Below are 288,358 nucleotides of genomic sequence, written 5' to 3' on the forward strand. Positions count from 1 at the left end.
GGCAGGTGGGTAGATCTTCAGGTCCTACGCGACTCCAAGTGCGACACTAAGTGCTCCTTCCCGAGCAGCCTCTGGCAGCCCCGCCTTAAGTACCTGTGGGCAGGGGCAGAAGCAGGCTCAGGATCCACCCGGTGCAGCTGCTGGCTGGTCCTCCTTCCCCAGGCTCCTTCCCGAGCAGCCTCTGGCAGCCCCGCCTTAAGTACCTGTGGGCGGGGGCAGAAGCAGGCTCAGGATCCACCTGGTGCAGCTGCTGGCTGGTCCTCCTTCCCCAGGCTCCTTTGCTAGGCAAAGTTCTGAGCATGGTACCCATTCATGAGTGAAACAAGCGCAAAAGTCCAATCCAATCCGAAGATCTCAAGGAAGACCAAATTTCCAAGGCAGAAGTTCAGGATCATAGAACATGCATGAACACTGAGAGCTAACAAGGACATTGTTTCCAACAACAAAAAACTCAACCTGCTTGCCCAGCTTTTATTGCGGCCACAACTGGGACATGCCCAACTCCCAGCTGCAACTCATTAATGAGCTTTCCAGCAAATCTGGCTATAAAAGGAAGGCTTCACAGAGCTAAATTCCTTGCTTGTAACTGGGTGGAGAGGCTGGGTTTGTTGTCCACATTTTATTCTTCATTGCTCTTGAGGACTGAGTGGTCTCATTATGTCTGGCTCAGAGTTTGATTCATTCTAGGGAGGAAGATGCAGAAAAGGGAGGCCCCCATCAGGCATTCCAGAGGGCCCTGTCTCCTCTTCAGCTACACGTCTACCACCTTCCTGTGACGCTGCCTCTGGAACATCCCAGAAGAAGAGTCCTCGAGCTCAGATAAGCCAAGTTCCTCTTCAGAAGAAGACTCCTCAAGTGGGGCCATGCCAGAAGGGGCCTAAAAAGAAAAGCATCACAGGTGAGATTGATAGGTCCACCCCAACCCCTTAAAAAAAGTTATGAGAGGAAAGAAACATCAGAAGCAGGGAGCTGTAAGAAAGAGGAGGTGCATAGCTTCAACTAAAAGTGGTTTTTATGCACTGCAGCTCTGAAGAATACACTAAGTCTCAACTAGATCTATTCCACATTGTTGTTGTTTAGTCATTCAGTCGTGTCCGACTCTTCGTGACCCCATGGACCATAGCACGCCAGGCCTTCCTGTCCTCCGCTCTCTCCCGGAGTGTGCTCAAGTTCATATTCATTGCATTGGTGATGCTATCTAGCCATCTCATCCCTTCTCCTTTTGCCTTCAGTCTTTCCCAGCATCAGGGTCTTTTCCAGAGAGTTTTCTCTTCGCATTAGGTGGCCAAAATATTGGAGCTTTAGCTTCAGTATCTGTCCTTCCAATGAGCACTCAGGTTTGATTTCCTTTAGGATGGACTGATTTGACCTCCTTGCAGTCCAGGGGACTCGTAAGAGTCTTCTCCAGCACCACAGTTCGAAAGCATCAATTCTTCGGCGCTCAGCCTTCCTTATAGTCCAGCTCTCACAGCCATACATTACTACTGGGAAAACCATAGCTTTGATTAGACAGACCTTTGTCGGCAAGGCGATGTCTCTGCTTCTTACTATGCTGTCTAGGTTTGCCATAGCTTTCCTCCCAAGGAGCAAGCGTCTTTTAATTTCATGGCTACAGTCACCGTCTGCGGTGATCTTGGAGCCCAAGAAAGTAAAATCTGTCACTGCTTCCATTTCTTCCCCTTCTATATGCCAGGAAGTGATGGGGCCAGATGCCATGGTCTTAGTTTTTTTAATGTTGAGTTTCAAACCAGCTTTTGCACTCTCCTCTTTCACCCTCAACAAGAGGCTCTTGAGATCCTCTTCGCTTTCTGCCATTAGGGTGGAATCGTCTGCATATCGGAGGTTGTTGATAATTCTCCCGGCAATCTTAATTCCGACCTCTGATTCATCCAACCCGGCATTTCTCATGATGTACTCTGCATATAAGTTAAATAAGCAGGGTGACAATATGCGGCCTTGTCGTACTCCTTTCCCAATTTGGAACCAATCGGTTGTTCCATGTCTGGTTCTTACTGTTGCTTCTTGACCCTCGTACAGGTTTCTCAGGAGACAGGTGAGGTGGTCTGGTACTCCCATCACTTTCAGAATTTGCCACAGTTTGTTGTGATCCACACAATCAAAGGCTTTAGCGTAGTCAATGAAGCAGAAATAGACGTTTTTCTGGAATTCTCTTGCTTTCTCCATGATGCAGTGAAAGTTGGCGATTTGATCTCTAGTTCCTCTGCCTCTTCGAAACCCAGCTTGTACTTCCGGTAGTTCTCGGTTCGCATACTGCTGAAGCCTAGCATGTAGGATTTTGACCATCACCTTGCTGGCATGCGAAATGAGCGCAATTGTGCGGTAGTTTGAACACTCTTTGGCGTTGCCCTTCTTTGGAATTGGAATGTAAACTGACCTTTTCCAGTCTTGCGGCCATTGTTGATTGTTCCAAATTTGTTGGCATATTGAATGCAGCACTTTAACAGCATCATCTTTTAGGATCTTAAATAGCTCAGCTGGAATACTGTCATCTCCGCTAGCTTTGTTGTTACTAATGCTTCCTAAGGCCCACTTGACTTCACTCTCGAGGATGTCCGGCTCAAGTTCAGTGACCGCACTATCATGGCTATCAGGGACATTCAGATCTTTCCTGTATAGTTCTTCTGTGTATTCTTGCCACCTCTTCTTTATCTCATCTGCTTCTGTTAGGTCCCTGCCTTCTTTGTCCTTTATCATGCCCGTCTTTGCACAAAACGTTCCCTTGAGATCTCCGATTTTCTTGAAGAGATCTCTAGTCTTTCCCATTCTGTTGTTTTCCTCGATTTCTTTGCATTGTTCATTTAAGAAGGCCTTCTTGTTTCTCCTTGCTATTCTCTGGAACTCTGCATTCAGTTGGATATATCTTCCCCTTTCTCCCTTGCTTTTCGCTTCCCTTCTTTCCTCAGCCACTTGTAAAGCCTCATCAGACAGCCACTTGGCTTTCTTGCATTTCTTTTTCTTTGGGATGGATTTCGTTGCTGCCTCCTGAACAATGTTACGGACCTCCGTCCATAGTTCCTCAGGCACTCTGTCTATCAGGTCTAATCCCTGAAATCTATTCCTCACCTCCACTGTATATTCATCAGGGATATGATTTAGGTCATACCTGAATGGTTTAGTGGTTTTCCCTACATTCTTCAATTTAAGCCGAAATTTTGCAACAAGAAGCTCATGATCTGAGCCACAGTCAGCTCCAGGTCTTGTTTTGACTGACTGTATAGAGCTTCTCCATCTTTGGCTGCAAAGGACATAATCAATCTGATTTCGATACTGACCATCTGGTGATGTCCATGTGTAGAGTCGCCTCTTGTGCTGTTGGAAAAGAGTGTTTGCTATGATCAGCATGTTCTCTTGGCAAAACTCGATTAGCTTTTGTCCTGCTTCATTTTGTACACCAAGGCCATGCTTGCCTGTTATCCTAGTGATTTCTTGACTTCCTACTTTAGCATTTCAATCCCCTATGATGAAGAGGACATATTTTTTTGGTGTTAGTTCTAGAAGGTGTTGTAGGTCTTCATAGAACCGATCAACCTCAGCTTCTTTGGCCTCAGTGGTTGGGGCATAGACTTGAATTACTGTGATGTTGAATGGTTTGCATTGGATTGATACTGAGATCATTCTATCGTTTTTAAGATTGTACCCCAGTACTGCTTTTCCCACCCTTTTGTTGACTATGAGTGCTACTCCATTTCTTCTAAGGGATTCTTGCCCACAATAGTAGATATGATGGTCACCTGAATTAAATTCGCCCATGCCTGTCCATTTGAGTTCGCTGATTCCCAAGATGTCGATGTTCAATCTTGCCATCTCATGTTTGACCACCTCCAGCTTACCTTGATTCATTGACCTTACATTCCAGGTTCCTAAACAATATTGTTCTTTACAGCATCGGACTTTCTTTTCACCACCAGACACATCCACAGCTGAGTGTCCTTTCAGCTTTGGCTCAGCCGCTTCACTCTTTCTGGCGCTACTTGGAAATACCCTCTGCTCTTCCCCAGTAGTATATTGGACACCTTCCGACCTGAGGGGCTCATCTTCCGGCGTCATCTCTTTTAGCCTTGTGATACGTTCCATGGGGTTTTCTTGGCCAGAATACTGGAGTGGGTTGCCATTTCCTTCTCCAGTGGACCACATTTTGTCAGAACTCTCTGCCATGACCTGTCCGTCTTGGGTGGCCCTGCACGGTATAGCTTATGGCTTCACTGAGTTACGCAAGCCCCTTCGCCACAACAAGGCAGTGATCCATGAAGGGGAATCACAATTCCACATTGGCCCTATGTAAACCAGTATTGAGAGAAGTTTGTTTATTGAGGTACCCACATTCTAAGCCCTGGCAGAATCTGCACCCCTAGACTTCTTCACTGCATGGAGTGGTGAAGATTATGGATCTGAATAACACCTTGCTCTAAGTGTGCTGCAATACTGTCAACGAAGATGGAACCAACCTCACCAGAGATGCAGAGGTAGGCCTGGTGAATTATCCACTAGCCTCCATCTTTAGTCAGTTGGATGTGATACTGGGGCACTGTCTCGTCAGCCAGAGTAACAACTGCTCTGCAATTAACTGCAAGGAATATGCGAGAAGTTATACAGTTTTTGCATTTGACCTGACTCCCAGAGACTTGAGTTTTTTAAAATATTTATTACCTAGGGAACTATATTTCGAGGCTGGGGGAATCTAAGGTGATAAAGATATTGTATTTAGAAATAAAATCTTGTATTTAAAAACAAACAACAAACATAATGTTCTGCCTTCAGTAAAAAATATTGTCTAATAAAACTACTGTTTTATCTTTATTGCAGGGAAAAGGATTTGTTTGAAGTCAGAAAACCCTAGATGCCCTTCTAAAATGTGAAGACGAAAATCCAAGCTTTCTGCATGCATTATTTTCTCCTAAAATGGCTGCTGTATTACAGCAAACCTATTGTGTGAATTCTGGAGCCGTGATTGGATAGTCAGGGATTCTCTGCCCAGAGGTTCCCCTCCCTCCTAGTTCAAAATTTGAAACCCCTTGCTCAGAGAGTCTAACTGGATTTTGGGAGCCCCCATCCCCTCTGGAAACATATGGTGCATCATCCATTTTGGATCAAACTCCCTTTGCTATTGAATTTTATTGGAAACTAGTGATACATGTCTACTTTACAAAACTGAAGTATATTTCCTCTACATATATATATATATATATATACACACACACACACACACACACACACACACGTACATGTACAAGAGGGGCCACATGCAACTTCCAAGTGTATTGTTTAATTTTCTCTGTATTCTACAACTTAAAGGCTATTATTGCAACATTTTCTGTTTCTCGGGAATTAGGGAATCCCACAAACTCCAAGATTCGATGCTTGGATCAATAACTTTACCGGATCAATAACTTTACCAAACCACTAACACCAAAATGAAAACTTATTTCCCATTGGAGTCTAATCACCTCATCCCTCCATTCCAACGCTTTCTAAATGTCCCCCCCCCCCCCGATTCTGGACCACCATGTAGGGATGTTACAATATCTTAGTGGTGCTTAAAGGATGTTTGCCTTGAGGGGGTTGTTGCAACCCTTGTGACTTTTATTTTTTTATGATTTTTACAAAAAGGCTTACTTCCCCCCTTCAACTGTACCACCATATCCACTCCACCTCACCCCAGCCCCCAGCACTGATCATAATAACCTTTTGTGTATTTTTACTTTTTGTACCTACAACCCTGCGCTCCCTGTCATTGGTTAATCTCAGAATGTTTGTAATAAGTTTTACAAAAGAGGAAAATATACATCAGTTTTCAAATGAAACATTTTGTTTGGAGGTTTGCTTTACAGATGTAAGATAATATTTATAGGATCTGTTTTTAATCACTTTCATTATGTGATTTAAAAATGCATGGTCAGAATTCTTCAACACTTTATCCAGCTGTGCCTTGTGTGAATGGCCCATTTTAGTAACCAAGATTAAGACTTCATTAACACACTTTTGTGTCAAAACAAAACAATTTAAGCTGTACCCTATTAGAATAACAATATGCAGTATATGTTTGAAACATCTTTCTGCATATAAATCTCAGCTGTCTAGAAACAACACTGTTGGGCCAAAGAAACATTCATGTCAGGATTGCCCAGGAGCTTGGATTTGCTGATGGGAAAGGTTTATCGTATGGCACATTTACATCGCATTACAATAAAAACATAGAGCATAATAAATATGAAATGTAAAATATAAACTATAGACAGGAATATTACAAATGTATGTCTAGGTTACAGATATAGTTTTTTACTTCAGTTGTCACAGCCAGGAAATCAGCAAAGTCTCCATTGTAGGCTCGGTTTTGACACTCTGTCACTATATGTTGGATAGTTTTTTTTTCAGCCCAATCACAATTTGATGATGTTGTTTTGCCCCATTTATAAAGGGCATCTGCACATCTACCATGACCCGTGCAAATTCGGTTCAAGGTTGTCCATATTGCACCAGGCTGATCAAATCCAGGTGGTTTTTCCAAGATACAGGGCAAGCTTCAGCATTATGGAGGGCAGTTTCCTAGTCAATGTTTCCACATGTTGTGGATATTGAAATCATCTTGTAGAAGAGCTTTAGCGGTGGAAATGGCTGGATGTCTCGATCTTAACCTGTTTTGCTCCAAGTAGGTTACGTCATTTAATATTGGTAGCTGCAGATTGTCAATCTTCCGGTATTCTTGAAACAAGAAAACAGAAAGTGACAAGCGGAACCCGCCGCAACAAAATGTTCCATGCAATTAGTTGGCTATGCCCTTTCCCAGGACACGCACTTTCTGGTCTTCCCCCACCAGACGGTGAACTTGGCCTGGCCACTGACTCTCAGCCTAACCTACCTCACAGGATGGTTGTCAGGATAAAATGGAAAGGAGGAGGATCGTGTGGGCTCCTTTGGGCTCCTTGGAGGAAGAAACGGGATATAAATGTAATTAGCGCTAATAATAAACTCTACCGGACTTCTGCCTGAGCAGACATGTACAGAATTGCACTGTCCGTTTCTTGCTGCTGCAGCAGCCCAGTCCTATCCATGTTTACTCCGAAGGAATCCTCATGGTTCAACGGGCCTGAATCCTTAGTAAGGGTGAAAGCCAACCCAAGTCCTACTTAGAGTAGACCCATTGAAGGGAATGGGACTTTAGTGCTTTAGTCTTGAAGACGCCACAAGACACTGTTGTTTTCACTGCAACAGAACTGCTACCACCGCTCTGGAAACAACCCTTCGAAAGAAGCATGAACGGGCGCCTGGGTGGAGGGCGGGCAGTTTGCGGGCTGGCTGCTTGCGTGCCACTACGCGTGGTGTTCACTGACAATTTATTTATTTATTTATTGCATTTATACCCCGCCTTTCTCCCTCTCACAAGGAACTCAAGGCGGCTTACATTATCCTCCTCCTCACCGTTGTATCCTCACAACAACAACCCTGTGAGGTAGGTTGGGCTGAGAGTCTGTGACTGGCCCAAAGTCACCCAGTGAGCTTCCATGGCCAAGTGGGGACTAGAACCCGGATCTCCCGGCTCCCAGTCCGTCACTCTCACCACTACACTACACTGACAAGAGCGCTGCGCCCTAATTTCAGTGCCTGCGGGCCCCACGTCGTGAGCCCTGAGGAGGAGAAAGGGCAACAGACGCAACAGCGGCCGACGGTTGCTCGCCCTCTCCGCGGCTCGCCCTCCTTTTCCCGCCCAAGGCGCTCGCAGCAGCCGCTCTCGCGCTGTCCCTCCCTCCGCAGCCCGCGGCCGCCCCCGCCCCATCCCGCCGGCCGCCGGCAGGTGGCGCTGCAGCTAGCGGCGTTCGGCGCCCCTCTCCGCCGGTTCCCGTTCCGGGGCCGCAGCCCGGCTCGTTCCGCCGCCGAAAAGGCGCCCGCCGCTACTGTTGCTGCGGCCGCCGCGCCCCCCCCCCCTCGGCCGGCGCGTCCGCCGGGCCTCCTCCCGCCATGGCCGCCAAGAGAGGGGGCTCGCGGCTGGAGACCGAGATCGAGCGGTGCCGCTCCGAGTGCCAGTGGGAGAGGATCCCCGAGCTCGTCAAGCAGCTCTCGGCCAAGCTCATCGCCAACGGTGCGGCCCGCCGGGTGGGAAGGGCAGGGGAGCGGAGCGGAGCGGAGCGAAGCCGGGGCGGGAGCCGGGCCCTCCCTCGCCGATGGCTGGGGCCCCAGGTGCAGTGGGGGCGGGCGGAGGCAAGTGCCGGGAAGGCTGCGGGAGGCAGCGCTTTCCTGAGAGCAGCGAACGGCGGCGAGTCAGCGGGATCCCAGCGCCTCTTGCATGCCAGCGGCTAGCCCTGCTTATTGTTTACGTGTGAGGTAAAGCTAGGTAAGCAAGGGAGCGCCTCTGAGCATGTGTAGAATGCCCCCGCCCTCCACTGAGCAGTAAGAATCGCAGCCGGCCCCCTCAGGTCTGATGGCAAGGGGGAGAGTGAGGGCTTCCAGATCAGAGTGGGGAAGACGCTGCCTACAAGGCTCTCCCCCCCACCCCAAATTAAGCCCTGGGCCCGAAGAGGACGTGGCGGTGAATTGTTAAATTGCGATATGCCCCTTCCATTTTAGCAATCCTGTCCTGGAGGCCATGTATGGTGTCCTACCACATAAGTCCAGGTGTATGCTGTGCTTGCAGAGTGATGTGGAAATAGCAATCTGCACATGCCCTGTGTTGTTCTTCTACTTCAAAGGCTGAGTCTTGGCATTAAAAAAAAAAATGTTCTATGGCTAAGCCTGTGGTAAGCCCAGCTTCAGAGTCATTTTTTCAGAGCAGTGTAAGGGATTAGGTGATGCCCGTTTCCCCGTTAGATGCCGTAATAACCTCTGCTTTGTTTTATATGTGTACGGATGAAGTTGATCATAGGTATGTTTCTCTACAGGTCTGGCGTCACAGTGCTGAAATGGTCTGTGTATGCAGGGCTTAAATCTAATCAGGGCCCAGGACTCCTGGCAGGTGCTTGGGCTTAGCTCCCCCTGGAGTATGAAACAATACTGTAGAAAATAACACATTTGAACATCTGTAGATGTTCACTTGTCTTCGCTGAGTAAGCAAACTAGTGTCTACATAATCTGTCAAGGAACAGAGCATGTCTCCATCAATGAGTAGCCAGAACCAGCTCACATCTGGTATTAACGGAAGGTGGTTGCAGATCACAGGATACGGTTTTTGCTTTCTTTCAATTTAGAAATTGCAGGCTTGTTTACATAACCCCAAGTGTGTATTTAATAGGCACAGAAGCTATTTTCTCTTGATCTGGGGCTGACTGCTAGTCCAAATGTGAAATTGGCGGTTTAGTGGGTCAAGTCAGCACAGGTGACTCAGTCCCAATAAGGTGGTGTTTACAGTGTATTCTGCAAAACCATGTTCTACTTCATTTACTTTCATTTTACTACTTTTCACACCATGAGAAGGATTAAACACTTTCTTCTAATTTTGGCAGGCCCTATAAATGGTTTTCTTATTTGAGAACTTGATCTTACTATATCACTAATACTGAAAATCTGAAAATCTTCATATTTGAAGAGCAAGAGTTATATAATAGTATAAATGCACACATTTATGAGACCTGGAGTAGGAAGACATGTGTTTAGAATTGTAGGGAACATTTTATAGGTTATACTGCTAGGCCCCATAAAAGTAAACTCATGTCCCTGGCGTAGTCACTGCCATATTGCAATTTGCTTGTTCACTTAACATGAGGAAATAATGGTAACCCTGTTCCTCTTTTATATGTTGTAAAATGTTTGCCACAACTAATAAAGAGTGAAAGCAGAATACTAAATACTCCATGCACAGAGTCTGAGCTGAGCTATGGGTTAAGGTGGTATTTCTTGCTGTGAATTGAGCCATAGGATTGTAGGGTTAGACATTTGACCGGCCAAAAAAGATTTAGAGCACAATCCTATGGCCGCTAGACAGTGGCTAGACTGCCATAGGATTGGTCAGTTTCCAGGAACTGCCTCCCCACCCCGCCACCTTGTAGGCGGCATGGATCGTCCCCATGCTCCAAGCTCATAAGATCAGCGCGGAGTGGGGGGAAAGGGGGCATTCCTAGGGGTGAGGTGGGGAGTTCGTAAGTGCCACTCCAACACTTCCTGTGTGTCATCCAGCCTCCCCACCCTGCGCTCCCAATGTCCCGTGGCGAGATGACCGAAATCAACCCTTCTAGCCGTGAATGCAGGGTGGCTGGAGCGCAGAGGAGAGGATCCCCTCCACTCTCCTCCTGCTGTGCATTGGATAGGCAGTCGCCTCCGAGTTTGGAGGCGGCCGTCTATCTGCATAGGATTGCTCCCTTAGTCAAATAATGGTAATGCATTATTAAAGCACTGACATGAGAACAACAAAGAAGATAATTGGCCATAGGCTTGATACATATGCTCATTACAAAGACACATAAGATAGCTATTAACAATTATATTAACTTTAAAAATGTCATGAATTATTTTTTACATTTACTTTGTTATATTTGTATTCCACTCTACTTTCAACAAGCTCATATGTAGCCCTCCTTTCTGTCCTCACAACAAACTTGTGAGGTAAGTTAGGCTGAGAACTGATGGATGACTGGCTCAGCATCACTTCATAACCTTCATGGCCGAGGGAGGATTTGAGCCTGGGTCACCTTGGTCTGTCAATTCACTAGGCCAGTCTTCTCATACATGATGCCCTCCAGATGTGTTGGACTGCAACTCCCGTCATTCCCAGCCACTGACAACTGTTGTGTTCCTTCTTTGGAGATGCCTACAGTTATATCGGAGCCAGTGGGAGATGCTTTGTCATACCTCAGGGCTGGTGATAAGCTGCCCTACCTCCTGCTCTTGGTAACAAATCACACCATAATGGAATTAATAAAGTAAGCAGAAGGGCAGAGCTGGAGCAGAGGCAGAAGGTAGATCTCCAGATGTGTTAGGCTTTCACTCCCAGACCCTCCTGCCAGCAGGGCCAGTGGTTAGGAATGCTGGGAGTAGAAGTCTAAAACTTTTGGAGATCTACTTTCTGCGCACCCCTGGATTAGGATATGTTGTGTGCTGTTTAAATCTTGATTGTGGCAAAAATATATGTTCAGAAATCTCACTATTAATGTAGCATTTGCTGATCTGATCTGAATTATGAGATAGTCTTTAGCTACTGTGATCATTTGTGGTGTAATACTTTCATTCCTTAGTGCAGCAGCTTTCAAACTGTATTACAGGGCACCCTGGGGTTCCTCAAAGAGAAGTGTGGTGATAGCAGACAAGTTATCCCTTGTGTGCAGCTGTAGCGTTGGGTGTGTTTTACAGGACAGTTTCAGTTCAAATAGAGCAACAGGGAGGCCTGATAATAGGCCTACTTTGTGCCTGAACAATTTCCAGAATCCTAGAACAATTTCCAGAATCCTTTGCAACGTGCTTGGGTGATTCAGCATTTTGAGAGGATGTGATATATGCTGTCTAGTGGTATGGAGCCCTGTTGAGCAGCAGTGGGCGGGAGGTAGATCTCAAGAGGTTTTGGACTTCAACTCCCCAAAGCCTGTGCCAGCATGGCCAATTGTCAGGAATGCTGGAAGCTGAAGTCTAAAACATCTGGAAAAATAGTTTCTGCTCACCTTTGCTTTTGAGGGTGGCCTGGTGAATGCCAGGAATATTGTTAGTTTGGTTTTGTCCACTGTGGTGCTATAGAGAAAGGCTGTGTAATAGTGTGTATTGTGTGCTGTGTATTTAATTGGTGTTACCCTGACATTTTGGCTCAAGAATCCATTTTGGTTCCAGAAGGCACAGGCTGAAAAGCTGCCAGGAATATTGTTAGTAAAGCTCTGGATTGCTGCAGAGGTATAGGAGCCCTACTGTGTACATGCTTCCTCCTTGATTAAAGGGAGTAGTTCCCTGTAACTGTGGAAACATGCAGATACCTGCGTGACTGCCATCCCACCACCCAGCCAAGTGACCCATAAGAGTACCTTTCAATTAGCCAGTCAAAAGCCTTGGCAGGAAATTCGGTCCGATCCTGAAGCATCCCCAACTCCCTGGCAGATCAGCAAGGTCTCCCTGGGCAGTGGGCACCCTTGATGGTTCCCCCTTGTTCTGAATACTGTGCTCCATTGCTCTGTATAGCTAGTTAGAGTTTGAATTAATCAAGGGCAAACGAAACTCCCTAAGCTTTCTATACATTTGCTGGTATCCAGCGATTTCTCCCTTTGTTTCAAACCTGATAACTTCCTTGGAATTTGGGCAGTCATTGTACGTTCTTTCGGCTTGAGCATCCTTCACGCTGGTGTCTCAACTCTGAGAATAATGCTAGGTCTTCTTCAATTCCCCATGACTCTTTCTTAGCATGATTCTGTGCTCCACTCTGGTTCCTTTCCCACGTTTCCAGGCCAGAGTCCCTCACTTTCTGATCAAACCACCTTATTGCTCCTTTTTTCTTACAGAGATCTATTTGCCTGGTATACCCAGAGAGAAAGGTTTATCACCCCAGGTAAAGTACCCATTGAGCCTCAAAACCAGGTTCCATATGTGCAGGAACTCCATTTGAACTGAAAGGCCATGCAGATCGTCTGCAACCTCTATGTGAGTTGTTGTCCTTGAGTTGTGAGCCTAGGGTATTGGGAGGTGGATACCAAAAAGAGTCAAATAGGATGCACAATTTATGAATCCTATTGGAAACTCTAAGGAGAAGTCTCATTGACAAGGCTCTCCATCTAAATCTATTTTTAAGCAAATTGTGGAAGCTCTGAGATCCCTAATAATGGCTTAGCCTCCATTTGGCCTGCTGGTCATTGTCCACCCAAAGGCCCTTCCTTTGGATGTTTATAGATAGCATAGTGCAGCCTAATATCTATAATTTGGCTTGAGGCTTCTGCCCTATTTTGAATTCATAACCAAAGGGGAGAAACATGAGTGTAGTTTGTGGTCACAGCATTTTTCTAACTTCTGGCAACCAGCCAGGAAGTAAAGTCCTTTGTATTCCCCTTCCTCTGACGTTACGTAATTACAGCTGCTGTATTTCTTTTCCTTTTCTCCTAAATATATCCATTTCTACCCCTGTGGTGCACCATTGTGACCAGCACCTGAGCTCCCTTGGTCACATAGCTTTCCAATCCCCTGCCTTGCCATTACCATTGTGCCACCTTCTTTCTTATTTGGCAAACACTAATTTCCCCAATCTTCACCTTTCTTTATTTCTTAGTTAGGCCTGTTAGAAACTAGTATACTGGCCTATGTGGTAGGTGATATACTAGCCAAGCAATTTTTCTCTTCTGTTACAAATGTGCATGTGTGTGTTTTGAGAACAGAAATCTGTAAAAAACAACAACCCCACACGTCTATGCTTTTGGACTTTAACAAGTGTTTGAGCTGATTTCCCCAATTTAGTAGTCACTATTTCCATTTATAGGAGCATAGTGCATAAATCCAGTGTCTCCACACCACCCGTCTGGTTAAAGGCCCCCTTAGAGCTGCATTGGTTGTTACACATATACATGCAAGTTGTGTGTCCATGTGAACAAGGATGTGGGGCAACACCCCAGTAAGTACATTTAAGATTGTAAGCTTTCTCCCGTATGCACCCAAGGGAAGGGGGTTTGTGTGTGTACAAATCCCCAGACAAGAGAGACAGATGGGGAGGAGATGGCAATAAGGTTTTATAGTGAGACCAGGAATGGCAAGAGCCAGGATTTACATTTGAAGGGCATAATGTATCTTTTCAAAATGGAGTACTTATGGAATACTTCCAAGGGCGCAATCCTATGGCCGCTAGTCAGCAGCTAGACATGTATACATGTTTCCTCCCCCCCTCCCCAACACACAAGTTCTTCTTTACTTATTGCACCTCACTGTCTGACAATGGTTTATAAAACAAAAAGTCACAAGCATAGAGTATGCAAATATGCAGATATATCCATTTTCCCTGATTGTGTGAATTTGCTATTTTGGGTGTCAGTTATGGTTTGGTTTAGTGAAGAGTTTCAGACCATTTGTTATTAGCAGGCCTGTTTACAATGGTGTATCAAGAGCTTTTCCATCACCAGTGATTCTCATACCAATGGCTTTAAGGGATTTAGCATTTTAGAGGGCATTTGAGTTATTACATTTATCCTGTAGCAAAGCACTCTGTGGTATTCCGGTACTGCTCTCCATTTATTCATGGTATTTCTCTAGGCATTCTTTTAATTGAGCTTTTCTATTTATATTTTAGAGTAAGGGGACATATGATAATGAGAATTATTTGTAAAAATTGGAGTAGGGTGCATTCTGCCAGTGGTTATCATGGTTAGAAAGAAACATGACTGAGATGCAGTCCTAAACATATGGATCTGAAAGTCCATACTGTCCACACACAAAAAATTAATCAACAGTATTTGCTTCATGAAGCCAACACATATAATGGCAAGGATTCTAAGTTTGCTCTTGCTGGTGGGAGAATCCAGTGGAGTTCCACTCATAGACGTTCCTGCCAATGGAAGTAGGGAAGGTGACTTTCACCGATTACTCCTTTCTTCTGCAGCCTCTTGTGCCCCTGAACATCTCCTCAGGAGGGTTGGAGAATCCTTTGAAACTTACAGAAGGGTTAGGCCTGGTTCAGATGTTACATGAAACCATGGTTTTCTGCTACAAGAATGAGCTTCAATGAACCTTGGGCTCCCATGCACTTCTTCCATTGCACCCATGAAGAGGAGATTTGAAACTTCCACTTTTGATTTTAAACTAACCATAATTCCTCATTGCATCTGAACTTGGGGAGCTGTGGTTCGTTTCAATGATGGCTAGTGTGAACAAGCCAAGATCAAACCATGGTTTGAGATCCTGGCTTGTTCTCAAACCATAGTTTAAATTAAGCATGGTTCCCCAAATTTGGACTTAAATGGAAATTGTCATTAGGTTAAAATACATTAGGTTAAAATAGAAAACAGAAGCTTTCAATCTTCTTGTAAGACATGGGATACCCGCTGTTTAAGCCACACACAATTTTCCTAACCCCTGTCAACCACACACATGTCATTATGTTAGTCATTCTTACTTGCCTGAGGGCCAAAATATCATATTATGCACAGATGCCAGAATCTTCATCCCAGTGCCCCCTATGATACTGGAAAAGCTGTTTCTGGAGGGGCAGTTGGGAATAGGGAAGTATATGTGATATTTAATCCTTTCTTGTTCACTATTTCTGTGCTTCAAATTGTTCTCCCATGTAATTCCCTACTCCCAGGGTTTCACTTTTAAATCCCTAGAGGGGAAAAAGCCAGGGGCGAAACAATTTGGAACGAGGAAATGGCAATTGCAGTTGTTCCCCCAAAGTGTTTTTTCTGGTTTCAAAAAGAGGTGCATCTGTATTATGAGCATCTGTGTGTAATGTCTCTCTTGGCCCTGAAGACTACCAAGCAAGGGGATATCAAATTGACTTTACCAGGTGAGTTCGCAAGAATCCATGTATTCGTCTGTGGTGTTGCTCTGTATGTTATGCAAGTGTTTCTTGTAGCTCAGTGGCCTGGTTCAGATGTAAGTTGTCTGCTTCATAAACCATCCATGCTGTAAATTTCCTTGTAAATACAGGTAAATCATCTAAATGTAGTGCAAGCTCTGTAGCTCCACTTTGATCAGAGTTGGCTCTACCATTTGGCAGGTTTAGAAAGCAAGTCCCAAGTTACCACTAAAGGGCAGCAAATTGCCAATTATTTAGATGATCGTTACATTTTCACATCCAGGAGACTGCCATTTGGATGTTTTGCCTTGGGCTCCAAAATGTCTTGGGTCATCTTTGAGTTTGGTTTGTATGCTTCAAGTGGGATAAAATCCTCTTCTGATGCCTTATGTATATGAACATATGAAGCTGCCTTGCACTGGGTCAGGTCATTGCTCTGTCTAGCCCAGTACTGTCTATTCCAGCCTTCCCCAACCTGATGCCCTTCAGATGTTTTGAGCTGTAACTCCTAGCATTCCTGATAATCACCCATGCTGGCTGTGGCTGATGGATGTTAAAGTTCAAAACATCTGAAGGGCACCAGGTTGGGGAAGGCTGGTCTACTCTGGAAGTGCCTTTCTAAGGTCTCTGTCAGAAGTCTTTCCCACCCCTGCTACCAATGTTTGACTGAAGATGCCAGGACTTGAACCTGGGACCTTTTGGTGGAGCAAAGCATTATGTTGTGATCTTCCTCAAACTGAATTTGTTCCAGCTATGAATCCAGGAATCCAAATAGACAATCCTGCTCTTGCATGTGTAGTGGCAATCATACTCCCTAGATTACCCAGTTAATCAGCAGTTTCACTTCACTAGACCCTACTGGAGAGAACATTCTGGTCCCACTGGCTGGTAAAATCTTCTGTCAAGGCAAGGTGAAACATACAGAGGAATTCTGTATTTCTTGAGAATTGTATAAAAAGCAAAAAGAATTTCCCAAATATTGTTGCTGCCTAGCTCCTGTCATAATCTTCTAAAGGATTCCAGCTAAAGAGCACTCTTGTATTATGAAGAATTTATGCAGATCTCTTAGCAACTAATCACATAAATAGTCTGTCCTACAGTATGTTATTTCTTAATGTTATAAAATCATGGATTTGTTCTTCCTCCTTAACCCTTTCTCACTCCTATTAAATGATATTCAAGTAATTCAGAATCACAAGTAGGTATTCAGTAACATCTGTGCACTGAAGCAGTCCTGCAAATTATTTCTATTCCTAACCATTCCTCTCCAGTAAGAGAGAACTGCATGTTGTTATCTCATCCTCTGTACTAGTATGCCTATACTATGTCATTGTCTGCATCCTGTTTTTCTCTGCTTAATACTGTTGTTTTTGTTTTGTTGTTATCGACAGTAGTGTTCTCTACTGCCTTTTTCTTCTCATCTCAGTAGGTTAAACGTTTTTGTTGTTCTTCATGCTGTGCCAGGGAATGTGCAGTGCCAGAGAAACTAACTTGTCCCAGAAGAAGGATGACAGTATTGTTAATGCTGGCATAAAGTATTACGTAGGGAGGAAATGACACTGGTATAGATGTTTCTGTCTCTCCCCCACCCCATTGTCAATGTAATTGGCACTTCTTGAGCACTGCTGAAATGAGAATGGGCAGGTTCTTAAATTGTGCAAGTGATGGAACAAATATTAGAAGCCCTCTTAACTTGTTGGTTTCCTATGCTATTAAATAATGGGTGCCTTATGCCATTCTATAAGTATTTAATTGGTTTTGCTAATTAGTTCAGTATACAAGGAAATTGTTAGTTCCAAACTACTCAATATCTACTCAATATTTTAAGTAAATACAATAAATGGAATCTTGACAGAAATCTTGTCAATCCTGAGCTCTGTGCCCCGTAACAGTCAAACTGGATTTGTGTTTTGAGCCTTCCATTAACACAGTAAATGGTATCATCTATAGAAGTATTTATACCATGATCACATCAAATAGGTTTCATTGCATTTTCTAACTAGGTTAATAATTGACCCTCTTTGCTGATTACCTGCAGATACTTACAAGTTATAATCTAATATAAATAATGCTGAATATTGAAAACCTCCCAAAACCTTCTATGAGTGCTGAATGCAGTGAAGAGCACTCATAGATAGAGATGTAAGATTTCCAGAAATTTTGAGGCCATGGGAAAAAAAATTCTTTCCCATTTTTTTTCCAGGAAAAACGGAAATTTTAGGAAAAATGGAAAAATAGATAATACTTCCTTAAGTGCTCTTTACAGCTCTAAGGTCACTTCTTTGTTTTAAGGAAGCCTTCCCCAACCTTGTGCCCTCTAGATATTTTGGACTTCAGCTCCCATCAGCCTCAGGCAACATAGCCAATGGTCAGGAATGCTGGGGACTGTAGTACAAAACATCTGGAGGGTACCAGGTTGGAGAGGGCTGCTTTGGGAATGTAAAGCAGCCTTTTTGTTCATAAAGTTATTTTATCTATAACTTCGTTTGCTCCTAAAATGATCATATTTCAGACTTTTAAAAGTAAACTCAGTTAGTAAATTTGTAATTATTGTCTGAATAGATTAGAACTACATGAAATGACTGCTACAGCATCAGAAACACAGGACTCCAGAGAACAAAACCCAGACTGTCAAGAATGCACATTTACTTCCAAGAATGCACAGTGGTGACTCTGCTCACATGTTGGGAAACTGAGCATAAATGTCTATCAGTAAAATATACTTTAGATCAATAATTTAATAAGGAATGAAAGAAATAACTATGCTGGGAATCTTACAGAGAAGATTAAAGAAAACATTTTTCCCCATGGCATTGTTATTTCCCGACATTTTACATCTCTGGTCTTTCTATAAAACTGTTCTTATTACATAGTTTTTATAAATCATTTTGGGGGGAGTAAAGGCTGGGTAACAATATATAAAAACTTTGTCTTAAATTTGAAAAGAAAATATATCATAATTTAAAGCTGTTCAATTTTTCCAATTTTTTGGAAAAAACCCAAAAACGGTCCTGGGAAAAAATGGAAAAAAAACTGTTTTTTTCCTGAATTTCTCAGTTTTTTTTCTGGGCCTTCACAGCTGTACCCATAGACATGGCTGAGTCTATTTCATCCCTGTTAATAGCCACAGTGTTCCCCTCTCTACTACTCCTTGGACCACTGATTTCTTCTGCATAGCTTCATTATCTTAGCTGATAGGAATTACATAGCAAGTGTGATGACATCATGTTGCTATGTAGCCAAGCATGTTGGATCATATGATATAAAAAATCAGTCAATTGAATAATCTTGGGGAGGAAGCCACAGTGTGATTTTTTGTTCCTGTTCAGAGACCCTTTTCCAAATAATTGCTGAAAGGAGAAATACTTTTGAGTGAAAATATTAATGAGATACACACACATTTCAATTCTGTTTAGCCTGAAACAGTTACAAAACTGAGCTGGGATTTATTTTTTGCGGGGCGAAATGTATTAAGTACTATCCAGCGGACTACCGTCTTGTCTGTTGCATCAGCTCTGCTTGTAACGTACACACACACTTTTTACTTTGCAAAGACAGCTCTACATTCTCCTTCCAAGTCTCTGAAAAAATCTCTGTATAAAAGATGAAGACTTTAAAAAATATAACAAAGACATTAGAGCCATTATCAAGACAAATCATTGTCTCAGAATGGAAATGGCTCTCTTCAAAGTGTCTAAGGTCCAAATTAAATATTTACAGTGCAGCCACATGTAATGATAGCTTGCCAGATGCTTCTCTCTTGCAAAGTGTCTTTGGAATGGCACAATTTATAGTGTAGAACGGGGTGGGATATAGGGCTTAACCCTTACCCCACCAGCCCATTTTCCTCTGAAACTCCCTCAAATTTCCTTGGCTCCACTGGTGTTCAAGGCTCATGTTGGCCTGTTTGTTCTAAAAGGGTCATTGGGACACAGCTGCATATGTTCTATGCGAAACATATGCTGTGTTTTAATGGTAAGTTGTCCAGAGAAGATTTGTTATGGGCCGACTATATAAATAGAGTAATAAATAAAATGAAGATATAAATAAATAAAGATATAAATAAATACACATGTCTTGCAATTTGTGGGAGGGAGTTTCATGGAAAAATGGGCTTGCAGGGAATGGGTCAAACATCTTCTGCTTGTGCCCCATCAGTGCAAATCCCCCCCTCCCCTGAAGGTGCTTTTCAAGGGAGAAGCAGTAGATGGATTATAGTTACTTTTTGCTGTTTGTAAGAGCCATGAATATCAGCATTATATTCTGCTAGATCTGTCCTCGTTTTCACTGGTAGCTCCTCAGCTCATTCCTAGAGCCCAACATCATATAGGACTCTCCAGTGATATGTTCTTGTTGAACATACCTTGATTTTAGGTTGGGCAAAGCAGTTATTAAAAATCCTAACTATTCCTTATGGGCCAGAGAGAGATAATTCCAACTATGTTCAGAGAACCAGTAGAACACTCCTTGCCCTAACATTTCAGTAATATATATGAGCAGCAGCTCTCATTACTCCAGTAATTATTGCTCAGCAGAATGTCTTAGGACTATAATGCACACTGCTAACGAGAGATGGATTTATGGCTTTGCTTACCCACAAATCAGGAGTTTGCTGAATGTGTCTCTCCTAGATTCCTGGCAAGTAGGCATGGGCATAAATCTTTCTGCTCTTACTGATTTCATTAAGCAAACTTTCGCATAGTAGACAGTTGATGTGCTCGAAGTGTCTTTTAGCTGTGTGTGTTTACAGACAGTGATCTAAGGTTGTTCGTGTGCTGGGTAATAGATGAATCAAACTAAATCAAAATCATTCCAGTTTTTTCTGTCTAGGATCTTATTACCTCAGATATACTTACAATAATGCTACTGGTACAGCAGGCAGTTTTGTCACTAAAAACACACATTTTCTATAGGGTTACGTATGCCTAGTTCCATTATCACTAAAGGTATTGTTGTTTATCACTTATAAAGAGCCTAACATTTTCAGAGCATTGTATAAAGATTAAGAATCAGTCCCTAGCTACAGGCTCACAATCTAATAAACACGATACGCGTGGAAAAAGGAAAGCAAGCAAATTCAGGCACCAAAGCTTGTCTAAAGCATTTTTTAAAAGGCTAAATATAATCAATCAATTTAATCAATATGGGATATGGTCACTACTGATCCCTAGCCCATACATATTGTTGTATTGTCCTCTTCTGGGAAAATACTTTAATAACTTTGTGGGGTGGGGCAGCGGTATGAATCTACAGGAAATACGTGGAATGAAGAGGCAATGGGTTACCACCCCATGAGCATGTATTTACAACATTTCCTAGGTCCAAATGACATATATGTCTTGCACACCTGCAACTGTAGCTTGGCAGCTGTTTTAGAAAAGGAAAACCTACTTCTAGTGGAGGCAGTCAGAAGTGGAGAACTGGAAAGAAGAAAGGGGCATCTCTGTAGTATTGGCTTTGGCTGTTCTAAAAGGGCCATTGGACTACCATTGTACATGTTCTATGTGCAGCATTTTATTTGGGCCTTAGAGTGAGCTGCTCTGTTCAAATAAACGTTTTCTACCTTAAGTGAAGCTATGGAAATGAATGTACTTCTAACACTTTTGAAAATAACTTACATGTGCTACAGAGCTGGGATTTTGAGGAGGGAGGTGAGTTTAAGGTTAATGGGCCATTAAGGCATTTTCACCAAATAGCGTTTCCACTCACGTGGCTGTAGGCTTTCTGTGTCATCTTATGGCAGTGTTTGGTGCCGGTAAAATAGACAACCTGTCTATCTACTTAATAGTTTTGCCTCTCTCAATAGATGACATGGGAGAGCTCCTCCTTGGAGAATCCAAGCTGGAAATTTTTCTGAAGGAGAACCCTCTTAAGCAGGGTGCTAGTCCCTGTGGTCCCCGGCCAAAGTTAACTGAAGTCAGGAAGCATCTCACTGCAGCGCTTGACCGAGGAAATCTGAAGGTACTTGCCACTTCTAAAGTAATAGCTAGAAATTAATGGTGTACTAAAATTCTAAGTAAATTAAAAGTAAATAAAACACTATGTGTTTTAGTAAAGACATAGTGCCAGAAGTTTGATGCAGGCATTTAGGAGTTTGAAATATTTTTTCATCCCTGTGTTTGTGCTGTGTGTAATTAGATATATTTTCAGTTATTTTTGGTTTCATATTGCTTTACAAACATTTACAATAGCTATTTGATGTTCAACAATAGTCTTTTACTATGTTTTATTACAACTTCACTCCAACCCTTATACATTATCCATCTGTCAGCCCAACAGCTCTTAGCATTCCATCCCACACTCCCAGTATTACAGCCCACTGTAGTGCAGCCTTCTCCAACTTGGTGCCCGCCAGATGTTTTGGCCACAACTCATCTGCCCGAGTTAGCATGGCCAGTGGTCAGGGATAATGGCCAAAACATCCAGAAAGACTCATGTTGCAGAAGCCTTCTGTAGATCTCAGGACGGGGTTTTGCAGTTGAAGCGTCTTGATTCTTAATGGCTGGTGTCAGGGTAGGGAGCATGTTTAGACCCCACCCCAGTGGTGCACCCTTTTCTTTCTCCTATGTAATTATAATGATGCATTTCTCCAGGCTCAGTTTGGAATGGGGTCTCGTAAAACAAGCTAACTAACGGCACAGTTTGAATTGGGCCCAAATTAGCTCCTTTTAAAGCTTGGGTTCTTTCTGAGCTCCAGGTCTCATCAACCTTCTGATTATTTCATCAGAAACACAATGAGGCTTCTGCTGTCCCCCCCCCCCCATTACCTATCAGTGGCTTCCTTAGGCAGCGGTAGCATTGTGGATGCCAACACCTGCAGGAAGTGTAGACTCCTGGGTCTTAACTTGGTATTCATGTTTCTCCATCTCATTCATGGAGGGACCACTTGGCTAAGGAGAACTTCAAGTTCTCTTAAGTTCATATCCCATGAAATCATTTGGTGGATTTTGGTAAGCCTTCTTCCCTGGACCTTAGTTTCACCTATGGAAAATGTTGATTCATTTTATTTACAGCCTGGAAGGGCTACTGTGGAGATGGATGCTAACAGTTTTTAAATACTTTGTACATTAACAGCACAGACTACAGGCTACTGAATGTAGCAGAAAGATGGCTGGTTCAGATGGCCAGCAGCTGTATTCCAGCAGTAGCTGTATTATTCCCCCACCCTTACCAAGCAATTTTTGGTGTCACACAGCTATCTTGACCATCTAATGTGTGTCCAGCACAGGTTGCCACACCTACACCTTGGATACTGGCTGTATGTGTGTTTGTGTGTGTGTTGGGATGTGTGTGTGTGTTGTGTGCATTCTTTATCCCTTCATATGTGCAGGGCTTCGAAAGGCAGTTTGCATGTGGAAACTCATCTCCACAGAACTTGTTGGAATGGGGAATAAAAGTGCTATTTAGGTGATGATTAGAAATAATATTAATGGTAACTATTGTTCTTTTGAGGAAAGCATTTATTATTTCAGGCTCTGTCTTCTAGTTTGATATTTTTTATATTAATCATAACTACTTTTTATAGCTATACCTTTGCTGCAAGGTTAATTCTCCAGGGTGTTTCTGTGATTGTGGTTGAAAATTTAAAAGTAATATCTGCTTAGCTGTTTCCAGTTGCAACAATTCCTCATAAAAGTATATGCCAATCCTACTCTAACATAAATTTTTTAAAAAATGTCTAAACACTTAAACCTAAGTAAGAATGCTGGTATACTCTGTTATCTTGGATTAAAAATTGACAATTTTCCTTGTTTTTTTTTTCTAGCCAGAGTTTTTACAAGAAGCCAACTTAGTTATGGCCAAATTAAACTATGTGGAAGGTGATTACAAAGAGGCTCTTAACACTTACGCTAGAGTGGGCATTGATGACTTGCAGCTTGTAGCTGTACCTCCTTATCGGCTAAGGATGATTGCCGAAGCATATTCTACCAAAGGTAAGATGGCTTTCAGTGTATTTGTTCTTTGCTCTCTGCTTTCAGATAAAATATATTTTACTCCTGACCAAACTGAAACTTGTTGGCACTATATTGTGGCAGTGTAGCAAGGAGCATGAAGCTTTGCAGTAAGTAGAGATAGAAGGCTAGCAGACTACCTATGTCAGAGTTTGCACCATTTTTAATGTAATCTTCATTCTCCCCATCCACTGAAAATACACCGCAGTTGGTTTCCAGAACCAAGCAAGCTGCAAGCTGTGGTCTACTTGTGTGAGCAGTGTAATGTAAGAGCTACAGGTTCAGACAAAATCATCTCTTCTCTTCAGTGAACTGGGATGTTGCACTTTGTGCTTTTTCTTGCTTACAGAAGAGGAGGTACAATCTTGTGTGAATTTGTGGCTCTGATGTTACACTATTCATACGAGTAGACTCCTTATACAAGCATTTGTCCTGCTGTCAGTTTAGTGATGGAACAGACCCAGAAATAACTTTGGCAAGCGTATTTAAAGTGGTTTGAATAAACTTAAACTGCAACCTGAAAATTAATTGAATTAGATGCAAGGTTTTCCTTTTAAAATATTTCAGCAAAGTTCTGGAACTCTCAGATTCTGTTGTTGTTTTTAAAAGACATTGTTTAATATGTATTTGCACATTATGGAATTAAGAGCAAACATCACAATTACATCTTGCTAAAGTACTGATAGATATGGTAAGGATAGCTTTTGATTGGGGGTTTGGGGCCTTTATTTATAGTTTAGTTAGTTCCAGAAATAGGCATGAGTAGACTGCTTGCAAAAGTAGATTGTCTAGTCAAACTTCATCTTGTGATTTTAGAATATACCCCAGATCCCTAGCAAAAGCATTGAAACAAAGGTGACACTTGTACATTTTCAAGACTTCCTGTGGTTATTTTATAAGGAATGTGGATGGCCTCAAATAAAACATTTTTCGGAATATGTCTTGATGTTTCCCTTTCCAAAATGTTTCCTTACGTATTCTTAGCAATGTACTTTATTACTATGAACATCATTGAGAAGATAAATAAAGGCAAAGATAGATTTCAGTCTTTTCCATATTCATCTGTGCAATGCTGGTGTAGTTTCTATAGGTGGCAGTGTTGACTCAGTGTCAAGATGTGTTTTGTCATTTTGTGTGCATACCACAAAGCTGGGTCAGTGTTTTGAGAACATAGTTTATGTTCATTGGGGTATAGAATTTTCTATGCTTGCATGCTTTTGCTAGCATTTGGAATTGCTTCTTTTGTCTGGAAGAGTAAACATATGCCATCTATGTTGCTTGTTTTTCTTCAGAAAGAGCAAACTCAGTGACTACACTGACAACAGATTCTGAATAATTTCTAAAATTAATCTGAGGGAGAGTTTGTCCTGCAGAATGTATTTCAAGTGCCTAGTCATGTAGCAGTGAAGGGATTTTGCTGTCTAGCATGGTAGGATTCTTGAGATATTTCCTATGTCATGAAGTATTAATTTGAATGGATAGGTGGAGAATAATTTTTTTTAATGTATTTTAATACTGATCTCTAAACAGATTAAAGGAAACAGCAGCCCTCGAAAGGACTGTTCAAACGAGTGAATTGATTACTTTTCTAGCCAAGTTGATGTTGCAGAGCAGTGTGGGTGGGGTTGGAAACCTACTTTCTCCTATACTTGCAAACCCCCCCCCCCCCCCCCGGTTCTTGTAAGTCATGAAGGGTTTTTTTGCAAGTTGGCCACAGGGAGGTTTCAGAAAAGTCTGCTCCTCAATACACAGAACCAAAATGCTGCTGTCAAATAGGGCACCCATCTCTGTAACACAACTGGGCAGCACAAGTGTGGATTGATGGGTGTGGAAGTGGATGCACAGCTACAGCTGGCTGCTTGGCACTGTTTAGATGTGATGAGGGCAGTTCCTCTCCAGATTTTGGTTCTTCTGGAAGTTTTTGTAATTGTGGTTGAACTTGTGTTGTTCCTAGGATCTTCCCATGCCTTCTCTAGAGGCCTGCTTCACATACCAAGAACTGGGCATCTGTTGCAGCCTTGCAGATGTTAGTTAGGAAGAGACTCCCATATCCTGCTGGGGTGCTCTTCCTCCCCTGTTGTTTCCAGGCTCTTCCACCACTACCCGTGAACCAACCCCACTGCTTGTCATGGACCAGGACTCTGAACTCTTGTTCTCAGAGGATCCCAACCCCCTCAGAGGAGGCTCTAGAGTTTACAGTTCAGGAAAAGGATTGGGTCCTGAAAAGGCATCACAAGGCTTCCAGCTCCCCAGGTCCCAGATCTCCAGAAAGATCCTGAGTGTCGGCTCCTCTGCATCCAGAGATAGAAGCCTTGACATCTTCAGACTCAAAGGACTCCAGCAGTCGCAGCTTGAGGCTGCTAAAATGGGCCGGGCCCCTTTAAGAGACAAAGCCTCAGTCAGTGTACAGATGGAGCCAACTGGCCTAAAGGCAGTCAAACTCTTACTTTAGGGTCAGTCTTGATCTATTCCTTGCTGGAGCGACATACAGGCAACCCTGTCTTTTCTTCATACCCAGCAGCACTGTGTGGTGCTGATCTCTTCCCATTTTGTTTTGCTGAGAAACTTGACCTAACCTGACTCCTGCTAAAGATCTGGCCCATAGCAGAACCCTGCAATCCATACTACAGAGCAGACCATCGACAGAACCCATGGCCTGAAACAGTACAGTGCTGAGGCGCCGTACCTAGCAGCTGGAATAATAACATGATGATTGCACATGGGACTAGCTTTTCCCATCTTCCTTCCAGCTTAAAAGACCCGTAGCTTTTTATTGCACTTTGCTTTCTCATTTGAATACAGTGAGGATTACTTAGTTTCTTGTCATTTCAGGTTTGTTACCTCTCATGTTTTAGTGCTGCTATGAGAGATTAAAGATGCTTATTTTCTTACCAAAACAAAATGTAGCTTATTAAGTACTGAAGTCTTCTTTTTTTTTAACCCTCCACTCCCATTTTGGGGGGAGAGGGGGACAGTATCAATTTGCTATTGGAGTCTGGTGGACTTTTTAAAGTCTTTGCTGGAAATAAAGATAAGATTTGATTTCAAAATGACTCAAGTTTGAGGGGAAAAAATAGATTTTATTGGTATTGCAGTTGGCGGTTGGAGTACATTAGACCCCACAATGTTAACAGAAGAGAAAGCAAAGCAGAATGCCTAGGGCCCGTAGTAAACCCAATGGCCTAATAGGGTATTTCCTCCCCCCAAAGAAGAGTACAAATAAGAAATTAAGAGTCTGTGTCTACTCATGGATCTCTCTTCATGTTTTCTCAACACAGTTACAGTGTGCCTTCTCTGTTAGATACCACAGTGTACTCTTCAAGCGCAGTTAGGATGCAGTCCTATGCATGTTTAGGCAGAAAAATGTCCTACAACTCTCAGCATTCCCCAGCCAGCCATGTTGGCTGGGGAATGCTGGGAGTTATAAGACTGTTTTTCTGCCTAAACCTGCATAGGATTGCGCCTTTAGTTGTGTTTTTGTTTCCTACAGTTGGTAAGTGAAAAGAGACCAGCTTAGCACCAAATTACTTTCTTATATTAAAATGTCTTTGGTTTCAGGTCTTTGTCTAGAAAAGTTGCCAATTTCTTCTTCAACAAGTAACCTCCATGCAGATCGCGAACAAGAAATCATTATGTGCTATGAGAAGGCTGGGGATATAGCTCTTCTGTACCTCCAGGAGATAGAAAGGGTAAGCTGGGATTTAAGTCCAGGTGAAACAACTGATCTTCTTTATTCCATCATAGCATGTAATGGGTGGCCTCACAATGCAACCCTACGCATGTCTTCTCAGAAGTTACTCCCATTGAGTTTAATGGGATTTAACTCTCAGATACGTGTGCTTTGGGCTGTAGCAGTAGGAAAATCATGGTCTCTCTCAGGATTATGAGAAAATGTATGTGAAGCGGAGTTAGTGGTATGAAAATGCTAATGATTAATACTATTGTTATACCACTAAAGGCAGCACTGTCCATCATGTTTCTTCAGGAAACTTTGTGAAGATTGAAAAACTTAACTACTGTTTATTTAAATTGACTAAATATATAAATTCATGTATTTTGTGAGGTAGAATTATAGAGCCCAAAGGGACTGGATGATCCATTGGCTAAACCTTTTGCTAATGGGATGATTCCCCACACACTTGTGGATACACAAAATAACCCACAAAGCAAGCAGCACTAAAGAGGAAAGTTGCCTTCGGATTGTTACACATCACCGAGGACCACTAGGTATTCTAATCTGATAGAAAATTACTTCTCCATCTAAAATGTGAATAGTTAGAGCCAGAGCATGAAATGAAACACATTCACATTGAGCCAAACTACACAGTACATGTTGTTGTGTATATATTTCCTTGCAGTCTTTTTTTGAAGCAAAATTTTGTTTGTTTTAAAACAAAATGCAGCTGCAAGAGGATGCAGTTGGAGGTGGAGGGTTGATGGTTGGAGAGGGGGTTCTTAACCTTTCCTTTGCCTCCCCCTGCCTCCAGTTGTCGTTCTGCCTGCTGGGGCAAAGGTATAGCTACCTGTATCTTTTACCCAACAGGTGGAAAAGCAGCTAGGGAGGTTTTTGTCAAGAAAACTGGCCAGAGGGGAAACGATTAAGTACCCTCACCTCCTCCACTACTCCGCAAATCAAACGAACAGTCTTCTGTAACTGCTTTTTGCTTGTTTAAACACAAAACGTTAGGAGAAAGGTACCCACAGCTATGTGTAATATGTAGTTTGGCCCTGAGTAGCCACAGAGCTTAAATGGGATAGCAAGGTCTGCAGAGTGAAGCTAAAGTTGGGCAGGGTGAAACAGAGGTAAAGACAAAGGCTGTGTGATGTTAGGTGAATTTGTAGCAGGAAATATTAGCAAGCCAAGTTCCTTTGTTGCACAGACCAAAGGAACAGCTCTTGTAGAGGTTGGGCCTTGGTACATGATGTGCTATGAGATATTTGGGTGGCATTCTTGTCAAACATGGATGCTTTCCATTTTTGATTAGCCACTGTTTAGCACTGAGTCCAAATCTGAATTGTTGTTAATCTTAAATATCATTTGTTTGAAACAAGCCAGCTTCTTAACTTATGATTTGAAGGTGACTTGTTTAAAACAAACCATAGTTAAGATTAACCACAGTTTGTAGGGTTTTGATGTAACAGCAAGCTAAGGTTAATTGAAATCTAAAGTGATCTCCTCCTCACAGGCATGCTGGACAAGGGGGCGGGGGGAGCTCATGAGCCTGAAGCTTGCTGGAGCTCATTCCCATTGCAATAAAGTACTATGTTTTATCATGACATACAAACCATTTCAGAGCTGGTATGATTCAGTATGGTTTTGATCAAAACCCACCTTGGACATGAATTCAAAAGGTGACTTAATGGAGGTAGATCTGTCTGACTTTTGCTTTGCATTTGAAAATTAAGTATATTACAGTACTGTAAAGACAGAAGTCCTGCTGAAATTGGCAGTAACTTCCCCCTTTCGCTCTGTAACATCTACTTTGTCTTGATTTCACAACATTTCAAGTTTCTCTCCCCACCCAATACCTGCTGCAGGCAGTGATGTACTGTGGATCAGGAGCAGGGAAACATACATCATGATAGTCATGTTCTTGTAGATACTATGGAGGGCAAGGGGGAAAGCGAAACACGCAGTTGCCATTTTTGGTGGCAGCATGTGTTTGGTATGGTATCTTGTTTTGACTCCAAAATAACTTGTATCTCAGAATCAAGCGCAGCAATTGACAAATACTACTTCCCCACCAAATAGACAATGAGTGCTGATTGGTGGCAGGAGAGAAACCTGGATGAGGAGCTCTGAGCATAGCAATGGGCATGCTGGATTGGGACATGCTCATTACATTGACTATTTTGATTTACATGTGATATCTGCATTTTAGTTTAATTCTCTCTTGAAGTCACTGCTACCTACAATATCACATCACTGACACACTAATAAAAGATCACTTTAGAGCTTTGCATAATTTACTATTTGTGGAGATATTTACTGAAGATTAAAACTGCTATTTGACCTCTGTATGCTTTATTTTAACAAAGCCCAGTTCCCTTATGCTATTTGCCAGAAAAGGATATCCCATAATTTGCTGGAACTGAGTAGCTCATATTGATGGCTAATTTCTTTAGGCACTCCAATTGAAAATAATCCAACATCATGTGCTGTTCAGCACTTTCTGTTCAAAATGCTGTGACACTTTATCACTGTCTCAAGGTTATGACTGTAGCTTGCATAATACACAGGAAAACCTCCTTAGAATTCATATGGTAAAAATAATATTTCACCAAACAATGTACCAAGAATGTGGTGGGAATGCATTGAAGCTTTAATGAAAACTGGCATTCCTTAGTAGCTTATTGGTTGTGTAATCATTAAATTATAACACAGAATTGGGGTTTGGAACTTCTGGACTTTACATTCTTTGTATTTCATTTTCCCAAGCTGTAAAATGAACTTCCTAGGAATTTACTATATCTTCACCTCTTTTTAAAACTCTGAACTTCTCTAAAGCAAGCTTTGAAATCCATTCTTTTCTCAGTTCTAACAGTACATGTTAGCACTTGTTCAAACAATTGATGTTGCAGTTGTTTCTATTTTCATTTATAGTATTTGTACCTGCCTTTTGCAGATGGCCTCAAGGTAGCTTATAGATAAAACACTAAAATACAATAAAAATACAACAACCGTACAAACAGTATAGTAAAAACAGATAGAACACTGGGGCTAGCAAATAAAACTGGCCCAGATAAAAGCAGCAAACTAGCCCATTAAATGGGGTCTCACTAATGCTAAAACCAATAAAAGGCATGGGGAAACACCGTGGGCTTTGCCTGGTAGCAAAGAGAAAGTGCCAGGTGACCATGACAAGGGAGGGAATTCCGTAGTTTGGGCCCCAGAAAAGGCTCTCTCCCCCTCTGTCAGTCTGACCTCCAAAAACAGGGGCACCCCTTGAAGGGCCTCTGATGAGAATTTCCATTGGAGGGCAGATTTACGTGGAAGAAGCTAGGGTTATGGCGATCTCCTGCTCATTCAATAAATGCTTTCTTATTTATATATTTGGAATGTAATTCTGCATGGATTGATACAGAGCAACTTTTGCACCTGTGTCTTTGGGTTTGCTTTTCTCTGTATGGTGCCTCCAACTGTGCAGAGAGATGCATCATCAAGGGGATATCTTGGATGTTTTTAATCACACATCTGCATAATTAAGGCAAACCACATTTTTTCAGCTATCCTCTTGATGAAGGTGAGTTGTAGTTGTGGTATCCTCATGTGCACCTCTCTGCTTCATGAAGAAACGAAAGCGCAAATAAGGCAGATGGAGACCTGTTAGTCTAGAACAGGAATCATCCTCACGTGATGAGGAAATCTGGTTTAAAAATGGTTTGATGTTCATACTGCATTTGATACTGTTCAGAATATGCACAACAGCAGCTTTAAGTGAATGGGCAGTTTTATGATGTGAATATGAGTTGAGTTCAAATAAAGCATTTATTGGAATAAATGACAAGCTCTGTTAATATTTTAATTCCTTATTTCTGTCATTAATAGGAAAACAAGCAGGTAATTAACACAAACATACATTTATTAAACAGCAGAATTACCAGTTTTTTGTATGTAAAAGCATGCAAACTCATTTTATCTATCTAAATCAGGGTGGAGAACCTCTTTCAGCCCGAGGGCCAAATTCAACTTCTGAGAAGCTCTTGGGGGGGGGGCCACATTCCAGTGGTGGGTGGGGCTGAAGGCAAAAAGGGCAGGACTAAAATCAGAAAGAATATTTTTTTAAAAAACAGCATATTTTAGCCTAAACTTCTTGCTGCCAGTAACTAAGCCTTAGGAGAGGCATTTCAACCTTTTAGATTGGGGAAAAAACTGCACAGAAGCCAGGAAACCACCCAACAATCTGTGGTTGGGGAAAATGGGTGGGGCCAGGGAAAGGGTATGTGGCCCTCTGGGCACCACCAGAGGGCCAGATGTGGCCCCCGGCTTTGAGGTTCCCCATCCCTGATCTCAATATTTATTCCCTTTATGGCTCTCAAACATCAGTTAAAACAATATACAATAAGTAAAGCAAGAACTGATCTAAAATCAGCAGCCAGATGTTAAAATCATGAAAGCACAGTGAAACAGAGTGGTTTGGGCAGAATGCCAAATCTCAGTTGAGTTTCCTGGGCTAGAGAGTTTCACAACCTGAGCACTGGAATTGAAAAAGTCGTATTCCATGTCCTGGCCAACTGAACGTCAGACGGCAACAAGATGTGAAGCAGGCCTCCAATTACAATTGCAGTGGGTCGGCAGGTGCATGTGGAAGAAGGCTGTCCTTAACATCTGCTAGTCCCAAACAGTTGAATGCCTTGTAATAACCAGTACTTTGAATTTAAGTACTCAGAAACTGGAAGCCAATACAGATTGAACAATGTTGGAGTTATATGCTCCAAAAAGAAGGCCCCTGGCAAAAACCTGCTTGCCCTATTTTGTAGCAGTTGAAATTTCTGAACGCTTTTCAAAGGCATTACCTGACAGAGTGTATTGCAGTAATCTAATCTAGATGTGACCAAGACATTTGTGATAGTAGCCAGATCCACCTTTTCGAGGGAAGCAGGAGAAGGAATAATCGGCGCACCAGCTAGCAATACGAAGGCATTCTTCGCCACAGGTGCTACCTGGTTATCCAGGAGCAAAGCCAAGTCCAGGAAGCACCCCCAAACTGTGAACTTTATCCTTCAGGGGGAGTGCAACACAGTTCAGAATAGGCTTTACACCTAATGCAGATGGGCTCTCCTGCTGGCCAAAGGTGCCTCTGTCTTGTCTGAATTAAGCCTCACTTGTTAACCCACATCAGGTCGGTCACTACATTGGTTCAGGATCTTGTTAGAATTAGGCATAGACAGTTGTAAGAATTAATTGTAAATTCACAATTTTAGTTCTTATAATTTTCAACCATATTTTCCCATTACGATTTTTGATACACATTTTTTGTATTTCATTTGACAGAGTGAGTACATTATGCATTTTTCATGATGGATATAAAAATGTATTGGGACAGGTTGCCCATCTCTCAATTTAAAAAAAGTATTTGAAATGTAAATGATCATGGGTGAAAAATAACAGGGGATAATATAGTCAGGTGCTAGAGGTTGATTTGCAGAACCATACAAGGATCAATTCAAATGATAGTTAGCTCTCCCCCCCCCCCGGAAAACACTTCTGTGTGGTGATGCTCCATGTGTAAGTTGTAAACTGCTTACTATGTGGATTGCCACAATTGTGCTATCATAAATAGTACAGTCGCCAAGAGAATACTGGCATGAAGGCTCTATATGTTACCAAATAGTCCAGTTGCCAGTAGATTGACACAGGAGACAATCTTTTGCTGTGAAAACCTTCTGCATATTTTTTTCTCCATCCCCTGAAGAAGGCCTAAAAATAAGAAAAAAGCTGAAACACACTGGGCTTCCTATTTATTTTTGCATCTTGAGAACCCGTTTCTCTTCTTTGTGATCTACTTTGGATGCTCACCTCCTTCTGTTTCTATATATTTCCAAGCCTATCCCATGTGGAAAGTAAGTTGCAAATATGGTGGCCCTTATGTGGAGTACTGCCATGTTGGAAGTGTTTTTGAGCCATAATCCCAAGCTGAATCGCCCGGTAAGATGGAGGCACTGTGGGTAAGTGGTTCCTTGGTGCAGGAAATAGAGAGTTTACCTGTTCTGGATGGAGTTACACTCCCCCTGAAAGAATGGGTATGCAATTTGGGGCATGCTCCAAGATTCATCATTTTCATTAGAAGCCCAAGTGACTTCCACGACATGGAGCACCTTTTACCAGCTTCGCCTGGTACATCAACTGCCCCCATTCCAGGACAGGGGTAGCTTAACTACTGTGATCTATGCACTGGTAACCTTGAGACTGGACTACTGTAATGCTGTCTATGTGAGGCTGCCCTTCAGCCTGGTTTGGAAAATGCAGCTAGTGTAGAATGCTGAAGTGAGGCTGTTTGAATGGAGTGCATTGCCATGCGCATATAACACCAGTGCCGAAAGAGGTACGCTGGCTGCCTGTTTGCTACTGAGCCAGGTTCAAGGTAGTATTATTGACATATAAAGCCCTAAACAACTTAGGACTAGGTTACCTGAATGATCACCTCTCCCTATATAAGCCCATTTAGACCACTACAATCTTGTTGCCCGTGCCACATCTTGCAGAGTCCTACCTGGGAGCATCATGGCAACAGGTCTTCTCTCTGGTGGCCCCATCCCTCTTCAGTGAGGTCCCCTCTGTGATATGTCAAACACTGATGATTATGTACTTTGACAATGATTCAAAACGTATTTGTTTACCTTGGCTTTTCTCAAGTTGTTGTATTATTATAATGATGTAATTTACTGTAAACAGCTTTGAGATTTTTAAAATGGAAAGGGCTACAATAAACGATTGTAAAAACAACAGAGCCTTGTGGCACTTTTAAAGGCTAACAGACTTATGGTGAAGCTTTTGTGAATGACAGTTTACTTCTTCTGATGAAGTGAGCTGTAGTCCATCATAATAAATTTGTGTCTTGATTTGGGCAACAGACTAATTTGGCTACTCTGCTGGAAATAATATTTTGTCTCTGCTTCTGGACAGTCAGTCAGTCAGTCTGATTCAGTTGATAATACCTAGCGGTCAGAGGTTTAACTTACTTTAAAGGTTTCTAAGGAAAGGTAAGTTTGGCTGACGAGGACAGCAAAGGTCAATGGGACACTACAGTATAGTGTTGACAGTGGTGCAGCTACGTAATTTTCAATCCTGGACATAATGGTCTTGTGTGTGTGTGTGGGGGGGGGTGTTAGATGTTCAGTTGTGAAGTACACAATTAACATTTCTCTCTCCCTGCCTGTTTCATACTTTATAACTGCTTCTACAATCCTGATATAATACGTCTAAACACACACACACACAAACTGTTTGCGAACTCTGATAAAAAATAATAATACAGTGAGCATGTGTAGTTTCATATTTTAAACTCACTTAAAGCATAGCGCTATCATGACTACAGGCCTAAAATGGGGTTTGCTTCTGCTGCCCTGATGCAAAACACATTACTGGGGAATAAACACCATTTTGTTGTAGAAAAGGATAATATATTTTTAAAGAAAAAATAATAAAATAAGCATCTGTAATAATGTACATACCTAGCTGCCCGCCCCTAGCTATAAAATGTTATTAAAGATAAGAAAGGACGCTACAGTGACACTAATAATCAGCACTGGTGGGCCCTGGCATGCCCATGCCAGCCCAGGTGCTGTTGCCAGGCCTGTTTTTTGCTGCTCCCATTGCTTGCCACTCATTTGGTGGTCATTTGCACACACACGCGGGCTGTGGGGCTCTGACCTCGGCCCAGAGATCGAGCCCTTAAGCTACACCACTGAGTACTGAGATGTTAAAAGATGAACCAGACGAAGATCAATGATGTGTGTGTTGATTTGGGCAAAGGAACTGGCGTGGGGAAAGGTAGTACTTGGGTGGGTTTGATTTATTTCTTTGTGTGATCTCCTAGGTAATAATTGCCAATATGCAGAACAGAAGCCCTAAGCCAGGGCCTGCGGCACATGAACAAGAACTGGGATATTTTTTAGAAACAGGACTTCAGAGGGCCCATGTCTTGTACTTCAAAAATGGGTAAGCCTTGGTTTAATATTCTCCTCGATCGTCACTTGAAAAAAATCTGCCAAAAAGTGAATTAGGCCAACCTTGGGCGATGTCTTAACATTATACAAGTATAGGTATTTTGAAATTATTAACTCTTTTGTGACAGTAAATTTTCCCTTGCACTTAATAATTTGAATTGTATGCAAAATAGGTTATTTAGTATATGTTTGGGGAATGTAATCTTTTACAAATACCTCTAATGTTTCAACATTTTGTGCAAAAGCTTTAGTAAAGGAGAATACTAGAAAAGAGAAAGAACTATTGATCTTATTTTTCCCCAAATCTCTTCAGTTACCACTTATTTTAACATTGTGCTGCAGGACAAACGCACATGAAGACCAACAGTATGTATCTGTGTATTTCCATTTGTGATTATTCAGTAGATCCTTGTAGACTGTGCATGAGAGGTCATCCATAATTTTGTGATAACCCTTTCTAAGAATAGCCTACTAAAGATAGGTTTATAAAAACTCCAAACATTGCAGAAAATGAAGAAAGGAATTCAAGCCTCTGTTCATTTTTAAAGGCTTCAAAACTTGGTGCACTAGATTTTAGATTAGTTTGCCCCTCTTCCCCCCTCCGGAAATATGTGGTTATAATAACCTTTCAGATTCAGTAAGTATCTATAGGAATAGTGGAATGTCATGCTGTGTTGGTATAGTGAGTTTGGTGTAAATGTCATAGCTGAGAGAAAGCTCTCCCAAGTTTTGAAACTGTTACAGTTGGGTTAGCATGTAATTGCTTATTTGGTTTTATAGGTTCCATTGTTAGTGTTTTGAGAAACTATTTGGAATAATGCATGCCCTGAGTTGTACTGTAGTTCTGCTACCTTTACTTAATTTGAAGAAAAATGGAATATAAAGATTTCATTTTTCGTGTACCCTGGTGGTGAGATGGGAGCAGGAGGGAAATGTTGTGCCTGTACTGTATTTCCTGTTTTCAGTGGAAAATATTAAAAAAGAATGAGCTATAGAATGCATGCTTCTAAAACTTTGCATTGTACAAATATATGAATTGTCATATTTAGTAGACAAAACATTTATGTAGTCTGGCATTAGGCCTGGTAGGTTAATAACAGTGAACCAGTGTTATGCCATTAAGGTTAAAGTTCAAGAACCTTGTGATAAATAGCAAGTTGATACACTTCCCACTGAGTTCATTTCCTCCTAAATATAATCAATTAATGGTTGGCTTACGTCCTGAAAAATTAAGGCAGTTTCTGACACTACTGTGTTCATTCATGGGAATGAAGCGACATGATTCGCTTGACATGCTGGAAGGCTTCATACTGGTGCCTACTTCCAAAATAGCCATGAATGTGGGTCTTTTCAGTGTTCCAGTTTTTATTGTGAAAGTAATTTGGTGCAATCCCATGAGAAAAATAAATAAATTCAGAAGTGGCTTGTAGATACCTTAACAATATATGGGACTAAAGATTGGACATTTGACCACTCAAAAAATATTTGTCAAATATTGTTGACAAATGGTCAGATTGTTATCACACTTGCTTGAGATGTGTGTCTCTGCAGATGACTTCTTTGTGTTTATGGAATAGGCCCTTCTGGAACAGAAATGACTGGGGGGATATCTAGCTCAAATGTGCTTGGGGAACCATTTCCACTGTACCCCTAGCTCTGCAGGAGGACAGACCACTGTCTGTTTTTTAGAACAGGCAGGGAACTAGAACTTTTCAGATTGCTTAGTCAAGGAAAGTAGAGTGCCCATATAAGGTTCTCATGTGAGCAACAGAGATGAGATCAGAGCTTTTTAGAAATGAAGATTTGTTGAGAGAACTTAACAGAATAGCAATTAAAAGGTTAACTATTTAAGGTTTCCCAGGACCAGGGAGAGAAGGAGAGGGTGAGAATTTGTCACATGGTTTCACAGAGTAACTGGCTTCTGAAGGGGGGGGGGGTTGCAATAGGACTTTGCAGGAAAAGAGATGTACAGTGCAATCCTATACATGTCTATTCAGAAGTAAGCCCCATTGAGTTAAATGGGTCTTACTTCCATGTAAGTGCATACAGGATTGCAACCTTAGAGAGGTGTTGTGTCTGAACAGTGGAGAAGGGGGCCATGATCTAAGGGTACAGGGGTGGACACCCAGGTGGGAGCTCACAAACTTTGGGAATGAGAGATGGAGGAAGGGGGAACCAAAGTCCAGTGAGGTTTATGGGAAAAGGGGGACCCTATGGAGGGCAGGCAAGAACTTAGGGGAATTCTGGTATGGAAGAAGTGAGGTAGGCTGAGAAGGGCAATTTCCAGGTGTGACCCTCAAAGAGTGATTGCTTTCCTGTTTAAGAATGACAGGTGTTTATGCAGAAGTGGCTTCTGTTTCAAGTTTTGATCTGCCCTTGTTAGCTACATCACTACTAGCTAACCTTCCCAAATGGAATCTCTTGAGCTCAGGCACCTGTGAGAGGACATATAAAATGTCAAAATCTTGTCTCCAGCAATAAAGTATTTTTAAATACTTGGAAAACAACAAAGAAGATAATAATCAACAGTTCAGATACTAATTTCAAAAAGTGAAGTAGATAGCTGTTAATGTGAAACAATGACATCAACTTTTAAAAGATGGAATGAATTATTTTAATTACATTTTTATTACGCTCTCTCCCCAGTAAAAGCTCAAGAGCTCCTAGTCCCCTTCCCCACTGTACCCTCACAAGAGCCTGTGAGGTAGGTTAGGCTGAGTGTGTGCAACTGGCCCAATGTCACCTCATGAGCTTCATGGCTAGGTGAGGGTTTGCATCTAGGTCTCTCTGGGCCTAACCTTACCCAGCTCATTGTGGGGTTATAGTGCCACATCTCACTTTTATTTTAAAAAAAACAACCAACCAGCCGGAAAAAACATAGTGCCTATTAAAAACCCAAACAAATAAAAGAGGTCATAAAATCGTGCCCACTGCAAAGGTTATAATGAATATGTGTTGAGATGCAGTAGGTTCACTTTCCTGGTACATCACTGCCCACATTACAACACCACCATTTTAAACAGATGGAGGAGTGGTGCTAAAGATAGTGATAGCTGTGTAGATTGTTCTGTTATTCCACTCTTCTAAAAAAAAAAGGGGGGGGGAGTCAGACATTCTGTTCTCTGAGAAAAGATGGATGAATCACAGGAGGATACAGAATGACAATGATTGGATGATGGCACTGTGTGGATATGCTGTAAAAAGTGCGTAAATGAAGTATGGCAATTCCACACTGCAAGCAGTATCCAATGGGGCACAACCACTAACATAAATTACATTGCACTAGTATAAACTACTCTAGCGCAACGCCAATAGCGTGAGCTAACGCACTGATTTTCTAAGGAAATTGACACCCAGTGAATGCCACTGGTGCTATACTAAAGTAGTTCAGGCTAGTGCAATGTAATTTACATTAGCAATTGCGCCCCGTTGGATGCTGCCTTAAACACCTAGTGTGGAAGCACAATTCAACTAAATCACTCCTTTGCAAGTGATTATTTTGAGCAATTCTGATGCATGACACTTGATCTCTCTATTCTGATTTAGCCCCAGTTCTTTTGCTTATGAGAACCTCGTGTGGCGCAGAGTGGTAGGTGGCAGAATTGCAACCGAAACTCTCCCCACGACCTGAGTTCAGTCCCAGCGGAAGCTGGGTCTTGGGTAGCCAGCTCAGGTCGACTCAGCCCTCCATCCTTCCGAGGTCGGTAAAATGAGGACCCAGCTTGCTGGGGGAAAGGTAGTCACAACTGGGGAAGGCAATGGTAAACCACCCCGCTATAGTCTGCCATGAAAATGCCAGCATAAGCGGTGTCCCTCTAGGGGTCAGTAATGACCCGGTGGTTGCACAGGAGGATCCTTTCCTTTCCTTTCCTTTCCTTTCCTTTCCTTTCCTTTCCTTTCCTTTCCTTTCCTTTCCTTTCCTTTCCTTTTGCTATCTCAATGCATAGGAGTCTTTCCTTTCTCCTGGGCACTTTGTTGTCCTATATTCTTTGCTCTCCCTGCCCCCTCTGTGTCCTATCTGATGATGAATAAGGATGACTGCTCTTTTCTACTGTGTGAAAGAACATATTTTATTTTAATGTTTGTTTCAGTGTCATAGTGTCACTTCAGATATTTCAGGTTTTTTAGCTGTATAACTAATGTGTTTTAAAAATGTAGTATGTTAATTATATTGCTACATTTGTGAGGGAGCTGCCTGCGGTTGGCTGTGCTGTTGTATATATAGTTGGTGACGGATTTGTGTTTACTTCTGCAGAATATGAAATGGCCCAAAATACAGAAAAACTATGATGTTTTCAAAAATATGATTTCTGCTCAATGTGTTTACAGCTGCTGCACATTTTTGAGGTGTGTGTTTTTCACCCGTATGTAGGAAAGGACACATATGCCAGGATTGGGAATAGGTCAAGCTACTTGTACATGCAGTGGAATTACCATTGCATAATGTGTGAAGTAACCATTCATGTTTTCTGAAAGACACATATGCTTCACCAGTGGTAGGTAGTTGAAAAAGTATGTAGAGTGATACTTAAAAGCATTAAATGGTGGGTTTTGTTAAGACAGGATTCTGTGCCACATTCCTCACAGAATTAGGGCAAAGCAGTTTGTCCTGGTCAAGTGTGTGCTCTTGACATATTCTTTGCTAGCATTCTAAGTGTATGATAGTGTCATAGAAACATAGAATAGCAGGGTTGGAAGGGGCCTACAAGGGAAGTGTCCTCACAGTGTGTCCCCACTGTGTTGATAGCTGTTGCTGTGTTTGTAGGTGCGTATGCGAGAGAGAGAGTGAGCGAGCACACAAACTAATTGGAATATATGTGAAAAAGCTTTCAACTGCAGAAAAGATAGGCCCAGACACTGGTGTCCATTATATAGTGTTGCTTACTGAAGCAGAACAGTCTCATTTAAGTTGGACTAACTGATCCAGCTAATCTACCCATTATTAACTATATCTACAAAGATTTTCTTTTAAACAAAAGTGTTAAGCTGCTGTTAGAGACATCACTGAAACTTTGACAATCCATTATCTTGTAGATCACCTGGAACAAAAAGTAAGAGCATTTAGGAGAAACATAGAAATGCAATTATCCTTCCAAAATCTGACCCAGTTTTATGATCAAATATAATATGGAAATTTCTTATAAGTCAAATTAATATTTTCTCCCCCAAAGAAGAGTGAAATAATAACTTGACAATATTGTAAATCATATGTTTTACTTGGAAACAGAGGACTCTCTTTTGTGTAAGAAGTAGATTATTTTGAATATAAAAATAAATTTATTAATTTAAAAATAAATTATGTTGAGGGACTATTAAAGGAGTTATTCATATGAAATAATTTTTTGGTTATCCAACTAACTTTTGCCACATCTTTATTGTAGATTGAAAGAAGCACTTTCATAGTTTTAGACCTCTACAACTACAGGACAGGCCACTTCAATAGAAATCATCAATACGTTCTATGAAGTTTTCTATAAGTGATTAATAATAATAATAGTAATAATAATACTTAGAAATATAAAACACTTTGGGCATGATCCTTCTAAACTTGAGGGAACGATGTATGGCTGCAAATGGATTTCCACAGGACTTAATAGAATCCTGTTTCTCCCTTCCCCCCAACATACTTGGAAGCAATGCTTCAGGTCAGTCCAGGAAATGAGAAATCTGTCTTTTCCACCCCCTCTTAACTTCCAGTGAACAATGAGGGAACCAGGATGGATATATGAGAATATGGGAGGCACCCACAGGCTTTCCATTTCCTGGACTGCCCTGGCCTACTGCTTCTGCATGTACTGGGGCAAGAAATGGGAACTCCTTCATGCACAGATGATGCACACGAGGTCAGAAAATGTTTGTGCCAATAGTAGAATAACCATCAAAATATTATTTGCAGTCACAATCACATAAGTAATAATGTGGTTCGCAGACTCATTTTGAAACTGTTTCATAAATCTCTGCTTTGCAGGAGGTGCTGGTTTGCATTAACCATGGTTTCTGTATGCATGCAATGTGAAACTATGGCTAACGCTAATGGGAAGTGAGGATGTCATTCCAGAGATGGGAGAAGGGAGGAAGAGAGGAGAAGCATGTGAACCTGGTGCCACCTCCCAATTTGAAAACTATGGTCTGCGCGGGGGGCGGGGGCAGTATTATAGCTGGGCTGTTACTTTTTCTCTCAGCATTGAATGTGTTCCTTCATTCTTGTCAGGAGTGCCCTAACTGCATCTTACAGTCCCCTCCAATAGCCAACTCAAAAAACAGATAAAAAGGATTCTTTCCAAGGCTTTATTCCTTTTACAACTTAATGACTCGTTCAGATGCTAATCACCAACGACTAAGCCAGGAACTGCACTGGGGTAGTTAGCAGAGTAGCCTAAGCTCCAGGTAAGGCAGTTGGTCCCCGTTTGAAGGAGAAGAGCGGGAAGATTCTGAACTTATGGGCTACGGAGAGGTCCTCCCTCTTACCCTTGGGTCCTCGGGACACGACCATTGTTTTAGTGCCAAGCAAGCAGAGCACCTCCTCTCCACACCCTCCATCTGGTGCTGCTCCCTGCATCTGCGCCGAGCGTCCAGCAAGGCCCCATCCCCTGCTCTCTTGCTGCCAGGGTCACTATCTCAGGAATGCAGGCAGGAGGAATCTCTCCCTGCCGCTGTGCCTGTGAGAGATGAGCGAGCTCCTCTCCCATGGGTTGTTGCTCTTCCTCAGAATCAGAACTGCTCTGGAGCTCTATGGGCTCAGTTTCCACTCTGACAATTCTGACCTTTGGGAAAGTGCTTGAAAGTATCTCTATTCTGCTAGTGCTTTTAGGGCTCCTGTTAATTCCACTTAAGTATTTTTATTCTGTAGTTTTAATCAATTATATTTTATATTGTATTTTCTGTTGTATTTTTGTGGTTTTAATTTTTTGAACTGCCCAGAGAGCTTTGGCTATTGGGTGGTATAAAAATGAAATAAATAAGTAACGTGCAACTTTTCTTCTTGTACCCATTTTCTTTTCTGAAAGATCATTTTTTACTGTAGTTGCACTGAATTTCATTATATTGTGTAAGCACTCAAAATACAATTATATTTTACCGTATTTTGTAAAGTACTCTAAATACTTTATCTGAAATACTGTACTGTATAGCCTATAATAGGCTCTCAAGTTGATGATGTTGTTGTTCAGTCGTTCAGTCGTGTCCGACTCTTCGTGACCCCATGGACCATAGCACGCCAGGCCTTCCTGTCCTGCGCTCTCTCCCGGAGCGTGCTCAAGTTCATATTCATTGCATCCGTGATGCTATCTAGCCATCTCATCCTCTGCCGTCCCCTTCTCCTTTTGCCTTCAGTCTTTCCCAGCATCAGGGTCTTTTCCAGGGAGTTTTCTCTTCGCATTAGGTGGCCAAAATATTGGAGCTTCAGCTTCATTATCTGTCCTTCCAATGAGCACTCAGGGTTGATTTCCTTTAGGATGGACTGATTGGACCTCCTTGCAGTCCAGGGCACTCGTAAGAGTCTTCTCCAGCACCACAGTTCGAAAGCATCAATTCTTCGGCGCTCAGCCTTCCTTATAGTCCAGCTCTCACAGCCATACATTACTACTGGGAAAACCATAGCTTTGATTAGACGGACCTTTGTCGGCAAGGTGATGTCTCTGCTTCTTACTATGCTGTCTAGGTTGGCCATAGCTTTCCTCCCCAGGAGCAAGCGTCTTTTAATTTCATGGCTACAGTCACCGTCTGCAGTGATCTTGGAGCCCAAGAAAGTAAAATCTGTCACTGCTTCCATTTCTTCCCCTTCTATATGCCAGGAAGTGATGGGGCCAGATGCCATGATCTTCGTTTTTTTAATGTTGAGTTTCAAACCAGCTTTTGCACTCTCCTCTTTCACCCTCAACAAGAGGCTCTTGAGATCCTCTTCACTTTCTGCCATTAGGGTGGTATCGTCTGCATATCGGAGGTTGTTGATAATTCTCCCAGCAATCTTAATTCCGACCTCTGATTCATCCAACCCGGCGTTTCTCATGATGTACTCTGCATATAAGTTAAATAAGCAGGGTGACAATATGCAGCCTTGTCGTACTCCTTTCCCAATTTTGAACCAATCGGTTGTTCCATGTCTGGTTCTTACTGTTGCTTCTTGACCCTCGTACAGGTTTCTCAGGAGACAGGTAAGGTGGTCTGGTACTCCCATCACTTTCAGAATTTGCCACAGTTTGTTGTGATCCACACAATCAAAGGCTTTAGCGTAGTCAATGAAGCAGAAATAGACGTTTTTCTGGAATTCTCTTGCTTTCTCCATGATGCAGCGAATGTTGGCGATTTGATCTCTAGTTCCTCTGCCTCTTCGAAACCCAGCTTGTACTTCCGGTAGTTCTCGGTTCGCATACTGCTGAAGCCTAGCTTGTAGGATTTTGAGCATCACCTTGCTGGCATGTGAAATGAGCGCAATTGTGCGGTAGTTTGAACACTCTTTGGCGTTGCCCTTCTTTGGAAAGTGCCAGTAAGATTTTTTTTAATTACAGGGTAAGAAAGCTGTGTCATTTCTTTAATTGCAGGGTAAGAAAGCTTTCCGATTCTTTTGTAGGTTATTCAGACTTTCGAGTAAGGATGGAAGTGGTGGTCACCTCCTTGCTCTGGGTGTGTACTCACCTCTCCACTATTTATTAATTAAATGCATATCTTGCCTTTCAACTAAAAATAAAATAGTGCTCACTATGTGCCATTGCTGCTTGTCTTTGGATTTAGGAAGTCCTTAGTATGGAAGTGCGTGACTCAACTGAGGTGCCAAGGTCTTCCTGGGACCTCTATTTAATTTATATCACCTTTCCTCTAAAAATGCACTTCGTGCTTTTAGGGTACAAAACACATCAAGCAACTGCCACCACCCCACCACCAGGAGAAAGACAGAGGGAGTGTGACCCTGTTGATTCTCCTTGGTCTCTCGGCACCTTTCAGTACCATCGACCATGGTATCCTTCTGGGACGGCTGTCTGAGCTGGGAGTGGAAGGCACTTCATTACAGTGGTTTCGCTTCTACCTGGAGGTTGGCTGCAGAAGGTGGTGCTTGGGGAACACCGCTGAGCCCCGTGGATTCTCCAATATGGGGTTCCACATGCTGTTCAACATCTACATGAAACTGTTGAGTGCGGTCATCTGGAGTTTTGGAGTGTGTTGTCATCAGTATGCTGATGACACGCAACTCTTTTTCTCCTTTTCGTCTTCTTCAGGTGAGGCTGTGGATGTGCTAAATCAGTGACTGGCTGTGACAATGGACTGAATGAGGGATAATAAACTGAAACTCATTCCAGACAAGACTGAGATGCTGTTGGCGCGTGGTTCTTTTGACCGGATGGAGGGTGTTCAACCTGTTCTAGATGGGGTTGCACTCCCCCTGAAGGAGCAGGTTCATAGCTTGGGGGTCTTCCTGGAACCATCTTTGTCACTTCAGGCTCAGGTGGCCTCAGTGGCATGGACTGCCTTCTCCCAACTTTGGTTGGTGGCCCAGCTACACCCCTATCGGGACAGGGATAACCTGGCTTCAGTTGTCTGTGCTCTGGTAACCTTCAAGTTAGATTACTGAAATGCACTCTACATGGGGCTGCCTTTGAAGACAGTTTGGAAGCTGCAGCTCATGCAAAATGAGGCAACCAGATTGCCAACAGGGACTAGAAAGTCCAAATATATAAGACCGACTCTGGCCTGCCTGCACTGGCTGCCTATATGCTTCCAAGTTCGATTCAAGATGCTGGTTTTAACCTATAAAGCCCTACACAGCTTAGGACTACAATCCTGGACGGCATGTCTCTCCTGAAACGAACCTATCTGTACACTTCATTCAGCATCTAAGGTCCTCTTCCGAGTGCCCCCTCCAAGGGAAGCTCGGAAGGCAGCAACGAGGGAGAGGGCCTTCTCAATGGTGGCCCCCGATCTGAGGAACAGGCTCCCTGATGAGGTCCGCCTGGAGCCAACATTATTTTCTTTTTGGCGCCAGGTTAAGACCTATCTCTTTCTGCAGGCATTTGGCAGCACATGATGAGTTTTAATCGGTTCTAGATCTGTCTTTAGTTATGACTGATAGTTCAATGTTGTTTTTAGTTATGCAGTCAGGGCCAGAAATATTGGAACAAGGATAACTGTTTTGGCAGTTGGCCTCTGTACACCACCACATTGAAGTTGAAAGGAAACACACCCAGATGGGAGCGAAGTCAGGACTTTCAGCTGTAATTCAAGGGGCTTGACAAAAGTGGGGCACTAACCATTCAGGAAGTACAGCCAGTGGCATATGCACACCCCCATCGTTGGAGGCTCGTAAGTAATGGAACGAATGGCTGACAAGCAGTTGCATGGCCAGGTGTGGCCTGTTTCCTGGGTTTGTTGTTCAGTCGTTCAGTCGTGTCTGACTCTTCGTGACCCCATGGACCATAGCACGCCAGGCCTTCCTGTCCTGCGCTCTCTCCCGGAGTGTGCTCAAGGCCATATTCATTGCATCGGTGATGCTATCTAGCCATCTCATCCTCTGCCGTCCCCTTCTCCTTTTGCCTTCAATCTTTCCCAGCATCAGGGTCTTTTCCAGGGAGTTTTCTCTTCGCATTAGGTGGCCAAAGTATTTGAGCTTCAGCTTCAGGATCTGTCCTTCCAATGAGCACTCAGGGTTGATTTCCTTTAGGATGGACTGATTTGACCTCCTTGCAGTCCAGGGGACTTGTAAGAGTCTTCTCCAGCACCACAGTTCGAAAGCATCGATTCTTCGGCGCTCATCCTTCCATATAGTCCAGCTCTCACGGCCATACGTTGCTACTGGGAAAACCATAGCTTTGATTATTCGAACCTTTGCCGGCAAGGTGATGTCTCTGCTTCTTACTATGCTGTCTAGGTTGGCCATAGCTTTCCTCCCAAGGAGCAAGCATCTTTTAATTTCATGGCTACAGTCGGCGGTGATCTTGGAGCCCAAGAAAGTAAAATCTGTCACTGCTTCCATTTCTTCCCCTTCTATATGCCAGGAAGTGATGGGTCCAGATGCCATGATCTTAGTTTTTTTTAATGTTGAGTTTCAAACCAGCTTTTGCACTCTCCACTTTCACCCTCAACAAGAGGCTCTTTAGATCCTCTTCACTTTCTGCCATTAGGGTGGTATCATCTGCGTATCTGAGGTTGCTGATAATTCTCCCGGCAATCTTAATTCTGACCTGTGATTCATCCAACCCGGCGTTTCTCATGATGTACTCTGCATATAAATTAAATAAGCAGGGCGACAATATACAGCCTTGTCTTACTCCTTTCCCAATTTTGAACCAATCGGTTGTTCCATGTCTTACTGTTGCCTCTTGACCCTTGTACAGGTTTCTCAGGAGACAGGTAAGGTGGTCTGGTACTCCCATCTCTTTAAGAATTTGCCACAGTTTGTTGTGATCCACACAATCAAAGGCTTTAGCGTAGTCAATGAGGCACAAATAGACGTTTTTCTGGAATTCTCTTGCTTTCTCCATGATGCAGCGAATGTTGGCGATTTGATCTCTAGTTCCTCTGCCTCTTCGAAACCCAGCTTGTACTTCCGGTAGTTCTCGGTTCACATACTGCTAAAGCCTAGCTTGTAGGATTTTAAGCATCACCTTGCTGGCATGTGAAATGAGCGCAATTGTACGGTAGTTTGAACACTCTTTGGCATTGCCCGTCTTTGGAATTGGAATGTAAACTGACCTTTTCCAGTCTTGTAGCCACTGTTGAGTGTTCCAAATTTGTTGGCATATTGAGTGCAGCACTTTAACAGCATCGTCTTTTAGGATCTTAAATAGCTCAGCTGGAATACTGTCCTCTCCGCTAGCTTTGTTGTTAGTAATGCTTCCTAAGGCCCACTTGACTTCACTCTTGAGGATGTCCGGCTCAAGTTCAGTGAGCGCACTATCATGGCTATCAGGGACATTCAGATCTTTCCTGTATAGTTCTTCTGTGTATTCTTGCCACCTCTTCTTCATCTCATCTGCTTCTGTTAAGTCCCTGCCTTCTTTGTCCTTTATCATGCCCGTCTTTGCACAAAATGTTCCCTCGAGATCTCTGATTTTCTTCAAGAGATCTCTAGTCTTTCCCATTCTATTGTTTTCCTCGATTTCTTTGCATTGTTCATTTCAGAAGGCCTTCTTGTCTCTCCTTGCTATTCTCTGGAACTCTGCATTCAGTTGGATATATCTTCCCCTTTCTCCCTTGCTTTTCGCTTCCCTTCTTTCCTCAGCTACTTGTAAAGCCTCATCAGACAGCCCCTTGGCTTTCTTGCATTTCTGTTTCTTTGGGATGGATTGAGTTGCTGCCTCCTGGGCAGTGTTACGGACCTCTGTCTATAGTTCTTCAGGCACTCTGTCTATCAGGTCTAATCCCTGAAATCTATTCCTCACCTCCACTGTGTACTCATAAGGAATATGATTTAGGTCATACCTGAATGGTTAATGGTTTTCCCTACGTTCTTCAATTTAAGCCGAAATTCTGCAATAAGAAGCTCATGATCTGAGCCACAGTCAGCTCCAGGTCTTGTTTTGACTGACTGTATAGAGCTTCTCCATCTTTGGCTGCAAAGGATATAATCAATCTGTTTTCGATATTGACCATCGGGTGATGTCCATGTGTAGAGTCGCCTCTTGTGCTGTTGGAAAAGAGTGTTTGCTATGATCAGCATGTTCTCTTGGCAAAACTGTATTAGCCTTTGTCCTGCTTCATTTTGTACACCAAGGCCATGCTTGCCTGTTATCCCGGTGATTTCTTGACTTCCTACTTTAGCATTCCATCCCCTATGATAAAGAGGACATCTTTTTTTGGTGTTAGTTCTAGAAGGTGTTGTAGGTCTTCATAGAACCGATCAACCTCAGCTTCTTCGTCCTCAGTGGTTGCGGCATAGACTTGAATTACTGTGATGTTGAATGGTTTGCCTTGGATTCGTACTGAGATCATTCTATCGTTTTGGAGATTGTACCCCAGTACTGCTTTTCCCACCCTTTTGTTGACTATGAGTGCTACTCCATTTCTTCTAAGGTATTCTTGCCCACAGTAGTAGATATGATGGTCACCTGAATTAAATTCGCCCATGCTTGTCCATTTTAGTTCGCTGATTCCCAAGATATCAATGTTCAATCTTGCCATTTCATGTTTGACCACCCCCAGCTTACCTTGATTCATTGATCTGACATTCCAGGTTCCTAAACAATATTGTTCTTTACAGCATCGGATTTTCTTTTCACCACCAGACACATCCACAGCTGAGTGTTCTTTCGGCTTTGGTCCAGCTGCTTCACTCTTTCTGGCGCTACTTGGAAATTCCCTCTGCTCTTCCCCAGTAGTATATTGGACACCTTCCGACCTGAGGGGCTCATCTTCCGGCGTCCTAACTTGTAGCCTTGTGATACGTTCCATGGGGTTTTCTTGGCCAGAATACTGGAGTGGGTTGCCATTTCCTTCTCCAGTGGACCACATTTTGTCAGAACTCTCTGCCATGACCTGTCCGTCTTGGGTGGCCCTGCACGGCATAGCTTATGGCTTCACTGAGTTATGCAAGCCCCTTTGCCACAACAAGGCAGTGATCCATGAAGGGGGTTTCCTTGGTACCCCATGACTAATCAAGCAGATAAAAGGTCTGCAAGTGGTTCTGAGTGTTACATTTGCATTTGGTAGCTGTTCACTGGAACTCCCAACATGAGGTCCAAAGAGGTGTCCCTCCAAGTGAAGGAGGCCATCATTAGGCTGAGGAAACAACATAAACCCATCAGAGAGATAGCAAAAACAGTGGGCATGACCAATACAACAGTTTGGAACATCCTGAAAAAGAAGGAATTAACTGGCAAGCTGAGCAATGGCAAAAGGCCTGGAAGACCACGGAAGACAACTGAAGTGGATGACCGCAGAATTCTGCTCATGGTGAAGAGGGACCCTTTCACAACATCTAGCCAGGTCAAGAACGCTCTTGCGGAGGTAGGCACATCATTGTCAACATCTACAGTCAAGAGACGGTTTTATGAATGTAATTACAGAGGCTTCACAACAAGGTGCAAACCACTGGTAACACTCAAGAACAGAAAGACCAGATTAGCCTTTGCCAGCAAACACCTAAAAAAGCCTGCCCAGTTCTGGAATAAGATTCTTCGGGCTGATGAACCAAGATGAACTTGTACCAGAATGATGGGAAGAGAAAAGTATGGAGAAGGAAAGGAACAGCTCATGATCCAAAGCATACCACATCATCTGTCAAACATGGTGGAGGCAGTGTTATGGCATGGGCATGTATGGCTGCCAGTGGAGCCGGGTCACTGGTGTTTTATTGATGACCTGACTGCTGATAAAAGCAGCAGGATGAATTCTGTTCTGAAGTGTATAGGGCTATACTTTCTGCTCAGATTCAGCCGAATGCTGCCAAACCGATAGGACGCCACTTCATATTGCAGATGGATGATGACCCAAGACATACAGCAAAAGCTATCCAAGAGTTTCTCAAGGCAGAGAAGTGTGATATTCTTCAATGGCCAAGTCAGTCACCTGATCTCAACCCAATAGAGCATGCTTTTCACTGACTGAAGACAAGACTGAAGGCAGAAAGACCCACAAACAAGCAGCAGCTGAAGGCAGCTGCAGTGAAGGCCTGGCAAAGCATGTCGAGGGAGGAAACTCAGCATTTGGTCATGTCTCTGGGTTCCAGACTTCAGGCAGTCATTGACTGCAAAGGATTTTCATCCAGGTATTAAAGGCAATCCTTAAGTTTGAAATGATGTTGGTTTGTTCCATTACTTATGAGCCCCCAACGATGGGGTGGGGTGTATGCCACTGGCTGTCCTTCCTGACTGGTTAGTGCCCCACTTTTGTCAAACCCCTTGAATTATAGCTGAAAGTCCTGACTTTGCTCCCATCTGGGTATGTTTCGTTTCAACTTCAGTGTGGTGGTGTACAGAGGCCAACTGCCAAAACAGTTATCCTTGTTCCAGTATTTCTGGCCCTGACTGTATGTTGTTTGTGTATATTGTCTGGGTGCTTTTATGTACTTTTTTGTAAATGGCTTTTAAACTTTTTTATATTGTATTTAATGTTTTAACTTCTGTGAACCACTCAGAGACCTTTGGCTATGGGGCGGTATAGAAATGCAATAAATAAATAAAATATGTGTCAGCCTTCCCCTACCTGGTGCCCTCCAAATGTATTGGTCTACCACTCCTAGCATGCCCCGGCCTGCATTTTAAATAAATATTTTAAATAAACAAATATAATCTATACAAGTGTTCTCTGGTGAGGGGTCCACAAATGTTGATAGCCAGTGAAAATTAGTTTTCTTCATGGCCCTGCCCACTTATTACTTGAGGGAGGGCAGGGTTCTTGTTATTTTGAGCTTCGTTCCTAGTTCCAAGCATGGGCGTTTGCTGGGAGCTCATTTATATTGAACAGAGCTTCAGAGGTGCTTCTTTGAAGTGCGGGATGGCTTCAGGGACTATTGCTGCTCAGCTCCAAGTTCACACACTGCAACGGGGAGAGACTGCCATCTTGCCATGTTAAGCATGGTGAGTTAATGTTTGGAATCCAGCCTTGTGGATTTTTCTTTTTTTAAAAAAGAAGCACCGTAATCATATATTCTGAAATATATGAAAATGTTAAATTGCATGGAAAATGTTAAGTGGGTTTGACTTCTGTTTCCCCATTAAAGGGCATACATTTGTACAGATGTTAATCTCAGAGGAATTGCTAAGCTTTCTAAATTAGTGGTTAGAAACCTTACTTTTTTTAAAGTGTCAACTCCCACCTTATGATTTTTAGCTTCTAGGGTAGAAATCCTTATTTGTAAGCAGTGAGCCTCTTTTCATTATAAGTTGTGGGGTCTGGCAGTGGTTAGTGTGAAAACACACTAACTGATTCATAGCTTCCTTTATAAGGAAAATTAATTAGCATGGAGTTTGTTTATCTGGTGTGCCAGATTTCCTGAATATTCTTGCAATATAAACCTCTTAAACTAACCTTTGTCCTGGTAGTTACAGTGCTACGCTTGCAACTGTGGTTGTTGCAAGCTTGTGTTAAGGAAACTGAATTCTGTAGTTACAAATAGAAATTTTATTGGATGTCCAAGGGTACAAAAAGGACAACGTGACAGCGTGGTGTGCCTCTTCTTTAAAATGCAGTTCTAGCGATCCTCAGTTTCTGTTGCCAAGCTACAAACTGCTTTCTACTCTCCTCAATCCAAAATATCTAAAAATACCAATTGTGTGGGATGATAAAGCAGCACAGGGATGCAGTTTGGAGTACATGTATGTCCTGAAGCCAAATGTTTGATTCCAAAAGTACATCCTAAATTAAAGAATGTTTGCTCTTCTGTAGTTTAAGAATTTTGGTCTTTTAAGAATCAGTTGAATATCTGTAACCATTATAGATGCGTTTTTGAAAAAGGTACTCTCACAGAACATCCCTTTTGTGGCATGTCATATCCTATTACAATCTTTTCTAGAATTGATAGCACATCTTACACAGTAAAGTATTTCCATTGGGTCTTCATGAACAACATCCTTTCTTAGGGTGATGCAGAGCCTAGATGTGACCCAGACTGGCACAATCCAAAACCAGTGGTTCAAGGAACAATGATCTTAATCACAGTGCATGTATGGGCAGTTCAGCACCATCCTTGAAGCTTTAAAGTTTAATCCCCTCCATCTCAAAGCAACTTGAAACTAGTGACCAGCTGCTGTGGGGTATGGGGGAAGCAGCAGCAGCAGCAGCGGTATAGCAGCACCTTGGACCCTTTCCAGTGTTATCTCAGCAGCATAGAAGTTGTTGCAGCGTATCTCTTTTCTGGGCCACTCTATTTTGGGAGGAAGCGACACCACTACAACCTAGACTGATGTTGTCTCTCCCAGAAGATGGGCCAATCACTCCTCCCATATAAACTGGGGTTTCTGATATTGGAATGGCACAGGAAGATGACATCCTGTGGCAGTTCCCACGTCACTGAGGTAATGTTGGAAGAGGCCCTTAGCTTTTCTGCACTGCTCATAAACGTATTTGCTGATACTCAGTACTGGCTCAGTTTCATATTAGGGATTTATTTGTAGCAGTGGGAGAAAGAGTGTAGAGCATCTGCCAAAATACCATGGCAGAATTCAAAGCAGCTTCAAGAGGGATGAATTTAGAACCCAGAGAATTGGGGAGCAGGTGCTTGTCCACCACTTTAAAGTCTAAATTGCTTCTCCAAGCCATTTACCCCTGCCAACAGGGTTTCAAATGCGTGAGTACGCTTGAAGGATGGGGAATGACTAGTGTGTGTGTCTGTGTGCATGTGTGTGCGTGCTACTAGGGATGGATGAATCTGTCAATTTTTATTTCAGTTTCTTATTTTCCAGATCTTAAGTTCAGTTCATCCCATTTCTGCATCAGTGCGATTTTTAAAAAGTTTGCACAAAAATTCATACACATTTTCATGCACATTTCTTGTGATATACGCATTTCTGCAATCAATTTTACCCAATATATGCATCACAAAACCCAGAGAAGTGTGAATATTGAAGTATAACTGTGTTTTGGTTTGCATATTGGTTCAGAAACTGCAAATTAGTGAAGTTTGCATTAAAATGTGAACCAAATTAATTTCTCTCCTATCCCTACCTATTAGTTGATCTTTTGTTAACTGGAGATGCCAGGGATTGAACCTGGCACCTTCTGCATGCAAGGTACCACTGCTCTGTAGCTAATCTCCTTATCAAATTGTTAGGAAACTGAAAGCTGCAAGTTTCATTGTTGGCTTCTTTTTTAAAAATGGTTTTGCTTAGCATCCAGAAAAGTTTATAAGCCAGTAGTTTGTGATTGTGACATCTTTAAAAGGGGGCATCCGTTATATTATTTGGAGTTGTGTTCTAGAATAAGGAACAAGCCTATAAAATAGACAGTTAACATTAAAGACAAAGTTTGTCTAAATGTAGTTATTGAAGTGGCACTCATTTGCCTATACCGTGCTAGCTTGGGGGGAAAATTCTACCTGGCCTGACATAATTAATGTTTTGCTCAACTTGAAATCCATCTCCACTCTTCTGCTTGGTTCGCCCTAGGAAGTTAGAGCAAAGAAGATAACTGCAACAAATAAGAATACAGACTAGGCGAGATGTTTGGCAGGTTGATTACATTAATATTATTTTATAAATGGAGTATTTCAGTCTGATAATTTTAAATTATTTTTCAACTCTGCATAAGGAAGCTTAATAAAGCAATGCAAAAGCATTGCAGAAGAAAGTAATGTTAGCCCTGACACTGTGCCAAAGTGCACTGCACTGCATTTTTTTACCCTGGCAAGAATGCTGATAAACTAAGTTGCAATGCATTTTAATCTCACATCATTGCACGGCCTGGGTCACAGGTGCCCTGGCATAATATAAATCATTACTTATCATGCTGGAATGTAATTGTCTCAGCCAGGTAGAGTAAAAGTGCTGGGACATTAACTGATGTGGAATTGTGGATTCCCCCCTCCCCCCCGAATTATGCAGCTGTACCATTTAGATCATTTAGATCAACAATGGCCGCAAGACTGGAAAAGGTCAGTTTACATTCCAATTCCAAAGAAGGGCAACGCCAAAGAGTGTTCAAACTACCGCACAATTGCGCTCATTTCACATGCCAGCAAGGTGATGCTTAAAATCCTACAAGCTAGGCTTCAGCAGTATGCGAACCGAGAACTACCGGAAGTACAAGCTGGGTTTCGAAGAGGCAGAGGAACTAGAGATCAAATCGCCAACATTCGCTGCATCATGGAGAAAGCAAGAGAATTCCAGAAAAACGTCTATTTCTGCTTCATTGACTACGCTAAAGCCTTTGATTGTGTGGATCACAACAAACTGTGGCAAATTCTGAAAGTGATGGGAGTACCAGACCACCTTACCTGTCTCCTGAGAAACCTGTACGAGGGTCAAGAAGCAACAGTAAGAACCAGAGATGGAACAACCGATTGGTTCAAAATTGGGAAAGGAGTACGACAAGGCTGCATATTGTCACCCTGCTTATTTAACTTATATGCAGAGTACATCATGAGAAACACCGGGTTGGATGAATCACAGGTCGGAATTAAGATTGCCGGGAGAATTATCAACAACCTCCGATATGCAGACGATACCACCCTAATGGCAGAAAGCGAAGAGGATCTCAAGAGCCTCTTGTTGAGGGTGAAAGAGGAGAGTGCAAAAGCTGGTTTGAAACTCAACATTAAAAAAACGAAGATCATGGCATCTGGCCCTATCACTTCCTGGCATATAGAAGGGGAAGAAATGGAAGCAGTGACAGATTTTACTTTCTTGGGCTCCAAGATCATCGCAGACGGTGACTGTAGCCATGAAATTAAAAGACGCTTGCTCCTTGGGAGGAAAGCTATTGCAAACCTAGACAGCATAGTAAGAAGCAGAGACATCACCTTGCCGACAAAGGTCCGTCTAATCAAAGCTATGGTTTTCCCAGTAGTAATGTATGGCTGTGAGAGCTGGACTATAAGGAAGGCTGAGCACCGAAGAATGGATGCTTTTGAACTGTGGTGCTGGAGAAGACTCTTACGAGTCCCCTGGACTGCAAGGAGGTCAAATCAGTCCATCCTAAAGGAAATCAACCCTGACTGCTCATTGGAAGGACAGATACTGAAGCTGAAGCTCAAATACTTTGGCCACCTAATGCGAAGAGAAAACTCTCTGGAAAAGACCCTGATGCTGGGAAAGACTGAAGGCAAAAGGAGAAGGGGATGGCAGAGGATGAGATGGCTAGATAGCATCACCGATGCAATGAATATGAACTTGAGCACGCTCCGGGAGAAAGCGCAGGACAGGAAGGCCTGGCATGCTATGGTCCATGGGGTCACGAAGAGTCGGACACGACTGAATGACTGAACAACAACAACAACAACCATTTAGATATCTGTCTGATTTGCTATAATAACAAATATAATCTATAATAACTATAATCAATATAGTTATTTGTGTCATCTTTACATATGGGCATCTCAGGTTTCTTATGTGGCACAAACATTTATTAGAATGAGCACAGGGAATTTGCATAATTAGTCTGTTTCGCAAGAACTCCCAGAAATGTTATTCCATGTTTAGATTATCTATTTGTGTCAACAACATTTATTTCACCTCTTTGTTTTCTTTCAAATAATGCAGACAAATTATAGTATAAAATTAATGTACATATTTACTCATTTTTAACATACAATATTTACTTAGAAACCAATCATAGAATTAGCTACTGCAACTCTTTAAAATATGTCATAATAAATTATCTTAACATGGCATATATTTGCCAGTGTGGTATAGTGGTTAGAGTAAGACTGGGGAGACCTGGGTTCAGATTTTGGCTCTCTTCACACTTGGCATTTTATGCCACTACACGCTGGTCCTTTTAATTCCAGATTGTTTCTGGGATTTACAGTGGCCCTATATATAGGCATTTCTCATAGCGCGTCTCTCCGCATTATATCTTTTCATGGCTGGGCCAAGCTGCACTGAACCATCAGGACAGAAGGGGGCTACTGGCTCCATACCCTCCCCTCCCCTCCCCTCCCCTCCCCTCCCCTCCCCTGATCATTGGTTCCTGTAACATGATTGATGGCTCTGCCCCATCTCTCCACTCCTCCAGAGCAGGAGGGGAGTCACAAGCCCTTCTAGTGATCTGGATAGCAGGCTATGGGAGCTCATCCCCTCCTTCCTCAGAGGGAGAGAGTCTTCTTGGTGGCTTACCCCAAGATTGCTGGCGCTGCTAGTCCTTCTCTGCTAAATATGTCAGTGTGTGATGTAATTAAATGCAGTATATTGTTTGCACTACTGAGTTTGAAGGGTATACCGATTTCCGGGTTCCCAACTACAGAAGTAAGAAATCCACAAACGGACTTGTATACTGTCAGTGCACCAAGCCATCCCTAGCAGCCCCCCCACCAGGTGACTGCTTCATGGGGGACACCTTTATTAGACCCATCTTGCTCCCCCGCCCACGCTGTTGTTGCTCTTACCCCTTATTCTGGCTTCCCAACGACCCTGCAAGGTGGGCTAGGAGAAGAGGTAGTAGCTGGCAAGGTGGGAGGGAGTACTATGGAAAACCACCTCAGCATTACTGCATCATCTAAAACAACTCCACACCCAAAAAGGAAACTATTAAAAATGACCATTCCAAGCTCTGCATGATGAATTTATTCAGGGGAGAAAAGGCACTTTTAATATTTAATACCCATTGAAATCCTAACTGTCAAGCCTTTCTCCTGTGTGGCTGAGAAGGGAGACTCCTCCATCCACCCTGGGAGGAAAACGCCCATCAATCTGGTGAGCAAAAGAGAGAAGCAGTCAGTGAAGTCAATGGGAGGGGGAGGTTCCAAGTAAATGCATTGAAGGGGATGGAAGACCTTAAGACTACTCTAAGTAGACTTACGATGCACTCCTATGCATGGCTACTCAGAAGCAAGCCACACAGATTTCCGTGGCACTTAATCCCAGGAAAGAAAAGCCTTGCAGCCAATGAGTTTACTCAGAAGTAAGCATTGCTGTGTTCAAAGGGATCTCGGAGCCAGTGGTGGAATGGAACAGAGGCAGAAACAGTCACTGGAAGCATGGTCAGTGAGCTGCCTCCCTTCCCACCAATTTGTTGGCACGACAATGTTATTCAACACTGCCCAGCAACACCCCCTAGCAAACGCCCACACAAAGTGGAACAAAGCACTAAAGGGGAAATACACAGGGGGGAAATGACAGTTTCAATCGCAAGCACAGAAAATGCCGGGTTTTCCCCATTTTCAGATAACACAGGAAGAGGGAAGGAAAGTTGTGAGATAGCAGCAGGAGAGCAGAGGTGTCATCTAAACCTCCCATGAAAACCAGTGATTAAAGAAGAACGATCCTGCTGAAAAAACTCAGGTGTGAAGAGAGCCTTTGACTCAGCCACAAATCTTACTGGGTAACTTTGGACCAGACGCTGTACTTCAGCCTAACTTCACAGGTTTCTGTGAATATAAAATAGAGGGGAAGGAGACATGTATGCTGCCTTGAGCTCCTTGGAGGAATTGTAAAAGTTGTAAATAAATAAATTGGAAAACAATAAATGACAATTCAGGTTAATCTAATACAGAGTAGAGCCTTAGCTTGGGCCTGGTGGGAATCCCAGCAGGAGCCAGAAAGTACATGTTTAGCATTAGACCTCTGTTCTTCTGAAATTGGCAGAGCAAAATAATGCATGCTTCTTTTTACATGAATGATGCAATTTTTTACATTCTTATCTGGGAGTAAGCTCCGTTGAACTCATTAGGATTTATTTCCGAGTGGACACGCATAAGGTTGCCCTGTAAATGAACTACGAGAGATTGCCTGACGGTAAGGCCTTTCAAGGAAATGAGAAAATGCAGTACTCAGAATTTGTGCTCACCCTTCCACAGTAGTACGTTCATGGCAACAGTAGCAGTGTATTTGCACAGTAAAGCACTTGGCTGTGCTGCTGTCCACACCATAAAAGTACAGTACTGCCACATGGGAGAAAAGGAAGACGAGGAGCGAGTCCCTATACTTTTCCTCACCCCTGTTACTAGCTGCTAGTAAAAGGCTATTGTCACAGTCCATGCCGTATAAGAGAACTGTGCAGAACATCCACTTGCCTTCTCTTTGCAAATAGGATGTTCAGCAGCAGGATCAGTCTTTAGCTGTCTTTAATAATTAAATAGAAACACAAGCCGCTAGAGTGGATTCATTTAATCATTGATTTGAAACACCAAAAGCAAAAGACCAACTTAATCACTGATTTAAATCAGGTTTCCTATTTGGAACATCACATGTTTCCTGAACAAGCATGCATGTGATCGGGTAACAATTAAAAGATACTGGTTTGCAATTAAATAGAACCTTCATACAATTTAAGAGCATAATCCAGAACCTTTGGTCATGAAGCTCACAGGCACTCAATTACATCTGCTTATAGACAAGAGACAGATTTCTGTTTGGCTCTTTACATCAAAGTTTAGCAAGGTCAGGAGAGCCAATTGACCAGAGAAGCTGGGCTGATCTCCGGTTTCCCAAGGGACGGTTGCTGGGTGGCTGTGAGGGAGCAGAGCACAAGAAAGACACACACTGCTTCCTCCAGACATCCCTCCCATTGGAAAATGGGACGTTGCCCTTAAAGGCTCCCTTGGGCAGCTTTCCAGGGTAAAATTGTCCAACTTTTACCCCAGTGATAAAGGGATATAAGAGAATTGTGCTCTCTTTTCTTCTAGAGTTCATCCCACTGGGAAGTGGGGGATCACCCCAGAAGTCACCAGAGCACCGCTGGTCTTCGAGGTCGTATTGTGAGGGAGGGGGTACCTGAAAGTAGTAGAGTGCAACTTTCTCTTGCTCTTCTTAGGCCTGCCAGTGTCAATGAAGTTAAAAGGAACATAAGTGAGTTGCAGAGATAGAGCCCTCTGGGGCAATCTTAATTTTCCAGTGGGAAGGATGCTGGAGGGACTGCATCTTGTGCTTCATTTGGTCTCTCTGCCAGCATAAATCTTCTTGTTGATGCCAGTGGGGTTATTATTGGGGGGAGGGTCAGCAAAAGCTGCAGCTGCTGTGATGGGAGTGGGAAATGGAGCCCACTGAAGTTCCGGTGCTCAAACCCTACAGTAACCTGGAGCTTTGGCTCTTTCTGCACACACAGAAAAATGCTAAGTGCATTCGGTTAGCTGAAGGCTAATCTTGCAATCCTGTGTATACTTATTTGGAACTAAGTGCTATGGAACAAATTAGGGCTTAACATCCAAGTAAACATGTGTAGTTGCGTTAAGAACTTTCCATAAGCAAGGGCCAGTATTTATTGAGTAATCTCAATGAACTGAAAAGTAAATGTCCATGCTGCATGACCAGTAGTCATAAATATTCATATTTTGAGAACGGAACACATTATAGACCTCAAGTAGTTGGATGGTATAAAAGAGTTGTAGAAGATCAGCCACATAGGCTTCATGGACAGTTCTAGTGATATAAAATAGCATCTCCTGGATTCTAGTACCAGTGATGAGGTCCACTAAAAAGCCCATGTTAAAAAATATGCTACATGAGGCTGCATTCCAATACATTGGTGATTAGTTTTTTTAAAAAAATCTAGATATTTTATTGAATGCATCTGAAGGGCAAAATGATGAGAAAGATAAGTGTGTGTAAAGTAGCAGACATGGATGCAGGAATAGCTTGTGGTAGTCTACCTCCATTTATGGATTATGGTGAACCTTTCAGAGCTTTACAAAAGAAGTCACGGCATTTAGACTAACTGAAGTTAAACATTCAAAGTTGCATACTGTTTGCTGCCTCCCAATCCTGTTTTCTAACTACAGAGTGTTGCCTTTTCTGTTACTCTTTCTCAGTTTCATTTGACTTTAGAAAGGTTTTTTTTTAATGTGGATTGAGACATGCACTTCTTACGCTCATTCAGCCCCTCATTTATTTCCCTTTATTTAGCAATACTGGGAAATACTTTATTATTGGAGGAAGACATGATGAGACATTTCTTACTGGGTGAAACTAAAAGGAACTAATGGGTGTGTTATCCTTCTGCCCAGCCCCTTAGCTGTAATTTAAACCCTGTAGTGTTGGGGGGTGAAAAGTGGAATTTAAACTGTTTTCAGAGCAAGTGTATACTTGAAGGTTTGTAAGCTGTTTGTCATCCACTTTTTCACTTTTCCATCTCATGACCTTCAGCCTCATTGTTATTTTACATTTGGGGGTAGGGACAACTTTAGATCTGATTAGATTTACTTTCTGGAAAATTTCACTAGCAAGATAACAAAAACAGCTTTGGTGCTCAGAGACTAGTTAGTGATAATGGGGGCAGTAGCCTACTTTAGATTAATTTAGAGAGCAATCCTATGCCCCCTAGACAGCATCTGGGGGACATAGGATTCTTTGGTTTCATAGAATCATAGAATAGAATCATAGAATAGTAGGGTTGGAAGGGGCCTACAAGGCCATCGAGTCCAACCCCCTGCTCAATGCAGGAATCCAAGTCAGAGCATCCCTGACAAATGGCTGTCCAGCCTCATCTTGAAGGCCTCCAGTGTGGGAGAGCCCACCACCTCCCCAGGTAATTGGTTCCATTGTTGTATTGCTCTTACAGTCAGGAAGTTTTTCCTGATGTTCAGCTGGAATCTGGCTTCCTGTCACTTGAGCCCATGATTCCGTGTCCTGCACTCTGGGATGATCAAGAAGAGATCCTGGCCTTCTTCTCTGTGACAACCTTTCAAGGACTTGAAGAGTGCTATCCTATCTCCCCTCAGTCTTCTCTTCTCAAGGCTAAACATGCCCAGTTCTTTCAGTCTCTCTTCATAGGGCTTTGTTTCTAGTCCCCTGATCATCTTTGTTACCCTCTTCTGAACCCTCTCCAGTTTGTCTACATCCTTCTTAAAGTGTGGTGCCCAGAACTGGACACAGTACTCCAGATGAGGCCTAAGCAGTGCTGAGTAGAGGGGAACTAGTACTTCCCGGGATTTGGAAGCTATGCTTCTATGAATGCAGCCCAAAATAGCATTTGCCTTTTTTGCAGCCACATCACATTGTTGGCTCATATTCAGCTTGTGATCGACAACAATTCCAAGATCCTTCTTGCTTGTAGTGTGGTTGAGCCACATATCCCCCATCTTGTAACTGTGCATTTGGTTTCTTTTTCCTAGGTGCAGAGCATTTATACCTATTAAATGTCGTTCTGTTTTTTTCTTCCCAGCGCTCCAGTCTATCCAGATCACTTTGAATTTTGTTTCTGTCTTCCAAAGTATTAGCTATCCCACCCAATTTTGTGTCATCTGCAAATTTGATCAGCATTCCCTGCACCTCCTCCTCCAAGTCATTAATACAAATGTTGAAGAGCACTGGGCCCAGGCCTGAGCCCTGCGGTACCCCACTCGTTACCTCTCCCCAGTTTGAGAAGGTCCCATTGATAAGCACTCTTTGAGTCCGATTCTGTAGCCAACTGTGGATCCATTGGATCGTTGTTTCATCTAGCCCACTTTGAGCTAGTTTGCTCATCAGGATATCATGGGGCACTTTGTCAAAAGCTTTGCTGAAGTCGAGGTATATGATGTCTACAGCATTCCCATGGTCTACAAGGGAGGTTACTTGATCAAAAAATGAGATCAGTTTTGTCTGGCAGGACTTGTTTTTGACAAATCCATGTTGACTTCGAGTAATCACGGCATTGTTTTCAAGGTGCTTCCAGATGGATTGCTTTATCATCTGCTCTAGAATTTTCCCAGGGATTGATGTCAGACTGACTGGTCTGTAGTTCCCAGGTTCCTCCTTTTTACCCTTTTTGAAGATAGGGACAACGTTAGCCCTCCTCCAGTCATCTGGCACTTCCCCCGTCCTCCATGATTTCTCAAAGAGAATAGACAGAGGTTCTGAGAGTTCTTCTGCCAGTTCCTTTATTACTCTAGGATGCAGTTCATCTGGCCCTGGAGATTTGAACTCATTCAAAGTCATTAGGTGTTCCTTGACCATATACCTATCGATCTCAAGCAGCAATCCTGCCCCTTCAGCCTGTACTTCGCCTTTGCCAGGGGGGTCATAGACCCTCTTTTGGAAGAAGACTGAGCCAAAGTAGGAATTGAGCACCTCTGCCTTTTCTTTGTCATCTGTTATCGTTTTGCCATCCTTATTTAATAGCTGAACCACCATTTCTTTCCTCTATCTTTTACTATGCACGTAGCTGAAGAAAGCCTTTTTGTTGTTTTTAGCATCCCTTGCTAACCTCAGCTCATTCTCAGCTTTAGCCTTCCTGATGCCATCCCTGCAATTCTGTGCTATCTGCCTGTACTCTTCCTTTGTTACTTGGCCTTCTTTCCACTTCCTATATGTGTCCTTTTTTGTTTTCAGGTCATCCCTAAGCTTTTTGTGAAGCCACATTGGCTTCTTTTGTTGTCTTCCACCTTTTCTTCTTGTTGGAATTGTTTGTGATTGTGCCTTGAGAATTTCCTTTTTTAAAAGCTCCCACCCATCTTGGACTCCTTTTCTCGTTAGCGTCGCTTGCCATGGGACCTTACTGATCATTGTTCTGAGTTTATGAAAATCAGCTTTCCTAAAATCCAGGGTACGCATTTGACTACACTCCGCTTTTGCTTCCCTTAGAACCAAGAACTCAAGTACAACATGGTCGCTTTCCCCCAGAGTTCCTGTAACTGCTACTTTATCCACTAAGTCAACTCTGTTGGTTAGGATCAAGTCAAGGATAGCCGATCCTCTAGTTCCTTCCTCTACTTTCTGTAGGAGGAAGTTATCCGCCACACAAGTCAGGAATTTCCTGGAGGGGCCATGTTTTGCAGAATTTGTCTCCCAACAAATATCGGGGAAATTGAAGTCCCCCATTACTACTACATCATGCTTCCTTAAAACATTGGCTATTTGCTTTTCAAAAGTTTCATCCTTGTCTTCTCCTTGACTGGGTGGCCGGTAGTAGACTCTGACCACCAGGTTCCTTTTATTCTTTGCTCCATTTATTTCAACCCAGATGCTCTCGATGGGGCTACCAAGCTCCTCCTCCTGTATTTCTGTGCAGAGATATGTATTTTTCACATACAGTGCAACCCCACCTCCCTTTCTGTTCCTCCTGTTCTTTTTGAACAAGTTATATCCTTCCATTGCTGTATTCCAGTCATGAGAGTCATCCCACCAAGTCTCAGTTATACCTGTCAGGTCATAATTTCCCTCTTGTATTAAGAGTTCAAGTTCATTCTGTTTGTTTCCCATACTCTGGGCATTAGTATATAGACATCGAAGACCATGTGCTTCATAGTCTGGCTTTCTTCCTACATGTGTCTGAAGACTATTATTGGGCGCTATCAGAGCTGTTCTCTCCGTTGCAGTGCATGCGCCTACGTCCATTGTTAACCCCAACATTACATCTCCCTTCCCTGTAGGATTCGGTTTAAAGCCCTCCTGATGAAGTTCTTCATGCTGTGGCCAAACACATTCTTCCCATCCTTTGTGAGGTGCAACCCGTCCCTTGTCAACAGCCCATCGTCCAGGAAGTATAGCCCATGGTCCCAGAATCCAAATCTCTCTCGTCAGCACCACCTTCGTAGCCAGTCATTCACCCGGAGTATTTTTCGTTCCCTTTCTATCTCTCTTCTAACTACTGGAAGGATGGATGAGAAAACTATCTGGGCCCCAAAGTTCTTGAGTTTCCTTCCCAAAGCTTCAAAGTCTGACGTGATCTCTTCGTAGCTCCGCTTGGCGGTATCATTTGTTCCCACATGGATGAGAAGAAAGGGATACCTGTCAGTGGGCTTTATGAGTGCAGGCAACCTTTCAGTCACGTCTCTAATCCGTCCTCCCGGGAGACAACATACCTGGCAAGTCCACGGGTGTTTGCGACATACTTGGGTCTCGATCCCACGCAGCAAGGAGTCTCCCACTACTACCACTCTTCTCTTCTTCTTCTTGTAGGCCTGGGTTTCATCGCCTCTGTTTGACTGACCTTCAGCCTCTTGCTCACTCTCATGCAGGTTCCCCGGTGATTCTTCCTCTGCAGGCTGTCCTCCAGTCTCATCCGCAAGTACCTGGAATCGGTTCCACAGCTCCACTGCTTCCACTGGTGCAGAGTGGCGTCTAGTTCTTCTTCTCCTAACTGTCACCCTTTTCCAAGGAGTATCCTCTACTCCATTTTTCTGGATACAAGGTCGGAGACAAGGCTCCAACTTCGTAGGCTGGAAACTGCGCTCCCCGCCCCCTCATAGCTGGTGTGGAGAGAACCGTGCCAGTTACCTCTCCGTGCTCAGTAAACATTCCTGGGAGTGGCGTTCCTGGGGGTGGGGAGGAGACCAAGGTGGCTCCTTATGTCTTTTCCTATTGCTGCCCCAGCCTCCTTCCCTCCCCCTCCTGAAGCCTCTGCTATATGGGCAAAATCGCCCATCTAGCTTAAATGCAGCAAAGTACCTGCATAGTATACTTGTAAGCCTCCAAGTTCAGGGGCTTACGAGTACTCAGGATGCAGCCCATAGAATTGTGCCCTTAAACTATGAATGCTCAGATGACAACAATCCAGTTGGCCATCCAGGTGTCTTTTCAGAAACATACACTTTACATTTTGGGTTTGAAACTAAACTGTAATTTTATGGTGTTGGATCCAGACTTGCTCTTTTATGAATGGAAGGGCTCCTTCCATTAAAAAAGGGTCCAAGATCTGATGGAAGCTCTCTGCTGCAGGAAGGGGTGGGGGAGAGGTGATTTTAACTGGTCCTCTCTCCCCCCTGCAGTCCCCAGCGCCATCTCCCATGCTGATCTGGAGGGTCCCCCACGCTCCAGAACAGCTTTTGGGGGGATTCAGGAGACTGCAGTGGGAGGTGGGATTGGTGAAAATTGCTTCCTGAACTTTCTCTAGAAGATTCATCTCATGAGTGAAGTTCCACTCCTGGGTAGTCTATATCCAGCCCATAATCTGGAGTGATTATTTGATCTTTACAAAAGGGGATAAAGAGTTAAATGTTTAAATCAGGCTTAATGAATGGAAAAAGCTGCTACTTTATTATATCATAAATAAAAAAATAAATCTTTAAGTATTAGCTGGAAATATTGCTGAATTCTATGTATACATACAGGAATTTGACAAGAGGTGTCGGTAGATTTAGAGAGATTCTAAGAGCTGTTGAAACGAGAACTACACAAAATCTACGCATGGTAAGTTTTTATAACTACAATTAAATAAAATCCTGTAATGTAGATATTAACTATTAAGGGTGTAATCTTGCGCATGTTTAGACAGAAAAAAGTCCTACAACTCCCAGCATGCCCCAGCCAGCCATGCTGGCTCAGGCATGCTGGGAGTTGTAGGACTTTTTTTCTGTCTAAACAGGCATAGGATTGCGCCCTAAGGCTGCAATCCTATACATGCTAACTTGGGAGTGAGCCCCATCAAACACAGTGGGACTTATTTCTGAGTAAACATGCATAGGATTGCGATGTAGTAATATTCTGTGCATTGTAGTGAGGGACTGTTGCCATAGTTAGAAATACTATTACAACAGAATTAGTGGTTAACACACATTTTGTGCAAAATTAAAATTAGAGTAAATAATTTGGAGAAGAACTTTGACCAGTACCTTTTGGGCTGGTTTGAACATAATGCTGAATGCATGAGCAGGAATGAGCCTGAGCTAAGCCTTTGGCTTGTACACTCCCATCTAACTTCTCCTCCTTCCGTGAGCCCAGGAAGAGAATTTCCCTAGTATTTAGTTTGCTTTCAGAGAACTCTGGCTTCCTATGTACTAAGCAGAGATTATAGTTTTAAAACAAACTCTAGTTAGTTAAACCAGTCAGCTTGTTTAATGCCTGGTTTGGTGTTGGCTTGCTTAGAAGTTGACCAGAGCCCTTCTGCTGGCTGCGTGAGAGAAGGCTCGAGGAGTGCAGAAGCCTGAGGTTTCATTTGGGCTTGTTTCTGCTTCTATATGTAGCACTAAATCATGACTTAACATTGCGTATTAGAATTTTGATCAGTGGGGCCTGCAACAAAATGTTGCTGTGTAGAATGCTCCTGGTCAGGTTTCCAGTCACTCCATTCCATTTCCTCTCCTTCCCCTTCATTTATTGTGTCGTCCCCACCTCCCACCCAACAATCAGTCAGCATTCCGTGCCCACTGTGCATGTACAGTCCTCATTGGGCTGTTTTGGGGTGGCCCCCACACTGGTTTTTTCCTACTTTTGCAAACCTTGGGCTTTGCTCAAGCCTCTTGGGCATGGGTGGTGCCCTTTCTGCTGCTGTGTTAAGCTTTTGGCGATTCCGTTGGTGAATTTGTTTTTTTAGGGTGCATTTTATTCTGTGTTTTGTACTCCTTGTGTAGCATTATAACAAATAAAATGAATAAAAATAAATAAAAATAATACATTGAGGGCATATTTGCTTCTTGTAGTAAAATTTATGTTTCAGCAATATGTATAGTAATAGTTTGTTTCCTTTAATGCTCGTGGACAGAATTGTATGTAATTTTACTAATATGCCTAGTTCTGCATTCTGGTTTTGTATGCCATTAGCTGGGTTAAAATATTTTTCCTTGTTAACAGACAATAGCAAGGCAATTAGCTGAAATCTTGTTACGAGGCATGTGTGAACAGAGTTACTGGAACCCCCTGGATGACCCTCCTCATCAGTCACCACTGAACGATCCCCTTTGGAAAAGTGCAAACACTAAAACTTACGCACTTAGCAGAAGACCACGAGTGTACTCTGGAGAAAAGTAAGCTTTTTATCTAATTCATTAATATGAATGGTAATAGTACTGCTAATATTTACATTGGACTAATAAAATGTGCAGACTCAATCCTTAAACAATGTCATTCTGTGTAAAAGGCATAGATGGAGAAAGAAATCCACCTTCTTGGTAGATAGCAGTAAAATATTTTGCTAGGTACAGTTTTTTGAAAGTCTACTATGGAGTGAGAGTTGATATGGACCAATCCATCTGTTTCCTGCCAACCTAGCAGTTCGAAAGCAAGAAATTGCAAGTAGTTAAATAGGTACCGCCTCGGCGGGAAAGGTAACAGCATTCCGTGCACCTCGGTGTTCAGTCACGCCGGCCACATGACCACGGAAGCGTCTTCGGACAGCGCTGGCTCTTCGGCTTAGAAACGGGGATGAGCACCACACCCTAGAGTCGGACACGACTGGTTGGGGACACCTTTACCTTTATCTTTAATCCATCTGTTATCAAAGGAAGAGTAGGTTGGAAATCATCTAATGTAGATTCTCTGGTTAGCATCATAATAGCTGGGCTATAATAAAGCATGTACATTACTGGCTGTGTGTTTCCCTAACCATTGGAAGGGTGCAATCCTATGCACAGAGATTTTTCTGTCTAAACAACTCGTGGCATTTCCCAGCCAGTCATGCTGACAGGGGAATGGTGGGAGTTATAGGACTTTTTTCTGTCTAAATATGCATAGGATTGCACCCTAAATTGTTTAAGTCAGCATTTCACTATTTCAATCCTCTCACTATCATGGCTTTTAGCTTTCTCCCAGAAGCACCACAATTTCTTCCTTTTGTAAATAATCAGTTTTGGCATTGTAAGACACGATGATGATACAAGGTCTATGTGTGTCATCTTTGCCTTACCATTAAGAATAGGTTATACTGGGTGTTGAAGACGTATGGTTCTGTGTTATTTCTAAACTTCTCGATGGTATATCAAAAGAAAAGGCAGTGATGGTAAGCACTATGTTTGTGAGATATTTAATGCCCAAACCATAGGCAGCCCTGATGTCTGAATGAGTCATATTAAACAAAAAGACCCTTAAAATGTGGATGTTATGCCTGCATTCTGGGGGAATGCTTGAAATGGGCTTGAGGCCATGGGGAAAAAACTGGGTTTTTTCCCCCTGGAAAAAAACAAATTTTTGGGAAAATGGAAAACTAAGCAATAGTTATTTTTTAGAGCTTTTTACAGATCTAAAGTAACTTTGTTGCTTTAAGACAACCTTCCCTGACCTGGTGCCCTCCAGATATTTTGGACTTGAGCTCCCACCTTTCTTTCCCTAAAGTTATTTTATGTATGACAGTGTTTGCTTGTAAAATTATCATTTTATTTTAAACTTTTAAAAGTAAAGTTGGTACATTTGTAATTATTGTCTGAATAGATTAGAACTACATTAAATGACTGCTACAGCATCAGAAACACAGGACTCTATTGAACAAAACCCAGACTTTCAAGAATGCACATTTACTGTCAAGAATGTGACTCATGTTGGGGAACTGAGCATAAATGTTTGTCAGTAAAATATACTTTAGATTAATAATTTTAATAAGGAATGAAAGAAATAACTATGCTGGGAATCTTACAGAGAGGATTAAAAAACATTTTCCCCCATGGCTTCATTATTTCCAGACATTTTACATCTCTAGTCTTTCTATAAAAGTGTTCTGATTACATAGTTTCTAGAAATTATTTTGTGGGGAGTAAAGGCTCGCTAACAATATATAAATACTTTGTCTTAAATTCTGAAAGAAAATATTTCATAATCCAAAGCAGTTTAATTTTTCCAATTTTTTGGAAGAAAACAACAACCCAAAAATGATCCTCAGGAAAAAAAAAAACAGTTTTTTTCTGGGCCTTTGTGTCTCTAACTGTACCAGCTTCAAAAGTGCCATCCAGTACTTGATCTTAAATTCCTAAGTGTTAATCACCAGCTTTCTCTCTAACAAAGACCTCCAAAATTGATGAAGAACAACTGCTTGAGTTCTCCACCTGCTTGACAGGTTAGGATAGCATGGGCATCTTGAGAAGTGTCTTTACTGGCAGGCCCTACTGTTATGGAGCTCCTGACTTGGAACAGTTGCCCCAGCACGAGCATCTTTCAGAAATGGCTTTTTCTATCTTTGTATCACTTTTGGACCTTCAGAATCATTATCCACCTTGAGCCTTTGCGATGGGCTAGGCTAGTGATTGATGTGAAGTGGCGAAACCTTCTGATATTTGGATTCCCAAGTGTTATCGCTGTAGCAAGTGCTAATGATAATTTTTGTATTCCACTGCCTGTTCCAGTAGCACATAACAGCTTTTAATGTTAGTAGGCTTTCTAAAAATATTGGACTGCAAGGGATAAAGCAATTGTTTACATTGTTTATATAAAGATATCCAAATTCTAAAGGTGCTAATTAATATCTGCAGTTTCCTAGGCATTGTTTCAGAATGGTAGGAGAGCAATTAAAACGTTAATGCTTCCAGTCTCCCATTAGTACTGAAGAAAACCTGAAATGTGTGTTTGAAAAAAATACATATTGCACAGGAATAATCAGAAAAACCATTACAGAAACCAATCTTACATTAGGGCTGGGCCTGTACCTTTACTAATTTATGTTGCTTTGTGCTGGATGGAGTTTTTAAATTTAATAACTTATAAGGAGGAATAGTTCTAAGCACTCCCTGCGAATTTAAACTGTAAGATTTTCTTTCTTGCATGTTTAAATGCCCTTGATGTTCACTTGCATTTGCTTTCATTTAGTACTGTGGACATGGTAAGTGGAGTGAATTTTGTTCTATCAGACTTTTTGATATACTGAATTATGCATAGAGCAGAATATTAGGAAAGCGTTTCCTTAAAGTAGTAACAAAACTAAATTCCCAAGTGAAAAAAACTGTTCTTGCTTGCTTGCTTGCTTACATAAAGAAGCATGTTTTCTGAATTTAATACCTATGCAAATGCTTAAAGAGCTCCATCCCCTGACCTTTGTTAATATTTTGGAAAAGTGGGAAGAGACATGAAAAACAGGGGCATAGGAAGTTGCCTTATATCAGGTATTTGTCTATCTTGCCCTATATTGTCTAGTCTGACTGCTGGCAGCTCTCCAGGGTTCCAGGCAAAGGTCTTGCACATCAGCTGCTACTTGATGCTTTTAAAGTAGTGATGTCAGGGTTTGAACCCGGGACCTTCTGCATACAAAGCAGGTGCTCTGTCACTGAGCTTCTGTCCCTCCCCAAACCACTCAGCCACTCTGTAAAAGGAAGCAGCTTAAGACCAGCACTACCTCTGACCACTCAGTAGTGAAGGAGAGGGGAGAACCACCATCATGTTCAGAGCTCCTTGTTTGTGGGGATAGCATGGAGATCTGTCGTTTATTTTAGGAGCATTCCAGTTGTTGATGCCTGTCAAGGGCTCCTTGGAGGCCTCTCTCAGTCTAATCCAGTAGCCAAGTGCAGACACAGACAAAGGGATTCCTTTCAAAGCTTTATTCTTCTTTTACAACTTAACAACTCTACAGGTAGCAACTAGATCTGAGCAGCAGAGTACCTATGCCCTAAGTTGGAACAGTTGGTCCCCATTTGAAAGGGAATTACTGGCAGACCCCTGAACTTAAGGACTAGGGAGAGTCCCTCCCCTTTTCCCTTGGATCCTCGGGGCGCAGCCGTTGTTTGTGCGCCAACCGGGCACTGCGCCTCCTTTCCGCGCCCTCCATCTGGCGCCGCTCTCTGCGTCTACGTCGCGCATCCACCAAGTCTGCTATCTCTGCTCGGTCACTCCCTGGACTGCTTTCTAATCTAGGAATGCTGGTGGGAGGAATCTCCGTCAGCTGTGGGCCCTGGGAAAGAGGAGCGCGCTCCTCTCCCAGGAGCGACTGCTCTTCCTCAGAATCAGAACTACTCTGGGATTCTATGGGCTCAGTGTCCACCCTGACAATGCCTGCCTTCCACATTCCCAGTGATGTTAAAGGTGCACAGAAAACCAAGTGGAGTTGCAGGGCTTTTTAAAAAGAAAAGAATGCAGGGAGATTAATATTGATTCAGTCAAATTAAGAGAGCAAAGAGTAGCTAAAATACCAAGTACTGTGATCCAAATATAGGAAGCCTATGGGGAAAATGTAGTCCTCAGGCCATTGAGTGCATATTGCTATAAATGCAAAAATATGGGGGCGATGGCTTTTGTACTTGTGCTGAATATGACTATTTATAGCTGTCAAAATAGCAAGTTTATTTGAGCTGTTTGTTGTTAATCCTAATTACTGCGGTGTTGTTACACTTCCAAGTGTCTTTTTAAAAACTAGTTTTATTCCAGTAATTTGATTTGCTGCTATGAGATCCAAAATTGGTTTTCGTGTACCCTGTTTGTAAGTTATGAATAGTGCAAAATGTGGCACAGCAGTTAACTATTGTATGTAAATGAATCTTGAGTATTTTTAAGGTAATGAATACTCAATTTTTAACAGCATTTTCTGTCCTCAAGAGAACACTGAAGAAGCTCTCTTGCTGCTGCTGATTAGTGAATCTATGGTAAGTACGACAGCTTTCTTTATAAATGCACTTCATTTACATGATTTCTGCTGCATTTTTACAATTTGATGCCTCATGTGCCGGTGCTCTCATTTTTAGCAGCGAGAATAAATGTTAAGTATGTCCCTGAGCATGTGCAGACTGCCCTAGCCTTTACACTGAGCAAGTGTAGCTTGCCCCCACCCTCCACATAATCAAGGAGATGGGCTTATCCTGTGCCTCTCTTTTTATAAATCAAGCACTGCCCTTGCCAACATATTGAAAACATTCTTATTATTTCCCACTCTTCCCCTTGCAGCAGATTATCAAAAATACTGTTCATTTTTCTCTACTCTTTAACCTCTTGCCATGCCATAGGCAGGCTCTCAGGTTCTTATAGCCACTATTGAGCCCATCAGGAAGTCATTCCTGGGGAGGCAGGCTATTGGAATTGGTTTGGTTATCAGAGCTGGCTGTCTCCTGGTTGGAAGTTTGTGTTCACCAAGGGAGAGTTGGATGTGGTGAAAGGCCAGTGGTGGAGGCAGATCTTTATCTGCATCTCTGAATCCATTCTGCTGCAGAGGCCATATCTGTGGAGTTGGTAGAGAGACAAGCAAGTAAACTGGAACTGAATGCAAAGTAGCAGCAGAAGACAATTGCACATGTGAAGGCAGGAAGTAAAAAGGTTCATCTTTTTTGTCAAGGGAGATTTAAAATGGCACTGCTGTGCCCATGCTCAGTCATTTAGTCAGTGGACGGCAGGGACATGCTAACAAAGGGCAGTGACAGTAAGGCCCATTTTTGGAGACTACACCTGAATTCCCATGCAAGGATTAAGTACATGGTCTCTGTGGGGACTATATTTGCAGACTCTTACTATATAATCCCTGTCTCTCTTAGGCTGTGCATGTTGGAAGGGAAAACGATATGTCCACACCCTTAGTATCACATTGACAGTAGTGTAATATATTACTAATACATGGGAATGGGCCATAGTTCAGTTATAGTGCTCATGCTTTGCCTGCAGGAGATCCCAAACTAAATTTAGTTCATGGCGTATATTGGACATTTGCTGGCCAGTGTGGAAGATTGTCTAAACTCAAGGCTGCTAGTGCCAAGTCTGAAACAACGGTAGGCAATCCATGGCCTGTGGGCCAGATTTGACCCAAGTGTGATGGCCTGTTGGTCCCTTACTCACCCATAACAATCTAGCAGATAAAACAGAGCCTTTCAAACCTAGTCAGCCTCTTCACACCTCCTTCAGGAGAGAGAGCAAATGTCCAGATACACACAGACTGAATCATCCATGTGTATTCTGTCTTTCTAAGGACAGGTGGAATGCTGGTGAAAGGTTTGTAGTTTAACGAGCGCCAGTGTGGTGTAGTGGTTAGAGTGTTGGACTGGGAGTCGGGAGACCCAGGTTCTAGTTCCTACTCAGCCATGAAGCTCACTGGGTGACTTTGGACCAGTCACAGATTCTCAGCCCAACCTACCTCACAGGGTTGCTGTTGTGAGGATAAAATGGAGAGGAGGAGGATTATGTACACCACCTTGGGTTCCTTAAGAAGGAATAAAGGTGGGATATAAATGAAATAAATAAATTCCAGCCAGCTATGAATATACTGGTGGCAGCATGTGAGGGTAGAAGTAAAGCTTGTCTCACTGGCCTGTCTAGTAGTAAACTACTGCCTTAACTTAGTATAGAGTAATTAAAGCAGTTCCCTCTCATCCCCTTACCATGACTCATCTCCATGTTGCAGATGAGCACATGTTGTACCATACTTTGCACACTCTACAGAATTCATACTGCTGCTGGTATTGCCCTTATAGTGTATGCCACCACACATGTTTTTGAACTGTCCAGATATCCAGTGTGGAAAGGAAACGTCAATCTTGTTCAAAAGAAATTATATTCTAGATCTGTGGGGATCTGTTTTCAAGGCAGGAGGTCGGTAGTTAAGCCCATAAAAGCTTGTGTGTAGCTCCCTCCCTACCACTGTGGAATCCACCCGCTGGTATCCAGCTACCCTGCTTTTATTTACTGAAATCATTGGAAGTCTTCAGAGCATAAAGTGTCAGACAGCAATCAAAGAGTGAAAGTCGGCTGGAATCTAAAGTGTTCTTCTCCCTGATCAGAGACAAGAGTAAATCCTTCCTTCCTTCCTTCCTTCCTTCCTTCCTTTCTTTCTTTCTTTCTTTCTTTCATTTCTATACTGCCCAATAGCCAAAGCTATTTAGATATACATCTAAAAACGTACAGATAAACAAGTTTAGAGTGATTTATTTAATTACTTCAATTAGATTTTATTTGTTAATTTGTTTAATGATTTGTCTTCATTGCTTAATGCTGCCATCAGGTGAATAAAGAGACACCTGAATAAAGAGACACTATATATGCAGCTGTTCTTTTTGCGGAGAAGAGCTGTTCCACGTATTTCCATTTCAAACAGTTCTTGCATTTGTATTAGTCTCCCATCTCAGATATTGATGGTAGTTGTGATACAGCAACCCTTAAGAAATGCAGTTTGATCATCAAAGCAATAGAAAACTGAATGTCCTATGCCATTTCTGAGTAAACCAAGTATGGGACTTTGAGGAGTATAATTATTGGTTTGTTTATTGATGTATTGATTTATTTCCAGGCTAATCGTGATGCTGTACTGAGCAGAATACCAGAACATAAAAATGATCGAATCATCAGTTTGCAAAGTGCATCTGTAGTTTATGACTTGCTTACCATTGCCTTGGGAAGAAGAGGTCAATATGAAATGTTATCAGAGGTAGGCTGTGGTAGTTGATCAAGGAAACAAAGGCTTTTAGAGTTCACCTAAGTGACATTTTTAGTTGGCAGTATATGAAAAAATAATTTATTTATTTATTTATTTATTTATTAAATTTATTAATCGCCCATCTGACTGGTCACGCAGCCACTCTGGGCGATGTACAACCCACCATAAAACAATTTAAAACAATAAAATGCTACCATAATTTTTTTTTTTTTTAAATACCCTAACCCACCCCAAATGCCTGCCTGAACAACCACGTTTTTAATGCACGACGGAAGCTCATTAAAGAGGGGGCATGACGGAGTTCCCTAGGGAGGGAGTTCCACAGAGTAAATAACTTGCCAGTTCAGCATAGCATGGTGCAATCTGTATATCCTTCAGCTGATTTTGGTGGGTGTAGGTCTTGCGTGTAATGTTCACTGTATAATGTAGATGCAAAGTGTGGAATATAACTCATGGTCATCGCAACACCTTTTGCTACTAGTTGGGTATAGTGTTTATATATGGAACACGTCCCAACTTAAACAGTTGGATTCAGGTCCGCACAACTGTATAGCTATGATAAATTTTTACTTTGTGTCTTTGTCTCCATAGCTAAGATGTTCTAGCGAATAAGGAGGGATAGCTGAAGGAAAATGATTTTACTAGTATCTATTGAGAGTGCTTTTGCCCAACTCACATTGGAGCACTGGTTGCACATTTTCTAATGAATGCTGATCTGGCTGCTGTTACACACGCTTGTTTACATCCTGATTCTGTTACTGCAACATGCTCTATAGGGAACTTCTTTAAAAAGTATTAGGAAATGTCAGGTGGTGTAGCTCGAGTTTTGATGGGAGCCTTCTTTTAAAGAACATATACCACCATACTGTAGGGCCGCGGTGGCTTAGTGGTTAAGATGCTGAACTGCAGACCAGAAGGTCGGCAGGGCAGCAGTTCGAGACCCGAGTGCTGCATGACGGAGTGAGCTCCTGTCTTCAGTCCCAGCTCCTGCCAACCTAGCAGTTCAGAAGCAAGAAATTGCAAGTAGATAAATAGGTACCGCCTCGGCGGGAAAGGTAACAGCGTTCCGTGCACCTCGGTGTTCAGTCATGCCGGCCACATGACCACGGAAGCGTCTTCGGACAGCGCTGGCTCTTCGGCTTAGAAACGGGGATGAGCACCACACCCTAGAGTTGGACACGACTGGTTGGGGACACCTTTACCTTTTTACCACCATACTGTACCAACTTCACTGGTTCCTGATTTGTTCCCAGGCCCAATTCAAAGTGCTGGTTTTGGTGTAACGATGATATATTTGTGCAAATTTAAAAAATAATATTAGCTAAGAGTTGAGATTTTTTTTACCATGTTACTTTGATAGGTTTTCTGTGCTTTTGCTGCCACAATGAGTCATCATGTGTCTCACCTTTTATTTTATGAGAATTGCCATAACGATTCAAAGCATAGTTGAGGAAAAAGTCACTATATGCAAAGCCAAGTTGAATGTTTTCATTGTCTTCTTGTAATTAGATTATCTGATAAAAAACAATATTGTGAGCAAATTCTTAGGGTGTGTGTGTGTATATATGAATTTTAAAAAGCAGGATCTTGTTATCTTGGCATATGTTGGTTTCTGCTAAGTATCTCTAAATGTTTTCTAAGGCTGCAATCCTGTACACACTTACCTTGGAGTAAGTGCTACTGAATTCAGTGGGGCTTACTTTTGCATAGACATGTATATATATTGGAGAGATGACCTTGTCCTCACTTTTTCAGTTTTTATTGTATATACTGTTGCTTTGAAAGGTCATATTTGTGACCTAAAACACTCCTGCTATGCCTTCATTGACACTTCCTTTACCTTACACTTTTTATGGACGCAGTTAAAGCTGGTTTGTGCTTTGTCTGTGTGCTATTGGTTCAGTTGTGTCTTCAGTTATCTTGATTGATTGGTTCAATTGTTTTGAACTGAACTGGTTGGTTCAGTTGTCTTGATAAAGCAAAGCCAAACTGCTGATCATTTTTCAGAATTAGCCCCAAACACAAAGGAAGAGGGATAGAAAGCATAAACAGGATATATTTGGAAAGTTTAGGTTTGCACTGAAATGCAGGGTGGCTCTGTCTTACAGAGTAAGGTCTTTGGTTGTGCTATTCTAAATATTAGGGGGTTGGACTTGATGGTCTTATAGGCCCCTTCCAACCCTATAATTCTATGATTCTGTGATTACATGGAATCCAGAGGTAATGGGCTGGCTCTGCAGAAGAGAGATTTCAGAGCATCCTAGGTTGAAGCAAATTGGAAAGTCAAGGATAGGTGATGTTATGTAGTGCCCCACTTGGTTCACCATTATTCCTTTTGCTGGAAACCCTTCATTTCAAATACAGATTGCAAATTATTCTGATTACATTTTGTCACCTTGGTTGTCTTATAGTGCTTGTCCTGTACTATACTTGTACTTGTCCCCCTCCCTGACTATTTGCAGCTCCCTGGAAGAATTCCAAAAACCATTGGTTGGCTGCCCTTTCCTACATCTTTGGGAACATCTAAAGCTCATCTAAGCCCACAAAAATTGGGAATACAGATGGAAGAATGCCTGCATCACTCCATCTGTGTTCCATCTCCTCTCTCTGGAGACACCAATCTCAGTGAGGTGGAGCAGAGATTGGAGGGGGAGGGGGAAGATCCTGACGGAAGAGAAAAGGAGAACAAGTTATTGAGGTGCAGAGAGAAGGAGGACAACAAGAAAAATGGGGAAACAGATGAGGGTACAGAGAGTGGGATGGAATGGCCAAAGCTGGCAGGTATATTATTGCAGGTCACCAGGTAGCTCAGAGTGTGCTCTTCCTACCACAGTCTCTATTACCAAGGGAACAGAAATCACAGAAGGCTTTTCAGGCTTTGAGCATAACCTCCCATACCGCCACAACAGTGCCCAGGCATGAATGTGAAGTGACTGATATAGCCTGGAAAGTCAGTGTCCTGTTCAAACTGCATGGGTCTGAGCTGGCATGATGGCCTTCTGGAGAGCAGACCTCTCCTCATCCCAGATATCTGCACTGGTGCATGCTTTTGTGCACTGTATGCAAAGAAAAGGGGTATGATTAACAAAATAAAATTAAGGCAGCAATTTGGGAGGTTCTAGTCAGCAGTGGACCCCATTCTAATGTGTGGGCCTTGGTAGATACCTGACTTTGCCAAACTCTGATGCTGGACCTGAGAGAAAAAGAAGGGGTAGCTAAGATATTGGATTGCTGATAGACTTGTAGGTGGTGCAATAGAAAAATTATTATTATTTTATTTATTACATTTCTCTGCCGCCCCATAGCTAAAGCTAAAAGGTGGGGCAGGAGGAGGAGAAAAAAACCACAACCATATGAAGAGAGATATGTGAGTGTGCAAGGAAAGAGGAGTGCCCTTTCTTTTATCTGTATCCTGTAATGTACTCTCTTCTCTCTGTACCACTACAGGTATGTTTGTTCCCCTTTTTCTTCCTTCAGACTGTGTGTGTGTGTGTGTGTGTGTGTGTGCGTGCGTGCGTGTGTGTGCATTTGTCATTCCCCCTTCTCTACTACTGTAAATCCTGACCTGTGCTGATGCAGAGACTGAAAGAGAGCACACAGTATATCATGGCACAAAAAGGAGGGGTCATGACCAGAGAGATGGGTAGACTTGTAGTGATGCAGAAAGAGAAGAGAGATCATGTACTATGTACAGAGAGAAACGAGTGGGCTGGCAGAAAATGTGTTGTTACAAAAATGCTTTCCTGGGGTGAATGTTGCAATGCAGCCTTTGTGAGTTGTCAAAATATAAAAGTAGCCCCGTTATTTGTGGTGTGCACCTTGACCAGGAATACTGTGGTGTTTGAGGTGTTTATTATTTATACAGCACTTTTAAAAAGTGACATGCTCTTTATCATCTTTATTTTGTCTGCCTGTGGGCAATACTCTAGCCCTGCCTGAAGCATTTTGCTGCCTGAAGCAAACTGCTTCTCCTGCCCACTTATTTTCCTTCTGGTGGTGTCGGCTGTGCCGCTGTGCTGCTTCCCACCCACCTGACCTGCTTGGGCAGGCAGCCGGCCAGCCGGCCGGCCAACCCAGCTGGCCATGCCCGCCCACTTGCTCTTTTTGGTGTGTGTGTGTGTGTGTGCCTGCCTCTCCACCACTCCCTCCTGTCAGCTGCTCCCACCTTGTGCTGCAGCCATGGGGCACCTGGGAGAGGTCGGTTGAATTATCCCAAGAGTTCCTGAAGTACCATGAGAGGGCCAGGACCTCTTACAAGAGCTCCAGGCCTCTCATGAGTTCTGGGCCTCTCACAATACTTCATCCGAAATCTTCCAGAAGCCCCATGGCTTGGGGACAAGGTGGGAGCAGCAGAGTGACCAGCAGGTAGTCAGAGGGGAGCAGGCAGGCAGGAGCAAGCCAGCCTTGTCTCAAAGGCACGGGACTTCTGGAAGATGTCAGCCAAAGTATCTCAAGAGTTCCCGAACAGGGCTGGGACCTGTCGCAATAGTTCTGGGCCTCTCACAATACTTCAGCTGACATCTTCCAGAAGCCCCATGGCTTGGGGACAAGGTGGGAGATTGGCTGGCAGGCAGGAGCAGGCAGGCTAGAGCGCATGGGCGAGTGAGTGGCCACTTCTTGGTCCTGCCAGCCACCTGTGTGGGGCCTGCAAGGGGCCACCAAGAAGCAGTGGGCCCTTTGAAGGGGGGCAGCAACACAATTTGTCGCTATTTCCATATTCCGCTGCCTGATGCACCTGCATCAGGCTGCTTCATGGAAGGACTGGCCCCGGCAGTACTGTCAATTTAGAAAGATGCACATAATTGACCATGGGTATTTTCTTTCCTCTTTTTTAGTGCTTGGAAAGAGCTATGAAGTTTGCCTTTGAAGAATTCCATCTTTGGTATCAGTTTGCACTGTCCTTAATGGCAGCAGGAAAAGTAGGTCTCTCACAGATTTTGTCTTAATGATGGCTGCTAATGGTAATCATGTGGGCTGCAATCCTGCACATGCTGAGTGGATGATACTTAAGCATCTGCAACTGAGTGCAGGATAGCAGCTGTAGTTCTGTTTATCATCAAAGAACTAACTGTAAGCCACATATCCTGTCCCTGTGCAAAGCTGAATATAATTTCAAGAATGTTGAGAACTTCAGTATGCTTAGTGTTTGGCTAAACATGCTACTAAAAGAGGTTGAATTGTCCTTTTTGTTCATTTCAAATAAAGTGTGGCTTAACATTATTTTAACAGTGACAGGCTAAAGCGTATTCCTGCCTGAGCTGAGTCTATGTCTCTCTTGAACATTTTATTTAGGAGGCCATGTTGGTACCACCACTCTTTTCAGTCAAGAGAAACACTTTTAACTGGATGGATAAAATGATCAAGTAGCTTTCATTAGTTCCCTGGTTGAAATATTTTTCCTTCTGTTCCTTTTTCTTTATTTGGGAACAGCCTCTTTGCTCCTAAAGGGAGAGAAGTGGAACAAAATCTAGGCTGGAACAAAAAAGCCATAGCCAAAGGAGAGGCAATGGGTGAATAGAAGATTTTTCATTTGTTACTAGTCTATTCTGCATTTTCTTTAGCTTATACCAGTATACTTTTAACTGTAGCTTTCCTGTATACCTTCTGGCAGTGTTCCTTTGTATCTTAAGGACAACTTTCTGGCTCTGCCATGCCTCAGGAGCTATATGCACAGCCTGGCAGGTGCGTTAGCTGTTACATTATCTGAAAAACTCGTGTCAGATTTGTAGCTGCTGATCCTCTCATGGAATTAAACCAATCACCTTTGCTTGAAATGTTGTTTTGTTTGAAAATCAACAGTTGTTTGTTAGAGCTTGGATGGGTTTAAAATGGCAAATTGCAAAATTCTTACTATATTCTGCTACTCTGGTTTTCTTATCCTGAGACTTCTTTTTGTACAGTCTGCTCGAGCTGTGAAGGTCTTGAAAGAGTGTATCCGATTGAAGCCAGATGATCCTACAATCCCACTTCTTGCTGCCAAATTATGTATGGGATCTCTTCATTGGGTAAGTCTGAGTGAAGAAAAACAAGTACGTAAAGATATATACACATAGACTATTGCATTCAGGAGCATTCAGTATTTCTGTTGAGTACATTTACCGTTGGGGTTATATGCGACATTACGCTAGTGGAAAACTTACAAGAGTCAGTGTCGTTCTGCAGTGTTGCAAAACTGCTATTACAACTAGCACAAGCAATGCCTAGTCTAATGAAGTCGTGATGAGTTGTGTAATGCCTTGTTTAGCAGCTTGCACAAGCAGAATCAGAGAATTGGATTTGACCCTTGTGCAAGGATAAAAACCGGGTCTCTGCAAGTGGTAGACGTTTTGCACTAGTGGAATGACACCATTGGGTAGAACCCACAGTGAACTACACTGGTAGTTCAAAATGTCAGATTTCTAAGAATGCAACAAATTGAAAGGTATATTCTTTTTAAAAGAGAGATTTGATCCTTGAGATCCTTGACTGTTTTTGTACTCTGTTCCAAGTTTCAGAACCCCCTGGGCTGAATTTTAAGCATGACTAATAAAGATGGGTGAACTTGGTTCTGATTGGAAATAGGCAGGCAGTTGAATTGGAGAATGCTTGAAAAAAAGATGTTTTGCTGAGAGTTCTAAACTGGCTTGTAGTTACTGTGAATCTCAAGAATTACAGTGTGCAGGTGAGGGAAGGTGATCATGTTGCCAATATAAAGGTTTGGAATTTAAAAATTGGCCCAATTTGCTACTTTACATTATTTGTGATTTTTTTCCCATTCGATTTATTTTATTTATTATTTTTTATTTATTATTGCATTTATATCCCGCCTTTTTTCCTCTTGCAAGGAACCCAAGGCGGCTTATCCTCCTCTTCTCTGTTGTATCCTCACAACAACAACCCTGTGAGGTAGGTTGGGCTGAGAGTCTGTGACTGGCCCAAAGTCACCCAGTGAGCTTCCATGGCCAAGTGGGGACTAGAACCCGGATCTCCCGGCTCCCAGTCCGTCACTCTCACCACTACACTACACTGGCACTGGATTTATTGTTGAAGTTTACCTTATACTGGAATGCTTTGGTTGGCGTGCCAAATTTTTAATCTGATTAATCTTTGGCATTTTTTAAAGTGGATTGGTTAATTTGTTGTTCATGAGGCAACCCCCCCTCCCCCCTTGCCTCTGCAAATAGACTTGGAGGGGCTCTCCCCCACAGCTCCTGAATTCATGATTTGCTTTTTATATATGTATGCTCTGCTATTGTAGTGTCTGTGAGTATTTCTGTGTTAGAGATGCCAGGCCAAATAGATTAAGTCAGGACTTGGGAGCCAGGGTATCTTTCTGTAAATATCCTGTGCCCCACATCATTCTGCCTGCCCATTAAGATAATGAGGGGAGTCTGTGCTCTGTCTCCTACCACCATCTGAAGTATGGTTCATGTGTGGCCGATTTCTCTCTGTTTTATGTTCCTCAATTTGTATTACATTTTGTTGTTTTTAAATGTTCGTTGTATTGATAAAAAAATAAAATTTTATTTAAAATAAATAAATATATTAAAAAAGGCAAATTTCAGCAATTGGCAAACATGCACCAACGTGGAAGTTGTCTTTTTGAGAGCCTAGACTGAAAAATACACAGCATGCATGTGCAGTGCCAGCATGCAAGCTCATTACATTCTCAGTTTAAATCACAAGCAGAAGACAATTCTCAGAGTTGGGGAGCTGCCTCAGAATACATCCACGTAATGTGAGCTGGGTACATTCAAATTCTGAGCCTGATATTTTCAAACTTTGGCAGAATCACTACTAATTTCCTAGATGGATAACATTTCCGTCTAGGAAATGGGCCAAAAGCTACAGGCAGGTTGTTAAATACAGTGTTCACATGTGGTTCTTCTTCATGGTCTCTATGCATCACACACATAGGCTCGGTGTCTGGGTGGAGCCCCATTTGGGAAACTTCAGTAGCTGAGGAATTTTTGGTGGGAACCCTCTCCCACCATCCCAGTGCACATGTCCTCACAGGGTTCCCGCCATTCTCTCAGTTCTCTTTCAACTGCCATTGCAGTAGCCTCATAGGGATCTTCTGTCATCATCTGCTGTTCGTAGTACAGCTGCTGAGGTGTTTTTTCCCTTCTGCTTTGTCTTTCTGCCGTCGCATTTTTTCTTCCTGTTACTGTTATGGATTTTGTTTCTTTTGTGTTCGCAATCTCCACGATCATAAGTCGATACCAATACCGCTTCGAGCTTGGTTTATGGAACAGGCTCTAGGGATTGACTTATGTGTAGGATCCTCTAGCGATCGCATCTACATCAGAAGGTGAGATTAGGGAGGCATCACCACTTCTGGCACCGACTTGCAGGTTGACTGGTCGCCGGGATAGATCTTCATGTCGCCAGGGTCACCGATCTCCCAGTCAGAGAGGATCTCTCAATCAGAGAGGATCTCTCAATTCCATGTTCTCAGGCTACTGCTCCTTGAGTCGGAGAGATCATACCTCTGGGCTATACAAGTGTCCTAGATACAGATCCCAGTTGCCACTTTCGGATTAGGAAAGGCCGAGCTGGCACTTACCACCTCAACGCAACTATTATTGGGTTGAGCTGCACTCTGGATATGGAGGGCAGACACTGGATGAATGCTACTGAGATCATCCTCACTATCTAATACCTGTGGGTTACAGTTTCTTGGTCTCTGCCAGACCAGGGGTCATTCTTGGCTCCCTGTCCGGTCCCGTTGCCATGGCTGATACATACCATGGCACCACCAATACATCAGTCAATACTGACATTGGTCTTATGGGTGATAATGTCTGCCCCATCGTCGTCTATGCTGCCACCACAGCAAAGACAGACTGTGGTGTCATCTAGTCAACTGCTGTCCACGCGACTCCCGAGCACATGCTTGGCCACCACTCTGACCACCTCGTTGGCTCAGATGCCTAAGGTGTACTGATGTACATTCCAGGTCACGTCCAGGGGTGTCCCCACAATCAGAGACAGATGATTATCAATTGGACTTGATGTCCTTGTCTCACCTGGTGCCTTCTACTTCTTCACCAGATGTGACAGTGGGCAACCCAGACCTGGCTTCCCCTTCAGCAGATATGGGCCTGTTTTCAGGCCAGGTGTTCTATATGATGCAGTCCCTTGGTCTAGAAGCGCATCAACTGGTTGTGAGGGTGAAAAACACTGTGTTGAACATGGAACACACAGAAGCGTCAACTCCTGTTGCGATCCCACTACTATCTACTTTGCTGCAAACTATCCAGTGATCTTGGAAGGCTCCCTTCCAGGCTCCAATGCTGAAGAATATGCATTAGGTGCAAGAGAAGGATGTTGGCTTTCTGTTCATGCACCTGCCTCCTAACTTTATCATAGTGGAGGTTTTTCAGGGGAAGTCACAAAGAGTTCACTTTCCCCCTGTGGACAAGGAGGGCAGTGTTGGATCTCATAGGCTGCTGGATTTACTCCTCAGAGGTGCTGGGCTTGCACATCTCTAATTATCAAGCAGTGATGTTGTGCTATCAACACTTCTTGTGGGAAAAAGTAGGAACCCTCTTTGAACATGTCCCTGAGGACAAGAGGGAGTTGGCAAAGCTTTTCCAAAATGAGGCCGTGCAGCATTCCCACCAGCAAATAAACATGGCAAGTCATCAGCCCGACTGTGATGCCAACATGATTGTTGGATCAATGGCCCTGAGGCAGCATGCTTGGCTCCATTCTGTTGGTCTATCTCAAGAAGCCAGGTCCCACATCAAGGACCTTCAATTTGATGGGGGAGGGGGGGTCTGTTTAACTCCAAAATGGACAAAGCTATGGATTCTGTGCAGAAAGCGAAAAATACTGCTCAGCATATGGGATTGGATCAACAACCCACTTCCTACAAAAGGCATAGTTAGTTCCGCCAACTGTGCTATCACCAATCACAGTCCGCTGCTGGTCAATCCTTTTGTCAGCCATGAGCCTCGGTATCGAAGCAGCTGTATCCACCTTCCAAGTTTCATGGTCCTCGTAGGAAGCAGGATGGCAATGGTAAACACTATCTTTGACTACCTTCACTTCCTTCTTCATCTTTCTTTCTATCACTCCACCTTTGGAACTCATTTGTCTCCTTTTCTACTGGCTTGACTTGTATCACATCAGACTCCTGGGTCCTTTCCATAATGCATGAAGGTTACAGGATCGAGTTCAACGCCCTTCCTCCTGTCAGTTCCATCAAAGTCACGCCCCCTTCACTGGTCTTATGGACAGAAGCAGAGACCCTCCTAGTAAAAGGTGCCATAGAATGTGTTGTGGTGCATCAGCTTCAAAATGGTTTCTGCTCCCGATACTTCACTGTTCCAAAGAAGGATGATTCCAGATCTCAGGAATCTGAAACACCTTTCTGCCCCCCCCCCCCGCCCCAGTGCATGAACACCTTTCTGTCCCCGTCGTTCTCGAAGCGGTTCTGGATCATCACACTGGCATCCATTCTCCCCCTCACACAGAAAGGGGACTGGTTCATGTCTGTGGATCTGAAGGACGCATATTTCCATATTGCCATCATTGGAAATACCAGTGCTTCCTCCAGTTTGCCATTGGGTCTGACACCTACCAGTTTCAGGTGTTGCCCTTTGGATTTGCCACCTCACCGAGGGTCTTCACCAAATTCATGGTTGTGGTGGAGCTCACCTTTATGTCCAAGGAGTGGTGGTCTACCCCTACATTGATCACTGGCTGCTGGTGGCATCCACAAGGGAGAAGATTATACGGACTGTCTCCCTGACATGTCACTTTCTGCAGAATCTTGGTCTCTACGTGAACGTAGAGAAATCCCACTCGAAGCCAACACAGAGAATCCCAATTCATCGGGGCAGTCTTGGATTCTACAGTAGGTTGAGTGTTCCTCCTTCTGGACTGTGCGTCAAGACTGATATGCCGTGCAGAAGAGTTATCCATTCAGAAGGTTACCTGCGTGGTGCATGTCCAGATGTTACTGGAACTGATGGCAGCTACTACCACAGTAGTACCTTTCACATGCTTGAGGATGAGGGTGCTCCAGAATTGGCTCATCTGGGTGTTCGGCCCCTTCTAGGATGCCTGTCACACCTGTCTTCATGTACCCTGGGAAGTCGTGAACACATTGGTGTGGTGGATGGATGCGTCCAACCTGGGTGTGGGACTCCGTTTCTCCAGCCTTCCCCATCTCAGATCCTTACCACAGATGTATCCCTATCGGGGCGGGGGGAACTCACTTTGGGCCCCTGAAGTTGCAAGGGGTGTGGGCCAAGGCAGAATTCGCATATCACATCAATTTCTTGGGGCTCCTGGGAGTCGAGAAGACTCTGCAAGCTTTCAAGATTGATCTCAGAGGTCGTTTGGTTCAAGATGTCTCGGACAATATCACCACTGTTTACTACTTGAACAAGCAAGGGAATATGAAATCTCTTCCTCTGGCTGACCTAACCTTTGGGATCTTCGACTGGTGCATCTCCCATCAGATTCGTCTGGTTGCAGTGGCCATTGCTGAGGTGGACAACATCATAGCTGACGGACTCAGTGAGACCTACCCTGCTTCCCACTAGTAGGAACTGGATAGGGTAGTCCTTGCAGATTTATTCCACATTTGGGGGACTCCAGAGGTGGACTTGTTCACTCGGGTGGTCAGTGCCATTTACCCGACATTCTGCAGCAGAGTGGGAGTGGACAAAAAGCCCATGGGGAATGCCTTTGTTTTCCAGTGGATGGGAATGCAGTTTTATCTTTTCCTGCCCTTCCTACTCATAACAGAAGTGCCAGCAATGATAAGGATGGACGGCATGGACTGTGTGCTGATCACGCAGTGGTGGCCAAGGCAACCTTGGTTTGCCCCTCTATTTCAGCTCTCCAATGGGAAGTGTCACTGACTTCCATTGATACCGAACCTGATCATATAGTATCGAGCCAAGATATGGTATCGGGACCTCAACACACTATGCTGACAGCATGGAGAATCGGTTGACTTCTTGCTGGTCTGTGACATGGTAAGACATTGAATGCTGCATGCAAGCCATTTACGAGAAGTTCTAATGCCTGTAAATGGGCATCTTTTTGTTCCTTTGCTACCGCTCATGACTTTGACCCCATTTCGTGCCAGTTGCACTAAGCTTTGTAGTTTATTTTGTCTCTCTATGACAAGGGTTTAAACATTCTTCCCTAAGACCCTATCTGTTGACTATTTCTACCTCTCATGCTTGAGTGGATGGTTTTTTTGTCACTTTGCACCCACTGGCTAACAGTTTCTTCAGGTTGTATGGAATCTTGCTCCTCCAGTTTGGCCCACGATACTAATTTGTTGGTTGTTCTGCAGGCCTTGATTGCTAAGTGATTTGAATGGCTTGTGCTGACAGATTTCCATCTCTTGTCTTGGAAAACTGTCTTTTTGATGGTTGTTGTATCAGCTTGCTGGTCCAGTGAATGGTGCACATTGCATGTAGACCCACTTCGTATGACTTTCTATCGCAATAAGGTGGTGCTCTATCCCAAAATCTCGTTCCTGCCCAAGGTGGTGTCTGAGTTCCACTTGAATCAGGACATTGTACTCTCATCTTTCTTTCAGTCTCCTTCAACTCCAGTTGAATCTACTCTTCATACTCTGGATGTTCAGAGGGTGTTGGCTTTCTATAAATTGAGGATTAAGCCCTTTCATCAGTCCCCTTGCCTATTTATGTGTTATGGTGGCAAGCAGTGAGGACTACTGGAGTCACTGCAGAGGGTATCATCCTGGGTGGTCCATGCTATCAAGTTAGCGTATGAACTGGCTGGCCTTGACCTTTTTGGTCCAATCTGAGCCCACTCAACATATGCTAGGCTATGTCGATGGCATTTGGGAAGGGAGTTTCCTTTCCTGAGCTCTGCAGAGCAGACACCTGGTCAAAACAGGCTACCTTCAGCCATTACAGACGGTGTGCAGACCAGAGCAGACTTCTCCTTCGGCCCCCCTGCTTTGTCTGCTGTTTTGTCTCTTACAGTAGGACACTGACCTGCCACCGGTAAGCCACTTTCCTACTCCCCCATATGTGTGATGCATAGAGACCATGAAGAAGAAAGACAGGTTGCTTACTGGTAATTGTAGTTTCTGTGCATTCACACAACCTGCCCACGGTCCTTGCTTTGGTGTTGATCTTGATGTTGGTGCCAAGGCTCCTCTTGGTTTGGAGGCTTCAATAGGCGGGTTCAAGGAAGTGAGGGAATAGGCAGGAACCCACTAGGGACATGCCCACTGGGAAGGCGGGGGAAGGGTCCTCAGCTATTGAAGTTTTCTGAATAGGGCTCCGCACAGATGCAGAGCCCATATGTGTGAATGTGCAGATAACCACTTGGAAGAACTACAGCTATAGGTAAGCTGTATTTCTCTTTTGCTGCAATATGCATATGGTGAAAAAAAACCTATATGTACAGTTGTTGCACTGAACCCTTTATTATATGGATCGTATGGTTGGATTTGGTGGCCAGTTGATCTCTCCGTCTATGGTGATTTAATAGTGGTGGTGTTATAGACTACTTGTTTTGGAAGTGACATTTCCCACCTTTACTCTAGAGAAGCGGAGATGGTGTACACAAGGTTTCCAGGCCGTCTCCTATCCAGATACTGACCAGACCAGTTTGTATCTTTATGTAGCGATGGAATGGTGTCTGAAAGGGGACTTTAGAAACCAATTTCTTGGGTCTCCCATGTCAATATAAGATTGGTCCCAGACCCCTTCTGGAGTCTGGATCAATTTTAACTTGATCTGTTTGAAATGCTCCTCTAATGCTGTTTTCCCTCCTACACGTCCCCACCCCACACTGCCTTTCCCCAAATTTATTGAAGATGGGAGGATCTTGGGAAGGGTATGTGAGAACTGTGAAGCCTCCAATAGGATGTTGCCATGAACATACAAAGCAGCATCCCGGAATGATAGGGAGCATTGGAATTGTAGTTCCCATGCTTCCTGGCATCCCTGTATTCTGGCCCTCCCTGACACTTGCCCACTTTTGACAGGTTTGTGGAAGAGAGCTGGCGGGAAGGGTGCATGATCATGAGGAGCAGCAGGGAAGCCTCTGGGCCCTTCACATTTCTGATGATGTCTTTGGGAGTGTGACGGGGCCTAGAGGTTTCTACTTTAAACTGGATTAATTTTGGCCTTCCAGCAGATGTTGGTCAGATTAATACAATTTAAATAGACCCATTCTGAATCACGTAGTAGATGGGGTGGATGGGTTCTGTCCATCACTAGTCTCATATAAATCTGTGTTTTTACTTTTAGTTAGAAGAGGCAGAAAGGTTTGCTAGAATGGTGGTTGATGCCGGGGACAAAACATCAGAGTTCAAAGCCAAAGGTTTCCTAGCCCTGGGACTGACTTATAGCCTTCAAGCTACAGATGGTAAGTAAATCTCACACATCTATTTATAAGGGTGAAGTGGCAATGATATGTGGGATCTAGAAACATGTCAAGCAATAAAAGTGATGCGTTTTGCATACAATTTTTTTCACAATATACGTTTTTTTTAAAAATATACTTATATATGACTAATTAAATCCTCTTTCTAGCTTCTTTGCGAGGGATACAAGAGGTCTTGCAACGAAAGGCTCTTCTTGCGTTTCAAAGGTGAGTGGGTGTTAAACTTTTCATTCAGCTGTAGATAATGAAAAACCTTATGTGTATTTTTAAAAATGAGATATTTATACATGATTATGTAATGTGGATTTTACCTCTGGGAGTCTGCTTGCATGAGTACAGAATAACATATTGCTTTAACATTTGCTTCATCAAGTAGTGCTGGCAAATCCAGTCTGATTCCAAAGGATTTCCTCTTATTTCATTATTTAAGATATTTTTGTTATCAGCTAGTAGATAACATTTGTTCAACATCTGTTTAAAGAGTAACTCTTCATCTGAATTCACATTTCCTTCTTTTCAAAGAAAACACAGCTTTGAATAGCACACCAAAAGTTGATAGAGATATGTGGTATTTATATTCATACATTAGGTTGATGGGACTCAGTCAATGGACAAACCCTCTTATCCTCAGAACAGTTAGGGGAAAGTGCTGTGACTTCACCATAACTTGTGGCTTATGAATTTTTACAGATACTAAGCCTGAAGACTGAAATAGTGACAGGGTTCGGATGATCACAGCGAGGGAAGCAACCATCATGGTTGTTCCCTCCATCCCTGTGAGTGCTTCATGTACGACCACCATTTGCATTTTTCCCCGCACTGCAGTGTGGGTTGGTGTGTTGTTTGAACCTGGTGTGCAACATGACAGGAGACAGTCGTACACACCCTACAGCCCACAACATGCAGTAGAGGTTGTAGGGTGGTTATGAAGCCCTCCCCTGCCGCGCGCCGGGTTCAGGTGACACGCCAACCCGTGCTGCAGCACGGGGAATAATGCAAACGAGTCGCACACACAAGGGCGGGAGGAGCAGCCACGATGGTTGCTTCCCTTGCTGTGATCGGCTGAACTTGCCCAGTGTATTACCACCACTGGAGCGGTGCTTTTAATAATCAAGGATTCTAAAAACTTGAGGTTACACACAATAATCTACTAGCTATTGAGGAACATCCTAATATCTTCAACCACTGCTTCCAGCTGCAGAACTATATCACTACAATAAAATCACAGGCTCCTTTTCACAATTCTAAACCTTTCACCTGACTAACATAAACCTAAAAGAATAGGATTTTTTTTTTTTAAAGGTGGAAGAATGAAGAGGAATAAAACACACACAGTATAGGACTAATAACTAATAATAGGACTAATAATAGGAAAGCATCTTACAAGGACCTTTGTAAGATTAATAGCTGGAAAGTATTGTGTCCTTTATTCTCTGAACCAGATGTACAAGCTGGGTTTAGAAAAGGCAGAGGAACTAGAGACCAAATTGCCAATATCCGCTGGATTATGGAGAAAGCCAGGGAGTTTCAGAAAAACATCTATTTCTGTTTTATTGACTATTCTAAAGCCTTTGACTGTGTGGATCATAACAAATGGTGGCAAGTTCTTGGTGGTATGGGGATACCAAGTCATCTTGTCTGCCTCCTGAGGAATCTGTATAACGACCAAGTAGCAATGGTAAGAACAGACCACGGAATAACGGACTGGTTTAAGATTGGGAAAGGAGTACGGCAGGGTTGTATACTCTCACCCTACCTATTCAACCTGTACACAGAACACATCATGCGACGTGCTGGGCTTGATGAATCCAAGGCTGGAGTTAAAATCGCTGGAAGAAACATTAACAATCTCCGATATGCAGATGATACCACTTTGATGGCTGAAAGCGAGGAGGAGCTGAGGAACCTGATGACAAAGGTGAAAGAAAGTGCAAAAGCTGGGTTGCAGCTAAACCTCAAAAAAACCAAGATTATGGCAACTACCTTGATTGATAACTGGCAAATAGAGGGAGAAAACGTGGAGGTAGTGACAGACTTTGTCTTTCTAGGCGCAAAGATTACTGCAGACGCTGACTGCAGCCAGGAAATCAGAAGACGTTTACTTCTTGAGAAGAGAGCAATGACAAATCTTGATAAAATAGTGAAGAGCAGAGACATCACACTGACAACAAAGATCCACATAGTTAAAGCAATGGTATTCCCTGTAGTGGTATTCCCTATGTAATGGTATTCCCTATGGCTGCAAGAGCTGGACCATAAGGAAGGCTGAGCGAAGGAAGATAGATGCTTTTGAGCTGTGGTGTTGGAGGAAAATTCTGAGAGTGCCTTGGACTGCAAGAAGATCAAACCAGTCCATACTCCAGGAAATACAGCCAGACTGCTCACTTGAGGGAACGATCTTAAAGGCAAAACTGAAGTACTTTGGCCACATCATGAGAAGACAGGATACCCTGGAGAAGATACTGATGCTAGGGAAAGTGGAAGGCAAAAGGAAGAGGGGCCGACCAAGGGCAAGATGGATGGATGATATTCTGGAGGTGACGGACTCGACCTTGGGAGAGCTGGGGGTGGCAACGGCCGACAGGAAGCTCTGGCGTGGGCTGGTCCATGAAGTCACGAAGAGTCGGAAGCGACTGACCGAATAAACAACAATTCTCTGAACCAGTTGCAGGCTGGCAATCAGACTTTCAGAGTATCTCAGAGCTTTAATTACCACTGCAAGATACTTGGTTGGCTGTAGCTGTAGTTACTTTCTGCCTACTTCTAGAGCTACTGAAGGAAGGTAGGTCAGAAGACAGCTGCTGTTGCCTTCACTGTCCCTTCTTATATCTTACAGGGGGGAAAACAACTTGAAATGGCAACATGACCTTACACTTCTCCCACAGTTGCAGTAGTATGCTGTGGTTTGTGGCATGTGCTTGCACTATAAACACAAATGATAAAGCACATGCAACCTTTCAAACTCATCCTACTTCTCCCACAATTACAACACTATGCATTGGTATATTGCACTTGCTCACATTATAAACACATCAGATTCTGCACTGTATTCATTAATGTGTGCTCTGAGCAGAAATTGTATTTGGAAAAAAATACTGGCAGACCAGTGCCTTAAATGAAAAGGGCTCCAGTATAAATTCTACCCTGGAGTTACTAGAACACTTCTGCAAATGTACTTGTAGGTCCAGTTTAATAAACCACACCTAGAATTAATGCTGCAGAATAGAGCTGTAATGTTTGCTTCAGGAGAATGTGAGCTTTTTTGTGTGTTCTGAGCTCATAGGATGTCAGAGGAAATTCTTTCCTGATGCCAGTCATGACACTCCATCAGTGGAAAACATGGATTTAGCTACGTTTTATTTATTTATTAGATTTATTAGCCTCCCATCTGGCTGGCTACCCAGCCACTCTCGGCGGCGTACAATACTAATAACAAATTTACATAATCAACTGAACAAAACAACATAACAAAACAACACTGCTCTAAAAAACCCTAAACCACCCCAAATGCCCGCCTGAACAGCCAGGTTTTTTAAGCCTGGAGGAAGCTCATCACATTGTGTATATACGCCATATTATTACAGATGTCATCCTCTCTGTCATCTCTTGTACCATAGCAGGCATTTGTGCAAGTGGTATTAAATCTGGACTATTTCTGGACTATTTACAAAGATCTGAAATGGAGGATGTCATATAGATCACTGCGTAGTTAAGAACATAAGAGCCATGCTGGATTAGACTAAGGGTCCATCTAGTCCAGCATTCTGTTCACACAGTGGCCAACCGCCTGTCGACCAGGAACCCACAAGCAGGACATGAGCACAACAGGACCCTCCCACCCATGTTCTCCAGCAACTGGTGTACATAGGCTCACTGCCTCTGGTTCTGGAGGTAGCACATAGCCATCAAGGCTAGTAGCCATTAATAGCCTTTTCCTCCAGGAATTTGTGTTGTAAAGCCATCTAAATTGGTGGCCATCACTACATCCTGTAGTAGCAAATTCCATAGTTTAACTATGTGCTGTGTGAAGAAGTACTTCCTTTTAGCTGACCTGAATCTCCCACCAACCAGCTTCATGGGATGTCCCCGGGTTCTAGTATTTTGACAGAGGGAGAAAAATGTCCCCCTATCCACATTCTCCACACCATGCATAATTTTGTAGACCTCTATCGTGTCCCCCCTTACCCTCCTATTTTCCAGGCTAAACAATCCCAGCTGTTGTAACCTTCTCTCATAGATCATTTTAGGTGCCCCTTGATCATTTTAGGTGCCCTTTTCTGCACTTTTTCCAGCTCTACAATATCCTTTTTTTAGGTGTAGTGACCAGAACTGTACAAAGTGTTCCAAGTTTGCTCGCACCATAGATTTGTATAAGGGAAGTATGATACTGGTAGTTTTATTCTCAGTTCCTTTTCCAATTATGTCTAACATGGAGTTTGCCTTTTTAACAGCAGCCTCACACTGGGTTGACATTTTCATCACAACCCCAGGGTCACTTTCTTAGCCACAGCTAGCTCAGATCCCATCAGGTTATATTTGAAGTTGGGATTTTTTGCTCCAACGTGCATCACTTTATATTTGCTTACATTGAACTACATTTGCCATTTAGAAGCCCATTCTCCAGTTTGGAGAGATCCTTTTGGAGCTCTTCACAATCCCTTTTTTATTTTAACCACCCTAAATAATTTGGTGTCATCTGCAAACTTGGCCACTTCATTGCTCACTCCTAATTCCAGATCATTTATGAACAGGTTGAAAAGCATTGGTCCTAATACAGCTCCCTGTGGGACCCTACTATTTACTTCCCTCCACTGGGAGAATTTACCGTTTATTTCTGCTCTCTGCTTTCCGTTGCCAGATGGTCACTCCTAGATTTAACTGGATTTTTGAAACAGTAACCTACAAGAGAAAATCTCTGTATCCCATTATGAACTGAAATAGACTGAACAGTCTATTTAATCAGGTTTTTAATTTGATTTATAAACTGTGAACAAAATATTAAAGGTCCCCTAGCCCTTAACTCTGGAGAAGAAGAAGCTCCCTCCCCATCCCCAGAGAATGTTATTATTCCACTGCATATTTTGCTTGCACCACAGTGAGCATTTGACAACAGAAGTCCTGAAACATCCGTGGAAAAATGGATGAAAGTGCCATCCTTCCCAGATGTTGCAAATATTTGATTTTATAATTATATATTAAAGCATGTTAGTAAGTACATTTTAATTTACAGTACCAGATCATATGCCTATAAAAGAGTGGTGCTGAGAGAGAATTTCAGATATATTGTTCCTTCAAAACAAAAAGGAATATTGAAGCTGGATCTGTTTTTTTGTATTTTCTTGTACAATATTGTTTATGAAGGAAGCCACCCCCTTTCTTAGTTTATCCTTACAAATTCCACTTTGCGGTCCACAACAGTGAAGGAGAACATTAGATTTTTGAGTGCTGGATGACCTAAACACATACTGCATGTCTATGGTGGGTTTCACTGGAAGAGTATGGGTAAATATATGCACTTCCTTCACTCCAATTCACTTTTGCCCTTCTTCCAAACTCTAGAAGCCCTTCCCTCACAAGAGCTTTCCTAAATTGGAATTCGCCTGAAAAAGGTTCCCCATCTGTTCCAGAGCATCTCCCTTCTTATCAGCATGCCCCTGATAAGTGTATACAATGAATAAATGCAGAGATTCTTACATGAACCTTGCAGTTAACAATTAAGCTGCTGGCTGTAGTGGTGGCTTAATCACAGTGTTATAATTAAGAAGATATTAGAAGGAAATGCTAAGGAGCAAAGACAAAATTCCCCTGGTGGATCAGTTATCAGTAAAGTGAGATAGGTAGTGACACTGGAAACTCATTGTTCTGCAGTAAGCTGCAATATAACCAGTTAAAGATGTTATTACATGAAATGGTATTTAAGTATTATTAATACATAAAAATAAAAAATAAACTTCTCGCTTACCAACCAGCCTGATCACTGAGGTCATCAGAGGCCATATTCCTGGTGGTTCCACATGGACCCATGGCCCAGCTGGAGTCCACCAGGAAAAGAGCCTTCAGTGTGGTGGCCCCCTTCCTATGGAATTCCCTGCCTTTGGAAGTCAGGCAGGCACCAACATTGTGTTGTCTTCAGTGCCTCTTGAAAACATTGTTAATTCAGGAAGCCTTCCTCAAGTGACCAGCCACCGTTTATCATACTTGGTTTTATTAGAATTCTGTCTCTTTTTAAAGAATTTCAAATTATTTTAACATGGTGTTTTTATTCTTTATCCTGTCTGCTGTTTGGATAAGGAGTGGTATACAAATAATAACAATAATAATATAGAGGAGGATCTGGGCTTTTAATGTGTCTTAATGGACTAAATATCTTTAATATTTTTCAGGGCACACACTTTATCTCCAACTGATCACCTGGCAGCATTTTATCTAGCTTTGCAGTTTGCTATATCCCGGCAGGTTAGTTTAAATATTAACATGTTTTTAAAAGATGAATTGGTTATGGCAGTAACTACAATAATTAGCTGAACTACTTTTGTCATGTTTCTGAGCAAAATCCTGAAAGTCGGGTTTGTTTCAGCAGAATCTCACCCCAAAATATGAGGAATATATAAAGAATAGTCTAGTGGTTATTGCTCACCTCTGTATGCCTATATTCATTTTTTGATCTTCCTGCTAATTTGGTTCAGCAAGAAGTAGAAATAACAGTTGCAAGTACTTCGTACCTTGAAAACAAGGGTCTGTTTTCACTAAGATTTTTTAAAGAGGGACAGGATGCATGTCTAGGAAGATTCCAGCCTCCATAGTCCAAAAGGGCCAAATCTTCATTTCATACTCAGCCTTCTTCTCCCTCCCACACCCCCATCCCAAAATGAGATCCAGTGCTTTGTCATCCTGTTAGTTAAGGAATGCTTCCCATTCTTCTAAATAGTTTTATAGTGCTGCACCAGGAAACTCGCATGCCAACTACAGCCCAAGGAACTGTATAGCAGAGGACAGAGGTAAAGAAAGTGTGCATGCTGTTGTGATCATACTAGTGATAGTATGCTCACCCTTTTACTGCTGTGGTAGTTGCTGGAGCCACTGAAAGGCCAGGCTGTTGCTGAATCAGTGGGCACCATTGACATTTCCAGTGCTGCTGTTTCCAAGGCCGGACTCATCCACAACTTTGTGCTGGTTTTGGAAGCACTCAGAGTTCAGCATGACATCAGAAACAAGACCTCATTTCTCCTTTGAGAGATAGGTTGGTGGCGAAGATAAATGTTTAGTGACTAGCAAGGCCAGCCAAAAATTGTGGACCCCTGTTCAATTAAAGTTATATCTGTTCCTGCAGGCTTCTGGGCATTTACATTATACCACACAAAGCTTGTGTTTTGTTTTGTTAAAAGGAAATATTTTATGCTTCCAAAATCTTGAAGCCTGAAACATCAAGTCCAGTTCCTTGCACTTCATATATTTAGATCATTCTGAGCTGTTTTGCATTTGCAAGGCAAAGGGAATGTGTTAAAGTTTATTTTAGGAAGCTAATTTGAACAAGGTAGTTCACATAATTTAGCTAGTTTTCTTTGCTACTGGTCGATGCTATTCTGCAACGTGCAGTTAGAAAAAAAATCTTCCCCCATTAGCAGAATATGATTATATCTTTGGAGTTGTTTTCCATTCCCATTTTTCATAATCTGCACATGCAACATGAGAATGTGTGGCTGTAATAACTCCTTTCAGCTTCTCTTTCAAATAGATACCAGAAGCTTTGGGTTACGTTCGCCAGGCTCTTCAGCTTCAAGGAGACGATGCTAACTCTTTGCATCTCCTTGCCCTCTTGCTGTCAGCTCAGAAACACTACCATGATGCTCTGAATATCATTGACATGGCCTTGAGTGAATACCCAGAAAACTTTATGTGAGTAGTTCTTTCCGTTTCCATGCGGCATGCTCAGGGTGGCACAAAATTTAAGCACTGAAATGATTAAGCTGTTTGTGTATTTTTAAGGCCTTGTGAATTTGTGCTCTGCTTTCCCCCCCTCCTGTCATATATGCTAAAACTTCTAAACTTTGTGAATAAGAGTGTGGTGTTCAAATTCCTGAGTTCTTAATTTTGAAATAAGTCTGTTCAGTTTGTGACAGACATTGTGTTATATGTTCTAGCTGGAATAAAAATGATGGGGTCACAACCCATTTTCATTTTTTTATTTTATTTTTTAAAGGAAGTTTCATAATCTCCCCCTTGTGAAGCTGATGTTTTTATAGTGCAGTTTATCTCGTTGCTTTTGAGAATAAATCCCATTGAGCCTCTGAGTAAACACACCTAGGACTAAGCTGCAAGTTATTTTGTCTGAAACTTAGATTCAATTTCTTAAAAAGTCACATGTTTGACTATAGCTATATCATTTGATTCTGGCAGCATCTCTAGAGACTGGTAGAAAGAAGGGAAACAACTTGATGCTCTGCAACAGGAAAGTGAACCGCTTTATTGCAAAACTATTTTCTCAGCTTAGTTGTATCCTAGCATTATTCTTTTGGCTAAATTCTTTATAGTTGTTTTCTTTCATTACTAATGAGCATCAGAAAATCTAAGGAACTTAATTGTCTTAGTGGACAAGTATCAGTCTGCAAACTATGCATTAAGTAGACATCTGTCAGATATGGCTTTTAAAAATAATTCAGTTAATATGTAGTGTTTGCATGCCAGTAATATTTATTTACTTCAGCTTTTATCACCCCCAGTCTTTAAGGAGAAGGAAAGGACTGGTTGTTAAAGAACAACAACAACTGTTAAGTGTTTACTTTCCATCACAGCTTTCAAAGACTTCAGAAAAGTGAAGGTTTCTCACTACAGCTGTAACCTCAGAATAGGGATATATTTTCATGGAAACGTGCATCATTGTTAGCTCTCCTTTCTTTGGATTCCTTATTCCTGTAAGAAGATTAACTGGTCTGAAATAGGCAGTTAAGGTTAACTTGTTTCTAGTTATGCCTGAAATTACTTCTGAAATACTAATTTTCCCCCCAAAACTAGGGTCAGATTCTTCACATATGCTAAAGGTATAGTTCATGCTAGCTGAGTTCCAGATATATGCCTCACTGTTGTCTACATTGGCTGCAGGGTGCTTCTTTTTGGAGTCAGTATGCTAGCTGAGAGTCTGTAGTTTGTGTGTTCTGGGATTCTTCTTCTACCATGTGCCTTCTATTGTTTATATGCATTGCCAAAATTAGTCCAGTAATATTTTGTCCTACCATTCAACTCTAGGATGCAAACTTGGAATACCAATCTAGGGCACTGAGATTATTATACAGATTTGAAGGGCCTCCATTCTTTGTTTTTTTATCTTAATTTAGAGTTGTTTCAATGCTGCATTATATTCTATCACTTATTTTATTGTTGTTTGTGACTTGTTTTATTTTGTGATCTGCTCTGAGAACTCTTTGTTACATGGCCTCATATACAAATCCTTGTCTCTGAGAGTGCTTCCACCAAGCAGGTTTTGAATTCAGCACATCTGATACCTGCAATCTGTGTGGGGACTATCCCAGTCCCCATAGTGATTACTCCTTGCTTAAAACAACAGACAGAGAGCTTTCAGAATCAGTCCAAAACAATTGCTGCATTCAGACTCTGGGCAGTATCCAACTGTGTCATTCCATTAGCGCAAATGTTACTCTTGCACAACCTGTTGTCCAAGCAGTTGCGCGTGATTCTTGTGCAGCCCCTTGTGCAATCACCTGCACAACCTGATGTGCGGCAAGTTGCACAACCGGTTGTGCAAGTGTAATGGGCAACACCTTGCGCAACAGGAAGATTTGGCAGAGCTCCGCTAGTGCTATTTGCAGAATGACACCTTGGATACTGCCCGTAATGCCAAACCATGGTTTGTCATTATGTCTGAATCTACACCAGCTTCCAAACTGTTGTTTGTGAGGGTCTGCCAACCTAGGATATCAAACCACACTTTGAAGCTAGTTTGCAAACTACAGTTTGGCCTTATTGTGGTTTGCTCCTATATCTCAATCCACGGACAAACCACATTTTAGGGTAGGGATAGGGAACCTTTTTTGTCCTGATGGCTGTATTGACGCCAAACAACCACATTGGGGTCATGTGCCAGTGATAGGCAGAGCCACTGCCTAAAGTGGGTAGGGCTCCACCCCACTGCTGTCATGAGGCCCTCAGTGTGCTTGCCTGAACACCCCCCAATTACCTTTGTATCCCTCTGTCTCTCTCTCTCTCACGCCCACACACACACCATTCTCTCTTATTCGTAAAGTATGTTTGTGGATGTATCTGTACACATACACCCCACATGGAAAGGCAGCAAACTGCCCATGGAGGGACTAATCGCTTTCTTCCCCCATGGGCAGTTTGCTGCCTCTCTGTGTCGCACCGTGCAGCAGGGGAAAGCACTTGATTGTTTTGAATTCAGGCTAAATGCTAGTTCATATTTGCTTTCATGTGACTATATAATAGTTTTCTTTCCCCCTGCTTGTTTCGTATTTAATTCTGTGGCACACAATCTTCAGCAAATGAAAATGCTTAGTAAGAAAAATAAACTGTTGCATTAGACAACGATAATTTATTCAAGGTTGTAATGGTTCCCTTTTTACTGCCATAAAGCTTAATAGAAAATCAGTTAGTTTGGGTTGCTGTCAAGTTCTTTAAACATAGAATGGCCAGATATGCTTGGTTTTAATTCACCTTTCAAAGCTACATTAAAGAAATGATGGTACTTGTTTGAAATTTCCAAAGAGTATGTCCGGCTTTGCACTCTAGAACAATTACTTAAAACTTTTTAGATAACATTTTCTGCATTGACTTTTCTCCAAGGAACCCTTTCTGCATTGAGTTTCTCCTGACAAACTCCTTTGTGTGTGTGTGTATCTCAGGACTCCTGGCCATTGCAGAGTATTTGTTGGATTCTTGAAGGATACCCATGAAGTTTGCAGAAGGTGTTGACCAGGCTTGTTGGGTCTCACCATCACTCTGCATGACCTGAGAGTGTGCTTTAAAACACACCCAGTATTCCCCTTTGCATCTGCACATTGCTGGGGCAGATCAGTAGTGATGGGCAAACTCTCTTTTAGGGAACACTGTCTGTTATTGAGTATATTACAGTTAGCTCAGGCGTTTGCATGTGGTAAAATGGTTGTCATCTGCCTTTTCTAGAACTACAAATAGAGGGTATAATGAGGGACCACAGATAGGCAGACATAGGCTACATATGGCAGTGCCAAGACAGTTTTGTCTGCTAAATTCACTTTTTTTAAACTTGAAATATCTATCTTTTTTTATTAATGTGTGCTAGTAATCTTTTGCTGTTGCCTGAATATGACCCGGCCTCCATGTCATCAATGCCATATTCTGAGTTGAGTAGTTACAGGCTGTTATTTAGTAGAAATTACAGAGTGAGTCTTTAAATGCCTACTAGAAGGGGTAGGATTTCTCCTAAACCTCCATGTGCTGGTGAGCAGAATGCTATGCCAGCGCACTTTTTTCCAGCTGGCATAGCAATACCCTTGTGTCTTTTCCCAGCAAAATGCTAGTTCCCCTCATAGAGAGTGCAATACAAACATTCTGTGTGTGGTGTTAGGTAATTTGTAGCAAGTAGCAACAGGATGGAGCAGTAGTTTTTGCTGAATTGTGCATTTTTTATTTATTTCTTTTGTTCCTCAGATTACTGTTTTCAAAAGTCAAATTGGAATCGCTCTGCAGGGGCCCAGATGAGGCACTCCTTACTTGTAAACACATGTTGCAGATTTGGAAATCCTGTTACAATCTCACTAACCCCAGGTAGGACAAAATAGAACCAGCATTGTGAATCATCTGATTAACATGGATTTAAAAACAAACAAACAACCAGTTGCATGTAAATATAGTTTATTATCTGGATGTAATATTCCAGTTTATATTTCATTAGAGGTTTTTTAAACATTTATTCTCTTAAGTTGTTTTTCTGTCATGGGTAATGGTGCATGTGAATGGGCCTGACTTGATTTCTATATTTTAAAGACAAATCTGAACGGGTCAGCTAGAGTTGCCTTTAAAGATAGGAAAGAAATTTGTCATTCATACTAGGGATGACTGGGCACTTGTGCTAGGATATATATGAAAAGACGCTCCAGTAGAATAGTGCTTAGCCACCCCCGGTTATCTAAGACAGGGGTCCCCAACCCAACTCCCATGGGGATCTCCTCACCCCTGAGCACTCCACTCCCTGCCCCTTCAAAATTTTATGTTTAAGAAAAAGCATGAAAAACATTAGGGCACCAAGTTCTCTTTCCAGTTCCTGAACCTGCCATTGATCAGCTGTTCAGCAGGCAGGATGAGAAGGAAAAAGTTGCTTCTAGCCCCTTCCAGTCTTCTTCCATCTACACAGACCTTTCCCATTTGTGTTCTCTCTCTCTCTCTCTCTCTCTCTTTCTCTCTCTCTCTCTCTCTCTCTTCACTCCCAGCCTCTAGAGTTGCTATTTCTCTCCACCCAACCCCTTTCCTCACTGTTTCTCTTCCTTTCACGTCTCTTGCCTTCTTTCTCTCCCTTCCTAGACCCTAGCCTTGCTCCTTCTCTCCCACACACCCTTTTATCTTCTATTTCTCTCCACTCCCAGCATTAACCTCACTAGTTCTCTCCCCCACCTCTTTATCTTGTTGTTTTACCCCCTCCTAGCCTTGTCCTTTCTCTCCTCTGTACCCCTTTGCCTTGCTATTTCCCGCTCCCTCTAGGTTCACTATTTCTCTCCCTCTTTTGACTATCCAGGCCCACACGGCAGCCATTATGTGACTTGACACATCCTCCATGGGAGCCATTTTGTGTTGGTGCCCACAGCACTTTCTCTAATTTCCAAATGTGCCCACAGATCCTAAAAGGTTGGGGACCCCTGAACGGAGATATAGGTGAAGTAACCATGCACCATAACCTTCTACCTGTCAAAGGCATCAGCCATAGAGGCTCAGTACAAGTAGCAGAGATTCTAATTCTCTTTCAATAAAAAACAAACCCCACAAATATATTTCATAAAGCTTTGCTTGGCATAATGAGAGTTTTGAGATAGGAAACAATTCCTTTGGTAGGTCTTTACAATGTTCTCACGCTATGTTCCAGTCAAGTATTTTTTTTATTTCTGAAGCCTTAATATGTACAAATTGCATATGTCTAAACTGAAAGTATGATTAAAAAGTGCAAAGATACAGCAATACTACACCATAGCAAGCCATTTCAGAATAGCAGCCCATCCCATATGACACTATGAGATCAACAAGTTCCCCCATGCAGTGTATCACATTTCTTTTTTCACATTCTCTAGGAGCTGTTCTGTAATAACTCTGTCCCTGCTGTGAGTTAGCAGCCTTCATGTGGCTCTCTCAACCTTCATGCTTGTGCATGCATCTCATTCAGCAAGAGTATCTTCAGAAGCCTTGGAGATGCCTGTCACAGCCATATTTCAGATCCTTTAGCTTGACTGACTGATAGGTCAAGGTTGGGCTGAGGTCTCGAAATTTTAAATGAGTAGATCAAGATGGAAATATTCTTATATATTCTACTTAAAACCTGTGAATTTTATCTCACCCTCTTGCAGGCTAGTTATGGCCTCTCTCTGATCTTTCAAAAATTTGCTTTAGCTCATAAAGCAGACAAAGTAAACATGCCAGTTTGGGATCATGCACCTATTGTGAAACAGAGTAGAAATTCACTGAATTAACTACATTTTCCAATGTGTGATTTGACCCATGAAAAAATGATGGTTTGCACTTCAGCTTTCCTTCCATGATTATGACGAAAACTTTGAGGCAGGATCCATGCTGGCATTGGTGCAGCTCTTACATGTGGAGGGATTAGTGTAAGGCTCAGATTCAGTAGAGTCTTATTGCTTACTTCAGCATATGCTTCTTGCTGAGGTGGGCAGAACAGCCAAAGACCTTGTGCTAACTGATGTGGGATGCGCTGTCCCAACTCAATGATAGTATTAGGGATACAGTTGAAGCTCCCAGTATGTCTGAGGTTATTACCAGGAAGATGGTATAAACCTGGATTCACATCGATAGCTCCTGTTCTGAAGTTGATAAAGTTTTCAGCAGGATTAGAACAATATTTGATCACCTTGTTAATCTTAAGCATAGATGTGCATTAACAAGGTTAAGATTCTATCAGATGATAGCTTCTGTTAAGTAAAATGACAATGAATTCTCAGTGAGAGAAAATACCCCTGAAGAAAACATAGATGAAGATGTCCATCGGTATTTTTTCAGCTGGCTTTTATGTACGTCTTGTAGGTCTGCGTGGCTGGTGTCATTCTTGAAAAGAATGGAATTTTGGTCACATAATGAAAACACCATGTCATTGCTAGGGATGTCGGAGAAGTCCGCAATGGATTCAAATGAGTTTGGATTTCTGAGAATCCAACCCGCGGGTTCTGCAGCAGACCATTTTTTTCTGAGTCACATAGACTTGCAGACAGTTTTTCACTTTTGAGGGGGATTTGTGCCAATTCACATTAGTGCTAATGCACATTAGTACTATTCTTGTTAACTAATGCTTATTAGCACATTTTCGCAAGTGTCCACTAGCACTAATGTGCACTAGCACTAATGCACGGTAGCACTAATGCAAATTAACGCTAATGCAAATTAGTGGAGGTAGAACAAAATTATGGTAAAAAAAATTGATTCTATCAATGAGTGGACAACAGAACAAAAGACACCAGATGACCCATGATACACAGATGGAACAGATTTAACAAAATCTGTACATCCCTAGCTTATAAATTTGAAACCAGTGTATCCAGTAAGCATGTTTGCTATATTAGTACAAATATTAATAGAAAAAAGTAAATCTACTTATATTAATATGGTAGTGTTGATTTTATTGCCTTGGATCCAAAGAACCATAAAAGGAAAGAGAAAACACATTATTGCTGTTTCTTGAACAATTACCAGTGGAAGACTTTGCATTGCAATGCCATAATGTATCAGGTCTTGCATTACAGTATAAGAAACAGTGAATAAGGAAAATATAGATTGTAGTGTATAAACTCTAATCTAGGGATGTGAAACACGTGCCCGCCCACCCCCATTCTCTGTCACCTCACAAAAAATCAGCAGTGGCAAAAAAAAATCAGCGCTACAGAGGCTTCAAAAAGGAAAATTTAGCATGTTTTCAAAATTTGTCCTTTTGAAGCCTCTGTAGCAGTCCTTTCGACCACACTGCCAAATTCTAGCACCGAATGTTAACTTAAGTCCCATTCATTCATTGGGTCTACTCTACTCTGGATACTAAAAAGGTAAAGGTGTCCCCATCCAGTCGTGTCCGACTCTAGGGTGTGGTACTCATCTCCATTTCTAAGCCGAAGAGCCAGCGCTGTCCGAAGACGTTTCCGTGGTTATGTGGCCAGCATGACTGAACACTGAGGTGCACGGAACGCTGTTACCTTTCCCGCTGAAGCGGTACCTGTTTATCTACTTGCAATTTCTTGCTTTCGAACTGCTAGGTTGGCAGAAGCTGGGACTGAAGACGGGAGACTCGGGTCTCGAACTGCTGTCCTGCCGACCTTCCGGTCTGCAGTTCAGCGACTTAACCACTAAGCCCCCACGGCCCCCACTTTGGATACTACCCATACATAAATGAAGTGTGCTGAAATTGTCAGGAATTGTTTTCAATGAGGCTGTTCTCACACCATGACTGCCCACCATAGTGTATTTAAGCCACGGTGAGGCTGCGGGGCATGTGGTCTGTTTTAGGGTTATGCGAGGGCTGTTTAACCCTCACATAACCCAAGCTCACTGGTTTCACACGGCACCACAACCCCTGAGTGGGGGTTGCATATGCAACCAGGCATGATGGGTTAAATAACCCATGATGAACTGCGGTGTGTCTTCCAAACCTGGCCAGTGTCTTCATTGGTTAGTTGCAAAAGCATTTGCATAGTCACATAATTGTCATTTACTTAGGGGTTGCTGCATGCAGAATTAACACAACCTGGGGTTAACACAGGCTGCCCTCAAGGGAGAATCACATACATCCTCACCGAGGTTTATCATTGTATCTTACCATTACTAACCCAAGTTAAAATTAAGCTGGGAAGACTACTAGACCATGTTTTAGAATCGGAGTTTAATCAGGACTCTGAAATAGTTTAGGAGCATCCCAGGGTTCATTTCAGTCAGGGTTAACAATTATCAGAGGTAATGTGAACCAGGGGCATGTGTTTCCCTGCCTGCCACCCAGTCCATTCATGCCGGGTAGAATTATGTCTGTATATTGCCTAGCAGTAGTGCGGGCAGGTCCTCTTTTATTTTATAACGACAACAGTACTACTACTACTACTAATAAAACATCATGGTTAAATATTCAGTCTTCAATGACATCATGTTCCTATGCACAGTTTTTAATTATGATAACATACTTACAGGATTGTGATTTAAATTAAGCATCTCAATTTTAAAAAGAGTTTCCAAAGGTAAAATTTCCAGTCCTCCTTCAATGAGTACTGGGGAAAACATCTGGGAAATATATAGTTACATTAATTGTTAATTTATAAACTTTAAAAGCTGTTTCCAGTCATATTTGAGCTTACAAACTAAAAACATATTGCAGCCATTGCTCTTTGGCAGGGTTGCAGATACAATCAGTAGGCTCAGAAGCAGCATTTTTCACCTTAAGCACATTTAGAACCTCTTTCCCCATTCTGTATTTGGCAAAATATTCTGCTTATCTGAATTTCCAGAGTGCTGATTTGAGCAGTATGATGACAGTTTATTTTTACATCTAATTTTAGCATGATATCTGTGTGCACACAATTACAGTAATATGTTTATACCTCCCAACCTCTGCTACTTGATGTTGGCACAGAATCTAATCTTGTTCTGTCACTGCTTTTCTGATGAGTTTTATGCACTCGTGCATAAAAATAATTTTTAGTAGTGATTATGCTGGAGAGTGGTGTGAATTTTTGACCTGCTCTGAACCAGAGACGTTTTCCTGTTCCCAAGACAATTGAAAGTATATAATTTTCAAACAGCATCATTTGTTGGCTGACTTGGTTTTCTTTACTTCTTAGCATGTCAATTGGGGTGCAATTGTTATAACGCTTATCTTTTCTTAACTTCTACCGTAAGTGTTGAACATATCACTTTAGGGCCTGTTATGTACCTTTGTATGTTTAAAAAAAGTCAAAGCAATTTTAAGAAACATAGATACACTGCTTTGGTGAGGGGAAGGCATGGATTAATTATGTCAGACTGGTTTCCAGTCATTAACTGCTTTGAACAGCCAGCTTCTGTTGTATAACTGGTTTCCCTGGGCATGATGCAAGAGAGAAGATTGTGGTTTAGATCCAGGCTTAATTTTGATGGCCTCTCAGAACAGTAGGCCTGAGAGTTCTCTCATCATCTCTTAGCCCTATGCAGGCATTTGCCTGCAACATGCGTAGGGCTAAAGTGGGGTCAGGACATGTGTGAGCACATACGCCCTATCCCCCAAGTGTCCCTGAGCCCTTGGCTATGACCTAGATCTTCATGCATTCAGTGCAACAGTCCTGATTAGGGACTTGTAAGCATGTTTGGCTGAGCTCATTCACAAAGTCCCCATGATCAGGATCCCATAGTGCTCTTGGATGGACTACCCAGCTGGAAGCAACTGGGACCAAAAAGGCCCCTCTGTACCATCCAGCGAAGTCAAGAGATCAATTACCTTCAACTTTATTTTCCTTCTCGGTGACGTTTGGCACGACATTGTTCATGTATCAAGGAGATAATTAATACAGCAGTTTCCAGGAAATGTGTGCTGACTGATGTAGTAGTTATTGCTTGATAAAATAGGCTAAGGAAGGTTCCCTTCTGTTTCCTGTGGATTACTGTAATTGCATCATTGCACTTGGAATTAGCAGTCCAGCAATGCTGCGTTAGTGACTTGCAGAGTCTTTTGTACCATTTTAACAGCAGCTGAACAAAGAAAGGAAATAGTTTCATTCTGTATATACAACGCATTACTCAAAAATGGATTTAAAAGTTTCACTGGGAGGAAATTGCCAAGAGTTCATTCAGATTCAAAACCAGGAAGCCATTTTTACAGTTTAGAGCAGATGTGAAAAAAACAGAATATCTTCTGCTTTTGCATGACTTTACACCAGTCAGATCTCCCTGGGACAGTAGCAGTGCTGCTGCAACCAGAGAGCTAAGCTGCATTGCCTTTCTATAGAAAAAAGCATCTGCTTGTGAAAAATGCTAGTTAAGCAGCACAAAGAAGCAAAGTTTGATATTTACTGGCAGACATTTATGCAGCATCCCATATTCCTCACCAATTTTTCTTTATATTTTATTGCCTAGATCAGAAATCAGTACTACTCTTTTCTTGCCCTATGTACCGAAATGAAACTATGCCCACACCAGTGGATTTCTTTTCAGTACCAGTAGTGAGCGAGCCTTCCCTTTTCTTCCCAGAAAATTCCTGTGCGTTCCTGTAGATGATGCATTCACACACACACGCGCACACGCACACATATGGTAATCTTTGAGGTTCCATCTCTTCCAAAGTAGATGGAAGCCCAGTGTGAAAATGTTTTAGCCAGCGTAAGATACATAGTTTTTAGTGGTTTGTATCACTGCTGTCTGTCCTTTCAGTAGATAAATGACGCATAGCACTGATCTGTGTATACTAAGAGCTATGATGTAATTTAAACATCACTGTTTACTTTCAAAGCTTTATATGACTAATGCCTTGCATTGTTTTCTATAGTGATTCTGGACGGGGCAGCAGTTTGTTAGACAGAGCCATTGCTGACAGGCGACAGCTTAATACAATTACTTTGCCAGACTTCAGTGACCCTGAAACAGGTGAGGATCAGTGTCTACAACAATAAAGTGTCAGAGACATTATGTATTGTCTGTTAGATACTATAATCTTAAGTCTAGATTCTAGACCAATCAAAACACTTGAAGTAGGATAGGAACAGTTTCACTGTAATTTAAAGGTTTTTAGAAACATCCCATTTGTAGCCTGAAACTGCTGTTGTATATTTATTTATTATTTTTTTACAAAGTCTGACTAAAACTTGCTGGATTGTTCATTTCCTGTAGGAATACACATAAATAGTTAGTGAGTGAGTTAGTGAGGGGAAGGTCATTTCATGGGGAACACCATTTTACCTGTCAATGGGGGCTTGGTAGGAAGCAAACCCAGAGCTAGCTGTATCATTAAGCGTCTGCTGGACAAATCTAATGAATCCAATATAGCTGTTCTTATGTTCCAAATGAAGTGCTTCATACTCGATCTATGGTACTCCAAAGAGGTGCTTTCCATCCACTTCTAGGTTCCCTTTCTCTGTACCTAGATATTTCCTACCCTACTGAAACTCCCAATCTACAGCACTTGCCTTTGATTTCCTGGAAATCCAGCACATGTTCTATACGTCCAGCAAAACATTCTTGCCTCAGTGAAGTGGCCATCTAATTAACTTGGCATAGATTCAAGGCACAACCAACCTATCCACAGTAATAAATAAATAAATAAATAAATAAATAAGTGGGTGATGATGAGGGAATAGAAAATGGGATCCTTAATATCTAAAGGTGAGACTTGTCTCTCAGTACCTCTGAGTGCTTGGAGTATTTTTTACTTTTAAATTTATGTTTTGTTATCCCTTACCAGTACAAAATATGTGTAAGGACATTAAATTTGTGCCTATGAAATACAAGCTTAAGTGCAACAGGCAGCTGCTCTAGGGACTACTCTATGGTCTTGTATTTTTGTCCTCCCTTGTGGTTCACATAAACATCCGTATATGCTGAAGACCAAAAGACCATAATCCAGAAAACTGTGTGAAGTATGCACCTAAAATATAAAGTGTGAATATGGGAAACAGGCGTTTAAAATCTATGTATCTCATACATAAGATCACAACCTCTTTTTTAAATGAGGGGGAAGCCCCATTCATTGCCTGAAAGCCCTTCTGCAGGAGGTTTGGTACACTGTGTCTTTTCTAAATAATACATAAGAACATAGTTTCTATATTTTTTTTTACAAAATTAAGATTTCAGTCCTATACACATTTATCTGGGAGTAAGCCCCACTGATCTGAATGGGGCTGCTCAATAGACATGCATAGGATTGTGCTGTCAAAAGCATATAAGCCCTTTCACTCATGATAAATGGGTAGCCATCTACTGAATAACTTCTGCTTTATGTGTGGTTGTTTCTACTAGATAATTGAAAGCATACTTCAGTTCAGGGACTGTCTCATAACACAATGAAGATAGATTAAACAAAAAAATTATTGTATAGCATATCAGAAAATAAACCTGTCTTTGAGCACAGGGCAAAAATAAATTGCATAACTTACCCATATTGTTCCTTAATCTCTCTGTGTAATCACTCTCTTCTGTCCGTCTGTTTTCACTGGAATATAAAACTACTTTATAAGTTCTTAAACAAACATTGAGCCAGTTCGCTTGTCCATTATAGCCGGTGTGTGCTGGGCGCAATTTGCATAATCACCTGCCTGGCCACGGCTTATCATATTGTCCAAACCCAGGTGGTATGGCTTGTTTGAGGGGGAAACCACCTTCAACTCAATGGGTTATTTGAGGGTTGTTTCCCCCTCAAACAAGCCATACTGCCCAGGTTTGGATGACACAACAAGCCGTGGCTGGGTAGGCTGGTTACACAAATCATGCTGGGCCTGCACTGGCACACACCATGGCTTAAACAAGCCACTATGGCTTGTTTAGCCTATAATGATGATCCAAACCAGTGTAACCATAGTGGCAAAAGAGTAAAGTTCTTTCTTATTAAAGATAAAACATAGAAAGAAAAGAAATTCAGAGTTCTTAGTTGTGTATGAAAATGCTTAATATTTATAATTCACAACTATTTTGCTTTTCTTTCTTCCTTTTTAATAATTTCTGTGGTGGTGGTGCATGCTTCTCAGTCTAATGTCAGAATTGTAGCATTCACATTGCTATATAGATGGGTTCTTATTTAGACAGGCTTCAATACTAGTCGTTTTCAGACAATATAATGTTTATATACAGTAGGTGAATCAGGATCACACTAGCTCATCGATCCTCTGGATCTGTATGATACCCATGCATTGAATTTCACATTTAGTTAATGGTCTTTACATTTTGCTCCCTTATTTGGTGGCCAGTGTGCAAATCTCAGGCACACCTTAAGGTGGGAACTGGGAGGTGTCAGGGAGCTGTCCCACTTCTGTGCTTAGGTGCTATGTCATCTGCATAGAGCTATAGAAAATCTGGTTCAAAGTATGACACCTTCTTACAGTACATTTCTGTGTAAATAGAAGTTGAATTATTCAATATCTGTTTAAACAAACATAGGAGAGTTCAGGACTAAAAAATGTCACTGCTATTCTTTTTAAATGATTCAGACTAAATTAAATACATTCTGAAGTTTGAGTGCTCAAAATTAAAGTATAGAAAGTAGTGCATTTTATGTTACAGATTTTAAGAAAGAAGTTGATTCTATAGCGATTATATTGGAATAATCAATATGTCAAATATCTGTCTTTTGTATGCATGTCAAAAATGCCATAATTAAAATACAGGAATGTTATTATTTGAGCAGATTTAAATCTAGGTGATCTTACACAACATGTCTGTCATAAATGAAGATATGTTTCTTACCTGTAACTGTGGTTCCCTGAGTAGTCATCTATGAATTCACACATATGTGTTATGCACCTGTGCAGAACAGCCATTTGGCACATATTAGAGCTAAACAGAGTTTTAGGCAGGAGTCCCACCCACCTCCTCTGTGCATACTATGAGTGTAGCTCCTGTCTGCCTCTCAGTTCTGAATCTGCCGCAACAGAGGAATAAAAGAAGGTGAGGCATTGAAGCGAGGAGGAGGGTGGGTTAGGAGGGTTGTGTGAGACAATGTTTGGAAGAGAGGAGCAGTCCAGGTGTAGCACTACTTTATCTCTATGAAAAATTATAAATGGTTGGTCATGCCTTAGAGGACACAGTTTGCTCACTCTCCATGCCGAAGTAATAGCAACAAGGAAGGCCACCTTTATAGTGAGGACCCTATGTTTGGCCATAGCCGTAGGTTCAAAGGGCTTGGGCATCATTTGAGCCAGTATCACTGACAGACTCCCAAGCCGGGACAGGCAGGGAGGCTGGTGGGTATAAGTTGGCAAGTCCTTTAAGGAACCGTTTAACATGGGGGTGTGAGAAGGGAGAGATGGAGAAAGGTGTGGTTGGATAGGAGGACAAGTGTAGCAAACCACATTTGTCTTAACCACCATGGGGTTATCAAGATGCAGTGAGTCCCATTGTCCTGTATCTTGTTTACCACTCATGATGAGAAGGAAAGGAGGGAATGCATAAGTTAGGGTGCCTCCCCAGTGAAGGAGGAGGAGGAGGAGGAGGAGAAGAAGAAGAAGAAGAAGAAGAAGAAGAAGAAGAGTGTCTCCCTGAGAGTCTGGGTTGTAACCATGTCTGCTGCAAAAGGACTGCCATTTTTGTTTCATGCGGTACCAAAGAGGTCAATAATCATGATGCCCCACATGTTGAAGAGTTTGACTGTTACTGTCAGAGAGAGCTCCCACTCATGTGGGGGAGTTCCTGACCCGCTGAGCGAATCTGCAAGAGTGCTGGATATTCCTGTGAGGTGTATGGTGATGGGAGCAATGTGGCTGCATACACAGCAGTCCCAGAAATTGAGAGTAAGAGTAAGTCATAGGAAGTGAAGGGATCTCATCCCACCCTGCTTGTTTATATAGAAGACCACCATGGTATTGTCCATTGCAATATGGATGGATCGCAATGTGTGATTCAAGAGCCCTTGGGGCTTTGGCAACAGTAAGGAGCTTGAGTTGATTGATGTGCAAGCTTCCCTCCCATTGGGTCCACAATCCCTTGATCATGAATGAACCACAGTGTGCTCTCCAGCCATGAAGAGATGTGTCCGTGGTGACTGTCAGGAACAGACGGAGAGTCCGGAAGTTGAGCCCCCTTAGGAGGTGTGTTAGGACTGACCACCAGTGTAGAGGATGTCAGACCAAATCGGGAAGAGACAGGATACAAGTCTTGGAGTCCATTTCTGGGTTGAAGATCCATAGGAACCATGACTGAAGTGGTCTCATATGGAGGCATGCTAATGGAGTTACTGTGGTGGTGGAGGCCATGAGCCCAAGAAGGCACTGAAAACTGATTGCTCAGCATTAGTGGGTGGCCCTCAGTTCCCATGCAGGGGGTGTCCACTATGTCTGTGGGTAAGCAGGCATGGGTTCAAGTGGAGTTGAGAAGTGCCCCTATGAACTGTCGAGTTCGAGATGGGGTGAAACAGGATTTTTCTTTGTTAACCTGCAGGCCAAGAGAGTCCAGAAGTGTAAGGGCTATGTTGATGTTGGCACTGAGGTGGTGGTAAGAGCAAGCTATAAAATGCCAGTTGTCTCTATATGGGAAGACAACGAACTCTTGAAGTCTCAGGTGTGCCACCACTACTGCCATATGCTTTGTAAAGACTCTTGATGCTGTGGCAAAGTTGAAAGGGACAACCTTGAACTGGAAGAGCTTGTTGCCCAGGGTGAATCTGAGAAAAGGGCAAGAAGCAGGGTTTATGAAGATGTGGAAGTAAGCGTTGTAAAGATCTGTGGTTGTGAACCAGTCTCCTTGATGCAGGAGGGGAAGAATGGATGAGAGTGTAGTCATCCTGAATTTCTTTGGCTGGATGTAATGATTGAAGTCCCGAAGGTTGAGTATAGGTCGAGAACCCCCATCCTTTTGGGGGACTGTAAAATAACTGGAGAAGAAAACGGTGGTCTTTGAGCAAGGGGGAGTTTTTCTGTTGTGCCCTTGCTCAAGAAGGAAGCTATTTCTTCCATTAGGACCTGAGTGGAGCAGAAGACTCCCATAGGAGGGGTGTCATCACATTCAATGGAATAGCCTCAGATGATGATAGAGAGTTCCCATTTGTCAGTGGTGATGGACCTCCAGGCAGGAAGAAAAGGGTTGAGTCTCTTCATGTGAAGGAGAGCCAGTGGTCAGGCTCCTCTGTAGGAGTCAAAGCCAACATTAGATCTGGCAGGGTTTTATCTCGTGTCGGTTGGTGTTATTTGGTCTGAAAGGGTCTCCTGGAGTGAAATGAGGAGTACGCACCTTATTTAAGAGCTTGGTTAGGACCCGAGTCAGATTGGCACCAAGGTAGCTGTTGGTGTTGCCAGTATGGCCACGGTTGGTTGGTAGAGGCCGATGAGGATTGGGATCCCATTCCCATCTTTCGGGCAGATTTTTTCATTTTGTAGACATGATCAAGGGTATCATTCGTAGATATGCTGAAAGGGCCTTCACCATTGAAAATCTAGCCTCCTGGTGTAGTCCTGCAGTACTGAACCAGGCATGTCTCAGACAGATAGCAGCTGCAATGGCCTTGGAGCTGCAGTTGGCCATGTGGCAGGCTATATTAATTTTCCTGCAAGCTAATGGGCTTCAGCTTGGAATATCATTGCTAGGTTTTTGATACCTTCCAGGAGACGGTTGAAGAAAGTTGCTGCTATTTCCCAAAAGAACTGTTGGTAGGCTGCCATGCGCCTAATTTTTTCCCCTCTGAGTCTACTGGGCCAGAGTGAGGCTTTTGTTTCATCTTTGATTGGGATGCTTCTGTGATTACGGAGTTTGGCGTTTGGCGTTTTCTGAAGATGAAGGAACAGTCCTCTTCCTGAACCCTATATAGGTTTTTCTGTCTTTCTGGATACAGGTGGGTGAGTATAAGGCTTTGCCCAGGATTGCTTGCTTACATGCAGTAGCAGTGGAAGCATCAGGATAGTAATTGGTATTCTTTACTCCAAGATATTTTGCCATTCTGAAGATTTGTTCCACGTATGGCCTGATGTCATCCGATAGGAAGAGAGGGTTTTGTTCCCCTGTGGCAATGTCCGGAGAGGAAGTTGACACCTGTATGGATGAAGCGGAGGATGAGTCTGAGCAATAGTTGTCCTGTGCCAAAGAAGGGTCATTAACTGGTGTCTCTGTGTTAGGGGCTAATGGTGGTTGGTTAAGTTCCACTGTCATCAGTGATTGTGTAGCAGTTGATGGTTCCAGGATTTTTTCAAGATCACATCCCTAAAGCACTTCGCTGGAAGAGGAGGGAGGAGACTGAGTGGTAAACCTGTAAAGCTTGTTACTGTGGTAGTTTCCTGTAACTGAGTGTCAGGCAGTTTAGATACAGTATGAGATGGTATTGCCCAGTTAGAAGTTGCTTTAGGTCATTCTAGAAAGTGGGGAGAATGAGAACGCTGATGATGGGATTAGTGATGCAGAGTCTCTATCCTTGTACTAATAATGATGCCATTGTAGTGGTGAGTGGTCCTTGTAAGAATAAGGAGGAGGCTGACAGAAGTGGGTGGCTCTTCCATGGCATATTGTAACAATGGTGAAGAAAAATGCTTGAGGAAGCCGGTGAGGTCTGTCAGTATCTAGGGGATCTATGCTTCTGTGGAGAATGGTCTCGAGGGAGGTGATAGTACGGTTCCACAGAAAAGCGTTCCCTGTATTCCCCCTTTGATACTGAGTCCAGACACTGGATATTGTCTGGGAAGTTATGGTCCCATGGGAGTTGTAGTTTCTGTAGTGTCGGTGTTGGTGATCACATAAGAGTTTGAGGCACCATCTGTACTGAGGGCAGCTGACTTGGAACTGGTGTAGTTTTGGGTTTGTTGTCAGACTCTATCCTATGAGCCATTTTTTTCCTGGGGGTGGGGGTGTCCAAAGCCTGGGAGTTAGTGGAGCATTTATTTCAGGATTTAGTCTGTTTGACCTGTTTGCTGTCAACTGTTCCGTGCCAAAGGGTCAGTTCTGAGTTGTTGGCCTGAGGGGATGGCCGAAGCTGTTGGTACAGCAAGGTCTGGTATTCCCAATACCGGGGCAGTTGCCCTGAAGTGCTTTTCATGATAAGGTGTGTTGAAGAAACTGAGAGAAAACCAGAGCTGACTTCTTGTGAATGGATGCAGAGGCAGTTTGGAGAGGCGGGATCAGTGCAGCTGTGTTTGCTGCCTTGAGAGCTTGTTCCCACAACAGAGCATGGATGCATACCATTCTTTTTTCTCCTGGGCTGCTTTGTAAAGTCCTGGCAGTGGGTACAGGAGTCCACCTTGTGTGACTCTCCAAGGCAGAGGAGGCAGTTGAAGTGTCCATCAGTCAACAATATCTTCCTGCCACAGCAAGTACAATTTTTGAAGAAGGCCTTGGAGGCCTTGTGTCCTGAGGGGCAATAAAGAAAAGAGGAAGAAAACTCAGAGAACACAGGAAAGGAAGAGAGAGGAGGGAAGAGAAGGGAAAGGAAAGGAAGTGAAGAGCAGAGCAGAGCAGAGCATCCCAGGGGGAGACAGCAGGATTTTTAGAGATTTTTGCCATGAGGCAAGAGAACATTCCAGATGCTGCTAGTCACTGTGGCAGATGAAAAGGAACTGAGAGGCAGGTGGGAGCCCTACCTGGAGCATGTGCAGAGGAGGTGGGCAGGACTCTAGAATGTCAAAATGACTGTTCTGCGCAGGCGCATAACCCATATGTGTGAGTCACAGAGACAACGAAGAAGATTTTTATTCTTCTGGTCGATGACAGGAGGTTGATGTGTCAGTGGGAAGCTTCGCTTTCTCCCTTTATGTTCTAAAGCAAGAACTAACCTGCTGACTTTGTCTTCAACAGGAGCCACCACTACTACCCAGCCACTCCCCCAATCATTTCCAGTCTTGGTCAGAGATTAGGAGTACTTCCAGTAGAGTGCTTCCAGTATGTTGTGGTCACCCTGCCTTATTCACAGAATTTTACTGGGGGTCCAAACGACATTGTCTTCCACTTGTAACCCTCCCATGTTTTCACATCACTTCTTCTGTCTTTTTCCTTACCGCAGAAAATCAGTTAAGGGAAAAAAGACAGAATTGCTGCACAGTGCCTTCTGACTCATAGCATGAGGAGCCCTCTGTCTGGAAGCACTCACGGCATTTGTTTCTCTTGGATCTCTGCTCTTCCAGTCCTACTCTTAACTGTCCTCTCATACTCGCTTTCATTAACCAAAGATCGATCCTTCCTTCCTTCCTTCCTTCCTTCTTCCACTCCCTCCCCTCCTGCTGAATGTTGCCTGTCCCTGTCCAGGCAACACATGTTTGAAACAACTGTTGATCCACCTAACTATAAATCTGCATCTCTCACTTACAAAGAAAGAGGACGTTGAGGTTTGCAGTAAATTCAGATCCAACCATCTCCTCTAGGCTAGCTGATACAGAGCCATGCCGTGCTTTAAAAGTCAGGGTGGCTTTCAGCGTGACAGCTTCATGAGTCTTTTCCCTTTTGGATAAAGATACGGTCTTTGATACTCGAGTAGTGAGCAGGCAGGCAGTAAGTGGACTCAACAGTAATGGGGAATCAACCCCATGGAAAGGTGTGTTATATCCAAAGATCTTGAACTGAGCCAGCAATCTGTTGTCACAAGAGGCCAATGAGGGAGGCAAATTCAGATTCTAGGAGCCACCAGTCCCATTCTAGATCCAGATAGAACCAGGCCAGATCATACTTTGGAAGCCATATTACAAAGGGTGATGTATCTCATCCCGAAGTTTTGCATCTTTGCCTAGAGGGTGCTAGTTTAGTTTTAGGGCAGACTTGCAGAGTAGGACAATTTAAAAAAAAAAATCAACTGCCTACCTATGCCTTTGTATCATAGGGCAGCTTGAATTGTGGTTATGGTAAGCTGCTCACCACAAAGGAATTCCTAGGTGATCACCTTTTAGCAAGGAGTGGATAACTGCAAGTCTGCTCTTTAAGTACTAGCCTTCATTGAGACCCCAGTATTAGAGATGCAAGTCGAGGGTCCACCCAAAAAACATTACCAGATGTAAAGGTTGGTCCTCGACTGGCTGCTCCACCAGTGGTCTGATTGCACAATAGACATTCTCCTGCATTGTCAGTTCTGGGATTCCCTGTTTTGCTAAACGAGGTGAAGTGGGAGGGTCTATAACTAGGTCATAGATGGCGCGTGATTTTCAAATTATTGCATACATTTCTTTTTAGAAATATATACTACAGCTGCAATGGTGGTGAATCCCCCCCCCCCCACACACACACACACTGCTGTAGCATCTGCAAAATGTTGTTAAGCAGAGCTGTTTTCAATGGTATGCAGCCCAGTAAATCCAGGCTGTCTTCGCCCACTCATGCTCTACCAGCTGTGTGAAGTTTCCCACCTACTTTTCAAGCAGAATGGCTTGTATGGGGTAGAAGAGAGACAAGCTCTATTACAGAATTTGAATTATAGGAGGATCTTGGAGTTCTTTTGAGGTAACAGTCTTGTCCAGCTTATTTACATAAAATAGGATAATCTCTTGTATGCCTCCTTAAGCTCCTGGGAGAAAGGGCAGGATAAAGAATAAACAGTACATGAGTTGCCTTTAATATTGTTCAGCAGTGCAAAAGGTAACGTGTGAACAATCAGTAGTTCACTTGGACCTGAATACATTCATCAGGTTGCTTTGCTGCCTGGGTGATACCAATACTTCCTCTTGAGTGCAGGATGATGAAGCAGGCCTCTTGTCTGCTGTCATTATATAAATAAAATATATAAAAGCTTGATGCTGGTTACTTAGACAGTTATTGCTTCCTTTTTATCCTAGGTGAATATTTATTAACTTCAGGCATTCATGTTTTAGGGACTAATTTCTATCACATCTATTTCTGTTACATATGTCAAATAGCATGCCTTACCTATGTTTTCATAATAACCATTTTCCCTTCCAAAATAAATTGATTTGATTGAAATTAGTTGAATGCCCCGTCCCAAAGTCTCAGTAAACGTTTTAATGTATTTTTATTTCATGCAAGAAAACAGAGTTTTGCAGTGATTCCAGAAAGTGGGAAATTATTGCATCCCTATTTAGTGGTGGTTAAATGGGCGGTATAATTTTTTTCTTTCTCTTTCTTGGCATTCATAAATCCACTTAACTCCTGTTCCTGGCATTTTCTTTATAATTTTTCTCTTTCACTTTTTAGCTTCTGATTCCACCACATCTTCACCTCTCTCAAGAACAGAATCTCTTCTCCACCTGTTTATGTCTCCTCAGTCTCCTCACCCTCATCCCAAAACCGATAACTTTGTCTGGCCCTATGAAACCAATCCATACTGTGACCACGTTCCTGGGCCCTGCGAACATTCACTCTGTAAACTGATTTCCTCTTTCTGATAGGCGTGTTAGTTTGCTCTGTTTGTGCTTCTGATAATCTCTGTAACTGCTAAGCACCAGTTGCATTGAAATGTTTTTGAACATCAGGGTGTTTGGTATGAATGCAACCTACCTGTTTGGATACATTTGATTTTAATTTCTTTTAAACATACATCATTGGGGCATTTGTGAATGCCAAAGTTTTAGGCTGCAGTATTACATGTTTCTGCGAGTAAGTACTGATGGTTTCAAGTGGGCATGGTGTTAAATTAGCCTCCCAACACCTCCAGCAAACTAGAAGGGCTCATAAAATGTTACATAGAGGTCCCACTAGGGGGCTCCATTGCCCTCTTGACAGGATAGAACAGGCGCCAGCATGAGGCACTACTGCAGTATTGGGTTGGATCAGTGGCACCTGTTAGTGCAGCACTACCACCAGTCAGTTGCACTAGGATTGGTTCCCAGCACTGGTGCCATGCAACAAGCTGCTGTAGTGTGGTGCCCAACACTGGAAACCTGGCTCCTAATCCTGACTGCCTGAGGCCACTGAACCCATTATGTGTTTACAGGGACACATAGGTGGAGAATGTTTTAGGTATGCACCAAAACATGTAAAATACAAATGAGGTGAAACGGGTATATTGTATAGGTACCGTGCTGTGGAGCTAGGATTAGGATAGGGATGCAGCAGGATGAAGAAGATTCCTGTGTCTTGGCTGTGAGTTAGGGGTCTAAGTAGGGGAAGGAAAAGGAGCTATGGGCAGCCATTTTAATCTCCCCCAGCCCCTCTTTGGATCTGAAGCTTTAAGGCAGAGACAGTCCAGTCTCTTGTGCGGTCATGCCAACATTTCTTCATCCGCATGTATTTGGCGCTACATAATGTGTGAAGTGGCCCTCACAAAGCAGGCTGTTAGTAGAGTAAGCAAGTAGGATTTCAGTCTTCATGTTCTGAACGTGCCAGTTTGGTGTGACATAATTACTGCAGGAGAGAGGCAGTATTGATTAAAACTGGTTTCATACTGCCTCTTATCTTGAAGTGGATGATCTCCTGTACTGATCTTTGTGTGGTAAGAAGACAGTTGCTTCCACTACCTTTTTTATAGGTGCTACATTTTATTGAGTTTGTTCTCTTCCATGTAATTGAGTCATTTTGAAATGTTAGGACCTTTATTTGACAGAATTAAATATAATTGGCAATAATTTCCATTCCTAGACATTTGCTCCAAGACATGGAAAATTTTATTCTTGTCCTCTGGTTGCTTGGTTTGTTATTGCTATTATAAATTGGTTTAATTTATTCATTTGAGTTGAGTTGTATGAGTAAATCCTTGTCTCTGGCACAGAATTGGATGACAGGTGCTAGAAAATAAGTAGCACAGGAGTGCAAATGAATCAGGTCACAATGAGTTGGCTCCTATTTCATATAGTCTTTGAACAAATAGCTTTTGTGCTTTTATATTAATACTCATTCTGTTGTCACTTGTTTGTTTAGGCCTGCCTGTGATCCTGTTTCTTCTCTGTGACAATTTTAAGAATATTACGTCTCTAAGAGCCATGGTATACCTTATGCAGAATGAGGTGATGATAGGCTGAGATGGTAGAATTCTGGCCTGTACCACTTCACCTCCGGTCATAGTATTCTGAAAGAATAGTTTGCTAAACTTTCTCTCTGTGCCAGTTTACTACATTTAATTGCAATCCATCTTTACTCAGAAGAAAGTTCCATTGAGTTCAGTGGGGCTTACTCCCAGGTACATGGCTATAGGATTTCAGCCTTAGTGAGGGTTTCTATTTTAAAAGGGGGAGGACTTCTTGCCTGTAGTCTAAAGTGGTAAAATCCATAAAATTGCTATAATGTATAGTTTAGTGTTTGGTTTTTATTATTTGTCTCTTATGGATCAGAATCAGTGTTGCAGTGGGTGAATATCTATGTCAGCACAATCGAAGTAGAGCAATTAATTAAAAGTTGGATGCTGATTTGGTAAGGGCCGCAGCTTAGTGGTAGAACACAGTTTTTCATGCAGAAAGTCCCAGGTTCGTTTCCTGGCATCTCCAGGCAAAACTGGAAAAAACCCTGCCTCACACCCTGGCAAACTACTGCCAGTCAGCGTCACCAGTACTGGGTTTGATGGACCAGTGGTTTGACTCCATGAAAGGCAGCTTCGTATATTCGTAAACTTTCAGAGATCTACTTTTTCCACAGAGGCTTAAGAAATTGAGCACTGGCTTTTTCTTTAACGAATGCCAACAGTTGGAGAATGGTGGTAGACAGTTTCCTTTTTAAAACTGAGCCTTTGTTGAACACGCCACTATAATGTTGCATGGCCCATGTAGCATTAAACTGTTTGTTCTTGGTGAGGCTGTGACTCACTTGGAATTCCAAAGGGATGTCTGACTAATAATGAGAAGTTGCAGAAATGCAAACACAGAAGTAGGCTGTGAATTTTCCAGCTCCATTGTGAAGGCCACAGTATCCATATGAGAGGGTTTGTTTTTTTTACTGCATGTGATGATTTTACAAGGACCTCCTCTTTAGACCCTCACTTGACCTAAAACCTTTAGGCCAAAAATATACTCTCAAATTGTTTGTGTGCTGAATAAATTTGGGTTGTTGTTGTTTTTTCCTTTGAGTACATGAGCAGAAATGGTCCAACCTAGTTTTTCTGTATTCTATTATTTTTCTGTATTCCCATTTGAACATGAATACGGCCTGGAAAGGATTTTAACCAATATGTTCTCCAAATTCTTACTGAAAAAAATTGTGTAATTTGAACTCCTTATTTGAAATGTCCAGTCTCCTTTGGAAAACAGCAAAGCTGGCTTACAGTTTAAAGGTTATCAGAAGTGTATTTGCTTTTTGCATAATTCTGTTTTATAGATGTTACCTTTTTGTGATTTTAATTTCTGGTTTGATCTGTTGTTTAAAGGCAACCCTCCAGATGCTTACTTTCATGGTTTTTTCTCCCTTTTTTCAGTTTGTAAGTAGTATTTACTATACAGGTCTATTCTTAAATTCCTAAAGACTTAGTAATAACACCCTCCCTTCACCACAGAATGTAAATGTTGTCCATTCATCATGGAGGTTTGACAGTGTGCTAAGCAAGGCTGCTGCTCTTTACCCATTTGAGTCACCCTGAGGCTTGAGCACTTGAGTTCATTTACTAAAGAGGCAGTATTAATTTCTGGAGGGCTTCAAATAAAGGTGTTTAAAAGGCAGGAGTTAATCTTGTATACTCATTAGTGAACTCCTTAATCAACTATGTCTATGTATCATTGCAGTGACTTCTCCTGCTCTGTTGGTTCATTTTCTTGTCTTTTGGCTAACAGGAGTAGATGGAATCCAGGGCAGATCATGCAGTAAAAATATGTTTAAAGAATGGAATCATCAGCCTATTTTAAAATTCTTTAGTAACAATTACTTCTAGTTTGACACTTAATCTAGTATTGTATTATTATTTATTAGCCATCTGTTTGGTCTCCTCACCATTCAGTAATTATATTGAGATGGATTTTGGACCTTTAATAGTAGCGTTCAACTAATTAGAGAAAAGGGAACATTAATGCTTCATGTATTGACCCTGTGGAACAAAGGAAGTTTTCTATAAGGTGATAGCATAGAAGGCCCAGAGCGTTACTTCTTTGATGCACATAAACTATTTCCCAAAGCATTGACAAGCATTTTAACGTGCTTTGGGCGGGGGATGAATTGTTGCAGTTGCTAATAAAGTCTTGTGGGATTTGACAGTAGACATACCTGTTTTATTTAGTCCTGCAGAAGGTACTGTCTCTTCACATAGAGAGCATTTTTGCATGCACTGGCATACAGATCCCTGCATGACCACATTTTGGTGTTCTTACATGCTTTGCTGCCTGATCTTTTTTTGTTGTTTTTGTTTTTTGCACATGTGAAATATTATGTGTGTTCTCACTTTGCATGATTTTGCTCAATTCCATTGCTTCGTTTTCCTTCGATTAAGGCATTGTTCTCATGAATTTTGTTTGAAAAGCAACTTCCCGTTTTGCAGCAGGGAGAGGGTGAGCCTCCGAAGGATTTGTACTATGTCAAGTGTTTACCATTTCATCATTCATTTGGCAGTCTTAAAGCTAAACACAGGAGAAGCAGCAATATGTTCATCCTATTAAGACATGATTATTTCTCATAAAGCATCTAGTAGAAAAGCAAGATAGAATTGAGGCCATTGCCCTTTTTTTCCCTTGCTTGAAATCAGTCAATTTATCAACTGTCCAGAAATGAAAGTCCCTCTCAAAGTAAATACCTGCAAAAATGCTGACAAATTCAATCATCACCTGTCTTAATGGCAGGCTTCCTTTGTTGGTTCTTCAAATTGTGGTAGGTGCCTCTTGTTGAATTAAAGGATTATAAAATCAAGTCATTCAAACAAAGCATGGCTTTTTCCCAGTGAATGAATTGTTAAATATAACCATAATTCCTGGAAGAGGTATAGCTACGCAGTGTAATAAAAAGTGAGGCAGCAGATATTGTGGCCAGGCAACAGCTGAATATGTCTGTTCCTTAGTATTTTCAGGAGGATACTTTTGGACCACCGAAATATGAGTATTCTAGTACGAGTTCAACAACAAACAAGCCGTAGGTTATAGCATAAAGGTCTCCATAGAATAGGAATATACTAGTTGCAATAGGAATAGGGAGGGACCATAGCGAGTGGTACAGTATGTGCTTTGCATCCAGAAAATCCCAGGCTTGATCCCTGGCATCTTCAGGTTGGGCAAGAAAAAGTCCTGCCTGAAACCCTGGAGAGCCGCTGCCAGCTCAGGGTTGACAGTACTGGGCTAGATGGACCAAGGGTCTCACTCAGGATAAGGCAGCTTCCTATGTTCCTGAAAACATAGATGAGAAGTATTCACCAGACCTCACTACAGAGGTGTCATGGATATGTGTCTAGAGGCTAGGCAAAGGGCCAGAGGTGACTGCTCTGTCCCTACTCTCTCCCACACATGCCTCAGTTTCACTGAGGTGGTAAACCTTTGTCAGGGCTGCGCCATTTCAGTCTGCAAATGGAGGCTCACTTGATTGAGTGTTCCTTCATATACCCAGTTCCTTCCACGTACAAATCTAGATGTCCCTGACATCCAGTTTTGTATATCCAATACTATTTTTAAAATTATACAGAAACACACACACAAGATGCACTCAGACATAGAGAACATAGGAAGCTGCCTTATACTTGGAGAGACCCTTGGTCCAGTGAGCCCAGTATTGTCAAGACCGACTGACAATGGCTTTCCAGGGTTTCAACCAGAGGTTATGTGAGCCCACACCTGCAGTCTGAACTGGCATTACCACCTCAGTAACAACATGCCATAGTCTCAGCATAACCTGAGTCTATAGACATGCAGAAGGGGCACTGTACAGTTTGAGCAGATGTATAAAATATCAGTGAATATTCATGCCTTAGGGCAGGGGTGCAGAACTGTTTTCTGCTGGGAGGCCAGATTGCCCCTCCACCAGGCTGCCCATGGGCTGGATGATGTCAGGGGGCATGGTCCCTGCCCCCTGATGTCACCCCTCCCTTTTTCTTTTCTTTTCTCTGTGCTGGAAGGAGGCATGGAATTGTGCCTCCTCCCAGGATGGAGAAAAGGATCTAGGCTGCCCTGCAACCCCACTGTAATCTCTGATCTGAGATAGCAGTGGGAATGAGAGGCATTGGGACTTGCCCGCTCATGGGGAAAGCGGCCCAATGCCCCTCAGTCTGAACTTGGATTGGAGATAACAGCCAAGATCAGGGACGTTGGGACTCACCCACGCTTAGGGAATAGGGCTTTGCCTTAATCTAGTAAGACTGAGCAAAACCTTCGCACCCAGGTTTTGCTAGCATGTTGAAGCATTATTCTCCATTAAAGCCAAAATGTTCGCGAGAAAATAATACAGAGTAAATACTGAATGGCCATAGCTTGGAACCCAAGTGGTAGCAGCCCATACGCTGCTATGCTGATTTTGCCAGGAACAAACAAAGACTTAGCAGCGCTTCATACATTCTTAAGCAGCAGCAAACCTGGGTTTGCCACTTGACAATGATCTGCAGCCATGTCTAAAGAGAATTTCTGCAAACACACATTTCACATGTTGACACATTTTTTTAGACCTTAGGTATGAAGTTGTCCTTAACTGCTCCATGGGCTTAATATTTTTCAGGACTCGCAGCCTTTGTCATTGTTTGCATGGAACCAAAGAATAGCTTTGTAGTTGATAGATGCCTTCCCTTCTCAAGATGATGAAGATGATGATTTACATTTCTATACCGCCCCATAGCTCTCTGGGTGGTTCACAGAGGTTAATAAAAACATAAAAAATACAATATGCAAAATTTAAAAACATGAAGATATACAACAGACAGTATACACAGAGACAACATGGGAGTGAGGAGAAGCAAGGTGAGACTCCGACTTTCCCTAAAGGGTCTTTGACCTGCCAATTATAAATCTCAGATGTATGGGTACAGCTGTACTTATGTAGTTAAGCATACACACTGGTTCGTTCTTTAATTTTGCACACCCTTGTGCAAATCTGCTAGTTGCATACCAAGTTGGGCTATTTTTACATATTATTTTTACAAAAGGAAAAAAGGGCTAGTGCTGAAATAGGATTTGTGTGTCATAGTGGACATAATGCAGTGGATATGCTGTGTGTTAGGAAAACACTTTTAAATTTTAGAAAGAAATGGAGGCCGCACACTACACCAATGTAAATGTAATATTCCTACTTTTTGAGCAGTTGGGAATGAGCTTTCAGATTGCATCGTCTTCCCTCTAGCCCACATCTGAGCAGTCTTCGGCAATTCTCCATGTGGCCTGGGGAGCCCCACTCATTTTACCCCACAGCCCAGCTGATCAGACGTCTGTTGGGCAGCAAGGAAAAGACCATTCCAGCAGTTACCCATCCCTGCATACAGAGATGTGGGCAAGGGGGAGAGTGGTTGTGTGTGTGCCTGGCCCCAGCCTGCCACCCAGGACCACATGTGCCCCACAAGGCCAAAAATGTTGCCCACACCTGCTTTAGCCCCTCTGGAACAAACATTCCCCACATCCTTCTCTTTTTGACCTTAACAAAAGTTAAGCATTATATCAGTACTGATAGTAACTTTGGTTACGGCTAATCAGGGTTTGACACCAGTTATGAAGAAATCTGGTTAATCTTAAGCGAGTTTAATGTTGGTACTGGTGTAATGCTTAACTGCTGTTAAGGCCAAAAGGGGAAGGATGTGGGGAATGAGCTGGTCTGAATGTGTATCCTCTGATAGTAGCCCCTCTTCCAATATTTATGTTAAAACACGTGAAAACTCATTAAATAGATAGGATCCATCATGACAGTGCATGAGAGGAAGTGTTTCCACTTCTGCAAGACAATTCCTCTCTCCCCACCCTGCCACCCCATGCCCAATTGCATGAGATTCTAGAGGGGTCACCTGGCTCTCAGAAGAGGCTTTTTAGGACACAAAGGACCACAGCAAGGAGTGGGGGTGGGAAAGTCCTAACAAACAAGTGGAGCAATTCTTTGGTTCCAGGCCAGTGAACCTCGCTGAGAGGTCCCAACTCAGCAACAGCTTCCTCACAGATCCTAAACACACTCATTGAAATTAAACCTTGTTGTAATAAATGTGAGTCACTTCCAAGTAAACTTGTCTAGGATCAAGATGTAAGAGGAGGGATCCCCGACGTGGCACCATTCTGTCCGCCAAGCTATTTTCCTCCTGTGCCAAGTGAATGTCGTGAGTCCTCCATTAACTTGTACAGGGGAGGGGGAAGTCCTCCTTGCAGAGAAATGGTGGGGGAGGGGGAAAGTACACCCCCACCAAGGATGCTTGGGGCAACAGAGATGAGCTTTGCCACCCTCCAGATGATTGGAGGGGGGGCTTTTATTCACCCCATGCAAATGGATGGAGAAATTCCTCATAGGCTTGTATACAGAGCCAAAAAGTCCCCCTACTGAAAAGTGTATGGCAGGGGCAAATTCCATCCCCACCAAGAACCCTTGGGTCAACAGGGTCCTTGGTGGTGGGTGCGCCTTACTCCGCCCCAGCCAATTTTCAGCAGGGGGCTTTTTCACTCTGTATACAAGCCAATGGAGAGATCCCTCATAGCCTTATATAGGGAGCAAAAAAAGCCCATGCTGAAAAACAACTGGAGGGAGGTGAATTCCATCCCTCACCAAGGACCCTGAAGCACCAGGGTCCTTGTGTGGGGGGGTGGACTTTGGCCCCTTCCAGCCGATATTTGACAGGGGGGCTTTTTTCTTCCCCCATGCAAATGAATAGAGAAATTGCTCCTCACAGTTGCATAGATGGGAGAGGAAGGAGGGAAGGAAGAAATAGGAGCTAAAGAGAGAGTGCAGGGGACCAGAGAAAAAGAAAGAAGAGCTAGAGAAAAAGGAGCGGGGGGGAAAGGAACCAGGGGGAGGGACAAACCAGTGGAAGGGAGGGAGGGAGGGAGAGCAGCCAGAGAAAATGAAGGAAGGAAAGAAAGAGGAACCAGAGAGCAAGAAGGAGGGAGGGAGAAAGGAGAGCTGGAAGGAAGGAAGGAAGGAAGGAAGGAAGGAAGGAGAAAAAAAGGAGCCAGAGAGACAGACAGACAGAAACCAGGGTGGGTAGCACACATACAGGCTGCATATTCATGCACACACAAATACAGATAAGAGGGCACTCCTAATGTTTTCCTTACTGGCCTCCTACCCCCTACAGCAGTCAGTTTGTGCTGTGCCCAGGGCACTTTTTCAACATGCCAAATGTGCCCACGGGCTCCAAATGGTTGGAGAGCCCTGTGTAAGAGTATGAAATATATCTAAAAAAGAAACTGAAAGGATTGTGTGAAGGTGCTTCTGCATCTGATAGGCAATCTTTAGAATTTACAGTCTTCAAAATTGAAAGTTCTGGAGCTCCTGTACCTTTAGCAGCTGTGGGGCAAGCAGAAATTTGGCAGATAACATTTCTCCTTCTGCATGCCAAGAAAAGTTTCAGCCGCTTAATTTATGCTTGTCACACAGCTGCAAAAGCCGCCCACAGGAGCACTGCCAGACAAAAAAAGCTGGTGACTTTAATTAGATGTATTGTCTATGGTGGCTAATGAATAAGAAGTTCCAATGTACACATTTAACATTATTTTGGAGAAAAATAGGATACATTTGAGCTCTGTTCCAAAATTGCCATCAAGGAAATAATAGAAGGTGATTAGATTGTGTGCCAATTTATTTGTAGCTTGACAAAGAAGGTATTCATCTTTTCCTTCTTGCAAACACTTCTGACACTTCACTCTTCATTTATATTTTTGGTAAGCTAAGCTTTTGTGAAAAGTACATATACGTTATATTTCAACGATCTGTTCAGTTAGTGTCATGTTCATTTAAAGAGGTGCACTGAGCTTCTCACATGATTAGGAACTGCAGCAAAACTGTTCTGCTTCTAGTTATTTAGTTGTATAACCTGGGCCAATTGTTCATACATCACCAAGTGCATGGGAAAGTGGTTAGACATTTTAAAAAATAATAAATAGTACCATATAGAAAAATATCAGGGAAAAGACTAGAAGAGAGTATAATACTCATGGAGGAGTTTTCTTTCTTGATTCTAACAACTCTGTTTGGGATGAAGGGGGAATGTCCTTTCACTTCTCCATCTGCTAATATTGGTGATTAAGTGAACTTTACAATCAGTGCAGCTTAATTGGTTTCTGTTCAGGGAAATGTTGAGATCATTCCGTGTGTATTAGGTTATTTTAGTCTGGCTCTTATTATCCTTAAAAATAGTCTTCTGATTACCCCTCTTGAAAAGAAAATGCAGCAATGACTAGCATTGTAGAGCAGTTACATCATGTAGCGTCATCCCAAATCTCCTTGGGTCTCAGAGCTTTTGTGCATGTATGTAGAACTTATATACTTGCAACTGATATTTGAAAGCGTTGTGTTTCACAGTGGCTGCTCCAATCTCATCTGTCATTTCTGCTAGCAGTAAACTAGGGATTTTAATGCAGGTTCACTAACACTAACATCTCTATAACTACAAAAAAGCCTGACAAATGCTCTGGAGCACAGATGTTGATAATATCTTTACGTTGTACAGAGTTAAAATGAAGAATTGAAAACAGCATGTGAGAGCCCAGTTCCCCCCACCCCTTCTACCGATATAATTTTTTAAATTACTTCCGCAGGTTCAGTGCATGCAACATCAATAGCAGCCTCTAGAGTGGAGCAGGCACTGTCTGAGGTTGCCTCATCTTTGCAGAGCAGCACTCCAAAGCAAGGTCCTCTGCATCCTTGGATGACTCTGGCTCAAATCTGGCTTCATGCAGGTAATGGGGCACAGCTGCTGTTTTCTTTTCCTGCTCATTAGCTACAGGAACTTGTATTCATTGCATTCAGCCAGCCAGAATGTTTTATTGTATGTCAGCTAAAAGCACGACATACAAAGCATATTCAGAATGCAGCATTTTGTTACATTTCAAGACAAGAACATTGTATGTTTAATTTATGAAACCGCGGACTAGGGGAGGATGGCATTTAGTATTTAATAACCTTGTCAGAAAGTTGACTGCCCCCACCCCTTCCCAACTACTCCTCAGGTTGTGTTAAGTCATGGAAATGTAAAGTATCTCATTGAAAATTAAGGCTGACATTGTTCTGGTGAACTTTAATCTGACATTATAGTGGAAATGTGCAACTGGGACAGAGGCAGTTCAACCCTTGAATTCTGAGCAAAAAGATAAATGCCATCTGAAATTATGTCTTTTTAACTTTTACTCAAAAGTGCAAAAGAAGATAATAATTAAAACTAGTTTCTGGGGGAAAACTATTTTGAGAGGGGAGAGGGGGGGAGAGAGAGAGAGAGAGAGAAGTTGCACTATTATTCTAACATGGTAGCAGAGAAGTTGGCTGGATTTTCTTAAAGCTTGGGTAACTCAGGTGTATGCAGATAATGGGCAGTATCCAACAGGGCACTGCGCCCACCAATTCTGTTCTGCAAGTGCAGAGGAGATCTAGCACTTCCGGGAGCAACCAGAAAGAAGCGGAAATGCTCGTTTCGAGATCAGAAGAGGTCAGCAGATCTCAGATAAGGGAGCTCCGCAGACCTAGCCCAATTTAGAAACGAGGAAGCACTAAATCTCCGTTGCACAAGTGGTGGGTCTTGTTTGTGCATGGAATTGGCAGGAGGGGCCGCTCACACAACAGAATTGGCAGGAGGACCCCCTTGTGCAACAGCCCCATTGGCTACTGCCCCTTGACATTACAGACTGGGAGAACTAAGGATAAAGCAGTTTGGTCACATGGGAGGTGGCCATGTGCATTCAGAAGTTCTGTTGTACTTACTGCAATAAACGATGCTGTTTTTGAGAAGTTGGGTTAGAAGGACTTTGAACTAAAACAGGCAAGCTGCAGCCCCACATAATGTATCTGTTGCTGGGCTGTATCATTTTGGACAGCAAGTTAGAGATCAAATCTATTAAGTTTCTCCTACATAAAATACTATCTACACATAGAAAACTAGCATGATAAGGAAAAGGTGCTAGGTTAATACTTTCAGCAACATGCTAATTTTGTAAAGAGCATTTTATGTGGGGGAGCAAATGTGATCCCTTGCTTGCAATCAGAACTGGTACACCTCAGCAACAGATGCGTCATTTGGGGTTTGCTCATCTGTTTTACCTCAAACAGCCACATCTATGCATGTTTGCTTTAGATTTACTTTATGTTTAGCCAATGACATGTAGAGGATAGAGTGTCAGTCAAGGTAGGACTAGGGAGACTGAGGTTCTAATCCCCACTCATTCATGAAGCTCATGTTATTGTAATCTACGTCACAGGGTTGTTGTGAGAATAAAAGGGTGGGGGCATATACACTGCCCTGACCACCTTGGAGGAAGTATAGAACAAAAAATGTAAGAAGAAATAATCAGTAGTATCAATTTATTTATTTACAATATTTATACAAAAATTCTTCAGGCGGTTTACAGTTACCTGTTCCGTTACCTGTTCCCAAGTAAGTGCACATAACTTTGCAGCCTTGGTCTGCTTCCTGAAATGTTACATGTGGGGAAAGAAAGAATATGTATGGCCCCAAACCTGAATTAGAGCAAACCTGAATTAGAGCATAGAGCAAGCAGAAGCCTGGAATCTACTGAGATAGGACAACCCCAGTGCCCAGACTTGACATTGGAGATCTGTGATGGGATCTCCCACCTTTTTTCAAACTTGAAACAAACATGGAAAGTCCAGTTCTAACCAGAGCAATAGAACTGGAGATGGATGAGGTGTTATCTACATTTTGTTGTTGAATATCTCCAAATTGACGGTTCACTCTTGAATTACAGAACTTACAGAGTTGAAACTGCTTCTTTAGTCCTCGGTGAGGTCAAACCTGTCTGTGCCTTTCCTGTGGTGGCTATTATCAACTGGTGGAGTTTGCTGGGCATGCCTGGTAGTTCTGAGGAGCTAAACATGATATCACAGTAACACATACAACCCTGTATGCTTGGGGAGCTTTTCATGTGGAAGAGCACTTCCTTCATAGAAACTATCTTTCCGTACCCCTCAGAGACTTGAAGCTTATTTCAAGCCAAAGGCAGTGTTTGTTTGTAAATATTATATCCCACCTTTCTATCTAATGATGCTCAAGGCGGCTCAGCAGTAAAATGCAACAAAATACAGTAAAAGAGCAATAAAATACCAAACATAAAAACAAGGCAAGGTAAAACACAGCAATAAAATCAATGAAAACTAAACCAATTGCAGTGTTTTTACAGTGGTCATAACGAGTCAGCTTATGCAAAAGGTCTATCTAAATAAAAACATCTGTGCTTGCTGGTGGGCCAAGACTGGTCTGCCTTGGCAAGGAGCTCCTGAACCTTGGAGCAGACACTGAGAAGGTGCCATATTGAGTTCCTCCCAAATTTGCTTCAGATGTTGGCAGACCATAAAGAAGGCCCTCTCCTGAAGAACTTAAAACCCAGGCAGGCTCATAAGAGAGAATACTGTATTTCAGATAACCTGGTCCCAAGTCATGTGCAGTTTGGTAGGTCATTTTGAATTGTGCATGGAAATGGACCAGTAGCCAGTTTGTTCTATACATTCACTGTTAGTTTAAGATTCATTTATGGAATTATAGCATGTTCTAAAATTAATTTAAATTTAGTATACTGAAACAAACATTGATGCAGATATAGTAATACGTTTTTCAAAACAAGTTTACCATATTCTATTTCTATATGAAAAACCAATATGGTGGCAAGAATGTATTTCAGCCTGCAGATTACACAGTCTGTGTGTTTCCTTTATTAATGGCTAGTTGGAAATAAAAGGGGGCAAACATAGTCTCTATCCCACTATGTAATTTATCAGTCATAACGTGCCGTTTAGCAAGTGTCACTCGGGTTTTTCTTGGCATTAATTTAAAATAGTACTTTAGTAGTTCATATACTTAAGAGTACAGTCCTGTTAGGCTCTGTCACATCTACTTCTCCCTTTACTTGAACATGGCTGCCATTGGGTGAACTGTATTAGACACAATTGAAAACAGTGAAAGGGTTCCCTTTGCTATGGTCTATGTGATTCCTCTAGACCAGCATTCCCGAACATGGTGCCCACCAGATGTTTTGGACTAAAGCTCCCATCAGCCCTAGCCAGTATAGGCAATGATGGGAGTTTTTATCCAAAACATCTGGTGGGCAGCATATTGGGGGAAGCCTGCTCTAGACCCTCAAACTAGCAGAAATAAGAGCACTTGTCCTTTTTTATTTATTTCTTAGTAAATGCTAAGAAGCCCGATGTCTTGAAGTAACAAGTAGGTCCGCTTGGGCTGCTGCCACCCTCTCTCATGTTCTCCTTGTATCAGTCTGGAATACAGTGGGAGAGCCAGTGTGGAATAGTGGATAATGTTGAACTAGGGGTTGGGAGATCTGAGTTCCAGCCATGAAGCTCACTGGCTCACCTTGGGTTAGTCTCTCTCTCTCTCTCTCGCTCTCGCTCTCACTCTCTCTCTCTGTCAGCCTAAAGTACCTCATTGGATTATGGGAATATAATGGTCAGGGTGAGAACCCCCGAGCTCCTTGGGGACAAGCAAGATTAAGTATAATAAATGAAGAATACACTTTGAGGAACTTTCAGAAACATTAGAGATTCATTGTGTATATAGAGGCAAGACTCACCTTTGTCCAGCACCCTACAAAACAAACTGCACTTCTGACAGGATCCTAAGAGCTGAACTAGGAGGCTTCTATGCATGCAGTGGACTTTCTGTGGCTTTCCCTTGGTAATCACAGCCCCCCCACACGCACACACACACATACACACATATCAGCAAACGACTGCAGAAATCTCTTCTGGATAAATTGCCTTCAGTTTTGTCTAGTGTGGGAAAGGAGGAAAGAAAGAAACAGGAAACATTTCTGCAGGAAGTGTCATTTTAAAAAGTGGCTTAATGACTATTTTCTTTCAATATAAAAACTTTAAGCTCGGTACAGTCTGATCAATGTACTGCAAATTTGATGAAGTTTAAAAAAAAAAGAAAAAAGAACACCTATGGGCTGGTTAAACAACCATACGATATCAGTCTCAACAATCTCCAAGTTGTAAGTACATGTTACTGCTTTGCATCCCATTACGTATTGTCTTGTGACATGCTGTTAGTTCTGCAGTGGGGAATACCTGCAAAGCAATTTACTGGCGAGCAATCCCTCAAACAGTGCCACAAGAAAACTTATAAAAAAGCAAACTGCAAAGTCAGAGTGCCTTGCTTTCCATCCCGGAGAAACCACAACCAGGCTTTCTGTGTTGTAATGAAAACACGGGTGTGCATCTCCCACATTTCACATTCCATTTCTCTAATATGTATTAATTTCTTTAGGGAGCAATCCTGTGGCCGCTAGTCAGCTGCTAGACAGCCATAGGGTATCTGGTTTTCCAAGTACTGACCTCGGAGCCCACGCTCCGAGGTCAGTTCCTGGAGAACTGACCTTCACCCCCCTTCCACGCTGCCTCGCAGGCAGCGCGGAACAGCCCCACGCTCCACACTCCAAAGAGGAGCGCGGAGCGGCCAAATCGGGGCGTTCCAGGGGGCGTTCCAGCGCGGGGAAGGCGGAAATGTCGATACGACACATCCTATGTGTCGTCCGACAGCCTCCTCCCCTGCTCCGTTTTCTGTCCAGCTGCAAATGCAGAGCAGGAGAAGCGTGGAGGGAACAATCCCCTATGTGCTTCTCCTGCTCTGCATTGGATAGGCGGTCGCCTCCGAGTTCGGAGGCGGCCGCCTGTCCCCATAGCATTGCGCCCTTAAAGCATTTTTACCCTGCTTTTCAGCTGAAAAGGCTCGTAGAGTAGCTTACATACAATCAATAAAAACAAGGGAGTCCTGGTCTGCAGGCTTACAGTCCAAAAGACATGACACAAGAGGAAGAGGAAAGAAAGCAAAATCCTTAAGTAATATGGCAAGAGGCTAGCTCCCATATCACAAAAAAGTGAGACGGTGCAATCTGATATCCCCATACGTATGTGCTTACACACAATGCCATTTTAAATAACAAAGACAAATCAAAGGAAACATAGAAGCGCTTGCAGTTAGAAAAAGGATCTCTGTAACACAGGTGGGGGAGCAGGGTCCGAAAATTCAGCCAGGTTGAGAGAAGACCTAATATGCAGTTGAAGCTCAGGCAGAAGGAAGGGCTTGAAGTTTGAGTGAATCGCCTGATGACTCTGGGTGTCTCATCTCTTTCTGGAATGGAGCCACACCAGTCTCTGCCACACAGCCAAGCACCACTCTGCACCAGTGAGTTATATCTCTCCACCCAAGTTCTGTTTGCCTGTGCAGGAGAAAGGGGAGGAGCTCGTGGCAGCTGGAAATACTTGCATAGTTTGGGCTGAGAGACACTCGTTCATCGCCAGCACCATTGGACCTGACTGTGTGGGAAAGACCGATCTGGCCTCATTCCAAGGGCAGCCATGAGATCACATGAGTCACACAGACTCTGTTCCCCTCTGCCTGAATTTGAATGGCATAATTGGGCTTGTTTCAGCCTGACTTTTTGGACCCCACTCCTCTGTCCTATGTCGCATACCTGGGCAGCCAGACCATCAATCTCACTTGGATTTCTTGCTCTGCAAGCTCCCCTTCCTGATCACTGGTTTGAGTTTCACCTGAATAGAACCAAAATAACTGGAGTGAAGTTAACCTATCTCCCCCGCCCTGCCCTGTGATCAGAGCGGGCTCTGCCTTTCTATTGACATCTCATGGAGTGCCACTTTGGAGGGTCCCCTGATATTTGGGGTGGCTCTTTGGGTGTCAGAGAGGGTTTGCCATCAGAAGAGTAAGGCAGGGAAGTATAGCTTTATTTATTTGTATTTATAGCAGCCATTCCACCAAAAATGGTGCTCATTTTTGTTGTGAATCTCCCTGGCCACTGTGACCACAGTGGAAGGGCAGAATATACATTTCCTAGAATTAATAAATAAAGGCCCATGTAGTACTCAGTGAATGGCCCTTTGGTGGCCTAAGCTTTTTCACTTATTAGTGTCATGTTGATAATTAAATAGCACCTATTTAAGCATCTTAGCATGGAAGCAGTTTTTATATCCTAAGAGGAGGAAAAAAGTAGAGCAGTTTCTCACAGGGTTTAAATTATTGTTTTTTGTATATGCTGGTATAGTTATTAAGGTACAAGTAAATAGAAGAGGGGAGATGCACAGGGAATTAATCACCACTTTACTGCTTCTGTGAGAACTGAGGTACTTTGAAGTGGTATTGATATGAATTATATCAAACAAAATTTGAGAGAGAGAAAATGCCTGAAAGTGTCTACTGAAACAGATTGTATGACCCTAAACTTTAATAAATAATTCACTGAATGATAGACTTAACTATCTATCTAAGCCAAAGTGCAAGGCATTTCATTCAGTAGCCTGACTGTAACTTACTTAAACATTGACTTTAAAATTATCTTATGCTTATGTGGGGTGTCTGATGTTTTAATGCAGTTATCGGGAAAGCTGCATCAGATCTTTAAGTTTTTCCTTTATTCTTCATCTGCTATTTCCCCACAGACGTTAAAATATGTCTTCACACATTTGGTTAAAATAAACTTTACTTACTGGCTGGGATCCAAAACAACTACTTTAAGCGTCCCCAAGGGCTTGCATGTGCCCTTTAGAATGTTTCACTCCCCCCTCCTCTTTGAACAGCAGACCTCCCAATCACATCTGATATCACAAACTGTTTTTAAAACTCTCCTCTACGCTGAGAGATTAACAGCTTTGAAAGAATTATTTTAAGAAAAAACAGACACCATTTTTAAAAAATCAGCTAAACATTCTTTAAAATACTGCAGTTATAAAAGGAGCACAGCTGCAACATAACAATAGTGTTATATTAAAGAGATGCATACCCATGGGAGACAAATGCATAGATATTGTGCAGAATCTTGATTGTGTTTTAAAAGTATCTTAAACAGTTTAGTGACCTGCTTTGCACATAATGTTAAACCATGGTTTATTTAATCTGTGTGTTGTTGAATTCTGGGTTGTCATGATGTGTGAATGCAGCCACGCTAACAAACAAATTTGTTAGCCACGAACAACCCAGAAAGAGAACCCATGGTTTGTTGTTGGATTGTGAACTTAGGATTGTTTAAACCATGGGTTATCGTTAGGTGTGAACCCAGAACTGTGGGTTGTTCACGGGTTGTTTTGCCAGGCTACAGACATGGTGAGCAAGAGCAGTAAAAACAAAACAAAATCAGCCACTCTACATGCCAGTACGTGTTGTTGTTGTTTATTCGTTCAGTCGCTTCTGACTCTTTGTGACTTCATGGACCAGCCCACGCCAGAGTTAATGTTTCTTCCAGTGATTTTAACTCCAGCCTTGGCTTCATCAAGCCCAGCATGTCGCATGATGTGTTCTGCATACAGGTTGAGTAGGTAGGGTGAGAGTATACAACCCTGCCGTACTCCTTTCCCAATCTTAAACCAGTCCATTGTTCCGTGATCTGTTCTTACCGTTGCTACTTGGTCGTTATACAGATTCCTCAGGAGGCAGACAAGATGACTTGGTATCCCTGTACCACCAAGAACTTGCCACAATTTGTTATGATCCACACAGTCAAAGGCTTTAGAATAGTCAATAAAACAGAAGTAGATGTTTTTCTGAAACTCCCTGGCTTTCTCCATTATCCAGCAGGTATTGGCAATTTGGTCTCTAGTTCCTCTGCCTTTTCTAAACCCAGCTTGTACATCTGGCAATTCTCGTTCCATGAATTGCTGGAGTCTACCTTGCAAGATCTTGAGCATTACCTTACTGGCATATGAAATAAGTGCCACTGTTCGATAGTTTGAACATTCTTTAGTGTTTCCCTTTTTTGGTATGGGGATATAAGTTGATTTTTTCCAATCTGATGGCCATTCTTGTGTTTTCCAAATTTGCTGGCATATGGCATGCATCAGCTTGACAGCATCATCTTGCAAGATTTTAAACAGTTCAGCTGGGATACTGTCGTCTCCTGCTGCCTTGTTATTAGCAATGCTTCTTAAGGCCCATTCAGCCTCACTCTTCAGGATGCCTGTCTGTATCCCTGATATTATTATCCTTCCTATACAGATCTTCCGTATATTCTTTTTTCCGTATATATTTTCCGTATATATTCCGTATGTTCATTTTTGCCTGGAATTTACCTTCAATGTTTCTAATTTTCTGGAAGAGGTCTCTTGTCCTTCCTATTCTATTATCTTCTTCCACTTCCACACATTGCTTGTTTAAAAATAATTTCTTATCTCTTCTGGCTAACCTCTGGAATGTTGCATTTAATTGGGCGTATCTCCCCCTCTCACTGTTGCCTTTTGCTTTCTTTCTTTCTCAGGCTACTTCCAGTGTCTCAGCAGACAGCCATCTTGCCTTCTTGGTTTTCTTTTGCTTTTGTTGCCTCCTCCTAAACAATGTTGTGAACTTCTGTCCATAGTTCTTCCGGGACCCTATCTACTAAATCTAATCCCTTAAATCTATTCTTCACCTCCACTGCATATTCATTAGGAATATTAGTGAGCTCATATCTAACTGCTGTGTGGGTCTTCCCTATTCTCTTTAGTCTGATTCTAAATTGTGCAATAAGAAGTTTGTGATCTGAACTACAGTCAGCTCCAGGTCTTGTTTTTACCAACTGCATAGATGTCTGCCACCTTTGGCTACAAAGGATGTAGTCAATCTGATTTCGGTGTCGACCATCTAGTGAAGTCCATGTATAAAGTCGTCTTTTAGGTTGTTGGAAGAGAGTGTTTGTTATGCACAGTGAGTTGTCTTGGCAAAATTCTATCAGCCTATGTCCTGCTTCATTTTGCTCTCCCAGACCATACTTGCCTGTAATTCCAGGTGTCATTTGACTACCCACCTTAGCATTCCAGTCTCCTGTAATGAAAATAACATCTCTTTTTGGCATATTATCCAGTAGGTGCTGCAGATCCTCATAGAACTGATCTGTTTCTGCTTCTTCAGCACCTGTGGCTGGGGCGTATATTTGGATCACTGTGATGTTGAGTGGCTTACCCTGAATTCGAATTGAGATCATTCTATCGTTTTTTGGATTGTATCCAAGCACTGCTTTAGCCACTTTATTATTAATTATGAAGGCTACTCCATTTTTTCTGTGGTCCTCTTGTCCACAGTAGTAGATCTGGTGGTCATCTGATGTGAAGTGGCCCATTCCAGTCCATTTCAGTTCACTGACACCCACAATGTCTATATTTAATCTTGACATCTCCCCAGTAACCACATCCAATTTGCCCTGGCTCATAGATCTTACATTCCAGGTTCCTATGGTGTGTTGATCTTTAGAACATCGGATTCGTTGTTCATCACCAGCACCGTTGGCCGCTAGCCATCCTTTCGGCTTTGAGCTAGCTGCGTCATCACATCTGGGGCTAATTGAACTTATCCTCTGTTCCTCCCCAGTAGCATTTTGACCATCTTCCGACCTGGGAGTCCCATCTTCCAATGGTTTACTGACATATCTCTGGTTGTACTGATCCATTTAGTTTTCATGGCAAGAATACTGGGGTGGGTTGCCATTACCTTGCCCAGGGATCGTATTTAGTCTGACCTCTCTGCCATGACCTTCCCATCTTGGGTGCCCCTTCACGGTTTAGCTAATGGCGTCATTGAGGTGCTCAAGCCCCAGCACCTCGACAAGGTAACGAACTCCTTTGCTGGAGATGCCAGTACTACAGCACTGCAAAAGCACTTGGGATACAGGGAAGGAGCAGGCAAAGGAGAAGGGAAGCAACCCAGGGATTGAGAAAACACACGTAGATTGTTTGATCGTCTGTCAGACAAACCCTCAGTTGGGAAACAACCATTTATTTTAAATAAATCATGGGTTAGCCAGGCTCTGGATAGGGGTGAATGCTCCTTCCTTGTTCTCCTCGACCTCTCAGCAGCTTTTGATACCGTTGACCACGGTATCCTCCTGGACCGCCTGGAGGGGTTGGGCATTGGAGACCCTGTATTGCGGTGGTTCCGGTCCTTCCTCTCCAGCAGGTACCAGAGGGTAGCACTGGAAGAGGAGGTTTTGGACCCGTGGCCACTCACTTGTGGGGTGCCACAGGGTTCCATCCTCTCCTCGATGCTATTTAACATCTATGTGAAGCTGCTGGGGGCCATCATCAGGAGGTTTGGGGTGCAGTGTCATCAGTATGCAGATGACACGCAGCTCTACCTCTCATTCAAATCTTCACCAAGGTTGGCCGTAGAATCCCTGTCCAAATGTTTGGAGACGGTGAGTGGCTGGATGGGGAGGAATAAGCTGAAGCTGAACCCTGACAAGACCGAGGTACTTTTGGTGGGAGACAAGAGGAGGCTGGGGGATGTTGACCTGGTGTTGAATGGGGTACGGCTAGCCTTGAAAGACCAGGTCCGCAGCCTGGGGGTCATTTTGGACTCCCAGCTGTCCATGGAGGCTCAGGTGTCAGCTGTGAGCCGGACAGCGCTGTAACAACTCCATCTGATACGGCGGCTGCGTCCCTTCCTTCCCGACTGTCTGCTCCCATCGGTAGTACATGCCCTGGTCTCCTCTCGTTTAGACTACTGTAATGCGCTCTACGTGGGGTTACCCTTGAAGACAGTTCGGAAGCTGCAGCTGGTACAGAACGTGGCGGCTCACCTGATTAAAGGCAGCCGCCGGCAAGATCACATCACTCCAGTGCTGTAGGAGTTGCACTGGCTACCAGTTGTTTTCCGGGCCTCATTCAAGGTGTTGGTTTTGACCTTTAAAACCCTATATGGTTCCGGCCCAGCCTGTCTTAAGGAGCGCCTCCAGCAGCACCAGACAGGCCGCTTAACAAGATCAGCCTCGGATGGCCCTCTCTCTGTCCCATCAGCCAGGACAGCTAGACTGGTGGGGACGAGGGAGAGGGCCTTTTCTGTGGTGGCCCCCACTCTGTGGAACTCCCTCCCTAAGGAACTCCGTCATGCCCCCTCTTTAAAGAGCTTCCGTCGTGCATTAAAAACGTGGTTGTTCAGGCAGGCATTTGGGGTGGGTTAGGGTATTTTAGAAAATGTTTTTATTGTAGAATTTTACTGTTTTAAACTGTCTTATTATATGTTGTACATCGCCCAGAGTGGCTGGGTGACCAGCCAGATGGGTGATTAATACATTTAATAAATAAAATAAATTAGCCTTATGTGTGAACCAAGCCATTAAAGGATTCATGTTGTCCCTGCCTTCTAGCTGTCCTGGTCTTCATCCCTCCACTTAAACATGCTTCACTTCTAAAGACAACTGATACCCAGGACTACTGGATAGAATCATAGAATCACAGAATCATAGAATAGTAGGGTTGGAAGGGGCCTACAAGACATTCGAGTCCAACCCCCTGCTCAATGCTGGAATCCAAGTCAGAGCATCCCCGGCAGATGGCTGTCCAGCCTCATCTTGAATGCCTCCAGTGTGGGAGAGCCCACTACCTCCCTAGGTAATTGGTTCCATTGTCGTATTCCTCTAACAGTCAGGAAGTTTTTCCTGATGTTCAGCCAGAATCTGGCTTCCTGTCACTTGAGCCCATGATTCCATGTCCTGCATTCTGGGATGATCGAGAAGAGATCCTGGTCTTCCTCTCTGTGACAACCTTTCAAGTCCTTGAAGAGCGCTATCCTATCTCCCCTCTGTCTTCTCTTCTCAAGGCTAAACATGCCCAGTTCTTTCAGTCTCTCTTCATAGGGCTTTGTTTCCAGTCCCCTGATCATCTTTGTTGCCCTCCTCTGAACCCTCTCCAGCTTGTCTGCATCCTTCTTAAAGTGCAGTGCCCAGAACTGGACACAGTACTCCAGATGAGGCCTAACCAGTGCTGAGTAGAGGGGAACTAGTACTTCCCAGAATTTGGAAGCTATGCTTCTATGAATGCAGCCCAAAATAGCATTTGCCTTTTTTGCAGCCACATCCCATTGTTGGCTCATATTCAGCTTGTGATCTACAATTCTAAGATCCTCCTCGCTTGTAGTGTTGTTGAGCCACGTAGCCCCTATCTTGTCATGCCGACTGCTTGGATGTGTGTGTGAAGGCTGATAGTGGAGAAGGAAGTTAGATGTGATTCGGATCATGTCTTTCATGGTATCACAGGAGGCTTTCAACTCTTGTTCAGACAGAGTTAGGAGACAGGACTCTGCAGATGATCAGAGGCTACCCCCCTGCCCAGCTTGAAAAACACAAGGCACTGAATTGTAACTAAAAAGTGAACTTGATTATAAAGAAAATAAGAATTCACATGATGTTTAAAATAAAAGGGAGAAAATACTTCAAAAAGCATTAAAAATGCAAAATACAAGATTCTGCTGGCCAAAGCCTTCCACAGGGCATGGTGCTAAGCTTGGCAAGCCCTCCCCGCGTTAATCTTTTAAAAGATTATCTTATTTCAAGCCATTTCAAAATGCAGTCCACCATATGTTTGGGGGGATTCTGGGCAGCTCTCGGACAACTAAGTGTCACGAAAATTCTTCCTTGCTCTCTGATGAAAACCCTTGATCTGCCCAAAGACCCCTGTTTGAATCGATTCTGTCCCTTCTCTGGTATTGAAAACTTTTCCTATCATGAATGGCACATAGGACTTTTTAATGAGGGGAAGAACTAACGCTGTAGTCAATCATAAAAGAGTAGGCAGATAGATAAGGATTTCCATATTGTGTAAATGTAAGGGAAATGACTTCTGCTTGTCTATGTGATAGAAATAAACATTCTGCCCCTCTTGCATGAGACTGGCTGCCTACACAAGAGAGTCACACCAGCAGAAAGGAAGCTTTCAGTGGTGTTTTTGTCTTTAGAATTGTGGAGCTGGTCAGGTTAAGTTGGCCAAACTTTAGAAATCCAGCCAGTCCGCATTCACCAATCCATAAGATTATATTCTACATATGGATGTATTTCTGTAGAGGAGAAATAGTAGGGACTGGGGTGCTGTTCTCTTTTGCTGGAAACAACGCATGCAACCACATGGCTGTCCACCTTATTTCTTCCAGGCCTCAGTCCTGGAATTGAAATCTGTTTTCAGAGCTGAGCCCAGGCATGCCTGCTTACTTCTCCACCTCTATTCTTTATGCCATTGCATTCACAAAACCTGGTGTTTGAAGAGAGTTCATGAAGAATACAGTGTAATGTAGCATTTAATTGAAAATAAATCTGTGTCTGCGGAAAGCTTCCTTGGAGAACTAAGTTACAATGTAAGCATAAGGGAAAATATTAATTAGGGGAAAATAATTCGTTCCTATTTCTTCTTCATCTTCCTCACAGCTGAAGTATACATAGGAATTGGAAAACCTGCAGAAGCCACAGCATGTACTCAGGAAGCTGCTAACCTCTTTCCAATGTCTCACAATGTTCTCTACATGAGAGGTCAAGTGGCAGAACTTCGGGGAAATATTGATGAAGCCAAACGCTGGTATGAAGAGGCCTTATCTATCAGCCCTACACATGTCAAAAGCATGCAGAGATTGGTAAGTCCAACTTACACAATATAATGTATGTGAAGTGCTTTGAACTCTTTGAACACACACTATTCAGATGTGAAGTATGATGATGATGATGATGATGATGATGATGATTACCCTCAAATATTGGAGAATCACAAGTTTGTTAAGCAGTTGACAGTGACATACAGGTTATTAGTCTCCAACTGATAGGATGCTTCGCAGTGGTGCCATGACCATCTTTTGGGGATAGGGAAACAGAAAGAGGTAGGTAGGTAGGTAGGTAGGTAGGTAGGTAGATGGATGGATGGATGGATAGATAGATAGATAGATAGATAGATGATAAAGGTAAAGGTGTCCCCAACCAGTCGTGTCCGACTCTAGGGGGTGGTGCTCATCTCCATTTCTAAGCCGAAGAGCCAGCGCTGTCCGAAGACACTTCCATGGTCATGTGGCCAGCATGACTGAACACCCAGGTGCACGGAACGCTGTTACCTTTCCCGCCGAAGCGGTACCTATTTATCTACTTGCATTTTCTTGCTTTCGAATTGCTAGGTTGGCAGGAGCTGGGACTGAAGACGGGAGCTCACTCCGTCACGCAGCACTCGGGTCTCGAACTGCTGTCCTGCCGACCTTCCAGTCTGCAGTTCAGCATCTTAACCACTAAGCCACCGCGGCCCCCCAGATAGATGATAGATAGATGTAAAAATAAAAGATACAAAATGTTACAGGTTAGATTCAAGGTGGGTCTTGAAGCCTGGAATGTCTTGAGCCTGGAAAGATTGAAGGCCATTGTTTATGTCATTAGGAACTGTTGTTCATTACATCTATTTAGTTAGTGTGCCATTTTTTTCTAGCTCACCCCAGTTCAGGCAAACTAGACATACTAATTTCTCAGAACTAATGATTAACCATGGGTTTAATTTCATTATTTTCTCATTCTGTGATATTTTTCATTCACTGTGTGCTCATAATTGCCTTTAAGACTACACTGTATTATTATAAGTGAAGCATGTATTGGCTGACACACGGATCTTCAGGCAGGTGTTCATTTTCATCGCACACCAGTTTGAGGCAAAGGAAATGGTTTTCTGAGACATTTTGTGTTTGTAGTAATCATTTTATCTACCGCTTTACACATTTAAGGTGCAATGCTGTGCATGTTTAGATAGAAAAAAGTCCATGCTGGCTGGGAATGCTGGGAGTTGTAGGAGTTTTTTCTGTCTAAACATGCTTAGGATTGCGCCCTTAAAGCGTTGTGTTATTATCTTGTCTGTTTTTACAACACTGGTGAGGCAGGTGTGTTCATTGACACCAGTGACAACTTTCCTCCCATTGCAAATAGCAAACTCTGGGACACTCCCCCCACCCCTCCAATTTTCATCATGACTGCGGAGGATTAAAGCCCTCTTGCCCCAGCACCATGATCCCAATCTGAGGGATGAGGGCAGGGAGGGCACCAGCTTTTTGTTTGCTTTTTTAAATCAGCCAAGCAAGGGCTGAAAACATAAATAACATCACCTCCAGTTTGGCCCTCAGTGAGTGTAGAAAACAGCTTGTAGTGGTCCAGAAGTAGACAAACCAGTTGGAGTTGTGTTAGGGGGTGGGGGTGTCCTTCAGATGTCAAGCTTATATTGTGTCTTGTTCTCTGCCTTGGAGAAAATAGTACTTTGTCACAAAGTTTTCTTTTGTAAATTAAACAGTAAACATTAATCTGTTCCATTAGAATGTTTATTACAGGTTAGTCCATTCAATGTAACGTTGTTGTAATAAGAAGCCATTTTAACATACCTGTTCCTGCTACATATAGAGCTCGGCAGAAGGTTTATAATCCCCTGCTTGTACCAACATTTTAATTCCAAAGTAGGAGCTTGTTTCTGCCTAGGCCCCTCTACATTATTCAGAGCAGTTTTCCCTCATGCATCCCTAAGGGAGCACATAAGGCAAAACACCAGAAAGAAACATAGAATAGGGAAAGTATTTTTGTTTTACTTTCCTGGCTTTTCAAGATAATTGAACACATTGACAAATGCCAAAAGGTGACTTGTAAAGGAAGTAGGTGGTAGACCAAAAGCAGCACGTTTCAGTTAATAAAAGCTATATATTAATTTTTTTCTGCCTTTCCCACTTGAATTCACTTGAAATAAACAATCTCTACATGCACATTATGTTCCCAGTAGAGGCTTCTCTGTATTTCATAAGGGATAGAAGTTCCTTTTCACAAATAATAGGAATTGGACTAGAAGAACTTCCCTTGAAGCCAGGGACAAGGGTCCACCTACAACAATTGTGACTACTTATTCCTTTGTCTTAGGCAAAAGAGGTCTGCTGCTCCAAGTGCCCTTTCCCTTGCCTGGCCCGATGTTTTTTCTTCACAGTTTGAGCCACTGCCACTGGTAGCCAAGTGGGCAATATGCTGTTTCATTCTTTCATGTGTTTGACTTAACATATGCACATTTCTTATATGTGTTTCTGAATGTCCTCATTTACCCATGCACACAAACTCACATATGTACCTAACAAACCCAGGAATATAGGGACGTTTTACAGAGGTACTGTACTTCAACAAAATCGAGAAATTAGCTCACTGTCAAAGATTACAAAGAAAACACAACTTTCTTTTGCCTTGAAAGTATACAGAAAGAAAGACTGATTGATACATTAACCCCATTGCTTTATACTTTTCTGACAGCAAAATATTAAAACCTATTCTGTTGCCAAATTTGAGTGGAAAACGTATGTGCTGTCAGGTGCATGGTTGTGTCGTACCGGCATTTCTGCCTTCCCTGCCCTGGAACGCCCCCCAGAACACCCTGTTTTCATCACTCCACGCTTCTCTTCCAAGCGCGGGGCCGTTCCGGGCTGCCTGCAAGGCAGCACAGGAGGGCGGGGGAGGTTAGTTCTCAGGGAACCGACGTATCCTGTGTCTGTCTAGCTGCTGACTAGCGACCATAGGATTGCTCCCTAAATCGCTTTGTATGTGGGTTAACTCAGTTTCAGCCAAAAGGTTAACAGTTTAGAGATCAAAAGTTCAACTAGACTGTAGAGCTCAGGAAGTTTTGCTCAGGAAGCCAGGAGATTGAGAGGTTCAACAGAAGGCTGGAGGAGGAGGAGTTTTAAATGTGAGGTGTAGAAACTTAGTTTGCAGAAATGAATAGGAAACTACCCTCCTGATTGGTTTGAATTGGAGAGGTGGAGAAATCATTTTAAGACATGAAAGCCTAGGCAGAGGGGCAGAGAAGCAAAAAAGTAGAGGAGAGTGAAGGACGGAAAAAAAGCCCAGTGTCATAGAGGAAAGAAAGAGTCAGAGCTGCCAGATCCGATCAATTTTATCCGCAAAGTGCCTTGCCAAGGCCTCACAGGAGGCCTTAGAATGCTCCAGCGGTTCCGGAGCAACTGGACCAACCAGGCTCCAGACCACTTGGAACAGCCTCCTGGGACAGCACTCTTTATATTTATTTATTTGGGATCTAGTATTTGTAGATATTATTATATATTTTTGTATCTTTTATTAGGTTTCAGTATAGAAGGGCACTGTGGCTTTGCCGCTTTGATGGGTTTATAAAACAGTTTCTAAGGCTGTTAATGACATTAAGAATTACTACAAATGAACATATATTTATATTTGTTTGTTTTTCAATTTATATTCCACCTTTCCACTACAAATAGTACTCAAGGCAGCTAACAACAATACCATTTAAGATAAAATATAAATTATAATTAGAACCTAAAAGCAAATCCATTAAAAACACATCAGTAAAAAAGAAATAAACAACACTCACTAGTTAAACACTAGTTCAGGAACAAATCAGCTTAAACACCAAAAGCCTGCCTAAATAAAAATGTCTTTGCCTGCTGACAATGAAAATTGAGTCAACTGGCCTCCCTTGGCAGGATGCTCAAGAGCCTGGGAGCAGCCACTAAGAACCTCAAAACTCCAGACAACCTCTCCCATTGATTTCAAGATGGAACCCTGAAGGACACCATAAGCCAATAGGCATAGCATCAAACAGGAGTCCACCATCACCACCTTCTGAAATTGCCCCTCCAAGAAAGACCCTCCATGTGCCATCCCAGCCAGGCAGTCCAGAAAGTTATAGTGGTCTATGATAGGAAAAGTTGCAGAGGGTTCCAAGAGAGCCAACAGGGACACCCCCTTGACCAGTTCCCAGTGTAGATTGTCCACCAAGATGACCAAAGAAGTCTCCATCTCATAATCCACCTCATCCAGAAATACCTGGAGCTTAGATGCCACCACATGCCCCAACAGCTTGCCCAAGAATGGAATATTGGAGACTGGCCAGAAATGATCCGATATGGTAGGGTTCAGAGAGGTGTTTTTCTTTTAGCAAAGATCTCACCACTGCCTTTTCTAGGCACGAAGGAATTATACCCTGTTGTAAAGAAATGTTTGCCGCTACCGTTCCCCACTCAGCCAGTTCTCCCCAGCCACTTTTATAAGCTAAGAAGGGCAAGGGTCAAGCACATGTGTCATTGGTCTCAACTCCCCAAGAATCCTGTCCACATCTTCAGGCAATTTTCAGATTGAAAAGTATCCTTTATAACTGGACAAATAGAAACAGATAAAGTCACCAGGGCCAAATGTATACTCTGTGTGAGAACAGATACAACAATCATTTCCACCTCTTCAGGCCTGTTGAAGATGTAATATATAAATTTGAAACACCCAGACTTTATCCATGATCAAATCTGACTGTTTGCACATTACATTTTCTGCAGATATATAGGTGCATAAATGATTCCCAAATCTCTCATATTCCCAAATAAAAGAAGAGTCAGAATTGGCATCTAGTCCATCAGTGTTTTCCTAACTTGGCTTAGGTTCTCTAAATAGCAGTTTATGGGATCCTTATTTTAAAAAGCAATGATTGAAAGTGGGCAATGTAAAAATGAGGATGGGGGAGAGAAAGAGAAGTACTACTTGAGAGCACAGTATTTTATACTGAGAGCATAATATTTTAAATTAGTGATGCCCTGAGAGTTCTGGACAAATGTTAGGATTGTTGTTGATCATGTCTTTCTGTTGGCAGAGTCCAGATAATTCCATTAGAGAGTGTGTGTGTGTGTGTGTGTGTGTGTTTTAAATCAAATCAAGTGGAAAATATTACTGAAAGTAAGTTCCCATCTTGTAGTGAAACGGGATTTTTTTAAATGGTCCTTTGAAGTTGAGATGGTGCATGGCTGGTTAATGTGAGCTTTCCATTTATTGCCTCATTTGTATGTTATCTTTGGAAAAGATTTTTTTTCCATTGCTTATCAGTTTCATGTTCACTTAAACAGAAGCAGTGCTATGATTTGGTCTGTTCCTGTTTGTGAAATAAAGATATAATTAACTGCAGTGGTTAACTGACGCTCAAGCTGGGGCAACTGCCTCACAAATCATGGTCGTGTTCTAATTGCATTGAACTAATTGAATAATTTCTATCCAGACATATGATGTCACTGCAATTTGCTCTTGTTGTATGTCAGTTTAAAGTGGTGCTGCTCTTGAGGTTCTCTGACCTCCTTTACAGATGGAAGTTCACTTTTAGATAGAATTATGTAGTGTGTTTTATTACCATAAAGTTTTGTCGAACTGTGCATATTGAATAGCAGTATGCTGTCTGAAAGGTGGAAGAGATGCACCCCCCCGCCTTCTTAACCAAATACAAGGAGATGCTGAATGCTTGTTGCTCAGGTTACTGCTAATGCAGTTTACATTGCAACCCAATGGTGTACGTGACAATGCACTAATTTTGTATGTGTGCTCCAATTTTTGCGTGTGTAAATACATCAGTATCAACATAACTGTACTATAGGTCAATTTAACTGCAGTTTAATGATTTTAGATTTTTGGTTTTTGAAACTTGCTTATCAGGCAAGTTTCCTGGTGACCTTCAGAAGGCTGGCAAAGACATTCCTCTTTGAGGGCTTCTTGGAGAGTGATTCTGGCTCTTTGTTTCAGATTGAAGATGAAATCCAAGATCATGTGAACGGAATTATGCTTGTGCAATGGGACTTTCCTCCCCTCCCCTGTGCTTCTCCCCAAGTCTTCAGTCTCCTATGCTCCCAAACCCTCCAGAGTTCCATTGTCAGGAGGAGTTAATTGGATGCCATCCTATTTGTAGATTTTTAGGCTTAAATCGAATGTCATGCAAGTAGACTTCTGCTTGACAAATGGGACTTCCCCTTGCTTTCCTCCACCCTGGTACTCCAGTGTGTCCCTAGATCTGCTCTGGAGTTTCCCCCAACCATCCAGAGCTAAACATCTACAATTAAAATCAATATAAATATATTTTGTGCTGCCTTGAGGGCCTTTTCCCTGCATCCCAGTCTGCCACCTAAGGTCCTCTGAGGGCTCTCTGCTGCAGCTGCCTAATGTGAGACTGGCAGCCACACGCAAGAGGACCTTTGCCTTTGCTGCCCCTCAGTTGTGGAATGACCTGCTGGTTGAAATGCGCCTGCTGACCACTCTGAAGATTTTTAAGCAGGCATTAAAGACACTGTTATTCCAGCAGGCCTTCCCTTTTGAGAACTCTTGTTCCTTTTTGCTGCCCTTTGTTTACTGTTTTTAAGCTGTGTTGTCAATTGGCTAGTTGTCCACCAGCGGACTGTGTCCAACTTCTGCTAACCCTTGGCTTATACTGTTGCAGTATTTCAACAAGCAAGGTTTTTAGGGAATGTACTATTTAGTCTAGAATGTACTATTTGAGACTGTAACCTGACTTTGGAAAAGATACCTTTGCACCATTGTTCAGGGCTTGCTTGGAAAATTTGAGAATTGGACAGAGAAACTATACTGAAAGGGAGTCGGAATGCTAAAAGGAAGTTTCCATGTCCACGGCTGGATTTCTTCATATAAAACATTTGACCTGGAACAAAAGCTCTTGTATACGACTATGTACTTATGGTCAGATATTAAAACTGAGCTAAGGAAACCACCAACCTCAAAACAGTATGACAACAAAGGCTCTGTTAGTACTACAGGTGAATTAACAGCTTAAGCTGAGCATCACACAGTCCTCTTTGGGAGATGGTAGAAAGTGTAATGTAGGGGAAGCCCACGAGGTATGTGCACATTTCTTTACACCCCTGCTTTGGAAAAATGTGTTTTATATGTAACTGGTTAATAATGGAGTAAGACTCTCAAGTATATATTTCTTACCCAAGGCCTGACTTTCAAAGGTGTACTTCTCGTTTCCCCTCTGGGTATCACCACCACCATCTGTGATGAGGCACATGGCGGCTGGGAATAGGGCTTTCTGTGTTGTGGCGTCCCATTTGTGGAACTCTGTTCTTCAGGAGGTTTATCTGGTCCCTATTGTAACATCCTTTTTTTGCCAGGCAGGCAAGGGCCTTCTTATTTTCCCAGCCTTTTATTGTTTGAAGGCGTTTTCCACATGGCATTTTACTGCTGCTTTTCGTCTGCTGTTTTTTTTTTATTATCTGTGTATTTAAAAATAATGAATGGATAATAAATTAGAGGATAGAAAGCTGCCTTACTATTTATCAGACTATTTGTCCATCTTGTCCAGTATTGTCTGTTTTGGCTGGCAGTAGTTCTCCAGGGTCTCAGGTAAAGTATGATCACCTGCTGCCCCATCCTTTTAAGTGGAGATCCTGGGACATTCTGCATGCAAAGGATGTGCTCTACCACTGAGCTATGGGCTTTCTCCAGGAAGGATCATTCACATAGATTGCGACACAGATTCTAATTTGGTACGGTGTTTTTGTGTAAAATATATGCACACGTTCCATAATTAACTTTATATAAGGCTCTGAGGCTTACGCACTCAAAAAAGGTTCGCGTATTCCATTTGTACAGGAAGTGTGCTACATGCAGGGTTTGACAACTCCAAAGGGTCGTCTTGGAGTTTTGATTGCCAGCTTCCCTGTTTTACCGTTGTGAAAACATAATGAATTTATGGGATGTGCTGCTGCAAAATGTGGTGATGGCCACTAGCTTAGATGGCTTTAAAAGGGGAGTAGATTAAATTCATGGGGGGAGGGGTGTTGTTAGCTCTATCAGCACCTGTTCACCTTGAGAGCTATATGGAACCTCCATGTTCAGAGGCAATATGCCACTGAATTACCAGTTGCTTCAAAACAACACTAGGAGGGGCTGTTGCCTTCATGCTCTGCCTATGGGCTTCCCAGAAACTTCTTGTTGATGACCATGGGAAATAGGATGGACTTTTGGACTGATGAGGTAGGGCTTTTCTTTATGTTCTTACATTGCAGTGTAGAGAAATGGTTACCTACATCAGCCTTCCCCAGCCTGGTACCCTCCGGATGTGTTGGATTACATAGCTGGCTGGGGGATTATGGGAGTAGTAATCCTAGACGTCTGGAGGGCACCAGATTGGGGAAGGCTGGCCTAAGGGAAGGCAGATATTTTCTTCTGTTGTCTTTAGTGCTAAACAAGTTGCACATGCTTACACTAGTACTTTGAATATTACCTTTTTGAAAGCCTCATTAAGATTGGCTTGGTTTTGTTTTTTTAAAAGTAGTAGTAGAAATTAGTTGAAGCATTAGTCAGTTGAGCTGGCAATTGGTGTATACTCATCCTACTTTAATTGGTACGAATCATGAGTATATTATCTTCTCACCAAATAAATATAAATGGAAGATAAAGTAGTCCCTCTTCATGTCACTTTTTTGTTTAACTCATTTCATGGAAGTCTTTACAGATCTAAGCTGCTGCACAAAGAGGCTAGTAATGGAAACATGAACACAATGGCTACGTAAAATTTCAGAGTTTATAATCATAATTCTTGGGAGGAGAAGGGAAAACTTTGATGACGTGGATAGCGTGTGGGAGACACAGGACAGTATCCAGTGCTGCCTATCCCTGAGCGGGGCCCACCACTATTTTCATCCAATGACAGCCAGCCCCACTGATTCCATTGTGCAAGTAGCACCCATTGCTTGTGCAATGGAGATTTAGTTCTTCTGGGGTCAAACTCCAAAACGAACATTTCTGCTTGTTTCTGGAATGGGGCAGGTCGAGGAAGCTAACTTATGTGAGCTGTCTCGACCTGCCATTCCAGAACTGGCATTTCCACTCAATTTGGGTTGCCCCCGGAAGCACTAAATCTCTGTTGCGCAAGCAGTGGGTGCTGCTTGTGGAATGGAATCGACGGAGCTAGCCGCTCGCGGGTGATCACTGTTGGATTCTGCCCATCGGTTAACATGCCTGCATTTATTTATCTGTTTATTTATATTATGTTTGTCTTTGTATGGCTGCCAAATAATGTATGTCTTCTGGACAGCTTACAGAATTAATACATGCCCATTAAGTCCAGTGGGCGACCCTGAGCAAAGTTGTTCAGCCTAATCGACCTTAGAGAATAAGAAGAGAAAAATTGTAAGGCTCTTGGCACGCTGACGATGGTTATAGAATAATGATAACAAGGCAGATAGTGTGCAGGTTCATCCGTAACTCTAAATCGTGGTTTATAACTACATGCATGAGCTGGAATGAGCCCAAACAAAGCCTCAGGCTCATGTGCTCTCTCTCCCCTCTCCTCCTGTAAAACAACTTCTAAGAGTTTCATTTCACAAATCTTGGTTACGTACAAAGCAGAGAATGTGATTTAAAACAAATGCTGGTTAAGCACGACAGCTTTATAGCCCATAGTTTGAAGATGGCTTGTTTAAAAACTGAGCAGAGTTTGCTTTAAAACAGGGGTGGCCCTCCAGATATTTTGGCCTACAACCCTTACAGTCCCTCACTATTGGTTATGCTATGTAGGGTTGATGGGAGTTGTAGGTGAAAACATCTGGAGGAGCACAAGTTCCCCACCCCTGTTAAACCATGATCTCTGGTTAATACATAAGGGCAAGCCAGGATTCATGAAAAGTGAAACTAAATGCTGAAGACGCCCTTCTCCTTGGCAGTCCAGGAGAAAGAGAAAGGAGGGGGAGAACGCATTAGCCTGAGGCTTTGCACAGGCTTCGTCAAGCTCATGCACATAGTACTAAACCATAATTTAGCATTACATGTGAACCAGCCCTGTCTGTGGCTTCTGAATGGCCTGTAACAAATATTAATTCAATTCATTTTCCTTATTGAAAGCTAAAAGATTCTTTGCAAAGGGCTTACCTAAGGATTATTTTGTTCTATCAAATAATGCATTTTTCATATGAAAGGACAGCAAAAAAACCCCTACAAAAGAATAGGTATTTTTGAGATATGTGATCAGTTATATAAGGTCATTAATATACCCCCATCATTGTTTGTCCTGGCAATATTTTGTGGTTCTTGTATCAATGTTATTTACATTTTTCTTCTTCTTTGATTTTTTTCCCCCAATTTCAGGTAGATTGACAATGCATGAAGGATTTTTTCTATACTTCTCTCTGTTTAAGTAGCTCATTCTAAGTAAGGACAACTTTGGTTACTAGCATTACTTTTAAATAATGTTAGTTGAACTAGGAAACAAAAACACTGTAACACATTGTGTTTTGCTACTTTTAATTAAAAATTGCTAAGCAATTGATGCTGTGCAAAAGCACCTGTGAAATAAATTGCTGTTTTAAGCGTTAATATATAAAATACTGAGTAGGGCAAGCAGGAAGTGCAAAAGAGTTTGGAGTTAAAGGATAGAGAAATTACACTGATGTCAAAATATAAATCATCCTACTTGACCCATTAGGGTCCATTTCCACCTTTCAGATTTTTGTCATCTTTACTGCGGATTCAGAATATGACTGTTGGTTCTTAGCAGTTCAGAATAGAATCTACCATATAATGAATTAACCATTTATGGCTTGGCATATAAACAACTTGTACTGATGTATGTATGTATGTATTTATTTAAAACATTTACATCTCACCCTATATCATTAAGATCTCAGGGTGGCATACAGATAAACTCAATTTAAACAGTATAAAACAATACATAATTTAAACAGCTAAAACATTAAACCATGGACAAGCTAATACCAATTAAAATCTAAAACAATAAAACAGTTAAAACAGTGTGCTACTTTAGGGAATGTATTTAGCCCTCAAAGGCTTTGGTAAAAAGCCATGTTTTTACTTGGCACCAAAATGAGACCAATGTCTGCACCAATCGGGCCTCCAAGGGGAGGGCATTCCACAACCGGGTTGCCACAGCAGAGAAGGCCCTCTCTGACGTCCCACCATAGTGTATATCTCACACTGGTGGGACAGAGAGGAGGGCCCTTCCAACAGATCTCAGTCCTCGGACAGGCATATATAGGGAGAGGCACTTCCTCAAATATCGAGGTCCCAACCTATTTAGGGCTTTAAATGTCATCACCAAAACCTTGAATTCCGACCGGAAGCGTATTGGCAGCCAGTCCAATCCCTTTAAAACTGGTGTTATATGATTTTTATAAGACGTTCCAGTTAGCAGTCTAGCTGCTGCATTTTGCACTAGCTGCAACTTCCGAATTGTCTTCAGGGGCGGCCCCTCATAAAGTGCATTGCAGTAGTCTAATCAGGAAGTTACCAGTGTGTGTACTACTGTGGCTAGGTTATCCCTGTCCAGGAAAGACCATAGCTGGCAGATCAGCCAAAGCTGGCCCCAAGTACTCCGGGCCACAGAGTCCACTTGGAGCTCCAATGACAGGGATGGGTCTAGGAGTACTCCCAAGCTACGCACCTGCTCCTTCAGGGAGAGTGCAACCCCATCCAGGACAGGTCGCTTATGCAATTCCTGGACATGGGAACCACCAATCCACAGAGCTTCTGTCTTGTCAGGATTTAGCTTCAATCTATGAAAGGAATAAAAAGGGCTGGTATTCTTCTTTGACTCCAGTATGAGCTTGAATGGGTAGGAGAACTGCAACTATTGCAGTATTTCACCACCAATGATACAGTGCATCTTTCTGTGATACATCTTCCAGTTCTGAACATAGGAAGCTTTGGTATACCAACTCAGACCATTGGTCCATGTAGCTCAGTAAATTGTCTACACCAAGGCTAGGCAACCAAACGAAGATGATCAGGGGACTGGAAACACTCATCCCAGAGTGCAGGACACAGAATCATGGGCTCAAGTTACAGGAAGCCAGATTCCAGCTGAACATCAGGAAAAACTCCTTGACTGTTAGAGCAATACAACAATGGAACCAATTTCCTAGGGAGGTGGTGGGCTCTCCCACACTGGAGGCATTCAAGATAAAGCTGGACAGCCACTTGTCAGGGATGCTTTGACTTGGATTCCTGCATTGAGCAGTGGGTTGGATTCGATGGTCTTGTAGGCCCCTTCCAACCCTACTATTCTATGATTCTACCCTCCACATATGTTGGACTACAATTCCCATCTACCCAGCCAGAATGGGCAGAGGTTGAGGATTATGGGAGTTGTAATTCAAAACATCTGGAGGGCACCAGGTTGCCTACCCCTCATCTACACTGACTGGCAGCAGCTCTCCAGGGTTTCAGACGGGTCTTTTCTAGCCCTACATGGAGATGCCAGGGGTTCAACGTAGGATTTTCTGCATGCCTGGCACGTGTTCCACCACTGAAATCAGGTATCCCTAAAATGGCATTAGGTACAATATTTTAGTTAAAATATATCAGCGTCTCTTTTAGTGTCTCATGAAACTGATCTAACAAGTTAGCTTCCGTTGAAATGAGTGGAACCTCAGTTAACTGACATACTTAAAACATCTACTTGTCATCTTGAAGCGCTATAGGCTGAAACAAACCGTGGCTACTTTCTGTTTCAAGTGTTCTTTCATTATAAATGGAACTCTCAAGCAGATTTTCTTTCTTCTAGAAGTAGTCACTTTCATCTTAGGGACTTCTACAATTGCACCAATTTGTTTCTTGCATTTATCATCATATTGGAACACTATAAAGTTCAGTAAGTAGCAACGTCGAAATTGACCTTTTAAAAACTCTGTTGCCAAGCAGAAGAACATTTCCCCCTAGCTACAAGTGTTTTGCAGCAGGGGAATGGAATTCAATTCCTCAGAAGTTTGTTTATGGTGGGGGGAGTAACAAGTGAGAGGTTTGGAAACGTAGCTATAACATGGATTTACCCAGCTGAATTTATGTGTTGTTCTAGAGGTTGTATCGCACAATCAAAAAGGCAAGAACAGACATGCAAAGCAAACAATAACATAGTGAACACATACATTGTGTACAAACAGCGCTCCGCTGTCTGCTTCAGTGGATTAATGAACAGTGGAGGTGCATATAATTGATCTATTCTTTTATTTTGGAGGTGCTCAGTAATAATGCCTTAGAAGCTTTCCCCCCCCTTCAGAAGAGGCACAAGTGAATCCTTCAATTTCTAAACAAATATTTATTGATTTATTTTATTTATACCATGCCTTTCTACCCAGAACTGGTACTCAAGGTGGCTAATATGTCTATGATTAATGCCCACCCTCCAATACCTTTGATCAAGTGTCCACAATTCCAACATTCCTTAAAGAAACACTCTGGTGAAGCTTGACCAAATATATTTGCCCAAACCTTAGGAGTACAATCAAGTAAATTGTAATTTTGTCATGACTTTAGTGAGATCCTTAAGGATCATGGACAAACTATAATCACCCTTCCCTCCATATGTTTTTGTCTACAACTCTCATCGACCCAGGTAGCATGGCCAGTGGTCAGGAATACTGGGAGATGTAGTCCAAGACATCTGGAGAGCACCAGGTTTTTATTTTATTTATTATATTACATTTCTATACCATCCAAGAGCCAAAGCTCTCTGCTTTTTAGACTAAACTACATAATGACTCTCCCTTTACCAGCCTGCCCATATCCAGATCTGCAGGGAAGGCTCTTCTGAGTACCTTCTACTCATTATGTGACAACTAGGAAAAGAGCCTTCTCTACTATGGCAACTATGACCTGGCTTGCACAATTAGTGCAGCCCACCGTGGCTTATTTAAGGTAAGGTTGCACTGCCTGCGAGCACCAGGTTGCTGATCGAAGTAGTTGTCCTCCCCCTCCCGCAGCTTCTTGTGTTGTCCAAACCCGGCAAGGGTGGCTTGTTGGGGTGGTTAACAAGCCTCCCCAGAACCATACAACTGGCCATGGTTTGTTAACCACCCCATCAAGCCACCCTCACTGAGTTCGAATGACATGACAAGCCACAAATGGCAAGGGTAATTAAGGAAATCAGCTGGTATGCAATTGGCACCACCATGGCCTATTAACGACCCTTGTGTTGTGTGAACTGGTCCTATGTGTAGAACACCCTCCCCATAAAGGTGCAACTGGTGCCAACTTTGCAATCATTTCAGCTCCAGGTCAAACATTTTCTGTTTCCCCAGGCATTTAAGTTGGTCAGTCTGTCTTATTTTATTTTTTGCTGCCTTTTAAAGCTGTTTGATGAATATATTGTATTGTTTATGTTGCATCTTATGGTCTCTGTTATGCTTATTGTTCACTCTGATATCTTTTGATGTAGGGTAGTTTATAAATAACTAAAAAATAAATAAACATAAGCCTACACCAATGCCAAATAATGTAAAAGGGTTTTTTCCTATTAAATAAAATGTCTTGCGTTCTAATACAGAATGATTGTTACATGCCAAAGTTGCTTTACACCTTGATTGACTCTGGAATATAATTTGACCACCAATTAATTTCCATCAATTGTCATCGTTGTTTTTAATGCAAAGTTCATTCATTTTGAGTCAGGTTGGGAGCTAACAAGGAAATGTTTGCATTCTAAAAACGTTTTTAGTGAACAATAGCACTACTGTCTACTCTGTGCCCAGTTTGGCTGCATATTAGTTTTACTAAATCCATAATTTCCAACCTCAATGCAGCTTTGAGATTTTATCTCATTTGCACAATGCGCCTGATGACAATAAACATATTAAATGTTACACATGCTCTTTCTCTAAAGGGCAGAACTAGTTTCTTGTATCATTTCATGCTACCTTTAAATAAGTAAGCATACTACTCTAACTGTAAAATGAATGAAAACATTTATAGGATGGAAAAGATGTCTGGGATTATTTATTAATTTGATGTTATACTTTTAAGCTTGCCCTTTCAATCACCACAACGGAGCTTTCAAATCTGTGCATTTCTCTGTATGTGCAGTTAGTGCAGCTGGGATCTCCCTCTTTTTATAATAATTTATAACTAACGGTTGACAAAGGGAGCGCAAACAAATTTGCTATTCCAAATGAAGCTCATCAACCTTGAAGATAGTGATGAATATTCAAGTTTAGTAAGCTTAAAAAAAAAACCTCTGTCCTTGTTTTGCCAGAGGTGCAGAGCATGAAGTTTAAATATAAATTGTGCTTTAGCTACAGCTGCTGGCTGAAATTGTCTCCCTTTCTTTAAAGACACACTTTATGTAAATATGGTAAGCTCACTAAAGTACACTCTCCTTATTAAGAAAAACAAATGGAACAGGAAATATCATGCATATATATCTTAGCCTCTAAAACTTAGAGGGATCATCATGAGGATTTTCTTAGCAGGTGTGTAAAGTGGCTTAAAGGAATGTGATTGGCCCCCACTGTGACTATTTTCAATGCAAGTTAAATGCATTTGGCGCCTGACTTCTTGGCTTTGGTGCTTTTAGGTTAGATTATTATTGTTGTATTTTAATTGTTTTAGTGTGACAGTATGATTTTATGGTTGTTTTATTGGTACTTCCATAATTGATACTAGAAGCCACTCAGTGCTCCTTTTGGAGGAATCAAAAGTAATTTGACTTTTATATTTACAAATATAAATTTGTTGTTGTTGTTCAGTCGTTCAGTCGTGTCCAACTCTTCGTGACCCGCTGGACCGTAGCACACCAGGCCTTCCTGTCCTGCGCTCTCTCCCGGAGCGTGCTCAAGTTCATATTCATTGCATCCGTGATGCTATCTAGCCATCTCATCCTCTGCCTTCCCCTTCTCCTTTTGCCTTCAGTCTTTCCCAGCATCAGGGTCTTTTCCAGAGAGTTTTCTCTTCACATTATGTGGCCAAAATATTTGAGCTTCAGCTTCAGGATCTGTCCTTCCAATGAGCACTCAGGGTTGATTTCCTTTAGGATGGACTGATTGGACCTCCTTGCAGTCCAGGGCACTCGTAAGAGTCTTCTCCAGCACCACAGTTCGAAAGCATCCATTCTTCGGCGCTCAGCCTTCCTTATAGTCCAGCTCTCACAGCCATACGTTACTACTGGGAAAACCATAGCTTTGATTAGACGGACCTTTGTCGGCAAGGTGATGTCTCTGCTTCTTACTATGCTGTCTAGGTTTGCCATAGCTTTCCTCCCAAGGAGCAAGCGTCTTTTAATTTCATGGCTACGGTCACCGTCTGCGGTGATCTTGGAGCCCAAGAAAGTAAAATCTGTCACTGCTTCCATTTCTTCCCCTTCTATATGCCAGGAAGTGATGGGGCCAGATGCCATGATCTTCGTTTTGTTAATGTTGAGTTTCAAACCAGCTTTTGCACTCTCCTCTTTCACCCTCAACAAGAGGCTCTTGAGATCCTCTTCACTTTCTGCCATTAGGGTGGTATCGTCTGCATATCGTAGGTTGTTGATAATTCTCCCAGCAGTCTTAATTCCGACCTCTGATTCATCCAACCCGGCATTTCTCATGATGTACTCTGCATATAAGTTAAATAAGCAGGGTGACAATATGCAGCCTTGTCGTACTCCTTTCCCAATTTTGAACCAATCGGTTGTTCCATGTCTGGTTCTTACTGTTGCTTCTTGACCCTCGTACAGGTTTCTCAGGAGACAGGTAAGGTGGTCTGGTACTCCCATCACTTTAAGAATTTGCCACAGTTTGTTGTGATCCACACAATCAAAGGCTTTAGCGTAGTCAATGAAGCAGAAATAGACGTTTTTCTGGAATTCTCTTGCTTTCTCCATGATCCAGCGAATGTTGGCGATTTGATCTCTAGTTCCTCTGCCTCTTCGAAACCCAGCTTGTACTTCCGGTAGTTCTCGGTTCGCATACTGCTGAAGCCTAGCTTGAAGGATTTTGAGCATCACCTTGCTGGCATGCGAAATGAGCGCAATTGTGCGGTAGTTTGAACACTCTTTGGCGTTGCCCTTCTTTGGAATTGGAATGTAAACTGACCTTTTCCAGTCTTACGGCCATTGTTGAGTGTTCCAGATTTGTTGGCATATTGAATGCAGCACTTTAACAGCATCATCTTTTAGGATTTTAAATAGCTCAGCTGGAGTACTGTCATCTCCACTAGCTTTGTTGTTAGTAATGCTTCCTAAGGCCCACTTGACTTCACTCTTGAGGATGTCCGGCTCAAGTTCAGTGACCGCACTATCATGGCTATCAGGGACATTAAGATATTTCCTGTAGAGTTCTTCTGTGTATTCTTTCCACCTCTTCTTCATCTCATCTTCTTCTGTTAGGTCCCTGCCTTCTTTGTCCTTGATCATGCCCGTCTTTGCACAAAACGTTCCCTTGAGATCTCCGATTTTCTTGAAGAGATCTCTAGTCTTTCCCATTCTGTTGTTTTCCTCGATTTCTTTGCATTGTTCATTTATAGAGCTTCTCCATCTTTGGCTGCAAAGGACATAATCAATCTGATTTCGATATTGACCATCTGGTGATGTCCATGTGTAGAGTCGTCTCTTGTGCTGTTGGAAAAGAGTGTTTGCTATGATCAGCGTGTTCTCTTGGCAAAACTATTAGCTTTTGTCCTGCTTCATTTTGTACACCAAGGCCATGCCTGCCTGTTATCCCAGTGATTTCTTGACTTCCTACTTTAGCATTCCAATCCCCTATGATGAAGAGGACATCTTTTTTGGGTGTTAGTTCTAGAAGGTGTTGTAGGTCAATACATAGAACTGATATGATAGAACCGATCAACCTCAGCTTCTTCGGCATCAGTGGTTGGGGCATAGACTTGAATTACCGTGATGTTGAATGGTTTGCCTTGGATTCGTACTGAGATCATTCTATCATTTTTGAGATTGTACCCCAGTACTGCTGTTCCCACCCTTTTGTTGACTGTGAGTGCTACTCCATTTCTTCTAAGGGATTCTTGCCCACAATAGTAGATATGATGGTCACCTGAATTAAATTCGCCCATGCCTGTCCATTTTAGTTCACTGATTCCCAAGATGTCGATGTTCAATCTTGCCATCTCATGTTTGACCACCTCCAGCTTACCTTGATTCATTGATCTGACATTCCAGGTTCCTAAACAATATTGTTCTTTACAGCATCGGATTTTCTTTTCACCACCAGACACATCCACAGCTGAGTGTCCTTTCGGCTTTGGCCCAGCCGCTTCACTCTTTCTGGCGCTACTTGGAAATACCCTCTGCTCTTCCCCAGTAGTATATTGGACACCTTCCGACCTGAGGGGCTCATCTTCCAGCGTCATCTCTTTTAGCCTTGTGATACGTTCCATGGGGTTTTCTTGGCCAGAATACTGGAGTGGGTTGCCATTTCCTTCTCCAGTGGACCACATTTTGTCAGAACTCTCTGCCATGACCTGTCCATCTTGGGTGGCCCTGCACGGCATAGCATAGCCTATAAGCCACTTACTGTTCTGTTCACTTTCTCAAAGAGGTAACATCTGTTTTCCACAGTTTGAAATAGAAGGAATCCTCAGTGGTGTAGTATGGTTCGACTTCCCAAGACTAAAGGAGGGTAGAAAGTTTGTCCTCATTTGAGAATGCCAGAGAGGAAAGGGCTTTCCTCTGAAAATTCGCATTGATTTGTGGGGTGTCTTTCTCCCTTCCAAAAATGGTAACCTAACACTTCTTTAATGCATAAGCATAAACATGCATTTCTGAGTCCAGTAAATGTAAACAAATGTGTAAAATCAAACCATTAATTTGTGTGTTGCTGTTGATTCTATTTTTAACAACTGTAAATGGAAAACTGCAAAACATACTGTGGAAATAGAATAAGATTGCTGGCTGCCACGTGGCTATAACTGTGTGTGAAGGGCGCCATCTTACTATGTCAGTCTCATGGTTTTATAACTGCAAGTATTATGTTGTTGTTGTTCAGTCGTTCAGTCGTGTCCGACTCTTCGTGACCCCATGGACCATAGCACGCCAGGCCTTCCTGTCCTGCGCTCTCTCCCGGAGCGTGCTCAAGTTCATATTCATTGCATCCGTGATGCTATCTAGCCATCTCATCCTCTGCCCTCCCCTTCTCCTTTTGCCTTCAGTCTTTCCCAGCATCAGGGTCTTTTCCAGGGAGTTTTCTCTTCGCATTAGGTGGCCAAAATATTGGAGCTTCAGCTTCATTATCTGTCCTTCCAATGAGCACTCAGGGTTGATTTCCTTTAGGATGGACTGATTTGACCTCCTTGCAGTCCAGGGGACTCGTAAGAGTCTTCTCCAGCACCACAGTTCGAAAGCATCAATTCTTCGGCGCTCAGCCTTCCTTATAGTCCAGCTCTCACAGCCATACATTACTACTGGGAAAACCATAGCTTTGATTAGACGGACCTTTGTCGGCAAGGTGATGTCTCTGCTTCTGACTATGCTGTCTAGGTTGGCCATAGCTTTCCTCCCAAGGAGCAAGCGTCTTTTAATTTCATGGCTACAGTCACCGTCTGCGGTGATCTTGGAGCCCAAGAAAGTAAAATCTGTCACTGCTTCCATTTCTTCCCCTTCTATATGCCAGGAAGTGATGGGGCCAGATGCCATGATCTTCGTTTTTTTAATGTTGAGTTTCAAACCAGCTTTTGCACTCTCCTCTTTCACCCTCAACAAGAGGCTCTTGAGATCCTCTTCACTTTCTGCCATTAGGGTGGTATCGTCTGCATATCGGAGGTTGTTCATAATTCTCCCAGCAATCTTAATTCCGACCTCTGATTCATCCAACCCGGCGTTTCTCATGATGTACTCTGCATATAAGTTAAATAAGCAGGGTGACAATATGCAGCCTTGTCGTACTCCTTTCCCAGTTTTGAACCAATCGGTTGTTCCATGTCTGGTTCTTACTGTTGCTTCTTGACCCTCGTACAGGTTTCTCAGGAGACAGGTAAGGTGGTCTGGTACTCCCATCACTTTAAGAATTTGCCACAGTTTGTTGTGATCCACACAATCAAAGGCTTTAGCGTAGTCAATGAAGCAGAAATAGACGTTTTTCTGCAATTCTCTTGCTTTCTCCATGATCCAGCGAATGTTGGCGATTTGATCTCTAGTTCCTCTGCCTCTTCTAAACCCAGCTTGTACTTCCGGTAGTTCTCAGTTCACATACTGCTGAAGCCTAGCTTGTAGGATTTTGAGCATCACCTTGCTGGCATGTGAAATGAGCGCAATGGTGCGGTAGTTTAAACACTCTTTGGTGTTGCCCTTCTTTGGAATTGGAATGTAAACTGACCTTTTCCAGTCTTGTGGCCACTGTTGAGTGTTCCAGATTTGTTGGCATATTGAATGCAGCACTTTAACAGCATCATCTTTTAGGATTTTAAATAGCTCGGCTGGAATACTGTTATCTGCGCTAGCTTTATTTTTACTAATGCTTCCTAAGGCCCACTTGACTTCACTCTCTAGGATGTCCGGCTCAAGTTCAGTGACCACACTATCATGGCTATCAGGGACATTCAGATCTTTCCTGTATAGTTCTTCTGTGTATTCTTGCCACCTCTTCTTAATCTCATCTGCTTCTGTCAGGTCCCTGCCTTCTTTGTCCTTTATCATGCCCGTCTTTGCACAAAACGTTCCCTTGAGATCTCCAATTTTCTTGAAGAGATCTCTAGTCTTTCCCATTCTGTTGTTTTCCTCGATTTCCTTGCATTGTTCATTTAAGAAGGCCTTCTTGTCTCTCCTTGCTATTCTCTGGAACTCTGCATTCAGTTGGGTATATCTTCCCCTTTCTCCCTTGCTTTTTGCTTCCCTTCTTTCCTCAGCTACTTGTAAAGCCTCATCAGACAGCCACTTTGCTTTCTTGCATTTCTTTTTCTTTGGGATGGATTTCGTTGCTGCCTCCTGAACAATGTTAAGGACCTCCGTCCATAGTTCCTCAGGCACTCTGTCTATCAGGTCTAATCCCTGAAATCTATTCCTCACCTCCACTGTATATTCATCAGGGATATGATTTAGGTCATACCTGAACGGTTTAGTGGTTTTCCCGACGTTCTTCAATTTCAGCCGAAATTTTGCAAGAAGCAGCTCATGATCTGAGCCACAGTCAGCACCAGGTCTTGTTTTTACTGACTGTATGGAGCTTCTCCATCTTTGGCTGCAAAGGACATCATCAATCTGATTTCGATATTGACCATCTGGTGACGTCCATGTGTAGAGTCGCCTCTTGTGCTGTTGGAAAAGAGTGTTTGCTATGATCAGCGTGTTCTCTTGGCAAAACTCTATTAGCTTTTGTCCTGCTTCATTTTGTACACCAAGGCCATGCCTGCCTGTTATCCCAGTGATTTCTTGACTTCCTACTTTAGCATTCCAATCCCCTATGATGAAGAGGACGTCTTTTTTTGGTGTTAGTTCTAGAAGGTGTTGTAGGTCTTCATAGAACCGATCAACCTCACCTTCTTCGGCCTCAGTGGTTGGGGCATAGACTTGAATTACTGTGATGTTGAATGGTTTGCCTTGGATTCGTACTGAGATCATTCTATCATTTTTAAGATTGTACCCCAGTACTGCTTTTCCCACCCTTTTGTTGACTATGAGTGCTACTCCATTTCTTCTAAGGGATTCTTGCCCACAATAGTAGATATGATGGTCACCTGAATTAAATTCGCCCATGCCTGTCCATTTTAGTTCGCTGATTCCCAAGATGTCGATGTTCAATCTTGCCATCTCATGTTTGACCACCTCCAGCTTACCTTGATTCATTGATCTGACATTCCAGGTTCCTAAACAATATTGTTCTTTACAGCATCGGATTTTCTTTTCACCACCAGACACATCCACAGCTGAGTGTCCTTTCGGGTTTGGCCCAGCCGCTTCACTCTTTCTGGCGCTACTTGGAAATACCCTCTGCTCTTCCCCAGTAGCATATTGGACACCTTCCGACCTGAGGGGCTCATCTTCCGGCGTCATCTCTTTTAGCCTTGTGATATGTTCCATGGGGTTTTCTTGGCCAGAATACTGGAGTGGGTTGCCATTTCCTTCTCCAGTGGACCACATTTTGTCAGAACTCTCTGCCATGACCTGTCCGTCTTGGGTGGTCCTGCACGGCATAGCTTATGGCTTCACTGAGTTACGCAAGCCCCTTCGCCACAACAAGGCAGTGATCCATGAAGGGGCAAGTATTATACATAATGTTTATTTCACTAGTATATATCCACTCACCTAGATGTGTTTTGGCTGGTAGGAATTTTCTTCTGGGCCACAAGACATGAAAGCTTTATGAAAGTGGTTCCTTTTATTATTATTTTAATCCACAAATGGCTAATATGGATATGTGTGGGCAGACGAGCTAGTAAAAATAATGTGAGCTACTAGCTGTAGTTATTTGTAAAGCTGTTAGAAGGAGAAATGAAAATACCAGCCCTGAAGACAGCTCCTTTTCCGCATTTAAGAGATGTTCTTTACCATCTCCTTATCTGAAACTGGACAGTCATTTGACATTTCAAAAAATGAAACTGCAGCACCACCATAGCAAAAGATCCATTAGCCTGCTGGAAATGAGTTCTTATGGCATTTATGGCTTTATACTTCGGAAATACTGGGTTTTACATTTTTTCAGTGAAGTTGTTCTTGACAGCTCATTGTCGCATTGTATAGTGCAATTCTAACAATGTACTCAAAGTAGAATACAATTAATATACGAGGTAATTCAAGCTTCAGGAATTTGTAATGAATGGTAAAGAGTTGCTCAGAGAGCTTGCATTTTATTTATTTAAATAAATGCATCATTATGGTCATCACCAGGGCAAAAAGCTAACTAGCTTTGCAAAGCTAGTTTGATGTAAAATTGAGAATACTCTAGCTATTCCAGACCCAGGCCTCTCATCTCAGCTATTGAGGTTCAGTGATGAAGGCCTCTGCCAACACACTCAATTCTTCTTTTTACTTAGTAGAAACAACTGACGGACAAGAAGGTTTCTAAACAGACCTGGGGCATGTTAATCTAGATTTAGGCGCAACACGCCTAAAGAACTATCATTAAAGTTCTGATTTGCTTTAAAGAAATGAGCAAGTGAGTAGCACCCATGGCTTTGTGGGGAAACTGCAAGCAGTGAGCTCCGTCCAAGCAGACACGTCGGGATGGGACTTAAGTTAGACCAACACTGGATACAACTCAGTGTCTGCTGCAAACATTCTTTGGCCCAAAGGGGCTGAGTTTGAGTGGTTGAGATGAAGAAGCTGCTGTATTCCTTCATAAAATTGTTATTCCTCTTTGTCCTTGGGTTTCTGCTTTCCTGCCATGCTCTTTCCTGAATCTTTCCATCCATTCTTTCTCCTCCATGGGGCAGAATTTGCCCTGCACCAAATCCCCATTTCTCAAGTTTGCAAATTAACAGAACATTTCCCCATTTAATCATGTATACTTCCTATCACAGAAAGGCCTGCAGCACAGAATCAAAATATTTTGAGATACAGTGGCAGTCTAGCCCTGGGACCAGAGGCCCCACTCTGCATTATCCAGTCTTGTCTGCTGTGAACATGTCAGTTGCACTCAATGCCATTTATGCTGTTCTTCTTTAGTTGAGTTTTTCTTTACAGTTTCCTCAACCTTTTTATGACTGTCTCTGCTTCTTGCAGGCTCTGATACTTCACCAGCTTGGAAGGCACAGCTTGGCTGAGAAGATCCTTAGGGATGCTGTCCAGGTGAACTCTACAGCCCATGAGGTTTGGAATGGCCTCGGGGTGGTTCTGCAAGCTCAGGGCAATGACGATGCGGCAACAGAGTGTTTCCTAACAGCGCTGGAGCTTGAAGCCAGCAGCCCCATTGTTCCTTTCACCATTATCCCCCGAGTCCTCTGAAAAAGCTAGCCTGGCAAAACTGATGATTCACCTTGGTTCAGCTGAATGCACGAATGTTAGGAAGCATGCCACACAAGCCTTCCTCCTGACTCCAGAGGCAGCTCTTCGGGTTGAGACACACGACAAAGCAGGCAAACTGCTCATTGCTGTTGGGGGATTCTGGCATATGGAAGTGGTACAGCATGTGAATGTTAATGAATAAAATTGACTAGCCAGAAGGAAAAAGACACACACACACACACCTCCCAAACCGCCACTTGTGTATTGCCTACATCTTTGCCCCATAGTAGTTTCAGAGCCTGATGCTGTTGTTCACATGGGTATTGTGCCATATTTTATTAGGTGACATCTGAGTGTTACGTAAAACTCTAAAAACACCAACCATAGAATAATAGATTCAAGTTAAAATTCAGTGGCAGAGCAGCTTATTTTTAACCAAGCCTGTCAAAGGCCTGTTCTCTTCATGTCTTTCAACTTCTCTGGGCCCAGAATTGAAATGTGAAATTTGCTGTGTTCCATCTCTTCAGTAGTCCAGGCGAGCAAATCTGCTGAAAGATTTATGTTTTAGTTGTTAATAGCTGTGATGTGTAGCTAATTGTTATTCCCTTTATTTAGAAGAAAGGTTGTGTACAAGAATATTTATATTTTACCAATGTATGCCTGTTTAAAAAAAAAGAAATGAAAAGAAAATATTAGTTATTTAAGTTTAACTTTTTTATGTGAATCCAGAGTTTATTTATCAATGGAAATATGTAAAAAGATGCTAAAGATGGAATATTTACTGACATTCCTTATGCATTATACACCCACTTGGCTCAATGGGAAGATTATGTTAATAATAAAAGATTTTTGAATGGAGATGGTGCTTGTCATTTTTGTTTTGAAAGCTGGATGAAAATTATTAGAATTGGCCAAAATCCACAATCCAGCCATGCTGGGGGTTGATTAATCTGATACCTGTGATTTAACAAAGAATGTCTTATTTGAACTAATGTTGGGCCAAAGTATTGGGACATTTGCAGGAACTAGGGTGTCTGTGAAAAGGACAGGTGAAGAACCCCTCCTTCTGTGGTGTTTGATGCTTTACTGGCATGTTGGAAGATAGATGGTGGTGGTTTGAGATAGTTCCCCTCTACTCAGCACTGGTTGGGCCTCTTCTTGAGTACTGTGTCCAGTTCTGGGCACCACACTTTAAGATGGATGCAGACAAACTGGAGAGGGTTCAGAGGAGGGCAACAAAGATGATCAGGGGACTGGAAACAAAGCCCTATGAGCAGAGATGGAAAGAACTGGGCATGTTTAGCCCTGAGAAGAGAAGACAGAGGGGAGATATGATAGCACTGTTCAAGTACTTGAAAGGTTGTCACAGAGAGGAAGGCTGGGATCTCTTCTCAATCATCCCAGAGTGCAGGACACAGAATAATGGGCTCAAGTTACAGGAAGCCAGATTCCGACTGAACATCAGGAAAAACTTCCTGACTGTTAGAGCAATACGACAATGGAACCAATTACCCAGGGAGGTAGTGGGCTCTCCCATGCTGGAGTCATTCAAGATGTAGCTAGACAGCCATCTGTCAGGGATGCTTTGACTTGGATTCCTGCATTGAGCAGGGGGTTGGACTTGATGGTCTTATAGGCCCCTTCCAATCCTACTGTTCTATGATTCTTTGATTCTATGACACTGGAGGTGAGGAATGTAGAGCAGGAGGAAAGGCAATGGGAATTAGGAATAGGGGTGTTTTTGACCATCTGATCTACTTAAAAGCAACAGTATGTTTTACAAGTATGTGGCTAAATAAGCTCTTTTCTAAATCCTGATTGGCTTTTGGCAAGCTCCTATCTAACTCCACTGTGTTAGTCTGCATAGAACTACTTCATGTTGTCTCTGTCAGCTTTCCTTTTGCTTAATGGCAATAGTCATCAAGCAATAATTTGATGGTGCCTTTTTGGGTGCCTGGACAATGACCAAGCTTTGCATTCTCTCTTGTCTGTGCAACTTTTCTGTGACATCCTCACCCCTCTTTTACCTTGTTGAGTGTATTTATTTGCCATTCACAGATAGTAATCAGATTTTAGCTTGTTTGAGATAGGCATAGATGAAAAAATCTTGCCGTTGACTCCAAGTCTTGGGTAGTTACATTTAGCATACAGCATCACTGAAAATTAGCCAAAGTGCTGGCTGTATTGTCAGGCTGGATATAGTCGTAATAGCTGACTTAAAAAAGCCCTCTGTGACCCTGTTTGGGCAGATAACCCCACGGCTTGTTCTTGGGTTAACTTGGGGTTATTTAGCCCACGAACAGTCCCCAGTGCCCCGGTTTGAACGTTAATGCAACATTCAAGGGTTCTTCGTGAAACAGGAAGCAATGCGCGCATGGCTCAGGCATGGCATGTGTCCCTGCAATTCACGAGTTAACCCATGATTTGCTGCTGGACGCCACCATAACACCCAAACAGGGCCAGTAACTGGTTCTCTGGACTGAGAGAGACTGGCAGTCAGATTACTTCCCTATTTGGTGTCCACCTCTGGTAATATGCAGTATTTGAGCAAGGTAGTATACATTTTGTTTGAGGGGTACTGATTCGGCATCACTGACATCAGTCAGGTTTTCCCTGTTGCTTTATGTTGGGCACAGGATCCCACTTGGATTCCTGCATTGAGCAGGGGGTTGGACTTGATGGTCTTATAGGCCCCTTCCAATCCTACTGTTCTATGATTCTTTGATTCTATGACACTGGAGGTGAGGAATGTAGAGCAGTTGCTTCCTGTTTCACGAAGAACCCTTGAATGTTGCATTAACGTTCAAACAGGGGCACTGGGGACTGTTCGTGGGCTATTCCATTAATTTTGTCATGCCTTTTTGCACCATGATCCACATTGGTTTGGATTAGTGGAGCCAGCTGCTGGTCTGTGGTTTGTTATACGGGCATGTAATCATATGTTTTTAGTACCGTGCAGTGCAAACCTATGCAGTTACTCAAAGGAATACCCCATTATGTTGAGCGGGGATTACTCCCAGGTAATTGTGCAGAGGATTTCAGCCCAAAGGACAGTTCAGAAAGTGGGTGGTAGTCACCCACATCTACAGTGAGAGAGCAAAAGTTGTTCACCCAGTCAATTTAGAGTTTTTTCCATGCTTCCTCATCCTAAAATCCAGGGCAGATGTCTGATCTGGGAAAAGGTCCAGATCCGTCATTAAATCAGAGGCTCAATGGTGCTTACACAAAGCATGCTGGTTCAGTCTGTCAGAGTCCTTGAAGCAGTGATTTTAAAGCGTTCCATGTGCGACTGGCTAATCTCTCTGACAAACAGCGGCCAGCTGTTCTTCACACTTTCATTTTGGCTCCCAGTGCACAGTTTGCTGTCCAGCATATCTTTCATTTGGCCTCTCATCTTTGATTAAAGCAGATCCTGTTCTTATCCTTACAAGTGTAGATTGTCTCTGATGCTGAACCAATGAACTCTAAACTGTTCTGTGAACAACTTCTTCACAAACGCAGGCACAGCATTATAACCTAGTCTTAAAGCATGTTACCTGATACCCTTGCTTTAAAGTAGGGTTAACAGATCAAATGAGCACTTTCTATTGCACAGCAAGTGACAACCAGGATAAAACCTGGGTTGCAAGGGGCAATCCTGGGACCTGACTGAGCCTGATGAATCCTGGGCTCTCCTCAGCTTGAAGGCAATTCATGGGAGGCATGTCTATGTTGCTTGCTGGATGTGGTCTGAATGTGGTCTTAACTCTGTGCTATTGTTAAATATAGAAGAGCTGTACTTTCAAGGGTCTAAGATGTTAAACAGGGTGCTGTATCGGATTGTGAATCTCTGGCACATAAGTCTAATACTGACACGATGTCGTGACTTGCAGTGTTGTGGTGTTAATAGTAACAATTAATAGTCATCAATTTTAGGCGTTTATTTGTTTCTATAACAAGTCCTAAGGTAAAGCCGTGGATTTCTCTTAAACCTGCCATATGTTATTTTGAGCAGAGTCAATATTTCTTGTTCACTCTTCCACCATCCATTGCCTTTACAACTCTCTTTTTCCCCCCATGGGCAAGACCTATACTTTTTCAGTCTGTCTTCACATGGAAGCCAATCTGTACAGGCAATAATTTGTGGCCTTTTTCTAACCATTTTGAGATACAATGCACTGTCTTTTCTCATGACGCCACTGAGCTGTGTACAAAACATTCAGTTTATACACAAATTATGGGCAGTATCTAATGCTACGAGAGCACTAACATAATTTATGTCACGCTAGTGTAAGGGACTGCTAGTGTAACTCCAGTAACGATAGCTGGCATAACGGGTTTTCTAGAGTATCTTCACATGTTTCTCTCCTCCTCACCACATAGTTGAAAGACTCTTCCAAGCAGAAAAGAGTGCATTCTCCTTATTTATTTATTTATTAAATTTATTAATCGCCCATCTGACTGGTCACCCAGCCACTCTGGGCGATGTACAACCCACCATAAAACAATTTAAAACAATAAAATTTTACCATAATTTTTTTTTTTTTAAATACCCTAACCCACCCCAAATGCCTGCCTGAACAACCACGTTTTTAATGCACGACGGAAGCTCATTAAAGAGGGGGCATGACGGAGTTCCCTAGAGAGGGAGTTCCACAGAGTGGGGGCCACCACAGAGAAGTGGTGCTTATGCAGTAAGCAGCAGCAGCAGGCCACACAGTTAGACTAAGCCAAACCACTCCCATTCACCCACCCAAGGTGCCAACATACTAGCTCATTGGCCACAGGGCAAAAGCCCCAGTTGCACATCTGAGTCCGACTGGTCAATAGATTATGTAAGAATGCACCGACCAAGTCTTTCACTTTTTATTTTCCTCCCCTTGTTACTCTGCCTCCCGTCATTGCTTCTTTATGGGCAAAGGTTCCATCACCCATAAATACCGTCTTGTACTTTGTGTTGTTGTTTATTCGCACAGTCACTTCCAACTCTTCGTGACTTCATGGACCAGCCCACGCCAGAGCTTCCTGTTGGCCGTCGCCACCCCCAGCTCTCCCAAGGTCGAGTCCGTCACTTCCAGAATATCATCCATCCATCTTGCCCTTGGTCGGTCCCTCTTCCTTTTGCCTTCCACTTTCCCTAGCATCAGCATCTTCTCCAGGGTATCCTATTCAGGGTTGAATAGGTAGGGTGAGAGTATACAACCCTGCTGTATTCCTTTCCCAACCTTAAACCAGTCCGTTCTGTGGTCTGTTCTTACCGTTGCTACTTGGTCGTTATACAGAGTCCTCAGGAGGCAGACAAGATGACCCATACCACCAAGAACTTGCCACAATTTGTTATGATCCACACAGTCAAAGGCTTTAGAATCATCAGTAAAACAGAAGTAGATGTTTTTCTGAAACTCCCTGGCTTTCTCCATTCTCCATAAATCTTGTACTTTAAGGAAGGGGAAAAGCTGTGTGTCAGGCTGGCGGCTGAGTTTCACAAGGCAAGACAAACATAGCTCCCTCCCCCTGGACTTGTGGTGGTGGTAAGTAAGGAAGCAGACAGGAGGGGATTGTGGGCAGCCAGAGCCTAGTGGGGCAGTGCCCCATTTGCCCTAATGTTCAGCCTCTACTGGCTTAGGTACTATTTTCGATGTGAAGGAAAATATCCAAATCTGTAAGAGGGTGGGACTTCCTTGAAAACGAGGATGGGACTTTCTCGTTTAGAAATATGTAACATATTTCTGAGCAGAATCTAACATCTACTTTCACTCACTGGCTCTGACCTAAACACTTTTGTGCTTGTTTAAGCTAGTGTCCATTCAGAGTCTGTGCATAAACATAGCTTACACTTTCCATAAGAAATTAATAGGCAGATTGCTATATGTTGAGTTATATAACACTCCATACAAGCATGTTAAAATGTCACACTTCAGAGCTCAAGGAATCATTTAGCATAAACAGAGATTTGACCTTCAGTCCACTGCAGTTGAAAAGCTGAGTGAAGAACCCACAGGCTAGAGTCAAAGTCCCTTGGTCAGACATTTATTTGGCAATAAACTGGTAGCTTTCTAAATATCAGGATTCGTGTGGAAAAGGCTGCTCCTGCCTTAAGATGGGGCCTTGATTCTACTTGATGGAGGAGGATGGGACAGACTCAGGAAGGAAGGAGGCCACCAGCAGATACAGAGGCCTCATTGTGCTGTTCATAGGATGTATCTTATGTCTTTGGCTGATGTTGGCTCGGGCACAACATAGGGGTGAACGTTAAAGAGATCTCCTTTGTATAGGTCTGTCACCAGCATATTCAAAGCAAAGGAGAGCAATTAACACTTCCATTTGGAAGCTGTATTTTGATGAATCTCATATGTATTAATCAGCTTGGGGAAAATTACTTTAAGGGCCATCTCCTCCCACATGAACCTGCCCAATTATTGAGAACTTCCTTAGAAGCCTTTCTTCAGGTCTGCCCCGTGAACCTTTATAGTGGTGGTGCCCTGACTTTGGCACTTCCTTTCTGGGGAGGCTCACTAAGTGCAAAATCTGATGTCCTCCCAGTGCCAGGTGAAGAACTTTTTATTTGCCTAGGCCTTCTCGTGTTATAGCTAAGTGCTATTTTTTACTTTAGCTGATAGTGTTCCTCTGTTTCTAACATGTATATTTTTTATGAATTATGCTGTTTTAATTTATGTTGTTAGCCACATTCAGAGGCTTTGACCTAATAAAGCACGACTTTTTAAAAATGTGTTGAAGGGAGGGTGGTTGTATGACAGCCAATTGAAGCTTGGTCCTGTAACAACTTGCAGAGTTCGCTCTTAAGTTTGACCAGTTGTTGTACAGATACTTCAGCCAATACTGGAGGCCTGTTTGGTAATCTACACACAATAGGCACATGAGGATAAGGCAAATTAACTAAAAATGTGCCTTCCTATTTCTATAGTAAAGTTGTAATTTACTTTTGCTTAATCATCATGCATAGGGCTTTCTCAGTGTGACAGTTCTTCTCAGGCTTGGGACAATTAAATATTTACTTCTGTTATTTAAAACGTTTTCATCCTGCCATTCTTCCTTGAAAAAAAGCAGTGAACACACCGCAAAATACAAGTAATGTTACAAGCCTTAAACTGTAGTTTAGCTAACAGCTCTAATATAAAGAGTTACTGTTTCTGAACCAGCTTTCATTTCCCGCTTGCTTATGATTGTGCTGTGGACACCCTGGAAGAAATAGGCAATCAGCTCGGATTGAAGACTGTGTAACTTCCTTACATGATCTATAAATGGTTCTCTTTAAAAATGTTTGGGATGGAGGAGACTCAGCATAGTGAGAAACACACACCCATACACACAAGCACACACATTCCTGCTTTGCTTGTGGCCAAAGGGTGAGCCGCATAGAGGTGTTAATGCCCCATTTGCTACTCTAGCTTGCAATCTGAAACAGGGCCAACTCTGCTGCATATTTATATGTGACATTTTTATCCTGCCCTTCCTCCAAAGAACTCTGGGCTGTGCAATACCTCACAGCAGATCCTGTGAGAGAGGCTGAGAGAATGAGGTCAACCAGCAAGGTCCAAGGTCAACCAGCAAGTTTTGTGGCTGAGCAGGGATGTGAACTCTGGTCTCCCAACATTCTATCCAATTCCCCACACTGGATTAAACATTTACATGATCAAGGTTTTCAAAGCTGTCTTACAGGGGTCCTCAGAAACTTATTAGGGTATCCTCAGTGCTATGATCAGCAATGCCAGAAAAGCTTCCCTGAAAGGTTTTATTGATGTTATTTATTTATTACTTTTCGATACCGTAGTGTGCCTTCCCTTCCACTACCAACCTTTTCTTACAATTTATAGCTATGTGGGAGTGATGGGTGTGTCTTATGCAAGGTAAGAATAAGGCCTAATAGGCCCAGCCAGTGTTTTGTGAAAAACATCCCAGAACATGTGTCAGGATTTCCTACAACGGGTGGGCAGACCTCAAGCGTACAGGATCCTCTTTGTTTTTCCTGGAACCTCAAGATACACCAACCAGACCCAAATGAAAGATAGTGGCTTAGGAGCCAGACATATACTTGGGAAATAATATCAAACTCCACTGTGCTTGCTAATGCTTTGCTATGTGCAAGGCCAAAGGAACAATACTTGTCTCATAATGCTGACTGAGATCATAGAGCGGACTTCCCCAACCTGGTGCCCTCCAAATGTGTTGAATTGCCATAATTCCCAGCCAGCATGCTGAGAATTATGGGAGTTGTTGTCCAACATATCTGGAGAGCACCAGGTTGGGGACAGCTATAATAGGGTATGATGAACAAGGCGGCCTTGACATGACTCCTTTGCGAATAGGGCGGTTGGTTTGAGTTATGAAGGGGGGGGGGGTCCCATGCAGCCTTCTGTAACTCTAGTCCACCATGAGTTTAGTAACCCCATTCATAGCATGTTTGTTCTCTTGTTAACGTTTTCCTGCTGAGCATGTACATAGAACAGAGTTTGGGGTTGTTGCTGTAGTTTTTAAACTACTTAAACAATTTCTTTTTCTAAAACTTAGGGACATCACCACAGCACTGGAGAGCAAAAAATAAACAATGTGGAAATACGTGTTTGGCATTGGGATCCTGCCTTTTTCTCTCCTCTTTCCCCCTCCTTTGCTTACTGAATCGGTGCTGCCCTGAAGAATGGGGTGGGGGGGAATCATATTTGCTTTGCTGAAAAGCAGTTGTTTGGTGACATCTTGACATCATTAAAGCAGCTGCTTCCCCAGGGAAATGCTGAAAGGGGAATCGCTGTCTAATCAGGCCATGGGGTTAATTCTTGTGGGTATATGTGTGTGCCTGTTTTCTCTCAGTGCACCATTTTGCATCTGCATGATGCCCCTGGCTCAAATCTTGCTGTCTGTGTACACAACTGCTGTAGCTTCCCTTTGGCTTTTCTTTTTTTTGGATTAGCAATGCCTTTTCCTCTGGTTTCTGCTGTAGCATTGGTGATGATGTTTCGGAGCACAGACGATAAAATGATGCCTACCTAAGCAGGATTTAAGACAAGAGAAATAGCGAGATACCGGTTACCTCCATGACATGGTGTAAAAGGTTTGCAGTACCTTTGGCAGGGGTGAATTTCTCTCCACACACCCTCCACTACTCCCTGCATCAGATTCACCCATGCTGACACTTTGAGGAAAGTGTCTGTGGTAAAGGGCAGCTTCAAACAATGCCGCAAGGTGCCACGGTGTTCTCTCTGTCTCTCTCCTCCCTGTTTTATAGTTTAGGGTGAGCTGCTAAACATTCTGCTCTCACATGTTTTTGTATTCTGATTTGTAGAAGAAAGCAGCCTCCAAAGGACCAGACTGTGCCTGAAATATATTAGCTGCTTGGACAACAGACTGCCCAAGAGAAGGCTTCTGAGCAACTGGCTGCATGTTGGTAGGGTTGTAATAGAGCAATATATTGAAATTGTCCGAAGTTTGGCTTAACAAAAGTTAGAGGCCTTTATAAATGAAAAGCTTCACACCTCAAATAGGCTAATTAAGAAGTAGTAGTAGTGACTCTGAGGACATGAGATACAGGAAAGAGGAACTTAGGAAAATACAAAAACTAAACATTTGCTAATTTGTTTGCAAAGATGTGAACCGCCCAGAGAGCTTCGGCTATTGGGCGGTATAGAAATGAAATAAATAAATAAATAAGATGTGTCACCTTGTAGTTAAGACTGGAGTACATAAACACAAGATGCAATTCTCCTGGTGTGGAAATTGTGGATGTTTTTCAGTGAACAAAGTCACTAGGATAAAGGGGTGATAAACAAGTGACATGAAGGGGAAGTGCGGATAGATATAAACAGGTAGGAGTAAATGAGTACAATAACCAATCAGTGAGCTTAAAATGTTAAAGGTTCCATTTATAGAAATGGGCATAAAAGAAGGTCTCGCCCAAGATTCTAAGTTCTGGCTTCATTTGGGGATCCTGGGGATTTCTTCAGCTCCACTCAGAGCCTGGGGCTGATGGGAGTTGAAGTCACAAACAACAGGAGGGCACCGGATTAAATCTAGTCTGACTCTCAAGATACCATCAGCAAGAGAGAGGAAAGTGTCCTGAAAATGGCCTTCCCCCATAACATATGAAAATCACCTGAAATGAGTGATACGAGAAAGCCCAGTTATACATATAACTCTTCAAAATGACTATATTGGCCTATGGCAGTTGCTAAACTTTGGAGTGCGTGAGGCTGGGTTTTTTTTAACACCCCCACCCCTCTCCCTACCCCCTATTTATTGGCCTATACATTGTGTAAATAAGCATGGGTAGAACATACACCTGAACTGGTGTTGCACAGTAGCTGAAAGTTGGAGATGTAACCCAGAGCTTGTGGGGGATATACTGTAAAGAAAAGTCACATTAAAACTCCATGCCTTTTGGGACATGGCTAATGTTTTGCTGTGTTTGAAACAGGACCACCCCCAAATGGACTTTCCCCTATATTCATTATTTAAAAAGCATGCTACTATGGTGGCTGTAAGTCTGAACTACAATGTCCCAAGTTCAAATTTTATTTTACTCATATAGTGTTAGCAAATATTGGGACCAATGTGGGACCAGGTTACCTTAGGGAGCGCCACACGCCTGATGTCCCTGCGATCATCAGTGGGAGCACTTCTGAGGGTGCTACATGCTCCTGAAGTTCACCTCAGGAGCACTTGCAGTAGAGCATTTAGTACTGCAGCACCCAATACTACAACAGTTTATCTAAATTACATTTCAACATTGTTTCAAAGTTGGACTGCACCCCACAGATTCAAACAGACTCTGCTTCTAAATAAACTTACAAGTTTTATTTAAACAAAGACTCCTATACAGAGCTCTTCCCTCAGGCTATGGCCAGTCTCTCCTCAGGCCAGAAGCAGTGGACGTTACCCGTAACTACTTCCTGGTTCCTTCCAGGAATCACAACCCATTCAGGCTGAATCCTGCAGTGACTTCATATTGTTACACCCCTCCTCTTTTGAGTAAAAATAAAACACCTGGAACTTTATACATAGACTTTCAGGCATGCACGTCTCTTAATAACTCACCCACTTCAAGTGTGTCTGGGTTCAGTGATGACATCCTTCAGCTGCCTTCCTTTATTCTCTGTCCCTATAGACTCAGGACTTGTCCTTGCTGCCGTCTCTTCTTCTGCATTCATCTCCCCTCGACTATCCTCTACTGTGTCTCTGCCCTGGTCAGCACATGGCAAGGATTCCCTGCTTGTCTCATCCCCCAAGATCCTCTGAGGGGTACATGCTTGTCCCTCATTCAAATTCATGACATCACCCAATTCTTCTCTTATTTTCCTTAGATGTTTTCTGTCATGCCTCAGTATTCATCCACTGTCCCTTATATGATCATAGGTTATCATGTTGATTACGGTTGCCTTGTGCCAGACTCTGCCCTGTTTTGTTAGGGGTTGGACTCTCACTGTGTCCCCTGGCTCTAGGCCTGGAAAATCTCTGGCTGATCGATTGTAATACAGGGCCTGTCTCTGTTGCTGCTGTCTCCTCGGTTCACCAAGGGATGCTCCTGCAACCCCTAGCTCTAATAGCCTCCCACTTGTTGGTAAAAGTATCAATGTTCTTTGACTCATTAACCTTTGCACTGGATTTGAGTTTAAACCAGAAGCCTGGGATGCAAGTTTTACCCACTTGTTGGTAAAAGTGTCATTGTTATTTGACTCATTAACCTTTGTGCTGGATTTGAGTTTAGGCCTTGGAATAGAGTGTTCTGATGATCTAGAAGTGTTAAATATGGGTCTGTCTCTGCCGCTCTTGCTTTTCTCAAGAGTTTCTTAACTGTTTTTACTGCGGATTCTACATTGGCATTACTTTGAGAATACTCAGGTGAGGAAGTGGCGTGTTCAAAACCCCAGTCTTTGCCAAATTTCTGGAATTCTGCTGCAACAAACTGAGGCCCATTATCTGAACACACAGTGCCTGGTATCCCATATCGTGCAAAGTGTGCTCTTATGTTATGTATGACCATTCTAGCAGAGATATCTGATAAGAAATCTATCTCTCCAAGATTTGAAAAGTAATCTACATGTATTCCTTGTCTGCCCAGCTAAACAAATCCACCCCTACTTTTGCTCAAGTTCTCTCTGGAATATCATGGTGTAAAAGTGTTCCTTTGGGTTGGCGGTCTTCCTAGGATCTGCACAGTTCACATTTCCCCATGAATGTCTTGAGTTGCTCATTCATTCCTGGCCCATAGACTGCTTCTCTGGGCCATAATAGACATGCTTCAATTCCCAGATGTGATGAGTGCACTTTGTGCATGATTTCTGTCCAAAGGATTTCTGGTATAGCTGCTCTTTCTCCCTGGAAGATGATGCCATTCTGCACACAAAGTTCATCCTGTATCTGGAAGAATAATACTACCTCTGAGGTACATGATCTTTTGCTTCTGACTAACCTAGTAGTATCTTGTCTGAGAACCTGCACTTACTCCTCTGCACTGGGAGTAGTTCAGCACTAAGGAAGAGAGTGCCTTTATGGATATGCAGAGTACCATACTTTCTCTTCCAGAACTCCTGCCTATGAACATTGTTTAAAGGGAAAAGCAACCAAACCAGTCTCCTCTTAACCCATGCAAACTCTTCCCCCAAAAGAATCTGTGCTTTTTATCTACCTTTTTCTTTCCTGAAGGCAGATCTAATTCTGTTACAAAAGGCTCCTAAAAGGTATGGAGCAGGAGTAAACTGTAGAACCCCTTGAGCTCTGGGGAATATCTTCATACTTTTCCTCGGCAGTAGAAAAGGGAGGATAAGATTATCAGTCAAGAATAATTCACATTACAGTGTCATAACCCAGCCTTCTTCTTGAACTGGTGCTTTCCAATGGCCATGCTGGCTGGAAATTATAAGAGTTGCAGTCCCACATACCTGGAGGGCACTAGGTTGGGGAAGGCTGTCTTAACTGATGGTAGTGGTGATTTCTTGGTTAAGGATCTATAATCATGTTTATAAAATCACCATTGGTAGCATTGATGCTCCCAGTACCAACCAAAAAATTATTCTGTTTATGTCTAAAACTTGTCACTATTTTGCTAAGGCAGAAATCCAGATAGGAGGAGACTTTAAATAGTGTAGTTAACACATTGCAGGATAAGATGAATAAGCAAAAAGGCAATCATTTAAACGTTATTCAATAACTGTTACTGCAAGATCTGTCTAAATAAATGACAGGTGTCTTGATGTATGGCAACACTATGACCCTGTTGATATATTGATATTCAGCTCCACAAATTCCTTCTCTAGAATCAACATTTTTTTGCTACTCCAATGGAAAAGTGGCCCAAGAGGCACATTGGCCACAGCCCCTTTAAACCTGGCACCAATCCTGCATGAAAGAATGACTGTCTACAACTCTGAATGATACAAACTGAAAGTCATTTCTGAGGGCTAAAAATGTACAGTGGAGCAGTGGTCACAATCTCTGAATATGCTCCCATTCAGAAACAGAATCTAGATAAGAGAGCCTTTTATTCCCAGGTAGCTTACCTGAGACACAGCTGCTGCACCCTTTCTGACCTCAGGCAGAGAAAAGACCTTCCATCCTGGGGTGGGAAGGTAAGCATGCACGCCCAGGCAACAAACCACCATTTGCCAGCACTAGGAGGAGTGTGATGGGATTAAAGCTGATGGGAACAACTGCAAGAAAGAAACTATTGATAACTGGGTTTGAGGGATAGGTGAGTGTATATGCTACCCCAGAGCAATGCCATGTGTTGTAGGGGAGTAGAACCAGCCCTGACAAAACTGCGTTTGATTTATTTTTAATGCAAACTATCTTGAGGTTCTTTTGTACATAAAGGTTGGGGAGGAAGACGATCAATAGTTGTTCTAATCTATGATGGGGTGGGGAACCTGTGGCCCCTCAGATGTTGAGCTCCAATTCCCATCAGCCCCAGCCAGCATAGCCAATGGTCAGTGATGAGAACATCTGGAGGGCCGCAGGTTCCCTATACTTGTTCTAAGGGATATTCTACCAGGAATGGGCAACTTGTGGCCCTCCAGGTGGAGTACAACTTCTGGAGGGCCTCAGTTGTGCATCCCTGTTTAGGCCATCAAAGCACCATTCACCAGAATATTACAGCTTGACAAAACACTGCATCTCCACTGGGTCTCTCTTCAGAAATGTTGACATAGCACCTGTTTACATCCTTTTCACACAATCCTCATTGCATTTATGCACCATGCTTTTTGTCTAAATAAACCTTCTGTATCCCAGGCTTCTGGTTTAAACGAACTTAATTGCCCCAGAGAGACCTTTACAACATAGTTTTGAAAGCAGTTTTTTCCCACAGGCTCTGCAAGCCACGCTGTCATTGGTAACGGTGGAGAAATAGCAACAACGCTTTGAATCAAATGCTCCCTTTTCTTCTTCTTAGCAAGGATGTAATTGTTCTACAGAGACAGTTGCTGCCTGGGCCCCAGTCATATTACACAGTAGCTAGTCAGCTATAAATTAATCATGGAAATAAAGTGTGTGTGTGTGTTTGGAAACAAGACAATGCGTTCCAAAGCTGCATTATTTGTTTGGTATTTATACAGCATGTAAGTCTAGGAGGGGTTTGCTCACCGTTGAAAGTCAAGTGATGTAATTGTGCTTGAAATCCAGTGATATGCAGTGGAGAGAGAGGTTTTGGCTTGAACATAAGGTAGTAAGAATTGCCTTGCTGGATCAGACCAAAGTTCCTGCAGCTTCTTTTTTTTAACAGTCAGCCTAAAGCTTCCAGCAAAAGCAAAGGTAGCCATAAGTAAAATTCCAAAATCTATATTAGTGTAATATCTTTGTTAGGTCAATCAAAAGTTCACAAAAAATGTGAGGGCAGCCAATTGGGTGGGAGGGCTTTGGCAGACAGGTGGCAGGTGGCTTCTGTGGGCGGGCAGCCTCAAGTGGGTGGGGGGCTTCTGAGGGCAGACGGGCCCATTGGCAGCACCAGGCTGAGGGCCCACTGGAGTTTAGTGCCAGCCTTGGGAGAGATGTATTTCTATTAGTAATTATTTCTGAATTTTCTTCTATACATATAAGTTAACCTATGCCAATCAGAATAATCTTTTGTCCTCTGTTTTGGTGATGCTTTCCCTGTTTTTCTGGCAATGCAGAAGTGGCTACCCTACATGGCTGGCAGACTGAAATCCTGAACAGGAGCACTCCAGACTGCAATATTTTGTTGCGGATCCCACTGGTATCACCAAATGGCAAAACAGGGACAGTTATTTTCTCAGGACAGATAGCAAAACATTGGGACTGTCCGTGATAAAAAAAAAAAGGACAGTTGGAGCTTATGCATCCACCAGTGACTCCTGTCTCCACATCATGGGGCTCTTTCACCCTTACGTTATATTTTGTCAACCCTTATGCTACAGGCCATGCTTCTAAAATTCAGTTCTCAGAAGCTGCTTGCTCAGTATTTCAAGTAGTCCTCCAAGACATGCCCTGTGCCTTGTTGCTGCAGGAGCACAATGCTTACTCACTGGGGCACAGCCATGGCCTCCGCTGTTAACTTCACTTGACTCAGCATAAAACACATTTCATCTGCTTTCTTTGCAAGCAACACAAGGACGCATGTGCTGGATGTTAATTGTCTTTTCGTTTGCAAGTCCCAAGCCCAGGAAAGCAATTCTTTATGCGATTAAAAATTAGGGCATATGCAATGAGTCATTACTAATTAGTGCTTGATTACATCAGGCAATATTGTTGACTGAATTCTATGTGAGCTCCATGAATTATGATGGTGACATGCTAAGGGAGCCTTCCCCAACCTGTTGCCCTCCAGATGTGTTGGCTGGGGGATCCTGGGAGTTGTAGTCCAACACTACACTGCAGGGCACCAGGTTGGGGAAGGTGGCAGTAAGACCTGCTTCCTTTCCTTCAATTGTGCACATCAGCCAGTTTAGTATTGAGGATACTTGGACCCTGACAAACAAGAAGAAAATACAGCATGTTGGCCAGCTGTGGACGCCATTGTATTTGGATCCTGGCTCTAATTAATTTCGAGGTTGCTCTTGTGAACACAGTCATAATCGGGCTCTGAATGGTTTATGGTGATGCTTTCGTCAGAGCTGGGAAAGACATTTTGTTGCCTGAGGCAGAAAATCCAAATGGCACCTCCCCTCCTACAGAGTAACACCGGACGCAATTGCTGGGAAGTTTTCCTGCACACATCTCATTGAAATTCATGGGTTGCTGCAGTTTGTTTCAATAGGGCTCACACAAACAAGCTTCCTGGTAGATCATTGTTCACTCAGGATCAGAACTGTCTTTCTCTCCTGCTCTGCTGCCCTTAAATCGGCCTCCTTAGATAGCTGCCTCACCTTGTCCTGTGGTAAGGTCAGGCTGCTTCTGCCTGTATCGTATGGACTATTGCCTTTATTCAGGATTTGCACTACATCTGTGGGTTAATGTTCACTTGATGTGTTCTCCTTGCTGTAGGTTGTCTTCCCCAACCTGATGTTCTCTAGATGCTTTGGACTACAACTCCCAGCATTCCTGACCATTATCCATGCTGGCTGGGGCTGATGGGTGCTGAAGTCCAAAATGTCTGGAGAGCACCAGGTTGGGGAAGGCTGGTGTAGATACATGCATTCATGCATCTTTCCCTAAGAGCTTTCCCTAAGCTCCTTCAATATATCTTCCCCCTCCCCCAACAGAAACAACCACATACCTGGCTGGATTGAACTACACACACAAACCTTTCTCCTCTCCCCACAACTGATTTTTTTCTGTTTCCCTTCCTTCCACCAGGGTTTGTTTGCCCAGGTACACACCAACCTTGTACCAAAAATTGTAGCTAACAGAGTAGGTTGCATTTGGCAATTCAAAGGAATTCTAGGAAGGCAGCTAAGGCTGCAGTCCTGTGCACACTTAACTGGGAGAAAGCCCAATTGGCAATTGAACATAGTGGGACTGACTTCTGAGTAAACATGCATAGGATTGTGTGATAAATCCTAAAAACTGGCACAAACCAACTCTTACAATGAATATTAGCTGAACAAGACATCATCTTGCTTCTCATTTGCACCACCCATCTGCCTTCATCTTTTTCACGTTCATCAAAATGTGAAAGAAAATTTTCCATAAACCCCCCTCCCCCGCACTGTAAAGCACAAAAAGGCACCAATCCTAAACACACTTACTGAGGGAGCTGGTGTAATGCTGTGGCCCTGTTCTCCTTTCCTGCCCCGGAATTGTAGGAGTGGGATAGAATGGTGCTCTAGATGGCTCTGGCTGCTGGTACTGGGGTATAGTTTGGAGAACTGCCAAGAACATGTTTAAACATCCGGAGTTTGAAGGGTGATGCAGTAATGAGGCCCCCCACCATAAACAAACCTCAGTTAAGGGTATGTAAATCAGCTTTATGTGTATTTTTCAATAACAGGTACAAAAAAATGGGAGCATATTTTCAAGAGGAGGACAAGGGTCTAGGCCATTCACATCTCCACACCCTTACTTCCTAAAGGCACATTATATCTAAATGGTATGAGGAAAAACGAGAACATGATGATGATGATAACAACAACAACAGCTTGTATAATCAAAAATTAAGTTTCAAACAGCTATGTAACTTTAGATTACAAATTATATATAAATTTAGATTGTAAGCTTCTAGGGGCAGAAACCTGACTTTTTTGCTTATGATTCTGTGTAAAGTACCACATTTATTGTAAAAACCAAAGTCTGTACATCTTCTGGAAGCAGCTGAAGACCTGTTTTATTCAAACTCTTTTGGTGACAAGCAACAGGGAAAGATAAAGTAGATTGTAGATTAGCTTATTGTTACCAGCCCTGAGCCTTTGGGATGAAGTAGACTATACAGCCAATCAATTAAATAAATAATACATCAGATATGGACAACAGTGCTGATGTATTTTTTTCTACCTCAGACAAAACAGTAACCCTATCATATGGATAGAATAAAGCTTCATGGCTATGGGGTTTACTCTCAAGTATTGGGACTTACTCTCAAGTAAGCGCAAAGCAAATATATGTGTCAGGGTTGCCTCTGAGCGCAGCGATTGGCAGAGTAGCTCAGAGTCTGAAGAGGAACTGCAAAACATGGGAGAGGAAATTTCCCAGGCCTGGACAGAGATGGATAGGCCTACTCCTCAAGCTTCAAAGGCACAGCTGGATGGAGAGGACCCCTCTTCAACCATCCCTGTGAGAGATAGCGAACAGGGAGAAGGGGGGCTGGTAGAGCCTGAATTCTTAGACGCTAGATGCAGACGCAGAGACAAGAGAGAAATGGCAGGGGCAGAGCTTAGGCGATCTGACCAATTGGCCCAGCAGGAACAGCTGCGCTTAGAGTCTTCAAGAGATAGAGGCAGATCCCCACCCCCACCCCTTAAGTTAGGAGAGCAAGCTCACCTGTTCCTCAAACGGCGGGCAACTTTTGTAGTTTTCCTTTGAACTCCCAGAAGGTATTTCCTTTGTAGACTCTGGGTTACTGACAATTAGCATCTGAATGACCCATCGAATTAAGTGGATTAAAAGCCTTGGAACTGAAGTCTCTTGTCTGCGTTTTGATTTGGCTTTTGAAGTTTTACAGCAGGGACAAAAGGAAATGTGACAGCATGGAGGAAATAGGGGGTGGGGAGAACAAGAGAAAAGCTGCTTTACTTAACAAATTTATTTAAAGACCATTAGGGTTGCTGGTAATGTGCACTTTCCCCTTCATGGATCACTGCCTTGTTGTGGCGAAGGGGCTTGCGTAACTCAGTGAAGCCATAAGCTATGCCATGCAGGGCCACCCAAGACGGACAGGTCATGGCGGAGAGTTCTGACAAAATGTGGTCCACTGGAGAAGGAAATGGCAACCCACTCCAGTATTCTGGCCAAGAAAACCCCATGGAACGTATCACAAGGCTAAAAGATATGACGCCGGAAGATGAGCCCCTCAGGTCGGAAGGTGTCCAATATACTACTGGAGAAGAGCAGAGGGAATTTCCAGGTAGCGCCAGAAAGAGTGAAGCGGCTGGGCCAAAGCCGAAAGGACACTCAGCTGTGGATGTGTCTGGTGGTGAAAAGAAAATCCGATGCTGTAAAGAACAATATTGTTTAGGAACCTGGAATGTAAGGTCAATGAATCAAGGTAAGCTGGAGGTGGTCAAACATGAGATGGCAAGATTGAACATCAACATCTTGGGAATCAGCGAACTAAAATGGACAAGCATGGGCGAATTTAATTCAGGTGACCATCATATCTACTACTGTGGGCAAGAATCCCTTAGAAGAAATGGAGTAGCACTCATAGTCAACAAAAGGGTGGGAAAAGCAGTACTGGGGTACAATCTCAAAAATGATAGAATGATCTCAGTACGAATCCAAGGCAAACCATTCAACATCACAGTAATTCAAGTCTATGCCCCAACCACTGAGGCCGAAGAAGCTGAGGTTGATCGATTCTATGAAGACCTACAACACCTTCTAGAACTAATACCAAAAAAAGATGTCCCCTTCATCATAAGGGATTGGAATGCTAAAGCAGGAAGTCAAGAAATCACTGGGATAACAGTAAAGCATGGCCTTGGTGTACAAAATGAAGCGGGACAAAGGCTAATACAGTTTTGCCAAGAGAACATGCTGATCATAGCAAATACTGTTTTCCAACAGCACAAGAGGCGACTGTACACATGGACATCACCAGATGGTCAATATCGAAATCAGATTGATTATGTCCTTTGCAGCCTAAGATGGAGAAGCTCTGTACGGTCAGTAAAAACAAGACCTGGAGCTGACTGTGGCTCAGATCATGAGCTTCTTGTTGCAAAATTTTGGCTGAAATTGAAGAACGTAGGGAAAACCACTAAACCATTCAGGTATGACCTAAATCATATCCCTTATCAATATACAGTGGAGGTGAGGAATAGATTTAAGGGATTAGACCTGATAGACAGAGTGCCTGAAGAACTATAGACAGAGGTCCGTAACATTGTTCAGGAGGCAGCAACGAAATCCATCCCAAAGAAAAAGAAATGCAAGAAAGCCAAGTGGCTGTCTGATGAGGCTTTACAAGTAGCTGAGGAAAGAAGGGAAGCGAAAAGCAAGGGAGAAAGGGGAAGATATATCCAACTGAATGCAGAGTTCCAGAGAATAGCAAGGAGAGACAAGAAGGCCTTCTGAAATGAACAATGCAAAGAAATCGAGGAAAACAGTAGAATGGGAAAGACTAGAGATCTTTTCAAGAAAATCGGAGATCTCAAGGGAACGTTTTGTGCAAAGACGGGCATGATCAAGGACAAAGAAGGCAGGGACCTAACAGAAGCAGATGAGATGAAGAAGAGGTGGAAAGAATACACAGAAGAACTCTACAGGAAAGATCTTAATGTCTCTGATAGCCATGATAGTGCGGTCATTGAACTTGAGCCGGACATCCTCGAGAGTGAAGTCAAGTCGGCCTTAGGAAGCATGACTAACAACAAAGCTAGCAGAGATGACAGTATTCCAGCTGAGCTATTTAAGATCCTAAAAGATGATGCTGTTAAAGTGCTGCACTCAATATGCCAACAAATTTGGAACACTCAACAGTGGCCACAAGACTGGAAAAGGTCAGGTTACATTCCAATTCCAAAGAAGGGCAATGCCAAACTACCGTACAATTGTGCTCATTTCACATGCCAGCAAGGTTATGCTCAAAATCCTAAAAGCTAGGCTTAAGCAGTATGTGAACCGAGAACTACTGGAAGTACAAACTGGGTTTCAAAGAGGCAGAGGATCTAGAGATCAAATCGCCAATATTGGCTGGATCATGGAGAAAGCAAGAGAATTCCAGAAAAACGTCTATTTCTGCTTCATTGACTATGCTAAAGCCTTTGATGGTGAGGATCACAACAAACTCTGGCAAATTCTTAAAGAGATGGGAGTACCAGACCACCTTACCTGTCTCCTGAGAAACCTGTACGAGGGTCAAGAAGCAACAGTAAGAACCAGACATGGAACAACTGATTGGTTCAAAATTGGGAAAGGAGTACAACAAGGCTGCATATTGTCGCCCTGCTTATTTAACTTATATGCAGAGTACATCATGAGAAACGCCGGGTTGGATGAATCACAGGTCGGAATTAAGATTGCCGGGAGAATTATCAACAACCTCAGATACGCAGATGATACCACCCTAATGGCAGAAAGTGAAGAGGATCTAAAGAGCCTCTTGTTGAGGGTGAAAGTGGAGAGTGCAAAAGCTGGTTTGAAACTCAACATTAAAAAAACTAAGATCTGGCCCCATCACTTCTTGGCATATAGAAGGGGAAGAAATGGAAGCAGTGACATAATTAATTTTCTTGGGCTCCAAGATCACTGCAGACGGTGACTGTAGCCATGAAATTAAAAGACGCTTGCTCCTTGGGAAGAAAGCTGTGGCAAACCTAGACAGCATAGTAAGAAGCAGAGACATCACCTTGCCTACAAAGGTTCATATAATCAAAGCTATGGTTTTCCCAGTAGCAACGTATGGCTGTGAGAGCTGGACTATAAGGAAGGCTGAGTGCCGAAGAATTGATGCTTTCGAACTGTGGTGGTGGAGAAGACTCTTACAAGTCCCCTGGACTGCAAGGAGGTCAAATCAGTCAATCCTAAAGGAAATCAACCCTGAGTGCTCATTGGAAGGACAGATCCTGAAGCTGAAGCTCAAATATTTTGGCCACCTAATGCGAAGAGAAAAGTCACTGGAAAAGACCCTGATGCTGGGAAAGATTGAAGGCAAAAGCAGAAGGGGACAGCAGAGGATGAGCTGGCTAGATAGCATCACTGATGCAATGAATATGAACTTGAGCACGCTCCGGGAGAGAGCGGAGGACAGGAAGGCCTGGCGTGCTATGGTCCATGGGGTCATGAAGAGTCGGACACGACTTAACGACTGAACAACAACAACAATGTGCACTTTGTGCCCTCACCTTCTGCAGGAACAGTCAAGAAGAAATGCAGCGGGCTGCAGCCTTCCTCAACCTGGCGCCCTCCAGATTTGCTGGATGACAACTCCCATTGGCTCCAGGCAGCATATTAGCTATGCTGGCTAGGAGGGGAGATGATAGGATTTGCAGTCCAACAAATCTGGAGGGCACAATGTTAGGAAAAGCTGGATGAGAGACGTAATGGAGAAGTTCTGCAGCCCCCGCCCAGAGCTGTGCAGAGGCAGGCAAGGCGGTCGCTGTGTAGGGGCTCCCAATATCCGCGTACATGTCTTCTCGGAAGTAAGCATATCGATTTCAGTGGGGTTTATTCCCAGGTATTTCTTATAATTTTAATTTAATTTTTAAAATTTCATTTATTTTTCACTCATATAGATTTCCTCTTTTGGCTCTCTGCCCTCCCCAGACCCCATCCCTGCCCCACACCCTGTTGCTTTTTTTGGCTGCCGCCACCACCACCCAACAAACTGACTGAGCTGACCTATCTGAGTCTGATGCTAGCCAGCGTGTTCTCGGGCGCATTGTTTCTGCGTGCTGGGTTGCCGCTGCTCTACAACTGGCTGGGCTTGCGTGGGGCACAGGACTGACGATCAGGACCAGCGTCTCCAGCAAGCAACTTAGCCTGGCCCACGTGCTTCCGTCCTTCCCTGAAACTGGATGGCGACGGGGCTGTCTCAGGAGCAGGCGTGGCAGCAGCTCCTCCAACTCTCCCTCTCAGAGCCAGAGCAGGCAGGCTGCAAGAGGAGCAGGCAAGGCTGCCTTGCCCAGGCAGCCTCTCAGGACAGGGAATTCATCATTCTTCCTGCCCCGTGTCTGGAGCTTTGGGGAGAGTAGCTGCTGTAGCAGCAGCACGCCTGCTCTCAACAGCATCTCAGGCTCTTCCAGCCACCTGCCCCACAGCAATAGGCTAGGAGTGGGGGGGACCTGGATGAGGCCCGGCTCTAAAAAAAAGTCCCAAGTCTTTGTCCCGGTGAGACCCCCCACCCCTGTACCCCTGAGCAGGGCTCTATTTTTATCTTGAGCACCAGTTCTGAGTGTTTTACAGGAAAACAGGCAGAATTTTGCACATACAAATGTAATGCATATCATTCCTATGTTTAAAGCAACAGGAACTTGCAAGTCCGCCCTGCTTTTTCTGTACAACTTACACCATTCTTGTTATGACCTGTGGTGAATGGATAGGGGCAAGTTCCTACAAGCTGTTTGTCACCAGCATATTCCCCATGGGCAATGTAAAACAAAGAAAAAGAAAAGGCCCTTTCTCTCCCCTTCCTCTGATGTCTCTACTTCTGTCAAAATTTAGATTGTAATCTCCTTGGGGCAAGGAAGTCCTTTTGCATATATATTTGTGCTTGCATACATTTATTGATATTATTTATTTATTTCTCAACCATATACACATACTTTATATAATTTTGTACAGGTAGGAAAACTTGGGGTGTTTGTCAGCTCTAATTTTAAGTAGTTCACCTAAGCTTGAAGTCTGTGCTCTAGAGCTCTCTCTCTCTCTCTCTCTCACACACACACACACGTGCACACACCCCATACCAATGTAGGGATGTATGGATTGTGTAAATTCTGTTCCATTTGTGTTTTGTGGATTGTCAGGCTCCTTTCGTCCCATCATCCCCCCATCGACAAGATCGGATTTTGTTTCCAAATTTGCGCAAATGTGCAGTTGTGCAATTTCACACATGCACAAATATGCAAGTTCCCTCAAAAGGCACATTTTCACACTTTAGCCTATGGGGGAAATGCGCATTTTGGCAGTTTTTTTTAAATTTTGCGTATTTTTCTACAACAGAATTAGAGCAAAATTTCGGTAAGTTAGAAAATTGATCTGCAAGTCTGTGGAATCTGCCCAACAGGGGAAAAGTCAGTCTGCTGCATAATCTGTGGGTCGGATTCACGAAAATCCAAACTCATTTGGTTCCATTGCAGATTTCTCTGACATCCCTACACCAATGGTAATTGGCAAACGTGGACATTGAGGTTAGGTTTGCCCATGCCTTGCCATCACTGTGCCCCACAGAGAACTTACCTGGGTCTCTTCCTTCAATTTACTCACCCAAGTTACAGCCCTAATGGCAGGCAGTCATCAGGAAAATACAGAGGAACCATCATTTCGTGATCCTGAATTTACTGTCAGTGGATTCTTGCAGGCAAATGGAGGAAAACTTTTTTGTTGCAATCTTATGAAGCGACGTTATGAAGATTGATTTATTTCATTTCATTTCTATCCTGCCTCTCCTACAAGGAACGCATAGTGGTATACATGGTTCTTCTTGCCCGCACTTTATCCTCACAACAACCCTGTTGGGTAGGTTAGGTGGAGACCATAATGTCTAAGATCACTCAGTGAGAACTTCATGACTGCATGGGGATTCAAACCTGAGTACCCCTGGTACTAGTCTGACAATTACCCTAAATATATAGGCAAATGTTGCCGAGGCGCCTAGAATCTGATGCCTTCATGGGAAGGAGACTCTAGGAAGGTGGAGAGGAAAATATTTCTGCATTTACTGACCTCAGTTACCCGTTACTTACTTTTGGCTCACAGAACACAGTGGAGAGCTGCTGAAACCTGGCTGATAAGAGGTGCCAACTACAAATGGAGAAAAGCTCTTCAGTCTCAGAGCAGAAACTAGCTCTTGCCAAACTGAAGCCCAGAGCAGCCTGAGACAGAAAGAAAAGCAGGAAATCAAGGAAAATATAACAGTATTCTATTGCTAGACAGGTCTTTGATTTCTTTCATAACCAGACTCAACATTCGGGAAGACATACTCATTTTCATTTGCTTATCATATTTGTGGTACTTTAGCTAGAGTACCAAGTGTTTAGCATCATGAACTCACTCTTACAATAATCCTGTGCAGTAGCTAGAGATGTACGAGTTTTGTAAAATCCATTCCATATGCATTTCATGGATTGTCAGGGTGCCTTTCGTTCCATCATCTGCTCATCAGGAAAAAATCCGATTCTGCCATTTTCCTGAATTTGCACAAATTTGGATTTTCATGCTTTAGATTATGGGGAAATGCACATTTGCAGCTGGGTTTTTTTTTAAAAAAATTGTACTTTTCTGCTATTCAATTTGCGTAAGCTTCCAGAAAGTTAAAAAGAAAACCCAGTCCGCAAGTCTGTGGAATCCATGAAACACAGGAAAAGCCAGTCCACTGCTGAATCCAGAGGTCAGATTCATAGAAATCCAAATTCATTTAATTCCATTGCAGATTTCTGCTGGAGAAAATTGAGATGGACTAAAATGAGTTTGGATTTCTAAGAATCTGACCTGCAGAATCCGCTGCAGACTAGCCTCCTCAGGCCGTGCCAAGTCCATGGACTTTCGGATCTTTTTTTTACTTTCTCGAAATTCACGCAAATGTATTTATAAGAAAAGACACAGGTTTCTGCTGAGACATATGCCATCCTGGAAAATATACACAGGGAAAAGTTGAATGGAATGGTGGACAATACAGTAAATGTTACATGCTAATGTAATTTGCGTAAATTGTTGTAAACCCTCTTACAGAATTATTTGTGTATTTTTCCACATAACGGGGAAAAATTCTAATCCTTCTGTGAACAGACGCCAGAACGAACAACACCACACAGTACACGAAACACACATGGGACAGATTTCACAAAATCCAGACATCCCTAGCAGTAGCCCACTGTTATTCCTGAATTTATGTGCATACTAGCTATTAATCTTAATACCAGAATATCTTAAGAACTAACTCTTGCCATATGAACCAGCCTGCTTTACATTCCCTCATGCTCTAAGGTGAGGCTGGTGAGTATGCGAGACAGGGGCTATTTGGCCAATGCACGAAGGCTCCCTTTCCTGGGAAGGCTCTTTGACCCCGTCACTCCATGCATTCTGGCAATCCATGAAGACCTTTTTGTTTTGAAGGCATATGGGGTGAGTTCTTTTTAAAACAGTATCCTGGTTCTGATATTGCTATTATTTTAATCCTTAAAGCCTGGAATTTAAAGGAAGCTCTCAAAAAGGGGCCAATCCTTCTCCATAAATACAAACTATAAATCTGGATTATTATTAATCACACAAGTGATGGCAGTCTACCTATGAAAGATACAACAAAGCGTGTTTTACAACCTGTTCTACCTCACATGGTTGCAGGCACAGACTCTCATTTGTCTCAGAGTACAAGAGCAGCTAAGATCAAAGTCTCCCTCTCGGTCTCCTCACCCTTCTCTCTCTCTCTCTCGCACACACACGGAATGAAAGCCCTGAACAAACCCCCAAAATTTTGAGACTATGACACAAGGATTTCAGATTCATAATCTGGCAGCTAGGAATCAGGAAGAATTCGTGCATTTGGCTTGTATTTCAATATGCAAACCAAAATGCAGTTATACTTCAATATTGGCACTTTTCCAAATTTTTCAATGCATTTCTCCAATCAAAAATACATATTTTAGAGGCAAACATTCACAGAAGTGCATATATTTGTGAAAACCTCATACAAAATGCATTATATTAAGGGAAATTGCTTGGGAAAAGCATATATATTAGGCAATATTTCATATAAAAATGCATTTTCCAAGGGAAATGGAAATAAAAATGCATACAACTTTTCATCTGGACATTTAAAAAAAGAATCTCAAACTGATGTGGAAACGGGATGAAAGAAATTTAAGGCAGGAAAAATGAGAACCTGAGCAAAACTGAAATTGAAAGATTTGTCCATCCTTAGTGACAACACTCATGAACTCTGAAGTTCACACACTGAATTGAAGTGGTAAAATCTTTGCCTACAGCCTTTAATGAGCTTCTGCCACACATTGAAAACTTGGTTGTTCAGGCAGGCATTTGGGGTAGGTTAGGGTATTTTTAAAAATACGATTTTTTAATGTGTAATTTTACTGTTTTAAACTGTTTGTACAGTTGCACATCGCCCAGAGTGCCTGGGTGACTGGCCAGATGGGCGATTAAGTAATTGAATAAATAAATAATAATTAATGATGCTCTTCTTAAGTGGAAGATATAATTTATGCAGGTATTATATACCTAATACCCCATAAACACTAGCCAAAGAGAACCCTTTAGTTCTGGCACAGTAAACAGATAGCCTCTCCAGCATATGCTTGAATTCTACAAGGTCAGCCAAATAACCACCATGTCCTCTGTTGCTTACATATCCAGAGCCCATTCTGCTGTATTCATTAGCAGACACTTGTCCCTATTGTTAACTGCCCCCATCAAACCTAAGAAGTACAATATCATAAGAGCAGAAGAACCCGGCTGCACAAACCAGTGGTCCATCTATTCCAAAATCCTGTTGCCCACTGTGATCAACCAGATGTCTTACCTTCCATGTAAATAACTAGCATCCAGATTTCCTACAAGCTACAGCCACCAGCTTGCGACCAAAGAAAAATGCATGTGTGGAACAAGGATCATCGTTATCACCCCCACCCAAACACAATTTCTGTTTGTCCTTATATCCTGATTTAGCCCTGGAATCTCTTCCTTCCTCTGTACCAGGGTTGGGCAACTTGTGGCCCTCCAGATGTTTTCACCTACAACTCCCATCATCCCTCACCACTGGCTATGCTGGCTAGGGCTGATGGGAGCTGTAGCCCAAAGGCAGTCTTGTTAAAAAGGTGTCCCCAACCAGTCGTGTCCGACTCTAGGGTGCAGCGCTCATCCCCGTTTCTAAGCCGAAGAGCCAGCGCTGTCCGAAGACACTTCTGTGGTCATGTGGCCGGCATGACTGAACACCAAGGTGCACGGAACGCTGTTACCTTTCCCGCCGAGGCGGTACCTATTTATCTACTTGCAATTTCTTGCTTTCGAACTGCTAGGTTGGCAGAAGCTGGGACTGAAGACGGGAGCTCACGCCGTCACGCAGCACTCGGGTCTCGAACTGCTGACCTGCCAACCTTCCAGTCTGCAGTTCAGCATCTTAACCACTAAGCCACCGCGGCCCCGACAATCTTGTTAAGGCTAGCTAAATATTGCAATGGACGTCCTGTTCTATCTGTTATCAAGGGCCAGTGGGGCAGGCCTAATCATTATTTTTAATAATTATTATGAAATTATTCCATTCATTCCACACTTGATACCATTTACATGCTGGAATGCTGAACTGCAAACCCAGAAACTCATCTTTCCAATGCTGCCTTTGATCTTGGCACTTAGGGGGCACTTTAAATTTGCATCTTATGTAAATATTCTAATTCAGGAATAGCCAGGGGAAGGGACATGAGCAGTCAATGAATCCAACCCTCCATAAGAACAGGATTTTAGCAGTTGGGTCTGACATTAAAAATGGAGCACTGGTAACATTGTAAGGAGAAGCCATTGGAGGAGGAGGAGCAGCAGCAACAGCAGAGAGCTTTTTAGAAAAGAAAACACTCCCTTCCACCAACCTCCCTCCGCCCCAAAAGTCATAACGTCTTGCCTGTGGTACTCTAAAATAAGTAGATAACAATGAATAAGAGGACTCGTTTACCTTTAATAACTGTGTAGAAGAGTATATTTTGGCATGAGCAGGTTTCCAGTCCTACAGAATTATAACATGATAAGTTGAACTTATTGAAATTCCCTATGACTGCTAGAAGAACGAGAGCCTTGTATTCTGATGTGGGTGGTCACTCTACGTGGCATTCCTGTCACTAAAATGGTTTGCTGAGCTTGAGGGCTGTTTAGCAGGTTGGTGGGAGGGAATCCAATACTTTTCAAAAGCCTTTGGTATCCAAGGAACCCTCTCCATATTGATGTGTTCAGGAGGAGTCCTCACACAACTGCCATGGAATCCCACTGTATTACAGAGGATCCTATGACATGTTCTAGAGTGTTCCTCTTCGGATCGTAGACACCTACGCACTGCAAAATAAAAGAGGAAAAACATCACCAAGTTGATACCAATTTGCATAAAACTGAATTTATACTTTTGCAAGCAAATTTGGAAATAATTACTGTCATTTTAATAGAAATCACCATCCTGGGGAAGACTGTAGCCTATGTGCCTGCTCCGTCTGCTGTCCAGATGCTAAATATTTATGGGCAGCTTCAAGGCCGCTGCTCTTCCTTCTTATGGTTCTTTATCTTTAAACCACACTTGAATTGGATAGACCTTCAAACGGAGGACATCTTCAAACAGAGGACTGTGCTCTGACAGCCTTTCAAACAGAGGACTGTCCTCTGCAAAATGACCACCCTACATACTCAGCTCCAGTGAGAAACTGTCTAGGTCTATCAGGCCTCACGTAAAGTGAGTGTGTCACTTCCTATAACACACCCAACATGCTTCTGCAGCTGCAGATTTCAGGGAAAGCTGGTAGTTGTGGGCAAAAGCTCAGCCAACCTCTCCCATTACAGAGCATCTTACTTTAGAAGCTCTACTAAGCTTCCAAGGTGCCCAAGGGTTCTCTGGGAACCACTGGCCTAGGGTGTGTAGCATTGGGGCATCACCACATTTTGACACCTTAGGTCAGGGGTCCCCAACCTTTTTGGACCCGTGGGCACATTTGGGAATGTCAGAGCTTCAAATCTGAGATCAGCTATTGGGCTGTATAGAAATAAACAAACAAACAAATAAATGAAATTGAGAAACTGCTGTGAGCATCACCACAAAATGGCTCCCACAGAGGATGTGGCTATTCATATAATGGCTGCTGTGGAGGCCAGGCTAGTCAAAAGTGAGCTACAGAGGTGTGGGGAGGAGGGATATAGTGAGGCTAGAGGCTGGGAGGAAGGGGGAAATAGCAAGGCAAAGGAGTAGAGGGGAGAAAAGCAAGGCTAGAAGCTAAAAAGAGAGCGAAAGAAGGTGGCTAGGGACAGGGAAGGGAGAAAAACAGCAAGGAAAGGGGCTGAGGGGAGAGAAATATGCTAGAGGCTGGGGAATGGGGAGAGAGCAAAGGATAAAGGTCTGTGTGAGTGAAAGAAGATTGGGTGGGGCCAGAAAGCAACGCTTTCTTTCTCTGCCTCCCCACCAACAGCTTATCTACAGCAAGTGCAGCATCAGGGGAGAGAACCTGGTGCCCTAATGTATTTCAAAATTTGTATTAAAAATAAATTTTTTAAGGGGCAGGGAGTCAAGAGCTTCATGGGTGCCATTGGAGGCCCCTGTGGGCCTCATGGTGCCTGTGGGCGCCACGTTGGGGACCCCCTGCCTTAGGTCAACACAGTGTTTAGGGAGAAATGGTAATGCTGCTTGTTTCCCTTCCCATTCTGGGAAAGGGAAGATCTTTCAGCTGAGTATATCTCAGATTGACTCGGCGTCTTTCAGTAGCTCAGCTCCCTTCTGCGTATAAAAGAAGCAGAGCTCCCAGGAGACAGCAAATTAGCAACCAAGTGTGTGACATTGTTTGTCTTTTTCCTGACAAATGAACAATCCCCCCTGCTTTTTCTTTTAAAGTATGAGTTGGCTGCACTTTCTTTTTAATGAGTTTTTGGACTAGAGCCCAGCTCTGATAAAAGCAACCAGCAACAGAAAGGTGGGGGAGTTGCTGCCTTTCAAGTGAAAGAAAAGCGGCACCTTGTTATTATTGAAGGGAATGCCAATAATGCTGTGTGATCCTTCCATTGCACCTTTTGCAGAAAGGACCCTGCTCCCAAATGAATGCCCTTGAACCTCTGGAGTTTTGCTACAGCCCTTGGAGGATGCAAAAGGACAGAAGGGGTTGTTTGTGAACAGAAGTGTCTTTCTTCCTAATAAATAAAGCAGTAGCGGGGGTGGGGTGGGGGATTAGAAGTCAATCTGTGAGTGATGTGAGTGGTTCCATTTATTGTGCGGTGCTCTGGATACTGGTGACATAATCTTAAAACGGTAGCTGTGGTATGGGGAGTGACAGCTTTGGGGTGGGTGTGGAGAGCATGAAAAAGAGATAGGATTAAAAACTGGGAAGCAGAACCACATCATACAGAGAAAAAGAGAGAGATCTGGCCTATGGGGTGGGGATCCACACCACACCCAAAGGATCAGCACTAGATCTGCATCTTGAGATGGGTACCTTGATCCAGCCACGGAGACTCGTCCATGTAGGTGATATGGGTACACATTGCAATGGTTATTAGATCTTCCATGGAATTTGATGGATGCATCTGATGCAGAGAAGGATGTCTATTGGCAACTGGGACTTCCTAGTCACAGGAAACAAAACGGGACTACAGCTGCATCAGGATTAACATTACAAGAAGTGGCCTCCCTTTCTGTCAACAGAGCTGTACGCATCATAGAATCTCTGGGTTTCCTTTCCCCTGGGCTTACATATAAGGTTGATTACATAGCCTGCTTCTTACCATCAGTGTGCCATTGCTATGGTATTACCTCACATAAAAACAGCCAAATGAAAGAAGTAGCCAGTTCTGGCCTAGCCTTACTTGCTCCTGTGGTATACTGGCTAGAGACCTAAGAGTGGGGAAAGCAGCTTCAAATCTGCCATGAATCTCACTACGTAAAGTTAAGGTAGTCGCATTCTCTAGTTAACCTACCTCAGAGGGTTGTTATATGGATAAAATGGGTACCACACTGAGCTCTTTAGAAGAAGGATAGGATAAAAATGTAATAAATAATATCCACTGTTCATTTTAAATCCCTTACCATACTCTAATTTTCTGTAGTGTCTTTCTAATATAGCGTGAAAGCCGTCTAAGAAGGGACTGCACCAAGCATAATTTTTATGACACGGTTAAAATGTCATCTATTGTAGATGAGTATTCTATTGCTGTTGTCCAAATTTTTTGTTTTAGTAATAATGTGAAAAAACTCATTGCAAACTGAGCAGATATATACACACAAAAATATGCACATACGTATACACAATAACTAGAGTTGATTAAATATGTAATTACGTATCCTGGCTTTTTAAAAAAAGGCTTCTGACCATTACGGCACAGGATTGAGGGCTGCCTCACAATTACTGACTAACCATGGTAGCATACAGGCTATCTGCTCTCATGTTGTAATTTTAGTATAATCACAGTTTCATAAGGAAACTTCTAGGCTTGACTGGAATTTTAGAGGCAGGGGTTTTTTATCCTCCTCTAAGAGGAAACACTGTCAGCAGTATGGAAAGCTACACATGCACCCACTAAAATGTGTGTGTGCGGGTAGAACATAGGGAGTGATATGGAAACAGAACGCGCCAGGAACTTTAGGAGAATGAACAGTAGATATAAACATGCCAGGCTATGACAGGAACTGAGAGTATTGTAAACAGGAGGGAAAGAAAATTCCCCATGGTTCTGCCACTATTGCTGCATCTGAAGAGAGGAGGCCCGGCAACAAACCCCTCTGGTACCAATTGGCCGAAAGGAGTCTGCATGAGGTGTTCACTGTTAACATAAATGTTACTCAGAGGAGAGAGAAAAATGAACTAATATGGAGAACTATGGTCAACTCCACTTAGATTGGGGGGAGGGGGGGCCTGCAGTCTAATAAGAAGCTGAATGAGAAGTAGGGTGCCTTCTCTGGATTTCATTGGCCAATTTGGATTTGTACAGATGAAATACCTGAGGCAAACACCCTTGCTGCTATGAGTGCATATGATTAAGAACATAAAAAGAGCCAAGCTGGACCAGACCAAAGGCCTTCCTAGTCCAGCACTCTGTTCCCACAGTGACCAACCAGATGTCCATGGGAAGCCCACAGTAGGACATGAATGCATCGCAGCAACAAACTTGTTTTCAAACTCCCTGTTTGTCACATTCACACTTTTTAAAACTCTAAACTTAATTTGATTTTTAAGATAGATAGATAGATAGATAGATAGATATAAAATATAGATATATTTTATATTTTAGGTGAGGCAATAAAAGTTTTGATCCATGTATGGAAGCAATAAGTATCTGGCTGAGGGTAATAAAGTGAAACTTGGCCCTGACCTCTCTTGTGGTGCTGTTGCTCTCCAATATGTCTGTCCAGGGAGGTGTTGCTCAACAAACTCTTAAGGAGACTGCACTTTCCCTGAACTAAAGAATCAGGTGTACAGTATGGGAGTGCTATTATTTATTTTTTAATTATTATTTTATTTATTACATTTATATCCCACCTTTCTTCCATCAAGGAACTCAAGGTGGCTACATGTGGTTCCCAGGTGGTCTCCCCTGACCAGACCCAAACCTGCTTATCTTCAGCAAGGTGGCTGCCTCATGTGCCTTCAGACTATGCCCTGGGACCACTGGAGATTTGTCTTCACATAACACATATTCCTCTTCACATAACACATATTAGATTCATCTTTATCACTCAGTGGCATTAAGGACCATATATTTTTGTTGTAATTTCTAACTATGTTAAAAATCATTTTAATGTTATTTAAAAAGCAACTGCTTCTCCAAAAGGAAGCAGAAAAAAGCAGACATCACCAGCTACAAATGAGACATCCCAAGCAAATATAAGCAGACAGATCAGAACATTAAAAAAAAGAGTAATCCCATTTATGTGGCCATATATCAACCTAATGATATATCAATGAGAAATTAAATAGCTTCTATACACTACACCAGTGTACACATGGATATGAGGATACGCTACCTCATATCCATGTGTAACCAGACCACATAAAGCTATTAATTTAGCTCTAATCGTATCAGATTTCTTACTCTGTTCCAAAACAAGTTTACTATCTTCTGGACTACAGGCATGTTTTATCTGACCTGCATATAAATAATGAGTTTAAATGAAAAACACCATGATAATTCATTTGTTTTCAATAACATTGTAATGACAAACCATAAAGCCCTATGTTTCTTTAAGCTGCAGTCTTATAAACTCTTACCTGGGTGTAAATCCAATTGAACTAAATGGGACTTACTTCTGAGTAGACAAGCATAGGATTGCACTGTCAATGTTTTTGGTGAAAAGTCTGAGAGGACTTGAATATTTGCCTGATTAATGGAAAGTTCAGGGGTTTGCCATAAACCCTTTTCAATAATCTCTTAAATCCAATGTCATAGAATTTGATCAAAATGTCCTTTATTTTTGTCTAAATATCTTGATTGTAATCTAAAAGCTGGGTAGTGCCGCTGGAGATGGGGACAGGGATGAGAGGACTTTGGATGCAGCAGAACCACAGCCTCTGTCCCTCCCACCGACTACCCACAGGCATGCCCCTTTTCCTCCTCCCCAACCTTGTCCAAGGGCATAGCTACGACAACGGAAGGGGAGGTGTTGCGGAGCTTTCCGTGGTGGCTGGGAGGGGGGGAATCTGAGTAGAACCCCCCCCCCAAGGTCGTAGCTCTGTTTACCGCCTCAGGGAAGGGTTTTCTACCATATACTATGGCTCCCCCCAACACTGTTGGGGAGCCACAGGATTGCTCTTTAATGTTTAATCTCAATTTTAAAATGCCCTTTAAATTTTTGTTTAATCAGTGTAGGAGTAAAAACATCATTATCTAATATTTTCCATCTAATGATTTAGATGGAGAGTGTCAGCATTAGGTTTTCAGATCAAAGCTGTTCAACTCCCTGATGCTACCTAAGGGTGAAAAAGGGCAGCCAGTTTGTCAGGAATGCAAGTCAAGCAAGCAGGCCAATTTACAATTTCTGAAAGCATAAGAGACAGAGGCAGCTACTGAAATGGATTTCAAATTAGCTCAGGAAAGGGATCCAAGTGTTCTAGTGAACAACAACAACAAAAAGACTAAAAAGGTTTTGAGGGCAGAACTAAGAGAGAAAGATCTTCTCAAAGGAAAAAAAAGCATCCCGTATATTTTTTGCCTGGCTAGCAATTTAGCTTACATGCTCTATGCATGCTAAACAGGACTGAATTAACCATTATTATTATTAGCCCCTCCTTAATATTACCATACATTTGTGTGAAGTGGTGGTGTAAGCAATTTCAACGATGCCAGTGAAATCTTTGAGGGGCAGGGAGGATTGCTGTTGCAGTTGAGCGTTTACCAGTCCCACATGCATTGTTGTTGTTCAGTCGTTCAGTCGTGTCCGACTCTTCGTGACCCCATGGATGCCATGGCACATGGCACACCAGGCCTTCCTGTCCTCCGCTGTCTCCCGGAGTGTGCTCAAGTCCATATTCATTGCATCGGTGATGCTATCTAGCCATCTCATCCTCGGCCATCCCCTTCTCCTTTTGCCTTCAATCTTTCCCAGCATCAAGGTCTTTTCCAGGGAGTTTTCTTTTCGCATTAGGTAGACAAAATATTTGAGCTTCAGCTTCAGGATCTGTCCTTCCAATGAGCACTCAGGGTTGATTTCCTTTAGGATGGACTGATTTGACCTCCTTGCAGTCCAGGGGACTCGTAAGAGTCTTCTCCAGCACCACAGTTTGAAAGCATCGATTCTTCGGCGCTCAGCCTTCCTTATAGTCCAGCTCTCACAGCCATACGTTGCTACTGGGAAAACCATAGCTTTGATTATATGAACCTTTGTAGGCAAGGTGATGTCTCTGCTTCTTACTATGCTGTCTAGGTTTGCCACAGCTTTCTTCCCAAGGAGCAAGCGTCTTTTAATTTCATGGCTACAGTCACCGTCTGCCGTGATCTTGGAGCCCAAGAAAATAAAATCTGTCACTGCTTCCATTTCTTCCCCTTCTATATGCCAGGAAGTGATGGGGCTAGATGCCATGATCTTCGTTTTGTTAATGTTGAGTTTCAAACCAGCGTTTGCACTCTCCACTTTCACCCTCCACAAGAGGCTCTTTAGATCCTCTTCGCTTTCTGCCATTAGGGTGGTATCGTCTGCATATCTGAGGTTGTTGATAATTCTCCCGGCAATCTTAATTCCGACCTGTGATTCATCCAACCTGGCGTTTCTCATGATGTACTCTGCATATAAATTAAATAAGCAGGGCGACAATATACAGCCTTGTCGTGCTCCTTTCCCAATTTAGAACCAGTCGGTTGTTCCATGTCCGGTTCTTACTGTTGCTTCTTGACCCTCGAACAGGTTTCTCAGGAGACAGGTAAGGTGGTCTGGTACTCCCATCTCTTTAAGAATTTGCCAGAGTTTGTTGTGATCCACACCATCAAAGGCTTTAGCATAGTCAATGAAGCAGAAATAGATGATTTCTGGAATTGTCTTGCTTTCTCCATGATCCAGCGAATTTTGGCGATTTGATCTCTAGATCCTCTGCCTCTTCGAAAACCAGTTTGTACTTCTGGTAGTTCTCGGTTCACATACTGCTTAAGCCTAGCTTGTAGGATTTGGAGCATAACCTTGCTGGCATGTGAAATGAGCGCAATTGCACGGTAGTTTGAACACTCTTTGGCATTGCCCTTCTTTGGAATTGGAATGTAAACTGACCTTTTCCAGTCTTGTGGCCACTGTTGAGTGTTCCAAATTTGTTGGCATATTGAGTGCAGCACTTTAACAGCATCATCTTTTAGGATTTTAAATAGCTCAGCTGGAATACTGTCATCTCCGCTAGCTTTGCTGTTAGTAATGCTTCCTAAGGCCCACTTGACTTCACTCTCTAGGATGCCCGGCTCAAGTTCAATGACCGCACTATCATGGCTATCAGGGACATTAAGATCTTTCCTGTATAGTTCTTCTGTGTATTTTTTCCACCTCTTCTTCATCTCATCTGCTTCTGTTAGGTCCCTGCCTTCTTTGTCCTTGATCATGCCCGTCTTTGCACAAAACGTTCCCTTGAGATCTCCGATTTTCTTGAAAAGATCTCTAGTCTTTCCCATTCTACTGTTTTCCTCGATTTCTTTGCATTGTTCATTTCAGAAGGCCTTCTTGTCTCTCCTTGCTATTCTCTGGAACTCTGCATTCAGTTGGATATATCTTCCCCTTTCTCCCTTGCTTTTCGCTTCCCTTCTTTCCTCAGCTACTTGTAAAGCCTCATCAGACAGCCACTTGGCTTTCTTGCATTTCTTTTTCTTTGGGATGGATTGAGTTGCTGCCTCCTGAACAATGTTACGGACCTCTGTCCATAGTTCTTCAGGCACTCTGTCTATCAGGTCTAATCCCTTAAATCTATTCCTCACCTCCACTGTATATTCATAAGCGATATGATTTAGGTCATACCTGAATGGTTTAGTGGTTTTCCCTACATTCTTCAATTTCAGCCGAAATTTTGCAATAAGAAGCTCATGATCTGAGCCACAGTCAGCTCCAGGTCTTGTTTTGACTGACTGTATAGAGCTTCTCCATCTTTGGCTGCAAAGGACATAATCAATCTGATTTCGATATTGACCATCTGGTGATGTCCATGTGTACAGTCGCCTCTTGTGCTGTTGGGAAAGAGTGTTTGCTATGATCAGCGTGTTCTCTTGGCAAAACTGTATTAGCCTTTGTCCTGCTTCATTTTGTACACCAAGGCCATGCTTGCCTGTTTTCCCGGTGATTTCTTGACTTCCTACTTTAGCATTCCAATCCCCTATGATGAAGAGGACATCTTTTTTTGGTGTTAGTTCTAGAAGGTGTTGTAGGTCTTGATAGAACCGATCAATCTCAGCTTCTTCGGCATCAGTGGTTGCGGCATAGACTTGAATTACTGTGATGTTGAATGGTTTGCCTTGGATTCATACTGAGATCATTCTATCGTTTTGGAGATTGTACCCCAGTACTGCTTTTCCCACCCTTTTGTTGACTATGAGTGCTACTCCATTTCTTCTAAGGGATTCTTGCCCACAGTAGTAGATATGATGGTCACCTGAATTGAATTCGCCCATGCTTGTCCATTTTAGTTCGCTGATTCCCAAGATGTCAATGTTCCATGTTGCCATCTCATGTTTGACCACCTCCAGCTTACCTTGATTCATTGATCTTACATTCCAGGTTCCTAAACAATATTGTTCTTTACAGCATAAGACTTTCTTTTCACTACCAGTCACATCCACAGCTGAGAGTCCTTTCGGCTTTGGCCCAGCCGCTTCACTCTTTCTGGCGCTACTTGGAAATTCCCTCTGCTCTTCCCCAGTAGTATATTGGACACCTTTCGACCTGAGGGGCTCATCTTCTGGCGTCATATCTTTTAGCCTTGTGATATGTTCCATGGGGTTTTCTTGGCCAGAATACTGGAGTGCGTTGCCGTTTCATTCTCCAGTGGACCACATTTTCTCAGAACTCTCTGCCACGACCTGTCCATCTTGGGTGGCCCTGCACAGCATAGCTTATGGCTTCACTGAGTTATGCAAGCCCCTTCACCATAACAAGGCAGTGATCCATGAAGGGGTCCCACATGCATACAGAAGGCTAAAAAAAGAGACCACACCTTTCTTTAGTGAAGGAACGAAAACAGCTTTACTCACAAATATTCTTGCATATAAATGCAGGTACACTGTAGGGTTTCAAAAGGAGTTTGTTCAGTCCATTTTGTGTTCCATTAGACAGGCAAGCACGTTTGCTGCCAGTGATGGAGGAAGATTGGAGAGAGGGAGTGGGTAGGAACAGGAAGCCACACTAGGCTATAGAGATCCTAAGGCTAGCTGTTCCCCAAACTCCCATGCATTAAGTAACTGCAACGCTGCCCCCTTCCTGTAACTTCCTGCAGTATTCCCAACAGCAGTAACATTAGAACCTATGCACAAATTATTGGATTGTGGCAGGAAGGGAGGGCCTTCATGAAATCTGCAAGCTGCACCACTGACTCCTCCCAGTTTTAAATAATTTCCATTTTAGCTTCCTAAAAATGAGATCTATGGCCAACACAAAAAGTAAATGAGTTGGGTTCACTCTGGCCTTCCCCTGTAATTTGAACACTAATTTAACATGTGACAAAAGTAGGCTATAGCAAAAGGTCTGAAGTCAATGAGGCCCTGTGGTATGATTTACACTGCGGTGGTGAACCTTTTTTCTGTAAAGTGCCACATTCTCTTGGGTGAAATCTGTCCGGGAGTGCATGCCAGCAGTGGGTAACCCTGAAGCCAGTGGTAGGTAGAGCCACCCTTTTCTCTTTCCCTTCCTGCCACCCTCTTCTCTCACTCTCTTTCTGCCACCCCTTTCTCTCTCCCTCTTTGGCCCCATCCAGGGGGCTGCTGGGAAAGGAACAGATTGCTCCTGCCAGAGGCCTGTACTCAGTGGTGTAGTGGTAAATTCTGAAGTGCAGGCACTCATCATGACAGCCCCCAAGGGGAGTCCAAAACTGCATGCAACTTGTTGATCCATCTCAACAAACCAGTTGTAGGAGTTTTTATCACCACCAGGAGCAGGTCTTTCATAAAGGGAATGTATCTAAGTTGCCCGTTCAAGACCAAGCCACCCCAAAATAGTTTACATTACAAAAAGGAACAATATATTGTCACTGGGAAACTTCGTGTCTCCTTCAGCTAGTGTGAGGATTGCAGCTAAGCTCGGAAGGAACAGGGAATCCTGAGGAGAAGTGACAGATGAGATCAGCGTCTTTGCTAATGAAAAAGTGCCAGTGCTTTATCCCTGCAAGCCCTGACTCTACTATGGCACTGTCTGAACTAATCACTTGCAGAGGGCTTTTGAAATGAGTTCTGAGGGATCCATTAAATTAGACCAACGGCTGCATGCAGCCCTAGGGTCACAGGTTGCCCACCCCTAATTTAAAAGATTTAAATTTTCCTGGTATTCGTAGGTATTGAAGATCTGTCTAATCCCTGCACATCTCATATTAAAAACAACAATCTAGAAATTAGATCTAAAGGCTCTAACCTAGCCTCTCTCTCTGATATGCTTATTTGGGGGGGAATTGGGGTAGAGCCGTGTTCTTCACTACAGTCACCTCAAGTGCAGTTCTCTGTCTCATTCATTCTCTCTCTCTCTCTCTCTCTCTCGCTCTCGCTCTCTCTGTCTTCACAGCAGCTGCTCACTCTGAGCTGGGGCTCTCTAGCTTTGCTTTCTTTGCTTTAGTGGTGCGCTGGCTGCTGTGAGTTGAGCTACCTGAGGAGACTTTTGGGTGGGGAATCAGGAGACTTGCCACTTGTCTCCCCAAGGACGCCCCCTACGGCCCAGGAATGGCCCCCAAGAGGCTTCAGTGGTTCCTGCTTGAAAAAGTGGCTACTGCTTGAAAAAGAGTGAAGAACACTGGGGTAGAGGAAGCATGCAATCATTCAAGCCCCTCACTGCAGTCTGAAGTGGTACTATCCAGGAACGGTTTCAGAAGCTCTTATTTATGGATGCATTTATTTTCTAAAATATTTGTTTCCTGCCTTTATGCTCAATAAACTTTCATGGTGGCTCACATAATTTACATTTAGGCTACAATCCTTTGGTCTCTGGGAGGGTGCTCTAGTGTGCATAGGATATGTCGGATCTTCCCTTCCTAGGACAGAGAGAGAGGTTGGCCTCAGAGGGATCCGGTCTCGGAACCCTCTCCAAGCTGCCATGGAAATCTCTGCAGCTGGTGCTTCTCCAGCATTGGAACTCTGATATCGGAGAAGGGGGAAAGGAGGCATGCCAGGGGTGTGTCAGGGGCATGCCAGGAGAGACAGTAAATCTGCAGGATCCACAGGCCTCCAGGTCCTCAGACACATCCCCAAATCAGCCACAAATCTATGCTAGCCCTGGAGCTGAAGCAGATTAATTCCCTCCAATCGAAAGCAACAGGAAAGCAAAACACCCTAGCAAAAACTCTGGTTCTCCCTCCCTTCTGCCCATCAGCATTAGCTTAACAGAGCTTTGGAATCTTCAGTTTCTCTAACAGCAGAGCTCACCCACAACCACTGGTAGGATTGCTCCGTAAATCATAGAATTAAAATCCTCCTCAGGCGTGCGCATGTGTGCACAGAATAAAGTTCAATTTGGGGCCCTATTTCCATATAGGCAGTCCGATTAGTAGCTTTAACAGTCTATTGATTTTTCATCAATTAGGAACTATTCGTGATCTCTCCATCTGGAATATCTTTAGTCACGGAACGTAACAGGCAGACATTGTTCCCCTGACCTCAAGCAAGAATGAGGTTTGATCAATTTCTCACTAGCTAGAAATCTTAATTATCTCTTCAGCATGCAGTAACATCTGTTGACTATGCCTGTTACACAGTTGTGAGCTTGTCTGCTTTAAACTCTGTCTCTGTGGGCTGACTTTTGTCAGTCTCTCTCCAAATCACAAACTGCATCCTTTTGTTAGATGTGTTTAGCACACTGTGTTTTTTGGAACAGGGCTCTTGATGGATGGTATATCAGCTTCCCTATTCAACTCACAATGCAATAGATATGCACAGCTGCATCAAATGATGCTGTCACAGCGATGGGAGGCCTTTTCAACAAGGCAAACCTCTTTTTCCAACCTGGGAGAGAAGAGACTGAATCTCAAACATACAGAACAGTAAAGGTTTCATGGCATTTTGTAGGTATCTTCATCAAGGGCATGTAAATGCACAAAACAAGCCCCCTTCAGGCATTGTCCTCCATGCAACCATAACAGCAACCTGTGTGTTTCCAAGCCTGATTCAAGGTGCTGGTTTTGACCTACATGGCTTGGGGCCACTATACCTGATGGAGCACTTCTCCTGGCATGAACCAACCTGTACACTCTGTTCAGCATCTAAGGCCGTCCTCCAGTTGCCTCCTCCAAGGGAGGCTCAAAGGGTGGAAACAAGGGAGAGGCCTTCTTGGTGCTGCCCCCGCAATATAGAATTATATCTCCGACAAGGGCCACCTGGTGCCAACATTGTTATCTTAAAATCATAGAATCATAGAATAGTAGGGTTTGAAGGGGCCTATAAGACCATCGAGTCCAACATCCTGATCAATGCAGGAATCCAAGTCAGAGCATCCCTGACAAGTGGCTTTCCAGCCTCATCTTGAATGCCTCCAGTGTGGGAGAGCCCACTACCTCCCTAGGCAATTGGTTCCATTCTTGTATTGCTCTAACAGTCCGGAAGTTTTTCCTGATGTTCAGCCAGAATCTGGCTTCCTGTCACTTGAGCCCATTATTCCGTGTCCTGCACTCTGGCATGATGGAGAAGAGATCCTGGCCTTCCTCTCTATGACAACCTTTCAAGGACTTGAAGAGCGCTATCATATCTCCCCTCAGTCTTCTCAAGGCTAAACATGACCAGTCCTTTCAGTCACTCTTCATGGGGCTTTGTTTCCAGTCCCCTGATCATCTTTGTTGCCCTCCTCTGAACCCTCTCCAGCTTGTCTGCATCCTTCTTAAAGTGCGGTGCCCAGAACTGGACATAGTACTCCAGATGAGGCCTAAGCAGTGTTGAGTAGAGGGGAACTAGTACTTCCCGGGATTTGGAAGCTATGCTTCTATTAATGCAGCCCCAAATAGCATTTGCCTTTTTTGCAGCCACATCACATTGTTGGCTCATATTCAGCTTGTGATTTACAACAATTCCAAGAGCCTTCTCGCTTGTAGTGTTGTTGAGCCACATATCCCCAATCTTGTAACTGTGCATTTGGTTTCTTTTTCCTAGGTGTAGAACTTGGCATTTATCCCTATTAAATTTCATTCTGTTGTTTTCTGCCCAGCGCTCCAGTCTATCAAGATCACTTTGAATTTTGTTTCTGTCTTCCAAGGTATTAGCTATCCTGCCCAATTTTGTGTCATCTGCAAATTTGATCAGCATTCCCTGCACCTCCTCCTCCAAGTCATTAATACAAATGTTGAAGAGCACTGGGCCCAGGCCTGAGCCCTGCGGTACCCCGCTTGTTACCTCTCCCCAAGTTGAGAAGATCCCATTGATAAGCACTCTTTGAGTCCGATTCTGTAGCCAACTGTGGATCCACCTGATTGTTGTTTCATTTAGCCCACTTTGAGCTAGTTTGCTCATCAGGATATCATGGGACACTTTGTCGAAAGCTTTGCTGAAGTTGGGGTATATTATGTCCAAAGCATTCCCACGGTCCAAAAGGGAGGGTACCTGATCAAAAAATGAGATCAGATTCGTCTGGCAGGATTTGTTCTTGACAAATCCATGTTGGCTTCGAGTAATCACTGCATTGTTTTCAAGGTGCTTACAGATTGATCGCTTTATAATCTGCTCCAGAATTTTCTCAGGGATTGACGTCAGACTGACTGGTCTGTAGTTCCCAGGTTCCTCCTTTTTACGCTTTTTGAAGATAGGGACCACATTAGCCCTCCTCCAGTCATCTGGCACTTCACCCGTCCTCCATGATTTCTTGAAGAGAATAGACAGTGGTTCTGAGAGTCCTTCTGCCAGTTCCTTTATTACTCTAGGTAGGATGCAGTTCATCTGGCTCTGGAGATTTGAACTCATTCAAAGTACTTAGGTGTTCCGTGACCATATGCCTATCAATCTCAACCTGAAATCCTGCCCCTTCAGCCTGTACTTCGCCTTTGCCAGGGGGGTCATAGGCCCTCTTTTTGGAGAAGACTGAGCCAAAGTAGGAATTGAGCACCTCTGCCTTTTCTTTGTCATCTGTTATCATTTTGCCATCCTTATTTGATAGTTGAACCAACATTTCTTTCCCCTGTCTTTTACTATGCATGTATATGAAGAAAGCCTTTTTGTTGCTTTTAGCATCCCTCGCTAACCTCAACTCGTTCTCAGCTTTAGCTAGGGATGTCAGAGAATTCCACCACGGATTCCAGTGAGGCCAGATTCATTAGAATCCGGCCCCCTGGAATCTGTGGTGGAACAGCCTCCACCCCCGCGAACCCCCCCCCCGCTACGGAACTTACCTGGGGCGAATGCGGTGGCGGCAGCTGCAGTGGCAGCTCTGGCAGCGGTGGCTGGTCTCCTGGCCAGCCGCGGCTGGGCTGCTGCGGCCGCCATTTGCATCCTTGCAGCCATGATAGGCTACGTAAGTATTTACATAGCCTATCACGGCAAAAAGCAGGGACGCAAATGGTGGCCACTATGCCATTTGCTCCCCTGCTCTTTGCCATGATAGGCTACGTAAGTATTTACATAACCTATAACGGTAAAGGCAGCCACGCAAATGGCGGCCACTACGCCATTTGCGTAGCTGCCTTTACCGTGATAGGCTACGTAAATACTTACGTAGCCTATCACGGCTGCTTGCAAGGTCGCAAATGGCAGCTGCTACAACGGCCGCCATTTGTGGCTGCAGCAGCCCGGCTGCGGCCGGAACTCCAGCTTCTGACGGCCCTGGCCGGCGGCTCCGTGGAGCCACCACAGAGTGGAACCAGCCAGGGAGGATGCCGGGGGGAGGGACGGAGCGCCTCCCCCCCACCGCGGATGCCCCTGCACGGAGCCAGGTAAGGGATTCGTACATCCCTAGCTTTAGCCTTCCTGATACCATCCCTGCAATTCTGTGCTACCTGCCTATACTCTTCCTTTTTTGCTTGGCCTTCTTTCCACTTCCTATACGTGTCCTTTTTTGTTTCCAGGTCATCTCTAAGCTTTTTGTGAAGCCACATTGGCTTCTTCTGTTGTCTGCCTCCTTTTCTTCTTGTTGGAATTGTTTGTGATTGTGCCTTGAGAATTTCCTTTTTTCAAAGCTCCCACCCATCTTGGACTCCTTTTCTTGTTAGAGTCGCTTGCCATGGGACCTTACTGATCATTGTTCTGAGTTTATTAAAATCAGCTTTCCTAAAATCCAGGGTACACGTTTGACTACACTTGGCTTTTGTTTCCCTTAGAACCAAGAACTCAAGTATAACATGGTCACTTTCCCCCAGAGTTTCTGTAACTGCTACTTTATCCACTAAGTCATCTCTGTTGGTTAGGATCAAGTCAAGGATAGCCAATCCTCTAGTTCTTTCCTCTACTTTCTGTAGGAGGAAGTTATCTGCCACACAAGTCAGGAATTTCCTGGAGGGGTCATGTTTTGCAGAATTTGTCTCCCAACAAATATTGGGGAAATTGAAGTCCCCCATTACTGCTACATCATGCTGCCTTGAAACATTGGCAAGTTGCTTTCAAAAGTTTCATCCTCATCTTCTCCTTGATTGGGTGGCCGGCAGTAGACTCTGACCACCATGTTCCTTTTATTCTTTGCTCTCGATGGGGCTACCAAGCACATCCTCCTGTATTTCTGTGCAGAGAAATGTATTTTTAACATATAGTACAACCCCACCTTCCCTTCTGTTCCTCCTACTCTTTTTGAACAAGTTATATCCTTCAATTGCTGTATTCCAGTCGTGAGAGTCATCCCACCAAGTCTCAGTTACACCTATCAAGTCATAATTTCCCTCCTGTATTAAGAGTTCAACTTCATTCTGTTTGTTTCCCGTACTCTGGGCATTAGTATATAGACATCGAAGACCATGTGCTTCATAGTCTGGCTTTCTTCCTACATGTTTGTGAAGACTATTATTGAGCGCTATTAGAGCTGTTCTCTCCGTTGCGGTGCATGCGCCTTCATCCATTGTTACCCCTAGCTTTACAGCACTAAGTTCAAACTGTCCTCTCAGGCATTTGGCAGCATATCATACATTTTTAATCTGGTCTTGCATTGTCTTTGGTTGTTTTAAAAATTGTATTGCGATATATGTTGCCTGCGTGTGTGCTGTCTGTTTATATGTTTTTACGTAACTGGTTTTACACTTTGTATAATGCATTTTTAATCTTTGTGAACTGCCCAGACAGCTTTGGCTATGGCACGGTATAGAAATGTAATAAATGAAATGAAATGAATAGCATGAAGAAAGAGAGTAGGGTTGTCCCTGTTGTGCTGCCCCCACCTCGGCTATTATAGCTCTGCTAGTCCCGCCCCCTCCTGTCCATGAGTTGATTGGAGAGTGTCTAAAGAGGGGGGCCTGTTCTACATGCATAGGCTCCACCCCACCCCCATGTGATTTAGAACTTTGAGTTGTGATTTAGAATCCTGAATCTATGGGCATGGATGGGTGGGTGGGGACCAGTGGAAGCAAGGTTTCCTTCCACCTGATCGTCAGGGATAATGCCTGAAGGGGTTTACTGTGTTCTTCTCACCCAAGCTCTGTACCCAAATGAAAGAACAGGGCATCCCTGTTGGTTCTGTTAGCCTTCTCAGTGACTTTCAATATCATCAACTATGGCTCGAGGGTACCATTTTGCAGAAGTCCTGCCTGTCCAGACTACCCTTTAGGGTTCAGGTTTATGTCAGGAAAGGCTAGGACTAAAGCTATGCTTCTTCACCTTTTTGAACCTAATGAGCCTGGATTCCTACATAAAGCAATTATATACAATGCAAAGTCATGTATAGTGTGTAAGTGGAAGTCTCCAAAGCAACGAACTAAAGAGCAGTAGGATGATAACATTTGGGAGATTATGACTATGTATAAACTTACTCAGCAAGTTCAGGAAGCAAGGAATCCTAACTTTAAGAAAGTTATTATGGCACCCTGGTTTCCATTTATTTCCTATGTGGAAGCTCTTCAACCTTTTGATCAAATTCCAATCAAGTACAGTCGCCAATCTTTTTTCTGACTGCTACACACATACACAAAAAATAACACACACTCACACACGCTCCTTTTATATGTTGTATAAATTGTAGTTTTACTCTTTCGTTAGATATTGAGCTCCTACTTGGGCCATTTTACTGTAGATGTTCCATAAGCATATCGGTTATAGACTAAGAATTATAATTAGTTAATTCCTTTGTTTCTAGTGGTCTTGATTTATTATTTTGCATGTTCATCTTCTTGTTGCTTTTATTTTGTCAACTTTATTTCGAAATAAAATAGAATTTCATGATAAAAAAAGGCTAGGGAAATGTCAGTACATTTCATTAAATTTCATCCTGTTCAGGCTGTTCTATTTATCCACATTGAGCCTCTAGTATAGGGGGAGCTATGCATCTAACATAAAACCAGGGATCAGGGCTGGTGTCAAAGGCAGACATGGTCGGGTCCCTGCCAAGGGCCCACACCCCAGCAGGGGCCCACTGGCAAGAGCCCCCTGGACTTGCTCCTCCTCTTCCCCATTGCAACCTGCTTATTCACCAGCCTCTCGCTCTGGCCCACACAATGGTGGTGGTGAGAAGGAGGAGCAGCAGATGACACTGGTTCTCTGCCTGCCAAGCAAGCAAGGGGTAGCCATGAGGAGAAAGAGGATGAAGAGCAAGAGCAGCTGGTGACAATGATGGTGAGAAGGTAGATTCACTGAGGGAGGGGGGCCATTGTGGGTGTCTTGTCCAAGGGCCCTCAAAAACCTGGAGCCGGCACTGCCAGGGATGGGCCACCCTCTATATTCTTGAGGTTTACTCGGTTCTGCAGACAGCAGAGTGGAGCCAGAAGTATATTTTGCTCCACAAAATGACCTCCACATGGCAAGCCGAAGTTCCCAGTTAAGAAATGCAGGCATTCATTTTATGGGCTTTTCTATTTGTTGTTGATGGGGGGGGGGGTTGTTTTTTGCATATTTTTGTCTTATTTTTATCTTGCATGCTGCCTTGAGAGGGTTCTACCCTTAAAGGTGGTCTAACATAATTTTCAATCAATAAAATAAAATGCATAAAACATGATATTAGTCTTCTTGTTGTTATTAAATGTATGACAGTGCACATTTACATATTATACATACATTCCATTCCATATCAACAAGAAAGATGTAGTGAAGTATAGAATCTCTCTGTTCTTTAAAACAACTGAACTAATATACATGGCCATCTAAAGTGGGGTGGGGGGATTAATCCAGGATCTAGAATTGTTTAGCTATACCACAGTTTAACAATTCCATGTTTTACAACTGTTTCTACATTCCTGATATGATAGGGCAAAAAGACAAACAAAAGACCGTTTGCACATCTTTCTTAAACAAAAAACCAAAAACCCTCAGCATCAGAAATTTTGCATTTTAAAATCACTAAAATCATAGCACCATCATGACTACAGGACTAAAATGGAGTTTGTTCCTGTTGCTCTGATGCTAAACACATTTACTTGGGAATAAACATCAATTTCTGTAGGAAAAGTATGATATATTTTTAAAGTAAAAATAAAATGAATATCAGCAACCTTGCCACCCTGACTACAAAAAGGATACTCTGGCGACCAGTTTCCGCCCTGTTGGGCCCCACCATGCCCATGGGCCCATCTACACTGGGCTTTTATGCCAGGGCGGGTGTGAGTTGAGGTGCCTCGTGATAGATGATGCAGTTGCAACTTTGCAGCCATCTGTGGTTTTCTCCCGGAAAAAGCAGAGTTCCAAGGAGTCGTTTTACTGCGATTTGGGGGGTTTGCTGCAGGTTCCCCTGCGATTGCAGGCCGTCTGTTCCTTCCCCGAACTGACATCTTAGAGTGGGTGTGTTGTAGGCATGCATAGTGCCTGAGTCACTCTGTGATGCCCCTTTACTCCCCATCCCATCGCAGCTGCACAGTTACAGAGGCACAGAGGGGTGTTTTCATCTATTTAATCACACTTTTGCAGCTTCATATCTTTGCAATGGTGGTGGACTGAGTACCTAAGGGGGGGGACTTGGGGAAGGACCAACTTCGCTCCAGCCAGCTTTTCGGAGCGATGGCTGGGCATGTAGTATTCACGCTTGTGAGTGCAAACCATCATGAGAGTCTTGGGCTGGGGAACTGACAAACTGATGGTGCGGAAATGAAGGAGCACAAAACACTCACTTTTTACATAAAAAGGGACAGAAAGACACAGCAGAGCCCCTCAAATACAAAACAGCCACACTCATGGGACTGCAGAGCTGCACATTTCAGTAAATTGGCAAAAAAAGGGCACAGCAAGTCTCTAAGGGAAGTGCGCAGTACATCACGAGTGTATCGCAGGCCATGCTGACTCAAAGCTGAATCACTGCACAGTTGCGATGGGGTGGGGGGGTCAAAGCGGTGCCATATTGATGCAGCCCATGTCAGCCCAGCTACCGAAGCCAGGCCTTTTTGCTGCCGCCTCCATCACCTGCCATCCTCTGGAAGGTCTTTTGGGGGCTTCCTGGGCAGGTCCAGCCCTAGTTGCACCACTGCTGTGAAAGGTGCTTTTTGTTGCTTTGGTTTAAATAAGAGCATCAGTACATCTGTACACCTTGTAGAATCTATCAGATGAGATCCCAGCTAGTTCTCTGCATCAAAGCTTCAGGCTAAGTGCTTTGATGTTGTTTTCTTTCTTTCTGAAAGGAGCAAAGCCAACAACTTGCAAGGTATTAACAGTAAGCTCACATTTCCCCTCCACTCCTCCTGCTTTCCACCCTATTCTCTCTCCCCTCTCTGCCACCCCACTTCCCAACACTGAGAGGGTAGTTGGGGAGGGGGGAGAAAGAAAGAAAGGGGGGGGAATAAACAGTGTTTGCATGTTAAAAGGGATGCATGTTGCCTGGCAAATTAAAAGGGAACTTCTTACACTTTTGTGGCTCAGAGAGGGTGAAAAAAAAAGCAAGTCTGTTAATGGACTCCAATGCGTTACTGGTCATTAAACGTCAAGAGCCTGTGGATAAACCAAACCCCAGACAATAGCACAAGAAAGGCAAAAGGGCTCAGAGTGTAATGGGGGATCTGTAATAAGACTTGTGAAAACCTCCTCCTGCAAAGTGATGGACTCCAAGCGCAAGTGTTTGGTTTCCACATGTTATTGTCTATATTTATTTATTACAAAACTGATATTTATAACTCAATAACCAATGTTCTCTGGGCAGTTTACATTAAACATTAAAGCAAAACACCAACATAACATCTTAGAACAAGATAAAACAAACATCAGCACTAAAAACAAACTAAAAACAAACAGCAAGGAGCATTTGTACAAGATCTAAAAACCAGTAAAAGATGTTAAGATTGAAAAGCCTGAGCTAAAAGGTCTTCACCTGGCTGGCGCCAAAAGGACCACAGAATCGGCACTAGGTGACCTTCTCTGGAGAGGCCATTCCACAACCGGGGTGCAACCACTGAAAAGGCCCTCACACCCATACTCACCTGCCTTATCTCACTTGATGGATTCACCCAGAGAAGGACCTCAAAAGATTATCTTAAGGCTTGGGTATGTAAGTCTGTTTGCATCAGTTCTTCCCCAGTGTAAGCAAGCTTCACGCTGACCTGGGGGCTGTCTTCATGAGTGATTTACTGTGAAGTTAGAGCAGTTTGAGTTCATTCACAACAGATGACATCGTCACCAATCTGCTACCAACCAGCTGCTTCCCTCTTGAAAAGCTGCATTTTCTGAAACTCCTTTTGCTCTGACTTTTTTACTAAAAGCGGCTGCATGGCAGTTTTACCACAGTCTGCCATATCCTCCCGCATTGAATCCTGGGCATGCCTCTGTGACCTGGCAGTGACATGGTTAAAGGGGTGGGATGCCTTATTCCCTTTTTTCCCCCAAAGTGTTTTTTCCCATACCCCCCTTTTTGTGCATCTTTACTTGGAAGTAAGAAATAAATCTGTGCATGTTTACCCGTAAGTAAGAAATAAATCTCTTATAAAAGAAATAAATAAATTCATCTGTAAAGCTGACCACCTGCTTACTTGATCCTTGCCCATCTTGGCTCATCATGAGCTGCAGAGAGAGACTGGACGAGGGGATCAAGGCAGTGGTAAATGCCTCCCTTGAGGAGGGAGTGATGCCATCAGCCCTCAAGGAGGCAGTGATAAGACCGCTCTTAAAGAAGCCCTCCTTGGATCCCCAAGTTTTGAAAAACTTTCGCCCAGTCTGGAATCTGCCATTTTGGGGCAAGATCATTGAGCGGGTGGTGGTGATGCAGTTGAAGACGCACTTGGAAGAAGATGATTATATAGATCCATTTCAATCGGGCTTCAGGCATGAGCATGGGACAGAAATGGCCTTGGTCGCCTTGGTGGATGATATGAGGAGGGCTTTGGATAGGGGTGAATGCTCCTTCCTTGTTCTCGATCTCTCAGCGGCTTTTGATACCATTGACCACGGTATCCTCCTTGACTGCCTGGAGAGGTGGGGCAGTGGAGACATCGTATTACGGTGGTTCCAGTCCTTCCTCTCCAGCAGGTACCAGAGGGTAGCACTGGGAGAGGAGGTTTTGGACTGTGGCCACTCACTTGTGGGGTGCCACAGGGTTCCATCCTCTCCCTGATGCTATTTAACATCTATGTGAAGCCGCGGGGGGCTATCATCACGAGGTTTAGTGTGTGGTATCACCAATATGCAGATGTCACGCAGCTCTACCTCTCGTTCAAATCTTCACCAAGGTTGGCCGTAGAATCCCTGTCTGGAGACAGTGAGTGGCTGGATGGGGAGGAATAAGCGGAAGCTGAACCCTGACAAGACTGAGGAACTTTTGGTGGGAGACAAGAGGAGGCTGGGGGATGTTGACCTGGTGTTGAATGGGGTGTGGCTACCCTTGAAAGACCAGGTCTGCAGCCTGAGGGTCATTTTAGACTCTCAGCTGTCCATGGAGGCTCAGGTGTCAGCTGTGAGCCAGACAGCGCTGTACCAACTCCATTTGATACAGAGGCTGCGCCCCTACCATCTGCTCCCATTAGTAGCACATGCCCTGGTCTCCTCTTGTTTAGACTACTGTAATGCACTCTACGTGGGGTTACCCTTGAAGACGGTTCAGAAGCTGAAGCTGGTGCAGAACACGGCGGCTCGCTTGATTAAAGGCAGCTGCCGGTGTGATCACATCACTGTGGTGCTGAAGGAGTTGCACTGGCTACCAGTTGTTTTCCAAGCCAAATTCAAGGTGTTGGTTTTGACCTTTAAAACCCTATACAGTTGTGACCCAGCCTATCTCAAGGAACGCCTCCAGCAACACCAGACAGGCCACTCAACAAGATCAGGCTCAGATGGCCTTCTCTCTGTCCCATCAGCCAGGACAGCTAGGCTGGTGAGAACGAGGGAGAGGGCCTTCTCTGTGGTGGCCCTCACTCTGTGGAACTCCCCCCCTACAGAACTCTACCATACCCCCTCTTTAATGAGCTTCTGCCACGCACTGAAAACATGGTTGTTTAGACAGGCATCTGGGGTGGGTTAGGGTATTTTTAGATGATGCTTTAATGTGCAATTTTACTGTTTAAAATTGTACCGCTGTACACTGCCCAGAGTGGCCGGGTGACCAGCCAGATGGGTGACTAAGAAATTTACTAAATAAATAAATAAAATCTTGCTCCCCCACAGTGAATCTTTAACATATTCCAATGCTGGATGGGGCTCTCTGTAAAGCATTCCCCTTCTGTGCGCATTTACTCAGAAGTAAGAAATAAATCTCGCTCCCCCACAGTGAATCTTTAACAGATCTCAGTGCATACGGAGCCACAGTAAATCGCTTAAGCGTTAAAGGCTAACTTCAGTAATTCGCCCTAAAGTGCTCTTTCGCTTCTCTGTGAAATCGCTATCTTGATGCTATGCTTCTTTGATGTTCTGTAGTTGCTCTGTTGTTATGTAAAGTCGCAGTAGTGATCATTCAAGATCATGGAACGTCTCATCTCATTGCGAGCAGGGAGAAGGAGAAAGGGGGAGCAGGAAGGGGGATTCGAAGCAATAATTCCCTGGCAGACTGTTGGAATGGGGTTAAACTGAGAGGCTGGGCTGCTTTCATGGAAAGCCTTTAGATGCTGCACTCCAGAACTGGGGATTTTGGCTTCTCAAGGCAAAAGTGTGCACATTGGGGAAAAGGGCAGGGGGGAGATAATATAGTAGCAGAAGGGAGCCTTCAGAATTGTGAATTAGTTGCTCTCCATTCATAATAACATAGTAACGGGGGGGGGGGCTGGACAGGGGGGCAAACAAGCCTCTCTCATTGGTTGAGCAACCCCTGCCGGTCTGATGACGTTCAGTTCTACTCCCCCCACCCCACCCAGAAGTTATTTTCCTTTCAAGTGCTGTGTAACCCCTGAAAACTGGATTTTAAAGGTACTATACACTTGGCTTTTCTTGCTTCGTGTGTCCCTGACGGACCAAAGCTGATACCATGAAAATCCAAGTAATACTCCAACTGGCTTCTCATCCTGTTCTTGTGAAGATCCCCCCCACCCCTGGTGTTCTGCCACTGTCATGAGTGGCGGCCTAGAAGGCTAGGCTTCACATTGTCTTTTCATCTCATTTATTTTATTTCCACTGTGTCCACTTCCATTAATTCTCCTTTTACAGTTAAGTATTGATCCTCTGCATTTATTACTTCCTTGCTGTTCAAATTCAGTTATCAAGAAAGCTGGGGTCGATTTACATGAAATTAGCTTAGATTGTTTAGCTTAGAAAAAGGCAAGTAATGGGGGGGGGGGACATGATAGAAGTGTACAAAATTATGCACGGTGTGGAGAAAGTGGAGAGGAAGACATTTTTCTCCCACTCTCATAATACTAGAATGAGAGTCAGCTCATTCCATGAAGCTGACTGGTGTAGGACACATAAATGGAAGTACTTCTTCACACAGCTCATAGTCAAACTATGGCATTCGCTACCACAAGATGTAGTGATGGCCACCAATTTGGATGGCTTTTAAAAAGGGGGTTAGACAAATTCCTGGAGGAGAAAGCTATCAATGGTTACTAGTCCTGATGGCTATATGCTACCTCCAGTATCAGAGGCAGTAAGCTTATGTACACCAGTTGCTGGGGAACATGGGTGGGAGGGTCCTGTTGTGCTCATGTCCTGCTTGTGGGTTTCCTGTGGGCAACTGGTTGGCCACTACGTGAACAGAATGATGGACTAGATGGACCCTTGGTCTGATCCAGCATGGCTCTTCTTATGTTCTCGTGTTAAATAGGATTGGATGCAAATACAGTTGCATGGATCTGTGTGTTGAGGCCAGAACATATGTTGAGGCCAGAACTCCTCTTATGCCCTCTCCTATCTTTGTGTTAACTTGGCTGGGAAAGTAAGCAGCACATTGGATCAGTTTATTTCTCCTCTCTTGTCCTTTAGTTGAACAATAGTGTACTATGACAGCCTGGCTCTCTTTTTCCATGGGTCACATGCTTGGAGCAACCACTCTTTCCAACTCCTGTAGGCTGGTAAATGAAAGCTGACCTTTGTGAGCTCCAGTTACGGTTGAAAAACTCTCTGATTTTCTTGTGTCGAGGAAAAAGCAGCCTGGACGTTCCCCTGGGTAAGCTTCCTTCCCCCACCTTCATACGTACCCCGCCACTGCTCTTTGAGAGTGGCAGAGATGGCAGCATTGAGCATCAGTGAATTGTGGCAAGGACAACGAACCTTTCCTGGGACAGTCACATTCAGTGGGTAACGAATAAACCCATTTGCTCTGTCTCAAGGACATGGGTTGACTTCCTTCTATGAACTTTTCTACATGAGGCTATTAATCTGGTGTATCTACATTTGGTTTTGTGGTAGAATTGAGATCCGAGCACTAGACAAAGAGCTTTTTCTTTCCTGCTTTTCAACCACATAACCACTAGCTGGGGCTGTGCTCTAGTGGAATAACGCAATTATACAAGTAGAAATATACTTCTTTTTTTTGGCTTTCAGAAATAATACTCCATTTTCCCCACTCTAAACCACCCCAGGAAAGTGCTCTTAAAAAAGAACTGAAACTGGAGGGTCACAATGTCATCTAAAGAACCCGTGAATAATCGTGAGTAAGGAATGACGAGTGTGTAATAAATGTAGAAAAGCTCTATATCTCTTATGCCATTAACTCAGGACTTATAGTAAGTACATCAGCTAGTACTCTGCAGAAGGCTTATGTAGGACAATGGACTAGGTTGACTGTGGGCAAGAACTACATTCAGATTAATTAAGACTAGGCTACACAGTACATTTGGTGAAGGAATCAACATCGCCGACATGGACTTGCCATCCCATCCCACATAGCCACAATACCAGGTTCAGTCATTGCATGATTTGGGACAATCCCCCTAGAGCAGGGCTACACACACCAGTGATTTTGATACAAATCACTCAGAAAGAATTATCCATATGCAGATGTCTGAGAGGGGGTGGAAAGCCTTCTATCCACACTTCTCATGCAGTGATGCTGATACAGATGGTTCTTTTCTCACTGGTAGCAGCATTTGGAAAATGTATGATGAAATGGAGTGGGGGGAGAATTCAGCCGTTGGCACCCATATGAGGACACAGTTAGGGATGTCCGGAGTTTGTGAAATCCGTCCCATGTATGTTTCATGAATTGTGTGGTGTCGTTTGTCCAGCATCCATTCACAGATGGATTTGAATTTTTTCCCCCGTTATGCGGAAAAATACGCAAATAATTCCATAACGGGGTTCACAACAATTTATGTAATTTATGTTAGTACGTAACATTTGGTGTATTGTCCCCCATTCCATTCAACTTTTCCCCGCGTATATTTTCCAGGATGGAATATGTCTCAGCAGAAACGTGCGTATCTTCCTACAAATAAATGTGGGTAAATTTTGGAAAAGTAAAAAAAAAGATCCGAAAGTTCATGGACTCCACACAGCCCAAGGAAGCCAGTCCGCAGCAGATTCTGCAGGTCAAATTCTTAGAAATCTGAACTAATTTTAGTCCATCTCGAATTTCTCCAGCATCCCCAGCCACAGTTAAGGCCTTGGGGGGATGCATGCAGATCATTGGCTGTGAACCCCTGCCCTGGAGAGTTTCCTTAACCTCCAACAGTAGCCTTCAATGACATGGAACAGGGGATAGAGCTATGCAGTGAGTTGTGTTTGTCGTTAACAGCTGTAACGGTGGGTGGGAAACTCTCCCAGAGGATGCTGGTCTCCATGGTGAACATAACACATATTCTGGTCCTAAGACATATGCTCCAGCTTTGAATTATTGTAACAAAATTGAGTTGGGCAATTTAGCAGCTCGGTTCCTTTACCATGTCAGTGTCTTATAATTACAGTTATTAAAACACACACAAAAATGAATAAACAATTGGCCTCTTCCAGCTGAACATGTACTTCTGATGTCTTAGTATTCATTTTCATGGATCTCCTCCTCCTCCTCCTCCTCCCCCTCTTTTCTATTGTTTGGTCAGAAGACCTAAATCAATAAATGCACTGAAAAAAGCACATTAGAACACAGCTAGACAAGACTGACATTTACTGCAACTTGGAGATAATTAAGTAGTCTCCAGGATAATCCTGTCATTTGGATTTCAGTATTTTATTTATTTTCTTATGGTTCCTCTTTATACAAGGGGATGGGGATAGAACAATCAATGGGCCTCAGTGGTTCTATCCATCAGCCTACAATTATCACTCCTAATAGCGAACTCAGGTGGTGAGTGCCACCAGGACTGTAGCCAAAATGGGGCCACTGAGAAACAAGAGAGAGGTATCGGTACCTGCCCCCAACCCCAAACAGCTTAATGAGGAGAACACAGACAGTAGCCATTGTGGAATATAGAGTGACAGTAGAGAAAGAAAAAGTATGGTTGCCTGGGCAATGGAATTCCCATTGCAGGGAATGGCTGGCTAGAAACCTGAACAGGAGCACTTCATTTAGGAGGGAGGATACAATGCAACATTTTGTTTCAGGTCCATCTTGTTCTATTTCATTCTGATCCAATTCAGGTTAAGGACTGAAATGGCCTTAGTTGCTCTGGTGGACCATCTACATTGGGAAATGGAGAGAGGAAGTAAACCCGTTAGTTCTGCTATACCGCTCAGCAACTTTCAATACCATTGACCATGGCAACTTTCTGGACTGCCTAGCCAGCATAAGGCTTGGGGGTACCATTTTGCAGTGGTTCTGAACCTTCCTGGAGGGCTGGGGGACTCCTATGCATCACCTTCACCGTCGGCTTATGTGGGTTTCCATCTTGTCCACCATGCTACATAAAATCTACATGAAAACACTGGAGGGGTGAGTTGGGGTGGGAATCATCCATGATACTCACATCTCTCCTTTCAGTCGTAGTCCAAGAAGTCCACAGAAGTCTTGAATCAGTGCTTGAGAGAAGTAATGGACTGGATGTGGGTTTACAAATTGAGATTTAGTCTAGAAAAGACAGAGATGTTCCTGGTCAACATAACTGCTAACCAGGGATAGGGACTCAGTCTGTTATGGATAGGGTTGCACTCTCCTTGAAAAATCAAAAGTACAGCTCCTGGACACACATATCCTCCTGGATGACAGCTGTGGCCAGGAGTGCTTTTCCACAGCTTAGGCTGGCATGTCGATTGCACCTGTTCTTGGGGAAAGCAGACTTGTGCATGAACATGCATGCCTCAGTTAAATCATGTGGGGCTGCCTTTGAAAAGTGTTCAGAAATTCCTTTGGCTCCTTTGTTGTATCAGCTGTGCTGGCTTCCAATCCATTTCTGAGCCCAATTCAAAGTGGTGGCTATTACTTTTAAAGCCCTAAATTGCTTAGAATCAGGATACACCTAAAAGGACCATGTCCTCCCATACAATTCAATTCACTCAGATCATCAGGAGAAGCCCTGCTCCAAATCCCAACAGCATCTGAGGTAGAATGAGGGTGGCCACTTATGCACTGCCAAAAAAGAAGAAATGCATCACCAGAAGAGAGGACAAAAATGGTGCATTTTGCATAAAATTTGCATATGCTAATTTTATGTACAGAAGCAAATTTAGAAATAATTGCTATAATTTAAATAGAAAAACAGCACAAAATAGCTTCAGCACCATCCCCCACCCGCACCCCCTGGCCCAACTATTTTCTTCCCATGAATGATCTCCACTAATCAGGCACCATATCATAAACAGAATATCACAATGCCACACAGCCAATTGAATTTGGCTGTATGATGACGTCACAATAACAATTCAGAGTAAGGGCAGAAAGTATTGCCATCCGTCTGAATGGGCCTTCTGTCTTTTTTTGCCCGGTGGATATTTTGCCTCTTTTCACAGCAATCCCTCCAAATTCCTGGAAGTGGGGCACAGTTCAGCAAAGCACACACACACACATTTTGGCTCAGTCCTGGGTTTTGATGATAGCATAGAGATTTCTGACTAAACGGACCCTTTCTAGGTAAAATTACTTGAATAGACCCACAACATCCAAGCAGCATCACTTATTTCTAGAAGATCAAGCTATTACTCGCAAAAAGTGGATGCTATGCTGTAATTAACCTTGCACTTCTAATCTTCTTATGTGTACTCAGCAAGAGCAAATACGCTACAGATTTTAATTGTTCAGTTACGGAGAAAGCAAATTATTTGTGCCCCATTAGAGCGGTTTTAATAATGGAGAGGGTGAAGGCAGATGACATCTGTTGTCTATGTATCTAGTTTGTCTCATTTGCTAGAAAATTACAGCTGTGAATAAATTCCAAAAATTCAATTTTGGGGAAGCTAATCAGGTATACCAGGCCTAAGTAGTATAGTTTTGTCTGACCATATTGCACAGTTCCATTCTTTGCAGGTTTAAGGGTCTGCAGTGTTCCATGTGTCCAATATGGCCAACTCCTCCAAGCAGAATTAGAAATGAAGAATACTGCAGCTAAATAAAAGGGTGGTTGACAGGCTACCTCAGGGAAATAACTTGTAAGAACAACCATGCAGCATTTACAATCTGCTTAGAGCAATCTTTCAGATTCTAAATGCACACAAGCCCAGTTAGAACATATTAAAGAGATACCCCCAAAATGCTTTGTCTAAAGAGAATCTCAACTTTGGATCTATGAGCTTGAGCTAAAGTCATTTTCCAGTTCTACATGAACTCAAACATTGTGTTACACCAGCTTCGAATCTGGCATGCAAAATTATGTCCCCCTCTTCCATAGCTATTGTGCACCTTTTCCCATTCCAAAGACATAATGTGTTTAAAGAGTGTGTCTCGCTCCTTTGTTGCTATAATAAAAGACTTTGCTGCAAGTAAGCCTTCTGTTTCATCATCTTAAACTAGATGAGGTGACCCCGTCGTACCCCTGTTAATCTCCAGTAGGCTCATCGCTTTGTTAATTGGTTTCATCTACTTGGGGCTCTGTTATCATTGGCCTTTATATCAAGCAAGGGTTGAAGCAGCCATGTCACTGAATACTATCTTGCCAATTACCCCTGTTTCAAACATGAATGGAGTTTGTCCATCACAGCTTCTGCTGTCCATCTGTTTATTTTAAAAATCAAGCATTCCAATGTTTGTTGTTGTTGTTGCTTATATCTATATTCCAGATTAGAATCCCAGGTAAATTATTCTGTCTAATCCGGTAAAGCTATAGAAACACATGGCTCATGACTGGCGATGCAGCTCGGACTGGACCTTGGCAAGGCTATACTCCGGGGCCCTGCTGCCAAGGGTGGGCCCAAAGAACCACCCAGAGAGCAGCACATGATGAAGACATCAGGGCCGCAGAAGCAAACTCCATTTTTTTCTTGTAGTCATGATGATGCTATGATTTAAGTGAGTTTAAAATGTGAAACTGCACATGCTCAGACTATTTCTTTCTTTCTTTTTAGTCATGGTTGGCAAACTGTCTTTGTTTGTTTGTTATATCAGGAATGTAGAAGTAATTGTAAAGGATGGGATGGTAGATGGGATTAAAGAGGAAGGTTAGTTGTGTGCTCTTCACAACCAAATTAATACACATGGTCATCTACACCCCCCCCCCACCACCTTTAAGTCTATTACATCCAGGGTCTAAAATTACTTAGGTGCACCACTGCTCATCCCAACAAGCTTTTCTAATTCACCATTACTTAGCGCAATATTCTGAGGATAGGTTAGGGAAGTCCACTAACAAATCCTTCCTTTGTCCTCCTCAGTGTATTTGCTCAGTGTTAGTAACCAGGAGGTGCCTGGAGCTACCATGCTCTGTATATAGCAACTCCATAGAGCTCACACTCATTTCTTTATTGTCTGTATTCAGCCTTTATATTCCTTCTCCTGCAACACTTATTAACGGAGCTGCTCTCCATTTTATCATTGGCTCAAATATTTCTGCAGCTCTAAACTGAATTTAACTAAATTGAATTTTTGGAATTTATTCACACGACTGAACGACTGAACAACAACAAACTGGTTTATTTCCAGCCATGCGTTTCCATTAAAATTTAAATTTGTTTCTTTCCCCCCTTGCTTGAGCTGTATCAAGTTGCTGTTAAAGAAAGATACACCAGTCCTGGTGGTTTCTTGTGATGCAGGGGATTTCTGCAGAAATATTCCAGCTGGAATACTTCAGTGGCCTAGATCTGGGGTACTTAAGACAATGCCTTCATCCATTTTAGCCCCCCACTCTATCCCGTTTGTTGAGGTCATACTTGGGCTCAGATTTGGATGCAATGGTCTAGTGAGGCTGGAAAGATGGCGTCAACAAACACGGCCTTTTTGGTGGTAGCATCATCATCGTAGAACTCTCTGTCCCCAAAGGCCTGCCAAGTAACCTCTCTTATTCTTCCTAAATGGCTTGTTTAAATGATTTTATTTCAAAAAGCTTGTGAAGGTCTGAGCTGATTGGAGCTTTAATCCCACTGTGATCTTGACTATGTCTGTTGGAGTGGTTTTATATACTTTTATGCTGATTTTTATTGCTGTTAATTTGTAAACCTTTGGAGGCTTCTGCGATGCCAAAAGGTGGAGTAAAAAAAAAAGGTGGAGTAAACAAAGCTCACAGGGATAAACCGTTGGTACAAAAATGCCTAGGGACAGACAGACCTATGTACTATTGGCAGAAAGGTATGCAGAGAGAAGAGGACTTAATTTAGAATAAACCTTTCAATTATTTATTTATTATTCCTTAGTTGTTGTACTTATTTGTTTCTGAATCACAATTGTAAGTATCCAAGGCAGCACAGAATCATACCCTACAGACATCCCACCTTTATGATGGCTCAGTGGGCTGTAAAGTTTCAGTAGATGACACATTTCATTATGGTCTGACCAATGCTTCATGCATCAAGCCAACGCTACCACCCATAGGCAAGACAGCAGCAAGGTAAATATCTCCTGTTCCTTAGCAGTTATTCTTATTGTTTAGGGCTGTCACATACCTGCATATGGGTAAAAGCTTTCAAACCCATGGCTATTCTGAGTTGAGCCTGTAAGACAGCAATTATTATCTTTCTCCCCTCAGAACAGATGAAACAATACCTTTTATTGAACCAGTTTATTTCAAAGTTAGCAAGCAAGCAACTTAAAGAATATATTCCTTGTCAGATATGGTGGTTGATGACTACTGGTGTTTCTGGGGTTGTAATTATTATTTTTTTGTTTTGTTTATTATGAAAATAGAAAAAGCAAACCATTATCTTAACACATACGCCAGGAAACCCAGGCCAATTAATGTCTTGCCTTATATTTATATATATATATATATATATATATATTTGTAAACTATCTGTACAAGTTTACCAAAATTTCCAGTCTTAATATTTTCCAATGGATATCTATCATGTGCCTTCAAAATTTCAGTTTTTTTGTTTTTGTTTTAAAAATGCCTAGGGACAGACAGAGCTACATACCATTCCTTTACCACACCAGGTCATGGACAGGACATGGACAGAACATATAAGAGAAAGAGTGGCTCTAAACATGTGCAGAATGCCACAGTCCCCCCATTGAGAACATCAACTATTATCTATATATCCATAGGTAGAGGAATGGCTTCTATGCGAGAGGGCATAAACTTGATTCCTAGCCATAAACCAAAATGACAAATACACCAAAGCTTCTAACATGTCTGGGAAAACTTGTTCCTGGTTGCATGCAGTTCTTAAAGAAACCAGACTGAAACCATTCACCCTCTTGAAAACCAAACCCTAAAAGTGAAATAAGATGAACACAAAGAGTTTGGTTTGCAACAAGCTGCATCAGAGCTTCACAGTAACATCTGTTTTCAGTGTCATGGCTCGGTCCTGGAATTGCAAAGAAACGAGTTCTGAGTTCCTCTTACCATTGAGTAATCACACAGGCAATATGTCTGATACGAAGGAGACCATCTACCAGAATTTTGGCAGGGGGGTGGGGAGGCGGCAGGTGGGGGAAGGGAGGCAGTCAGTCTGACTTTGTCAGGCAGCGCGATCTCAGACAAACTTGAGATCCCACACAATTTAGAAATGCATTGACAAACAGGCCTTCAAACAGGCAGGGCCAAGCCAAGACATTTCACAGTCTGAGACAGAACAGCAAATGGTGCCAGAACCCCCTCAAGTCAAGGTGCACAGTACATAAAGAAGGCCACTTATATAGCTCCAACAAAAAAGAAATGCATCACCAAAAATGAGGACAACAGATGTGCATAATATTTGCCTATGCTAATTTATAGGCATAGATACAAATCTGGAAATAATTATTACAATAGAAATAGTGAGGAAGACTGGCCAGGTGATCTCTGCACCTGCTCCATGTTGCTAAGCATTGATGGGCAACTTCAAGGCCCAGTTTTTCCTTCTGAAGGTTCTTTATCTTTATACCAGGCTTAGACTGGACAGACGTTTAAACAGAGGGCTGTCCTCGGTAAGTAAGGCTCATGGCCACCCTACAATAATATCCAAGGCTGGCCACATTATTTTTGCACCTGAGGCAGAAAATCTCCCAAATCCCTCTCTCTGGGAAAACACACACACAAACAACAACAACAACAACATCATCATCATACTAACCACCACCACCAACAACCAATTTGTTGCCCTTTCATGACACCCAATATCAGCTGCCAGAGGAAGTCCCCTCACTCTGCCTAAGAGCAAGGCCAGCCCTGCTCGGGTCACAGGAAATAAGAACATAGGAAGAGCCTATGTTTCAGGTGTAGCATAAGACCTTTCTAAAGTGGCAGCTGTTTGCTACTAAGGGTTATGCAAGCAAGGTGGCTATTTTCATTTCATAGGTTTCCCACTGTTTTTTTAAATAAGATTTGATCTTCCAGGACAGGACTGGATATAATCTCAAAGAAAAAAGCTGTGGTAACTGCCTTTCTGTACTGCTTCCTGTGACAGCCTTTTTTCAGCGGTGGTATCAGCTTTGAAGGGGCTGCGGTGGCTTAGTGGTTAAGATGCTGAACTGCAGACTGGAAGGTCGGCAGGTCAGCAGTTCGAGACCCGAGTGCTGCGTGATGGAGTGAGCTCCCGTCTTCAGTCCCAGCTCCTGCCAACCTAGCAGTTCGAAAGCAAGAAATTGCAAGTAGATAAATAGGTACCGCCTTGGCGGGAAAGGTAACAGCGTTCCGTGCACCTCGGTGTTCAGTCATACCGGCCACATGACCACGGAAGCGTCTTCGGACAGTGCTGGCTCTTCGGCTTAGAAACGGGGATGAGCACCGCACCCTAGAGTCGGACACGACTGGTTGGGGACACCTTTACCTTTACCTTTTTTTTATCAGCTTTGAATGAACGGATGCTGCTGTACTGTGGCAATATCATGCTAGGGTCCTGTGGAAAAGCATTGCATGGATCTTGTTGTACTGTGGTCAGTGATCCTGCTAATGCAGGTCCAAACTGGACCATATTGTGAATTCATGGCATTCCCTGAGCTGAGCTGAGGGAGTGTACATAAAAATAGCAATCTGCAGTGCTACAGTGTCATGAATATTCCATTTTGCTGCTTCCTGGCTGGTGCTTGATGGTGGACAAAGGGGGTGTACCTTGCCCAAGACATAGGGGGTGAATGAATTTCAGTAAATCCTGTGCTGTGTGTTTATTCTGACCTGTTGCATATTTCTGCAGTCTGCCCCACTTATGATGTTTAAATAAGTAGCCGCACACTGGGAAAAGTGCACCATTTAATTGTGTGTTTCATCCTAAAATGTTTTAATACTTAGAAAGGGATATACTAACTAAGCACAAGTTCAGCCAGCACTAATATATAGCCACCTCAGAGGTAACAGCAGCTGCATAACAAAGGACAGCAATAAAAAAGAAAAAAAGACAATGGTAGAAGGCAGGAAATGAAACAAGCAGCCTTGTTCAAGCAGAGAGTGTGAGGACAGGATGTGGGTGTACCCAGCAAAGCCAAATGAAATGACACTGCAAATAAAAGAAGCAAATTGTTCAGGAGCGTGAACAATTCTTAGTGGTTGCGTGAAACCGAGCCTTAGTATTTTGTTCCAGCATCGGCTCCTGTTAAGGAGCTGATGGGCTCGTTTTTTTTTTGTAGATGTTATTTACAGCAACTGCAATTCTATTTATAATAGTGATGGTGCTTATTATAACTTTTCTTTCTCATCTACAGAATGTTTACAGGTATTCTGAAGCAGACCAGGAATACTTGTCCAGGCAATATACAAAACAGTATGGAATAAGAATCCCTTACACCTTGCTGTCTATGTATTTATTTCTCATATTTATATTCCACTTACCTACTGATACTATGAAGCAGAGTAGTTTGCCCTGAGAAAAACTTGGGTGCAAAACCAGTCTGTTACACCCATCAACCACAATTATAGTGCTTTTCCTCTTTCTTAAGGAGTCAGAAAGAGGAGTATGTGTGCTCTCTCTCTCTCTCCAGTATGTACAGCCAGGGCCAGAAATATTGGAAGAAGGATAACTGTTTTGGCAGTTGGCCTCTGTACACCACCACATTGAAGTTAAAAGGAAACACACCCAGATGGGAGCGAAGTCAGGACTTTCAGCTGTAATTCAAGGGGTTTGACAAAAGTGGGGCACTAACCATTCAGGAAAGACAGCCAGTGGCATACACACACACACCCATCCTTGGTTGCTCAAAAGTAATGGAATGAATGGCTGACAAGCAGCTGCATGGCCAGGTGTGGCCTGTTTCCTAGGTACCCCATGACCAATCAAGCGGATAAAAGGCCTGGAGGTGGTTCTGAGTGTTATATTTGCATTTGGTAGCTGTTCACCGCAACTCCCAACATGAGGTCCAAAGAGGTGTCCCTCCAAGTGAAGGAGGCCATCATTAGGCTGAGGAAACAACATAAACCCATCAGAGAGACAGCAAAAACATTGGGAGTGGCCAATACAACAGTTTGGAATATTCTGAAAAAGAAGGAATTAACTGGCAAGCTTAGCAACAGCAAAAGGCTTGGAAGACCACGGAAGACAACTAAAGTGGATGACCGCAGAATGCTGCTCATGGTGAAGAGGAACCCTTTCACAACACCTAGCCAGGTCAAGAATGCTCTTGAGGAGGTAGGCATGTCATTGTCAACATCTACAGTCAAGAGACGGCTTTATGAATGTAAATACAGAGGCTTCACAACAAGGTGCAAACCACTGGTAACGCTCAAGAACAGAAAGGCCAGATTAGCCTTTGCCAGCAAACACCTAAAAAAGCCTGCCCAGTTCTAGAATAAGATTCTTTGTACTGATGAAACCAAGATGAACTTGTACCAGAATGATGGGAAGAGAAAAGTATGGAGAAGGAAAGGAACAGCTCATGATCCAAAGCATACCACATCATCTGTCAAACATGGTGGAGGCAGTGTTATGGCATGGGCACGTATAGCTGCCAATGGAACTGGGTCACTGGTGTTTATTGATGACCTGACTGCTGATAAAAGCAGCAGGATAGATTCTGAAGTGTATAGGGCTATACTTTCTGCTCAGATTCAGCTGAATGCTGCCAAACTGATAGGACGCCACTTCATATCGCAGATGGATAATGACCCAAACCCAGTACAAGCTGCGTTTTGAAGAGGCAGAGGAACTAGAGATCAAATTGCCAACATTCGCTGGATCATGGAGAAAGCAAGAGAATTCCAAAAAACAATCCTTTGATTGTGTGGATCACAACAAACTGTGGCAAATTCTTAAAGAGATGGGAGTACCAGACCACCTTACCTGTCTCCTGAGAAACCTGTACGAGGGTCAAGAAGCAACAGTAAGAACAGGACATGGAACAACCGATTGGTTCAAAATTGGGAAAGGAGTACAACAAGGCTGTATATTGTCGCCCTACTTATTTAATTTATATGCAGAGTACATCATGAGAAACGCCGGGTTGGATGAATCAGAGGTCAGAATTAAGATTGCCGGGAGAATTATCAACAACCTCAGATACGCAGATGATACCACCCTAATGGCAAAAAGCGAAGAGGATCTAAAGAGCCTCTTGTTGAGGGTGAAAGTGGAGAGTGCAAAAGCTGGTTTGAAACTCAACATTAACAAAACGAAGATCATGGCATCTGGCCCCATCACTTCCTGGCATATAGAAGGGGAAGAAATGGAAGCAGTGACAGATTTTATTTTCTTGGGCTCCAAGATCACTGCACACGGTGACTGTAGCCATGAAATTAAAGGACGCTTGCTCCTTGGGAGGAAAGCTATGGCAAACCTAGACAGCATAGTAAGAAGCAGAGACATCACCTTGCCGACAAAGGTTCGTATAATCAAAGCTATGGTTTTCCCAGTAGCAATGTATGGCTGTGAGAGCTGGACTATAAGGAAGGCTGAGCGCCGAAGAATTGGTGCTTTGGAACTGTGGTGCTGGAGAAGACTCTTATGAGTCCCCTGGACTGCAAGGAGGTCAAATCAGTCCATCCTAAAGGAAATCAACCCTGACTGCTCATTGGAAGGACAGATACTGGAGCTGAAGTTCAAATATTTTGGCCACCTAATGAGAAGAGAAAATTCCCTGGAAAAGACCCTGATGCTGGGAAAGATTGAAGGCAAAAGGAGAAGGGGACGGCAGAGGATGAGCTGGCTAGATAGCATCACCAATGCAATGAATATGGACTTGAGCACACTTCAGGAGAGAGCGCAGGATAGGAAGGCCTGGTGTGCTATGGTCCATGGGGTCACGAAGAGTCGGACACGACTGAACAACTGAACAACAACAATGACCCAAAACATACAGCATACAGTAAAAGCTACCCAAGAGTTTCTCAAGGCAAAAAAGTGGGATGTTCTTCAATGGCCAAGTCAGTCACCTGATCTCAACCCAATAGAGCATGCGTCTCACTTACTGAAGACAAGACTGAAGGAGAAAGACCCACAAACAAGCAGCAGCTGAAGGTAGCTGCTGTAAAGGCCTGGCAAAGCATCTCGAGGGTGGAAACTCAGCATTTGGTCATGTCCATGGGTTCCAGACTTCAGGCAGTCATTGACTGCAAAGGATTTTCATCCAGGTATTAAAAGCGATCCTTAAGTTTGAAATGATGTTGCTTTGTTCCATTACTTATGAGCCACCAACGATGTGTGTGTGTGCATGCCACTGGCTGTCCTTCCTGAATGGTTAGTGCCCCACTTTTGTCAAACCCCTTGAATTACAGCTGAAAGTCCTGACTTCGCTCCCATCTGGGTGTGTTTCGTTTCAACTTCAATGTGGTGGTGTACAGAGGCCAACTGCCAAAACAGTTATCCTTGTTCCAGTATTTCTGGCCTGGTACCTAATAGCTTGATTGCTATTAGCTTGTAGACTGACAGTATATTGGTCTGGCACTAGAGTGGCCATTTATACATCACCAAAGAAGAGGTGATACAGATTTCCATAAAATGTGCTTATTTCTATGTGTAGACACAAATTTAGAATTAATTATTATAATTCAAATAGAAATATAATACATCTCACCATACCGGGGAAGTCTGTAACCAGGTAACCTGTGTGCATACTCGGTCTTCTGCCCAGGTGCTAACTGTTGATGGGCAAGTTCAAGGCCCGACATGCTGCTCTCCTTCCTTATACTTCTTTATCTTTAAACAGAACTAGGACTGGACATCCTTTCAAATGGACTTCAGGGGTGGGCAACTTGTGTCCCTCCAAATGCTTTGGCCTACAACTCCCATCAACCCTAGCCAGCATAGCCAGTGCTGAGGGATGATGGAAGTTGTAGGCCAAACCATCTGGAGGGCCACAAGTTGCCCACCCCTGAAATAGAGGATGTCTTCAAATAGACGACTGTCCTCTGTCAAATAAACACATAGGGTGGCCATGTGTCCTCTTTTACAGAGAACAGTTCTGGACTGCCAGAGGACTCTCCTCTGTTTTGAAGGCATCCTCTATTTCAAGGGCTGTCCAGACCCCAAGTTCATTGTAAAGATAAAGAGCCATCAGAAGGAAGAGCTGAGCCGTGAAGTTGCCCATCAATAGCACCTAGCCACAGGACTGAGCAAGGTCACCTGGTGACAGTCTTCCACACTACGGTGAGATGTACTGTATTTCTATTTGGATTAGTTATTTCTAAATTTGCATCTATAAATTAGCACATGCACATTTTACAGAAATCAGTGTCCTTTTTTGTCCTCTTCTTTGGTGGTACGTGTCCTCCTTTTTGGCGATTTGCAAGTGGCCACCTTATCTAGCTCCCAGATATGGACTGAGGGAACATGGACTGAAACAACCTTGCTGAAGTGAAGAAGGCCTGGGTCGGGTCAGCGCCTGGGTGGGAGACACTCTAGAAGCATTATGTACTCTTCTGCCTTAGAGTTCGTGATGGAAGAAAGGCAGGCTATAAGTGTCATAAATACTACTCACACAGAGGTTCTCATATTCATTGTCTGTTCCCTCACAGACTGAACCATCATAATGAATTACTTGCATGTGTAAACCAGCCACTACAGATTAATCATGCCTGTGATTCACATGTACACTGTCTGCAAATAGAACTTTCCACACATCGCCCTATGCCAAGTCAAACAAAATGCTTTTCGGTGGAGGCAGATCACATATTTGGCTGGGAGACATAGAAAGTGACGAACATGCAGGGGTTGAATCAGCCCATGCATTCATGAAAGTTCCCACTAGTCAGAAGTGGGGTCGCACCCATGCTAATTGGAATTTAATCACTGGATTGGATTCCATATTAATTTTTGTTTGGCAAGGTACTGGGCACACCTATCGCTTTCTCTTGTGTTGCTCGATCTTTGGGGCTCGCTTCATTTTTTAAAAATATGTTTTTCTTCCTCTCAGTACTCAGGATATATTTACCTATCCACTTAGATGACCACTTTATGCATCTGATTTGACGGTCAGCTCTAGTCCACAGTTCATGACTTTGCAACTGTAGGCTTGTCATAACCTTTGTACAATACACCTGGCTTTGTACAGTATAAGAACATAGGAAGAGCCCTGCTGGATCAGACCAAGGCTCCATCTAGTCCAGCATTCTGTTCACACAGTGGTCAAAGAGCTGCCCATGGGAAACCCACAAGCAGGGCATGAGTGCAATAGCACTCCCCCACCCATGTTCCCCAGCAACTGGTGCACATAGGCATACTGCCTCTGATACTGGAGGTAACTTATAGCCATTAGGACTAGTAGCCATTGATAGTCTTCGCCAGGAATTTGTCTAACTCCCAAATTGGTGGCCATCATTACATCTTCTGGTAGTGAGTTCCAAAGTTTAACTGTGTACTCTGTGAAAAAGTCCTTCCTTTTATCTTTTCTAAATCTTCCAACCTTCAGCTTCATGGGATGACCCCCCATTAGGTTCTAGTATTATGAGAGAGGGAGAAAAATGTTTCCCTATCCACTTTCTCCACACTATGCATAATTTTGTATACTTGGGCACATTGTGATCTGGTTTGCGTAGACCAGTTCGTGCTGGAGTTTATGGCTCATTAATTCTCCTTTTGGGGTAGGGGATTAGACTATATGGCTTTGGGGCTTTTGTTCTATGATTCTAAGGTTAAATAATTGCCCCCCCTTTTTTCCTTCCCAAAAAACAGTCCCCAGTTTGGATTAGGGGTGCAGCATGGGGGACAGGGCGGCTGACCCTTTGCCCCCACAATGATTCCTCAACTTAAATACACACGCACACACACACACACACACACACACACACAACTGCTATTAGCTGTGCAAGGAGAAAACCTATGGGCCTGTATGTTTTCTCCACCGCAACCATGGTTGTTTGCCTACAGGGTGCACTACTACAGGGTGTAGTAGTTTGGGGTGTTGGGTGTGGATTTGGGTTAGACCCCCTCTTCCCCCCACCCCACCCCCACACACCATAGCGGCATTTTACGAGAAAAAATAATGTATGGAGTTCCAACCAAAGTCGTTCTGAAGGGATATCAAGTTATCTGCAATAGATGCTGTACAAGTCTTTGGCGCCCAGTTTCATCAGCTGTGTAGCAAATATTGCATAGATCTATTGGTTTCATCCTTCACAGAGTCACGGTGAACACAAAGTGGGTTCAACACTGTTAACTTGATTGCTCACAAGTACCATCTCCTGTGCTGCAGAGCCCAGCCCACTCCCTAGCTTACTAGAAAATTCGGGGCAATGAAACAAGCAGGACAATGGCTAGAGTGCAAATGGGCACCACACTTTAAGAAGGATGCAGATGAACTGGAGAGGGTTCAGAGGAGGGCAATGAAGATGATCAGGGGACTGGAAACAAAGCCCTATGAGGAGAGACGGAAAGAACTGGGCATGTTTAGCCTTGAGAAGGGAAGACTGAGGGGAGATAGCGCTCTTCAAGTACTTGAAAGGTTGTCACAGAGAGGAAGGCCAGGATCTCTTCTCGGTCCTCCCAGAGTGCAGGACACGGAATAATGGGCTCAAGTTACAGGAAGCCAGATTCCGGCTGAACATCAGGAAAAACTTCCTGACTGTTAGAGCAATACAACAATGGAACCACTTACCTAGGGAGGTAGTGGGCTTTCCCACACTGGAAGCATTCAAGACGAGGCTGGACAGCCATCTGTCAGGGATGCTCTGACTTGGATTCCTGCACTGAGCAGGGGGTTGGACTCGATGGTCTTGTAGGCCCCTTCCAACCCTACTATTCTATGATTCTATAAGTCTCATAGCAACTACAACCAGACACAAGTAAGAGCACATTATTCTGCTTGCTTTGTGATGGTGCAAAGTGATCTTATGTCTCCGCCTCTGTTTCATCCTTAGCTAGGATGGGGGTCGCATGTTGCCCACCCTGATATAGCCCAATTCCAATCTGGGTTGAGGCTGGGGTTTGGCATGGAGACAGTCTTGGTCGCCTTGACGGATCACCTTTGCTGGGAGAGTAACAGGGGGAGTGCAGCCATATCAGTCTTCTTTGATCTCTCAGCAGCTTTCAATACCACTGACCGTGGACCAGCTCTGTGGGTTGGGGTTGGGAGACATGGTGATATGGTGGTTCTGTTCTTACCTGCAAGGTTAAGAACATAAGAAGAGCCATGCTGGATCAGGCCAAGGGTCCATCTAGTCCAGCATTCTGTGCACACAGTGGCCAACCTGCTGTCAACCGAGAACCCCGAAGCAACTGGTATACATAGGTATACTGCCTCTGATACTGAAGGCAGCACAGAGGCATCAGGACTAGTAGTTATTGACAGCCTTCTCCTCCAGGAATTTATCTAATCCCCTTTTAAAGCCATCCAAATTGGTGGCCATCACTACGTCTTGTGGTAGCAAATTCCATAGTTTATGCACTGTGTGAAGAAGAAGTACCTCACTTGGTTTCAGAAAGTAGTACTGGGGGATTTCTTCTTGACCCCGTGTCATTTGATAGAGTTCCATGTCATCCCCCATGCTTTTAAACTATATGAAGCCTCTGCCAAGGAATCACTGCACAGTGGAGAGGATTCTGGGGCATGTTCACAGATGCAAACTCTGCTTGCATGGAGCACTGTGTAGGCCTGATGGGCATGAACTAAACCCCATGTGCATGAACTGTACAGGAGTTGCATTCAAGCTAGATGACCTTCAAGTTTGTTCCAGCCTTACAGTTTGATAGTTCTATGACTTGATTTGAGAAGACTGTCTTGTAGGCAGTGATCCACCCAACGGTGGGGTGTTTCCACAGTCCTGGGAATTAATGTAACCTTACTATTCACATTACAACTCAAATAAGTGCTTCTACAATTAAGAGAGCTGTCACTCAATATATTATTTAGCAATTCTCTTAATTCCAAGCAGCCAACGGATTGAAGAAAACATTTTTTCCCACATGACTCATGCTGGTAAATAGATAATTTCCTTAGTAGCTAAGGGAATACCGTTTTTATAGTATTAGCAGCACAATCCTAATCTACTCAGAAGTAAATAGACTTGTCTGTATAGGATTGCAGCTTATGTCTCTCAAGCCATACAGTGGCTAACAGCAAAAATTACAAGCATGCAAAATAAGAAAAGTGTCCAGATGTGTTGAATGCTCTCCCATTAAAATCAATGGGGCCTAATTGTACTTACTTTAGGCAGAAATGGTATTTAGAAAGAAAACTGCAAAAAAGAAAAGAGAAGAAAAGGAGGCATAGATATTCCAACACAATATATGGGAAGAGCTTTGATTAACACATGAAAATAAGGTATTCTGAAAGAAACTGACTGTATGTTACTGCTGCTTTTAATTGATGGTTATTTTTACTGTTTTATTTTATTTTATTGCTATTTTGTTGTTAGCCGCCTGGAGTGTCTCTATTGAAACAGAAAGGAGACATATAAATACATTATTATAATAAATAGCTTAAGACACAACCCTATGCATGTTTAGACAGAAATAAATCCCACAACTCCTAGCCTGCTCCAACCAGCTTCCACCCTTAATGTTCCAAAATATTGGTCTGCATGAAATATCCATAAAATGCAGTCATATGCATGTTTACTCAAAAAAGTAAGAAAATATAATATATATTAAAATCTGCCAACTGAGGATTCCACTTCATGCATCTTCTGAAGTGGATTCTAATCCATGAAAGCATGTGCCACAATAAGGGTGCAAATACATGCAATCCTATGCATGTTTAGACAGAAAAAAAGACCTACAACTCCCAGCATGCCTCAGTCAGCCATACTGGCTGGGTGATGCTGGGAGTTATAGGACTTTTTTCTCTCTAAACATTTATAGAATTGTGCCCTAAATCTATTAGTTTTTAAGATGCCACAAGGCTCTTTGTTGTATTTGCTGAAACAGATGGACAAGGACACCCTTGTGGAACTGGTGGTGGTTTAAGAACATAAGAAGAGCCATGCTGGCTCAGACCAAGGGTGCATCTAGTCCAGCATTCTGTGCACACAGTGGCCAACCAGGAAACCAAGCAGGGCACGAGTGCAACAGCACCCTCCCACCCATGTTCCCCAGCAACTGGTGTACCTAGGCTGACTGCCTCTGATACTGGAAGTAACACATAACCATGAGGACTAGTAGCCATTGATAGCGTTCTCCTCCAGGAATGTATCTAACCCCCTTTTAAAACCATCCAAATTGGTGGCCATCATGACTTGTTGTGATAGCAAATTCCATAGTCTGACCATGCACTGTGTGAAGAAGTCCTTCCTTTTATCTGTCCTGAATCTCCCACCAATCAGTTTCATGGGGTGATCCCGAGTTCTAGTATTATGAGAAAGGGAGAAAATAGTCTCCCTATCCACATTCTCCACAGGTTTCTTTAGAGGCCTGGTGAAGCTCCAAGAGCCTTGCAGTCCTGTGATTTTGAATACTTTACTTCAATTACTTGAGTCTTAATTCAATTATTCTCCTATTATGAATTATTTTATAGTGCAATCCTGGATATTGAAGTAAGCCCTATTGAATTCAGTGGGACTAACTCCCAGTAAGTGTGTATAGGATTGCAGCCTTATTGAAATAAAAACACACTAATGCTCAGGTTTGCACTAAGCATACAATCCTAATCTAGATTTTAATATCTTACTATCATTTAGGGGTCACCTTGTTTGTACGGAAAACCTGGTCCCCATCTATTCAGTCACTTCCAATCTTAACTGAATCACACTCAAACAGACAAACAAACAAGAATATAACTTATAGAGTCCAGAGGCTTTGAAATCTGTCTCTTCTTTCCTCCAGCCCCCAAATATTAGGTGGTGTGTTTATGTCTTGGAGCCTAATTATAAGTGAGCACACAGAAATTACAAACTGTTGCACAAATCTCTTTAGCGATAGTGAAATTTCCTTGCAAGTAGCAACAGCCCAAAATAGTATGTCATTTTCTTCATGCCACTGGCACCTTGTATTACCCGAGTAAGCCCACCTGTATGCAGGTGTTACATACCTAAGTCTTAGAAGGCCCCACTGGAAACTCCTGACAATATAGCTCCACTACATGTTCCTCCACATTAAGAAGTCCCAGATGATGGACTGTCCCTGCACCTCTAGTCATGCGCCACCCCTTTGCCTTTCCTACGTCCTCATTTGTCTATCCCCCCTCCAAAGGCAGCATCTGATTGGTTCAGATCACTGCTGCTCAAACAAAAGGTTAAAAATAAGTTTTATTTTGAAATTAAGTTGTGTGGCCCCGCAGGCATGGCGTGGGCGGGCCAGCTGCCGCAGCATTTCCTTTTCCCAGTGAGGCCAGGTTGATGAGGAGGAAGAGTACTGGAAAAGAAGGAAGAGAAGCCACTGCATCCGTCTGACCCTGCGGCAGTGGCCAGGGCTGGGCCAGGCCAGGCCCTTTTGAGCCTCTGAGCAGCTGCCCGCCCATGCCAACCCCTGGTGCCGGGCTTGGCTTTTGGCACCAGTTGACTCTAAAGTGGTCATCACAATACACAGGTGGCCAGCTGCCCCAACTGGCTGGATAACTATGAATAGTTCACATAACACAACAGAATGATTTGTAGTTGCAAGCTCAAAGCCAGCTGTGGTATTGCCTGCAGCCTGGCAATGAAACCAAAAGCCCCGTAGCACCTCGCTAGGATCTGTGAAATGATGGATGTCTGCAATTACGCCATCCTTAAGTGAGTATTTGATGCAGCCAAGTCACAAGGGAGGAAACACTGATTGCGATGGGGGGGGGGCGCTGCCGCCACCACACTCTGTGGCTGAAGAAGATATTCAGGAAGTAGAATGAGGTTTCAAACACAACTTGATCACACTTCCTAAGTGGACTGCTGAGGTTTGAAACAGGAACTGTATTCGGAGTTTGTGTGGGAATAGGTGACGGGACCTGCCTGGATGGCTTTTTTGCTACTGCTGCTGATTTCTTAGCTTTCCACTGATGAGACATTTCTGCATCCTTTTTCTCGTTTTGCTTTTCAGTCAGCAATTGCGTTTGTCAAATAAGGAGTAGGGAGGTCGCTAGGGAAACATTGAGACAGGGCTTGGGAAGCTCTATGCAAAGAAACTCCAGTGTCAATGGGCGAGGGCCATGCAAGGGGCAGAATGGATAGATCTGGGTTCATTTCAGGAGAAAGAAGGAAACAGAGCCTAAGCAGGTATATTTACCTTTCTCTGGAACAAGGTAAACACAAAGGACCTACCTTCTTGCTTGGTCACAGAGACTTAGAAATGGGCTGGCTGTTTTTTGGTGAGTCACTTTGAGACCGTTTATTGTAGAAAAGCGGCATCAAAATATAACAGTTGATCTAATCTACACTCTGTCTATAGGCAATTAAAAAATGGGGTATGCACCTGGGTTGTTGAGACACTCTTGAGAACAAAATTGTCTAGAAACAGCCAAATGGCCAAATTCTTGGGCTCAAGGTGAGGATGGGGAAACCGAAAGACCGCCTAAGCTGTTATTCAGGGTCAGGGAGGGAAAACAATTTGGTTGCAAAAACAGAATTTGGCATGGAGAGCCTGGACATGAGGCCTTTCCTTGGACCCTACTGCGCCAAGGAAAAAAGGAAACACAGAGAGCGACAAAGGAACTTGGGGAAGGAGGCAGGGAAGGGAAACTACCTAAGACCATGACCATATAGGTGGCTGCCCTTGACACAAGCCCCTGGAAAAACTCAGCACAATGCCCTAGACTTCTGCAACTTGGCACCTTCCAGGTGTGTTTGCACTACAGTTCCCATCATCACCAGCTGGAAGGCACCAGGTCGGGGAAGGCTGCTCTAGACTGAATGATGCCCTAGACCAGGGGTAGGCAAACATTTTGGGCTGATGAGCCCATTAGGAATTTGAGAAACTGTCCTGGGCACCACCACAAAATGGCTGCCATGGGAGGCGTGGCTCACCAGACAAAAGTGACAGGACTTCCTTTTTCTTTTATTTTTCCTTCTCTTTTTTTGGTGGTTGGACATGCTGCCGAGGAAAGCATCATTTCATTTATTATATTTCTATACTGCCCCATAGCTGAAGCTCCCTGGACAATTCACAAAATTAAAACAAACATAAAACTATATTATACAAAGTACAAAAAACATTTATGTACAAATATAAACAGATAGCACACACACAGACAACATATATCTAAAAACAATGTTTAAACAATCCACGACCTGATTAAAAATTAATTATATGCTGCTAAATACCTGAGAGAAGAGGGCAGTTTTACCCTGGCGCCGAAAAGATGACAATGTTGGTGCCAGGCAGAGCTCATCTGGGAGATCATGCCACAATTGGGAGGCCACCAACAAGAAGGCCCTCTCCCTTGTTTGCACCCTCTGAGCCTCCCTCAGAGGAAGCACCCGGAGGAGGGCCTTAGATGCTGAACATAGTATATGGGTCGGTTCATGGCAGGAGAGGTGCTCCATCAGGTATTTATGTCCTAAGAATGTCTCTGAGTCCCACTTGTGGCCTAGAGAATTGATGAGAAATGAAGATGGCAGCAACTGGAGGCCCTCACTTTGCTTTGAAGCAATTCCCCAAATTTTGTTCATTAAAAAAAAAAGTGGGAGGGGTAGGGAGCTTTGGTGGGCACCACCAAAGGAGTCCAAGAGTGCAATGGTACCTACAGGCATCATGTTGCCCACTGCTGCCTTCAACTGAAAGAATAATCTACTATTTTTGATCAAGTCTGCTGAAAATCAATCCAAATTACACCCACACACATGGGCCCCCTCCCTCTGGGCATTGCTACTAAGTAAAAAAAAAATTCTTATACACAGTCACTATAGCAACAGTGGGTGAAAAGCTTAATGTCCTGGAACATGGAGATTAAAGATGGTGTCAGAAACCATAGTTTGATCAGAAGTTACCATGGTAGAAGCACACAGGCGTCGCTTATGAACTCTCAATAGAAGTCATATTCCAGTCACACCAAAGCCTGAAAATCAGGTTTGTTCCAGAGTGGAGCACCTACTGTGGTGTGGTGTAGTGGTTAGAGTGGCAGGCTAGGCCCGGAGAGATCCAGTTTCACATCCCCAAACAGCCATGAACCTCACTGGGTGACCTTAGGCCACTCACTGTTTCTCAGCTTAACCTACCCCACAGGGTTTGTTGTGAGGAAAAATGGGGACGAGAAGAACCATGTGAGACAGATTTTTGGCCCTCCTGTGGTACCATGAATGAGAACTGATATATCAGAGTGGGTGAGCGGGCTACTTTTGGAGCCCTGATAGGGAAGAAATGCAGTATATGAATTTTAAGATAAATGCATTTATTTCACTATCAATCTTAGGAATCTTTATTTTACTATCACTGTTGAGAATCTTTGAGAAATGTCTACATTTCTAGTGAATTGCAGGCTTCTTCTGATATAGAGACTACATTAACACCAGGAGTGGCTTATTCTGTGGACCCTGTGTGACTACAACTCCCATCACCCCAGAAGATGATGGGAGTTGTGGTTGAAACCCATCTGGAGGGCGCCAAGTTGGGGAAGGCTGCACTGGCCTATATCTCCTTTGCTGTAGCAAGACTGTGCCCCTCCTCAGCAAAATGATTAAGTCTAATTAAACACTAGAGACAACATAAGAACCAGTGATCAGCAGCAAGCGTCTTTCTGAAGATGAAATCCAAAATGAAAAGTAACAAACTTGGGCATAAGGGAAATACCATTAAAAGAGGCATTAGGGACTTCTATTTGAAAACTAGCTAGAAAGAATACGGGGCCTTTGCCTGGGGGGCATACAAGATGCAAAGCTGTAGGCGTCTTTATCACATCAGTTTTGGCTTTCTCCTTTTGGTAAAAAAAAAAAACCCCACTCAAAGTGTATGTTGCCTTCAGGAACTGGATGAATTCCCAACTTCCGAAGTGTGGGGTGAATTTCACTAAGTAGGTGGAAACAGTTGCTAGGAGAAGCAGAACAACCTGTCAGTTTGGTTTGTTTGTAGTGGGCCATTTTGGAGCTGGAAGAGTCTTGAGGTCTTGTGAAAGTAGATTTAATGGGAAAGGCTGCAGTCATGGATTGGATGAGGATGAATAAACTGAGACTCAGTCCAGACAAGATGGAGGTAATGCTCGTGGGTGGTTCCTTCACCCAGGTGAGTATTTATTTATTTATTTATTACATTTCTATACCACCCAATAGCCGAAGCTCTCTGAGCAGTTTACAAAAATTAAAACCACAAGTACAACATAAAATCAATATAAAATATAAAAGCATTAAAACTACAGTATAAAAGTACAACCAACATAAAACCTAGCAGCAAAGCAGAGATTTAAAATACAGTAACAAAATTAAAACAGCAAAGCTAAAAGACTGGAATGTTAAAATGTTAAAATTCCTGGGAAAATAAAAAGGTCTTCACCTGGTGCCAGAAAGAGTACAAGGTAGGTGCCAGGCGAACCTCTCTAGGGAGCTCATTCCACAACTGGGGTGCAACATTAGAAATGGCCCTCTTCGTGGTAGCCATCTGCTTCATGTTCTTTGCAGGGGCTCCCAGAAGATGATCTTAGGGTCTGGGCAGCTACATATGGGAGGAGACAGTCCTTCAGGTAACCTGGCCCCAAGCCGTTTAGGGCTTTGAAGGTGAATACCAGCACTTTGAATTGGGCCCGGACATGGACTGGCAGCCAGTGCAGCTGGAAAAGTACTGGCCTAATATGATTATGTTGGCCAGTCCCCATCAACAATCTCGCTGCCCTGCTTTGGACCAGCTGAAGTTTCCAGACTGTTTTCAAAGGCATCCCCAAGTATAATGCATTACAGTAATCCAAACAAGAGGTTATCAGAGCATGGATAACTGTAGCTCGGCTATTTCTGTCCAGATAAGGGCGTAGTTGGTATACCAGCCTAAGCTGATAAAAAGTGCTCCGTGCCACAAGTTGACCTGTGCCTCAAGTGACAGTTCTGAGTCCAGGAGTACCCCCAAACTACAATCCTGATCCTTTAGGGGGAGTGTAACCCCCTCCAGAACAGGTTGAACAACACCTAGCTGGGCAGGCAACCCACCCACTAACAGTACCTCCTTCTTGTCTGGACTGAGTCTCAGTTTATTGGCCCTCATCCAGTCCATTACCGTGCCCAAGCACTGACTCAGAACAGCCACTTCCTCATCTGGATTGGATGAAAAAGAGCAGTAGAGCTGCGTATCATCCGCATCTTGAGGACACCTCAGCCCACACATCCGGATAACCTCCCCCAGTGGTTTCATGTAGATGTTGAACAGCACAGGGCATAAAATAGAGCCTGTGGAACCCCATAGCATAGTTGCCAAGGCACCAAGCAATAATCACCCAGCACCACCTTCTGAAATTGGCCATCCAAATTAGTGGAACCATTGCAGTGCAGTACCTCCAACTCCCAGCCCAGACAACCTATCCAGAAGGATACCATGGTCGATGGCATTGAAAGCCACTAAGAGGTCCAAGAGAATCAACAGGATTGCACTCCCCTTGTTCCTCTCCCAGCAAAGCTCATTCCACAGGGCAACCAAGGCAGTTTCCGCTCCAAAACCAGGCCCAAAGCCTGATTGAAATGGATCTAGGTAATCCGTTTCATTCAAGGCTTTCTTCACATGGAGCTTTTATCCTGCAATTGAGATTGCCCCTTCACGGAAGTTTATGGGCTCTTTACATGACACCGTGAACCTCCAAGTCGTCTCCTGCACTAAATGCCCTTTGTTCCGTTTTTAAATAGATTGCAGATAATGATCTATCAAATTAAGCCATTGTGTTCCACTTGAGTTCCCTCCGTGAAAAGAGGAAAAGCTGCAAGAAGAGGAGCGAGATCAATGAAAGATAGTGGAAGACTCAGATATGGGGAGAAGGAGGGGAAAGGGGGAGGGGAGAAAGGAAGCAAGTGAAAAAGGGAGTCGTTGTGATCCTGCATTTAAAATGGAAGCAGAAAGCCCCATTTTAAATGCAGGATTTTAGGCTGGTGTAGAGATGCCCCAAGAGTGCCTGGAGTTGTCTTGCAACCACCCACTCATGCACCCAGTAAGGGGATGTTAGCCACAATTGCCTATAGTTCTTAACATTCCCCGGGTCCAGGTTAGGCTTTTTTTAGGAGTGGTCTGATTACCGCCTCTTTTAAAGAGGCCGGCACCACTTCCACTCTCAAGGAGGAATTTACAGTCTCCTGGACCCAGCTGGATATCTCTTCCTTGTTTGATGTGATAAGCCATGAAGGGCAAGGGTTGAGTACACAGGTGATCGACTGGACTTGGCCAAGCACCTTGTCTGCATCCTCGGACCTCAACAACTGAAACTCATCCAATAAAACTGGACCAGACAGTGCTTTGAATGCCTCTTCTAATGGGACTGCATTAAATGTGGTGTCCAATTTGTGATGAATCTGAGCGACTTTATCTTCAGAGTGCCATGCAGACTCGTCACAGCATGCTTCCGAGCCGTGTTCAACCTGTTCTGGAAGGGGTTCCTCTCCTCCTAAAGTAGCGCTGCATAACCTGCAGGCCCCCAAGGCTTTAAATGTGGCCCCTGGGTGCTGAATCTCCTCCCCCACCAAATTCCTGCCGATTGTACCAGTGCTACCAGCAATATAGATCGCTCTTTCCAGTGAGGAAAGACCAGTCTGTACAAGGATCACTGGGGGAGGGGGTGGACAGCCTTTGATCCACCCCTCCTGCGGGGATAACATGCCACTTGTTCCACACTATGGTAAGATATACTGTATTTCTGTTTATCTTATAATAATTATTTCTAAATTTGCATCTATACATATAAATTAGCTTATGTAAATTTTATGGAAATCAATGTCTTCTTTTGTCCTCCTTTTTGGTGATGCATGTCCTCTTTTCTGTGTGATTTCCAAGTGGCTACTGTATAACAACAATACTACATATTATCTCGAAAAATGTGTTCCCCTGTAAGACCATTGGGTAGTATCCAATGTTAGTCCTACGTAGAGTAGGCCCATTGAAATGAATAAGACTTAAGTCCCATTCATTTCAATGGGCCTACTCTACATAGGACTAACACTGGATACTATATTAAGTCCAGAAGTAATATAAACATTATTATTATTATTATTATTGGGTGTGAATGTGAGAGCGACCATTAAGTACAGAGTCTGAAATTATCTAACTGCATCACTGCCTGGCTGTCAGATATCAGAATTGTGTAAAAAAAAAGAGGGAGAGAAAGAGAGAGAAAAAAACTCTCCTCACACATTTCTGTTTTCATGCCGAAATGCTGTACCATTCATAGCTTTTCAATACCCGGATTTCAGGGATCAGCTAAGTATATTTACCAAGCATGGATTAAACAGGTCTGAGTGTAATCATTTTATCTTTATCTAACGTGTTAAAGGATTGTAAATAATCCTGGGATGCTAATTTCCATGTATACAAACACTCCAGTACAAAGAAAAATGCCCTAAACCTCCATAGCCATGTCAACAAATTAATTTACGTAAAGAAAAACATGGGCTAGAATGAAATCTATTAAATTTAATTTAACTTGGGAAGCTTCATACTGGAAGGAGGAGCTGGATTTTGTTGGAGGAATCTTGAGCCATTTCCATAGCTGAACAGAGAGTTCCCTTTCAAAGGTTGTGTCCTTGATCAACCTCTTTTCTTATTTTAGTCAGTCCAGTCTAGTTATTTACTGTCAGGCTCAAGGCAACATAGAAAAAAAATTATCTAAAAACCAACAATTTAAAGCATATATTGTCCAAACGTCTATCACACTAAACTCTATAAATCAAGTAAGACAACAGCAATCAAATCATCAAATGCCAGTGCACATTTAAGGAGACCAACCTGGAAAGGTTTTTTACAACAAAATTAAAAAGTCTTCACTATCAGACTAAATACAGTGAGCACTGACAGTGGCTAAATGGACCTAAAATCATTTTCCCAACTAAGTATCAGTTGCTGAAGAGCAACAGTGGGAAAATGCAATTACCTTCTCTCCTTGTGGGCTTCCTGGGGGGATCTGTCTGGCCACTCCTAAAACCAAGATACTGGACTTTTGGTCTAATCCAGCAGGGCTCTTCTTATGTACTTAGTGTAGGCTTACCTTGAGTAGAACTTCCACAATGTGGGAGCCACTGCTGAGAATGCCCTGCCGTATGCATTCCTTGATTGTAGGTTTCTGAATGATGGCACATCCCCAGAGCCTGGGAAAGTAATGTGTTGTGAGACAGCCAGTGTGGTGCAGTGGGTAGAGCAGGGCGGGGGGACCTCTTTCAGCCCCAGGGCTGAATTCAAATTTGCTCTTGGGGGTTGCATTCCAGTAGTGGGTGGGGTCATAGAATCGGGGTAGGGTCATAGAATCATAGAATAGTAGGGTTGGAAGGGGCCTACAAGGCCATCGAGTCCAACCCCCTGCTCAATGCAGGAATCCAAGACAGAGCATCCCTGACAGATGGCTGCCAGCCACGTCTTGAATGCCTCCAGTGTGGGAGAGCCCACCACCTCCCTGGGTAATTGGTTCCATTGTCGTATTCCTCTAACAGTCAGGAAGTTTTTCCTGATGTTCAGCAGGAATCTGGCTTCCTGTAACTTGAGCCCATTATTCCATGTCCTGCACTCTGGGATGATTGAGAAGAAGTCCTGGCCTTCCTCTCTGTGACAACCTTTCAAGTCCTTGAAGAGCGCTATCATATCTCCCCTCAGTCTTCTCTTCTCAAGGCTAAACATGCCCAGTTCTTTCAGTCTCTCTTCATAGGGCTTTGTTTCCAGTCCCCTGATCATCTTTGTTGCCCCCCTCTGAACCCTCTCCAGTTTGTCTGCATCCTTCTTAAAATGTGGTGCCCAGAACTGCACACAGTACTCCAGATGAGGCCTAACCAGTGCTGAGTAGAGGGGAACTAGTACTTCCCGGGATTTGGAAGCTATGCTTCTATTAATGCAGCCCAAAATAGCATTTACCTTTTTTGCAGCCACATCCCATTGTTGGCTCATATTCAGCTTGTGATCTACAACAATTCCAGGATCCTTCTCGCTTGTAATGTTGTTGAGCCACGTATCCCCCATCTTGTAACTGTGAATTTGGTTTCTTTTTCCTAAGTGCAGAACTTGGCATTTATCCCTATTAAATTTCATTCTGTTGTTTTCTTCCCAGCGCTCCAGTCTATCAAGATCACTTTGAATTCTGTTTCTGTCTTCCAGGGTATTAGCTATCCCGCCCAATTTTGTGTCATCTGCAAATGTGATCAGCATTCCCTGCACCTCCTCCTCCAAGTCATTCATAAAAATGTTGAAGAGCACTGGGCCCAGGACTGAGCCCTGCGGTACCCCGCTCGTTACCTCTCCCCAGTTTGAGAAGGTCCCATTGATAAGCACTCTTTGAGTCTGATTGTGTAGCCAACTGTGGATCCACCGGATCGTTGTTTCACCTAGCCCATTTTGAGCTAGTTTGCTCATCAGGATATCATGGGGCACTTTGTCGAAACTTTCGATCCCAAATACAAAATATATCAGCATATTTTAGCTAAAAGCTACACTACTGTAGCTCTTACTGCCCTAGGAGAGGCATTTCAACATTTTAGAATGGGGAAAAAACTGCACAAAATCCAGGAAACCACCAAATGATCAGTGGTAGGAGAACGGGAGTAGGGCGGGGGAACCTCACAGGGCTGGATTTGGACCTTGGGCTTGAGGTTCCCCACCCCTGGGTTAGCATATCAGACTAGGATTGGGAGACCCAAATCTCCAGTCAGCCACAAAGCTCCCTGATAAGGGAGGCTGGTAGCTCCGATTTTGGTGGCTTCAGATTCCATTCTGGGTTTTACTCAGAACCAGACAGAACTCTAACGGAGCTATCCAAAGTGCTGAACCTATATTGGGGAAGGAGTTTAGCACCTTGGATAGCTCCTTTACAGTTCTGTCTGCCGCTGACGAAAAACCAGAATGGATGCATACCCCATCAAAATTGGAGCCATCAGCCTCCACTACTCCCTGAGGGGCCTGGGGCCAGTCAATGTCTCTCTCAGCCTCACCTACTTCACAGGGCTGCTGTAAAATATTGGGGAGTGCCATGAATGGTTCCCAAACCTCCCTGGAGAATAGAAGAGATAAAAATGTTCATGCATAAATAAATATTGTCTTTGTCCTCATCTCCGGAGACAAGATCCTTTTGCAGAACAACTGAGTTTAGCTTCAGAACAAGCCTCAGCAAAGAAATCATCCCTCATCCTCTGCTGGCCACAGTAGCAAAGTTGCTTTTAAAAGTCACCACGCAGCAGGCGCAAGAGTGGAGGATCAGCCTCAAACCTAGAAAGCTTGCACTCAAACTGGGGGTAAAGTGCTGACAAAAGACACGAGCTGAACAAACAGGAGCTTTTTTCCCAATGCAAATTGTAGGTGTGTCATTGTGGCCAATCCAAATTGTGACCACACAGGTGGGGAAAGGGTTAAAGCCCTCTAAATCCCACTCCCACACATAGGGATGTAGGGATTTTATAAAATCTCTTCTATCTGCATTTTGCGGATTATTAGGTGCCTTTTGTTCCATCATCTGTTCTCTGATGTTATTGGATTTTTTCCATTTCCCAAATTTGCGCAAATTTATACTTGCGCAACCCCCCCCCCCCAGTGCATTTTCATGCTTTAACCTATGGGGGAAAGGTGCATTTTCAGCCAGGTGTGTGTTTTTTTTTTTTCTACAACTAAATTTGTAAAAAAATCCAGAAAGGAAAAAAACCCACAGTCCACACAAGTCCGTGGAATCCATGTGACTCAGAAAAGCCAGCCTTCTGTGGAATCCACAGGTCGGGATCACAGTAATCCAAAGTCATTTGCAGATTTCTCTGCCATCCCTACCCACACACTTACACACCAGGATCCCAATTTGGATCAAGAGGGCCTTCTCCCTCCCCGCAGTGCTGGTAATTTATGAATGAAAACGCTTGCAATAAAAGGCCAGCTGCGTGATTAACAACACATGTAACTTGGCCCTCATCAGTTCAGATCTTAGAGCGCAGCAACACACGATGGTATGCAAACTGCTCGCAGCGACAGCAGGCTTTAAAAAAAACAAAATAAAGCCAAGGCAAGCCAAGCATGGGGCCTGATCTGGATCAGAACACAGTTCCCCCCATCACACACTTCAATTACCAGTTAGCACCAATGAGATTTTTTTCTATCACTAATTGCAGTGTGTGTGTGGGGGGGTGAGGTCAGGATCACAGTGGGGGCGGGAAGGGTCAAACCTCCCCTCTGTGCACACTGTGGCCCCAATGCATTTCAGGCTCCCCTGCACTTGGTTTTAATTTTTTAGGGTGTTTAGAAAAAAAAACTCCCAGAACTCCCAGCATTCCTCAGCCAGCCATACTAGCTGGGGAAAGATGGGAGTTGTAGGACTTACTTCTGTATAAACATGTACATTTACACCCTTAAAAAAACGGATGTCACTGCAAGTAACACATTTCATGCCACATGTAGTTAGACCTTCACCTCAGCCATATATGCACTAAGATGGCCTTTGGTAAACCAGAATTCTCTCAGACCCCTGTGTCTCTAATATGGGGGTAATAATAGTCCACCTTAAGGGGTTGTTGTTAGGATCTCTGGGATAATATTTGTAAAGCAGTTGGAACAGTTGAAATGCACTAAACTAAATGGGGTTAAATCCCCTTGCATCATGGGCACAGCACCCACATAGCAATAGAGCTCAATGAAGCCCTGCTTTCTATCCTCCTCAACATGGCACATGAGCAGGCAGCATGATGGGATATCAGGATGAAGGAAAGGTATGCATGTTTCCCATATCTCTGTCCATTCCTCTCTCTACGCCTGCTGCAAGGTCCTTAAGCACAAACAATTTGCAAGGCTTTGACAAGGAAGGTTGGGATATATGGGAAGCTCGCATGTCTCCGAGTATCTCATGCATGCATGTAGGATGCTCTTTGAAGTGCTGCTGAGTGATTCAGTCCTGCTTTCTTCTGTGTAGGGATGTATGGGAATGTTGTTTCTGTTTGCAAATCATACAAAAACGTTCTGTTCACAATCCCGAACGTGAATTGTTTTATAATTGTTTTCACAAATTCACAAATTTGTAATCGCAGTCGGAAAGTGCATATTTTTAAAGCATTTTTCATGCTTTACTCAACGGGGCAAAAGTGCACACTTTTGCAAAATATGCACAGAAATGTGCACTTTTCCCATTTGCAAGGAGCACTTTTCCCATTTGAAATGAGCACTTTTCCCATTCAAACAAGCCAAAAACCACACCAAAAGGGGAAATGGAAGTGAGCTGAAACAAACTTCAAAGTGGTTTTCAGAGAATGTAATTGAGCTTGAAAATCATTGGTTCCCCCATCCTTACTTCTGGTAGACATGCAGAGGCTTATCCTCCTTACCACTAAGTAGGCTGAAAATCCTAAGAATCACATTTGCCCCATCCGCTCTACTTTTGACCCTGCCCATATATGGACACCCTTCCCCCGAGACCTTTCCTAGATTGGAATTTGGCCCTTGAAATGAAAAATGTTCTAAACCCCTGATGTAGGTGGAGGAAGGGGAAGACAACGTCTGCTGAGCACTACATTGTGTTGCTTTACATGCAAGTGTTGCACCTATAGTACACATGGATTGTGGCCATAATCAGCATCCCTCAAGGGCACAATCCAATGCCAGAGCTAGGAATTCAGTTGAGCTGAGTCAGCAGAGCAGAGTGCTTCTCTGGGTTTGGAACCCATACAAGTGGGGCAACGGCGGCAGCAAGCCAGCTACACAGGGCCGAAAGCTGGCTAACGTGCTCTAGCAAGAACTAGCTCAGATACTAAACTGAGAAGGCGAGACTGAGCCGGTGGATGTGCGTCACCTGACTTCAGGCTAACAAACAGATCTCAGTCGGTGGCTGCAGCTGGAACAATTGCTGCCTAAAGCAAATGACCTGCACTTAGCTATCTAGCCACATGGCTAAGGTTGTAAAGAGTGCAAGGATCTTACATCCTGCCCTAAATGTCATGAGTTCAAGGGCAGATTAAAACTGCAAAAATTTCTTTTGAGTGGCATGTTACTGGAGATATGTGCTTCAGATGTTCAGTTTGGGGAAAACCACAATTACCAAAGAAAATCTCTGGTATAAGTGAACATTGAGCAGGGGGTTGGACTTGATGGTCTTATAGGCCCTTTCTAACCCTACTACTACTATTCTATGATGACATCTGAGACTGCCCCACCCAAGAGCATGGAGTACATGCACCGAGAAGCCAATCATGCAAGATATATTAACACAAAATAAAAGAGATAGGTGTTCCACCATTCACAATTCACGGATTTCAGATGGAGAAATCACTTAATTTATCAGGGCTGAAGTGGGGTGTAGAAATGAAATGTAAATCTAGTTTGCAAAAAAGGAGATAGAATACATATATCAAAAAAACTAATTTTTTTTGGTATCTATTTACAAAATTAAAGAATGAGGCTTTGCATAAAGAGTTGTGAACAGAATATATTATAACATGTATATATTGAAGCTAAGATAGTATTTAATATATAATTATTTAATGTAACAAAATCTTTTATTTAAAAAAACGGAGAGAGCAATCCTCTGCCCCCTAGACAGTATCTGGGGGTGCAGGCATAGGATTGTTCAGTTTCTGGGATCCGAGGTCAGCATTGGGGCTCCAACCTCGGAGCCAGAAACTGTGTTCCCCTCCCCCACCCCCTTGGAGCCAGTGCGAATCTCTCTGCTCCGCCTACATCTCCACGCTCAGAAGCGGAATGCTGAGACAGGGAAAAGGGGGCGGTCCTGGGGGCAGGGAGGGGAGGAGCCTGTGGCAGCTACTTTACGCAGCTTCCTATCAGGTCTCCAGGCTCCTTCCCTCCCACATCCTGAAGCCATGGCTAGAAGGGTGAAATCACCCATCTAGCAAAATGCAGGGTGGCTGGAGCTTGGAGTACAGAATCCCCTCCGTGCTCCTCCCACACTGCATAGGATAGTTGGCAGCCTCCAATTTTGGAGTCTGGCGACTATTGGGATAGGATTGCACCCTAAGTTAAATAAATTCAATAGGTGATCTGGAGAGATCAGGAGTTGGAGGGGAGGGGGCAAGGTTTCAGCACCAAGGCTACATCACAGGGTTCCAATAGCCTCATTTAGACATCATGCATTCCCGCTTCCCCTTTTACTTCCAGTTTTAACTAACTGCAGTTTAATGTTATTGGTGTTTGTCTGGACAAATCTGGACAAACTGTGCTTAGTCTTAAGTATGGTATACTGAAATAAACCAACTTCAAACCATGGTTTAGGAAGCTGGCTTGTTTCAATAAAACGACATTAAGATTAACTACAGTTTAGGTTTCGTATGTAATGCTAAACTGCGATCAATTGAAAACTGAGGTAAAGGCTTCCAGTCTCCTTCCTGCAGCTTTGCCAGAGGAGGAATCCAGAGAGCGGAGATCAGGAGCTGGGGTGGGTGGGTGTGTAGTGCCCTGTACACTACACTGAAACCAGGCCTAAGTGTCGCTCCAACACTACTATCGCTGAAGTAGAGCTGTGCGTATGGTCTTGGCCCTGCCTCCCAGGAGATCAACTCCCAGTTAAAATACTTAAAGTAGCAGCAGTTCTGAGGCATGCATTGTTGGAACATTTGGTAAGTCTCCTGATGTACCTTCCAATGCAGAGCTGTTGAATCTTTTTCACCCTATGGGTTGAATTTCATTTCAGAGATGCTCTGACGGGGCTGTGCATTCCAGTGGTGGGTGGGGCCAAGGGCAAAAGAGGCAAGCTCAAAGACAAAAAGGGCAGGACTAAAAATACCTGCATATTTTGACGCTCTTACTGCCAGGAATTAAGCTTTAGGAGAGGCGTTTCAACCTTAGACTGGAGGGAGAACTTCACAAAAGCCAGGAGAGCACTCAATGATTGGTGGTTGGGAACAGGAGGTGTGGCCAGGGCACGGGGACGTGGCTATTGGGAATTCAGGGGGCCAGATCGGGATCGCAGGAAGGCTGGATTTGGCCTGCAGACCTGAGGTTCAGCACCCCCGGTCTAATGTGTCTGGGAATTGGGGATGGTGTGGGTGGGATGCCAGGAGCTAAGGAAGCTTCCATTGTGTAACTGTCGGATCCAAGAAAGTAATCAGAGTGACATTCTGGGCGGGCTGGTGAAGGAGTACTACCCTGGTGCTTCTATAACACTTTTTTCTTCAGAGTTTCTTAGGGGACTGACTCACAGCAAAGGCTTTGTATAGGGACAATTAACATACATCATTTTAATTTATTAATTATTAAGAAATAATAATGCACTTGTTGTAAGAATTTTACATGCATAACAGTTCACTTATCACTAAAACAATAAAACAGAGCACAGCTCAAAGTTCTGTCTTTAGCTTGAGTCCACAACAAAAATATAAATGAAACTTCTCTCTGAAGCTTGATTTTTCTGCTGGCTGAAGAAAGAAAACAGTCTCTACTAGGATGTACGAATCCCTGACCTGCCAGTCGGGGGAGGGGGGTCCGTGGGGGGGGGAGGTGATCCGTTCCTCCCCCCGGAATCCTCTTTGGCCAGCTCCGCTCCGCGGCAATTCTGTGGAGCCGCCGGCCAGCTCCGAAGTGCCAGCGATACGGCCGCCATGCCGTATCGCTGGCTGAAGGGGACTACTGACTGCGGATATAAATGGCGTCCAGGATGCCATTTGCATCCATGCTTTTCATTAACGCGATAGGCTACGCAAATATTAATGAAAAGCACGGATGCAAATGGCGTCCCGGATGCCATTTGCATCCGCAGTCAGTCCCCTTCAGCCAGCGAAACGGCATGGCAGCCGTATCGCTGGCAATCCGGAGCCGGAGGATCCGGCCGAAGAGGATTCTGTGTGGAGGCGGGGGTAAGTCTTCCGTTCCGCCATGAACTCCGGGGCGCCAGATTCTTTAGAATCTGGCCTCGTTGGAGTCCGTGGTGGAATTCTCCGTCATCCCTAGTCTCTTCTCAGTTCCCTCCAGCTCTGCAACAAGCTTCTCAAGGTGGATGAGTCCAATAATACAGGAGCAAATTTTGCAAACGGCCCTTTATAAAAGAACATAAACCAGGCACTCAAAGTGTTTGAAAAAAAATCATGACTCTTTAAAAAAAAATTCAAAAGGAAACCTCCCTACTAACCTGTCTCAAGGGTTCAGGGTCTTACAGAGAGGAGAAAGCAAGCTTGTTCCACACTGTAATTTTGGTAACTGCCCAAGGGTGCAATCCTATGCATGTTTAGACAGAGAAAAGGCCTACAACTCCCAGCATGCCTCAGCCAGCCTGGCTGGGGCATGCTGGGAGTTGTAGGCCTTTTCTCTGTCTAAACATGCATAGGATTGTGCCCTAAAACGGTGGCCACTCCCTATCTCACTCTTTTACTGAGCATGTGCAAGCGTATTCCCCCTCAGAATTCTTAAAGAAAAATATACCAATGGGTTACACTTCCTCTCCCTCATCATCTTTGGGTGTCTCTCTGCAGACGGGAATTCATCAGAGGCTGCATTCTGAGATGATCCAGAGAAAGGACCATTCACCCGTTTCAGAGGCCTTGTTGTTCCAGGTCTTCCTCTGATGCAGTGGTGTTCAAGTCCAGGTCTCGGGCCATGACAGTACCTTTGCACTAGACATGGTCTTAAACTTGTGCCCAGTTCTGTTCCTCCTCCATTTCTCTGGATCAAGGCAACTGTTTGCATTTGTTCCAGATGTATATACACACTGCTGGGAAAGAATAAAGTCCAAACAAGTGGGATCAGTGCTTTTCAGCAGAGGTTGTTTCTGTTTGTCAGCTGGAAAGGAGAAAATATGACCGTGTTTCCATTTGCTTCATAATAGGATCTGAGTGCTTGTTATGTAAATTAGATTTCTGTTAAAGTTCAGTTTTAAAGAAAGATTAAGTGCCTATTTAATTGAGGCCACTGCTGTAAATGCTTCTGTAAATTTCCATTCCAGTCAATGAGACAGGCCATTCCAGCATGGAGGAAGCAAAATGAGGGAGGGAAGGGAAGAAATTTTATTTATTTATTTATTTATTTCATTTCTATACCGCCCAATAGCCGAAGCTCTCTGGGCGGTTCACAAAAACTAAAACCAAACAACACACAATAAAACAATTTAAAATATATAGAACATTAAAACCACAATATAACAATACAACCACAATAAAACCTAGCAGCAGTACAGGAGTTTAAAATACAGATTTAAAACAGCAAAGATAACAATTTAGAAAGCTAAAATGCCTGGGAAAATAGAAATGAAATACTAGAAGTCCAGTTGAGAGGAGAGACCTATATTTTTTATATGGAAGCATGCAATATTTAAGATGCATTTTTTCAAAAGTATTTCCTTTTAAAACGCACATGTTTAAAACTTACACACACACACACACACAAGCACTAGTCCCTTAACCAGAATCAGGTCTCTTAACAGACTGCTAGGATTATGCTAATAACGTACACTGACACTTTTTATTTTGCAAATCCTTTATTAATTTTTTTCCTTATGAATACAAGGCATAAAAGGACTCGCTTCCCTGCGGATATAGACATGTGCTCTGGAAGAGTGTACGGAGCACTCAGAATTATCTTCACGCCTTCCTGGCACAGAGATCTGTCTAATTACGCTACCTAATCAAAAAGAACCCCCAAGAGTGGAATGTGTGAGTCTTTACAAGAGGCAGACAACTTATTCAACAGCAAAGACTGGGATCTAGACATGAAGGCAGGGTTAGGCAACACAGTGTCTATGGGCACCAATGCACCCCTGGACACCTTTCTTGGTACCCAGCAATTTGCCCTACCCCTCCCATTTTTTAAATTAATACCTTTTCTTACTGGCAGCTGGGATTGCTGTGAAATAGGTTTATGCTGGTGCTGAAAACTGGATTCAAAGGAGTTGTTTAACGTGTTGGGGCACAGGCTTCCCCTCTGCCTTGTACTCAGTCTTTAGGGAAGGTGACTTGTCCTTTGTTTTGCCTCCCATGGCAGCCATCTTGTGGTGGTGCCCAGGATAGTTTTTCAAATTGCCAAACGTACCCAAGGCCCAAACAAGTTGCCTACTCCTGCGTGAAGTGATCTCCCACACTTCGTTACAAAAGGATATAGCAGCCTTCCCCAGTCCAGTGCCTTCCAGATGTTTTGGACTACAACTCCCATCAACCCTAGACAGCATGGTCAGTAGTCATGATGCCCAGAAAATGGCTTTCATACCTTTTCTTTGGAACAGCCTGCTCTCAGATGTCAGGCACGCGCTAATGATATTACTATTTCATCTCATGCTGAAAACTTCTTTGTTTCAACAGGCATTTCCTCACCATTGATATTGTCAGCCACCTGACTGGATATGGTATGTATTATGAATTGTTCCGGGTTTTTATCTTGTTTTTACTCTTGTGGTTTTTCAGTCTTTATATTTGTACACCACTTTGGATATACTTTAATACAATGTAATGTAATGTAATGTAATATAAAGCAGTATAGAAGAGAGCCAGTGTGGTGCAACAGTTAGAACATTGGGAGACTCAGGAGACCTGGGTTCAAGTCCCCACTCAGCCACCCACTGGGTGACTTTGGGCCAGTCACTGACTTTCAGCCTAACCTACCTAACAGGGGTATTGTGAAGGTAAAAGGGAGAAGAGGGGGACTATGTGAGCTGCGTTGGGTTCCTTGCAAGAGGAAAAAGCAGAATATAAATGTAATAATAAAGAAATATATAAATGTTTTAAACTAATAACTAAATAAATGATGGGAGTTGTAGTCTGAAACATCTGGAGGGCACCAGGTTGAGGAAGGTTGGGCTAGAGCAACACTTGACTCTACCTTGTGGGACTCATTAATATAGGTAACTGGACATAAAGGAAGACAGGCAGGCAGCTGTTTCAAAGTAACATTGCACCCCATAAACCAACATTTCAGTTGTTATTACATATGCCGAAGAATTATATGCCACCCTTCTATTGCCACGACAATACTCAGTGTGGCTTACAACACTTAAAAGATATGCAAAAATAATCCATCAAAACCAATCGAGCAGTAAAATATAATTTATGTCATTCCCAGAAGGTTGAATATTCCTCGCATTTGTTACACCAGCATCAGGGTGAGTGAATGCAAAGGAGGACAGATGTCCCTGTGCAATTGATCGTTATGTAGAAAGCACACAATATAGCAACCTTGTTGAAGCTAAGCAGGTCTAAGTCTAGTCAATGTTTGGATGGGATCTGGAAAACCTATGTGTGTGCTGTCCTAAGTTCCATGGAAGGAAAGTGGGATCTAAAAGTAATTTTTTAAATATGTTTTTTGTAGATGCAGTACCTCTTGTCCTTGTTGTGTGGGTTGCTGGCAAGAACTGAATTTGTGTGTTTTCTTTTAATGCCCCTTGAACCTACTCCAACAGCGCGACAATACGGTCATTTGGGAACTGTATTTGGCAACTTTGGGAGAGCGTATTGAGGTTTCTAAATTCTAATTTTTAAACAATTACAAATGTCATAAGAAAGCAAAATCTGCTAAGTTATCTGATTGAAAAGAGGAGCTTTTCTGGGCTGAAAGGAAGCACACAGGTTGAGGTAAACATTTCTAACTTGATAGTCACCAAAACCTTTGGCAATGAGATATCCATGTCCAGACATCCCTAGCACATTAATAGGGAGAAGGCTAGGGCAGGTTAAAAGCAGAAAAATAGCAGTGGGTTCAGAATGGCCCCCCACATCTCCCTTAAGATGAGGGTGGCAAAAAAACATCCGCTTGATGCCTCTATTGAATTTTCTGTGTGCCGCCCAGCGGAGCTGTTCAAAGTCGTCCGCGGACTATTACATGCCGGCCATAAGGACACTGTAGACCCCTCTGAGGCCTGCTGTAATGCATTAGCTAGACATTCTGGGATAAGACCTCTTGCATCCGCCAGGACTTAGATTCTACCTGTTATAGCAGGTGAATCTGGTGAGGTATCCAGAGCGCAGCCTTGTCCTGTTTTTCTGGATGAGTTTCAGTTGGTACAGCTCGAGGACGTTGACAAGGTGCTTGGACAGGTTCATGCAACCACTTCCGTACTGGATCCTTGCCCCTCTTGGTTTATAAAAACTGGCAGGGAAGGAACAGCTGGCTGGGCCAGGGAGGTGATTAATGCCTACTTGCAAGAGGGAGTGGTCCTGGGCCGCCTTAAAGAGGCGGTAGTGACACCACTCCTGAAGAAACCCTCCCTGGACCCGGAAAATCTTAGTAGTTTTAGGCCAGTGGCAAATGTTCCTTTTCTGGGCAAGGTTCTTGAGCAGGTGGTTGACAACCAGCTCCAGACACTCTTGGATGAGACCGATTATCTAGATCCATGTTAGTTGGGGTTCAGGCTGGGTTTTGGCACAGAAACAGCCTTGGTCGCCCTGTATGATGACCAATGTCGGGAGAGAGACAGGGGGAGTGTGACCCTGTTCATTCTCCTTGATCTCTTGGCAACTTTCAGCACCATCAGCCATGGTATCCTTCTGGGACGATTGTCTGAGCTGGGAGTGGGAGGCGCTGCATTGCAGTGGTTTCGCTCCTACTTGGAGGGTTGGCTCCAGAAGGTGGTGCCTGGGGAATATTGCTCAGCCCTGTGGATTCTCCAGTATGGGGTTCCACAGGGGTCAGTTTTGTCCCCCATGCTATTTAACATCTACATGAAACTGCTGAGTGCGGTCATCTGGGGTTTTGGAGTGTGTTGTCATCAGTATGCTGATGACACACAACTGTATTTCTCTTATTAATATTTTTCATGTGAGCCTGTGGATGTGCTAAATCGGTGCCTGGCTGCAACAATGGACTGGATGAAGGCTAATAAACTGAATCTCAGTCCAGACAAGACTGAGATGCTGTTGAAGGGTTGTTCTTCTGACTGGATGGAGGGTGCTCAGTCTGTTCTGGATGGGGTTGCACTCCCACTGAAGAAACAGGTTCGTAGCTTGGGGGTCTTCCTTGAGCCATCTTTGTCACTTGAAGCTCAGGTGGCCTCAGTGGCACAGAGTGCCTTCTCCCAACTTCAGTTGGTGGCCCAGCTACCCCTATTTGGACAGGGATAACCTGGCTTCATTTGTCTATGCTCTGGTAATCTCCAAGTTAGATTACTGTTAGATTACAAATTAGATTAAAAGAGGCAGTAATTAGACCACTCCTGAAAAAGCCTAACCTGGACCCAGAGGATGTTAACAATTATAGGCCAGTGGCCAACATCCCCTTCCTGGGCAAGGTGCTTGAGCGGGTGGTTGTAGGACAGCTCCAGGCACTCTTGAATGAAATGGATTATCTAGATCCATTTCAATCAGGCTTCAGGCCTGGTTTTGGAACGGAAACTGCCTTGGTCGCCCTGTGGGATGACCTTTGCCGGGAGAGGGACAGGGGGAGTGCAACCCTGTTGATTCTCCTGGACCTCTGAGCAGCTTTCGATACCATCGACCATGGTATCCTTCTGGATAGGTTGCCTGGGTTAGGAGTTGGAGGCACTGCACTACAGTGGTTCCGCTCCTACTTGGATGGCCGATTCCAGAAGGTGGTGCTGGGGGATTATTGCTCTGTGCCATGGCAATTATGCCATGGGGTTCCACAGGGCTCTATTTTATCCCCCATGCTGTTTAACATCTACATGAAACCGCTGGGGGAGGTTATCCGGAGGTGTGGGCTGAGGTGCCATCAATATGCAGATGACACCCAGCTCTACCTCTCTTTCTCATCAAAACCAGGTGAGGCAGTGGCTGTTCTGAATCAGTGCCTGGGCACGGTAATGGACTGGATGAGGGCTAATAAACTGAAACTCAATCCAGACAAGACGGAGGTACTGTTAGTGGGTGGTTCGTCTGCCCGGCTAGGTGATATTCAACCTGTTCTGGAGGTGGTTGCACTCCCCCTAAAGGATCAGGTTCGTAGTTTGGGGGTGCTCTTGGATCCAGAACTGTCACTTGAGGCACAGGTGAACTCAGTGGCACGGAGCACTTTTTATCAGCTTAGGCTGGTATACCAACTATGCCCTTATCTGGACAGAGATAGCCTAGCTACAGTTATCCATGCTCTGATAACTTCTCGTCTGGATTACTGCAATCCGTTATACGTGGGGCTGCCTTTGAAAACGGTCCGGAAACGTCAGCTGGTCCAAAATAGGGCAGCAAGATTGTTAACAGGGACTGGCCTGCGAGCTCATATTACGCCAGTACTTTTCCAGCTGCACTGGCTGCCAGTCCATTTCCGGGCCCGATTCAAAGTGCTGGTGTTAACATTCAAAGCCCTTAACAGCTTGGGGCCAGGTTACCTGAAGGATCACCTCCTCCCATATGTGCCTGCCCGGACCTTAAGATCATCAGCAGTGGCCCTTCTCCGTGAGCCCCTGCCAAAGGAAGTGAGGCAGGTGGCTACTAGGAGGAGGGCTTTTTCTGCTGTGGCACCCCGGCTCTGGAATGAGCTCCCTAGTGAGGTTCGCCTGGTGCCTACATTGTATTCCTTTCAGCGCCAGGTGAAGACCTTTTTATTTTCCCAGGCATTTTAGCATTTTAGCTTTCTAAATTTTTATCTTTGCTGTTTTAAATCTGTATTTTAAACTCTTGTACTGCTGCTAAGTTTTATTGTGGTTGTATTGTTATATTGTGGTTTTAATGTTCTATATATTTTAAATTGTTTTATTGTGTGTTGTTTGGTTTTAATTTTTGTGAACCGCTCAGACAGCTTCAGCTATTGAGCGGTATAGAAAATAAATAAATAAATAAATAAAAATAAAATACTGCCATGCACTCTATGTGGGGATGCCTTTGAAGATGGTTCAGAAGCTGCAGCTCATGCAAAATGTGGCGGCCAGATTGATAACGGGGACCAGAAGGTCCAAACATATAAGACCGACTCTGGCCCGCTTGCACTGGCTGCCTGTATGTTTCTGAGCCCAATTCAAGGTGCTGGTTTTAACTTATAAAGCCTTACACGGCTTGGGACCACAATATCTGACAGAGCGCCTCTCCCGACAGAAACCTACCTGTACACTACACGCAGCATTTAAGGTTCTCCTCTGACTGCCTACTCCGAGGGAAGCTCGGAAGCCGGCGACAAGGGAGAGGGCCTTCTCAGTGGTGGCCCCCAAATTATGGAATGATCTCCCCGACAAGGCCTGCTTTAAATGTTAAATAATAAAACATTAAATGTTTTTAATCTTTGTAAACTGCCCAGAGAGCTTTGGCTACTGGTTGGCATAGAAATGTAATGAATGAATGAATGAATGAATGAATGAAACATGCCTACCTTTGACGCCAGCCCTGCTTTAGCATGAAACCAGTTTTCTCTGTCAAATGTTGGAGGGTGTGATATTAAGGAAGCAGGCCACCTTGAAATCAGTGGGGCTTTCGTATAGTACAGAGAGGGTCAGCATGTCAGTCTCTTTGGAAATGTAGGCTGCAATCCTCAAAGAGCATATTTTGTTAAAATCATCAGAGGAAACCCTTTGAACTTGAAGACCACATTAAACTCAAAGCCCACATGCACACTCATGCCATGCCTTCCATTAAGGTCTGGTAGATGCTTTGTCAATATGATGGAATATGTCATAGCTATCACGGAGATGAGTCAATCCATCTTTTCATTAAAAGCCTGCTATCTACATCCAGGTGGCAGACCAGAGACCTGTGGATTTCAGCTTGTCTGTGGAAGGTGGGCTCTATCCTAAGGGTCTAGATTTGGAACGGCACATTGTGTGGACCCCATTGTTCTGCCCAGCTAGTCAGGTTTCCTTTCTCTCCGCTAATGAGGAATCCTGCTGACAGGCTGAATTGGTGACACAGACGACTTTCAGGTCAGTTCCTTCTTTACTCATTTTGCCCTTATCTTCTGAACATTTGAGCCAATTATGGGAAAAGGAAGCGCAAAGGGGAAGGGTAGGAAGGGCAGGGAAATGAAGGTTGGAAATGGAATGGGGATGGAAAAGGCATAATAGGTAGGGTGCCATATTTGTGTTGCAGTTTCTGCTGTGTCTCTATTGTTCAAAGCACAGGAGACACTTTGAGAGGAAGGGCTGAGCCCTGTGCCGTCTGCCTGCCCTTGTTTTTCAGAACAGATGTGATTAATGCTCATATGTGGATAAATGTATACCAGTGTCCGGGTCTCTGGTTCTACACACTGAGTGACTATTTTCAGAAACAATAAATGGGTCTGTGCATTAGGTAGGTATGCCAAGAACACAAATTCCTTTGCTTTAAAAAAAAATTGGAGAGAGAGAAAGCAGGGGCAAACATTCCATGTTAGTAACAATGCTGTAGCTATCCTTTAGTCTACAAAAATGATCATAGCACATGACCTTAAAATGCACTGCTTTTTAAAAAAAATCCAAGTGTGAATTTGGATCTTGGTGAATCTTGCCCCTCTCCCCCCACCGCCACCACCCACTCCTTACTAAACTCTCTTCCCCTTTCCTGAAATCTAAAATGACATACCTGCTTGAAGGTTCTTGGGGTTTGTGTTCTTATTTTTATCTTTTGTTTTGATTGGTAAGTTCAGTGCATTTTCCTGCCGTTAGATGGATTCTGCTCTGTGAGTGCTGGATTAGTGCACGCACACACATACACGCGCACACACACAGATAGACACCAGAGGTGCACTCTTTTTCCCTTCTGGAAAATTCCAATTTGCAGTCAAGTATCACAGTTACCATGGCCTTCATCAAAATGGCATCCATGTTAAGGTTATGGTAATATGCAGCTTTATTTAAATGTAAAAACTGAATGAACTGATTGGCTTAATGAGTTGATAGCCCTTCCAACAAAAAGCCTTACGTTCTCTTATGTGATCAGAGCAAACAAATGGTAATTCCATCTTGTCCAGCTAAATTGATCTACAGCAAACAAGAATGCCCAATACCCTTACTTTAGGGCAAGTCTTTTATTTCCAGGTGTCACACCTCCCTTATTTGAGAACTTCATGGAACACAGAACATCATGGATAAGTAATAAATGTTATTTGTTTTGCATGCTTTCCATTCACATTATGTTATCTTTTCCCCCTCCAACTGTAGAGGAAAAGTTGCCCATGGAGTAGGGATACTATATCCTGCTGTGTAAGCCCACTAAATAAGGATGCTATCATTTTGTACATTGCCTAGCACATATGGCTGGTATACATAGGACTGGTATGGCCACAAAAGAATAAATTCTTTCTATCTTTCTATCAGGATAATCTATTTTAATCAATTATTTCTGAAATAAATACGTTGCTTAGTTTTGTTCTTTGTTTTTGTGTTTGCTGCTGCTTGTTAATGTGTTTTACATGATTAGTTATTGTTTTTGTGTTTTTATATTGACAGTATTCCAGCCGAGCTATTTAAAATCCTAAAAGATGATGCTGTTAAAGTGCTGCATTCAATATGCCAACAAATCTGGAACACTCAACAGTGGCCACAAGACTGGAAAAGGTCAGTTTACATTCCAATTCCAAAGAAGGGCAATGCCAAAGAGTGTTCAAACTACCGCACAATTGCGCTCATTTCACATGCCAGCAAGGTGATGCTCAAAATCCTACAAGCTAGGCTTCAGCAGTATGCGAACCGAGAACTACCGGAAGTACAAACTGGGTTTAGAAGAGGCAGAGGAACTAGAGATCAAATCGCCAACATTCGCTGCATCATGGAGAAAGCAAGAGAATTCCAGAAAAACGTCTATTTCTGCTTCATTGACTACGCTAAAGCCTTTGATTGTGTGGATCACAACAAACTGTGGCAAATTCTTAAAGAGATGGGAGTACCAGACCACCTTACCTGTCTCCTGAGAAACCTGTACGAGGGTCAAGAAGCAACAGTTCGAACCAGACATGGAACAACCGATTGGTTCAAAATTGGGAAAGGAGTACGACAAGGCTGCATATTGTCACCCTGCTTATTTAACTTATATGCAGAGTACATCATGAGAAATGCCGGGTTGGATGAATCAGAGGTCGGAATTAAGATTGCTGGGAGAATTATCAACAACCTCCGATATGCAGACGATACCACCCTAATGGCAGAAAGCGAAGAGGATCTCAAGAGCCTCTTGTTGAGGGTGAAAGAGGAGAGTGCAAAAGCTGGTTTGAAACTCAACATTAAAAAAACTAAGATCATGGCATCTGGCCCCATCACTTCCTGGCATATAGAAGGGGAAGAAATGGAAGCAGTGACAGATTTTACTTTCTTGGGCTCCAAGATCACCGCAGACGGTGACTGTAGCCATGAAATTAAAAGACGCTTGCTCCTTGGGAGGAAAGCTATGGCCAACCTAGACAGCATAGTAAGAAGCAGAGACATCACCTTGCCGACAAAGGTCCGTCTAATCAAAGCTATGGTTTTCCCAGTAGTAATGTATGGCTGTGAGAGCTGGACTATAAGGAAGGCTGAGCGCCGAAGAACTGATGCTTTCGAACTGTGGTGCTGGAGAAGACTCTTACGAGTCCCCTGGACTGCAAGGAGGTCAAATCAGTCAATCCTAAAGGAAATCAACCCTGAGTGCTCATTGGAAGGACAGATACTGAAGCTGAAGCTCCAATATTTTGGCCACCTAATGCGAAGAGAAAACTCCCTGGAAAAGACCCTGATGCTGGGAAAGACTGAAGGCAAAAGGAGAAGGGGATGGCAGAGGATGAGATGGCTAGATAGCATCACGGATGCAATGAATATGAACTTGAGCACGCTCCGGGAGAGAGCGCAGGACAGGAAGGCCTGGCATGCTATGGTCCATGGGGTCACGAAGAGTCGGACACGACTGAACGACTGAACAACAACAAACCTGCTTTGAACAGTTCCTTTTTTGTAATGGAAAAGCAGGGTAAAACTTCCTTAAATAAATAAATAAATGTTAAATAAATAACATTTGTAGCCTACTCTTTCTCTAAGGAGGCACAATCCTGTATGTGTGTGTTTTTGTGTGTGGGGCGGCGGGGCGGCGGGACGGGGAGAGACAGAGAGTCTAACCCAAGATTACCCAGTAAGCTTCATGGCTGAGCAGAATCTGAACTTGGGTCTCCCTGCTTCAAGTTCAACATTGTACTACATCAGAGAGTGGCATATGCAGAGCAACATAAACAACAGAAAGGATGGTCCTTGCTATGTCTGAAATATTGGTTTGGCAGCCCTGGCTGAATGAATGAGAGCAGGATTAATCTTAGCTTAGCTTTAGCCCAAAGGCATCACTGGCAGATGGGGGGGGGGGTAAGAGAGACAGGGTGTAGCAGCTGTCTGAGAGAGTCAACCTTCTGTGGTGTGCCTTAAAATAAACACATGCTGCTGTGGTGATTTCCCTTTTTATACCTCATAATAACCATAGCAATGTTATCATCACAAGACAAGCAATTACCTCCTCCTCTCCCCTCCCCTCCCTCCTTTTTTAACAAATGGATTTGTGCCTTTGGCATGCATACCTAGTACCTAGACACATTGAACTGTCTGTAATAAAAGGTAGTGTGCAGAGGGAGTGGGTTTACAAAGATCTGGGTGAAACAGGTACAGCAGTGTTGTTTGGAGGTGGCTGGGGGAGTGGAGCCCTGGGTCTTTTGGGTCTGGCCCAGATCTGCTGGCAGTTCCTGCGGTAACAGGAAAAATCAAGCAAATGCACCACTTATTAGCTGTGTGGTAGGGGTACCTCTTGCTCTATTTTTTAAAATGTGTAAGCAAAGGCAAGTGGACAGCTGAACTTGAGCTGCTGTGCTCTGAAACTACAGCCATTTCTTTTGTCTTTGAACTGAATTTAAGGGAATGATGTCATGATTAATGAATGGGGTAACTGCTTAGGAATTTTACTATATTAAGTGGTATAAAAGTTACAATAATAATAGAGGAAGAGGGAGAAGGAGAAGGAGAAACTGATTTTGGAGGAGGAGCTGGATCATCTGGGTGGGATATTAATTGGAGGTAATGGGAAAATGAATTGAACTGATTTGAGTGTTCTAGGGAGTACAGAAGTATTGAAAAAATTACTTGAGGTTACTTGGTTGGGAAATTAATTGGCTTGCCTTCTGTGAAATGAAATTCCACTAATTATTTCAAAAAATTGCATACATGCATATACGCTACCATACGCAAATTTTATCCAATTTTGTGTCTATGGGCCCGGGCTCTAGATCATTTAGGGCACAATCCTATGCATGTTTAGACAGAAAAAGTTCTATAACTCCCAGCATGCCTCAGCCAGCCGTTCTGGCTGAGGCATGCTGGGAGTTGTAGGACTTTTTTCTGTCTAAACATGCATAGACATTCTGTCTAAACATGCTGGCTGAGGCATGCTGGGAGTTGTAGGACTTTTTTCTGTCTAAACATGCATAGGATTGTGCCCTTAAGTACCTAGCAACACCCCTGCTGAGGTATGATCAGTTGCTATCTGAAACACAGAAGCAGTGGCCGGGGGGGGGGGGGAGGCAGAGGGGGTGGCGGCAACTCCCCCACTCTCCCTAAATTATCCCCCCTTGCTGTGGAACATTTTCCTTTGACAAACCAGCCCCTAAATTTATTCTGGCTACGTGTTAAAATACATTGCATGGGAAATTTTGACATTAATGCACAGGCCGACTAATCAAACATACACTAACCGTGCTAACACAGCTCAGTTGTACTATGGTCGAGATATTCTTTCCTTTTACAGAGCATAGAGAAGCTCCAGGCCATAAACACTATTGAAGTGACCAAATATCCAGAAGTAGGTCATCACTGTTAATATCCAGGGATGCTTTGTTAGAGTGATTTTATTCTCCTTCCCCCCACCCCGGAAACACACACACTTTTTATTCTTGCTCTGTACACACACACACACACACACACACAGCCTGTCTGGCTTCACTCCATTGACTTTCAAAGAGTTTCTACATCCTTTCACCCTGATGTATCTAAGATTAGAATGTGCTGTACATTCTGGGGTTGGCTCGGTCCATAAAAGCACAGAAGCAAACTGCGGCATACCAATGGCCCCTTTGCTGCTCCTTATCCATCAGAGCACCTCGTCCCCTGCCATGCTGTATCAGTTCCTCCTTTGAGAGACTGACAAGAGAGGCTTCCAGTGTTGCCTGTGAAACCTATCAAGGGATTTGGGCACAGCAGGAGCGCTGTGTGCTGCGTTTGATGTGCACACGGAGAGGCTAAGGAGAGCCTCCCCCGGGCCAGTGCTGCCAGAGAGCTGGATAAATTGAGAGCAGTGCTTCTGAGTCTTTTCAACCTCAGTGCCCTAGATACAGCCAAATGCAATCTCAGCCAGTTTGCTTCTGTTTACAACCCTCAAAGCCGGTTAGGAATGGTTGACAGGAAAGAGGGTTCCTCACAGGCCCTCTTGTCAAATCAAGACAGGGAAAATAAGGGAGATACCAAATTAGAACTCTTCCATGTTGTTCTTGCTTTTAATGTGATTTGGAAAGATGGTGCATCTGGTTCTGAACTTGCTGGCTGTCTATAAAGTGCTGTTGTTGACTTGACGATGCCGCAGACCAGTTTTTAAGGCCGTGAAATTCTGGGTATGTGAGATACCTACTGAACTAAAAGTGTTGTTTTAAGAGACAATAACAGTTATCCTTACATTCTCAAAATAAGAGCTATCTGGCAATAGTATGAGGAAGATATGATTCATGACGTGATTAATGGGCCATACATTTGGTATCAAGCAGTAAGAGGAGACAGCCTATTGCTGACCCCCCAGTGCCAGATTTAGGAACAAGCTCTGTAAGAGATGGCCTAGGGCTTCATATTATGAGGGGCCTCTAAATACTCTGGAGATAGCTAAGATTTATTATTTGCTTTGGCTTAAAAAATGTTTCATATAAAATCCACCCCTAAAATTCTGAACCCCGACTGCTCCCATCCCAACCCACATCCAGTCCCATCAACTTCCCTTCCAGTACTCGTTTTTCATTACAAGCTACACTGCTACTTCTATTAACAAAGTTCTGATCTCTGTATTTGCTCTTATGTTTCTATACATTAAAAGTCTTCAGTTTAATACAGGGTAATTAAAGAATCATAAGGTATGTGATGATGCAAATAAAGCTTTTTGCAAGACGTATCTTTTATTTAATTGTTTCTCAATGCATCTTTGCCTATGTATATATGCAAATATAATGGTTTACCTTTCTATTATAATGTAATACATGTTTTTCTCTTTATTTTTTATTGTATGGACCCTCTGAATCTTGACATGGTTTAGGGCCTCAGCATGTCTTAATCCCATGCCCCCCTCAAATATCTGTTGAGGAAAGAGTAAAAAAGTATACTTTATATACTGGCAGTGCTACATATATAGGGTGGCCATGTGTCCTCTTTTACAGAGGGTAGTCCTCTATCTGAAGGGTTCCCAATTCTCTGTTTTGAAGGTGTCCTCTGTTGGAAGAGCTGTGCAGTCCAAGTATGCTATAAAGATAAAGAGCCATCAGAAGGAACAGCTGGGCATCACCAGTCAGTAAAGAGGAAATGCATCACCAAAAAGGAGGACAAAAGAGGGGGTCAATTCGCATAAAATTGGCATATGCTAATTTTATGCACAGATGCAATGTTATAAATAATTTAAATAGAAATAAAATACATCTCCCTGTGTTTATTTATTTGTTTAATTTATTTGTACCCCACCTGCCTACCAAGAAAAACGCCACTCAAGGCATCTTCCCCATAGTGAGGAAGACTGTGACCAGGTGACCTGTGCATCCTGCTCAGTCTGCCGCCCAAGTGCAAAGTGTTGATGGGTGACTTCAAGGCCCCGATTGCTCTCCATTCTTATGGCTCTTGGGCTTTATACTGGACTTTGATGTGACTGGGCAGTCCTTCAAATGGAGGACACCTTCAAATAGAGGTCTGTCTTTTGTAAAGTAGGATGCACGGTCTGTTCTCCATAGTAAGAAGTGGCTAGGAGACACTATGGCTCCGTTTACAACTTCCAAGAATGAACTTGTGAACTTCATTATCAAAAGCAAACTTTTAAAAACATTTTAACTGGAAAGCCAACTGCAGGGTATATAATGCTTCATTAACTGGTCATCATCTCTGATTGGTGTCAATGCATATTTCTGTAGCTTCTCACTACTTACTGACCAGTATCCCTTAACACTGCAAACAAGCTGTGAAAATGAAAGCTGGGTGGGTTAAGGAAGGCAGTAGAGATGGACAGAGACCTCAATTACAGGCTGCATGCACGGCACAGAAAGTGTGGATGACCGTGAACAGCTGGTGCAGCTTCAATAATCAACTGCTCTGAGAGAAAAGCCTATATTCCCCTCCACCCGGCCGCTGCTGCCGGGCTCCATCCCACAGGATACCAGAGCTGCCAAATTTACAATTGAAGTCTGCCCATGCAGAATGACAAAGTCCCCTTGGCTCGCCTTTAAAGCTCCTGGCTCATTATAAATCTGTGTGGCTTTGGATGCATATTGTGTCACTTCACTCTGCATTGCCCCCTGCAAAGAGCGCTGTCTGTTCAGCAGGCCTCAGCCTTTAGTTTAGTATTGTGGGAATGGCCCCAAAGGTGGGTTTGAGGGGTAGGGGAGGAGGCCTTTCAAATGGAAACAGGGCTGGCCTGCCCCAAACATTTTGCTGCCAGAGGCAAAGGACAAGAGGGCACCCCATATACAGAAGCTGAGCTGAATATTGCCTCAGCACTGGTGATGGGAAAGGGTCATCTACCGCATCTGAGGGCAGCAGGCTAGCTTAAGGGGCAGCAGGGCAGGCTGTGTGGCATGTACAGTTCTGTTCTCCAGCACCTTGCTGTTACTCTCTGCCCCCCAAGCATCCACCGCCTGAGGCAACTGTCTCACTCTGCCTAATGCGAGGGCCGGCCCTGAGTGGAAAGCAGGCTTATCAGTGTTTATGTATGTATGTATGTATGTATTTTAATAGATTTATATACGCTATCCATATTTAAAAGGATTTCTAGGCGGTTTGTTCATCCAATTATGAGCATTGGTTCTGCTACAAGTAGCCAGTTTTGACATTCGTACGGGTTGAACAGGTAAGGCACATCAACTTTTATGTCTATCAAGCTAGCTAGTTGGTGGACAAGTCTTAAGCTGGATTTAGGTGACACCGATTTTCCGACATCCTTGGATTCCTTGCCTGCTTGACACCCCAGCATATTCTTACACACTATGGAAGGCTATGCCTTCTGAATATTAATTTATGGGGATAGGCAGCCGCCTCCGAACTCAGAGGTGACCACTGGCAACCTCCAGGTAGGGCTGGAAAAATTCCTGCCTGAAACCCTGGGAAGCTGCTGCCAGTCAGTGTTGACAGTACTGGGCTAGATGGACTAAGGGACTAACTCGGTATAAAGCAGCTTCCTATGATACCTTGGGCCCAAGGAGGCAGTCAGCATCCTAGGAAATGTTATAGTTTGAAGCAATGGGAAACGGCTCTTTCCTACAACCAATCCTTGAAGTGGCTTGGTGTTGGGGGCATTTAAAAAAAAATGCCAGCGTAAAAAAAAAGAAAAAGGATGGTGTTTTAGTTGACAATTTTGAGAATCAGAATGCTGAGAACTGAACAGGAAGAACGCCCAGGTATACAGAATGGATGTTCAACGAACGCCAGAAGCCAGTAAGATGAGACAATGGGGAAATGTGTGTGTGTGTTTGTGTGTGTGTGTGTGTGTGTGTTGTCTGTCTGTCAGTCTGATACATGGCTGGCTCTGAATATTTTACATATTAATTCAGCTGCTCTCGTCCTAATGTCGAGGCACCACCTATCACAACCTTCTTAAATTATGCATGTTTGTAAGGGTACAGGAGGGCAGAAAAAGTATGTGATGGCAGTGGTAATTTAAAAAAATGGATTAAATTCTGGCAGGGAAGATTTATCTTTTCCATGCCTGTTGTAGCTAGGTAGGAAAGAAATGACTGCTGAGAATTGTTACATAAAGATATGCTGCAGCGGGCTCATTTTTAGCACGTGTGGGGGTGTGAGGAATTGCTTTCAGCTGAGAGAATTCTGCATGAACTAAGAAAAGGACAACGTTCTAAGGTAAACCAGCACAAGATTGAAACCATGGTCAGCACAAGATTGAAATGGAGGCGAGTCTTAATTCGTGGAGAGAAAACAAGGCTCCTTCTGTTGGTCTCTGCAGTGTTACAGTAATGCAACTGTTCAGCTACACAGTGCAAGTGAAACCGAGGAAAATGTTTCCGTTCAAGGCCAAATAAAAGTATTTGCCTTCGGAATGTTAATGATTTTCCCCCCACCAACACCCATTCCCAGTTTCCACCAGTTCCATTGGCATCAACACAAGGAACACATGAGAAAATTCAAGTTCATATTTGAATCTTAGAGCACATTCACACCGGGGACGGATTAATTTTGACTGAGATGTAGGATGGCCATGTGTCCTATTTTAGAGAGGACAGTCCTTTATTTGAAGGGCTGTCCAGTCCAAGTCCAGTTTCAAGGTCAAGAACCATAAGAAGGGAGAGCAGCATGGGCCTTGAAGCAGACTGACCATGCACAGACATGACCTGGTCACAATCTTCTCCACTATGGTAACACGTATTTCCAAATAACAGTAGTTCCTAATCATTTGCATCTATATCTACATCTCTATATATGAGAACATGCACATTTTATGCAAATCTGTGCCCACTTTTATCCTCTTCTTCAGTTATGCATTTCCTCTTTTTTGTACGTGGTCACCCTGCTTTAAATTACGGTTGTGTGGGAGCAGGGCCCTACTTTGCTATGCAGCTGTGCTAGGTGGGGAGAGGTGATCTGGGGGGTAGCAAGGCCTTTACCTTGGCAAGTGATGGGTGCAGAAAATATTTGGTTGGAGTAATAAGCAATTATGGACACTGCAACTGGTCATCAGCTGAACAGCAGAAGGGGTGGATAAGAAGGAATATAGAGTGAACTGAGAGCAGGGGTCCTTAGGGTGAGCGGCCACATGCTGGTCTGACTATACCTGACTTAAAAGACTGAAGGTGGCTGGATGGGGCATGCTGGGATTTGTAGGCCTTTCTTCTGCCTTAACATGCATAGGGTTGCACCCCAAATTACATAAGAGTGAACCTTCAAAGGGAATGAGGAAGTACAAGCAGCATCATTTCCCCTGAGCCTGGAATAAGCTAGAGAAAAAGGATAATTAGGGACGAGGGTGGCCATGTGTCCTCCCTTGCAGAGGACAGTCCCCTATTTGAAGGGCTGTCAAAGGGCAGTCCTTTGTTTGAAGGCATCCTGTATTTGAAAGGCTGCCCGGTCCAAGTCTGGTTTAAAGCTAAAGAACCATATTAAGAAAGTCAAACAAGGGCCATGAGACTTTGATTAGTAATATTTTTGGCTGGTTAAATTGTTAAGCTTTACTATTATATGTTAACTGAAGGGCAATATATGGTTATTGGAAATGAATTGTAGGCTTGCTCCCTTGCTATAAGACTGATGATATGATATTGAAATGTAAGGTTGATTATCTATGCTGTACTGAATTGTAATATTGGCAATTCTATAGCCATAACTTTTAAGTAGAATGATATTTGAAGTTTGTGTGTAATGGAGTTTAAATTTAATCCTTTTAAGTAACTTTTTAATATTTTTTCTTTTCTTTCTTGCTTCCTTCTTCCTTTTCCTTCTGTTTTTTTTTCTTTTTTCGTTAATTGCTGTGTCCTAAAAATACTGTATTGTTGGAAACTGTAGATAATGACTACGTTGTTGGTACTGTGTATTTCATTTATAAAGGTAAAAAATAGAATTAAAAGTATTTTCAAAAAAGAAAGAAAGTCAAGCAGGGGCCTTGAGGTTGTCCATCAACCAGCTGGCTGAGCAGGCAAAGAGGTTGTAGTCTTCGCCACTGTGGTGAAATGTATCATATTTCTATTTAAATTATATGATGATATAATTTAATTATGATATAATCATAAATAAATGATTTCTAAATTTTCATGTACACCTATGCATTAAAATACACAAATGTTATGCAAATCACTGTCCCCTTTTGCCCTCTATTTGGGTGATGGATTTCCTCTTTTTGAGCAAGTGGCCACCCTAATCAGGCTGAATTCAAGTGTTACAGATATGGAGATATTATATAAAATACAGGCTTACAGTATGTTCTTCAGACACACTGTAAGTCCTGTTTTGCAATGCATCTTAGGCCTAGCCTATACAGACAGCAGAATGAAGTGTTAGAAGAGATCGCACCACTAAAGGCTGCAGGTGGAGGGATGTCATTATTAAATGCTTCCCTGGATTTGCTGTTTTTTTTACTTGTTAAGAGTGTTTTTGTTTGTTTGTTTGTTTTTAACCCAGGGAAGCATTTAAAAATGTAAATAAAAAAATGACATCCCACATTTCAGGCACTTGGGTGTGAGTAGGGATGTGTGAGAAATTAATTTCAATTCATTTTTGATCAGGATTTTACCCAGTTCACGCCTTCCAGACCGAAAACAGACTCTGACACAATCCGCATTCAAAGCCTGTATATTTCCAAGCTTGCAGTTTGATGTGCAGAGAGAGAGAGAGAGAGAGAGCATTTGACAACACGCACACATTTGAGAAATGAGCATGAAAAAATGCATACTTTTGAAAAATGCACATAAATACACCCAAATTCATGGAAGAAGTAGGCATACATTTAATAGATATGTACAACTGATGTGTTCATTTGGAAAAATACACACCAATTTTCATGAGAAAAGAAAGGGGGGGAAAGAAGCTCGCAATCTGATATGGACTCGAGTCGGAATGAGCTTTGAGATGGTATTTGGAGAACTTCAGTGAGCTCATCCCTAGGGATGAGGCACTTCGTTAACTTTCTCCTGCTGGAGAAGAAGGCAATGCAGGTATTGATCAAGTGAGAAGGTGGAAGTGGGTGGTGGAGGGGCAAGTATGACAGCTGCAAAAAGTGGTCCATTAGTTTGTCTATCAGCTCCCTTGCAAAGCTGGGAAGGACCTGCTGTAAGGCCTTTTTATTTGACACCTGTCTTCACCATAATACCCAGAGGTCCTTAGACTAGGATTGCCAGCTTCTGCTTTAGGAAAATCAGCCCAATGGGGAGCCAGGTTAGGCAGGACTGGTAAGGCCATACTAATGGCTAAGTGTATTAGGGTGCAATCCTATGCATGTTTAGACAGAAAAAAGTTATTCTACAACACCAGAAAGCAAATAAACCCCCAAATATACTCAAATGGATTCAAGATCTTTTGACCTTAGGGACCCATGAAAAGGTATGTTCCACCAAATTACTAAAAGAAAATAAATTCCAGTTAATAAGGGGGGAGTTTCTTGAATTATATGCCGAGTAATATGATCCACTGCAAAACCAGGAAAGATATGTGCAAGATACATCCCTTTAATTCTATTTTCTATGTAACTGTTTCTTTATCCACTTTTTGTTTAGTGATTTTACTTATTTACATGAAACTTTTACTCTTTAAATACAGCATATCATGAAGAAGGGAGGGGGATCCTAAAGGGGAGGGAATGGAGGCAGGGGGGAAAGAGTAGGAAGGTGATTTGCATTGTATTGGGAAAATATTTTAAACCTAAACAATGTTAACAACAAATTTGGCAGAACCAAAGCAAAAATGGTAGATCAGGGCTGGGCCAACTTAAACTATTTATTATGTATATGTGGCATTTTTATCCTGCTCTTACTCCAAGGCGCTCAGGATTGTGCACATGGTTCTCTCCCCTTTTCTTCGTCCTCACAACAACCCTGTGAGGGTAGGCTAGGCTGACAGAAAGTGATTGGCTCAAGATCACCCAGGGAGCTTCATGGCTGAGTGGGGACTGAATCCAGGTCTCCCTGAGCCCAACATTCTAATCCAGGGATGGGGAACATCTAGCCCTCCAGATGTTGTTGGACAGTAACTCTCAACATCTGACACAATTGGCTATGCTGGCTAGGGCTGATGGAAGTAACAACATCTGGAGGGCACATATTCTCCACCACTGCTCTAAATAACACGCCACACTGACTTTCAGTAGGGGTGAAGCCTGGAGGGATTTGGCAGGTTAGGGCTAGGACAGAACCTGGTAGGTTATGGGCAGTATCTAGCATAATCTGGACTTTGGTGATGTTTTTCAGCACCCAAAGCTGTTTGCTTGACAGAATACATTTTTACTGGTTAAACCAGCGAAATGCCATCTGATTTATATTGCTACCTTAGGCATGTTTCTCAGGACTATGGGCAAAGAGTGTACTGGAGGGGGTACACCAGAGGATTGCCAACATTTTAGTTCCTGTGTCTTTAACTAAAGAATGATAAGCAGAAATTCACTATCTCTATCTTTCGCTGTTACAGAGTTGTAGTGATGGGAAATGCTTTTCCTGCCGAATTTTTGCCATTGTGTTGGAAGTTGGATTTGAAGAAGCAAGAGTTCTGGCAGGAAAAAAAAGGTTGGGAACTCAACGAGGGACCATGAATAACTTCAGTTTATTGCAGTGACCTCTTCATATTCACACATCCTACTCTGAGCTACTGCTTTTCTCTTCACCTTGTAAACCACCTGTCTGTCATCTGCAATGCTCCATATCATGTCTAATTCTGTGTGATGTGCTTCCATACTCACCATGGCGTCTGCTGATAGCCCCAGGAAACACAGCGATGCTCTAAAACTGTCAGCCAAATTGCCAAGTTCATATGATTTATCAAAGCATTATCATCTGCTCTCTCTCTCTCTCTCTCTCTCTCTCTCTCTCCTCCCCCATTTTTAAAATCCTCTCCCTTTAGGAATTAGCCTAAATTTTCAAATATGTAATATAAGTTAATTCAATGGACATTTCTTCTTTTGACTCCCTTCTGGTGGCATATGAAAAGGTATTTTCTGTTTTCTCTGAGAGAAAATGTTATTTGCATGCACAGAATTGGATCCTAAGATAAGGCTTTGGGCCTTTTGAGAAGTTAACTTTTCCATGGAATCAATGTGCAGGTGTTACTCATATGTTGGGTGGGAAACAGATGTCTTTCCTCAAAGTGGTGGTAGGCAGTGAGATCATATTTTCCCACTACTCCAGCTCAAATATTTTGTCACTGGGAAAACGTAGGTTGACTCAGTCTCAGCTAGCATGTCTACTGAAGATTTTCCCCCGCTCCCAAATTTCAACAATGAAAAGTTGGTGGCTAATATCCCCTTCCTGGGCAAGGTTGCTTGAGCAAGGAGTTGCTGGTCAACTGATTTTCTGGATTTGTTTTAATTTGGGTATAGAACTTGTTTTGATACCAAAACTATGGGATGACCTTTGCCAGGAGAAAGACAGGGGAAGTGCGACCCTGTTGATTCTCCTTGATCTCTCAGCAGATTTTGATAGTATTGACCAGGGCTGGCCCTCCCATGAGGTGGGGTGAATCCCCCACCTCAGGCGGTGGAGCAGGAGAAGAAGCAATTTGTGCTTTCCCCACACCCTGCCCAGGAGGGCCTGCCACAGCTTCCCCCAGCAGGTGCTCCAGAAAGTCCTGCCAGCTGCTCTCCTGCTTTTTTCTGAAGAGACTGTCTGAATTGGATGTAGGCAGCACTGCTTAGTAGCGGTTCTGCTCATACCTGGATGACTCTTTCTAGAAGGTGATTGTAGCATATGCCTGTTACTGTGACGTATGTGCTTACATTGTTTTATGTAACCCAGGTAAGCGAGGGTTAATTGAGTGTTAGGGCGGGAGTGAAAGGTGGGAGTGGCTTGTGTGTGTGAGGATTCTGAGGTTATAAAAGGAATGAACTGACTGTTAGAAGTTAGACAGGGATTTAGGGAGTGTATATGCAACATCCAGTAAGGGAGTTTGTGTATAGGATTTTAGAAGGGGTAGAGTAGGTAGGGAAGTTAAGACCAAGCATTATTGAATATAATAACATATAACTCTTTGTGTTACAAATAAATATTTATTTGTTGTTGTTTTTAAAATACAGACCCCCATGTAACACCAATGTAACACCAGTTTTCAAAAAGGGATCCAGAGGGGATCTGGGAAATTACAGGCCCATTAGCTTAACATCTGTTCCGGGTAAAGTGGTTGAAGGCATTATTAAAGATAAAATTAGTTAGCATATAGAAGGACAAGCGCTGCTGAAAAAGAATCAACACGGCTTCTGCAAAGATCAGTCCTGTCTCACTAATCTTTTAAAGTTCTTTGAGAGTGTCAATAAACAAGTAGATGGGGTGATCTGGTAGACGTTGTTTACTTGGACTTCCAAAAGGCTTTTGACAAAGCCCCTCACCAAAGACTCCTGAGCAAACTTAGCAGTTATGGAATAAGAGGGCAGGTCCCCTTATGGATGAGTAACTGGTTAAAGAACAGAAAGCAGAGAGTAGAACTAAATGGTCAATTCTCCCAATGGATGGAAGTAAATAGTGGGGTCCCCACAGGGAGCTGTATTAGGACCAATGCTTTTCAACCTGTTCATAAATGATCTGGAATTAGGAGTGAGCAGTGAAGTGGCCAAGTTTGTGGATGACACCAAATTATTTAGGGTGGTTACAGCAAAAAGGGATTGTGAAGAGCTACAAAAGGTTCTCTCCAAACTAGGAGAATGGGCATCTAAATGGCAAATGTAGTTCAATGTAAGCAAGTGTAAAGTGATGCACGTTGGAGCAAAAAATCCCAGCTTCAAGTATAGCCTGATGGGATCTGAGCTAGCAGTGACCAAGAAAGCGATCTTGGGGTTGTGGTGAACAGCTCGATGAAGGTGCATACTGCAACCTAGTATGCAGCCGCTGTAAAAAAAGGCAAACTCATTGTTAGGCATAATTAGAAAAGGAATTGAGAATAAAACTGCCAAAATCATACTGCCCCTATACAAATCTATGGTGCAGCCACACTTGGAATACTGTGTCCAGTTCTGGTCACCACACCTAAAAAGATATTGTAGAGCTGGAAAAAGTGCAGAAAAGGGCAACTAAATGATCAAGGGGCTGGAGCATCTCTATGAGAGAAGGTTACAAGAGCTGGGATTGTTTCGCTTGGAAAAAAGGAAGGTAAGGGGAGACATGATAGAGGTGTACAAAATTATGGTGTGGAGAATGTGGATAGGGAGCCGTTTTTCTCCCTCTGTCAAAATACCAGAACCTGGGGTTGTCCTATGAAGCTGAGTGGGGAGAGATTCAGGACAGATAAAAGGAAGTACTTCTTCACACAGTGCATAGTTAAACTATGTGATGGCCACCAATTTGGAAAGCTTTAAAAGGGGGTTGGAGGAGAAGGCTATCGATGGCTACTAGTCCTGATGGCCATGTGCTACCTCTAGAACCAGAGGCAGTGAGCCTATGTACACCAGTTGCTGGGAACATGGGCAGGAGGGTGCTGTTGTGCTTATGCCCTGCTTTTGGGTTCCCAGTTGGCAGCTGGTTGGCCACTGTGTGAACAGAATGCTGGACTAGATGGACCCTTGGTCCAATCCAACATGGCGCTTATTATGTTCTTATGTGTTGACTGAATTGTTATGCTACCATTAGTAAATCTATTTCCTTGTTACTGCTGCTGTAGTGGGTTGAGAGAACCATTTGGGCATATTGAGTTTCTCTGGAATCCAGAGAGAGTAAAAGGGCTGACGCTTGGGTGTCAGTGGGAACAACTGATCCAGGTGAAAGCAGGTGTTTCCTAAGGAGTTTGTTTCTCAGTTTCAGAGGTGGAGGCTGGGGAAAAGGTGGAACCCAGGCAGGAACATCACAGTGATGTTGTAGGATTGCTGCTCCAGCCCATAGCACTTCTGTTTGGGTTCCTTCAGGACTCTGTCATCACCCATGCTGTTTAGTATCTACATGAAGCCGCTGAGTGAAGTCATCACTGGATCTGGAATGCAGTGTCACCAGTATGTGGCTGACTCCCAGCTCTGTTTCTCTTTTTCATGAAACCCAAGTGAGGCATAGGAGGTGCTAAATCAGTGCCTGGCTGCAGTAATGGACAGGATGAGGGCCAGTCACCTGAAGCTCAGTCCAGGCAAGACGGAAGTACTGTTGGTGGATGGCTCATGTAGCCAGAAGGGTGGTGTTCAGCCTGTTCTGCAGGGCAGTTGAGCTCCCCTTAAAGGACCAGGTTTGCCATTTAGGGGTGCTAATTGATCCGTCTTTGTCACTAGAGGCACAAATGGCCTCTGTGTCTTGGAGTGCTTTTGACCAGCTTAGGCTGGTATGCCAGCCATGATCCTACTTGGACAGAGATAGACTTGCTTCAGTGACCCATTCCCTGGTAACATAGGGTTGGATCCAAGATTGTCATTCCACCAGAGGAATGGATTCTACTGGCAGAACAGAATTTCCTCATCCTCTCCTCCCCCTGTAGCCCCCCCCCCCCACACACACACACCTTCCATATCTGCCATATATATCTTCCATATACTGTCTGGAGTATTGTATTGTACATGGGGCTGCCTTTGAACAGTCCAGAAACTTCAGTTTGATACAGAATATTGCTGCAAGACTGCTCACTGGAGCTGGGCAATATAAACATATTATGCCAGTACTTTCAAAGCCCTTCACAATCTGGGATCACAGTATCTGAAGGGTTGCCTTTTCCCATATGTATCTACCAGTACCTCAGTATCATCAATCAGCTGAGGCTTTTTTCCAAGTGCTACTGCCAAATGAGATATGGCAGGTGCCTATAAGAGACAGAGGCTTGTCAGTAGTGGCCTCTGAGTTGTGGAATACCTTCCCCAGAGAGGCCTGCCTGGTGCGTACTTTAAGGTGCAATCCTATGCATGTTTAGACAGAAAAAAGTTCTACAACTCTCAGCTGGCTGGGGTATTTGTAGGACTTTTTTCTGTCTAAACATGCATAGGATTGTGCCCTTAATGTCTTTTTGGCACCACGCAAAGGCATTCTTTTTATTTTGCCCAGAGCTTTTAAGCCTTTACTGTGCTATGGTTTACTATTATTTATTTATTTCACCAAACAATTAAAAATCCCTCCACCGCCAGACCAGTTTATATGCCAAAGGCCTGCCTGAATGAAAATGCTTTTGCCTGCTGGCAGAAGGACAAGAGAGTGAGGACTCAGCAGAGAATTCCAGAGTTATATACACACACACTGGGATAGACGGGTCAGTGTCACAGGAAGATAGAACAGGCGACTTGGAGTAAGTTCGTTGTAACTTTGTGCGGTATAAGGCAGCCTTGTTCAACCTGGTGCCTTTCAGAACATTTGGACTGCAACTCCCATAATTCCAGCCAGCATGGCTGATCAATGAGTGTTGCAATCCAACACATCTGGAGGACGTCAGGTTGGGGAAGGCTGATGTAATTAATATCACATGAACCTGTTGTGGAGTTGTTGTCCCCCACCCCACCCCACCCCCCACCCCCCACCCCAACAACCAATAACAAAATACCTTGTCACTCTACAGATAAGCACAAACTATTTCTTGATAATTCTGGAGGATAACTTTAAAAAATGTTTAGACGGGACCAGTGTAAAATTATTTTATGAATTTATTATTACATTTATATCCTGTCTTGTTCCTCTTGCAAGGAACCCAAAGCAGCTTACATGGTCCTCTTCTTCCTCCTCTCTGTTTTATCCTCACAACAACCCTGCGAGGTAGGTTAGGCTGAGAGTCAGTGACTGGCCCAATGCCTCCCAGTGAGTTTCATGCCTGAGTGGGGACTAGAACCGGGATCTCCCAAGTCCCAGTCCAACACTCTAGCCACTACACCACACTGGCTCCTGTTCAAAGAGAAACAAAAACAAAACCTTATATTTATGAGGCTTGTTTGTACAGTTGCAGGCACCACTAGCAAATCTCTGTTGCTTTTAGACCAGTCAAGGATTGCTCCTGATGGATAGGATCCTCTGTGGCAAACTCTGTTGTTGCTACTTGTAATCCCTTCTTTGCTCTTTGTATGCCATCATCACTATTAAACAATATCATCAGGAAGGTCATGTTGTGTCATTCGTTGAAACGCAAGGGCATTTTTCTCATGTCAGACTTGTGCACTGCCAGGTTCATATACATACAGCTGTGAATTTCCTTCCCCTGCTCACCTTCTTCTCTTCAAAAGCGAATCAAAATTAAGCTAAGGGAATTCCTTAGAGCCTAGAAGACAGGGATAATAACGAACAGATTGTCTATTGTGAAGTGGCTCGTGTTGTCTCTACAAAAACCCCTGTTTCATAGGAATGATTCAGACACTGTATGAAGCAGACATGTCTACTCTTGTGTTCACTGTAGGTTTGCCGTGGTGAATAATGTAACATCTGAAGGGGAGCTGTGAATCTTGAAAGACAAAGAATACAGAATGGGCCTGCAGTTGATTGTGGTGTCTCCTCTTCACTCTGCACAGCAAGGGTGGGCAGACTTTAGGTTTGCAGGATCGACTTTGTTTTGTGCTAGAACCCTTTGGTAGTATCCAATGCTGCCTGTGTGTGCCAGTGGGATTCACCTCTGGTGCAACAGAAAGTTAGTACCTCCTAAAGCACCCGGAAATGAGCCAAAACACTCCTTTACGGAACAGGGCAGATTAGAAGAGCTAGCAGAAGGGAACTCTGCTACCTGTCCCTTTCCGGAAATGAGCATTTCCATTCATTTCCAAAGTTGCTCGATGCAGCTTCCTGTTGCCGGTGGTGGGTCCCACTGGTGCAATATACTCAGTGTAGGCACAGCTTCAGCGCTGGATATTCCCTCGAAGTCTACCGACCAGAGCCAGATGCAGAATAGTGGCTCAGAAAGGCAGACATATAATTATGCAACAAGGTGCCTTTGAACATATTCTTGCGCAGCCCATAAATTTGTTCTCAGTATCAGAACTCAGCTCACACACAAACCTACTCCTGTTTCCCCCTAAGTTTTCTTGATTTCAGCAGCCTCATTTAGGAGGGCAGGGGAAGGCTTTGCTGTTGAATCGCTGGGAGTCAGCCCTTACTGATCTACTGCTAATCATCTGGAGATCTACCAGTAGATCCACATCTACCTTCTGCCCAGCCCTGGTGTACAACATGCACTGTAAAGCTTAATGGATGTCTCTATAGCGGTTCTCCCCAACCTGGTGATGTGTTGGACTACAACTCTCATCGTTCCCACAATGATGGCATGATAGTCCAACACATCTAGAGGGCACCATGAAGGCTGCTCCAGAGCTGTGATTGGCTCTATGTTAATCTACACATCTCTCCATGTTAGTTAGTTAGTTAGTTAGTTAGTTATTAATTACATTTCTATACAACCCAATAGCCAAAGCTCTCCAGGCGGATATAAAGATATATTCACGTGGACATATGAATCTGCTTTATACTGAGTCAGCTCATATGTCCATCTTACTCTTCTGTGGCTCCCCGCAGTCTCAAGTAGGGCTTTTCCTCAGCCCCACAGCCTGAGATCCTTTTAACTGGAGATGCCAAATGACTTGGGACTTTCTATGTGTAAACCATAGATTCTACCACTGACCTATGGTTCCTTTTCCATTTACACTGTCCACTATGGCAAAAAAATAAATAAAAATGAAAATGAAAGGTAGCTGTGCTGGTCCATGAGGACCTTACACAATTTTGTGGAATTTTGGTTGATCTTAATAAAGGTATTGCCCAACTGTGGATTTTGCATTATGGCAAAAACATGGTCCTCCTCTGCATTCCACCAGTGTGAGACATACACTATGGTGGGATGTGGGAGAAGGTCTTCTCTGCTGTGGCACCCTGGTTGTGGAATGCCCTCCCCTTGGAGGCCCAATTGGCATGTACATTGGTTTCATTTCAGCACCAAGTAAAAACATGGCTTTGAGGACTAATGCATTCCCTAAGTAGCACACTGTTTTAACTGTTTTATTGTTTTAGGTTTTAATTGGTATTAGCTTGTTTAATGGTTTAATATGTTTTTAGCTGTTGAAATTACAGCCAGGGCCAGAAATATTGGAACAAGGATAACTGTTTTGGCAGTTGGCCTCTGTACACCACCACATTGAAATTGAAAGGAAACACACCCAGATGGGAGCGAAGTCAGGACTTTCAGCTGTAATCCAAGGGGTTTGACAAAAGTGGGGCACTAACCAGTCAGGAAGGACAGCCAGTGGCATACACACACACCCATCGTTGGTGGCTCATAAGTAATGGAACAAACCAACATCATTTCAAACTTAAGGATCGCCTTTAATACCTGGATGAAAATCCTTTGCAGTCAATGACTGCCTGAAGTCTGGAACCCATGGACATGACCAAATGCTGAGTTTCCTCCCTCAAGATGCTTTGCCAGGCCTTTACTGCAGCTGCCCTCAGCTGCTGCTTGTTTGTGGGTCTTTCTGCCTTCAGTCTTGTCTTCAGTAAGTGAGAAGCATGCTCTATTGGGTTGAGATCAGGTGACTGACTTGGCCATTGAAGAACATTCCACTTCTATGCCTTGAGAAACTCTTGGGTAGTTTTTGCTGTATGTTTTGGGTCATTATCCATCTGCAATATGAAGCAGCGTCCTATCAGTTTGGCACTGACCTATGGTTCCTTTTAAATTCGGCTGAATCTGAGCAGAAAGTATAGCCCTATACACTTCAGAATTCATCCTGCTGCTTTTATCAGCAGTCAGGTCATCAATAAACACCAGTGACCCAGTTCCATTGGCAGCTATACGTGCCCATGCCATAACACTGCCTCCACCATGTTTGACAGATGATGTGGTATGCTTTGGATCATGAGCTGTTCCTTTCCTTCTCCATACTTTTCTCTTCCCATCATTCTGGTACAAGTTCATCTTGGTTTCTTCAGTCCAAAGAATCTTATTCCAGAACTGGGCAGGCTTTTTTAGGTGTTTGCTGGCAAAGGCTAATCTCGCCTTTCTGTTCTTGAGCGTTACCAGCGGTTTGCACCTTGTTGTGAAGCCTCTGTATTTACATTCATAAAGCCGTCTCTTGACTGTAGATGTTGACAATGACATGCCTACCTCCACAAGAGCATTCTTGACCTGGCTAGATGTTGTGAAAGGGTCCCTCTTCACCATGAGCAGCATTCTGCGGTCATCCACTTTAGTTGTCTTCCGTGGTCTTCCAGGCCTTTTGCTGTTGGTAAGCTTGCCAGTTAATTCCTTCTTTTTCAGGATGTTCCAAACTGTTGTATTGGCCACTCCCAATGTTTTTGCTATCTCTCTGATGGGTTTATGTTGTTTCCTCAGCCTAATGATGGCCTCCTTCACTCGCATGGACACCTCTTTGGACCTCATGTTGGGAGTTGTGGTGAACAGCTACCAAATGCAAATGTAACACTCAGAACCACCTCCAGGCCTTTTATCCGCTTGATTGGTCATGGGGTACCCAGGAAACAGGCCACACCTGGCCATGCAGCTGCTTGTCAGCCATTTGTTCCATTACTTATGAGCCCCCAACGATGGTGGTATGTGCATGCCACTGGCTGTCCTTCCTGAATGGTTAGTGCCCCATTTTTGTCAAAACCCTTGAATTACAGCTGAAAGTCCTGACTTCACTCCCATCTGGGTGTGTTTCCTTTCAACTTCAGTGTGGTGGTGTACAGAGGCCAACTGCCAAAACAGTTATCCTTGTTCCAATATTTCTGGCCCTGACTGTATTTATTGTTTTATACTGTTTAAGGGAGGAATCCTATAGGGATAGGCGGCCGCCTCCGAACTCAGAGGTGACTGCCTATCCAATGCAGGGCAGGCAGAGCATGGAGGGGATCTTCTCCTCTGCACTCCAGCCATCCTGCATTACCAGCTAGATGGCTGATTTCAGCTGTCTAGACAGAGCGGTTCAGAGTGCGCGGGGGGGGGGGGATGAATAGGAAGCCTCGTAACGCCATCCCTGCCCCTACCTGCCTCCCAGGAATGCCCCCTTTCTTCCCACTCTGCACTGCTGTTCTGAGCGCAGAGCCTGGGACCTGTCAGGGTGGAAACTGAGCCCATAGAGCCCCAGAGCAGTTCTGATTCTGAGGAAGAACAGCAATCCGTGGGAGAGGAGCTCTCTCATTTCTCACAAGCACAGCAGCTGACAGAGATTCCTCGTGCCAGCATTCCTGGGATAGATAGTGACCCTGGCAGTGAGAGAGCGCTGGAGGGGGGCTTGCTGGATGCTTGGCACAGATGCAGGGAGCGACGACAGATGGAGGGTGCCGAAAGGAGGCGCTCCGCTCGTTTGGCGCACAAACAAAGGTTGCGTCCTGAGGACCCAAGGGAAAGAGGGAGGATCTCTCCATAGCCCATAAGTTCAGAGTCTTCCCGTTCTCCTTCAAACGGGGACCAACTGCCTTACCTGGAGCTTAGGCTACTCTGCTATCTTCCCCCAGTGCTGTTCCTTAGTATCTAAGTGATTAGTATCTGAAAGAGTCATAAAGGAATAAAGCCTTGGAAAGAATCCTTGTCGTCTATGTCCTGAGTTGGCTATTGGAAGGGACTGCAAGAGGCAGCTAGGGCACTCCTGACAGGATCATCCGCGCTGCCTACAAGGCAGCAGGGGCGGGGGAGTGGAGGTGGTTTTCTGGGAAAGTCAGTTCCCCCAAACCAAAAAATTATATGGCCATCTAGCCACTGTCTAGGATTGTGCCCTAAATTGCTTTTATCTGTACACTGCCCTGAGATCTTAATGATATCGGGCAGGATAGAAATGTGTTAAATAAATAAATAAAAATGGTATCTATGGCAGAATAGGTCCTTCGATAGATGGTATAATTAGGAGAGAGTTAAAATGGAGGACAACAAGCAGTTATTGGTGCTGGCTGACTTCTGCTTTTGGCAAATAATGCCTCACAATAATTCTCCTTTGATCCTATCTATATTTTCTGGACCCACATCCCCACCCCCCTCTTGCTTGATGTACGTGCTTGAAGTAACACGCTGAAATAATATAAAGGCTTTGGTAATTCAGATAATCGCTTGGTGATGATCAGATAATAGGGCACCCCTTGAGTAGGAGGAACTACCAGTGTAATGCAAATTGAGATTATGTGGAAGAACATTAGAGACCTAAGTCCTGCTGATAATGCACCGACAGCTGCGCTTGGGAGGATTTTCTGCAGCCTCAATACCATAGAAAAGCTATTTAATTGGCTGTGCCAGAGGTTTACAGAGAAAGGCCCAACAAACGCCCAATTTAAAATTAGGCCGGAGAAAGTGTATCTTTGACTCAGACCTTCACAGCAAGTTTGAAACCACAAAGGAAGGGTGGGGGAAAAGCTTCAACCTTGAGTAGCATTGTAACCAACAGGATTAGAGGAATGAATCCTTGTGACCTCATCTCCCAAACCCCAAGAAATGTAGCCATTTTGTTGCTGAGCTTCTCTGACGTTCATCAAGACCTGTTTATTCTTCCAAAATTCAGTCCAAATTTTGTTTCCTGCCTCCTTTCATCTGCCTAAAGAGCCACCATTTCCCCTTGCTGTTTTCCTACTTTGCATTCCTACCTTTTCCTTCCTTGCATTTTCAGTACCTTTATTTCGCTTTAACTCCACCAAAGGACTATCCATTCCTGTCCTGTCCTGTCCTTTAACCCTACAAAGGGATTTTCCTCATACAAATTTTCAAACATTTCATTATGTGTGCATTTCTTCAAAGGGTGGCCAGGTGTCCTACTTTACGGAGGATAGTCTTCTATTTTGAAGAGCTGGCAGAGGACAGTCCTCAATTTGAAGGTGTCCTTGATTGAAAATGCTGTCCAGTCTAAGTCCAGTTTAAAGGTAAAGAACCATAAGAAGGGAGGGCAAGGGCTTTGAAGTTGCCCATCAACAGTTGGCATCCAGGCAACAGACTGAACAGGCACCTAGTTATTCTTCTCCAGTATGGTGAGATGTCATGTATTTCTGAATTTTGTATTATCGTATTATTATGTCTAAATTTGCACATATACAATTGGTGTCCTCCTTTTTTGCAATGCACAAGTAGCTACCCTATTTGCTAAAAGTAAAATAAGATCAGCTGCTAATCTGGAATAGTACCCCCCCCCCCGTTGGAGTTAAAACTTCTACGTCACCGTCTAAGACCACAGATATCCATGGTGGAACATCCTTTTCCAGTATGGGTGTATATACTGTGTGTGTGTGTGTGTGTGTTAAACTGGAGTTGTAGTGCAAGTAGAACAGCAGCGTTAATAACAACCCATGCAACATCTGCTCACACTACTGAATGTTAAAATATGTTAGAGAGCACAATAACAGATGGTTTGAAAGAATAGCTGGATAAAGCATTTGTTATTAGCAAGTGAACAGCCTGCTCATGTGTGGACACCACACCATTATTCTGCAGTCAGTCTATAATTCACAGATGATATTCAGCTAAAATCGGTTAGCTATGCAAAATTTTAACCATGGGTTGCTCCAAACAAACGTTTGCATAATATGATAAATTGACATAAGAATCCTTTGGTGGTACCGACAAGCTACACACTCTGCAATTACACAAAAGGCTGCATAAGAAGAGACTGCATTGTTGTCAACACTTCAGTTCTCTCCTCTTGCTCTCCCTGACCTATCCAGTTCAGGCTACAAAATTAAACCCATCTCCATGTTATTTCATTGTTTCATTGTCAATATGGCAATGGGGCATAGAATCTCCCCAAGCAACTGGATAGCTGGAGTGTTCAATGGAGGATCAGCCTGTGGTGGTAGTCTATCAGTAATTATGTTAGGAGGAAATCTTGTAAAGAAAGTGATCTCCCAGTAGAGAAAGATCTCACCACCACCACCACCACCACCTCCAGATCTGTAACACTTGTATTCAGCCTGGTTAAGGTGAGCACATCACCCAAAAGGAGGAAATGCACCACCAAAAAAGAGGACAAAAGAGGACAGTAATCCACATAATATTTGTGTATTTTAACATATAGGTGTACATGCAAACTTAGAAATCAATCATTACTATAACTGAAATAGAAATAGGATACATCTCACTGCAGAGGAGAAGACCGCAAACTCTTTGCCTGCTCAGCCAGCTGTCCAGGTTGATGGGAAACTTCAAGAGCCCTGCTTGACCTTCTTAATATGGTTCTTTATCTTTAAACCAGATTTGGACTGGGCAGCCCTTCAAATAGAGGACACCTTCAAATAGAGACTGTCCTCCGGCAGCCCTTCAAATAGGGGACTGCCCTTTGTAAAGTAGGACACATGGCTACCCCAAGGTGGGTTGCAACTTGTGTAGGCCCACCCTAAAGTACAACTTTATTCCATTACTCACAGGGGGCAGGGAGTTATTGCTATCACTGTGAGCCACTTCACATCCACTTTGGCAACAAATGCATCTTTTCTTCCCATTGTGTGTACATGGATTGGGGAACTGTAGCTCAACTCCATCTCCCTAACACATATATCTATAGCACAGAGATAACTGGAGTGGGGAACAAATTTGTCACATTACACACACATGTTACAGTTCTATGATCCATCTAAAATGATTTGCAGTAGGGCTGTGCACTGCTTCGGCCCGAGGCCCGAACCCTGAGTCGAAGCGAGTTGCTTCGGGTCACTTTGTGCCCCTTCCGAAGTGAAGCGAAGGGGGCATGAAGCAACCTGGAGCGGGTTG

The 288,358-nt window shown here is 43.2% G+C and overlaps 1 protein-coding gene and 1 pseudogene across 4 annotated transcripts; one reads left to right on the forward strand and one right to left on the reverse strand.

The window, feature by feature from the left end:
• Positions 1 to 7,706: 7,706 nt before the first annotated feature.
• On the forward strand, positions 7,707 to 165,673 carry TTC7B (tetratricopeptide repeat domain 7B). 4 transcript variants are annotated; one of them, XM_084840837.1, is made up of 22 exons: positions 7,886 to 8,095; positions 21,216 to 21,370; positions 23,175 to 23,343; positions 26,920 to 27,050; positions 34,902 to 35,023; positions 64,580 to 64,658; positions 66,039 to 66,211; positions 70,675 to 70,738; positions 73,360 to 73,497; positions 78,342 to 78,425; positions 79,407 to 79,511; positions 87,747 to 87,864; positions 88,032 to 88,089; positions 94,266 to 94,338; positions 95,618 to 95,778; positions 99,544 to 99,660; positions 106,598 to 106,695; positions 116,863 to 117,030; positions 119,960 to 120,010; positions 127,212 to 127,352; positions 140,805 to 141,007; positions 164,593 to 165,671. In XM_084840837.1, exons 1-22 carry the CDS (start codon positions 7,975 to 7,977, stop codon positions 164,812 to 164,814), a joined length of 2,751 nt encoding a protein of 916 aa, XP_084696963.1. In that variant the 5' UTR covers positions 7,886 to 7,974; the 3' UTR covers positions 164,815 to 165,671. The 4 variants fall into 4 exon arrangements, with proteins under 4 accessions (XP_084696937.1, XP_084696946.1, XP_084696963.1 ...); XM_084840811.1 differs by lacking the exons at positions 116,863 to 117,030; positions 119,960 to 120,010 and having other exon boundaries at positions 7,707 to 8,095; positions 164,593 to 165,673; XM_084840827.1 differs by lacking the exons at positions 7,886 to 8,095; positions 116,863 to 117,030; positions 119,960 to 120,010 and adding an exon at positions 8,208 to 8,347 and having other exon boundaries at positions 164,593 to 165,673.
• A 72,185-nt stretch (positions 165,674 to 237,858) lies between these two features.
• On the reverse strand, positions 237,859 to 239,098 carry LOC146357118 (protein maelstrom homolog; annotated as a pseudogene).
• Between the last annotated feature and the right edge of the window lie 49,260 nt (positions 239,099 to 288,358).

Source organism: Heloderma suspectum, chromosome 1, assembly GCF_057233095.1.
Source record: "Heloderma suspectum isolate Gila_16-S chromosome 1, 16-S_ref, whole genome shotgun sequence".
In the NCBI taxonomy this organism is placed as follows: domain Eukaryota; kingdom Metazoa; phylum Chordata; class Lepidosauria; order Squamata; family Helodermatidae; genus Heloderma; species Heloderma suspectum.

What these genes read in the sequence shown, in the direction of transcription:
- TTC7B (XM_084840837.1), top strand. Translation starts at nt 7,975, where the DNA reads ATGGCCGCCAAGAGAGGGGGCTCGCGGCTGGAGACCGAGATCGAGCGG. An exon ending in AATATGAAATGTTATCAGAG is followed by an intron (nt 73,498 to 78,341) that starts GTAGGCTGTGGT and finishes CCTCTTTTTTAG; the next exon opens with TGCTTGGAAAGAGCTATGAA. An exon ending in GCCCTGCGAACATTCACTCT is followed by an intron (nt 117,031 to 119,959) that starts GTAAACTGATTT and finishes TGTTGTTTAAAG; the next exon opens with GCAACCCTCCAGATGCTTAC.